We start from the raw sequence: 243,793 nt of genomic DNA on the forward strand, positions 1-243,793 counted from the left end.
ACACCATTTAAGGGGCATATTTAACATATTTCCACTTCGTTCTTTGATGGAACAAACAGAAGAAAGGGTTTGAATCAGGATGAGTTAGGAGTAGAGGGTCTTGGGTTATTGCTGCTTCTCTGTCTTTGTGCAGCATCAAATAGAGGAGACCACATGCATCTGCTGTAAGATCAGAACTGGCACACGTTCTGCTAATTTTAGAGGGAATTTAAGGATATGAAACCATAACGATAGCTGCAAAAGCTGCTAAAATGACATCAGGATACCTGATAAATGGAGCGGGAGCATGAAGTATAAGCAAATTATTTAAACTGTGTCACACTACATCAAAAGCTTTGAAAACTGTTTAAGGATGAAGAGCTTCCAAAATCGCCTCCCTTTTGGAAGCGTGTTTGGAAAGTAGGAAGCAATGAAACCATCGGGCCGTTTCTCTGTTTCTCCGTGCTGGAAGCATCACGTAGCAGAAGAGAATCCTCAAAATCGGAGCCTAAAAACAACAGGATGAGGTGATGAGTTTTCCTGCTGGAGATACGATGACGATCGATACAACTACTAATGATTAATGATTAGCGTCAGACAAAAAAAATTGATTAAAATGTTCTTTAGAATATGAAAATGGCAGGATGAAGGTCATTTATGCTGATTTGGATTAAAGCAATTAATGGATGAATATAAAAAGTAGTAAAATTTTTTCATAAATATTCACCTGTCTAATAAAGTACTGAGAAATGACTTGACCGCCTTCTACGGCTTGATTTTTCTTCTTTTGGTCGCCGTGTCAGCTGAGTGTTTAGCTCAGGCGGACTCAAATGTTAAAATTCCTCTGCAAAAGGTCAGATTTGGGGATTTTCTCATGTCATGGATGTTTTCATGAGCGTTGCTGAGCTACATAGCTACCTTGTGGTAACTGTGTTCAGGGGGGCATGTTGCTCCAACTGATTCCCAGTCTTTCCCGTTTGGCCATTTGCTTATTTTCGGATTAACTGGAGCTGGGCAGAGTCAGCTCCTGCCAATGTGTAAAAACTGGTTCCAAAACAACTCTTCAGAAAGTTCTGGATATCTAACCGCTGCCCGACCTAACTATACCTTATCAGTTTGATGCAGAGGGATGAGGCGAGCTTCAGTTCAGCACGTAAACAAACACCTTCTCTGTAGCACCAGCGAGGCTAGTGGGTTTGACATCATTCCTTTTTAATACGGTATCACAGAAATACTGCAAAAGTGCTGTTATTTTAAAACTTCTGTCTACACAAATGTTAAAATTCCTCTGCAAAAGGTCAGATTTGGGAATTTTCTCATTTCATGGATGTTTTCATGTCCGTAGTTGGAATATTTTTGCAACTACAGAGGTATTCTCTGTCAGAGAAAATGACCCTGAAAATGGCCAATTTGAGGTCAATGCATTTCTTCCTGAAGTTACTTTGACGGATACAGAAAAAGTGCATGATTTAAATGGGAAGTTTTGAAAGGAGACATGGAGGCGCTGTTTAAATGGACACCAAAGCATATATATATATATATATATATATATACACATACATACATACATACATACATACATACATACATACATACATACACACACACACACACACACACACACACACACACTCCTATGAATTATGAACTTATGACATTTGCATCATTTAAAGTGAGTCTTTAGTTTGATATTTTCCAACCCATAGCTTATCAAAGTTACTTTTGGTCCATTATCAGTCTTTATCAGCGCTGTTTAAAGTGAGATATGGATGCGCAGGATGCAACTCATCGCTGCATGACTCAGGAGATAACAATTATAAAATGCCAGAATGTTGTGTCACACACAGATCGACTCCATATATGGACCCAAACCGTGGCAGTGACATTACTAAGAATCAGGTTAATTGTTCATTACAAGTTAGTTTTTTTAAAACAGCAAAACTAGAACAACCACACACACACACTGCAAATTGTTTTCTGGTGCAAATTTATTGGTCCTGCAGGTGCAAAAAAGAAGAGTACAACATATTCTCTCGTGTATCTCACAGGTCAGAGGAAGGTACCTCGTGCTCCAAGCAGTCATTTTAAACTACACAAACAAAATAAATAAGGAACTTAAAACGTTTTTTACAAAATGAATCCAACTTCAAGTATCTCAAGCAAACAAAGTTAACAAAACCTCAGCGTCAGCTTCCGTCTCAGTCATCCCGACATATTAGTACAAAAAAAAGTTCAGTCATTTCCATTTTTTTCCAGGTTCACCATATGTACACTAACATTTACAGAGATATTAACAGCACGCAGTGTAAAAATATAGGTGCTTTTTGTGCGTAGCAGACAACGACAGCAAAATTTAAACAAACTTGAAAATATTAGCCATCAGTAAAGAAAACTGGATGCACTGTGGCACTGAGACTAAAAATTAACTCATTACAAACTCCCAAAAGTTAAATACTGAAATAATATGTACAGGTATTAGGTGAAATGTGGCGTTTCTCTCCCCGAGCAATTAAAGAAAGAGAGGAACTGCAGGAGAAGCTGCATCAGGCTTGCGAAACAAGCGCTACAGGCACTCTACGGCAAAAACCACCACCTTTATCACGAGTAACACGATGAACAGATGACAAACTGAACAAAAACCATCAAAATCAAAAACAAAAAGAAAAGTTGCTGTGCAAACTTCTGCTTTGTTTGTAGCATGTCAGCATACTAAAAAAGGTGTCAAATAATGACAGTGTTTTCTGATGTAAACCTAATACTAAACCCCTCTAACAACCATGAGATCATGATTTGCAAAAAAAAAAAAAGAAAAAGAAAATGACGAGCTCAAAGATTCTTCTTTGGTCTCCAAAATAAAAGCTCAATGTTTCTTTTTTTAGAGAGCCATCTGAGCTGTACCAAAAAAAACCCAGAGAAATTCTGACGAGTGTAAGAAAAGAATATGATATAAATACAACAAAAAGAAAGAGAAAAAATAAACTGGCTGACAAAAAAAAAGGATGCCATTTCAGTTTTTACTGACAAACATGTTGGTTTTTTCGATTCTGTTTTATGCTGTTTTCAGTGAGTCTCTCAGAATTCTACTTCTTGGCTTGTTGAGCCTCGAGACCCAGCTTTCACTGGCAGGGCTGCAGGATGTCATGGCGACCAGTAGGGCTCATCTTCATGTTCTGCAAGGACACACAAAGAAAGAAAAGCAAACAGTTTTTAGATGCTTCACTTCTGAGTCATCGTTGGAGCATGCGTTACGTGGCTGACCGAAGCTGACTAATGACACTAAAAGCGGGCAAACCTGTCTGAATGACAGTCTTATGTAGTTTAATCCCTTAACCACAACTTACATAACCCCAGTTTTCTCAGGCCCCAACAACTTCTTAGATATTTTTAGCGGGCGTGAAAACTTGCACCGAGCGTGTGATCAGGTTGCTGGAAGACTTTAATCCACAGGTGATTATGAATTAAGCCAACTAGTAAATGAACACACAGACCTAGCTGTGAGCTTCATACGTTTCCAAACGCACCAACAATCACACAGTTGGACCTTTAAAGCTTCAGTTATCTACTTAAAGACTGAACCTTGCAGTTTTATTGCTAATGCATCGAGTTGAAAATTATATTTACAGGACTGTTTCAGAAAATTAGAATATTGTGATTAAGTCCTTTATTTTCTGTAATGCCAAAAATGTCATACATTCTGGATTCATTACAAATCAACTGAAATATTGCAAGCCTTTTATTACTTCAATATTGCTGATTATGGCTTACAGTTTAAGATTAAGATTCCCAGAATATTCTAATTTTTTGAGATAGGATATTTGAGTTTTCTTAAACTGTAAGCCATGATCAGCAATATTAAAATAATAAAAGGCTTGCAATATTTCAGTTGATTTGTAATGAATCCAGAATGTATGACATTTTTTTTTTTTTATAAATTGCATTACAGAAAATAAAGAACTTTATCACAATATTCTAATTTTCTGAGACAGTCCTGTATGTCACTGCTAAAACTCAGCCTGCAGCAGAAACTTAATACGAGAGTTAACGGTTTATTTGTGTCGTTTGCGTGAGCTGTGGCTGCGAGCAGAACTACAAAGCGGCTGAAGCCTCGGGATCGTGTTTACCTTTGAAAGACAAAGAGTGAAAACACCTCTACATAGTGGAAGATGGTGCGTCTTTAAGCAGCACAGCACACACCAACAGATGAACACCAAACACAGACAAGAACGGGACAGTCAACATGAGTCAGCAGCGGCCAGAAACGAGCACATTTTAGTGACAGCAGCGTGCGAGAATCACATGAATGTACTGGGAAGTTCAACTCTCGAGTACTAAACACCTATTGCATCATATTCAGGAACTGAGCTCCAACTTCCAGTGCATTGTGTAATTTCCCCACCAGCGTGACACGAGTGCATAAACAGCAACTTATTTATGATTCAAGAAATATTTGGCCCCCACCCCCAAATTGTATTAATCCGGGAAAAGAAAGCTAAACAAATACAATGAGAGAGCAGAATGGACGGATGACAGAGCAGAACAGCCAAAAAAGATCCCTATTGTGGCAAATACTTACAGGCAAACTTTGCCCAGCCAATGCTGTGAGGTGAAGAGGAGGCAGCGGAGGAAAAGAGGGAGACAAACAAGTGAGTGAACACCCATGCAGAGCCTTTCACAGAGGAAGCAGATGCAGCAAATGTCGACTCCAGTCATGTCCCAAATGCCTCAAAAAAATAAAAAATGGATGCGTATGCAGGAGTATAAGAGCTCACCTGTCCAGCCAGCGCGAGGGGGAGGTGGGAGGAGCCGCAGAGGGCCATTGAGGCAACAGAGTCGGGAAGTTCCTGGATGGGAGACTCGTCCAGGTCGTCGATGCGAGGTTTCTTGATGTGAGACTCCGGGCTGGTCAGAGGAGTCACGCTGTTCCTCCGGATCAGGGTGCCGGGACCCCTCTTGACCTCCTGCAGAGGTGTCAAAGGGACACACTTCAGGCTCAATACAAGTCGTAAGCACCTCACTGTTCATCACAGCAGCAGGAAGTGACACTTTAAAGCAAGAGGTCACCAATCCTGGTCCTCGAGGGCCAGTGTCCTGCATGTTTTAAGGTTTTCTCTGCTTTAACAAACCTGATTCTAATTAATGGTCGTCATCAGCTTGTCATCCAGGGCTGCACAATTCTGTTAATGACACAGTCACTTGTATCATGGTCTCTGTATCATCTAAAACCTGCAGGGACACCGGCCCTCGAAGACCAGGATTGGTGACCCCTGCTTTAAAGCCTCACTAACTACTGAGCCGTTACCTCGGGCCGGTCTCTGTGGGTGTTCACGGCCTCCACATTCAGATGGATGGACTCCACTTTGCAGCCGTAGGCAACTGGGGTGAGCTTCAGCACCGTGTGCAGGGGACACTTCAAGTAGGGCATCTCATCTGCGTCAACAAATGGTGGGTGGAAAAGAAAAAAAGAAAAATTTAATCGTCAAGCTACAAATTTGAGCTTGGATCTTGCAGACCAAAACTGCTGAGTCATGGTCACGTACCTGCACTCTTATCCAGGAAGTAAGCCAGCAGGCACCGCATGACAGCCTGGTCGCAGACGACCAGGACGTTTTCCTGCCTCTCCAGCTCCATGATGACGGGCTCCACCCGCTGGACCAGGTCCTGGTAGGACTGCAGTCAGGAGCAGGGAGACATTTATCGTTAGTGGTTGCAAGTGTCAGGTTTTCTAAGCCAAAGCCAGAGGTGTCAAGTAACGAAGTACAAATACTTCATTACCTTACTTAAGTAGAAATTTTGGTTATCTATACTTCACTGGAGTAATTATTTTTCAGACGACTTTTTACTTTTACTCCTTACATTTTCACGCAATTATCTGTACTTTTTACTCCTTACATTTTAAAAACAGCCTCGTTACTCTATTTCATTTCAGCCTTTAAAAAAACTATCCAGTTAAATTGCTCCATCCGGATAGAGTGAATTTGGTTGTGGTTGTTTCAGATGTTCTTCTCCAGTTTTGTTCTTACATCCATTCCCTCAGATTCCTGCAACTAAACTTGGATGTACATTCCAATAAAGGTTAGGATAAATGATAACATGCCTCTGAAGTTTGACTTTTTGCACCATTACAATACTTATAGGCAACTAGTCATCATATCTCCTGCTCTCTGAAACACATGTTAATGCTCAATAGTACACATATATGCTTCTTTAATATATTTCCATTATACTAAGATGCCTTCATTTACAATGGCTTTTGTCCTTAATGGCTTTTTCCCCCCCTTACATTACTTTTACTTTTACACTTTAAGTAGTTTTGAAACCAGTACTTTTATACTTTTACTCAACTAAAAAAAACTTGAGATGATACTTCAACAGGAGTATTTTTAAACTCTAGTATCTATACTTCTACCTGAGTAATGAATGTGAATACTTTTGACACCTGTGGCCAAAGCAAATGATTTGTTCTCTGTTTACTGACCTCTCCAGCTGGGTAGCGGTAGTAGTATTTGTCTTCATCCCTCAGTGCAAACTCTTCAGGGAATTTCTCCTTCACCTCGTCGTACGTCATCTCCTCACACACGCCCTGCAACGAACACAAGCGAGTCAGATTGCTAAACAAGGGGTGTGTAGCGAGGCATCGAGGTGCTTCCCAGAGGGAAACTCACAGCGTCGATCTCGTTCAGCGCCTTCCACTGCTCGTACGGGACTCCCAGGTGCTCCGCCGTCTGGATGCTTCGACACAGCTGGCTGGTCCAGACCTTCAGGTCCTTCAGCTCCTGCTCCTCCACAAACCGGGCCAAGGCAGCAGAGAACTGCAACAGAGAGGGAGAGCGTTGAGCACCCAGGGATAGTGGTTACCGTTGGGAGACTGGGATCTGGGCTCAGCTGTACCTGATGGCCGCGTGGCGAGAGGCCCGAGTCGCCTCCCAGCCGGCCCTCCAGATTGTCCGTGCTCTCGCCGTGCCGACACAGGTAGATGGTTCGGGGCTGGACGTGGATGTTCATCAAGTAGTACACGATTTTACTCTGGATGTGATCCTGGATCCGGTTGACCAGAAAACGGCGACCCACGTCGATCACTTTGATGTAGGAAAGATCCCTGAAGGACGACAGCAAAAACACGGTGAGCAAATTTCCTCTGAAGGGCGTTCATTTGGATTTGAGACGGGTGCAAAAGAGGTTCATGTCTTACTTGTCATAGAGATCCGGGTCCAGAGGCTGGTAGCTGGTTCTGTAACATTCAATTCTCTTTTGGAAATCCATCATGGCGTCGGTGGTGTTGCAGTCCCGGTAGTCCGGACAGGACACTTTCACCTCCTGCACGGGGAGGAAAACTGTCAGATGGCAAACACGGCTGATGCCAGAGAAAAGCAAACGTTTAGTCAACCAGAAACAGCACGAGGAAGGACTGAGGTCGTGTTTGGGACTCACCATGATGTTGGAGGCGATCACGCTGGGGTCGTCGCACACGGACTCGATGAAGAAGATCTGACGGGGAAAAAAGAAATTACTTTTAAATGAGCTACATTTGCAACACTTTTGTTTTTATTTTGGTTCCTCTGTTGCCTTAGCGACACATACCTTGAAATCATTCTCTTTGCCAAACTTCAGGATCATGTCTCGCCTCTCTCTGGTTGTGTTAGTGGCATCAAAGACCTGAAAGAAAGAAGACACTTTAGCAAAACTGTGGTTTTGCTAAAGTTTTAAGAAAACCAGACAAACACAAATGAGGGGAAACTCACCGCTATTTGGCCTCCTTCGTCCTCCAGGTACGACTTGACATCTCTCAAGGCTGCTAAGGCACACTGCCTGAAGTGGTAAAAGAAAAAGATGCAAATGTGAGTTATATGGAGCAAAAAAAAAGAAATAAAAACCCAATATTATTTACTTGTGTGTGAGGGAAGAACGTACTGCCGGATTTTGACGGCACACTCATTATCAGGCTTGAAGAAGTCATAGGAGCTGTAATTCTTGACCGCCTCTCTGCGGTACTCCCCGACATTGAAGACTGCAAAGACAGAAAAACAAGCATGAACACCGTGTCCTCGGGGTGGAAACATGAGTCGATTCCTGGGAAAACACTTCAGCATGTAACCGATAGCTGGTAAACTTTGCAAACTGGGTCAGCACTTAAACCCAGCTCGCCATTTACAGGGTTCACGTACCTTTGGTGGGCATGCCAACCCAGTTGAGGTAGCGGGTGAGTTTCTTGGACATGTACGTCTTTCCCCGAGCCGGCAGCCCCACCATCACGATGACAGTGGGGGGGTTGGCAAAGTGGGGATTGCCAGCTGCTGCAGAGAGGGGACGGCAGGAAGCAGACGTTTCACGACAACTGTGCATGTTTACAAAACTAAAATAAATATTGCACCGAGTAAACAAAATAAGAGGCCTTCTCAGGTTTAAACCTCTTAAAGAAAACATGAGAGCTGCAAACTTCCTGTAGTTATTGAGAACCTGTACCACCCACTCCTGGCCGGCACGTGGCCGCCTGCTGCCACCAGATTTGCCTTTTACATCCATGTCACTGCACATCTGACCCACTTTTAAGAGCTATGAAATGACCTACACTTGATCACTAACATGCACACTAATCCCACCCCCAAGGCCCACAGGAGCTTTTATGCCCGTATGCCTTTGCATGATGCCTCATGGTATCCTGGCTGCACAGAGAGGCAGAGATGGCAAAGTAATGCAGGGCACAGATCCTGCACGCAGAAGATCTGCTGTAAAGTATTTGAAAAGGTCAAGGAGTTCCTGTAGCATGTTTGATTGAATAATAAAGCACTTTGCATGTCACTTTGTTATTCTCCCTCTCCATCATTGGTACTGCAAGAACCAGTGAAGTCCATTAATAGCCTAATAAGTCCTCAGCGCCCGAATTTACACTTCGTCACAGCGCCTTAATCTTGTTTCCACAACATGAGAGTCACGATGCTTAAAAGGAGGAGAAGGAAACGGATCAAACTTAAGTCGATATTCAGATGTCTGATTCATTGGTCCTGAGCCCCTGTAGCTCATCCAGTCAACAACATCTCATTATTTCATACAATTACCGAGTACGGCTACATAGAAAACAGGTTTAGTTTTATCAGATTGAGATGGAGTCTGCCTAGAAATGTAACTTCTGACCTTCACATGTAAGTGGGAAGCCAGGCTTTTGGTTATAAGTAAGTCAAGTTCAAAATGTGTCTTGTACAGTATAAAAATATTGATAATAATTCTCAATTTTATATTGTAGCATAAATTTAACTGTTTTAAGAGCACCAACAAGTGGCAAACTAAAGTTTTGCCTTAATATTCTAATTTCAAAACAAACCCAGCTGCCTCAGTTTTATTTTATTGGTTTTAACTTGCAAATATTAGACTTTTGTCATTTAATAATAATAATAATAATAATAATATCCAAACGAAGACTATTTGTGACATTAAGTTTTCTTTTCCCAGAAGACAATGTTCATGAGAGTCGCTTTCCTCGCTCTCTTCTGCTTTAACGAACCCGGACAGTAGACTTCAAATATTACTGAATTATTGTATATTTAAGTATAATTGCAGATTATTACGGTAAATCTTAATTATTATCGGAACTGACTCAAAGCGGCATCAGGGTCGCCGAGTGCGCACGCGACGCAGAACGACCAATGAGAGCCCTGACAGGCGGCACTTTGAGGGGCTCCGCGGTAACCATGGTGATGGAGGGGCGCACTGCAGCTTCGTTAGGGGGGGGTCGTGACGTGGAGCATGTGCTGATGAAAACAACCAATCAGCGACGAGGAAGCCAAAGCGCCCGGCGTAGACGCGGAGACATTTTTACTACTGTGTCCAGGTGGACGGCTCAATGATGCCGGCTGAGCCCGGCAGCTCTTATAAAAACACATTTAGGCAAAACGGAACGAATAAAGAGCTTGGCAATATTCCCCAATGAGAGATACACATTGAAAATATGATTTAATATATTTACCTCTCGGCTTGTCATCCTTGGTGGGAACCCAAATCTTTTGGATCCTGTTTTGGGTGAGCTCTCTGGGCATTCCTTAGAGACGGGAGAGCCAAACGTAAGCGCGGAACGGAGTTGCTTAAATCCCGGGTTAAAAAAGATTAAAGCAGGAGCCGGTAGTCGTGAGTGAGAGCCTGGTGTGTCTGCTGCGGACGCGGTGACTGCAGCCCTCGCTGAAACGAGCTAATCTGCCGGTCTGCGGCAACATATCCGCTATTTAAACCACGCCCGGCCGGGGGACACGTGACCGGCCTGACGCAACTCCATGGAAACCTCATTCACACAGATGTGACACACACACACACACACACACACACACACACACACACACACACACACACACACACACACACACACACACACACACACACACACACACACACACTGGCACAGCGCCTCTCTGTGGTAAACTTGAAGTCGTTAAAGTGTCAATTTTACATTAACCGCCTTAAACTAAAACAAAATAGTTACAATTTAACACATTTGACGCTGTTCGTTAATATATGAGTCGTTTCCCATTAAGATTTTTTTCTGGGTTTAATAGAAACACCAGTTTTTATTGAAATCTAAAAATGAAACTTTCGCCTTGGATGTTTACATTTATTTTAATTTGAATTGTATGCATGTGGTTTACAATTTTGTTTACTCCTTTTCTGTGGTTTTGAAGGCACATTTCTTTTAATGCATTTTTTTTTATTTTAGTCATATACGGTAGGCCTATACATAGGCTAACTTTTGGATACAATTGTCACATTTTCTAACTATATTTTTGTCTGCATGACGTATTATTTTGAACAGTCCTTGCAGAAGTTGCAGAAGTTGAATGATAGTTTATTACAGTTTAGTATTTTTGGTTCAATAGATTCAATCGTTTTTTATGCAAAATAACGATAAAGCAAAGGATAAAGCGGGTAGCCTATAGAAAATTGATGGATGGATGGAATAACATTATTAAAGTGATCAATTAATGCATGAAAAATGCGGAGTTTTTTTTTAATCAAATCCCCGCCTGTTGTGATGAAAATAAGTTTTAGTCTACTTTAAAGGGTTGTAAGTCATTTCGACTGCATGCCTGCATGAAAGAAAGTCCGCTGTTTGCCTATCATTATGCAGCGGAGCTGGAGGACGTGCGGAGCCGCACAGCCGCATCCCGCTCCCCCTGGCTGGGCTGCAGCCCTGACTCATGCCGGCTATGATTACACACATGCAGAGGTGGTGGTGGTGGTGGTGGTAGGCTGCTCGTCTCAAACACGCGCTCAACTGGCACAGTTCAGTCAAGTGGAGGGGAAATACCGAAGAAGATCCATGACAAATACGTGGGAAATAATCTGGACCGAGTCTACATATTAAATGTCTTTCTTCTTCTTTTACATCTTGGCTTTCTTTTTTACTCATCTGTGGGGGAATTATTAGGGAGATTTTTAAGACACTCAACTCTCTTTATATATAGCCTATATTTAAAGGGGTTGTGTTTTAAAGGAGACCTATTATGGCATTTAATGTATATTTTAAACAGGCCTTGAATGTCTTAAAAACAATCTAAAGCTTGTTTTTTCTACATAAATCATAAATCCAGCCTGTGGGCCCTGTCACTAGTTTTACCGCTTCTAACCTCTTTTTCTGCGCCTCATTTTTAGGGAAGGGGGGCGTATGATAATGAGGCTCTGTGCTGATTGGCTCCCTGAATGACGTGTAGCAGGGGAGGAGCATAAACCTGCTCCGCCAGAGCAGCCAGAGCCTGTAAATAAATACAACACTGAATTTTCACAAATGGCAACTTTATTGTTAAAAAAATAAAATATGAGTTGTATATAAATAACATTTATGCACTATTTAAGCCGGATCTGCCCGGCGGAGTCTGAACGCTGGCCGCGGAGCCAAGCCAGGCGCCCGGGAGCAGCGCTGCTGGATCAGCGCTGCTGGATCAGCGCGCATCACCGCGGCTTTAACCGGGAAATATGACCGGTTCCCACCGGCCGGGACCGCAGGAACCCGCCTGGACTGGTAGCAGGGACTCCCGGGGACCGACCAGCGGAATTTCAGCCGGATCTGCCCGGCGGATGCTGCGCGACGGGCGCCGCAACTCCACGGCGGGCGCACAGATCCGCTCCGGAGCGCATCCGAGGCGCATCGCCCGTTATCGGGGATCAAACCGACAGATTTCGCTGAAAATCTCGAAGGGTGAAGCTGGTCCAGCCTGGGACAGACCCCCGAGGACCCAGCTCCCAAATCACCCGGGAACCTGCATGATTTAACCTGGATCCGCGGCGCTGCGGCGCCGCGTCCGACTGGCTGAAGGATGGACCGCTCCAGCCAGAGCCAGAGAGCTGGTTGTGGGCGTGGTTTCAGCAGCGGAGGCTGAACCTATGGAAATGAGCGCCTATGGTGACGTCACCCTAGGCGCAGATTCAGAATGGCTCAAAAAAAGGCCACGTGACACTGGGGACTCAGTCCGGCGGGGGTCAGAGAGCTTGCAGAAATTCATGGTATTTTGTCTCCCCTGTGCTGGCAGGGTGAGGGGAGACCACTTTATATATGTTAAAACAAGAAAAAACGTGTTTTTCATAATAGGTCACCTTTAAGATGTTTTTTTTTTTATTGTTTTGTATTCTATTGTTCACTTTTTCCCCTTTTCCTTAGGGATATATATATATATATATATATATATATATATATATATATATATATATATATGTATATATATATATATATAGATATCATCCCCAAAAGCCCAAAGGGTCTTGGCCTGAAACTGCCATCCCGGTAACTGCATCTTATTCTTGATTGCAGTTTCCCTCTCCATCCATGCAGATTCACCCATTTCCGACCAAACAGTTGACTTTACCTATGTTTAGTTTCCTATTTCAGCTTACATTGGCATTATGATTGGCAAAATAACCTGACCCATATCTCTGTAATAGCCTATGATGAAATATCAAACTTTTCGCATTTTTCTGAGCCGCTGCAAGTCACAGCAAGTTATGGCATCATCTAGGTTCATATAAAAGCATATTCATATTCATATATATTCACTATTAAAAGTTAGTACCTCCTCTTTTAAACCTAAGAGTTTAAAAAAAATCTTATTGTTGTTGTAATAATAGGGCAACACGGAGAGACTAATGCACGCCTTTATAACTAGCAGGATAGACTACTGTAATGCTCTCCTTACTGGTCTGCCCAAGAATACCATCAACAAGCTGCAACTGGTTCAAAACGCAGCAGCAAGACTTCTGACTCAGACCAGAAGGAGAGCACACATTAGGCCCATTTTAAAAACCTTACACTGGCTACCTGTTAGTTTTCGTGTTGATTTTAAAGTTCTTTTATTAGTTTATAAAGCGCTACATGGGCTTGCGCCAGAGTATATTTCAGAAATGTTTTTATTCTATGAACCAGGAAGGCCCCTCAGATCCTCTGGCTCTTCTTTTCTAGCTGTTCCACAGAGTAGAACTAAAAGATTTGGTGATGCTGCTTTTAACCACTATGCTCCAAAACTGTGGAACAGCCTGCCGGAGGATCTGAGAGGAGCTGGAAATGTGGACATTTTTAAACGTAGATTAAAAACTCATCTCTTTGGTCTGGCTTTTATGTAGCATCACATTTTATGGTTTTAGTTTTATTCCGTTTAAAATTTTTTTAAAGGTATCTGTTTTATTTATTTATCTATCTCTTATAATGTTTTTACTATTTTTATTGTTGTGGACTGATTATTTTTTTTTAGCCTTAATCCTTGAACCTTTATCTCTTTATAAATTTTATATATTTTATATTGTATGTCAGGGTGCATTGGTCTCCCAGTTTTTATCTTTTTGGTCTCCCAGTTTTTATTTGTTTATTATGCTTATTTTTCAATCACAATGTCAAAGCACCTTGTATTTCATGTACTTGGACGAAAGGTGCTATATAAATAAAATTTGATTGATTGATTGAAGATACAACCTCCATCAAGCAACATCATACAACCTATCACCATGCCAGAACTATTTAACACAAATGACACCCAGAAGAGGAAAAGTCATGTGGGCAATACTGAATACCCTTTATTGCTCCATAAGATTTAAGAGGGTAAGCTGCAGCCAGTTCTAGATGAACTAATCATCAACAGGAACGATGATCTGTACAAAAGCAGATGTTTTTGCAGGTCTCTCAAGATGGAAAGATGCCAAATAAGTCTCAGAGAATCACTTAGGGTCTGGACTTGGTTATAAAAGCACACCAGTGAATCTACTACAGAATGGCTGAAAATCAGAAAGTTTAAAAGGTTTAAGATTCTCCAATATGCCAAGTGAAAGTCCAGACCTCAACCCACTAGAAATGCTGCTGTGGGTCCTTAAGACAGTTGTAGATAACCTGATGCCCAACAACCTCAATGATCTGCAAGCGTTTGAATCTTTGGTAGCATTAACTTAGTATCACCCACATGATCATAATCTTTTTGGCTTCAATTCAATTTAATTTGGCTTAAATTCATCATTTCATGATTTAAAAAGTGACATCAGAAGTTGTATTAGTCTAAAAGTTTCGATCATAGTTTTAGACAGTACTTGAGTTGTAAAAAAAAATCAGGGGGTATGATGGATTTTTATCATATGTAGACAGATAATTTGTGTTGATTACAAATAATATAATATATTACAAATAATAGCACTGACCAAAACACCTGCAGAAATACTGCAGGAATGACATAGCAGCAGTTAAATGCAGCCTTCTGTAAGCTTTAAATATCCACTGGGCTTACATCAAATACATCAAAACACAACAATAAAAAAACCTTTTCTTAACTTATCAATATGATTCTGTCCTTCACAGGATAAGTAAAACGGATCACTGCAAAAACTCAAAATCTTAACAAGAATATTTGTCTTATTTCTAGTTAAAATGTCTCATTTTAGTAAAAAAAATCTCATTACACTTAAAACAAGACTCATCACTGGAAAAAAACAACTATTTTCACCTGTTTCAAGAAGTTTTTCACTTGAAACAAGTAGAAAAATCTGCCAGCGGAACAAGATTTTTTTGCTTGTAATAAGAAGATAAATCTTGTCCCCACTGGCAGATCTAATTATTTCAAGTGAAAATTTACTTGAAACAGGTGAAAATTGTGAAATAAGTTATTTTTGTATTGATATTTCTCTGGTGATAACTCTTCACTCATTGATGAAATGACATAAGGGATGGAAAGGGGGGATGGCAGTTTTACTGGGGGGATGATTTGGACCGTTTTTATTTCAGGGGAGATTCCATCCCCCTCATCCCCCCTCAACTCAAGTACTAGTTTTAGACATAAAACATGGGATTAAAAGCACATGACTTTATTCATGAGTCTACAGATGAGTCAGAGTTGGACCAGATTTGATCAGTGGTCCCAGGAAACCGGAGAAACTCTGTCCACAGTCAGAGGGATGCACTCTTTGAGCCACATTATGGTCTCGGCTGAGCGTCAGGGACCGTCCCCTCTCTCCCCACCATGGCCCTGAAGTTTACACCAATAAAAAGCCCGGGATTTTAATCACCAGTTACCTGCTGAACAAGTAGAAAGGAGCCTTCAGGGAGGAAGACAGTGGAGCTATTGTGGACGTAGCAGCCACCTGCTTCGGCGAGCCCACTCTCATCTGATAAAGTGTGTGAGTGGTGGACAGGAGGCTGAATACAGAGCACTGCTGGGCCGCTTCGTGGCGTGGTGTGATGACAATCACCCCATCTTGAATGTGAAGACGACAGATGTAAAAGCTGTAAAAAGCCCCGGGATGAACGTTATTTCAATTCTGGGAAGAGAAGTAGAGAAGGAAGTGGCGGACACGAGCTGGACCGGAGACGCAGCACTGAGGAAGCTTCAGTGTTCGCAGGAAAACGTTACACGTCTTCTCTGAATCTGTGATGTGATGTCATCCGTCAGAACAGCAGCATCCCAGCCAGTGACTCAAAGAACCTGAACAAACTGATAAAGAAGGCCTGCTCTGTTCTGGGGACGGCTTCCCAGCTGATTGGGAGAAGAAAATAAGCTGCATAAAATACAAAACATCACGGACAAATCTGCACATCCTCGATGTAACACGGTGATTCAGAGAAACAGAGTCTTCAGGCACATGTTCAGGTCACCTCCACATCCACAGGCTGCTAGAGCCTTGAAACCAGCTCAGCATGTAGTGGCCGTACTGTAAAAGAAGGACAGGAAATGCTCTTCACCGAGGGTATCGAACGACCACCACTGCCTCATTCAGCTCTGGTATAATTCTTTATTCCGCAGCTGGTTTCATGAATCAGAGGCACACATGTTTCCTTCTCACAACAGAAACAAACAGAAGCTGGCTAACAAACAGAAGCAGCAAAAACAGAAGTACCAACACTCGAAGGCTCTGTAGCACGTGGCCTATTCCTGCGGCTCGTAGTTAAGTGTTGTCTCTTCTTCTACATCTACGAGTTTGGCTCTTGCTCACATATGGCTTCTTTTCGAAAGATAAAGCTTTAACCTGCGTTTGCAGAAAGCCGACTGGAGTCTCACGGCAATCCCCGATTCCTAATACGTCACCATCCGCCACCCGAAGATCATAGTCATCCAACACTGATTTGAACCCGTGCGTACAGAGATTTCTTCGAATTCTGAGACTCTAGCTGCATCCGAAATTCCATACTTCCAACCTAATGAGTTTGCAAAAACAGTATGTGAGATTTTTTAGTGCGCCCGAAACATTAGTACGTAGACAATAGTATGCGCTATCCATACTCATTCCGGAGAAATTTATTAGTGTGAATTGAAGGACACTAGCTAAGCAGAAACTTCCCACAATGCAATGCAGCGGTGTTTGGTTGCTAAGTGCTGCGCAGATATGTATATGTCATAAGTATAATATGAAGTATAATAATATTATTATATATATTATTGGTATATAACAATATTATATGATGTCATCTTGTTTGGGCCAGGATAAACGGGAAACAGTGGAGCGGTGCTGCTACTGCTGCTGTGACAGGAGTTGTTACCATGGTAACAACTCCCCCTCCCAACGGTATGTCCAAATTAAAGCATACTACTGATATTTACTCAAAAGTGTGCCAAACTTATGTATAGACGAATCCGGCGACCGGTTTGTGTGTGCCGCCATCTTGCGGCGGCGCCATTGCTGCGGTGGCAGGTATCAATCTGCCACCGCAGCGCTGTTATTGTAACCTGACGCTCTACAGCATCATTATAGCTGGATTGATGATGTTAGACAGTGGCCTTCCATAAATAATGAAGGTATCTTAAATTAATGCTGATGTTAATTTATAAATAATGATTTGTTTGAGCGATAAGCAGGAAAGAATAGAGGAATAGGGAGATAAGGGAGTGTATGATTAAACACTGTAATATAGCTCTCTCCACCTCCTCTCCTTACGAGGCATGTCTGCACAATTAAATATTACCTGTGTATGTTTTGTTTAATTTTAGGTATCCAATAATATTTTATTGATCGCCTGGCGTCCGATGACGAAAAAAAACGCAATTACAGGTCTCTAATTGAAGGGCAGAACTATCTCAGCTCCGGATGATACAGAATACATACATACATAACCCCAATCTGCAGATAAAACTAGTTTGTTGAGGAAAAAATATTAACTCTATTTGTAGCTGCAGAAGAAAAAAATAATCTCACGAGGAAAACAAAAATATTGCTCATGTCTCGGAGCCTCTTCAGCATAAAAAAAAAAGAAAAGAGAAGTAAGAGTAATAAAAAAGATGTACTGTATGTTGTACTATTATACTAATTTATTGAAACACATGGCGAGTCAAACATCTACCAAAGCAGCTGTCAAACACTAAACAAGGTAGTAAGACGTGGGTTGTGCAGAACTGCGGCAGTAAATCCTCATCGGAGCTCCACTAGTAGTGATTTCATATGGATCAAACCGTTAATAATCATTATTTTCTCCATATACCGCTCCCTGGCTTCCTTGTTTAAGGTATCCAGGTAAATTCCAGTTCCTTTCCAGCAGTTTAACATCTTTTTTTTGCGTTCCGTCTGTTCACTTGGTGAAACAGAAAAGTGGTTTTGACAGTCCGTCCCGTCTTCATTCACTATCAAAACAAATGCACGTGACGGGACAGGAGTTTTCCGATGATACAAATACATTAAGAGAGCCTGGCAGGGAGCGGAGTAATAGATCCATACGTATATATGTCTATGGGCTGGAGCGGAGGAGCGGAGCCGCCACCGCAGTAATGGCGGCCCGCTCGACTTCCGGGTTTCGCCGGATTCGTCTATACTTTTTGAATATATACTGTTTAGTATGGCATTTCTGTTTGCTGTAAGTGATGCCTGATTCAAGTCTCTAAAGTTCATGCTGAGGAACATTATTCTGAAACTATTCATAGACCTGTCTTTTACAGATTGGTGAAACTTTGTTTTTGTTCCCAATCATGTCCCAGATCTGTGAATTTTACCAATTGACTTGCAAGATGTCTTCCTTTTAATGCCACTCCTGTTTCCAGACATCAATATTTTGTATTTCCCATCTTCTTCATAGTGAATTAAATCTTCTACAAAGCTTTGAACCATTTCAGAATTGGGATTGTACATAAAGATGGTACTTTTAATGGCGCTTCAGGCATGATGAGTTATTCACTTGGAGAAGAGTGAAACAATCTGATTTTTCCTGGCTTTTGTCTGACATTCTCGTCACCTTTTGAACTCCCAGCTTAGGTGTCGAAGCGAAGCCTCTTAAATGGGTCTCTCTCCTCATCTGTGCTCTGCAACCCGCTTCCCTGACCTGAATTAAACCTGCTCCGGCGGGACGTCCTCTGACGCTGCTGCCTGGAACCTCCAGGGCCCTCCTGGTTCACTTACGTAAGCTCTGAACGAGGCTGCGTTCACCGTCCCAGTCCCCTCTCCTGTGGTCCGGCATGGCTAAGACGAGGTGCTCCCACCCCGGGGAGATGCTCCCGCTGCTCAGGAACCGGCCTTATGTCAGACAATCAGACTGGGAAACTAGGCTTCCTGGAAAGCGGGGGCTGCTCCTCCCTGTGATGTTTTCATGACCACATTTCTAGCTCTTCGTTTCGGAGGAAACATAAATAAAAGGTAAATGTACACAGAAGAATGTTTACACCTTTTATTTGGTCTTGACATACAGGTATTTTCTTTTTTCTAAATCACAGGAAATAAAACCTACATGTTGGACTGAGAATCAGACAATGATGTTTGGGAAGTATTAAAAAAAAAGGTTATGTACAAGAGGGTACACGGTGAGCTCCTGGTTGGTGCTTGTTGATCTTCTTGGGGAAACATCAGACCTGCTCTCCCAGATCCAGAATCCGAAACTTGTCTAGATTGTAGAAGCAGGCCTTGACGACCCGCCCTCCAAAGTAACGTCCGTTCAGATCCACGACGGCTGCAGAGAAGAAACGTGCAAATATGTATATTAGTATATGAGACACGCAGAGGTGTCAAGTAACGAAGTACAAATACTTCGTTACCTTACTTTAGTAGAAATTTTGGTTATCTATACTTCACTGGAGTAATTATTTTTCAGACAACTTTCATTTCGGCCTTTAAAAAAAAAATATCCAGTTAAATTGCTCCGTCCGGATAGAGTGAATTTGGTTGTGGTTGTTTCAGATGTTCTTGTCCAGTTTTGTTCTTACATCCGTTCCCTCAGATTCCTGCAACTAAACTTGGATGTACATTCCAATAAAGGTTAGGATAAATGATAACATGCCTCTGAAGTTTGACTTTTTGCACCATTACAATACTTATAGGCAACTAGTCATCATATCTTCTGCTCTCTGAAACACATGTTAATGCTCAATAGTACACATATATGCTTCTTTAATATATTTGCATTATACTAAGATGCATTCATTTTCAATGGCTTTTGTCCTTAATGGCTTTTTTCCCCCTTACATTACTTTTACACTTTAAGTAGTTTTGAAACCAGTACTTTTATACTTTTACTTGAGTAAAAAACTTGAGTTGATACTTCAACTTCTACAAGAGTATTTTTAAACTCTAGTATCTATACATTTACCTGAGTAATGAATGTGAATACTTTTGACACCTCTTGAGACACGGGAACTTTGCTGGGCTTTAAAGCACTTTTTAAAAACATATGCTCTTCACCTCATTAAAAAAATGAAGATGGAAACACAAAACAATGACAGAACTGTTTCAACCATCTGGGTTTTATCAACACTCAAGGAAACCGACACAGTCATTTCTCAGGATTGGTGTTTTTGTTGCTGACTGAATCATAACTGCTGTCCTGAAGAGCAGTTCAATTGTACTGTACTTGGAAGGACGCTTGCATCACCGTCCGGTACTCCTAAATTCAAGCAGGACAACTCCGACCCGGTGTGTGTTGCTTTGATTCTGTTCGGCTGTAAATGTTGTAACATCCAGAACTCTTGGAAACAGGAAATGACTGTGGTGTTGGCATTTCACTGACCGAAGCGTTCAGCTGTGTGTTAACATAATGCCAAGAAGGCCAGACGTCAGCAATGTTCTGCTCAGAATTTACTGCTGCTGCAGATACGTTTAAGATGTATGGGCCATCTCTACAATTTAAAGTTCATTATTATACAGAGTAATGGGGATCCTCAAGTGGAAAATATCTAAGCCGGTTGCAAATCTTCCCAGGAGAAGACAAACCCAAGGATAGGACATGCAGTGCTCAGAGAAACTGTACAAAACCTGGATAGGTAGAGGCTATACAGGTCTCAGTCATGGTAAGAAGGGGCATGACGGTAGAATTAGGAGAAAGTTGAGCAGGTACGGACTTGTTTGGAAGGGTTGTAGGGAGAGAACGAACCATAGCGGTCATTATCGAACCCAAATTCTGCTTTCTGCACATAAAAAAACGCCGGCACTGGTCTGGTAGTAGAGCTGCAACAATGAGTCGAGATGATCGACGACTTCGATTATTAATATTTTTAGATGGGAAATTGTCTCCACATGAAACCATGTAAAAACAGGAACGTCACAGTCAAACTGGGGCTTGTTTCCAGTTCGTTACTGTCGTATGTTATATTTTTGCAATACGCTATGCAAAGTATACTGATCAGATGCACACCTGAAAACATTGCAGATGTTTGTGTTTCTCACACAGATGCTTGCAAACGCCGTGTGACATTTTCACAAAATCTGGTTGTTTGGAAAATGATCAATGCACTTTGGACCAACGTCACCAACTTTGACTATTATAGAGTCCAAGGTGGGGTCATCAGTCAGAGAGCCTAAAATGCAGCCATGAAACAGATGGATGTTGTCATGAACATGATCATCTCCAATAGAACGACTGAAACGTGAAAGAATCGAGGAGCTGCCGTGACGTTCAGACCATAATCTGATGGAAATGCTGTGATGGGATCTTAAGAGAACCACCCAGAAAACTCAATGAGATGAAACATTGTAAAAAATTCCTCCCCAACGATGTGAAGGACTGATAACGTAGATCATCACTTCATCGCTTCTGCAGTTTGGATCAGTTTTTGTTGGACAATCCTGATACGTGTGATAATGTCAAGTGCTCCTTTGAGGTTGTATCTACCTAATTTGAAAAGCTGGTGAAGATCATATGATCTTTTATCACATCTTGATATTTAAAAAGAACTGAAAGGTGTAATTTCCTTGCATGTGATGCCACAAGCATCTACAAGTCTGCATCAACGTGACAGGAAAGGACATGAGCTGAACATGAAGTGGATAAACCTATACACACAGCTGTTGTATGCTTGAACTTCTAGTGCTGCTGTGAGGTTGCTAGGCAACAACTGAGCACGAGGAGAGCACTGAACCAGGCCAAGAAACAAAGGCATCTGATTGTTATACTGAAAAAAGATTCAAATTGTGACTTGATCAAATAAAATCTAAAGCATTCAGAGATAAAATAAGGTTCTGGCACCTATTACAGCTAAACTGTTGGTTCTTGAGCAAAAAGAAAGCCACTAAATTCACAATGTCTCTTGTATTCTCATCAGAAGATTGACAACCGCTAGGGATGTTAACAATTAATCGATTTTAGATTGTCTATAAGAAATTACTTGATTAAATTAATCAATTAACAGTTAATCAGCATTTTATCATTGGGTTGTGTTACGTGAATGTAATGCTGATTTAATGTCTCGCGCTACACAGCCAAGAAAGCAGAGCTGAAAACACGACTAGCCACAAAAAAAGTAGCTCTGACAACAGAAAGCCACAACATACAAGTTCAAAACAGTGACATTTTCTTTTGAAACACATTTTCTTTGAACTTTTCAGTTATATATGCTAGGCCTACTAATTTTCTTTTACTGTGTGGGTCACTGCCATTGTTGTCATGTTTGTGTCAATAAATATTTGACTAAGGCAGGGGTCGGCAACCCGCGGCTCCAGAGCCCTAGTGGCTCCTGGAGCTTTTTCAAAAATGTTTGACCTTTTTTTTCCCTTTTCTTCTTCTTTTTTTCTCTTATTTTCTTTTTTCCTTTCCTTTTTAATCTCGACATTTCAACTTTTTTCTCAAATTTTTGACTTTTTTCTTGAAATTTTGACTTTTTTCTCGAAATTTTGACTTTTTTCTCGATATTTTGACTTTTTTCTCGACATTTCGACTTTTTTCTCAAAATTTTGACTTTTTTCTTGACATTTCGACTTTTTTCTCGAGATTGTATTTCAACATTAATCTTGACATTTCGACTTTTTTCTCGACATTTCCACTTTTTTCTCGAAATGTTGACTTTTTTCTCGAAATTTCGACTTTTTTCTCGACATTTCGACTTTTGTCTCAAGATTGTACTTCAACATTTTTACTTTTTTCTCAAAGTACTTATTGAAAAATAAATCTTGCTCCAGTTATAACTAATATAGAAACATGCAGCATGTGTTGTCTTCTTTCTAAGGCTGATACAAGACTTTTCATTTTTTGCGGCTCCAGACATATTTGTTTTTTGTGTTTTTGGTCCAATACGGCTCTTTCAACATTTTGGGTTGCCGACCCCTGGACTAAGGAATATAATATGCCTTGTGTATTCAGCCGGTGTATGTCAGCACAAATAATTTTTGTTAGACCATATTGAGGGATTCTCAGATTTCAAAGAAAAACGCTGCTTATCAGTTAATCAATTGATAAGGTCATCAATTAATCAATTAATGAATTAATTAATGAACATCTTTCCACCTGGGAGAGATTACTTCTCTTATCATCCTCTACGAAGTCGTTGTTGTAGTGAGATGGGTTGTTTGAGAGCGTGTCCTGCTTTCCGTGGCTGTGATGTAAGCCCGGTTCTGCTGGAGCCGTAGGGAGACGGCTGGGTTGCTGGGCCAGGTATGATATAACACCGCAGGGAGCCAAGTCTCACCTTGTTTCTGATCTGGGCCGCCTCATTTAGAACGAGACGCGCTCTCGCCCGCTATGTTATTAGAGCAATTATACAACGCCACGAAGAAGACGAGGCGGTTACATAAATGTGTCCGGAACCAGCTGCTGTCGTGTGCAGGTGTGACGAGCAAACGCTGACCTTTAATGGCCGACTCCACCCTCTCGAACTCCAGGAATATCCTGACCGCTTCTTCGTCCATCACCTCTGCAATCTGGAAGAGAAAAGCCGCCTTAGCTGGACCGTCCCGTGTGACGTCATTGGCTTAACCTCGCCGAAGGTCACGTCTCCCACCTCAAAGATCACACATTTAACCACTTTGCCGTATTTCTCGCACTCTTCTTTCGTCTCTCCCTCCAAATCTTCGTCCACCTCTCCCGGGCCCACCATGTTCTGGAGAAACAAACAGGATATCAGGCCATTTTTGATGCGTGTTGTGTAAGCAGGGATGTGGACGGTGACTCACACACGTACCCTCAGCAGCACCACTTTGGTGGGGTTCTTCAGGATCTCTGTGAGCGGGTTCGCCTCAGACTTCTTGCCCATGTCCACTGATTGGACAGAAACAGACGTCAGGACTCATTTTATTTCCACAGATAAGATGATGGAGCGACTGAAGGTGGATCTGCTTCAGTACAGATCCCACACATCCCGACCTCACTGACTCAGTACTGGTGATACATCCAACTGTTCAGCTCCTCTTATATCTGATCAAAGGTACTTCCGTTTACAGATTTAAAATGTCTTTTGAGAAGCTTTCCAGCTTTCTTTTATCAGGTACAGGACTGTCTCAGAAAATTAGAATATTGTGATAAAGTCCTTTATTTTCTGTAATGCAAAAATGTCATACAGAAGAAAATTCAAATATCCTATCTCAAAAAATGAGAATATTCTGGGAATCTTAATCTTAAACTGTAAGCCATAATCAGCAATATTAAAGTAATAAAAGGCTTGCAATATTTCAGTTGATTTGTAATGAATCCAGAATGTATGACATTTTTGTTTTTTTTTATTGCATTACAGAAAATAAAAGGACTTTATCACATATATTCTAATTTTCTGAGACAAAATGTCTTTAAGCTTTGGGTGCCTGGTAAAGTTGCTTTCGTCACTGAAAATTATGACTAAATATCGTCGTCAACGAACCTTTATCACCTGAGGAAAACGAGACGAGACGCAAATGCTGGTCATGTGACGATAACGATAATTAAATATATAATGCAATATCGTAGACGAATAAAAAACGAGACTATTATGTAGATTACAAAATAAAAACTCTGCTAAAATGTGTCTTCATTTCCGTTGACCAAAACGAGACGAAATGTTCTAACAAAGATCCTTAATGTCCATGTTTTCAGTAGTTTCCTCTGGTTTAGTTTCTGGGTGACGTTAGTCCTCAATCCCAGTCGCTGCAGCGGGGAATCAGATCCAGAAGATGGAGCTGCAGAGTTAGAGGCTGATGCCGTTAACGCAGAGCTCTAGATTCACGTTAAAGTTACATAGAGAAACGTAGGGATCTGCTCTGGGGCTGGAGAAGAAGAACAAACCATCTTTGGATACACTTTCCTACGTAGACGTGGAAAAGAAAACCCAACGTGTCATCGAAAAAGAAAAAGATGGGGAGAAATGTAGAAAAATAAATATGTTGTAAACTCAAATTATAGTCTTCTGTATCTGGAATTAATGTTTTCTTAAGTCTATAAGGTAACAATAGTATAATAATAAGATAACCTGGTTTGAATTGTAAAATGGGTTTGGCTAAATACAATCTTTGACTAAAACTAGACTAAAATGGTCCTGGACAATTCTGACTAAATTAAGACTAAAAAGCTCAGACTTTTAGTCGACTGAAACTTGACACGACTAAAAAGAAGAATGAACGTGACTAAAACTAAAATGATAGCTTGACCCAAAGACTAGACTACAACTAAAACTGAAACAGGCTGACAAAAACAACACTAGTGAGGAAAATAAGACACAAAGGGAAATCTGTATTTTCCATATTTCTTTTGACACCAGGCAGAAAGATTTATCAGAAACGACGACTGATAACGACATACGTTTCATATCTAAAGTGGTCGTCTCATTCTTTAACTAAGACACCGAGGCATTTTTCAGCAGTCCGTCCACTGATAAGTTATTTGAATATTCTGTCCTTTAGGAGGAACGTGGAGTCCTGGCTCTTCAGAGAGCGATCACTTGCTCGTGACGCTCTGCCTCGCTCCGTGACGCTCTGCCTGCTCAGCGATTTACCTCATTCCAGTGACGCCTTTAAGCCTTTAACCTGCCGGCTAGTCTTCACCTCTGCACCTTGATAGTCCTCTTGGCTGGATTCCCACTTCCAGGTGGACTAACCGCAGCACTGAACCTTGTCCGTTAATGGATAGTTTGATGTCTAGACACGTTTACGGTTACTCGGCAACACTTTGAACCTTAAGCGAACCGGTTGGTCTTAACCTGACGTCTTCAGAAATCTCTTTGCGATGCATGGATCACACTTGAAAATAGCTTTATTAGCAGCAAACTTTAAATGTTTAAGTGTCTTGTATCAGTCAGTGTAGCTCTAAACGACACCTCCAAACCTATTTCGTTAACGGGACTCTGTGAGGGCAAGCTGACGACTCCAATTAGCTTTTGATAAAGTAATTAGTCAATGACCTCACTTAATTCTCTCTCCAGCAAAATGACTTAAGTGAAAACCAGATCTCGTTTCTTAGATTGTATGTCATCCAAACTTTTGATGACTTTGTTTAATATCATCACTGTATAAGATTTAGAAGAGGACTAAGCTGGACGGGGAAAACATGAGATGGGGAAAACAGTTGATGAGAATGGTGAGGATGAGAAACGAGGAGCGGTAGCTCAGATGGGGCTGGTAGCACACAGCATGCTGTCCAACTGTCCTCATTTCAATTTGAAAGAAAAATTAACAAAGGCCAAATTCAAAAATGCTAAAATGAGATGAATATGGTGGTAAAAGGTCAGACTTCAGCTGTGAGGGAACGATGCCTGCACGCAGAAATCTTCACAGATGAACCACGAAAGTTTAAAAGGTCATAAAACGCGGCGGTGCTTTTAATGTGAAGGGCTGTGGCGTGGGTGCGTGCCAAACAGAACCACACTCTCTTAAAAACACCAGCTGGACAGCACCACTCTGCACACGAGGAGAGAAAATAGAAGAAAAGGCCAACCTGCAGAACCTCCGGGTGGAATGTCGAGGACGCCTGACTGGCTGGACCCTGCTGCTCACACACAATCAAACACACACACAAACACACACAAAGTCATTGTATAACATGTACTTGAAGCTAAAAACACCATAGTTGGCCATGACTAGGAATGGGCGATATTTTACCGTTATCGCACGATATATCGTCAAAAAAATTCCCCACGGTAAGAATTTGTCATCTCGCAGTAAAAACGATAAATTCCTGTTGATGATGTTTTTGTGTAAAACTGATTTATGGTTCTGTGTTAAATCCACGCACAACGTATGTGAATGAAGGAAGGAAGGAAGGAAGGAAGGAAGGAAGGAAGGAAGGAAGGAAGGAAGGAAGGAAGGAAGGAAGGAAGGAAGGAAGGAAGGAAGGAAGGAAGGAAGGAAGGAAGGAAGGAAGGAAGGAAGATGGAAGGAAGGAAGGAAGGAAGATGGAAGGAAAGAAGCAAGGAAGATGGAAGGAAGGAAGGAAGGAAGGAAAGAAGGAAGGAAAGAAGGAAGGAAGATGGAAGGAAAGAAGGAAGGAAGGAAGGAAGGAAGGAAGGAAGGAAGGAAGGAAAGAAGGAAGGAAAGAAGGAAGGAAGATGGAAGGAAAGAAGGAAGGAAGGAAGGAAGGAAGGAAGGAAGGAAGGAAGGAAGGAAGGAAGGAAGGAAGGAAGGAAGGAAGGAAGGAAGGAAAGAAGGAAGGAAGGAAGATGGAAGGAAAGAAGGAAGGAAGGAAGGAAGGAAGGAAGGAAGGAAGGAAGGAAGGAAGGAAGGAAGATGGAAGGAAAGAAGGAAGGAAGATGGAAGGAAGGAAGATGGAAGGAAAGAAGGAAGGAAGATGGAAGGAAGGAAGGAAGATGGAAGGAAAGAAGGAAGGAAGATGGAAGGAAGGAAGATGGAAGGAAGGAAGGAAGGAAGGAAGGAAGGAAGGAAGGAAGGAAGGAAGGAAGGAAGGAAGGAAGGAAGATGGAAGGAAGGAAGGAAGATGGAAGGAAAGAAGGAAGGAAGATGGAAGGAAGGAAGGAAGGAAGATGGAAGGAAGGAAGGAAGGAAGGAAGATGGAAGGAAAGAAGAAAGAAAGAAAGAAAGAAAGAAAGAAAGAAAGAAAGAAAGAAAGAAAGAAAGAAAGAAAGAAAGAAAGATTCCCATTGATGACATTTAGTAGTATTTAGTATCTTTTAGAGCAGTGTTTTTGGGGCTCCAAAGACTGAATGTGGTGATGGATTTATAGTTTAAAAGGTGGAGTTGAATTGGTATTTCTTTTATCGTCATTTTTATCGTTATCGGGATAAATGCCAGAAATTATCGTGATACATTTTTTAGTCCATACCGCCCATCCCTAGCCATGACTTAAATCAGATGCGAGCTGGACGCAGCGTCAGCAGCTCAGACAGACGGACACGAAGCACACGAATTAAACTACAAGGGTCACTTACGTTTCTCTGCCGCGTCTCCTATGATGATCTTTCCCCCTCTCTTGCTGGTCTTCTCCACAGACAGTGCCGTGCTCAGACCTTGCTCGTGCTTCCCCAGACCCTGGCCTTCTCTGAAACCGTACTTCTGCATGATCTTATGAGCCACAGTCCCTCTGTTGGGACCAAAACGGGTCTTTATTCCACCAGATGTAACTCCGAGCTGCCGTGTTAAAAGTGAATGTGGCCGTTTTGTGACGTGCACAGCTGCTGGCGAGGAACATGCACGCTCCACTCACCCCATGTTAGCCAGGAAGGAGCTGGTCGGGCCAGGCGGGGAACGAGGCCGGTCCGAGTCCTCGTACATCGGGGGAGGGATGGCTGCTTTTGAGCTCCTGGCAGGACGGCTTTCCTCATCATAGTTATACGCGCCTAAAGACATGACACAAAATAAATAATGCTGCTGCTGACAGGTAGAGCTGCACAAGGGCATATAAAAGCATTTCTTTTTTTAGCTGGAAGTCATATCTTAACTTGCACTAAATATTGATTACAGATTACTGCATTTTGGAGCTAATTTGACAGACTATGCTGCCCTCTGCTGGTCAAACTAATGCATGATGTTAACGGTCAAACAAACTGAAGGTTGTGGTCACTGCTGTTTTCACTAAAACCTTCATCTGCTCACAGAAGCAAAACTAGTTCAATATTCCCACTTGACTTTAGGTCCATTCAGCTTTATTTGTGTAAAAACCAATACTATCATCCCTTCCTCCGATGCCCCTCTCAAGTACCGGTTCTGACCTTGCTCCATACTGACATCCCTATTTGCTGACACCATCCTCACAGAGGGAGGAACATGGTCACCGTGTACTTAATGTGTTGTAAAGTACCAGGTGATTGGTCACCACTTACCGTCTCGGTCCACGAGCGACGAGGGAGGTGCGATGGCTGCTCCACCCATCGCTGAAAGGGAAAAGAGAAAAGAGTTGTTCTTCCTGTCAGTTCTGAAACACATCGACTGCGACAAACAGCTGCAGTCATTTTATGAGACCATCATTTCCACTGGTGCCAAAACGTTGACGGCGTTGTTAAGGTCAGCCAACGTCACACTGATGACCAAAATGAATAATAGCACGTATAAGGAGAACTAAAGCTTCCATATAGATAATATAACATTGCTTCTGATGCCCGAACATAAAGCTTTAACACTACCATGGACCAGTACTGATCTTTGTTAGCATGTATTTTAATGGTTTTGTGCGTATGATGTGGTGATATGTAGTGGTTCCAAAACCAAACACTGAATCCCTTTCCCCTGAGAGAACATTAACGATGGTAAAGTGAGAAGCTCGCCCTGCAGCTGGTGTTTTGTTTGTGCCGTCTGGGTAGAATAATGAAGGTCCGAAGAGGACGGGTTGCAGCTTCTATGGATGTTAACCGTGCAGCAGTCGCCCTGGGACAACTTACTGAAGCTAACACAGCGTTGGAATAGAATATAATTCTTCTTTAATTTAAACCAATGTTACATTTCTGCCAACAGATCACTTGAAATGTGAGGTGGTCTAATGTCAGATTTAACGGGGGCATAATATTGAAAAAATGAAGAGAAGAGAAAGCACATTTAGCGAGTTGAATCACTATCTTGGTAGTCGACTAAAACCTCATAGCAGCCCCAAACCATAACACCACCCCCACCGTGCTTCAGTGTGGATATGGAGTTCCTTAAACGATGTTCTGTATTGGTTGTGGACCACATATATCATCATATATCAATAAGTATTACAGGCAAAACCTTCAAGCTGTATCTCGCTAGACCACAACACCTTTTCCTGCCTGGTTTAGGGGCAACTAAATACATTTTTTTGTAGCTGGTCTTGCCTTCCTACTCCGCAGCTCAGACCTGTCCAGAATCAAGGAGATGGTTGTCACATACGAGGAGCGACCAGAACCTGCCAGAACCTTCTGTGGTTCCCTCAGTGCTGCTTTTGGTTTCCATGATCAGTTTTCTCCTCGTATTTTCATCAACATTGAAGGGTCATTCTGACCTTTGAAATGTCTCTGGGACGCCACATTTCCTCCACTTACTGATGGATATTAGATAGGCCTTCCATGGTCTTGTAAATTCCTCTTTTGATTGGTACTTTTCAACATTGAAGTCTCATTGTTACTTTGGCAGCTCTGCAGATGGTAGAAGAATGCCACCTCAGACATTCAGGCAAATGCCACAGCAACTTTTGTTTGTTGGAAGATCACATTAATGATATGACAATTCTGGCATCTATGTTGTTGTTAGTTCTGTCTGTAATATTTCTGGACTTTTTATATTCCCTGTATGCATGCGAGTCCACGTTTGAGAGGGACTAGGCACAACACATATTGTGTACCATAGATACCAGCTACTAGTCCTAGGCTGATGAAACAGACTTTTCACAACCTTGGCTAATTTGAGGCGTCGCTCGAGATGTGATCATGACGAAAAAGGGAGTCAGCACCAAGTCCATGCAGCTCCAGTATTTGAGAACAGAACTGGAGTAAAATATCATCAAACCATCAGGTTAGTGTGAGTGTGAACTCAGTAGAGTGAAGTCAAGTAACTCACTCCACATCTTAAACTATCTACTATGAACACAACTGTAAAGAAATTATCAGAAAGTGAGCCGTTGCACTGCTCCTCTGCAGGATTTTGAAGAAAACCCATTAGTTCCTCAGGCGACAGCGTCACGTTACTGAAAAGGCTATAAAATGACCAGTGTAACTCTTCCTGGAGGGATGCACTCACTACGTTTCCTCCTCTCTTTTTCAAAATCGTCTTCTTCATCTGAGTCTTCTTCTGCTGCTGGGAAACGAGAGAAACCACTCGGAGCCCCCCCTTCGTGTCTGTCTTTCCTCTTCCTGCAACACAAAGAGTTAAGATTTTATTCTGTTCCTCCAGTAGTAGTTTTTACCTACTCCAACTAAAGCCTGGACCACTTGTTTGGAGGATTTTAAGCTTATCGCTACATTAAATAACATCTGCAGCCGCAATGTCAATGTATAAAACAAAACAACTTCACTGATAGAGTATAAAGTCAAACGTTTATGATGTTTTCTAGGCCTGTGTTGAAAAAAATCAATTTCCCAATTCTAAATCGATTCTCATATTAATTCCTAAAAATCGATTCATATGTCTAAAGATCAATTTTTTTTTCATTTTTTTGGGGGGGGATTTTTTTCTTTTATTTATTTATGTTTTTTTTTTTTTCATCATTACATTACAACTTTTGGTTATTTTTTTGTTTATCCCCAAAAAAGGAATGTTTTGTTGGACACGAGAATAACTGGTGCCATGTTTTTGCCTTTAAATATGTTTAAAGGTATGAAAACATTAAAGTGTTAGGTTATAATTGCATAAATTGTCTATATTTCATTACTTTATATACTGTCTTGGGGTTACATTTGCAAAAAATGCTAAAAACCAAATGCTCAAAAATTAAAAACCAAAACAGACCGAAAATGGAACAAATAAAAACGGAATGTGGGAAAAAATAAAACCGATTTAATCCGTCTCTGTTTCCTCCCTGGATCTGTTTGGTAATTCTGACCCACATGTTTCTGAAAGCAGTTCTATCAGCATTCTGGGAGGTGATTGGTCCTTACAGCATCATTAGCTGCCAATACTTGCTGTTGAATCTCAATATAATACTAGTAGTAATATTTTGCATAACTACAGTCATATAATTCATGCAACAGCTCAAAAAACTGTTTTAATAACACTAACCCAGATCAATATCGGAATCGAATCGAATCAAATCTTGATAATCGATTCTGAATCTTAAGAATCGGAATCGAATCGATTCTTGACATTTGAATCGATCCCCAGCCCTAATATTTTCATTAACAGAAATGGTTGTCCTACTTTTCCCTCTCTTCGATCTCTTTCTGCCGCTCCTGCTCTCTCTGGCGCTGCCGTTCCTCTCTGTGACGCTTCACCACCTTCTCATAGTCGTTGGGGAACATGGGGTCGTACTCATCTGCCAGCGGGATCAGCACATCGCCTGAAGAGAAAGCGCTAGGAACCACGTCCTGAGGGAAACGTTTAAAAACAAAACACTTTACAAATGAAGTCAACATCACAAAACCTAGATAGCATGAATAGTGGGTGAGACCAACCATGAGTCCAGTGGCAACATGTGGGGGGGTGTCGATGGTCTGGCGCTCATCGCTGGAGCTTCCTCTCTTTAGATCAATGACAGGAGCTAGGACTGTGGTCTGCTTCAGCCGCTGGGTCTACACACACACACAAACGCGACTGCTGCTTTAAAATGTTTCCTTGTTCTAGCGGCAGGACAATCGGAATATTTTTATTTCCTTTATTCACATAGGTCTGAATCTGCCTTTGTTGAAAAAATCGATTTTCCGATTCTAAATCGATTCTCTTATTAATTCCTAAAAATCGATTCTTATGTCTAAAGATCGATTTTTTTTAATTTTTTTTTTCTTCTCATCATTACATTTTTGCCCGGTGAACTTTAATCCCAGTAGTCGGATACACAGTTTGTCATGACACTTCTGAAAAATGCCAGGTGCTTCATGGCAATATGTGTGCGTGACAGAATAAATTAGATAAGCAAAAATGATTTGTTTACTGCATGAACTATTGCAATGTCTTTCTTTTTTGCACTTTAAATGGATATTGAAAGGCCTGTTTGAGTTATTTTTTTCTTAGTTATTTCACAATAATTATTGTGAAATTATTATTTCACTAGTTATTTTACAGTCATATAATTCCGGCAACAGCTCAAAAAACATTTTAAACAACACTAAGCCAAATCAATATCGAATCGGATCGAATCGAATCATGATAATCGATTCTGAATCTTAAGAATCGCAATCGAAACGATTCTTGACATTTGAATCGATACCCAGCCCTAGGTCTGAGCCTTTTAGATTTATTTAGTTTAGGTGACGGGAGATCAGAAGAAAAGGAGAAGATCGACTTGTAATGATGGACTGAGGTTCACAGCGTCAGCTTCACGTAAAACTGGATCAGTACTTTGATAGTAATGAGTTTGTTTGTCATCTTTCTCCTCTAGACGTCCAACATTCAGCGGTTGATTGGTACGAACTCTGCAGTGGTGTCAGCTGAATAAAAACTTGATAAAAACATCACGGTGCAAACGTATATTAATTCACATGGTTTTGGTCCCTAACATAAGCTCACACTCCTTGCTCTCTAAGAATACGCCAAAGGCTGATTTACCTTTGTCATGTTCCTTTGAACTTTATAACTTTCAGCGGGCAGTTACAACACTCTTGATGGTAAACGTTGTCTTTCTTTTCCTGTTGTTAGTATCCAAGCTTAACGAGATACACTACTGCAACCAAACACACCACATAAGCACACAGCCTCCACTCAACTGATGAATCCTGCAATCATCTCACATTCATTTCATTTCTCAACTTGCATGTCAACTTTGTTTAGAGACTCCTTGCAGGTGTAGCAAATCACTGCTCCCATCCACTCGAGGGAAATGTATTTCCCCGACTCGATGTGACTTTCCTTTTGCAATTTATTTCATAGCCCAATGTTGTTTTGACGTTGTCTGTTCCATTCTGTTTTCTTTTGTTGCTTATTTTGCCAGGTTTTTGGTCAGGTTTTGGTAGCTGGAGGAAAACATTTCATATATTTACATAGATAAAATAGAAATGCATCTCCAAAGAGTTAACGCATGCTCAAGATGCAAGTTGGAAGATAGGAAGCATTACACCTCTGACTGGCTGACAAGTCAAAAAATAGTCTGATTGACCAGCACAATCATAAATATTAAACTATGTTATACTATATATATATTGTATACTATACTATATATTACATTTTTGAACTTTTGAAAATTTTGAACACAGAGACAGTTTGTTCCCCCAAGCTGTTGCTCTGATGAATCTCATCACTCATAGTCTCAGAGTAATCAACCACTGTGCAATAATAATAATAAAACACAATCATATGCTGTAACAATGCACCTTTCAATAACCATTTCTATCTCATACTGCTGCACCTTTCACTTTTTAAAAAAACTGTATATATGTTAATAAGAGCTGTCATTTGTCTATTTACTGTACAGTGAGCGAAAATAACCGAGTCAAATTCCCTGTCTTGTTTGACCTGACTTGGCCAATAAACCTGATTCTGTTTCTAAACGTGGCTGACGGTTTGTCTGTGTTTATTTGTTAATCCCACTAGTCCAGCACTGTTGCAGACCAACAAACTGGCAAACACATCTGGGTCAAAGACGTGACGCTTACTTTTTCTGTCCGATGGAACTTTTTACCTAATAATAAACATAAAAATGAATAAAAAATATAACATGTATGTCTAATACGTTCCTTCTACATGTGCCCACTCTTATTTTATTTAAACATGTTGGTTATTGGTCATTTTCTGCCGTCTGAAGTGTGAAAACATCATGTGGGGTGACCGTCCGGCCTTGACTTCTGTTTGGACAACTGGTTTTAAATCACATTAAAACAATTTAAAAATAATGCTTGCCCTATTGGGCATACTTTCAAACTTGTTTTAGATTTATTGACAAAGTTATGGAACATTTGTACACACATTTCAATCATAATACACAAACTAATCTTGTCCGAATATGTTCATTGTCTGAATTATCATCTGGGGTGACCATGAAAAAAATACAATTGAGGGACTTTTATATTGACAATCATCTCAAAGAGGATGTTGCATCAGCCAGTTACTCCATGAGGGTCCCAGAGAGACAACCTGCAGGTCAGTAGTCTCTCTCTCCTTTACAAATAAATCCTCTTTCTAACTGCTGCAGTGTATACGTCACATTTTGATATCATGTGGGGTGACCAACCTAAAACTGTAAATAATTAGTTTTATTTGCAAATCTATATTTTGAAGGTAAATTTGTTAGTGATATGTGGTGAGAAGTAGCTAGCTTGGATCATATAGCTAACTGTTAGCCTGTTATATTTGATTAAACTTGAAAGCATCATGTGGGGTGACCACCTGTCATGTGGGGTAACCAACAAATGGCAATTCTGTATCAAATTCAAAATTGAATGTCTATCAGTTTTGGTTCAAATATGAATTATTGGTATAGCATGCATAAGTGGATACACCTTGTACACATTTTAAATCAGTTTTATGAATTTTAGAGTAAGTAAGAGGGTGACACTGCCATTATGGATAGAATGTATTTAAAAATGGTTTTTAATGGTTTTTTCTGGTTGGTAGAGGATGGCAATGCCCAGGACTGTCACTTAGGTAGGAGCACGGGGTGGTAAAAATGGGAAAAAAAGCGGGATAAAAAAAATGAGGAAGAAAAAAAAATTAAAAAAAATGTTTTTTTTTAAAATGAAAGGAAACATGTGTCTATCTTTCTTGAAAAGTTAATTTAATTACTGATACTTATTAAAATATACATTTTGTTATGGAAATCTATTAATTTTGAGATAAATTGCGGTCGCCCCAAATGAGGCCTTATACGTCTTTGACCCATCTGCAGATCTGTTGATTATCAGAAGAAAACTTTACCAATCAACATTCAGAAAAGCTTTGAAAAAAGAGAAACCAAGTATAACTTAAAAAGAAAAGAGATCTTTAAAAAAAACAAGATTCAGGACTAAATTGATGGAACGTTGCGTTTCTGTGGAAGGAATCAGTTTATGGAACAATCTGAACAAAGAAACCAACGAATCCAAATCAAACATTACATTGAAAAGAACAATTAAAGCCAGTATGTTAAGGAAATAGAATGAAATATGTTGGTTATGTTTGGTTGACATACCCATTGTCATGAAAGGTATAAACATTGTTTGTTGTTGTTGAGTGGCATTAACTGAATTGTAACTTGGGAATTAAAAAGGAATGTGACTGTCTGTGTTGGCCAGCAGCTATTTTATTTTAGTTTTTTTAATTTACGTTCTTTGTAAATTGATTTCTTGGGAAAAAGGGGCAGATTAAATAAGATTCTTCTTCTTTCTGCTCCCTTTCGTTCAGAATTTAGGAACGTTTGTGTTTATATTCAATTGTTTGTTGTTTTATTTTATCAATGAATGAAATAAAGAATAAATAAATAAATGAATCAATCAGTTCAACCAGAGCAGATGATAAGCAGCACCTGAATGCAACTTTAACTCTTAAACCCCTTGAATGACATTGTATTTAAAGGGGACCTATTATGAAAAACAGGTTTTTTCTTGCTTTAACATATATAAAGTGGTCTCCCCTCAGCCTGCAAACTCAGAGAAGGAGGAAAGCAAGTGTTTTACTCCCTAGCCCACTTCCTTTCCCCCCCCAAGTGGTCCTTGTCGCTTGCCAGGCCGTCATTGAAAATAAGAATGTTCTTAATGACCTGCCTGGTTAAATAAAGGCCAATGACTGAAGGAATATCAAATACAGCGATAGAATTTTTTTTTTTCTCTTTATCGTATAATGTTCACAAAGTGTAATGCAATTCATGTCATGGGTAGTGTATTTTGAAGGATCAAATACTCAACATCCCATATTATCAATTTGACATTGTTTTATTTATTTTTTCGTAGCGGTGTATGGCGTCATTCAGGCAGCCAATCAGCACAGAGCCTCATTATCATAGCCCCGCCCACTCAGAATCCCGCATAGATAATGAGGTTAGAGAATGGGAAGATAAAGACATGACATGGCTGAATTTCTCATTTATTTAGCAAAAACAATCAAAAGCTTGTTTTTAACACATTCAAGGCCTATTTAAAATAGGTATTAGATTCCATAATAGGTCCCCTTTAAGTGATACTGATCTCCACTACGATCTGATGATGTATTGCACATTGGTACCTGGGATTAAAATAGGGGGTAAAGCGTGTGCACATGGACCATGCCAGCTGTGTGTCTCGTACCTTGGCCTGGGTCAGCGCCGCCTTCTTCACCTTCAGCTGCGACTGCAGCAGCTTGAAGTTCTTGGACCAGCCCTCGGTCTTGGTGTCGCTGGCTTGGTGTCCCACACCCAGGTCGTCGTACAGAGACATGTCTATCCTAGGGTTGCCACCTTTCAGAAATAGAAATAAGGGACGCCCTGATTTCAGCAGTGCAGGTGCCAAAAAAAGGGACATCCCCAAAACTTCTAAACTGCATAGAAATGTATTTATTTTATATAAAAAAACAAAATGCTTTGATTTAAAGTTTAAAGTGCCTTAATAGCATTGAACTTGCATGACTGTACAGACAGACAACAATACTAGCAACTGAAATATCCTCCTATGCTCTGTATGTCCACATCAGCCCAGATGTAGAATATACATACATGTGAAGGTCGGAACATTAGAATATGGTGTAAAAGTTCATTTATTTCAATAATTCAATTTAAAAGGGGAAACTACTACATTACATAGTCTCATTACATGCAAAGCAAGATGTGTTAAACCTTTATTTGTTATAATTTTGATGATTGAATTGTTTATTGATTTCATAATAAACAGAGATTTTTTATTTAGGGTTTTCATAAGCCATAATCACCAAAATTATAACAAATAAAGGCTTGAAATATCTCACTTTGCATGTAATGGGAAATAATATATTTGTTTCACCTTTAGTTGAATTTACTACGAATGAATTTTTGCAATATATTCACATTTTCCGACCTTCACCTGTATATTATTACATCAATAAATAAGAGCATAATATATGTCCGTATTGGTTCAATACGGAGCGCAACTTTTAATTCCCAATTCCGTAACAATTCCGTATTTCAAGCGACGGGTGGCAAGTCTAGTCTGCCCGGCCCGCTGCAAACATTACTGGGTTTCATTCACGTATATATATATATATATATATATATATATATATATATATATATATATATATGACATTAAAGTAACAGCTGCAGCCGTGCAGTCTGAATGACTGCTGATGAAGCTACCATGAGATCACGCTAATGGTGCTGCTGAGCTGAATGATTTAAAAAGAGACCTGGGAGTTTTTAGAGCAGCTATCAATCTGAAAATATCAAAAATATGTATTTAATATCTATATAATAATACATTTTGAAATGGTTTAACAGCACGTTTGATTTACCTCCTCTCCTCGCTGGAAGTGGCGGAAGCAGCAGCACAACAACAAAACTGAGATCAACGGTTAGGATCTGCTGCGCCGCCTAGAGGAGGGATGTCCTTTCAAATGTAGTTCTATTTTCATCTTTGAAACTACAAACATGGCGTCTTAGGATCGCTAAAACGACTATTTTTTTTAATAAACTTTATTTAATATTTCAATTTACAAAATTCCTAGTCAGATCAAAATGTTACGTACCGGTGTTATAAGTTTGGGAATGATCATCCTACGGATGTTTGAAAACAAAGTGGTAGCCTATATAAAGGAGCATAAAATTCAACAAAGAACACAATTTAAACATGCGCACAGTACAATATGTATTTCCTTGTTAACATTGTCTTTCTTTCAATCTACCCATACCAGTGCATCCAGTATGCCAGGCTCAATCGCCGAGTAATTTCATTTTTTGTAAGAGCGTGTAAACTGATGGTATCCTGAGTTCAATATTCCAGCTGTGTTATGACCAACTAATATTACTTTCCATTTTGAGCATGATGTCATTTCATTTTTGTATAGAGACCGTATAAATTGATGGTAACCTGAGCTAAATATTTCAATTATATTATTACTATTTACTGCAACGTTTTTGTTCAACTTGATGAAATTGTTTAAATTTTGTGGTCATAAATAAATGAATAACCAAATTACTGCCTGACTTGTTTGTGTTGGATCTAAAACTGTCTTGCTAGTATTTACATGTATGCATTTTTGTTGACAAAGGAAATCTTAATTCAAACACTGTACTCAGATTAAAGAAAAGCAAGTCTTGTTTATTCAACACCAGCAGGTCAACTGAGGACTTGTTTAATATAAAATGAAAACAAAAGAAATTGAAACTTAAATTATGAATGAACAAATTATGAAGAAAACTACATTTTGTCCACCATCTTCCCAAAAATATCAATTAACTTAGATAACTGGTCATCCCTCTTCTTTTCCCTCTTCTCCTCCTTTTCATCCAGCTCCCTCAGCCTCTTTTCTTGTCTTTAGTTATTTGTCCTTTTTTTGGTTTTCTTCCCTCCGTTTGTTGGTAGCTCCCTGTTTGTAAAGGAAATAATAGGGCCGTTGAAAAATCATCAACAGTTTTTGAATTTAAATCACCAGTGGGCTTTGTATTTATATTTACAGGTGAACTTCTTTCGTCTCGCAGTCGCACATAAATTCCTAACAGTAATAGAATATTGTGGTATGAGTATGATATGTATATATATATATATATACATATATACATACATATATACATACATATATACATATATATATATATATATATATATATATATATATATATATATATATATATATATATATATATATATATATATATATATATATATATATATATATATATATATATACACACACGCCGTTCAGGTAATTCATCTTTGAATATATGGAATTAAACAACAAGATTAATTAAAAAGAAAGATTCATTTCCTGAACGGTATGCCATAACGCACAGATACATCTATGTATATCTATATATATCTATATATATATATATATATATATATATATATATATATATATATATACACACACACACACACACGCCGTTCAGGTAATTCATCTTTGAATATATGGAATTAAACAACAAGAATCTGAATATATATATATATATATATATATATATATATATATATATATATATATATATATATATATATATATATATATATATATATATATATAGAGAGAGAGAGAGAGAGAGAGAGAGAGAGAGAGAGAGAGAGAGAGAGAGAGAGAGAGAGAGGTGAGTTTGGCATGTGTGATGTAGCCTTATTTTTAGAGACACTGACACAACCAATGACAACAAGTTGGAAAAGTGGTTGTCGATGCCAAACTGTGTCTCCTCAATGTGTTCCCCAAGCTGGAAAACGGAAAGCGGATATAAATACAGTAAGATTATATTCTATTCACAAAAAACAACTAATAATAATGTAGAATCTTACTTGTGAAAAGTAATCCCCCGATCCCTGGTCGCAATTGTTTGCCTATTTGTACAGGAATACGCAGCACAGAGCTCTGGCATCGTCAATCCTGTTCTGTTTTATGCTGTCGTATGGGTAAGATGCCCGGACCAAGATGGCGGCCGTATTTCTTGCGCCCCAGCGGTCGATGACGCGTCTATGTGTTTATGTCTATGGGATCCAATGGGCGGATCAGGATCAAACCAATGCAGGTCTCGAACACTGAGCAGTTCTTTCACTTTGATGACCTGAAACCTGTTCGCTCTGCAGGTTTTAAATCGCCACAAAGCTGTCGGATGGATCTTTATGGATTATTTATACTTTGTTTTCGTTTTGATGTTTTCTCTGCTGGGAAGCGTCCGATTTTCCAGCGGCGACAAAAGTAAGATTGACTTTTCACTCATTAATCACTAGAGTTGTGTCCACGCACCCACACAGACTAAAGATCACATATGTTACTTGAACATTAATATCAATTAATTCAGAAAAACCCAACTTTAAAAAACAATAGTACTGTAATATAATACATACCTTTTAAAGAAAAAAATAATAAAAAAAGATTTAAGAGGTATTAAAGTACTATATATTTGAAAAGAAGCAGATCTTTACTTTTTATAATGTATTGACAAGAAATGTGATATGAACCATTAATAATTTACAGATTTTTGGTTTTCATTTCAGTTTTTTTTTCTCAATAAGTTTTCATAAATGTGATCTGATTTCCATGTAAGTCATAACAACAGACAACATATAACACGAACAATTAGAATTTCTCGTGTCTTTATTGAAAACATCCATGAACTATGTTGTTGGTGGAAAAATGAAATGAACCAAAAAGTTGATTACCGGTACTTAAAAGTTGAGAAAGAGATGTTGGGGGTAAAAGAGGATGTTTACATGGACTTTAAACATACTGGCTGTTTAGTCGGACATGCATTTTTAAACGATAGTTTCAATCAGACCAATGCAATAATGTGATTATTTTATGACATTGAGATTTTCAAAACAACTTAACAACCCCTTATGACACACCGCATTGCCAGGGCAATGAAGAAAAAGAATTTGAATTTGGGTTCAGTCAAAATGATTGGATGTGGATTTTAGAGCATTTTCTTTAATAAGTTATGACTTTGCTGTTTATGTTTAAGGAGAATTCCAGGTAATAATAATAATAATAATAATAATGTCAATAAAACGTAAAAAGAACTACATACCAATCTTTAAACAAAAGCAGCATCTTTTTTTAAGTACGATAGAGAATATTGTATTCATTTATTTATTTTATCGAAATCAATACGTTCTTACTGATTAACTGCGTGTTTATTGACAACTTTCTATTAGATTTCTGCTCATATCATCGCACTGAAACTGCTCACATAAAGACTTTAAACTGCATTTGGCGGTATAGTGATTCAGGGAATGTGACAGTGCTTTAGGTTATTAGATGTCATAGTTAGATACTGGGGGCTTGTCTAAAGGAACTCTTAAGGAACTCTTAAGGTGGGTCAGGCTTCCAGGAAAGGCAATTATGTGTTTCAGATCACGCCTAGATGGCAGAGCTTACATATTGTATTGGTTATAAACCTTAAAGAACCTTGTGGAGTTCTACAAGGATCAATTCTTGGACCCCTCCTCTTCAGGCTGTACATTTTCCTGCTCTACCATATTCTCCAACATTAAGAGGTTTTTATTGTCACAGCTGTGCAGATGATACCCTGATCTATCTAGAGATCTAGAAGTGAAAGTTTGGTGAAATCTAGAGATTTCACCAAACATTTAGGGTCATATCCACTTCTTATGTTAGTGACTGAAGGAATTTATGAATTAACTCTGTTACACACTGCTTTAGGAATAGTGAAAATATGAGGAAGAGGGAAGACATCACTCACGGCTGCCAGTAAAAAACGACTGTGATTCCTATTGTCTATTAGTGTTTTTATTATTTGGTTCCACAATTTATCAGAGGAAGGTGTCTATAGAGGTGCAAGGTTACTAAGTGGTAACCAGAGATCAAACTGATCTCAGTTAAAAATGGCTTTCAGTTGTTATGCTGCCATCTGCTGGAATCAACTCCCCATTAAACCTTGGTTTGTGCCAAATTAAGAAATCCTTAAACACAAAGAATAATTAAATGCTTAATTTCTTACTATTTCAATTAAAATAATTTTTATTTAATTCATTTCACTTTGAGATCCCCTCTACTTTCTCATTGCTTAATTACGTGTGATTCTTCTATTCTATTGTTTAACATTTTAATCTGCATTTTCTATTTTTTATATATGTGTTTTTTAAAACCACTTTGAGTTGCTCTTTGAGTGTTTGTTAAAAATTAATTTTGAAGTGAATTATTTAGGGAACAACAGTATTTACTTAACAACACCAAGACATCATGGCTGCAGTGTAGCACGGTGGAGGGCGCATCATGATTCAGGCTGGCTTCACTGACTCTGGACAACTTACTGTCATTGAGGAGAAAATTAATTCCCAAGTTTTACCAAAATATCCTGCAGGGTAACCGCACGACCCTAAACAAAGAACAACCACAACAGAATGGTTTCAGAAAAAGGAAATCCACCTTTCGGTGCTTGAAGTCATTGCTGCTAAAGGAGGAATGTCCAGTCATCGTTTCAGTCACAACGGGCTTTGATCAGTCAATACTTCTGTTATCTTTGTATGAATCTCCGTCTCCATGCTGCTGTTGTTTGCTGTTGTCATTTCTTGATTGTCTTTTCCTTCAGACCATTGCCCGTGTCCAGAAATTCCCCGGAGGCCTCTGACTGAACCTCCACCAGAGACCTGCTTTGAAAACAAAAGCCCTTTTCGCTACAGTTGTGTGAAAGGTTACGTGAGGAAAGCAGGAACATCAAATCTCATCGTATGCAGCCAAGTTAACGGCGTGTTACAGTGGACGGATGGATCCCTGGAGTGCATACGTAAGAAAGCCTTTTCTATATATTTCCTTTTAAACAGTGCATGTATGGATATATTAGACCAGTGGTTCCCAACCTGGGGTCCGGGCCCCCCCTGGGGGGGCGCCAGAGATCTCTGGGGGGGCGCAAAACTTTGTCTGCTTTGAAATTATGCAGTTGTAAAAATTATATTTGCGAATGAGACATTCATAAGACATTGTTAGGAATAATTTATGAATGTCTTGAATATTTTTTGTGTTTTTTATACACTGGTGACAAACCCAGGAAATTATTTTATTCCTTATTATTATATAGGAAAAATGTTAAAAATTTTGGTCTATATATTAAAAGAGACATTTTCCAGAAATATTTGTATTTCCTTGTATGTCCTTTTGTGCCTATTTTATACATTGGTGACATTGGAGAAAAACAAAGTCATATGTATACAGAGTAAACCAAAGAGAAATGTATCAAAAAAACATAATTAATGTTCATTTTTTCAATTAAAGACTATTTTGGTGCTAGTACGTACGGGTCGGGGGGGCCTGGCTGGTCTTAGACACAAGTAGGGGGGGCTCAAAGGAAAAAAGGTTGGGAACCACTGTATTAGACTCAACCCAGAACGCAGCTCTCAAGACAACAGAGCAGAAACACAGCGAGGACAGATGTGCCGTTTAAAACACCAACATCTGCAGTCGTAGGAGCAGCTGCTGCCGATCAGTCAACTCAGTGTACACAGACATCGCTTCCCATTTGCAAGTTGATAAACAAGCTGTCCTCACTTATTGTGTTTCAGCCGATCCCAAGCTCCCAGCACAACCACAGAGCACAAGTAAGTGTTTTTCCAGATTAATCAAAAAGAAAACAGTACAACACATCAGTGCCACGGGTTGTAAAGTCTTGTACAACATTTAAAAACCTGTTTTTCAAGTCCTTGCTCATTCAGAAAATGGCATAACTTATTTTATGAGTATATCAGCAACCACAAGGTGTGTTTTAATGAATTTGGTATCAAAATAAAGGTAATGATATGAGATCACAGCAGAAATGAAGCATATATACAGTATTTTGAATTGAATGTGAATTTATTTCAGGCTATTACCACAATAGTGATTGATAAACAGTATTTACAAAAGAACAATCCCAAACAACATATACATATTCACCGGTATTAGCTCATCGTCGCAATACAGTATATATTCATATATAAATTTGTACATCATAGAAAAATAATATAAACAACATTTCCAATTGAATAAACTTTTAAGTATTTATACCTTCAGATATGACATTAATTTGTGCAAATTGTCTGAAAAGGGATATGAGGACGCAAACCTTATTCATATATATATAAATATTCTGGGTAAATTTTGATGGGACACAGAAAATAAGACATACTTCCGTCTCTGTCTGGTAAATGATTGCACTTTTGGAGCGTGTTCGGAGTCAGCAGCCCCTGAACTTCTGTCCAGCCGTGACGGTAAAGAGTTGGCAGGTCTGCTAAATCAAGGTTAAAAACGTTTCTGTTTTTCGCAGCTTCTCAAAGCCATTGTTAATTCCCCGCTCTAAACTGTAACTTTACTGTTGTTCATTTATCCGCCCCATTGTATTTTCGTTTTTACTGTTTAATCTTTGGCCTTTTCTGTCTTTTCTAAATCAATTTGAACTGCTTTGTATGTGAACTGTCATACAAACAAACGCGCCTTGTTAGATGTTTTCCAGAGGTTTTTTGAGGAGGGATGACACTTTAAAAAATGTTTTCAGGTCTTGAGTTTTTTTCGTAGTTATAAAAAAAAAATACATAAATATAACAAACACTTCACTGAATTTATCAGTTCCTTCAAAATATAAGTGTTTTGGCTTTGTTTATGAGTCTTGACCTCTTTAGTATGTGCGCTCTGCAGCTGTCTGTGGAACAATTCAACTGTGGGTGTTTATAAAGGCTGGATCTCAAGAAGGGCTGGAGTGATTTTAGTGAATCTTAAACACAGCTGGAAAGATTCCTGTGCCTCCCAGTCCTTGTACTCTCATCGGGCTTTCACATAAAAGCATAATTGAAATTGAGATTATAGTGGCTCTTTAAGATTTAAAAAAAAGAAAAAAAGAAAGTAAAACACATGGGCAATGGCAATTACCCCATTTCTGCTTCAATAGGATTCAAGGCAGCCAGTCGCTGCTAATCTTGAGAACGCAGTGGCGTCAATTCAGTCAAAGCTAAGGTATGGCAAGGTTACGAGTCACAGAAGTCTGCTATGTAGCTTATCTGTGTGGTCAAGAAGCCTGAATTATGGTTCTGCTTTAAATCGACGCAGAACCTACGGCGTAGGCCCTGCGTTGGTGTAACGTGGAACCATAAATCAGCTGTTAGAGAGCAGAAAAAGCGTATCTAACAAACGCAATTTAACTAATTTCTGTTCACTTCATTCACTATGTCAGTGCAACAATATCAACGTGGACATCCCAGTTTAACTTAAAACAGTTAAAGTCCAAATGCAAAAAGGAGAGGGAGGGAGCAGAAGACAGAAAGAGAGAGAGTAAAAAAAGTCAAATATTTCCCTTAAACAGAGTTATAAGAGGGTAGGATGATTTGATATCTTACCTTAAGCAGTGTGCATTTGTAGGCGTACTTTGAAATAAATTAAACTGTGAACTGTAGGTCTATTTCAGTCTATATTTGTGTAAAAGTAAAATAAAAAAATACCCCACTTTAATATAAATAAAAAAATGTAGCTGCAACTTAGCAGCTTTAAAAATAAATATAGAAATTAAAAACAGTTCTTTGAAAATTAGATGGTATCCACTCAAATTCCAAGATAACTGCCCAACAAAATAAAATAATAATATGACTAAAAATGAATTCAGAAATATCATTTATTTATGTTCGGGGTTTTTTTCAAGGCCAAAGGGAGCCGTTGCAATGAGGATGAAGAGCCGCAGGTTGCAGACCCTTGACCTAGTGAAATCGATCATGTTGTTCTGATATAAATTTGTAGTTATTTTATATATATTCAATAATAGAATAATCAATACAAATAGACACAGAGTAATTCCATAAATGTATTAATACCTAATACCCTACCTTGCCATACCCAACTGCGAGAACGCAGGAGCATTTTCAAATAATCACATCCGTCTACGTTACCGGCTACATCTCACTTTGTTACGTCTCACATCTCAATGGCGTCATCCGCCGTTGCTGATCTTACACATAGCATGACCTACACATTGATTTCTAGCCTCCCCATTAAAAGACTGAGTCATGTAGTCTGAACACCGTTGCCATCTATTAATGCTGAAAGTCTTGTAGTCTGAAAGCTGCCTAAGTGTTTATTTAGTATTATACCATCTGACAGTATAAAACACGAGAAAAAGAAGAGTTGAAATAAAAGTGTCTTGATAGTTCCTTAAGTCACAAGACAATTGGATCCATTTTTTAATCTTTGTATGGATCTCTGCCTCCATGCTGTGATTTTTTCACGTGTTGATGTTCTTTCAGACAACTGTACCTGTCCAGAGATTCCACCGAAGCCTCTAACGGAGCTTCCAACAGAGCGCTGCTTCCAGAAAAACGGCCGTTTTCGCTACAGTTGCATCGAAGGATACGTGAGGAAAGCAGGAACATCAAATCTCATAATATGCAGCCAGGATAATGGTGCATTACAGTGGATTGGTGGATCCCTCGAGTGCATACGTAAGACCTTCGTTTTGTTTCTTTTTCCCTTTCAGAGTTCTGAAATCTGAAATCATTACATCCCAACCCACTGAGGACACATGCTGAACTGTGGTCTGTTACTGTGTTTCAGCTGATCCCAAAATCCCTCCACAACCAAGGAGCACATCTGGCCAACCGTCATCTACAACGCCCACTTACTCCTTCTCACAGTCGCAGGGATCTGCTGGAGCTTATTCCGACTCTCCCCAGCAGAACACCAGAGGAACAGCCGGGACAGGTGGGGAATCCATCGCAGCGCCACATGTAGACAAACGACCACACGCGCTCACACACACTCCTACCGGACACGCATGTTTTCAGTCTGTGGAAGAAAACCCACATAAATTCCTGCATATACAGGACTGTCTCAGAAAATTAGAGTATTGTGATTTTCTGTAATGCAATTACAAAAACAAATTCATTCATGGATTCATTACAAATCAACTGAAATATTGCAAGCCTTTTATTATTTTAATATTGCTGATCATGGCTTACAGCTTAAGAAAACTCAAATATCCTATCTCAAAAAATTTGAATATTCTGGGAATCTTAATCTTAAACCTATCGTTACGTAACGACGGGAGCAGATTCTGAACGGCTCATAGAAGTCACATGACACTGGAAGATTCAGCCGGGTGGGGTGTACAGACCCTGCAGAATTTCGTGTCTTTCAATCTTTTCTGTGTTGGCAGGGTGAGAGGAGACCACTTTATATATGTTAAAACAAGAAAAAACGTGTTTTTCATAATAGGCCCCTTTAAGTATTTTCTCAACTTTCTTCTTAAGAAAAAACTTAAGAATAAACGGTATTTCTTGAAATGAAAGTTCTCAAATTTGTTCTCGACTTTTTTCTTAACTTTAAGACAATCTTGACCTGTCTTAAGATTTCTTCTGTGAAAAGGTAAGACTCTAATATCACCTCAAGTCTCGCTTCAGGTGCATAGACTGAATTTAATGAAATGAATAATAATAATATTATAATGAAATGAATAATATATATAATTTTGTATACCAAGTACGTAGAGGTGCACTAAATAAAAACCCAAACATATGTAGCTTAATAAAATAAAATGAAATTCAATAGACTGATTTGTTCATTTTAATACATTTATTAACTGTTAGATTTCATCTATTAAACCAACATTTATCTTCCTAAATGATTTATTTGAGCCAGCGGTAATTCTCCACAGAGCTGCAGATCAGTTCGTTGGATCACTTTCTCCCCGGGACGACGGCGCAGGTCAACCCGGCTATCACGTCTGTTCTCCGGCCGTGAGCTGCTGCGGCTCTTCTCATCCCCAAAAACATCGCAGAACATTTCTTAACAGGCGTTATTTGGATAAACTGAGCCCAGGTTGGGGATTTTAACGGTTACTTTTACGCCTGAAAAAATATTAAAACTTAATAAAGTGGCATTTTAACAGCGCTACAGCTAAAATTAAAACAGCTTTTAGGCCGCGTTCAGACTGCCAGCCAATATCCGATTTTTAGCCCATCCAGATTGAAACTGGATGACTCTTTTGAAGTCTGAACAGTCTCAAACCGCATGAGATCCGATTTTTGCAAACCAGATCGAAACCACCTCCGGTAGGTAGTTTCATATCGCATTCATATCGCATTTGGGCAGATGCGTCTCAGTCTGAACATCTCCAAACACTCAGATTGGATATGACTGTCCCAGACCCATGCTCCAAACCACCCGCCCATTTCCAGTTGTGGAGCTACTCATCCTTTCACAGAGAGCATGTACAATCTCTGATGTCACGTCAAAAACTATTATTTGTAGTTTAAGTGTTACATTACAAATTATGTTTTAATAGCAGAAAAAAAGACTGCATTTCCACGTAGGTGCGGGTCGCCGCGTACCCTACGCCGTAGGTCTGCGTTGGTGTAACGCGGAACCATAAATCAGCCTTCAGTCGCGCTGTGAGCCTGAACCTGCAGCCCGTCAGCTCATCAGGAGGTTAAACAGCGGGGCTGCCAGTTGTTCATTGCTGGTTGGTTTTGTTAACTCTGAGCTTTGTTGGTTGGTTTGTTAGTTTGCTGGTGGTTTTGTTCTGAACACTTTTCTGTTTCTCATTATGCTGGGACGCCGGGTTCCTCCGCCGACACACAGCTTTTGCGGTATGCGTTCATTGTTATGTCTAAAAATGATGCGCAGTGCCGACCCAATCAGGAACGGTACATATTTTGGGATTTTTTTATATATATAAAAAAATAAGAATATAAAAAAATAAAGGATCCCCATTACCTTTGATCGGGTGGGCAGGACGCACGTTTGGGTGGACACAGCCCCCCCCTGCCCCAAAACCAGCCTCGAGTTCCAGAACACAGAGGTCCGACGGGAGGATTAGAGTGAGATGGGGCAGTGTCAAACGATTTAAAATATTGCACAGTGTATGCCCAGCTTTACAGGTATGGAACAGCATGTGAGCTGGCTCCATATTGTTATTGTTTTTGATGTCGCAATTACATGACTTCACACAATACACGCGCTGGGTGACGCCTCCGCTCCGACGTTGTTGCTACGGCAACCCGTCAGATCAGTCAATGATGTGGCCCAGTCTGAACAGAGCCAGATCCGATTTGGACACTTGCTAAAAACAGTGTGTGAACAGTCAGCCCTGAAAATCGGATATGAGAAGGAATCAGATATGAATCAGATTTGCCTGCAGTCTGAACGCGGCCTTAGCTCTCGGCTTCTGCTGTCGTTTTGGTGCGAAATGCATTCTGGAATACTTGGCTGCTACTGCTGCTGTGATTGGTTGGTGAAATGCATTCTGGGATACTTGGCTGCTACTGCTGTGTGAACGGTCTGCTGGAGCGGCTACTGAATCGTTCATTTAGTATGCAGTATACAGTACATACTGATACAGTATGTAGCATGCAGTTCGTTAGTGTGCGATTTCGGATACAGCCATATTTTAAAAAGTTCTTAAGTAGGAAAAATAAGAAATTCGTAAGAAATGATAGTTCTTAAGACGGTTCTTAAGAAAATATTGAGGAATTGCACTTAAGAACTTTCTTATGAACTTCTTAATTTTAGATCTTAAGACATTTCTTAAGATCGTTCTTAAGAACATATTGGTGAATCCAGCCCCAGGTTTCCGCTTTGCCTACCACATGTGCCTCATGTCTCTCATTGGTCGTCTGCGTTCCCGATAACATCGACACCCCGGCGCCAGAGAAATCAGTCCACTTGGTTTAATCATATATTGCTTATCAGTTGCAAATTGATTTAGTAACTGTCATCATTTTTGGTGTTCCAGATTACCCCGAAAGCCCACCACAACCAAAGAGCACAGGTATTTGTCTACATTAATCAAAATGAAAGTACCGGTAGTGTGTTGCAACATTGACAGAAGTGCTAATTGCATTAGGTTTCTTGTTTCATTGCTCTGTGTATGATTAATGCGTATCTGTCTTTATTCTTGCAGGGAGCTACAGCAATATCCCACAAGACTTCATCCTTACCACTACAGTCAGTGAGTTTGGTATTTGCATGGATTGCAACCCCCCCCCCCAAAAAAAAGTAAAAGTAGTCACAGCAACAACTGTGTTTGCAGAAAAGATTATATGCAGCAGTGACTGTTATAATACAAACATTGTGGTTGTAAACCAGGAACGGTTGTGTGGTTGGGGTCATGTTAACAGGTAATGTTCACAAGACGTCTACATATATATATATATATATATATATATATATATATATATATATATATATATATATATATATATATATATATATATACATATATATATACATATATATATACTGTATGTATATGCAGAGTTGGTTACGGTTAATGTAGAAAAACGGCTATTTTGCAAAATAGCCGGCTAATATGCAAAATAATCGTCAGTGCGGCTTATGTAGAAAAACGGCAGTAGCCGGTTAATGCTGTAGATGTGTCAGACCCAACACTTTTTCGGGGAGTGTAACGTTAGGCTTCTTCAACAGCCATAAATAGCCTTGTCAGCAACAAGCATGTGCAGCATATGGGCTGCGTTGGCTGCGTTACGCACCAACTGCACTGATTGGCGACTGTAAGTGACTGGTTTGAAGCGCAAATTTCATCCATTCAACTGAACTGTAGGCTATTCTGTAGTAACTGGACTCTATCTACCAAATGAATTACGTTTGCTTAGTTTGTTTTGGTTTCATCAATTTGTGCAAATGGAGGAGGAGGAGAGACCTCATCTCATCATGATTCGGGTTCCATGAGAGAGACGCAACAACGGTTTGTCTGTTTTGGAGGTGGCAAAGAGAAGGTGGGAATAGATATTTCCTCACAAAGACTGTCACACTGGATATTTGCGAGTACATTTCCCACACCTATAAGGCTGGTAGAGGTGAACGCACTCCACTGCGCTTTGCCACCTCGGTGGCCTCTATTCTGGGGTGCCAATGACGTGATCTGTAGTTTGCATTATTCGTTTTGGAATACTCAATTTAGGAATATACTGCATGGGATTTGGACTCAGAATAATTGCTATAATTGCCACAGCATGCTCCGGTCAGCTCGAGACAATTGTCTCGAGCTGACCGGAGCATCAACACTGGAGAGATGATTAAAAATGTGATGCACCATGAGCTTAAAAATGTATGTACTTTGCAAAATAGCCGTTTTTCTACATTAACCGTAACATATATATTTATGTATATATGACCAACCCTGCAACCACCAAAGCCTGATTTCTATTATTTATTGATTGATTTTTATTATTTAGTTATTGTATTATACAATATATAAATTCAATATCACATGTGGGAATTAAAACAGTCCCAATTTGTCTCTAACAGTTTCCAATTCATATTTTCATGTCTCTGTAAATACATTAGCCACATGAATTGATTTATTTTGGTAGTATTCTTAATTATCTTCACACAAATGTGCATTTTATTCCACTTATTGTACCTCAAAAGTGGACTGTGCGGGGCCGTAGCACAATATTTTAAAAGTGGGTGTGGTGTGGAGGTGAGTATCTGGCTCCGCCTCCTAAATCCTACGAACAGAGCTGTAAAGACATGTTTTAAAGGAGTGCCATTGCAGCGTACGCCTGGACTATTTTCACCAAAGGACAGGGGCGAAACTTAAGTTTCAGAGGTGGGGGGACACAAGTAGGAACGGTAAATTTGTGCGTGTAGCTGTAGCGTGGATGTGCAGTGTGGCTTTGTAAGACTATGTGTGTTTGAATGCGAACAATCAAACAATTTTTATATGGATTTACTTTTTTAGACACTTTTTAACTTTTTTTCCCTGATATATTTATTTATTATTATTTTCGTTTAGTGCTATACAATGATAAAAAATAGTCTTGAATCTTGTGACCTCTTTCTCTGTGGGCATCCTTTATTTTTGACACAACACAACATTAACATGCCACATAACAAATCAGCTCTTACCTTAAGACAGTATACAAGCTTTACAGGCTTACTTACTTACAGGCCTCTGGAGAAACAGAGTTCTTGGCCAGGCCTGATTTTTCATTTTCAAAAGCTTGGGCACAGAAAAAAACATAGGATTCCATTGACTCCTTGTTTATAATGGAGCCAAGGAATTCACAGTACCACTTCTCTTGATCTTAAGGTTTTGTTGCTAAGATGCTGTTCTACAATCACTTTTGGGCTGGTTGGGTTCCTGCCTGCCTGCCTGCACTTCTTCACTTGCGCCTGTCTCCACATATTTCTCCTATGAAATAGGAAAATAGATCATGTTCATTCCTTCCTTTCCTTATAAACAAACCAAAATCACCTAACCATTTACAACATATTAAGTTGAGTAATATTTGGCTACTCATCTCTGCACAGCCTACCTGCAACACAGCAGTGCTGCTGCTTTTTTGTCCCGCTACAAAAATGGATTTTGAACTGAGCTGCCGGCTCCTCTTCATTTCTGCGCCGCGTCCTGGCTGTCTGTCTGTGAGGCTGATTTATGGTTCCGCGTTAAATCGACACAGAACCTACACCGCAGGGTTACACCGTAGGGTTATGCCGTAGGGTTATGCCGTAGGGTTACGCCGTACGGTTACGCCGTAGGGTTACGCCGTAGGGTTACACCATAGGTTACGCGGCGACGCGCACTGTACGGTACTGTACGGCGTCGCCGCGTAACCTACGTCGTATGTTCTGCATTGATTTAACGCGGAACCATAAATCAGCCTTGAGCAGTACTGAGGGGAGGAGGGAGGAGGGGGAGCTGCGCTGCCGTGCCGTCCTTGCATCGCCTTCGCACAGGGTGTCTTGATTATTTGCAATTACAGGCTGAGCCTACCGTTAGTTTTTAAACTGTAAAAAGTGGGGGGGGACAAAAACATGATTTTGAAAAGTGGGGGGGACATGTCCCCCCTGTCCCCAGTGGAAATTGTGCCCTTGTCAAAGCATATCACGGATATTTCACTAAAGCTACACTATGTAGCGCTCCCACTTCTGCCCACATGGGGGCAGCACACCACAATTAGTCCATTAGTCACAACAAAGTGCGTCTGTAGTGGGGTAGTCGTAAGAGTTTTAGCTGCTTTGAACGAGTTGGAGAAGCTGTGCTCCTGGCAACCTTTGCCCTCTTTTACCCTGATTACTGTGAAAAGAAGCTGCTGCATCAGTGATTGTAGTGCAACTAAAGTTCAGATAGTTGAAGCCAGCATAAGTTCAGGTCTGTGGCCTCTGAGACCATGAAGACTGATGCTGCATGGGAAATGTGAAAGCTTGGATGAAACTGCTCCACACTATGCTCTGTACCCCAGCATGAGTTTGTTCCTCTACTTCTACGCCCCTGTCGTGATGAAACAGATGTATTTAGGAGGATGAGAAGTTTACATCACGTGTCCGCTGCCGCCATCTCGAAAGGAATTTAGCCAGAAGAAGCGCTGTCGTTGTGAGGTTGGTTCTCCTTGGACGAGAGCAACACGTCCAGGAACTCTGGGTTGGTGCCGTCTGCCCCTTTAGTACCAAAACAAGCCATCAAATCTGAACGGCCATCACCTCAACATTTGAGGGGTTCATTAAAACTGCAGTGTTGCTATTTGGTGTCCACATCAAGTCCTGTCAGGGGAACATGCCAATGCTGATCCACAATCACCAGCATTATAAAAACACACTTTGATTTATTGTGATTGAGGAAGGGCCAGTCAGTCTGCCTCTGTGATGTCACCAAGTGGCCAGACGCATCAGATCCTAGCATCTGTAATTAATTAATTACATGACTGAATTTCCAGTTGATGGATTTCAAATGAGGCATCACATTTGACTTCTATGACATCAGCGCAGAGGGGGAGTGGTTAAATGGGTTTAAAGCACAGAATAAATGTCTCCATTGTGGGATTACTAAAGGAAAATATTATTATTACCTTTTTGGACTTGTGTGAAATTACCAGAAGCGTGACATCTGCCGCCGACCCCCTGAAGCCACTAATGTCTCTGTGGTTAACTTGAGAAAAGGGATGTGACTCACAACTGTTATTGATTTCTAACCAAGATACTGTTCCACTTCACAAAATATCAAACACTCAAGCCGTCTGTCGCCATTGCTGTTGAAGTAACCATGGCAACGGATCCCATGCCCTTTCAATATGGCGACGTCGTCCCAAAATGCAGTGCAGGGTGAAAACACCGGGATGTAACTTCTCATTCTCTGCAGGACTCTGACTTTAGAAATTATGGAAGAAGTAAACTTTGTTTTTTCAACAGGAATTTCCCCTAGTCTTCATGCGAGCTGGGATGTGGTCATCTCAACATCTCAAAGAGGAACAGAGGAGTCAGAGTCAGTGTCACAAGGTAAAGACATAAGCACTTTGTTAGAACAATCATTCTTTCTTTCCACACATACGAGCTGCTCAAAACTCTGTTCCGTCAAAAACAGGACGAAACCTTCTCTGTTGCCATCTTAACGTCTTATACAGTCAACCCTGAATTATTCTGGCAGTTTTTAATGATGTTTTAGTGCCGTTATACACAGTTGCAGTGGATTTAGAATAAAACAAGTGGTCAAAGTGCAGACTCTCAGCTTTAATGTGAGAGGTTTCACAAGAATATGGTATTCCAAATTTTGCAGTTAAAGGTATTTTAAGCAAAGTTCCTCCATTTGAAAGTATTTGAACAAATTGAAATGAAGTTATTCGGTCATGTATCAGAGAATCCTTTCCTTCATCTATATATATATATATATATATATATATATATATATATATATATAATGTGTATATGTATAATCTTTATTTAAAGGCATGAAGCAACTAAATATAAACAGTAACAATTGGATAAAGAATATGATGACAGAGAGAAAGTAAAAGAAAATATACTAGAGACACGTGTATCATTGTCCAAATCTACCATCAAGAGACGCCTTCGTGAAGGTGCAAATTACTGGTAATATTGAAGAACAGGAAAGACCGGCCTTGTCGGAGGATGTCTGACACAGAAACAGCTTCCCGTGTTGTAGGGTCAGATTCTTTAGATGCATAAAATCAAGAAAACCTTGTAGCATAATGACGAGGGGAGAAAAAATATGTTGACGGCTCTGATAAAATTGTTAATCACTGGTAATTGTGGTCGTGTCTTAATAATTGCCATGATGTAATTTGACCTTTTGCTTAGTTCCTGTAACCGCCTCACTACAAGTGTCTTAACCTTCTCTGCTGCCGGCATATCCGTCTGCCTATGTTTATATCGCACTGTAAACAGTTTGATCGTACTGCAGGAGATATACTGCAACTCATGTTCGTATGTGTTGCTATCTCACTCTGGTATGTGTTGCTCCATGATTTATGTTTTAGGAGTGATGCAATGAGACAGCAAAGAAAGTATTTTTAACCGTTCTCTGACAGAATCCTCTGCTGCACGATGAATGGAAATAAACATCCAAAGGAAATCTTGGGTTCTGTTATTTTTCATTCTCCCTCATTTATTATTTGAGGAGCACATCTTTTTTCTCCACAAAGGTTCTGAACCGCTCATGAACCAGAGCAGACCACATCACGCCTCAAACATGGCGGAGGCAGTGTTATAGTGTGGGCATTCATTTTAAAAGTTGTTGCAGTCGCAAAACATCTCCAGGCAGGAAACTCAGAATATGATGACTATAATAGTTGACCTGAAAAAAAGTAAGAAATCAAAGTTATAGGAAATCTGGTTATATTTACATTTATGTTGTTTTTTCCGAATACGTTTGAGCCCCTGAAAACTGAAGTGCTTTGGTTAAAGATGACTTAAAGCTGAACCCGAAAGTCCTGAAAGAGCCTACGTGTTCGTTTGTCTCGAGCACCATAAGAAAACCAGTGAAATAGAATCAAATGCTAATACAAGCTTTTATTATATCATGCACAATGTTTTCCGGCCGGAGGTACACTTATCTCAGACCACATAGGCAGGACAGGAATGTACTCTATTTATGCTAAAAAGGGAGGAGTTCTTTGTAGTGAACCCCATCTGCCAAACATATCAGACATTCCCTGTTTATTGCTTCCTACTTAGGATGTCAACCCAGATAACGGATAAGAATCATCAGTGTTAAAAGATCTGTTTCTCTTCATTGTCTTCACCTAACAAAGAGTAAATATCTGCCTAGTCATAAAGCCTGCAACTAGAGAAAACAGCCTAGCCATAAAACCAGCTGACCCTGCAAATAGAGAAAAACCACCAGTGCAACTTTCATAAAATCCTAACAGTCTATTCTCTGATCATGTCTTCAATGCGAAAAAAAAAAAATGTCTATGAACAATCACAACATTTTTAAAATATTAAGAAATGACAGAAAAATAAATATGAGACTTGTTAAATAGTTAATGCAATATTCCAACAAACAAAAATCTAAATTGATTTACTGGAAATATTCAATTAAAATAAAAACCTAGGTTTTTAAAAAATATTTATATTGTATATATATATATATATATATATATATATATAATTTTGTATTTATTTATTTTTTCTGAGACCCAGAGCAAAGAAACAATAGCAAGATTAATCAGACATAAGGAGCTAATATTTACAGAAATGAGGAAAAGAAAAGGAGAGAAGCAACGTGGGTGAACGTAAATCACGTGACCGCCCGTCGCGACACCAGGCGTGACGCAACTCTCTCTATAAACCACTCTGGCTCAAAACGAAAGTGTTTCTTTTCTGACTGATTGCGGAGCAGACGCGCGTTTTCCTGCAAACCCTGATCAAGTTAATAAGAACAGAGTTATGGGATGGATCTGGATCAGCTGGGCTTCGTCTCCGTGTTCGTGGTTGTGGTCGTCGGGACTGCGCGACTGTCCAGTGCTGACAGAAGTAAGAGCCGTCTACTCACTGCAGGAGACGCACACAGCTGTACAGAGCAATATCAAAGGATCAAAGGAATAGTTTTTATTTTATTACTTTTTAATTCATGCAAGGGCCGCCAGTCGTCTACATTTTGGAGTATGACTGAGAATCCAACCTTAAAATCAATATTACAAAACCTATGAAGCTGTGCAAAGATGGAAATAAAGATCTGAGAGGAAACCTGTTAGTACCTTACTGTACTTGAGAAGCTAAAGACAGAACTAGTGTATTCATCCTTTTTGAAAGTGCAGGTTTTTCTTTATCAATTTGCTCCCAACTTGTAGGCAGATCTTCTAATTCACAATAATACAAACACTGTGTGTTTAAGCTGATAAAAGACAAGCGATTGTAACAATTCTGTCTTTATTAAACACGTGTTAAACATTAACAATGATGGAATAGAAAATTAGGAATAAGCAGTTTGCACATCTGGAGTTCAGTTAATGAAATGAGCTTTGAGGTGGATTAAGTGTTACTTTGATTAGTAAAATACTAGTTAACATTTGTATTTAATTATCTAAAATTATACTATTTTGTTGTCTTTGAGTCTTGTAGTGTTTACTTAGTGTTTACTTAGTGTAATACCACCTGACAGTAAAGAAAAAGAAATGCTGAAATAGCTGAAATAAAAGCTTCCTGATTGTTCCTTATGTCACAAAACAATTAGATCCTCTTTTTTTTTTTTATCTTTGTATGGAAATCTGCCTCCATGCTGTGATTTTGTCATGTGTTTATGTTTTTCAGACAATTGTGCGTGTTCCGAGATTCCTCCGAAGCCTCTAACGGAGCTTCCAACAGAGCGCTGCTTCCAGAAAGACGGCCGTTTCCGCTACAGTTGCATCAAAGGATACGTGAGGAAAGCCGGAACATCAAATCTCATCAAATGCAGCCAGGTTAATGGTGCATTACAGTGGATTGGTGGACCCCTCGAGTGCATACGTAAGACTGGCGTCATAACATCAGTCATAACATCTATAGGATAAGCTGATTCTTCCGGTCCTCACTTATTGTGTGTTGTTTCAGCTGATCCAAAGCTCCCACCACAACCACGCAGCAAAGGTGAGTACCAGGAAAATAGTCTTATCTATTTAATCTGGTTTTGGCATGCTAAGAAAGTAAAATGCTTATAAAGTAGATTTCCGATGTCTATCCTTTACTCCATAAAGTTATTTACACCACTTTCTGAGTTGTGTGTACACACACTTGGTACAGGTTTCTCTGGGATGGGTCTTATTAATCAAGAACAGATCAAAGTTGTTGACTGAAATGACTATCACCACAGCCATCGTTCAGATGCTGCGGTTTCACAACGACCATGATAGCTGCAGGATTTTGTTAATGACACCTTGGTCCAACAAGGTTTTCACTGCATAACTGACGCCGGCCGGTGTTCTGACAGAGAGTCTGGCTCTGACAATAAAAGCTGGACAACCCCTCTGCATTGTCGTTTGCCGTCGCATAATTGTCTGCTGGTAACATAGGTGTTGCAACTGTTATATGTAACATAATGGCACTTTTCCATTACTACCTACTCAGCTCTACTCACCTCAGCTCGACTCAACTCAACTCGGCCTCGTTTCTTTTCAGAATCAGAATCAGAATCAGAAAAGGCTTTATTGCCAGGTCAGACATAAATCAGACGAGAGAACTTGACTCCGGTTTACACCGACAACAACACTAAAGATGTAGAACATGGAGGAGATGATAGATGTGCTGCTGGGTCTGGGACTTGTGTTTGATATCAAGTTAAAAAATGAGATTGAGAGAAGATTCAAGTGACGACGCTTTTCAATTTTTTTTATTTGTCTCTGCGCTGCTGAAAAGTCCATTGGTAGCTACAAGCAGCTATGAAGAGACAGAGCTCCTGGTAGATCTGGTCGTTCCTTATCACCCGTCTAGATCCATTTTTAATTCTCTCCTCAACCACCAGGTTTATGAACATCTGCACCTCAGAGTTGGATCATGAAACAGACTTTTGCTGCCATTGCTGGTCGAATAAAATGAACAAGAAGCCGTCAGAGTCTCTTTCTCTGATGTCACATCCTGACTCAGACGTCTGACTCCAACCCCCCGACCAATCGGTGGCCTGTAGTGTGATGATGTCAGATACAGCCGACTCAGCAGCTTAGAACCTCGGCAGAGTAGATACAGAAAAGTATCTACTCGCCAAGTTAGACCTCTAGTGGAAAAGAACCAAACTGAGCTGAGCCGAGCCGAGCCGAGTAAGTGCTAGTGGAAAAGTGCCATAAGAGGGACGCCCGCCCCCACATTTGGTCCCTCCATCATTCACCAGGCAGTGAAACTTGGATATATTTAGCCAGTTTTCAGACCTCTTTTATTTATTTTTTTCTCACAAAATCAACTTGAGACACATTTAGCCACTTTCTTCGGGCGTTATTGAAGACTTTTGGAGACTAACGAGAAATCCTGGAAGGAGGAGGCGTTCAATCCTCCGGGTCCAGACTGCAAATGAATGGCACATCCGTGAATCCACCGCTGGCTGAATAACAATAAATAATTAATAATAATAGTATATCATTCCTATTGTTACAATAAGTTGTCTATAGTCAAAATAAGCGAGAAAGGTTGGAATGGTGACAAAAAAAGGTGAAAAAATTAAATATATCTGTAGTTTCAAACATAGAAAGAAAGTTTTTTTTTTAACTTCCTTTTTATCTCTCCCATGACTTAATTCCTCTCACCTACAGCATCCATCACAATTACATGCAAACTGAAAGGCAAGAACAAAGTCAAAAGAACATTGTACTTCAGTAAATGGTGTAAAACTATGGAATTGTTGCGAAAAGGACTTAAGAATGTGTAGTTCGATCCATACCTTCAAAAAAACGTTTAAAATTAAGACTACGAGTATCAACGAGTATAAAAAAATACTGTAATGGGATAAATTGTAATGCAATCAAATTCATTGACACCAAATTTCATAGTGTAACTATTATTACTGGGCTTTTGTTTGCTTCTTTGCACCTACCATATATTATATGACAGTGTAATAGATGTATTATTGCACTGTGTGTGTGTGTGTGTGTGTGTGTGTGTGTGTGTGTGTGTGTGTGTGTGTGTGTGTGTGTGTGTGTGTGTGTGTGTGTGTGTGTGTGTGTGTGTGTGTGTGTGTGTGTGTGCGTGTAAACACATTCATACATTGCTGTACAGTTAATGTATATCGTACTGATACTACAAAAACATGGATGCAAATTTGCATTGACATTCCACTACAGGTATATTTATACTTTGATAACCCAAACTGTTTGTTTATTTGTCTTTAGTTTTTAATGCTCTAACAATCATTAATCACTTATTTTCCTGCACTTCCTTATAATCATTGTCTAGTATCGATTGTATGATAATAGGGTTATACACAGTACTCGAGTTGTAAAAAAAAATCAGGGGGGATGGTGGATTTGATCATATGGGGACAGATAATTTGTGCTGATTACAAATAATATAATATATTACAAATAATAGCAGTGACCAAAACACCTGCAGAAATACTGCAGGAATGACATAGCAGCAGTTAAATGCAGCCTTCTGTAAGCTTTAAATATCCACTGGGCTTACATCAAATACATCAAAACACAACAATAAAAAACTGTTTTCTGAACTTATCAATATGACTCTGTCATTCACAGGATAAGTAACATGGATCACTGCAAAAACTCAAAATAAGAATATTTGTCCTATTTCTAGTTAAAATGTCTAATTTTAGTAAAAAAAATCTTATTACACTTAAAACAAGACTCATCACTGAAAAAAACAACAATTTTCACCTGTTTCAAGTAGATTTTCACTTAAAATAAGTAGAAAAATCTGCCAGGGGAACAAGATCTTGTTGCTTGTAATGAGAAGATAAATCTTGTCCCATTGGCAGATTTTCCTACTTATTTCAAGTGAAAATTTACTTGAAACAAGTGAAAATTGTTGTTTTTTCCAGTGATGAGTCTTGTTTTAAGTGTAATAAGATTTTTTTTGGTGAAATAGCAGTAAAACCACATTCATTGATGAAATGACATAAGGGATAGAAAGGGGGGATGGCAGTTTTACAGGGGGGATAATTTTGACCGTTTTTATTTCAGGGGGGATGCCATCCCCCTCATCCCCCCTCAACTCCAGTACTGTTTAAAGGCATCACAAGCTCAGGCTTCAGCTACAACTTTTTTGGTCACATCTATTTGATCCATCTCTGTAGTTCCTCTCTGGTTTGGCTGTTTTCTCCATGTGTGCTGCATGATGATGGTTGCACCGATGTAATAACATTGTTTTTAACAACCAAAACAAACAAACAATTGTGAAAACATGGTAAATGAGGTGGTGATGCCATTTAGCGACGTTTAGACCAGCCGATAGCTGCATCCCCCCCCAAGGAGTTGGCTACACTGCTACCAGGTGAAGATATTAGTCCACCCAGCGCAGTTTCACCAAAGAATCCATCCCACCTGATCAATAAGACAATATTTATCCAGTTGAAAGTGGACTTCAGACCTTCCTGGTTATCTACAACAATTCACTGCATGAAAGCATAAGTAGTTTAGATCACGATGGGATTCCACCTTTGTGTTTGGGTCAGGCTAGCTCGTTAATTTCTTTTCAATGTCGCTTTATCTTACCGTTTCCATTCAGCACAGTTATTAGAAAAAAAGTGTTTGTCCCTTCCAATAAGTAACAGCTGAGTAACATGACGGTTGAAAAACCCAGCAGGACCACGGCCAGCGTCAGCAGGATACAAGAGATTAGATACAAGTCCCTAGCAGTTGGGGGGGGAAAGTGAACAAAGTAAAAATGAGATATGGCTCCTACACCGGCTGCAGCTGTCCAAGTGACTATGTAACCCAGTAGAAATGTGTCTCACGTCCGCTCTGGCAGCACTCGTAGAAATTATTGGCAGACAATTTTGAAGTGTCCTCAAATGATCTGAGGTGAAAGTCTGTCAGTCGGAGGACGGAGATGCTGCCAGAGGCCAGAGGGGCTGATTCAGAACATAGTCATTATAAATGCTATTTAAATTATTCAATTCAATTCAATTTTATTTTTATAGCATCTATTACAACAGAAGTTGTCTCCAGGCTTTCCAGAGACCCAGAAACTAAACCCCCTGAGCAATATTTTTTTTTTTTTTTATGTACCGTATTTTCTGGACTATAAGCCGCTACTTTTTTCATAGGTTTTCAACCGTGCAGCTTATACAAAGGTGCAGCTATTCTGTGGATTTTTCTTCTACTGCTCGGGGCGCTCTAACCGGAATTAGAATCAAAACTAAGACAAAATGAATGCAAAGAAGACACTATAAATGTAAACACACTACTACTTCTTTAGCAGATAGAAGTAGGTAGAAGCAGATTTCAAACAGATAAATAAATACCGGTTATTTTCTCTTGGTTCTGTCCCGTTTTAATCAGCAAAGTTGCTGCCGTGTTAAAAGACACTGTTAGGAAAGGATCTATTTAGGTACAAACATGTACATCATTTACAGTTCAAAATCGTTCTGTACATGTAGTAAATATCTAATCTAACAACATAAATATCTGCGGCTTGCATATCTTTTTTTTAAATAGAGCGGATGCGGCTTATATGCATGTGCGGCTCATAGTCCAGAAAATACGGCAGCTTGTGCAGGTGAAATTACTGTTTTTCATCTTTGAGTGGCTCAGTGCCGTTTGTTAACGTGTTGGTGTTTTTTCAGACAATTGTACATGTCCCAAGATCCCTCCAAAGCCTCTGACTGAATTTCCCCCTGAGACCTGCTTCCAGAAAAATGGCCGTTTTCACTACACCTGTCTGAAAGGATATGTGAAGAAAGAAGGAACCACAGATCTCATCACATGCGTAGAACATAACGGTGCATTACTGTGGCAAGGTGGACCCTTTGAGTGTATACGTAAGTATTTATAGTTTTATATAGTTTCGTCATGACTTAGAAAGACAGAAGTTGTTACATCCATGGGACTAGCTGGGATCAAATGGGAGCGAACGAAAGTAGTTAGAGAAATAACAGGCAGAAAACAGGTGAATCGTTCAGTTGCGGCTACAAGCACCAAAATTGGCAAACATACTCCTTAGGGGTTGCTCTTTTGATAAAACCATTGTGCCAAAAAAAACACACACACAAAACCTCTAACAATACTAAAGTATACACTATCACGCCATCCAACCATTTTACCAGTGTCAAACATAACAAAAAAAACTCAAATTTTGCAGAATATTAGAATTCTGGGACTGATATATGGTACAAGGAAGCCAAAGTGTAAGTCCATGGGTCCAAGTTTAGATTCTACATAGTGAAAAGGTTATGATTTGACACCAAGATCATTCCAATAGGACAACTCTATTAGATTTTATTGCGAAATGCAATATTACTGTCTATTCGATGGCGGCCATCTTGAAAAAAGGCTGCCATCTTTTTTTTTTTTCTGGCACAATGGTTTTATCAAAAGAGCAACCCCTAAGGAGTATGTGTGCAAATTTTGGTGCTTGTAGCTGCAACTGAACAATTATTCCTGTTATTTCTCTAACTAAAAGCTGTTTCAGGCTGGTTTTTGAACTGTCGCCCTAGAAAGCACAAACTGTACTGTACATACATGAATATGTTAATTTCTGCTGCAAGGATAGACGCTTTAACGGCGGGTTGGTGGAGACTGACTCACTTATGGAGCACGACCCCGCTGGTCATTCAAAGAACTGCACTTTTTCCTACTTCCTTGTTGAACTCGACCTGGAAAACCAGACGTTACGAATCTCTGCCCCCGTCACACGCTTCATTTCTCTGATTGGTGTCCAGAGGCACCAATGTTTCCTCGGCGTCCGTCGGTACTGCCTCCTGGAAATCAAGGTCGAATTTAGAGGAAGCAGATGGATTCACAACAACTCACCAACACTCAGCCCACCTAGCAGTGGATGTGTTTATTCATCCTTTTGTAACTACTCCTGAGTGGACAGTATCCTTCAAAATGTGACTACATCTGTGAATAATCCTGCTCTGGACATTTCTTTTAGACTAATTTTATCGTTGCTCGTCAGGGAATTTCCACCAAGATTAAATAGAGATGTGACACTTCCTGTACAGAGGCTTTCACACATCTATTCTTCACGTGTTAACTCCCGCAGAGAAGGTCGCGACTCATCTGTCATGTTTTTTAACCACTGTTTTAACTTTACCGCAGTAAAGTAAGCCTAAAAAGCAGAGAACATGACCCCAGTGGGGACTTTTTCTTTTGATGATTATTTCCCGCAGACAGCTGCGGTCATGTCCGAACAGCTGCTCCTTCCTGCCTCAAAAACATGTTGTTTTTTTCAGTTGAATTTACGCTCATTGGTTGCAAATTGATGAAATAACTGTACTTATTGTGTTCCAGCTGATCTGAAAACCTCAACGCCCTCAGAGAGCACAGGTGAGAAAATGAAAAAGAAAACTGTTCAACCCACTGTGTGAGTGTTTAAATGCAGACTTTAATCCCAGAAGAGAGCGGTTATACAACATAAATGTTTTCTTGGTCTCTGAGCGAATGATCAGATTTTTGCAGTCTCAGCGATAAACCTCACAACTCCATCCAGATGTTTGACAGACTGTTCAGCATGTTTAGTCTGAACTGAAACCATCTGCTCCCACTCATTTATAAAGCTCAAAGGGCCTCATTTATAAAGCTTGCGTAAGCACAAAACAAGGCTTGAAAGATGCGCACGCCACCTTCTACGCAAAGGTTGGGATTTAAAAAAAAAAACGTAACGGGAAAATGTGCGTATCTCTACGCAAACTTTGATCCTAGCGCACGAACATTTTGAAGATACCGCAGACGGTGAGGGGGTGAAATGAAGCCAGATTCATGTCATACTTTTAATGTCATCACATATCAGACTTATAGATCCATGTTATAGATCTATGTGTTCCGTAAATGAGCCATCACGCCTGTATTTGCAGTAGCTACTACGTTCATATATCATACTTCCATCTTCAAAGGGTATGGAGTGGTGAATAGCACCAGAATGATTATTTATCGTGACAAGGTGTGTAACAATCAGTCCAATTGCTGAGTAAGAATATAAATTGCATGGTGACAGCCGTGCGTAATGCTGCACAATGGATGCGCTGGCACTGCTTGAAGAATTAGCCGACAGGTATGTGTTTGATTAACAATAAATAATGTTACATGTTCTGCCTAAAGCCCCTTCGAGGTACGATTAACATCTACATTCCTTCTTTAGGTCTGGGATATCACAGCCGTCACTGAGCACTATAATGCCAGCCGTTTTGGATGGCATTATTAAAATGACCAGTCGATACATCTGGTTTCCTTACACTGTGGGTGAACAGGCCAAAATTAAAAGGCAATTTGCAGCAATGGCAGGTTTCCTAAATGTAATCGGTGCTATTGACTGCACTCACATTGCTATAAGGGCTCCGAGCGAAAAGGAATTTGTCTGTGTGAACCGTAAAAATTCGGATTCAATAAATGTACAAGTCATTTGTGCCTCAAACAGGGTTCTGACAAATTTAGTGGCACGGTGGCTCGACGCGTCTGCGCATGCTCAGCAGGCTCATTTATATGCAAACACAGTCATCACGTAGTTTGCATTGACCATTTATGGTATGAAATGGGCGTGTAGAGGGCGGGGTATGAGGCAAATTCACCTGCGCAACCTTCCAGCTGGACTGTGATTTATAAAGAGAACATTGCGTGCAGATGTGCGTGCACATGGTTTTATAAATCAAGATATTTTGTGCGCACGCCATTTTCAGCTTTTGAGCGCACGTTCACTTTTAGTATGAATCCTACGCACTCTTTTATAAATGAGGCCCCAGCAGCTCATTAAACTAACACCAAACCTCGCCTGCACTTTTAGTTTTCACTTAGTCATCCGGCATTTCGAATCTAAGTAGCCTTTTCTCCCGTAAGCGCGAGGGCATGCATGGAGGCGGTACGCCTCCAGCAGGACTCCCTCGTAGCAGTAGTGTGGGAACACATGTGTTCATGTAAGGATGGAGTGATAGCAGTGTGAATTCTGGGTTTAGAAATACTAGAAGTAAATTTCTTCTCTTGTCAGCAGCGATTTCCACGTCCCAGCCTGCCACACCAGGGAGCATGTCCAGGTCGGAAGGTAAAGATCTAAGACTAAACAAGTATCTTATCAGTGTACATTTCCCTCTCATCTTCTGCTTTCACAGTCTGATATCTGAAGTGAACAGTCAATCAAGAGCATGCAAATTTAATGTCTGATATTTCCTTTCATTGCAAAAAGTAGGAAAAACTGCGGGGATCTCTGTGACGATGATCATCATCTTCATCGCCGCCGTGGGCTTGATCGTCTTCTTTATAAGGTAATCTCTTCGGTTTACTTACTCCGCCCACTCGCTCGCCCTTTTCATCGCCAGTCTCATCCTTTACCTTTCTCTCCACATCTCAGGCGGAGAAAGAGGAACGTCCCACACCACTGTACACCGGAGGAAAGGTCTCAATTGAAGCATCCACCAGAATCATCCTTGAAGGACACGGATGACGTCTTTCAAGATGACTGTCCAGGCTCTGCAGACGAGATTGAGCTTCAAACCTCTCTACCTTGAGTGCAAACATTTCCATGGAATTTCCATTCTCAGGGCTCCACTTTTACGTTGAAAAAATGTGCGTGCTGTATGGAGGAACTTTAACATGTCGGGTCAGACTGTACGTCTGGCAGAGAAAGGCCGGACCATGAAGAAACCATCTGAATGACTCAATTCCCCAGCAGGCTTTGCAGGGTTTATGGTTTTACAAGCAGGTGTAAAAGTGATGTCACTGGCCTCTCATTGGGCGTGGAACCCCAAAACCCCTCAGGGGTCCCCGCTGATGTGCAGAGCCCCATCTACCTTCACTCTCTGACCCTGTCCGGCCTCACTCGCTGTAATGACTGCAGCGCCGGCTCGGATCAGCGTGACTGGTTACCAAGAACCACCAACCTGACGACACGGACGGACACGGACGGACCCAGACGACGATGGAGCCGCTCGCAGCTGGATTACCGGCGGAGCGATGACCAACGAGCTGTCGGCCCGTGGCCAGTATCGGCGGGATTCACCGCACATCAGGATGAGACTGCGTAGAGACAGTTCAGCTCATTTTTGTCACGTTACTTTTCCTTTGAAGTCTTCCAATCTCCTGCAGCGGACCAGCGGTCCGAAGCGGCGTATGCTTGTCAGTATTTAATTTGATTGAAGTTTGTTATGTGTAAAATCTTATGTACATCATGTGGGTTGCCAGCCATCTTGCCACACACATATATTCTCAGACATACAGTCCTGAGGTCTTGGAAAAATGCCTCTTAACTGTATTTGTCAAAATTGCACCTGGAGAGTACGAAAGCTCCGATTTCAATCACGTCTTCGCTGCTCAGTTAGAGCCAGCCGGCCGTAAGCTGGTGGACTTTCCTCATTTTCTTTCCAGTTGCAGCACGTACATTAGTGCTGTACACCATGATTTGGTAAACACCTTTATCCATGATGTATATATGCATTTCAATCTTGCAGCAGAAGTGCGTGAATGTGTGCGACAGTTTGTGTGTCCTTCACCAACATATTCTGATGGAGAGGACTAAAATCATCGATGTGAATCATGAAGACAAGACAGTGATGGGTGCGGTGTGTGATGTTGTGACTGCTACATTCAGATATAGATACATATACATATAATATATATACACAGAGGGAGAGGTACACAAACCAGTACAAATACTCTTATAATAATAATAGCGACAGAAGAGACATCTCCATCAACAACAACCATAAGGTTAATAATAAAGATATCAATCCTAGTATCATCATTGCGACCACATCATTTTTCTCTAGAAATTACTCAGAGCTTTAAGCTGGCCACTCTAGAGGCATGTAGCATGTAGAGAATGTATTCATCCATTGCTGAATAAATATATATTTTTTAATAGAAATGCATTTGTTGTCAGTATTTCTTCCTCATTTTTCTCCATAATTGTCTCAACCAGCTGCACTGGTGTCAGCAGAACTTTACCCACTGATCCCATCTGTGACAACTCAGCAGAAAGTCTGAAACTGAAAGACTGATCTCAGAACTACAGTAGATGTTTCCAAATAAAGATACTCGATCGTGTTGAGTCAGTTTATGAGTTGGTATTTACTTCAGTAACCTAAGTTCATACTAGTTACGTCCCGGTCAGTATTTCTTTTGACTCAAGTTCTAGGAAAGTGCAAGCTTCATAACTGTTCACATGTCCAGTCTCTTAGACGTATAAGCTGAAACAACAGGAATATAAAGATTTGGCTAAAAAAAAAAAGAAAGTTGAGTAGAAGATTTCAGGGAAAGTTTACAAGAATGAGATTCATTTTAGAAATGTACAACCAAAATGCTCAACCTCAGCTTGAAGCTGCTTGATTAGTGATGAAGCATTCCAGCAGCGCGTGACCCCTGCAGGGACACAACAACGCCTTGCAGATTGCTCTGGCCTCATGTTCCCCTCAAGACATTGACATGCGAGTTCCAGCTCCTGAGGACCCCTGCCGGAACGAGGACTTGCAGGCAGCGCCAGTATCATTCAATGCCTCTAGACATTGTCACGCCAGTTCCTGCGTCTTGCATCCCTGCTGAGACAGGCACCGGGGGAGTGGATCAGACTTCCAGCCCCCGCAGAGACAAGACCATATAAGGATTTCCTGTTGATAGATCACACCTTTGACTGTCTCTCACTGACTTTTTTATTTCTGCCGTTTGTTCTTGTATAAAAAGCTTGTTACAAAATCACTCGATGTCAGCCCACCGACCAAGACACTGCGTCTGTGTAGGTCTGCTGACCGCCGGCTGAATAATAAACTCATAAACCACAAAGCGGACTTCTGAAATGGTTTGATAAATTCCTCAACATTAGCATCAGGGACTGGCTTCAGAAAAAAGCCAGACTGGGTTGACCCTGATGTTAAAGAGTCCAAGTACAGGAGGAAAAAAGAAAAGCTATCCCAGGTGTGGACCAAAGGCTCAGAGAGTTGGCAGCATCTGTCTTCGTCCATGGATGAAGGCTGGGCTAGATCAGGGGTCGGCAACCCAAAATGTTGAAAGAGCCATATTGGTCCAAAAACACAAAAAACAAATAGGCTATGTCTGGAGCCGCAAAAAATGAAAAGTCTTGTATAAGCCTTAGAATGAAGACAACACATGCTGCATGTGTCTATATTAGTTAACTGGGTCCTCGGCTGCATATGTAGCATGCTAATGTCTTTCCACATGACTCTTTTTGTTATGTGAATCTATGGAAGAGTATTAGAGCCAGGCAGGAGAAAAATAAAAATCATATTTTAAAGGACGATTTTTTTTTCATTATGCACTTCGAGAAAAAAGTCGGTATGTCGAGATTAATGTTGAAGTACAATTTTGAGAAAAAAGTTGAAATGTCAAGAAAAAGGAGAAAAAAAAAGAGAAAAGGGGAAAAAAAGTCAAACATTTTAGAAAAAGCTCCAGGGAGCCACTACGGTGGTGGAATTGAGAAATTGTTATTTAATGTACGTATCTAACAGGTTCCTAAAATTAATTATGGAGATGAAGGAAAGCCTAAGATAAGGAACATCCTTTTCCATTCCAAACCAGAAAAATAAAGACGTACATTCGGTTTACTGCGATGCCAAATAACTCTTATCAAATAACTCCAGTTGATCCAAAATGCTGCTGCCAGAACTCTGACTGGTTCTGCAGAGAGAAAACATCTCCCTTGGTTTAGCGTCAGTACACAGATTACCTGATCAGATTAGTTTTCATTTTAGATTCTCCCTATGACATAAAGGTCTTATTGGCTCATTTCACATCAACCTGCCAGAGCTCTTGGGTCTCCGTCTGCTGGTCCACTCACATTTCCCAGAGTGTCCAAGTCCAGAATGGGAGGAAGTTTTTGGTTTCCAAGCTCCTTCCTGTGTTCCGGAATGAAACGCCTTCCTTTTTAAAAGCCTGATTTCATTTTTCTTTAACTCTCCTTATTTTACTACAATTGTTAATTTAAACTATAATTTTATGCCATCTGTTTTACATTTTTGTTTTATTCTGTAAACCACTTCGACTTGTGTTTGAAAAGCGTTACAGTGGCTAACATTGAATTTAAATTTAACTGAACTGCTTTAAACCACAGAAACGAATGAACCTCGCCGTCAATAAGCACATAACTACGCAGGATTTATCTCCTTTGGATTCAAAACTATGCAGACAAATAAAACACTGATAAACTGATGGTAGTGATCACTTCTTCCATCATTAAACTGCTCAGGGAAGAGAAAAACATGCGTCAGCAAAAAGGTTTCCTCCCGAACCCGCCTCTGCTGAAACTTGTTGACTTGTATTTTATGGGTTGTGGAAATATTTCAGTGGTATTTTGTTGAACGTGAACATATCTGACAGTTTCGGAGAAATGAGGCCTAGTTTGTTGCAGATGTTTAGAGTTAAGAGTTCAAGGATTAAGTCACTGATTAACTGATGGCCTGACTCATTACACAATTTCATACTTACAAAATAGTGCGGACACGAAGAATTCAGCCATGAAACTTCAACAATTACTCGTCTTTTATAAAAATGTCTGCTTCTGAAATTATCAAACTTCCAAAGCAAGCAGTGTTGGTCTACATATACATGTCACACAATAACTGGTTGCACTTTGCAACTCCACTGCTTTAACATCAATTTACATGGTGTTAAGATAAAACAAGATTAAAACCGTTTCAGGTGAGACTGCAAAGTAAAAGCGGTTCTCAGTCTCTCGTCCGCTCCAGTGTCTCTGGTGAGTGAACTTAAATCCCGGCTGTTTGCGAGGTAACTCAGTCTCCCCAGTAGACGATGAAATGCCCCGGAAATATGTCATTATGGGACGGCTGCCGTCGCCGTCGTCTCATGACTGAAAACACGTCGTCTGCCATGAGGTAGGCGGTGGGCCCGATGCGCTTCCACGCGCATTTTTCACACAGCGGCCCACCGCAAGTCTCCCTATTGGTCTGGAAGAGACAGAAGGATATTATGATTAGGCCTGTGTTGAAAAAAAAACTATTTTCTGATTCTAAATCGATTCTCATTCATTCCTAAAAATCGATTCGTATGTCTAAAGATTGATGATTTTTTTTCATTATTACATTTTCGCCCGGTGAACTTTAATCCCAGTAGTCACGTCATTTAATTCACACATGCGCTGTTGCAATTTCTTTCTTTTTTTGCACTCTAAATGGATATTGAAAGGCATATTTGAGTTATTTATTTTATACAAATAACTTTTGGTATCGTTTTGTTTATGCCCCAAAAATGATGTTTTGTTGGACACGAGAATAACTACTGCCATGCTTTTGCATTTAAATATGTTTAAAAGTATGAAAACATTAAAGTTTTCAGTTATAAAATTGCATAAATTGTCTATATTTCATTGCTTTATTTTTTTCTTGGGGTTACATTTGCATAAAATGCTAAAAACCAAAAATTCTCAAAAATTAAAAAACAGAAAATGGAAAAACTAAAAAACGGAATGTTGGAAAAAATAAAAGCGATTTCATCCGTCTCTGTTTCCTCCCTGGATCTGTTTGGTATTGCTGCCCCACATGATGTTTCTGAAAGCAGTTCTATCTGCATTCTGGGAGCTGATTGGTCCTTACAGCATCATTAGCTGCCAATACTTGCTGTTGAATCTCAATATTATACTAGTATTAATATGTTGCATAACTACAGTCATAAAATTCAGGCAACAGCTCAAAAAACAGTTTTAATAACACTAACCCAAATCAATATCGAATCGAATCAAATCCTGATTATCAATTCTGAATTGATTCTTGACATTTGAATCGATCCCCAGCCCTAATTATGATCTCAGAATGTGATGTGCATCGCTCAGCCAAAGGCAAAGACAAAATATCAAATGCAGGGTTTAACATTTTCTTACACAAGGCATTTTTTGTTTGTATATCATGAACGGCAGGCCCGCCGTGATTCCATTGGAACAATCTGGGATGCAGCACTGCAGAGGAGAACCGTCCGTCTCTATGGAAACGAGCATCCGCGACCTGAGGAAGTATTCCTGGAAACAACAGTGAGGTGACAAAGGTTTTCATTTTCTGTTCCTTTTAAAAAGGGGACAGACTTGTAAAGCAGCACAAAGGAGCGTTTGCAGCTTCCAGCTCAGACGCTGCCCCTAGAGGTGTGGAGGTTACACTGCTTTTGTTTTCCAACTCCACTTTTCTCTTCCATTTTTCCTGTCTTGTGTCTCTCAGTGGCGTAAGCCAAGACGTCCGGTCTAGCTAGAGGAAGGATTTGTTTGTTGTGGATGTGACACGATGCTGCAAAGCAACACGCACTCCTTACTATAGACAACCAGGATGGGAGTCCAAAGTTACTTTGGGTGCCATTCCTTAACAGTATGGATATAAACCAATATTCCTAAAAATGAAATAGTTTTTTCTTTTTTTAGTTAAAAATAACCTCCATTGTGCTGCTTTGATGTATCATGAGAATCAGTAGTGTTCATTCGCTATATAAAACAGAAACACATGCATTTCAAAGCCAAAAGAAAAACATGTAAAAAGGAGAGAAATGTATAAGAAGAAAAATTTCTAAAATAAAAGCATCTTAAAATGAACAGACTAAGGACAAATGAAAAGAAATGAAACAAGGATATAAACATGGGTGGAGATTAGGGCTGGGCGATATATCGAGATTTTAATATATATCGATATATTTTCAAACGCGATATGGTACGAGACAATATCGTTTATATCGATTTAAAAAAAAATGTTTAATGAAATTTTGATATAGCTTATTTTGTGACAAATTGACTTGAATGTTTTATTTGAGATTTGCACAAATGTTTTGTTATTTGCACAACTGTCAACCTCAGTGGAAAAGTCTGCCTGTTACTGTCTACATTGTATTAATTGCACAGTGTATTTTAATTGAATTGTTATGCAGGAAAGGGATATTTGTTTTATTTTATTTAAGAAGCATTTTTATTCTATATATGCAGGCGGTTTATTTTTATTTCATTTGTTTTATACATTTTGATATTGTGCAGACATCTGTTAATAAAAGGTACCTGTGTGACATTTGGCACGAGGCTTTGTATTAAAACTGACTGTTTTTTTAAGGGTTTGCCTCAGAAAAAATGAAGCTAACAGAGATGCTATGCTATAATGCTTTGGGGGAAACCCCAATTATGGCACAGAAAAAATATCGATATATATTGAGTATCGCCATTCAGCTAGAAAATATCGAGATATGACTTTTGGTCCATATCGCCCAGCCCTAGTGGAGATGAGCACCTGAATGAGGGCTGACTGAGTGAAAGCAGACACTCTGGAAGGAGCGCGGCAGACAGGAAGCCAAAAACCTCCCACCACCACCTCCGTCTCACGCTTGCAGACAGTGAAACCACCTGAGAGAATGCTGCTTAACCCTTTCAAATTTCAAGGCTTCATTTAAAAAACAACCCTCTGAGACCAGAACATTTTCAACAAAACTGAAAACCTTTAATGTGATTAACTTTGAAAGCTGAATCATTTCAGAGGTGAAAACTACTGATTCTGTCCGTATATTCATCTTTTGTGCGAGGGGCAACCTTGTCTCCGTCTCTGCTGGTTGAGTTGGCATCCCTCAAAATAAAAGCGTGTTATGTCTTAAAGGTGTAAAACCATCCTAATCTAGATAAATGGAGAGGGTAAAGTCAGAAAAGGCAACACGCAGAACACACAGGTCACACAGGCAAAAAAAAGCCAAAAAGACGATGATTGGTGCAAGTATGTTGTCGATAAGACGTGCACACGACATCAGGAGTTAAAGATAAAGGCGTGTAGCGTCAGGTCCAGCCTTTCGTTGCCCCTGACATTAAACTAGTACATATTTTTTATGAAATGCTAAAGTGTCTGGACTTCTGATGATTGCTATGCTCTTTTCTGAATAAAATACAGGTTCATAAGATCTGCAGATTTTGGCATTTTATTTCTGTTTACTAATTTGAGATTGGGTTTTATTAGTAATTGGAGTTTATTAGTAATTCTGTTCTAGCAGGTTTTTAGTTAATGAATTAGAACTTCCATTTACTTCCTAAATTTATTTATTTATATATATATTTAAAACAAAAAAAATTTTAATCAACTGTCTTGCACTGGATGAGCGAATGTTCTCGTAAAACACAATGTTTTTATTTTGAGAAGCATGAAAATGACAGATAAGGGATGATAAATCATGAAAGAGGCTGGACATGTTGGTGTCAGGACTTAATTAATCTGAAATCACGCAACAGGAAAATATTTAAATGCTTTCTTTCATTTTTTGGATGGAGTGGCTCTAAAGCTGCCATTTGTGAGATTTAAACCACAGTCAGAACATCAGAACGGTTGCAGAACATCTGGAGCAATAACTGAACACGAGAAGTATCTGGAAATCAGAATCCCATCAGCTTTAGCTGCAGCCAGTGACAGAGCGAGGACTGGGCCGATGTCAGTGTAAGAAAGAGAATGTTGCAACTTTTACTTGATGGGTGTTTGTGCCAAATGTACTGCAAAAATGCTGCATATCAATAAAATCACATCAAATCCAGCTTCCCCCTTGTATGCCTCATGTACACCCACTTAGGGAAACTTGTACATCAAAGTTATAGAAGGTTATAGAAGGGACCAAGGGACCAAAGCCATTCATGTTATCTCATGTCTGAAAAGGGGCTTGTGTGTAAATGAAACGACCTCAAAGATGAGGCACAAAAAATAAACCCTCATCATATTGGCAGCCGGTACTTTTATCCAGGAAAATCCCTTGTTCCTCTGGTGAGGTGAAAGAGACGACCAACTGAACTGGTTTCCAGCGTCAGCAAAGGGAAGTGTTTTGTTTGTGAGAGGACCACCACGCAGCTCAGAGTCGATGTTTAACCAACCCTAATGATGTCCACTGGTGCAAAACACTCCCAAATACTTTACTGCAGCCGAGCATTCAGCCCTGCCAAAGACCAAGAGACCGTTCGTATTTCCATAAGGAAGTAATCAAATAAACTGGAAAGCTCACTCAAAACATGTACAAAACAAACTATCAAGAAGCATCTCAGTAATCAATAAGGCAAAACATATTCTGGACCACAAATCACTCCACATTCCTTATTGTTCGATGGTTTTACCATATTTAAATTACTGTGCGGAGGTTTGGGGCAATACTTATAAATGTACACTACAATCATTGTCAATGCTGCAAAAACGAGCCATAAGGATAATTCATAATGCCGGTTACAAGGATCACACAAATTCACTCTTCTTAAAATCCAAAACATTAAAATGTACTGATCTGGTTCACTTTCAAACACCACAAACTATGTATAAAGCTAAAAACAACATGCTTCCTGGAAATATCCAAAAATTGTTTTTTTAACAGAGATGGGGATTACAATTTGAGGGGGGAGAACAATTTAAAACATCTTTGTGTCCGAAGAACACTAAAAACATTTACCATTTCCATATGTGGAGTGAAGTTGTGGAACAGTTTGGGTGCGGAGCTCAAGCAATGTCCCAGCATGAGCCAGTTCAAACAGCGGTACAAAAAGATGGTTTTCACAGGATACAGGGAGGATGAAGGGCTTTGACAATCACCTGGTGTTTCCACACATCATTTACTCACTTGTTTACTTACATTATTTATTTTCTTTGTTTGTAAATGTGTACATATGTAATGTAAATATGTAATATGATACTGAAATCAACTGAGGATAGTAATTTCTGAGAAGGGAGAAGGGGTAGGATTAAATAAGCACATAAGTTTTTGAATAATAATGAAGCATAAAAAAAACAACCACTGAGTGAGTTACTAATCACCATGTTCAACAAAATGACAAAATGTGTTTATAAGTCTGGTCATCACGAGTCCTTGCAATGACTTTTTAGAACTAGGGTTGCAGGTTTGTTTCTGCTGCCCTGAAGTCACGCTCAAGAGTTCATCTCTGACTTCTACTTTCTTTCATGACGGAAGAAAAACACATTTCTCAGAGGCAGGAAGTGGTGAGAAGCGGTGAGAAAGTGCTGATAAAAGCTCCACCTTCCCCTCTCTGTTTGACTTTCAGCTCTCTAATTCCCATGAAAGCACTTTCTTTTTCGTGTAAGTGAAAGACGAGCCAGTCATCTGTTGTTGATACAGAAACTGCTCGATACACCTGTTTCAAAACCTCCGTTTCACTTATATCACACGTTATAAGACAGGCACAATTCTACATCGTCCTACAATAAGAGGATCTTGAAAATAACAGACCTGCAAAATAAAGTGTTTTTCAATTGGTGCTGCTGAAAATGCAAAACTGGAAAAGATGCATATGATCACTTCTCCAGTCCTACTGATGTGGAATCTGGTCCTAAAAACATTGAGAATGGATCAAACCATTTCATTATTTTTATGTCAAAGCCACAAACATTTTCTGCATCACCATCTAGTTAGTAGGGGTGTAACAATATATCGTGCCACGAAATTTCGCGATACAAAAACGTCACGATACGCGTCATGGAGGTGACAAACTGTAGCGATATTGGGTTATTAATATTAATATATTGTGTTTACTAGTAACATCCTATTGGAGCAGCGGGATCACGTGACGACCGCGCCTCGACCCACGGACCAAAATCTGACTCCGCTCAGAAGAAACTAGTACCGTTTTGTGGTTCCGATCACGGGACTCTTGGGGGTTTTGAGCTCCGAACTTTTACTTATAAGCTGAGCATGAATCAATCTTTTTTATGATGTGAAGATTGTGTCGTCCCCAAAGGTGTGAGGAAGAAACGATAACGGGGTTCACCTTACGGCCTCAGGCTGGAGCAGGTGAAGCTCTTAGCTCTGGCAGAAGATAAATAACAGTCATGTGGGACTTTTCATAGCTTACTTATTTACTTTTATTTATTAATTTATTTAATTTTAGTTGTTAAATTTCTGGAAAAGAAAAAAGTCAAGTCATACATGAGAGAAACTATTGAGTTTGTGGCAAAATATTTGTACTTGTATGAAACTGAAGATGCATAATGCAAACCTGACATTTACTTTTAGTTCAGTTTGTGGAAAATGGTTGGCCTGGCTTTCTCTTTAAAACCTAAACAGTTATAAAGCATTACAAACTGTAGCAATAGGGCAAACGCACAGCATTTTTTTGTATTTTGTGTCCTTCAAATAAAAGAAAAATTTTTCCAGTCATATGTTCCTCATTCAAGGTTGTTAAAAAAATACTGCTATCATATCATATTGTTATCGTGACCTCAATATCGTGTATCGTACCGTATCGTTAGTTAGTGATGATCACGTAAAAAGAGTATTCAAGAAAGTGAAAAATAAGTTGCATAAGCCTTTTTAAAACACTATTTTAGATCAAGTAAACTAAATGAGTTTATCCCTTCCTTTCCAACGTAGCTGCTTTAGATTAGTTCGTATCAGCTGATGCATTCAGCGTGTCATGTGTAGCTGCTGAGCTGTGGGTGTTTGAGCAGGGAGATATGTGGAGATCCTTTGAAGCTTTTATTTATTTATTTATTTACAGCTGCGTAAATCCTCTCAGATAACTGAATCAACGGCCACATCAAATCAAAGTCCCTCTCACTTCAGGCAAAACCCAATCAGAAGAAGCCAAAGCCATATCTAGATGGTATTCCCTACTCTCATGCAATATAACCAGTACTCGAGTTGTAAAAACAAATCAGGGGGGATGGTGGATTTTATCATATGGGGACAGATAATTTGTGCTGATTACAAATAATATAATATATTACAAATAATAGCACTGACCAAAACAGCTGCAGAAATACTGCAGGAATGACATAGCAGCAGTTAAATGCAGCCTTCTGTAAGCTTTAAATATCCACTGGGCTTACATCAAATACATCAAAACACAACAATAAAAAACAGTTTTCTGAACTTATCAATATGACTCTGTCCTTCACAGGATAAGTAAAATGGATCACTGCAAAAACTCAAAATCTTAACAAGAATATTTGTCTTATTTCTAGTTAAAATGTCTCATTTTAGTATAAAAAATCTCATTACACTTAAAACAAGACTCATCACTGGAAAAAACAACAATTTTCACCTGTTTCAAGTAGATTTTCAGTTGAAATAAGTAGAAAAATCTGCCAGTGGAACAAGATTTTTTTGCTTGTAATGAGAAGATAAAACTTGTCCCACTGGCAGATTTTCCTACTTATTTCAAGTGAAAATTAACTTGAAACAGGTGAAAATTGTCAAATAAGTTATTTTTCTGGTGTTATTTTTCTGGTGATGACTCTAAACGATGAAATAGCAGTAAAACCACATTCATTGATGAAATGACATAAGGGATGGAAAGGGGGGATGGCAGTTTTACAGGGGGGATGATTTTGACCTTTTTTATTTCAGGGGGGATGCCATCCCCACTCATCTCGAGTACTGAATATAACGCTCATTAAATATCTAAACTACGCATTCACTTGCTCTGCCAGGGTTTCTGTCCTTCACTGTAGCCGTGTTGCTTTTCTGCAGATCAAATTGCAAAGAAAGCACTCATTTAAATGAATAAAAGCAGAAACTCTCTTCCATTTAGCTTACATCACAGTAACGGAGCTCAGCGGATGATGTCCTTCTTTAGTCGTGATGCACAAGTTTAACTGAGAAGTCAACAAACTCCACTGGAGGTGGGTATTCCACCCCGTCCCCACTTCATATTCTTATACCACCAACAGAAACCACCTACAAGGATCTTTATTTGCCACAGAGACTCTGGATTAAGTGACTCAAGTGCAGCTGAGCACTGGACTGTGACCTGTAATTATTTTGGTGTGCTGTGGAAAGTACCATGCATATTTGGCAGCTGCGGTATTATTTTAAAATCCCCTCCAGAGGAAAGTTTGATGATAAAGAAATTGAGGAATTTACCACAGGAAAACCAGGAAGAAAAGGCCCGGTGATAACGTGCTACAAAAAAAAAGGCTCAGCGTGGGATGGAAATCAAGAACAAAAAAAGATGACGTCAACATTCAACCTTTTACTCCATCGGGAGTCAGAGGACAAAAGAAGTCCTCTCCTATAAACAGCTATGAAAGACAACTGATGAAAATATTTCTTTACATTTTTTGGCTCAGATATATGAATCAACGTCAGTCCTAATCAAAACTACCATGTATCTAATATTTCTAGTAAATTTAACCCTTAAAATACCAGTTTGATGACACGGCCTTACTGTTGAAATGGAAAAAAAACATGAAAGGACTTATTTTCCATATAATATAATGATGTTGATGCATCTTCAGTTTTAGGCGGATGTAAAAGTTACTTCCCTTTCAGGTCATTGGAGGACAAAAAAGTCCAAGTAAAGTCCCTTTAAAAGCAGATGTTTGAATGTCACAGCAATAACGAAACATGCTCTCAATGTCTGGGTTTCATTTTGGATAAAAATAGCATGTTTTCCTTTTCAATGTTTACTATAAGTCTGCACGATTTTCCCCCGTTATAGGCCTCTGCATGAAAAACGTTCTTAACGGTAAAACAAATACAAAAACTATTCACCAAAATAAATCAAATTGAGAGAAAAATTGCCTGGAAGGACATAAGAAAAAGCCCCTGATGACGTAGGAGGGTCAGGAGACGTAGTGTGAGCGTTACCCGAGCAAACGTCAGAGTGCGTAGAAGGTCCGTGGTGGCGACCAGACACGTCTTGGCTCGACTCACCGCCACGTACACCAGGTTCCACTCGTCAGAAGGAATATCAGCTGCACCACAACGAGACGGAGACATGCAGAGGTTTTAAAAACAAGCAGACATATAACACCATCATTAACCGCTGACCAGGAAGTCAAAGGAAATCAATCCCCACAATTAAAACACACCAAACGAGAATGTAGAAGTGTCGGACAGGTTGTGGATTGAACTGGGCGCGCAGGCAAAGTCGTCGGTGATGATGACGGTATCAAACTCCAGACCTTTGGCCTTGTGGACCGTTCCCACGATGAAGTCTGGGGGGAAACAGAAAACCGTCACTGCAGCGGAGACGCGTGGAGACAAAAACAACCACAAAACAAGAGTTCCCTGGCAGCTACAACCCATGATACGTGAAATAGCTACACACATTGAAACTAAAGGCACAGATGTTATTTACTTTTAAGTCTCCAAATCCAACAAGAAACATTTCAAGAGATGAGTCAAAGGTTTCATAAAAAAAAAAAAAAAAAAAGGACCATTACAAGAGGATTATCATCAGCGGTGAACACTGATGAGCTTTTTTAAAGCCTCGTAAAGAGGGTTTATCATAAGATCAGCCTCATCTGAACCTTAAGAAATGAGGCAATCACACTAATGATGGAAGAAAGCTTAAACTAAACTGTTTTACTTGGGAGCAGGACACACAAAAGAACAACATATTTATTTTTCTTCATCTTGAGTGAATGATTGGAAGGGACCGTGTTATTTTAAGGTTACATCCACACTAGTGGGAACTTGTTGCACTTGCAGGCGGCATCAACACTTTTTGTTTTAGGAAGTTCAACAAAAAACACTACCAATGCTAGATATACATTTATACACTAAAAATGTGTCAATTTCTGGGTAGATGCAGTAAATAAGCCACAAGAAGCAGAATACTTCATTCAGGAAGCAAATTTCAGAAATGCACATCTGTGCATGGGACCCGGGTTCTCTTTTTCATGATGATACACATCTATTTGCTGCTAAAATAATAATGTATTGCAGCTAAAATGATCAAGAAGATCCTTTTTTTTTCTACATTAGATAAAACTTGATTACAGCGAGTTTCCTTTTTTTTTTTTTTTAAATCAACGTGTATATTTCTGTAGAACTTACAAACTGAGCTGGCTTTGAGATAAGAGTAATGATAGGTACACTTAGAGGAAAACCCACAAAAACCACATCTTCTAAAAGTGGTTTGGAGCAGACGTCAGGATGACTCATCAGCCCGGCAAAACCTCCTACATCCTCTTTCACTCGCAAAGACGTCGTGCACGCAGCTTTGTTATCGCGTCAGCTGTAAAAGGTCAATAAAGCTTCTCCATCAACACAGTAATCTTGTTTAAATGACTTTACAGCTCAGTTTTACCAGATGTCCCCCCTGACCCGTATTTCAAGTTAACTGGAAGTCGTAAATTGAGGGCGTGTGTGTTTCCTGGAGATGTACAATGTCCGGCTGCTCTCCACTGGTGCAGCGTCTGGTATCTTCACGCGTACCTGCTTTCCGAACGTCACTTTCGAAGCAGGAATACAGACGTGCGACCAGTTCGGGGATGCGACTGAAGAAGGTCTCCACGAGTTTCATTTTTCCATCCAGCTCTTTGTCTTCAGTTAGTGCCACGTAATGCTTAAAGGCTCCAAAGGGGTTCTCCTTTTTCTGGGAAAAACCCCGAACCAGGGGGTCCACTATCGCTGAGGACAGAGAGAGATTCAAAGCCACACATTAATGCTGGTCACTTTCCTTCTTTTACAGCCACTTAAAAACGTATTTACAGCAGCCAGAGAACCTGATTTGAAATGAGAACTTCGCTTAAAACACACTGGAGGACGCACGGAATCTGTTAAATCGCAAAATGTTAAAGAAAGTGACATCTCTGACCTATGTATGTAGGAAAAATAGATAAAAACTAAGCCATGTAACGGCTGCATGGAGTGAGCAGATGTCCATGATCCACGCCTCGGCTGACCTCTACACCCAGATAGATAATCAACACCACATCCAAAACTGACCCGCTCATTCACCCGAGTCACTACGCAGGAAAGTCCGCTTTAGGGGAAGTCCCCACCGGCGACTGTGAGCTCATCGCTTGAGACAGTTAGTTGCCTTTATTCCTTACCAGAACATGACTATACACTATTTGCATTGCATTTTGGGATACATTAAGGTGTATAGGGTGTAATAAATCTCTGAAAATCCAACACCAGATTATGCAACAGCGTGGGTAATAACTCGGTAAAGCTCTTGAAGGTTTGTTTATAGTCCAAACTGTCCAAAATAGTGACTTCAATCATGTACAAAAGAACTTCTGACACCACATCACAACACAAAATCTCTGTAAAGGTGACCTTATGCTAAGACAAATATTGTTTTGCATGAGGCGTACCTTTTGATTTGGTCCCCTTCTTCTGCTGAGTCATCAGTTGGTAGATGTCCATGACCTTCTGGAGCCCGATGTTTTTGACATCCTGCAGAAGAAAATCATCAGTAAAACAAATCTCTTCATTTAAAACTGAACTGACAAGGTAAATGCAACTTTGTAAACACTATATTACATAAAATGTATCGTTTACAACAGAGGACTACGATCAAGTCGCAGTAATATAGTAAATCAGAAACTAGAAGAAGTTAGGTCAGCACTCAGATAAATGCAGTTAAGACGACAGTCGTGTGCAGTTTACAAGAGAAGGTGTTTCTGGAAGTGGGAAGTTTAACACCTTCTTGACTGTAAAAAGAGACGTCTCTCCTTGTGCCAGAAATCACTAACACTGCAAAAACTCAAAATCTTAAAAAGAATATTTGTCTTATTTCTAGTTAAAAAGTCTAATTTTTAGTCAGAAAATCTCATTACACTTAAAACAAGACTCATCACTGGAAAAACAACAATTTTCACCTGTTTCAAGTAGATATTCACTTAAAATAAGTAGAAAAATCTGCCAGTGGAACAAGACTTTTTTGCTTGTAATGAGAAGATAAATCTTCTACTTATTTCAAGTGAAAATTTACTTGAAACAGGTGAAAATCATCAAATAAGTTATTTTTCTGGTAATTTAAGTGTAATGAGATTTTTTTGACTAAAAATGAGACATTTTAACTAGAAATAAGACAAATATTCCTGGTAAGATTTTGAGTTTTTGCAGTGCACCACTGAGGAACGACATAGGAGAACTGTCTCCACTGAGATCACCTTGTGTTAGGGGAGGATAAGGCCAGGCGGTGTTGGGATGAGAGGTGCTTGTGAGAGGGTGTAAGCCTTCACGATCGAGTTTATTGGAACCCCGAGGTCTCGTGTTTTATTCGAGCAGCCAGTGAAGCTCAATGAGTGTTAATGTGTGCCCGTATGGGTTGATTAAAGACTCTGCCTTCTGGATCCTTTGTTGCAGTTTGACTGAATCGAGGCAATAACCCTGAACTATACCAGGAGCTGAGTTGCATATCGAGTCAGGTATGGTCGTATGTTATAGAGCGCAAAACTAGGAGACTGAGATAACACGGTCAGAGAACTGACCATCACACGTGACACCTTTGTGGGAGCGACAGTAGTAGAGCAAATATTTATGTCGATATTGTGGCTGATCAGATTATGAGGAAGGATAAGCAAGACTTCAGTCTTAAGACAGGACAAGTCAAAGATGGTGTTCCTTCATCCATGCAGACAGGTGAGAGAAGCAAGCTGAGGTTTGTGCAGAGATTTCTGGGTCGTCCAGTGACATGTGAAGGTGTGATCGAATCATCTGGTGCAGAGAGCTGGTGTATAGCAAAGAAAAGGGGCCTAGAACCAGAGGTGTATAATCCAAGTGCCATAAAGTAAAAATCCAGTCCAGCAGTTGTTCCAACCATCACTAAACCAGCTCCTCTGCAGGTAGATGGTAGGTAGTTAGTGAAAACACCTGTTCTAAATGTACAGGCTGATCCAGAAACATGGCAGCGTTTTTACTTTATGGCACCTGGATTATACTCTCGAATGTGCTTTAATGTTTTTTTTTTTTTTTTTTTTTTACAAAATCAAAAATAGTTTTGAATCAATCTTAAATTAAGACCAATTTTGAAATGGGGTCAGTCTCAAAGCACCATTAGTTAAATAATTTTCTTTACATAAAGCTGATATTTGCTCATTAAAACATATACCTGTGGGTCAGCCAGTACATTTAGAACAGGGGTTTTCAGGAACAGGGGTTTTCACTAACAACAAGGTCTACATATAGCACGTTAGACCAATACTATCTACTGTATACGTACGTTTTGGCACTTTTTTTTTTATTGCGCATGCTCTCTGCGAAAGGATGAGGCCAATCGGGTCGTAGCACTGCTTCAACTGTGCGATTCCTTCACGAGGAGCTTCCTGGTACCGGCACAAGAGGGTGTCTGAGGCGCGTAATGGTGCGACCCGTGTGCAATCAGCTTTGCAGTCAGTAAGATCGAGGCCAGTTTTTTTTTCTTTTTGTTTTAACCATATTTAAGAATTGAAGGACCACAAGAATAAATACACTTACTCCTATGAAGTGGATCCTGCAGTTTGGGTTGGCGTCGGTGAGCTTGACCGCCTGACTGAATACTCCATAATTACATCTGGACAGGATAGCAATCTTCCCCGGGTTCTGATTCACACCCGACTGCGCCGCCTCAACGGCTCTGCCGGCCGTCTCACTAAACACACAGTCTGGAGGCAAAATAAACTTATTAACAGTCTGAATTAGCTCCAGTTCAACTATTAAGACTAATAATGACCTAAAAAACACAAAAACAAATGTCTAAACAGCAATCACACGGACATGAACTATAATCAGTTTTTCATTTCTGTCACATTAGTGTGTAGCTGTTAGCACAGTCGACCCCTGCTGCGACAGCATATTGTAAAATGTTTCATTGATCGAATCACTAACTGGGTTTCCAGCTACAGGTCACATGTACACACAAACATCACAGTTCGGATTTACCCTTCTGCTTTCCTCCAACGAGAATCTTCTGAACCCCCTTGCAAACTTTGAGGATGGTTGCAGCCACGTAGGCGATCTCAGGACCGAATCGAAAGCTCTGGGCAAAGACATGAATGACATGGAAGTTCACTTATCCATCAACTGATTTCCATGCTCATTTCCTTTCAGCTTATTCATTTATTTATTCCTCAGACTTAATACTAATATTATGATAAATCTATATCCTATCGGAAGCTAAAAAAGAATTATTAGACTCATTGAAAGTGGCTGAACTGTGTATTCTGTTGTAGATATTTAAAACCCAGGTTCTCCTCTCTGGGTGAACCACGTACATGAAGGGGGAACCTCAAACCCTCGGGGGGGCCACACTTGCAGAAGTTGATGATCAATACACAACAAAGCAGGTGAGGAACACACTAGATTTTATCGACAATTTGTTGACCATTTTAGCAAAGATCTTGCAAAAGAAAAAAAAGAAAAATCTTAAATGCAGCTAAAAAAGGTTAAAGTTAAAGTTGCCTCAATTCCTTTCACTGCAGAAGTGTAACTCTTTGTTTTAACCACATTACAAAAAGGACACCTCTGAGTAGCTGCATTATTATAATGACTGTAATTCAAACAGGCCCCCTTTTTAGCAGCAACAAAAAAAGTACCATATTTTCCAGACTATAAGTCGCAGCTTTTTTCATAGTTTGGCCGGGGGTGCGACTTACACCCTGGAACGACTTATGTGTGAAATTAACACATTATTATCGGTATATCAGTTGACATTATTTTCACACTAAACCGCAAAAGGGGGAACTGCAACTGGCGATGAGTCTGACGTAAGTGACGCAGAAGAGGAAACGCTGCATCTTCTACCTCCGAAGTTAGCAGAGTTATTTCAAAGTGACACCAAGGATGAAGATTTCATTGGATTTTAGTTATTTGGAGTGACACGGATGGTTTGGTAAACTTGGCATGTTATTTATGCTATAGCTATCTGAATAACTCTGAATATGTTATGTTAACATACCAGGCTCGTTCTCAGTTGTGTCATGTAACATAATGTAAGTATACCGTACAATTATTCAGCCTGTTGTTGCCTCGATTCTATTTTAAATTGCCTTTCAAGAGGGCATGTCTGTTCTTGGTGTTGGATTTCATAAAATAAATTTCCCGCAAAAATGCGACTTATTCCAGTGCCTTTTATATATGTTTTTTCCTTCTTTATTATGCATTTTATGCCTGGCGAGACTTGTGCTCCGGAGCGACTTATAGTCCGGAAAATACAGTACGTTGAATTTCCGACGCCTAAAGATGCTCTGGTTGCAGTTGAACCTCCGTCTGCTCGGGTATTAGTGTGTACCTGCGTGAGGTAGAAGATGTGAGTGTGGTTGGCGAGGTGCAGGGCGTTGACGGCTCCTCTGAAGGTGTAGATCTGCTGGTGCGGGTCTCCAACCAGGATCTTCCCGCAGCGCTGAGCCAGAAGCACATCCATGATCGCTGTGACAAAACAGATGGAGAAGATGCCGTTAACATTATAAATCACTGACGTGTATGTATGTATGGTTTGCACGCATTGTGGCCATGAAAATGCATCTGCGTTTCATGGCCACAATGTGTGTAAATTTAGGTGAGGTGAACTGTAGAATAATTTTTTTTATTATAATTTGATATACGGTAAGTCTGTTGTTCATTGTTTTGGTTTAAATGTTGAGACAGGAGGAAGCCTTAGAAAAATCTGTCAAGTTGTTGATGAGAAACAGGGGTGGGATTAAATAAGTTTTCTTCTTCCCACTCCCTTTCGAGTGTTAACGAATTAATTTGTATTTTGAATCTGAGCATCTACTGTTAAAGGTATTTGTTTAATTTTCTGTTGCACTTATGTTATATTGTATTGCTCGAAATAAATATATGAACTGAACTGAAGCTCATTTACCGGTAAATGTGAAAGTGTGGATAAAAATGACCCTTTCAGTACCTGGCGTGCAGTCTTGAGCCTCATCGATGAAAATAGCGTCGTAGCAGTCAGACAAGCACGGCTTTGGGTCCTGGAGTTGCCATAACTTCAGATAACCTGAGATGGATATGCTCCAGTCACCATCTGTATCACCTTTACTTCTTTTCCACAATGTGCCGGTGCCTCACCATCGTGGGTCATGTAATAAGCCTGTTTTGACCTCTCCTTCAGACACTTCATTTTGTTCCAGATCTTCTCCGTCTCTCCGGCATAAATCTAGGATTTCACAATGAGACATTCAGCTCGGGGCGGAACAAGGAAAAGGTGCTCTTGTTAGGTTCTTATTCTTTTGTACAAGAGAAAATGTCCCCACCTGCCTATCCTCGCGGTTTATCATCACCCTCATTTTCTTCTTGACGCAGTGAGAGGGGACGTGTGACGTCGTGATGCTCGGGTCTGCTGAAGCCAGGAAGTTGTTGAGAGTTGTGGCCACCACTTTGGCGTTGGCGAAGCCGCCACTACCAGCGGGCAGGACGGAGTTGATGCAGAACGGTCTCAAGCTAAAGGCCAGCTTTTTATGCTGCTGATAGCTGCCACAGAGAAGATCAGAGATGGAAGACTGTTCATTCATCGGCCTTATGTAGCTGAAGTGTCATTCAGGTGTTTTTACGGCATTAGTACACAGTATTAGAAATATTCTTCAGAACTGAAGTTCTTACCGCTTTCCAATGTCATTATAGGCTAAAGAGTGGACAGTTTTGCAGTCCACGTTTCTGGGGAAACGCTGACGTGCCTCACAAGCCACCGAGTTGTTGAAGGCTACGTAGAGGAAGCGGAGGTGCGGCCGCTGCTGAGCATACTGCACCAGTGTGGTCGTCTTCCCGGTACCTGTTTGAAAAAGTCATCAACTCTGAGAAAAAGACTGCGCTCATCTTACCGGCTACAAAAACAAACTAACCACACCGGCACGGAGGTTTCATGCTCTTATCCTCACATCTAGAGTAAAACCACCAGTTTCTACATAAAAACTGGAGTATGTGTACATCTAACGCAAGAAAACACAAACCCTGATAAAGTTGAAACTCCTGACACAAGCGATGCCACAGTGAAATCACGGCATAATCAAACCTAAAGGTGGTCCAAAGGGATATTAGTGTGACTTTTTCTTTTTGGACAGGCAGTGTATCAAGTGTTTAAATCATTACTGCAGGTGCAAAAGATTAATTGGTTTCATAATGACGCATGAGTTCAGATACTTTAACTATCACATATTACTTTGCTCACTCAAATGCATTAAGGAGTATTTTCGTGAAGCCATAGACATTCATTTTGCTCTGCCAAAAAACTAAAATAAACAAACTTCTGTTTAAACAGTTGAGCCATCGGAAGGAAAACAAGTCTGAGTCTCAGTAGCTTTCACGTGCACATAGAGAGACGAGTCGCACGGAGTTTGACAGTCGTGCGCTACAGCCGGTTGTGTTTTGGTGTCATCTGTGGAACAGATGCGAGACAAAGATCAAGATCTGACTGGACAGTCCCCACGGTACAACCCTACACGGAGTTATCACTGTTCCATCAGTCTCCTGACTGATTTCCCCAAAACATTTTGAAAAAAAAGAAGAAATCTCATGAAGTTCACAACCTTTCCCATCAAAACAACACATACTGAAGCAATCACAAGGAGGCGGGAGCAGGTTTTGAGTGATGAGACAAGCGGGAGCATCTATTCAAAACAACAAGGCCGCAGAGCTGCGAGTAATACCTTGGTCAGAGTTTGTATTACAACAACCCCCCCACCCCAGTGGGAGTTTCCTTGTTCCCCTGACCGCTCATAAGCCTATCAGATGATGCAGAGGTAGTTTCTTCTGTAACAGTTGGTATTTTTCCAGTGAAACCACACTAGCTCTTTGTATTGAAGAGGGAAAGAACACAGATGGCTGGCCGGGCCCGGCAGGATAGGTCAAGCTAAATTAAAGAGTTTAATTTGAGCTTCACGGTAAGACAAACTGCCAAAAACACACGCGGTTACACCAATTTTTCAGGTTTAGTGATACATTTCTTTTCAAAAATTAAATAAATAAAAAAAGATGTGATGTGAGGGTCAGTGTTTTTCGTGCAGCTTGTTCACTATACCTGCAAATGCGATGATCTTCACCACGTGGTCGTTCTTGATATTGTGGCTGAGGATCTGCTGCTGTTCTCCTGTCAAGTAGAGCTGGGAACTCCTAAAACACACACACCCAACACACACTGGCAGGTTAACTTCTATCACTTCACACCGGTGTCACGATGTGGTCAAATGACAACATTTAAAAGTTGGAGATAGCTTTATTATGCAAATATATTGTCTTTTAACAGTCTCCCTCAACTCCTGTGAAATCTAACTAATGTTATAGTCAAAGAAATGGCATGACACCACTGACATCCTTTATGTTAGTTATTTCAAAGCCTTGTGGTCAAATGATTTTTACAGAGTGACACCTAGTGGTTCTTAAAAAGAGGAGCTGAAAGTATGCAGGAATAAAAAACAAATATTCTGTCCTTGTGAAGGACTACAGGATTCTGAAGCGTTTAGGAATCATAAGGAGGGATTCTGAGTGACTACGTTTACAGGACCGTCTCAGAAAGTTAGAACATTGTGATAAAGTCCTTTATTTTCTGTAATGCAATTAAAAAAAAACTAAAATGTCATACATTATGGATTAATTACAAATTAACTGAAATATTGCAAGCCTTTTATTATTTTAATATTGCTGATTATGGCTTACAGTTTAAGATTAAGATTCCCAGAATATTCAAATTTTTTGAGATAGGATATTTGAGTTTTCATAAGCTGTAAGCCATGATCAGCAATATTAAAATAATAAAAGGCTTGCAATATTTCAGTTGATTTGTAATGAATCCAGAATGTATGACATTTTTGCATTACAGAAAATAAAAGGACTTTAATCACAATATTCTAATTTTCTGAGACAGTCCTGTACATGCAGTCAAAATTCAGGTTATTGCTGATATTCCGGTTACTGAAACATTCAGAATATTCTGTTTACATGGTAATTAATCGTTTGGGATATCTGGATCAAACCAGCGACGCGCGGAGAACATCATGACGCAATTCCCGTCATTTCTGCTTCTTCTTCCTGTATCCAAATTCAAAACAAATGCTTTTTCGCGCAACTTTTCGCTCACCTTCTTTTAAGTCTCGCTATCCCGGTACTTTCTACCGTCTACAAATGCAGAAATGTTCATATCCTTCATTACATTTATGAAGTGATTAGTCTCCTCCTCACTCCAAAAGTGTGGCGTGGTCTTGCGTTTCTCCGTGTTTATAAGAACTTCCTGGACTCAAAAGACCAGGATTCCTTGCGAACAGAGCATGCGCAGAAAACAAATTCATGTTCCGTTTGATGGGGATATCCCGTTAGGCGTCTACATGACCCAATATTCGGGTTTTAAAAGGAGTAACCCAGGGGTCATATTCGGGTTTTTAAAAAATGGAATATGAGCTAATTTCGGGTTATTGGTGTTTACATGGCCGTGCAAAACCGGGTTATTGCTAATATTCGGGTTTTAAAAGGGTTATTGACTGCATGTAAAGCAGTCAATGAAACTACCGCACTTTGACCTCACCCTTTAGGCCCAGAGCTGACAGGAAAGGGTCCATTCTCCAGGAGGTGAAGGACATAATAGATGTTGTAATGCGGCCTGTGGAAGTAGAAGATGAACATTAGATCATGGGCAGGCTGAGCGACGATAAGAAGCGATGGCGGTCCATATGCGGCTCATACCGATTGCTGATATGAACGTTGTTCCTCTCCAAGGCCAGCAGCATCGTGGCCATGTGACTGAGGTACTCGGTGACGGCTGTTAGCGACATGCAGCCGGAGAGCAGCGACACCAGGGCCTGAACATCTCCCACGCTCTCACTGAGGACCAAGATGACGGCCATGGCTGCGTACGGGTTGGGACCCTGGAAATCACACGGAAATTATGCTAATGAAGCACAAACTGGGCAGCACACTATATTCATCGTAGAGTCTTTCTGTATTTCTTTGACTCTCACCTCAATGCCGAGGTTGTGAGGCTTATGATTGCCAGAGAAGCGTAATCTGACGGAGGCTTCAGCCTGGGGATAAAGCCGATGCTTCTTAACACACTCCAGAACACGCTCTGGCCTCACAAACTCTCCCACTTTATGTTTAGACATTACACTGGATGAGAAAGACACATTTAAAAGTTAAGCCAGCCATCGCATACTTCTGTAATTCAGTCTTACTGAAATTTCCCAAAATGGGCCAAAAAAACTGTACATTCCAAAGAAAATAATGTAAAGACGGGATCACAATTTATGAAAATGAGAATAATTACATTTGTGCAGAAATCTTTAAAAGGACAAACAATGAACGGAAGAAAAACTAAGTGCTTTTTTGTGCCAGAAACCATTAATTTGGGAAGTCCAAGAACATGAAACTTACATGACAACGTTTTGTATGCTGTATTGGGAGTGGAAAGAACTGGTCATCTTATATCTCTTCAGGATGGATAAGATCTCCAGCTCGGCCTGCTTTTCCCCCATCATGTAGCGGTAATAGCGCTTCTTGAATGGCACAAACTGTGAAAAGCAACACAACAAAACATTTGCACTCAACACCAAGTCGGTGACGAGAGCTGGTCGATGTTCAGCAGAGGATTAACACTCTTTCTGTGCAACTGTTATTGATTAAAGAAAACCTGAAGCTATCTGCTTAAAGCTTGTGCTCCTCCATAATTAAGTTTTGTGTTCGATATCAAGTACGTACGTTTTGTAGAATAGAAATGTAATTCTCGTCAGTTGTGAAATAAGACGTGGAAACAGGGATTGTGGCATAGAATTGTCAAATTGGTTTAATCACTGTATGAATTGTTACAGATTACTTTTGTAATACTGTATTTGACCCGGTCTTTGTACGTTTTGACCATATAGAAACGTAATTCTTGCCATTGTAAGAATGAGATGTACCTGCTGTACTTTACTGTCCTTACTTTTTAACAACTTGTGCTTTTTATTATTTTACCTCTTTTCTTATCATTTTATTTGTTATTTACTGTTTGTGTCTTGCTGCTTTTAATGTTGATGTAAAGCACTTAGAATTACCTTGTGTTGAATTGTGCTACATACAGATAAACTTGTCTTGCCTAATATTTAATAATCCCATATTTCATTTCACGAGCAGCTTCCATATTTCCTTGGACTAACCTTGGGGTCCTGGGCGATGTTCTTCCACTGATGGCAGACGAGGCTCACATTGCAATAGATGTCCCGAGCAGGGACGAGGGACAGCACCTGTCTCAGCACCTCCTCGGGGAGGTCGTCCATGCAGCCCTGGGGCTGCAGCAGGCGGGTGTTGGTGCCCAGGAGGCCGTAGTGGGCGTCGGGGAGCGGCTCCACCTCCTCCTCCTTGCTCTGCATGCACAATTCTTCAAAGTCATCATCATTCCCAAACATCTCCGCTGTGAGTCCCTCCAGAAAATCAATCTCCTGGTCCTTCTTTTCTTCGTGATGGGGCGCCATTTCAATAGCCAGTAGACATTCGTCATCAATCTCGTCCTCCTGTTCAACATTCGTGTGAAAATCTGACGCCAACGGGACTGCTAACAGGCTGACGTCGTCATCATCCTCGTCCTCTTCTTCTTCCTCCATGGGAAGGGAGGACGTGGAGGGCTTCGGGGACTTGTGTGGACTGGTGCTGATGACTTTCTCCACTGAGAAGAAGTGGTTGATGACTTTCTGTTGGCCGGAAGGACTTCCCAAGGCAGCAGCTGCAGGTACAGAAATTGAGTAGAAAAAAAACAGACAAAGCTTTAGAGAACTTTCTGTCAAAAGCCAATTAAACTAAGTGAAATCCTTGTCCACAATGGTCATTTAAGGTGAAAGTGTGGCTGCTTTGCAGCAGATTAGAAAATATATGACAGAGAAAACGAAGGTAAGCCAAGCTGTGATGCACAACGGAACAGGGGAACCACCTTCTCCTGTCATCTGCACCAAAATGATGAACTCACATTAAAATATTAAAATCAACCAAATGTATAACATTTTGATGCCAAGTTAATCACATTCCACTTATTTCATTCTTCAATACACAGACTTGTTATGGCCCCTCTGGATTTGACCTATATTTCCAGGGGATCGTACTAACTAGAGACATCAGACAAGTTCTTCAGGTTGAAGCCAATCCCTGAAGTAAATATTTATTTATATGGGTGTTTGGTTTTTGGGGTGTTTGATTTGTAAATGACAGTGCTGTGTGAGTGAGATGGAGATGTCAATTTCCCCGAGGGAACCTCCCAAAGGGATCAATAAAGTCGCCTGAATCTGAAGTAACATAGCATGTAGTTCCTCTACTGGCCACTAGGGGCTCCACAAGTGAGTCAATCACACCAGGAACCTGACAACTGTGAGGAAACTGCTCCAAACACCAAACCTGTGAGATCGTGGATAATCTGTCCATTCATTTTCAAATATGTGTGGTTACCCTGCATCCTTCCTCGGCTGCAGGCAGCTTGACCTGATGTGTAGACTGAGTAAGAGTGCTACCATCTAATAGCATCGGCAGAGAGTGATAATTGCACTTTTAAATGTCAGAGACACCAAATTGGTCCTTGTTAGGAAATACTGTTTTATCTGCATGAAAATAAACACTATTAATCCTGGAAGAGGGAGGTGGTCATCTCAATTATCTGTACACAGGAAACCCCTGGTGTTTATGCCTGAGGCTGGCACGTGAACGTCCTGGTGGCGCGCTGCTGCCCCCGTGTGGTGTGGAGGGGGAAGCAGACACAGACTGCCTTTAATACAGCCAGAGGTTTGGGGTCTTTTACCAGGTTTCCGTCGTTTGTTGGGGGTCCTGGGGGGGAGCCCCTGGTGGGGGCCGCGGCCTCCTGGCCCCTGGTGGGGGGGCTGAGCTCCGGTGAGAGCACTCTGGCCCAGCTCATCACAATCCTGGGGGTTCAGGTGTTTCCTCTTGGCCTTCCCTGGAAAACCAAAACACACCGTGTGAATGTTTGCATGCGTGAATGTTTGCATGCGTGGATGTGTGAATGTTTGCATGTTTGAATATGTGAATGTTTGACTGTGTGAATATGTGAATGTGTGAATGCGTGAATGTTTGAATGCGTGAATGTTTGAATGCATGAATGCGTGAATGTTTGTCTGTATGAATGCATGAATGCGTGAATGTGTGAATGTGTGAATGTTTGAATGCGTGAATGTTTGAATGCGTGAAAGTTTGAATGCGTGAAAGTTTGAATGCATAAATGCGTGAAAGTTTGAATGCATGAATGCGTGAAAGTTTGAATGCATGAATGCGTGAATGTTTGACTGTGTGAATGCGTGAATGTTTGACTGTGTGAATGTTTTCATGTGTGAATGTCTGCATGTTTGAATGTTTGCCTGTGTGAATGTGTGAATGTATGCCTGTGTGAATGTTTGCATGTGTGAATGTTTGCATGTGTGAATCTGTGAATGTCCTCCAGTAACGATGTCAGATACAACACCATCTACAAACCAGCACGTGTTATTGTTATTAAAGTAGTTTTACAGAATCAACTCACCTTTCACCGCCACCTCCATCTCCCCACACAAGTACCGTCACCTAGTAACAAACCTGGATACCTTAGTGTTGATGAGGAAGTGTTTGCATCAAACCTGAAACTAAACACATTTACAAACGTGAATTGCACCAGTATCGACCATGTTATGCTAGCTTGTTTATATTCTGCTGTAATAACTTCTTCTTTAAAAAAGGCAGACATTAAGCTTTCAAAAAGCTTAAATGCGCCGAGAATTATTAGTGCCTACAGGCCTAATTAAATCTGAGAATGACACGAAAAGAAACATGTTTACTTTCCAATAACTTTCTTCTTTCAAATAAAGCGACGCTGAAGTTCGCTTCCGGTTCGAGGGTGAGCCTTAAAGGGCCAGTCCCAGTTTAAAACCTCAAACTGCTCAAAGCTCAGGATTAGGAGAAATGCAGGTTATATTTAAATGGGACATATTGGAAAATATGTGACAAAGGTGACATGCATTCATAGATTTGTAGGTTATGTATTTATTTATTTAAAAGTAATTATACCTGGTCCACAGTGGAGTCTCTGCTCTAATGCAGTAATTTTCCTTTAACCTTAGGACGAATCGGGAGCCAACTTCAGGATGTGCCGCAAAACAAGTTTCTTCTTCGGTGAATTTCTTCAGTAATTGTAAAACACCGACGATCAATATCGCCACCTACTGGATTTAACATGTAAACAAACTGGTGGAGCCGTCCAGGAATCTCATTTTAAACCGAGATGTTTATGATAAAACATACACATTCAGTTGTCAAGGTTTTGTTCAAGTGGTGTTTTCATTATACAAGTTAGTTTTATAAGGTGTTTTAACTGCATAAATCACAATTTGTTTTTCATTCTGACACATTAGACTGAAATGTTTCTCCAAAAGGATAATGGAGAATCACCATTTGCTACAAACAAAATATGAATATATGTGATGAATTATACCCCACAGCTCAAATAAAATGGTAAAATGTATTTATGTGGTAGTTAACTGATAAATATCATCTAAACCATGTAACACTTTTTTCTGCAGACTCTTAGGTGTCCCTCAACATTTAAATAATCTATATAATGCATGTTTTATCTCCTCATACATGAAACTGAGTCATCTAATTTACTATTAACCTTCAATTTTAATAGATAAACTATGCACAAATTCACCCGTCAGTGGTAAACCTTTTAAGTGAGTCTGCTCAAATCTCCCACAACATTAATATTTCAAGACCTGCAACATTTTGTCTTAAATTTTAACTTGTACATCATTTTTTTTCCTCAGTCAAGTGATGAAAAAGAAACAGGTTTATTAGTGAGACTCCTGCCAGCTGCTCACTTGTTGCTGCAAAGTCACTTCAAAACAAAGGCAAAGGTGGTAACATCATATTCTTTATTAATTGGTCAGTATTTTTAGTCGCTAGGTTACAAACAATATCAATATCCAGTTAATTGCACCATAGCTTGGATGGGGCCAGTAACGTTTTAAGGCTGCAGGGACAAACCCCCGCCACGGTTAATACATCATCCACACATTTTAAAGTCACCACAACTACTTTAGTGAGAAACGGCTTCAGTAAGGTTCAACAGTATGTCAGCGCGTATCAGGGAATGTGTTCTGATCACTAATTAAAAACAACAATAAACCAATTCCTTATTAAACTACTTTCAATCTCATTTAAAAAAAAAAGAAAGAAAGGAAGAAAAAAAAACAAGACACGACAACTTGTCATTTCTGGAATGCACATTTCATTGTTAAGAGCGGTGGAGGGAACGTGTCGTGATTTCACCTCCGTGTTTAGAGCAAAAAACATGTTCCCGTACCTATAGTGTGGTAAAAACTCCTTCAGAGGACTAATCTTTAAATTCAAGGCTTTCTCCAGACAGTTATTTCATTATTTTGACCTCAAAGTTTGAGTCCAACACACAGTCTCCCACTGTCCATTAGGTGGAACAGCAGACAAATTAATACAAAAAATTAGTTACAGCTAAAACCTCCAATGTCACAGTCATTTTCAAAACAATTCCTATTTATCATTAGAAATGCCTCCATTTCTACGCCTCGTGTAACAATAAAAACCATGTGGTGGCCATCACTGCTTCAGGATCCGCAGCTCCATGGGCTTGAAGAAGGCCTGAGCCATCCCCATGGCAAAGATGTAAACTTTAGCGTCCACCACGATCTTCTCCTTTTGCAGCAGATCTACCCAAAAAAACACATTTTAAACATGTTTTAGTGAAGGTCCACGCACTCAAAATGACAATTATGTGAAAAAGATGAAGCCTCACCATCGATCTTTGTCTGGAATTCATCGAGCGGTAAAAGAATAACCTCAACGAACTCTGGAAAGACAAGATTAAACCACGTGTAAAGCTTGCAAAACGAGAGGAGGATATTGCTGAAGATGTAATAAAAGCCTCTCACCTCCATCACCTATGGGGAAAAGAACAGAAGAGAGCAAAATTAACCAGAGTGAACAGTCCAGTACAGAAGTATTATCATCACAACTCACATTATTGCTCCTGGTGGAGATTTAAAAACAGCCGATTCACAACAAAAGTCATTTTGAAGCACTTTACAAAGAGAATATTAAATTGGATATGCTAGGAATAAAATATGGGTTTAATACGGTCTGGTTAAGTCCAATGAAATTTTGTTCAATTATGCAGCTGTTCAATCAAAGTTAATCAAATATACTGTGATTTATTTTGTCTGATTCAGTCCAGATTTTAAATTTTTATTATGCCAATTCATAAAAAGACTTAGCTAAGGGATCCGCATAGATACATACACACACTTATATATTTCTGGAGAGGGGTTTTGTCACCTCCTTCCCTGATAAATACTGAAGCTGTTCAACAGTCCTCAGATTTTTAGTTGTGGTTAAATGAGTCCCATCTGCCTAAAGCCCGAGGGGCCTCTGGGGGTCGAAGGGTGGGGGAGACATTCTAGTTTTACCCTACTGACGACGTGGTGTTGCAACAGTGCAGCGGAGGCCCACGGGCCGGGAATCAGACCCGGCAGGCTGCATGAGGACTTTTACTCTGGCTTCTGTCTGAACTTAAACGCGACATGATGCCGCCATCACATTCAAAATGAGCCAAAATGTTCTGTAAAATCACAACATCTCTCACTTTCAGGATTTTTGCCAAGTTGCAACGTTTGTTTTAACGTTTTATACATCATCTAAATGTTGTTGCAGTGGGGTTGTGACAGTCACGATGTACTGAGTTAAGGTGGATCGGAGCAGTTTAGGAGATTTCTGTGTCACCAAACAGGAACAGTTTGTGTTTTTGTTTGTATCTAATTTATGTTTGTAAATTGCATCATTTTGCATAAATGATGACTTCACAGATGTGCAAAGTAAATTGCTACATGCACAAATGCATCCTTAAAAGCTTCATTTTGCTTTTCTCTGTTATTTGTTTATGACATTTCTAAGTTTTAACTTTCATTTGAAGCTTGTACTGGCATTATCAGCAGCATTGATCAGCGGCGTCTTCAAAGGCGTTCTTCTCTGCTTTTAAAGGCGTAGCGCCAAACGGACTAAAGCTAAGACAAAAGACCAGTCCTTTGCTAACAGGGATTTATCAAAATTCTTTAAATATTGATTTTTGCACAGATTAAAGAACGAAGTACAATTTCACATTTATATTTTCCTTGGAACTGTATTCGCCCACACAGTCTGACCCCGAGTAACGAGCTCCTCCTCTAAAAGTCTCAAATTGTGTCTGAAATAACTCTTTACTCACTATTTAGTGCACTGAGTTTGTTATGTGTTGTATAATGTCTCTAATCACTCATACAAACCCAATAAACACATTATTGCAGCTAAATGAGTCCTGAGATGAACTCTGAGGGGGTAAACAACTGTGCATGTGACGTGGTGTCCTCACCCAGCTGCTGTGTGGGGTTAATGTTCTCCATATCGTCTCCGTTGATGTTGACCAGAACCATCTGGGTGGTGCAGTTGGACAGACCCGGGTCCAGACAGGTCACTGCAATCACAGGGGGAACGTTACAGCCACCAGAGGTATCTAAGAAACTATGATAAACACGAGTCTGTCTTTGGAAGCCGCTGACCCCAGAACCTGAGCAACTTCTAGAAGATAAGATAGAGCGAGGAGTGGCGGTAATGCAATCAAGTGTCCGGTATGGAGAGCAATGATACCTGGAGTGACTCCGACTACTTCTCCCTTGTATCCGGTTTCCTCCTTGAGCTCCCTCAGCGCAGCCGCTTCTGCATTCTCTCCCTCGTCGATGAGACCTGAACACAAAGAACCACAATGTTTCTGTCAGAAAAGATCGTTCACAAAACTAAACGGCCTCACTATGTGGACATGGACTCAAACACTTAAACTGTGTTAAAATTAAAGTTAAAGAAGTGCCATTCATCTGTCGTCTGGGAATTAGATTACAGAACATGTTAAGGAGGAGTTCAGTTCCTCAAAGCATTCCTGTTTCCATCAGAGGTCTTAATGAGGAACGATGTCTGACCTGCAGGAAACTCCAGAGTGCAGCATCCCATAGGAGGACGGAACTGCTTCACCATCACCATGCAGTCCTTGTGGAGTGTCCGCTTCAGCAGAGCGATGATCCCCACACCTGCAGAGGACAGAGGACCCGTTACTGTTCCACTAGCTCATCTGTCGGTCACCGGGAGACTCTGTCGGTCACCGGGAGACTCTGTCGGTCCCTGAGAAACTATGTTGGCCCCTGAACAAGTATCGTATTTTCTGGACTATAAGCCGCACCTGTATATAAGCCGCATCCGCTTTATTTAAAAAAATAATAATAAAAAAAAAAAGATATACAAGCCGCACCTGCATCGAAGCCGCATCCACTCTATTTATAAAAAAAAAAAAGATATGCAAGCCGCAGATATTTCTGTTGTTAGATTAGATATTTACTACATGTACAGAATGATTTTGAACTGTAAATGATGTACATGTTTGTACCTAAATAGATCCTTTCCTAACAGCGTCTTTTAACACGGCAGCAACTTTGCTGATTAAAACGGGACAGAACCAAGAGAAAAGAACCGGTATTTATTTATCTATTTATCTGTTTGAAATCTGCTTCTACCTACTTCTATCTGCTAAAGAAGAAGTAGCGTATTCTTCTTTGCATTTATTTTGTCTTAGTCTTATTTTAATTTCGGTTAGAGCACCCCTAGCGGTGGAAGAAAAATCCACAGAATAGCCGCACCTTTGTATAAGCCGCATGGTTGAAAACCTATGAAAAAAGTAGCAGCTTATAGTCCAGAAAATACGGTAACTTGACTTTATTACGGCCCCGTTAGTCCCTGACGGGCCCCGCCAGGTATTGAACAAACAGGAAGAAGGAGCCACTCTCACCATCTGTTTCTGTATTCCTCTGTCTCGTTGTCCGCTTCACACTCTCCCAAGTTCTTAGAGATGAAAACAGATGAGGACACACATTTAAAAGAATACCACTTGAATATATTTGGGTCTGTTTTTCTCAAAGATCAGTAAAGTCCTGAATGGTACCTGGTGTTCCCAGCAGGATCCACGTATGTGGTCCTGTCCAGCTTCACCCACTTCCCTGCTGCCATCAGCTGGAACACAAACACAACAAACTCAACACTTGCACACGAATCAAATGGTAAATCAGCCTTTTAATATTTTTGAAAAACAAATAAGCCAAATAAATTAAATAAATTGCGAAACCGGCCTTTTAATTTTGAGGGATTTAATTGAATTCATTCTAGTACACAAGTATCTCCTTAATCCAGCCTCTAGCCTTAATCTTTAAGTGACTTGCCATCATCTAGTCTGGACATGTGACATGGATCCATGTGGAGATGACTGCAACACGACAGACCTCCAACAATCTCCTCCCTATCTCCTACGGCCTATGTTTGGTTGTGGATTGTGAAGCAGTTGTGTTTGGGAGCAACATATCCAAACCACTCCATGAACCAGCGTCTGAGTGGAGCTTTACACACTGTTTGATTTAGTTAGGGTCATCTCTACTAACCGGAGGTTATTTAAGATGATCTGTTGCTGCATGACAGTGTATTTAATTATCTCAGAGAGAAATAAGATAAAAGTTAGGTAGAATACTGGTTTTTTTCTCTTTTAAAAAAAAAAAGTTGTGCAGATAATATTCCACAAAAAATACCAAATATTTCTGATTGTCAAAGCTCACAAACCTCAAACACAAAAATTGTAACTATAAATTTCCAACAAACTGCTTTGATGTGAAGTCTTAAAACACGAGTTTAGACGGCTAGAGCTTTGATGAGCTCCAGTAGTTGTCCAGATATTTACACTGGATGTTCCCTCACGCGCGTCTCTGTTGATTTAAAAAGCCACCGCAGTTTAATCAACTCAGCAAACAGATTTGACTTCTGCGCTGTAAAACTTCCCACCTGGTTTCATTGAAAACTCTGTTTGATGCTCAGATAATGGAAATCTTCAAAACGACTTTCAAAAAAGTCAAATGAACATAGTTTTTTGACAGATGTTTATATTTTCATGTTTTATACCGTAAATCCTCCACATTAACTCTACTATGAAAGACTAAACTGTGGATCAAGTGATTAATTAATTGATTTATAGATTGATTCCTTTATTGTCCCCTCTGAGGAAAATCAGTCGTTAAACAGCTCATTACGTTTAAAAAGAGGAAGACAAACAGAAAAACAGAGTTGACAATGCAATAAATAAATATAAACACAGTGCTGGTACAATAAATATGCAGTGCTGGTAGTTGCAAAAGAAAAAGACGGTTCCAGACTAAACTTATCAGGTAGTTCAATGGTTCTTTAGTTTTAATCTAGTCAGGTAAAAAAAGAAAGAAAATGTTTTAAAAGTTTTAAATTAACAGCTTGATGAAAACATGTTTGGACAAAGTATTTTAATCTTTTTTTTTCTTTACCTTAAAAAAAACAGTTTCAGTAAAAAGGAAAAGCTAACGTGACATAATACTACCATTTCAGGTAAAAAGTTATTCTGAGAGTAGCAGGGTACTGGGACGTTCCCAGATTACAGTTATCCCGTGCCACAAACTACACATCAAGCTGCAGCTCAGAAGTTTATAGATTTTACTGATTTAAATCTTGAGTTTATTTTAATTTCAGCCCCTAAAACCGGCCGCTATGGACACAGATGTAAAGGTGTGATTGAAAGGGGAGCCGTTGTACCGTCTCACATCATCACGATATTCAGATATATCACAAAATAACTTTTCAAGAAGTGGAACAATACTTTTATTGAATGTAAAATAAAGTTGTCCACCCTTTGCTGTGATTACTGCACCATAAATGAACAACACTCAGTATGATCACAAAGTTAGCTCATTACTTTGCAGATGTGACCAATGACGGGATGTTTGTGGGGAGAAATATAAGATCACAAACCTCTTCTTTCACTATGTGAGGGGTGGTAGTCATGTTGGCCTCCTCGGGTTTGCTCATCTTGACCGTCTGTTCAACCTAAAACGCCAGGAGGATGTTAGATCGCCTTGAGAAAGAGTTAAAAGTCAAACAGACGCCGCCATCATCAGCTTCAGCCTGAAACTTTCTCAAGTAGCTCAATTAGCTGCAACAACCACAACCTTAGTGAAACACTCCCCCAGGAAAAGCTTCACATCAAACCTGCTTCTATCTGTTACACAGAGGTTATGTTCCTAACAGCTTATTGTGTGAGAAGATGCATTTGTATTTCCAATTGTAAAGCTTTCTACAGATTGAGAGTAACTAAACTAAACTCACGTGAAATCCAGCCGTGTGTGAGCGAGCGAAGAGCGGGTGACAGACAGACGCGTCACTCCGCTGCTACTTCCTGCTTTCAAAAACGTCACCGTGATTAGAGACGACTCCAAACATAATCATAATAGGAAGGATGTTTTGCTTGGTGTTTTTGACCATGTAACGATTAGAACAAAGCCAAAAGAAACATTTATTATTAATTTGTTGATTATCCTTGCAAAATTCCACATCCACAAATCCAAATTCTTACACAAAAAACCCTCTTTTTTTACTTTTCATTGTGAATTCAATCAGTATCTGGACTCTATTAAGTTTTCTACAAATTCAAAAGCAATCAAAACCATAAATGTATGTAAATGTTTTGGCTTTCTGTTATAATTTCATCCCCCCTGGCTGGTTATAATGTGTTGTGCTTTTTATTTTGTTTTTTATTTGATTTATACTCCTTATATGTTATAATTCAACTTGAAATTGCATAATGTGAATATTTGTAATCATTGTACTTTTTGCAATTGTTAAATAAAAAAAACATAATCATAATGGACATAATAGTTATTTCTGTATTTATTAATTACGTATACTTTCGATTTTTTTCCAAAGCAAAAATAGAGTCCAAATCAAATATTTTTCTCATTTTAAAATGGGTTTGGCAATTAACTTATATTTAAAAAGCAAGAAACGACGATATTATCTCTTTTGGAGGTAAATAAATGATAATTGTCAACGTTAGTTAGATCATGTAACATTTTCCTCGGTCTTAACAAGTAGATGACAACATCCTTTGGATGGTTATAAATGACTGCGCGGTGTGTTTAATAGACGATCTTTGTCTTATTCAATGTAAACACGGGCGTGTGCATCTCGAAATGCCTTCCCCTTAAAAAAAAGCACACAAAAAATGTAACGATGAATATATTTTGTGATTTTAACTGTCTTACGCGTTTACAATTTTCAATTCAATAAGAAGATGAATAAAAAACATAATATGAATGAAAACCTATTTACTTGAGGCGCTGTATTAAAATCGAAACATGTAGAGATTCGGAAGATATTAACCGACGGACACATTTCCTTCTCAGGATATTGCAGCATGAAGAAGGAGCAAGTTGCCAACTGTCAGTTCTCCGTTTGGTATCCCATATTCAAGAAACATACGATCAAAAGGTACACTGCCGCCGTTTCTAGTAAATCTCCACGAGTATTTGTTCATCGTTGTTGCTGTTACACGGAGAGCAGTTAGCAGTTAGCTTTAGCTACCAGACAGAAACCACATCTGCTGTTCTGAGACTCTTTATGCATCAATGCATCTTTATTAAAGAGCTTCTTCCAGTCCTGCCTATCTGCTGGCTTTACGTTGTTGTGGTGTATTTGTTTTCATGAGTATTGTCATTTGTTCCGTTTTCCAGCCTGATTCTTCCACTGCCTCAGAATGTAATTGATTATTTATTGGACGATGGCACCCTGGTAGTCTCTGGGAGGTAAGAAACAAGAAACACACTCATCCTCTGGTGAGCAGCGACATATAACTCACATGCCATTATTTATCTGACAAATATGAAACCAATAAGACACAAAATCGTGTGGGCAATACTAGGTACCCCCTAGATATGAATTGATTACCAGCAGGTCTGTAGACCTCTATAAAATAAGGCAGGACCATTCAGTTTGTTAAAAGAATGATAAGGAATAAAATAAGTAATAATCTTCGTGAAACAACTGTTTGCTGTGCATAAATCTGGAACAGGTTCGATAACTATTTCCAATTTGGTGTTTGGCTTTTAAGAGTGAGAAAAAGTATGTTGCCAGAAGGATGGTTTTTCTGTCTTTAAAGGACATCCCAGAGCTCTAGAGCAAAGTTCTGTGGACAGATGAGGTCCGGATGGAGTTATTTGGTCTTGATGCCCAGTCCCATATTTGGAGCGAACTAAATACAGCATTTTAGATGAAACATGTCATACCTACTGTTAAAGGGAAAGTTTCGTTTTTTACAACCTGGAGCTTATTTCTGGCATTTTTTATGGTCGTATACTCACCCCGACAATTTTGGTGTCATTTGGAGTCCTTCGGAAGATATTAGGAGTTTTGTGCGAGCCGCTTATCCTTATAATGGTAGCGAACGGGGCACAGCGGGACACAGACGATGCAGCGTCTAAATAACACATGATTGCCGCGAAACTCGTTCATTTCTTTTGCCCACTCTTGCTACATCTTAGTCCCCAGGTTTTTATTCAGTTAAACCCATAATAACTCACTAACAACAAGGAAATCAGTTTGTAAACAAGACCTCTGACCTGCATGACGTCATCTCTGTGCGTGCATCCCGGACAGACGAAACGGTACTAAACGGTAAGGACGTCCATCATATTCAAAGTCGTCGTCCACAACCTCAGAATTTGACAAATATTCAGACATGTTCCAAATAACTAACAGTAAACTAACAGTAGCGAACTCCAGCTGTACACGGAGCTGTGTCGACAACACAGTTTAAATCTAAAATCCAAGCACCACAACAGCTACCTTTTCCTCATGGAATCTAGAAGGGAGATGGCAGAAGGTACAAAAGAATGTTTATATCTGTTAGTTTTGACAAGTGGAAGTCTGAGCAATGTACCCGATGGGAGAAACTGAAACTCTTGGTGTAGAGGATGGAACCGTCCGATAGGATAGTTTTTGCTTTCCTATAAAGCTGTTTTGTAATACAGGTCCTGTAGAGTCACCTGAGCAGAGCCAATTATTTTACTACCGACATTAACCACCTCGGTAAGAACAGTTTTCTGCTTTACCCTAAGTGATGAAAACCAACAAATGAAAGAAAAAGTTAATACAGACTCAATGAAAGAGCGATAGAACATGGACATCAAGGATGGATTAACATGAAATTTGGACAGTTTTCTAAGACAGTACAGACGCTGTTGACTTTACTTGTAAATTAAGTTGGTGTTACTCGCAAATGTCAGTTTATTGTAGGGCTGTGCGATTAATCGATTTTAAATCTAAATCGGATTTATTAATCAAGACGATGTTGAAAAAAGGAAAATCAGAAAATCGATTTTCCTTTTTTTGCAGCTGGCTCCATTACAGACGGAGCTCATCCAGTCATCTTTGTTTGGTCAAGAAAATTGTAAATGTTGTCACTTTACTAAACTCAAGGAGGATTTACAGTATATTTCAATTGCACTTCATTCCCAATAGGGAAATTTGTTTGCTATTTTTCTTTAAAAATAAAGATAAAATATTTGAAACAATTTATTCCATTGTCTTTTGTAGTTTTACCCAAAAAAATCGAAATCGAAAATCGGGTTTTCAGAGAAAAAAATCTGGATTTTGTTTTTGTCCAAAATCGCCCAGCCCTAGTTTATTGTCTATTATAGTTCCCAGATACTTATAGGACTCTACAATTTCTACATCTTGTCCGTCAATCACTGTCCTATCCGGAGAGGGCTGAGAACGTCTAAAATCAATACACATGTCTTTTGTCTTTGATACATTAAGAGATAAAAAAGAAAAAAAAAAGAATCCTGGCACCATTTAAGGTTGTGCTTGTGATTTTCATTATGTTTATACACACAAACACACTAGCTTCTGCACGTGGTTGTATTGTGGAGATCAGGTGTTGACAGTTTAAACTCCGAAGGAGTAAGTTGCTCTTAAACCTCTCCTCCAGTTGTTGCAGTTTCCCGAACGCACCAGCGGCACACACCAACAACAGTGGATCGGAGGAAGAGGAAGATGTTCAGGTGAGATGGCACTTTCACCGGAGCTGCAATCTTATCATCTCTAATGTTCCTCTTCTAGGGGATGTGTAGTAAGTTGACGTTGCACACGTCTACTGTCACGGGAATGAAATATTTCATCTTGTGAAGTTAAGTCTTTGAGATTCACACAACGCCGAGATTTTCCACTAAAATAAAGCTGATCCATGATGGCTGAACAGATCTGACTCAACAATGAAATTATTATTTCTTTGTGATCTATTCAGATTTGTTACAGTGCAAGGCACAAAAGAGCGCGTGCAGCAGAAATCTCTTGTAGGATCAGAAGTCCACGAGGCAGCAAAACAGGGATGAAAGAAACAAGAAAAAAATGGACTAATATACAAAGTTTACATCTTGGCTTTTTAATCATATAACTGTGATTATATCAATATTGTATACAAAACTCAAACATCTAGGAGTCGACTGTCTGAAGCCGTTATCAAGATAAATAAAACTGCAGTGGCTTCTGAAAATATTCATCCCTTTTGGCGTTTTTGCTGTTTGGTCTTTATACAACCTGGAAGTAAAATCATTTTTGAAGGGAACTTTCAACAGTTCCAACAAATCCAATATGAAAAGGAAAACCTTAGTGTCCATTTACAGCTGCTAGCCTTGTGAGTCTTAAACATTTTTGCCCCTCACGCCAGACAAACGGACAAGATCAGCTGGTGTTTGGTTGTCTTAAAGTCCGACCACGATTGTCTTTTTCACATGATCCAAATCGTTGCACTTCCTCTGTTTATAAGCTGGAGATAAAAACCAGAAGAGCTCCTGAAGCTGTGTGATCTCCAGCTGTGCAAACAGCTGACTGAGGGTTAAAATAGAAACTACAGGATTTGAATGTTTAACTATCGCCCTGTAAACCAGACCAGGGTCACTTTAGCAGTATTAAGGCTCATCGCGATGCTCAACAAGCTCAGCAGTGGACAATTTCCAGACCCTACCCATGAACACATTACACAGCATGATGCTGCAACCATCGCCCTTCATCACATTATTGTGATGTAACTATTTAATCTCATTTAACCAAACTGCCTTCGTCTACAAGTCTCTGATAGCTTTTATCAAACTATACGTCAAACTCATCTTTGTGGAGTCTGAGGGGACGTATGGGCGTTTCTGTATGGTCAACTTATTTTTCAATTCAATTCAATTTCATTATTTATGTAACGTCTATTACTACATAAGTTGTCTCTAGGATCTTTCCAGAGACCCAGAACATGACCCCCAAGGAATTATTACATAACATAAACAATGGCAGGTAAATACTCCCCGAGTGGGAGAAAAACCTTAAGACAAACAGTGGCAAGGAACCAACAAACTACAAGGACAATGGAGAACAATGACGATACTTGTGAGATACTTCTAATGGATAAATGAGAAAGGAAGGAGAAGGAGGGGTGATGGGCACTGCTCACTGCAGCGTAGGTCTATAGTAGCGTATTTATCTCTGATTAAAGTCTTCCTTGGCTCGCCTGAGGGTTTTGTTGATCTGAAGTTTCTTTTGGTGCAGTATCCCATATAAATATACCATAAAATGAGATCATGTGACACTTTAGTAAAGTCCATCTGTCTTTTATTTAGGTAATAACATGAATTCTGAGGGTGACATAACTTATACCTTAAACACAAGACTTTTAAACTCTTTGTTCCTGCTTTTTCTTTGAAAACGGTACACTATTCAGTGTTTCCTCTAGGAATTTTTTCAGCAGTGGGGGCATGCTTCCCGGGGGGGCGGCGGCGGCGTTGACTAGGCCCGGCCCAAAGCAATCGGCGCGTGGAAACTCAACAACAATAACGCCTGGCATGAGTGTCACAATACTTAATTGTGGCTCATGATACTATACCATCCAAATTATAGCAATAGCACTGATTTGACTAGATGTGTTAAGAGCACAGTATTCTAGTTTAACTTGAATACTCTCACATAGAAATTAAGGTCTCACTGCAGTCCCTCTGGTTGAACCAATACAAAACAGGTATCTGAAATACACAACACTGTATGAGTTATGATAAATCACAATGTAAAGAGGGTGTAAATACACAGTTTAACTTGAATACTCACATAGAAATGAAGGTTGAATGTTAACCTAAAAAAACAAACCAGCAATGCCATTTTTCTCAATGTTTAGGGATAAGGAGTTTCTTCAACAGGTCACTTTTTTCTGCAACTCTGTCATTGTCAAGGGACATGAGGATCTTTCTCTGTGGTCATAAGCATGAATGCTTCCAGGTGTTCTTGTGACTGTGTGCTCCCCCCTCACAAAAGAAAAACAGAGAAACATATTTTCTCATCAACAAATTTAATTGTCTGAAAGATGGTTCAAATGTTATTACATTGACCGAAAAATGTTATTTTTTTTTACTTGGAAAATTTTAAATATGTTTTGTTGGTGAGAAAATATGTTTCTCTATTTTTCTTATTTTTGTGAGGGGGATATATATTGTTTTTAGGCACTACCTTGTTCTCTATAGCTGATATAACATGAATTACTCCTATGTGGGATCAATAAAGTTCTTATTTTTGCCATCTGAGAAAATTAAATATATTATATTTGGTGCCTAACTGTTTCCAACAATTTTTTTTCATGTGGGAAGTCAGGATGACATTCCCATGTGCACCTTTCCAAAAAGACACATGTTTACAGCACCAATAATTTCTGTATTAATTGTGATTTTTGATCGATTTCTTTTTATGTTTTGAAGATAATTTTAAAAATAAAACCGGGTTAAACTTTAGCCAAAACGAGGCGTAGTTTAATAGAAAAACACAGAAAAACTCCCACAGGGAACTCAGAACTTCTTACAAATAACTTAAAAAGCACAGAGAGGAAAAAAAAAACACAAGCAAACTAACAAACAAAGCAACAAGCTTAGAGTTAAGAAAACGAACCAGCAATGCCGATGAACAACTCGCAGCCGCTCCTTAACTTTTCCTCCCGGGCTGCAGGTGGTTTAAGGATGATTTATGGTTCCGCGTTAAATCGACGCAGAGCCTACGGCGTAGGTTACGCGGAGACGCGCCCGTACGTTGCGCGTCGCCGCTTAACCTACGGCGTAGGTCTGCGTCGATTTAACGCGGAACCATAAATTAGGCTTCACAGCGCGACTCACTGTCCGCCGCGCAGCTCCTCGCCCCGCCTGGCCGAGCCCTAACACTGTGGCCGGCCGCCATCCGTCCTGGAGTACTGGCCGTTCTGTGATTCTCTAGATCACACAGATGGCCATTCTGCCCCTAATAAGTCTACCTTTTCTCCGGTAGTTCGCTGCCTTTTTTTCTTACGGCGACTTCTCCTTTATTTTTTTCTTACGACGACTCTGACTCTGACTCTGACCTGGTGCCTAACGTGATGTCACTTTAGGCCGCGCTCTCGCGAGTAATTAACTCCAATAGGATCCCCCAAACACCCCACTCCCTCCCTCCCCTCCCCTCCCCCCACCGTTGCGCTCATCATCACACAGGCTGTGCTGTGAAGGTGGAGAGATGCGGCGATGGTGCATTTGCAAAAAAAAAAAAAAAAAAAAATTATAATAAAAAAAATTTTTCAGGCGTGGCGGCTATGATTTAGCAGTGGCGGACCGCCACTGCTAAATGAATGTAGAGGAAACACTGCTATTACAGTATAAAGTGTGCCTTGATTTTGTACTGTACAAATAGTGTCGATAAAAAATGTATTACCAGAAATAACTCTTCAAACCAAAGTCTACTGAAATGTGACAACATACACCATGAGTGTGTATGTACAACTAATTATATATATATATTAGATTGGATAAAGTATTTCTGAACTAATTTGAATACACTCTGATTAAATGTTTATTTTCCTTCTTTAATCCTGTTTCCGTCACTGCTGCCCTCTAGTGGTCAGATGATGAAACCACCACAACAGTCACTGTAAGTATGTTCAACCGTCTAAGTTAGTTCCCTCTGTCTTTGTATGTTTTGTTTTTATTTCTAAATGTATGCCTTTTAAAGACGGTTGTAAGCCAATATCTACACCGCGTGGCCAAAAAATGTCTCTCATTAATATTTAATGGTCAATCTTTAGCTTTGATTACAGCAAACATTCACCGTGACATTGTTTTGATGAGCGTATGCTGTGCCACAACATTTATTTCTAATCAGATTGGTCTTAACTTTAGACTGCTGGTAAAAATCTTCTCCAGCATAACTCAAATACTCTCAATTCAATTCAATTTTATTTATATAGCATCTATTACAACAGAAGTTGTCTCTATGATCTTTCCAGAGACCCAGAACATGAACATGACCCCCCGAGCAAATATTACATAAACATAACATAAACAATGGCAGGTAAAAACTCCCCTAGTGGGAGAAAAACCTTAAGACAAACAGAACATAAGACATCCATTTGTGAAATGGATGTCTCATGCTCCATAAATTACAGAACATGAATTGATGTAATAATTATGTAATCCATTATGTTCAGGGAGTCCCCTTATTGGTAGACAATGAACTGAATCCTGATCTGATCAAACAACACAACCCCATCATGATCATGATGCTACCACCGCATGTTTGGACAGTAGACACTGTACCAGGTTTTTTACCCTGAAACATCAGTCACTCTGGAACTGGGTCCAATCTGGACTCGTCAGATGATGAATATTACCCCGTTAGCCTCAGTGACAAGTGGTCTTTTGTTTAGCTCCAACAGTTTGAGTTATCTTCACATTGTGTGTGTGTGTGGGGGAGTTCATCTACTTCACCCGTTAAACAATACTATGTGTTAGAGTTAAAACATTTTAAACACTGAAGTAGGGATGGGCGGTATGGACTAAAAAATGTATCACGATAATTTCTGGCATTTATCCCGATAACGATAAAAATGACGATTTAAAAAAAAAAATACCAATTCAACTCCATCTTTGTAACTATAAATCTATCTCGCTCTCAGATCCGCCATGTTTGTTACACAAAAACGTATCAACGGGAATTTATCTTTCTTTCTTTCTTTCTTTCTTTCTTTCTTTCTTTCTTTCTTTCTTTCTTTCTTTCTTTCTTTCTTTCTTTCTTTCTTTCTTTCTTTCTTTCTTTCTTTCTTTCTTTCTTTCTTTCTTTCTTTCTTTCTTTCTTTCTTTTTCTTTCAGGCTCATTTCCTTCCTTCCTTCCTTCCGTCCTTATTTTTTCCCTTCTTTCCTCCTGCTCTCTCCTTCCTTCCTTCCTTCCTTCCTTCCTTCCTTCCTTCCTTCCTTCCTTCCTTCCTTCCTTCCTTCACATACGTTCTGCGTCAATTTAACGCAGAACTATAAATCCGACTTTACACAAAAACGTCATCAACGGGAATTTATTGTTTTTACCGCGAGATGAAACATTCTTATCGTGGGAAATTTTTTTGACGGTACATTGTGAACGGTAAAATATTGCCCATTCCTACACTGAAGTGGCCTTTCAGTCTCGCTCATGTAGGATTTTCACCAGGATGGACGGTTCTTACCTCAGTTTCTACTATCTTATCTATGATCTTATTCACTCCATTCAGAGCAATTATTCATCTTGTCTGAAATACAGGTGCATGTTTTCCATGATCCCAGGATGTGTTTAGGGAATGAGAAGTTTTTCACTGCTTAATCACTTGTCGGCCTCTGAAAGACGCCAAGAAGGCAGTACTTCTCCAGCTGGAGGCTCTTAACTATTTGTACAAGTGCTGATAGTCCAGGCAGAGCTTTTTATTGCTCTGTTACACAGTTCTTGTGTGTCTAATTAGCTGTGTGGCATCCGTCTCGTTTAATAACGCTGCTATTATGGCTGATTATTTTTACGATGTGGGTTTGTTCCTGTTAGGCTCCTGAGTTCCCAGAATTCACCTCCAAAGTGCTGGAGGCCATAAACGCCTTGGGTGGGAGCGTCTTCCCCAAACTCAACTGGAGTGCTCCTCGGGTAAAACACAGCACGCACAAACAAACAAATCAATATGTTTCTAGCGTTGGGCTTCAGTTGAAGGTTGCAGAGAGAGAACTTGATTAAGAAGCGTGTGTGTGTGTGTGTGTGTGTGTGTGTGTTTTCTCCCGCAGGATGCGAATTGGATCGCCCTGAACAGCTCTCTGCAGTGTTTCAGCCTCAGCGACGTATTTCTGCTCTTCAAAAGCTCCGACTTCGTCACTCACGACCTCACACAACCGTAAGCCCGGCCCACTGTCCCACCAGTACACTCACATCCAAACCCAGCGCTAGTGCTGGGCGGTATACCGGTTCATACCGAATACCGGTGTTTATTTTTCTTATGATATTAATTTTTCATATACCATAATACCGGTGAGTAGCGCCGCTGGACACTGTTTGTGAGGGGACTGTTTAGCAGTAGTGATGCACCGATTGTTCAGTAACCAAAATTGTTCGGCCGAAAATGGCAAAAAAAACACTTTCGGTGTTCGGTGGAATAAGTGGGGAAAAAAACTGAACAATTAATAACGGCGTTGTAGGTTGTAATATAAGGAAATAGACTGGCCGCTCCCGTACCGGTTACGCACCACAAACATAAATCGTTGGCCAACCAAAAAGTAACCACATAAGAATTTTACCTAACATTCACCAGGAGGTGGAACCAAAACAACATAATGCTGGGAAATTAAAAAAATTTTCAGTTTTTTATGTTCAATAAATATTTTCTACCTTGTAATTTTGTAAAAGATTTTTTTCTTTGAAAAGCATGCCTAAATCAAATTTATTTGATTTATGCAATGGTGAAAAAATTGGCAAAATAAATTAGAATCGCCACCTCATTGTAAACGGCATCATTTTGTGAGGCCATGCAAACCTGTATTTATACTAGGGTGCACATTAATATTTTTCCTCCTCATGACAGTAAAATAGGCCATTCTAAGCCAATTTACTGCAGCAATTCCTTTCCAAATCATTAGAAAATGTGGTTAACACCCAGTTGTGCACGAAAAAAAAAAATGCCGTGATATACCGTGAAACCGATATAATTTTGAAAAATACATATATATATATATATATATATATATATACATTTTTGGTCATACCGCCCAGCACTACCCAGCGCCTACACTGCTTTTAGCTGATGATTAGTTTAAAATGCATGGATGGAAAAAAAAAAAAGAAGTGTGTGAACTGACTGGAATCAACTGTGAAGGAGAAGCTACTGGGGCAGTTTTAGCAGTACAGTGATTTATAGCTGAGTAAGAACTAGGAGTGTGTGTGTGTGTGCGTGTATGTGCCAAGAAAACATTGCTGTGTATTTCTGCATTAAACATAAAACTAGATGAAACGTTGACTCATCTACCTGCTTTTCCTTTGCTGCAGATTCCTGCAGTGCAGCGACCAAGACTCTCCAGATCCACTCATCAATTATGAGGTACTTCCTGCTTCACACAGAAACCTGTACACATTCTGACACGGAAGCAGCTTGTCTGTCTCTTTAAATCTCCACATAGTCTATTTCAGACGTATATTTTGAGTCTAGTTAAATTTTAAAGGGACACTAAGCAGAATGTCTGTAAAATGGATCATCACATCTATCTGGACTAAACTAAGGTTATTTATCTAAAGCAGGGGTCGGCAACCCAAAATGATGAAAGAGCCATATTGGACCAAAAACACAAAAAAGAAATACGTCTGGAGCCGCAAAAAATGAAAAGTCTTGTATAAACCTTAGAATGAAGGTAGCATACTAATGTCTTTCCACATGACTCTTTTTGTTACGCAAATCTATGGGCCAGGCAGGAGAAAAATAAAAATAATATTTTAGAGGAGGAAGTTTTTTTTTTCATTATGCACTTCGAGAAAAAGTCCAAATGTCGAGAAAAAAGTCAACATTTCGAGAAAAAAGTCGAAATGTCAAGATTATTGTTGAAATACAATCTTGAGAAAAAAGTCAAAATTTCAAGAAAAAAGTGGAAATGTTGAGAAAAAAGTCGAAATGTCGAGAAAAAAGTCAAAATTTCGAGAAAAAAGTCGAAATGTCCAAATTATTGTTGAAGTACAATCTGGAGAAAAAAGTCGAAATGTCGAGGAAAAAAGTCCAGATTTAGAGAAAAAAGTCGGAATGTCGAGAAAAAAGTCGAAATGTTGAGATTAAAAAGGAAAGGGAAAAAAGGAAAAAAAAAGAAGAAAAAAGAAAAAAAGAAGGAAAAAAAGAAAAAAAAGGTCAAACATTTTTAAAAAAGCCACTAGGGCGGCGCTAGAGAGCCGCATGCGGCTCTAGAGCCGCGGGTTGCCGATCCCTGATCTAAAGCAAGAGTTTCAAGCCTGTAAATAAACTGGGATCTTATCTGGACAATATCAGGGGAAGTGTGTAAGGTTTACCAAACAAAAAAATGGTTGCTGTTTATCTCAGTCTAGATGTCTGCAGTGAAGTGATGTTGAAGTTCTGACTCTTTACTTCCAAACTACTTTGAATGTAGCCATCCGCTGCAGTGAGGTGGACGAAAGCCACGTTTAAAAGCGCTAACTGCTTCGTGTGCCTGATGAATGCCACCAGGGCTGCCAAACTCACTATGAAAATGACACTTCACAAACTGGCGCTCAGGATTGTAACTGGGAATGTCGTCTTCTGTCCTCAGCTGGTCTTGAGGAAGTGGAGCGAGCTGATCCCCGGTGGGGAGTTTCGTTGTTTCGTCAAAGAGAACAAGCTCATCGGTGAGAACTTTCCGCTCTTTATCAGCAGGTTCTGAGCAGGCTTTGACCACATCCGCTCCTCACGGGTTCCATCTTGAAATGCAGCCGTTCTGTGTCCATGTGAGCGCTTCACCGCTGGTCCAATCTCCTTTGGCCCTTTTGCACTAGTACCACCTCAGCTCGGTTCTACCCGTTTTGCGCTTTTGCATTAGGGCTGAGACGAGTAGAGCCGCTCCAAGCCGATACATTTTTCTGTAACCATTCGAGCGAGGATCTATGCGGGCTGAGCAGGGACTATTTCTGACGTCATCACCCTCCTCGCCATTGATTGGTCGGGGGGCGGGGCCGTCAAACGTTTGAATCAGGAAGCGGGAGTCAGCGCAAGGCAACTCGCGGCTCGCTGCGATTTTATTATACAGCACAAACGTCTGTTTGGTGATCCAACTCTGAGGTGCAGATGTTCATAAACCTGGTGACTGTCGAGAAAATTAAAAAAGCGATGTAGACGGGCTGTTTTTTTCTCAGCCGCTCGCGGCTCCAGCTGATTTCTCATCTGCGCCGACACAAACAAAGGTGCTGCGCAATCGAGTACGTCACAGCAGCTTCACCCCAACCTACCCACTTCTCACCTGGCTGTGGAAAAACACACGGGTGGAGCCGCGTCGAGCCGTGCCGCGCCGCGCCGGGCTGAAGCGAGACTAGTGGAAAAGTGCCAAAACTGACCCCTCGTGTGTGAGGGAACAGTCTGTAGGGAACGTTTTTCATGGCAACTGGCTCCTATAAAGACTGTCCTCCTGTGAATGCTGGGAGACTTGGGCTGCCTAACAAAGCCAGCAGGAGTTGCTGCTCCGTCTCTACGTTGTTAGTCCGTTTACAGCAGTTGGTAATCCACCGTAAAAGCAGCTGCGCTATGGCAGCTCTGGGAAGCTGCTGTCACAGCCTCCGCTGGAGAGGTCTATTTACAGGAGGTAGAAATATACAGGTGGTTTTTTGTTGCCTACTGCAGATTATTTAGTTGTTTGCATGCTACATACTACATACTGCATGCTACCTACTGCATACTACATACTGCATACTGGATACTACATAATACATACTAAATACTGTATATTACATACTGCATATTGTATATTACATACTGCATACTGGATACTACATAATACATACTAAATACTGTATCTTACATACTGCCTATTACATAGTGCATACTGTATACCACATACAACATACCGTATATTGCATACTACATACGGCAAACTGCATACTGGATACTACATACTACATACTAAATACTGTATATTACATATTGCATACTACATACTGCTTACTGGATAATACATAATACATACTGAATACTGTATATTACATACATGACTGTCTCAGAAAATTAGAATATTGTGATTTTCTGTAATGCAATTAAAAAAAACTAAAATGTCATACAATATTGCAAGCCTTTTATTATTTTAATATTTCTGATCATGGCTTACAGCTTAAGAAAACTCAAATATCCTATCTCAAAAATTAGAATATTCTGGGAATGTTAATCTTAAACTGTAAACCATAATCAGCAATATTAAAATAATAAAAGGCTTGCAATATTTCGGTTGATTTGTAATGAATCCAGAATGTATGACATTTTTGTTTTTTTAATTGCATTAAAGAAAATAAAGAACTTTATCACAATATTCTAACTTTCTGAGACAGTCCTGTACTACATACTGCATACTGCATACACCATACTGCATACTGCCTATTACATACTAAATACTGCATACTGTATATAACATACTGCACACTACATACTACATACTGTATATAACATACTGCATACTACATAATGCATACTATATAATGCATACTGCATACGACATTTTGGCAAAACATAGCTGTTGTGTACACTCCCGTTTTATATTCTTTGCTGTTGTCCTCCTGGAAATCTTCATGTTATCTTGTTATGCAAGTTATTATATGCAATCAGAATCAGTCCAGTTGGTTTCAGCGGGTCAGAGCCTTCAGGGAATAGGAATCGGGAAAGTAATCGGCAGCCGGTGCAGCGTAGTGACCCAGAAGAGCAAACAGAGAAACAAATCTGTCACTACGTTATCGTAACAATCGTCTGTCCACACTAGACCCCAACTCCAGCATATGCACGTTGAAACGGCATCTTCTGGAGATGTTAAAAACATTTCCAAGGATCTTGTTGGAGTAGCGTGCAGGCCGGATGTGAAGTGAAGACGCCTCGGTCTGCGAATGTTGAGGAACTACATTCAGCACCAGATTTGTGGTCCTTTAAGACGTCTCACGCCATGTTTGTCTCCAGCCATCTCCCAGAGAGACTACACCCAGTACTACCAGCACATCCTGAAGCAGGAGGAGCACATCCGCCAGGCCGTGCAGGAGTTCTTCAGCCAGCACATCCAGTACAAGTTCCCGGATGAAGACTGTGAGCATCACTGCTTCTTGTTTACTCCCCTCTTTTTTTGTGTGTGTGTGAAGAGTCATTAAATATTTACTGTTAAAAATGAGCTAATTTAGCGACGCAGGCAGAGATTAATGAAGGCAGGTTTTGCTGGATTGGGTTTTTAATGTTTAATTTCTAGTTTCATTAAAACTTTGTTGGAGTTTTTCGTGGCGTTGACGGATACTCTGCTTTTCTTTCTTTTTTTTTCCTGCTTTGCAGTCGTGTTTGACGTCTACAGAGACAGCCAGGTAAGTCGTCACCGAATCCGTTCACGGTGAGATTGCAGAAAAGCGCTTCCCGAGCTGCGCTGACGGGCCGTGCGTTCCCCGTGTTTTGCAGGGACGGGTCTGGCTCATCGACCTGAACCCCTTCGGCGAGGTCACGGACTCGCTGCTGTTCAGCTGGGACGAGCTGCTGTCAGGTGGAGAAATCACCCGGGACCATCAGGTCAGCAGCACCTCAATTAACCTCTTTTCCAACACGCTTTCTTCATTTCTTTTTTCTTCCCTTCCCCTCCGGGACCTCGGCAAAGTCTCTGATTACCTCTGCTCCCGTGTAGGACGGCCCGTCTTTCCGCTACACCACCAGCGAGGTGACGGTGCAGCCCAGTCCCTGTCTGAGCTACAGAATCCCGCGCGACTTTGTGGACCTCTCCACCGGAGAAGACGCCTTCAAGCTCATCGACTTCCTCAAGCTGGTGGGTAGTTCACACGGTCAGCCGATCAGCAGTTATTGATCTGAACCGGGCCTCCGAGTTAGGGATGGGCGGTATGGACTAAAAAATGTATCACGATAATTTCTGGCATTTATCCTGATAACGATAAAAAAAAATACCAATACAAAAAGTGTCAACAGGAATCTTTCTTTCTTTCTTTCTTTCTTTCTTTCTTTCTTTCTTTCTTTCTTTCTTTCTTTCTTTCTTTCTTTCTTTCTTTCTTTCTTTCTTTCTTTCTTTCTTTCTTTCAGGCTCATTTCTTTCTTTCTTTCTTTCAGGCTCATTTCTTTCTTTCTTTCTTTCTTTCTTTCTTTCTTTCAGGCTCCTTTCTTTCTTTCTTTCTTTCTTTCTTTCAGGCTCATTTCTTTCTTTCAGGCTCATTTCTTTCTTTCTTTCAGGCTCATTTCTTTCTTTCTTTCAGGCTCATTTCTTTCTTTCAGGCTCATTTCTTTCTTTCTTTCTTTCTTTCTTTCAGGCTCATTTCTTTCTTTCTTTCTTTCTTTCTTTCAGGCTCATTTCTTTCTTTCAGGCTCATTTCTTTCTTTCTTTCAGGCTCATTTCTTTCTTTCTTTCAGGCTCATTTCTTTCTTTCAGGCTCATTTCTTTCTTTCTTTCTTTCTTTCTTTCAGGCTCATTTCTTTCTTTCTTTCTTTCTTTCTTTCAGGCTCATTTCTTTCTTTCAGGCTCATTTCTTTCTTTCTTTCAGGCTCATTTCTTTCTTTCTTTCAGGCTCATTTCTTTCTTTCAGGCTCATTTCTTTCTTTCTTTCAGGCTCATTTCTTTCTTTCTTTCTTTCTTTCTTTCTTTCTTTCTTTCTTTCTTTCTTTCTTTCTTTCAGGCTCATTTCTTTCTTTCTTTCTTTCTTTCAGGCTCATTTCTTTCTCTCTTTCTGGCTCATTTCTTCCTTCCTTCCTTTCTTTCTTCCTTCCCTCCTTTCTTTCTTTCTTTCAGGCTCATTTCTTTCTTTCTTTCTGGCTCATTTCTTCCTTCCTTCCATCCTTTCTTCCTTCCCTCCTTTCTTTCTTTCTTTCAGGCTCATTTCTTTCTTTCTTTCTTTTCTTTCAGGCTCATTTCTTTCTTTCTTTCTTTCTTTCTTTCTTTCTTTCTGGCTCATTTCTTTCTTTCTTTCTTTCTTTCTTTCTGGCTCATTTCTTTCTTTCTGGCTCATTTCTTTCTTTCTTTCTCATTTCCTCAATTTATCATTTTTACCGTGGGCAATTTTTTTGACGATATATCGTGAACGGTAAAATATCGCCCATTCCTACTCCGACTACCTCAAACCACATGCAGGGTGCAGGGCTGAGGAGGACCAGTACTAACAGTGTTTTGGGGGAAAGATTCTGTAGCAGAACCTGGTTCTGGTGGGAGAAGCGGCTCACAGCAGCAACTTCAAGGACCGAGCACGTCTGCTCACGTTATTTCCTCTTAAACAGATCATTAGCTGCTTCTGAAACACTTCCAGATGGGACGCAGTGAGCGCAGCGCTCTGCGCTTTACTGGTGTGAGAACCTGCTTCACTTGTATACTTTTATTTTTTCCCTGGATCATGTGATTATTCCAAGCAGTGCCCAGTTTTGTGTCTCTCTGCTCTCCGTCGGCGTGCAGCCGGAGCAGCTCCCGGGGGAACCGGAGCTCTGACATTCGAGGATGTCATGGACAGATTTAATAAAGTTAATTTCGTCCATGGCTTTAAAATTTAACTTGCTGATTCTTTTCGTCGGACAAGAATATTTAGGTTTTTAAATACCTGACATGTTCCGGCGATTACATCAGAGTCACCTTGACCCTGATGAAGGCGAGTTGAATTGGATATCACGGACACTTGTCTCCTCTTTGTCATCACAGGGATCTCACGTGGATCTCTCGGCGATTTGTCAGGAACAGTACAACATTAAACATAAATAAGAGGAACAAATTACCGATTAAAGGCGCATGAGGCTCATTTTAAGAAATGAGACTCTCTAGCGCCACCCTTCACCACGACGGCCGTTGGGGGTACTGCAGCCAACAGTGAAGCCGGCACGGGAGAACGGGGAGAACGCGCATGCAGCGTCATGTGACGTCACATCCGCAGGACAGCGCGGGAAATTTGGGACCGAATTGCAGCACATTTTGCAGCACACAGCCTGTTCAAGGCAAAGGAGAGATACACTAGAGGGCTCATTCGTTTTGGTTTGGAACGCTTCATCTGACATTATTACTAGAAAACTTAAAACGTATACGAATTTTTTTCATAAATCCTGCCTCAGTCCTGCCTCATGCTCCTTTAACAGTTAACAATTATTTTGAACTAACGTCAACAACCACATGGTCTGAGGCGTACCGGGAAACTAAATCCAAGAAATTACCACCTACTATTTACTTCTCCCACTGAGGGTAAAATTACTTTAACATCAAGGTGTAAGATGAGCTGTCAGGTTGGATTTCCACATCCTCAGTCCCCCCCCCCCCCAAGGTATGTTTTTCTCCTCGTCGGTTCAGGCTGATGACTGTTGACTGCACTGGACTTCTCTCATCCCAACCATGTTGCTCTGGGGCCGCCCCGTGTTATTGGTGCTAAAAGCGACCCAACGCTTCCCAGCACCTGGGCCGAGGAATCTAGCACAGCATTCTGTAGTCCAGGTCCTCAGGACCCGCTGCTCTGCATGTTCAGATGTTTCTGTGCTCCAGATCAACTTAGCTGGTCATCAGGCTGACTGTCATGATCTAAGGCAGGGAAGATCTGAAACTCATAACTGCAGGAAGTCAGCAGCAGAACAGGTGGTCAAGATGTGTGAGGAGAACTCCAGGTATCGGGAGGAAACACTTATAGAGCCTCTAAAACAAGCGTAATCAGAGAAACAAAGACTTTTGGTTTGCAAGCTGCACACATCTCTGGGTTTTTACTGTAACCACAGTGTAAACCGGCCCGCTGCATTCAGGGAAACTGGGTTAATACAGTTTTTAATCAGTATTATCGATCATCTGCACGTCACAGAGGCTCTGATGATTGTCATGGCATCGGCACATGTCGGACGCAGGCGACACGAATCGCGTGCAATTAAATCGCCGTCTTCATTAAACTGATGGCTTGGACTCTGTAATTTCACACTGATTGCTTTTGAGACTCGCTCAGTTTCAGCCGTAAAAACTACCGTTTTATGTTAATCTCCTAAGTCCTCCGTCATCAAGGCCTCTGTCCTGCTGGGACAGACCTCGTGTAGCGGAGAGCCGTCTGTAAGACATGCTGGGCTCGGGGGACGATTACAGCTCAGATTTGATGAATGTGTCCTTTGAAAACAAGATCCCTTCCTTTTAGTCCTTTTCTTCTTATAAAAACATAGTTTCATCATAGTAGATTGCAGTATTAAGTAAAAACAAACAAACGCATCCTTTTCAACTGGTTTTAATTATTTAACAAAAAAGGAAAAAAACTAAAAAATCAGATGGGCAATGCTAAGTACCCCCACGATCAGCATCTTAATTTGGAAGTCGTCATTTCCTGCATGACTTTCAGACTCACTGATGGTTCTGGAGGAATATTGGCCCAATCTTCAGCTCAACATTTCTTCAGTTCTCTGAGGTTTTTGGACAATCAGTTATGACTTTAAGCCAGGGGTGTCGAATGTGCAGCCCATGGGCCGCATGTGGCCCGAGAGAGGTTTTCATGCGGCCTGCGAGAAGTTTCCAACGCAAAAAACCGAAATGTTAGTTTACTAAAAAGGAAGGCATAAATAATTGCCATGAAACGCAGCATATCCGATAATATATTTCTTCTACAAATCCATCGTTATTCCACAAAGAGAGCAGTTTTCAAAATTTTTTTTGTTTTCTAGAATGCATTTACCGATTTTATTTCTTTGTAGACGGTCGTTTATTTTTATTAACTATTATATATTTTTGCAGGAAAAATATCACTGCTAAAAAAGATGATAGAAGATATTTATTCGGAGAATTTCAACAAAAGTGACAAAGTAAAACGGTTAAAATTGGCGTAAATATCCGCGCCAATTTTTAAAAATAAATACACTTAATTGTACTGGAAAAATCTCTAAATCACAAAGAAACACTCTCGGATGTAATAAGAAAGATTTTGCTTTTAATTAAATTTCATATAAAAAATCGAAATATAAAAAAAACATACTTGTTTCTGTTTATCTTTGTAAAATGATATTAAAAGTATCTTACATAATTTGAAAAAAAAGAGAAATTTCAAGAAAAGATCCTGAGGAAATATATTTTACATAATTAGAGTGTAAACAAAGTGCACATTTCCTTTAAAATTAACTAAACTGATATTGGATTAGATAACAATAGTAAAAAAAAAGAATTAACAAAAACAGTGCGAAAATGTTTTTTCTATTTTGAGCGTGCGGCCCGCGCGAAAAAAATTGGTCAAATCCGGCCCACCAAGCAAAATGAGTTTGACACCCCTGCTTTAAGCCTTCCTCAGGTCCCAACACATTATTTCAGTCAGATTGAGTTCTGCTCCCCATCACTGTCCCGTTGCGTGACCCAGTTTCATTCACGCTTTAGCTGCCTGGTAGGAGGTCTCACATTCAATAAAACAGGTTTTTCCCAGCAGCACTTCCAGATAAACCGCAGTTGTTGCACAGCTGTCTTCTCCTAATAGTGCTTGAGCATGCGCAGTGAGGTTTAGTCCCACAACTTTGTCTTTCTCAATTCAAAACGGCAAACTCTTCTATTGCATCCGGTTATAATAAGAACCGCAACAATTAGGCAGCTAAGTTGTTAATCAAGCAGACCTCAGCGGACGCCCAGAAGATCCAGCTGCTTCTCTTTCTCTAATATTGGTAGCAACAATTCTGTAAATCCATATTATTATGAACACGTCTACACCGTCCGTAACCAAACCTACGCCCATGGCCCGAGCTTTGCTCAGTCTGGTCTTTTAGTAAATCTGCAGATGCATCCACTCCCAGGAATGTTGGCAGCTGTCTTGAATTCTCTCCAATTGTGAATAATCTTTCTCACTGCAGAACACTGAAGTCTAAATGCTTAAAAATGCACATTACTTCTATAAGATCATTGCTTATTTCTTTCCCTCTTGGTATTGTTAACACACGTCTGGATGTTCCCGACCAGTAAAACGTTTTTTATAGCTAGATTAGCAGGACCTGGCTGTAATTTACCCTCTTAAATCATATGGCAGTAGTAAGGAGGTACTTAGTATTGCCCACATTATTATTTTAGTTTGTTTGTTTTTTCCCTTTTTAGCTTTATTGAGGTCCTATTTGCCTCATAGCAAGACTCTCATAAGATTTTCATGACGGTTTTTATTACACACATAAAAACCAAATAAAAAAATAGGCTTTATAGAGAGCCAGCTATATTTTGCACATGACTGTATAAAAAAAATTGCATAATCAAAAATCAGAACTCGTTTAGCCTGAATTTCTTACCAAAGTGGAGGAAAAGGAACAGAGCGATCTGTGTGGCTGTGCTGATCTCATAGATGCTTTATTATTTATCAACTTATTGATTTTCTTATATCCCTCTGAAGAAAAACATCTGCTCAAGTTTTCATTTCTCTTGTTCCACAGAAGAAAAGCCAACAGGAAGAATCTGAGGACGAGGAGGAGGAAGAGGAGACGGCTCCGCAGTGACGTCGCCGCCATCATCATCATCAGCTCTTCACATGTCTGCATGAAGTGACTCTTCACCGATCTGTCGTCGTTTTTCCCTTCTTTGAATGCTGTTTCCTTCCCGTCCTCTGAGCAGGTCGTCGTGTACCAGGCTTTTCTCCGCTGACACTCGTGTGTTTCTGACAGAACATGTTACATTAGTGGCCCGTGTAAAAACCCCTTCAAGGACGGCAACACCGACGTAGCGGCCGGAGTTTCTCATTTCAGTTTGTGAGGCGTGTGTTCACTAATACTGTACAGATCGCCTGCTTTTACTGTATACTTTGAATAAGAGTGTATAATAGTTGATGTCTCTGGAATAAAAAGGAACTCGGTAACCGGCACGGTGTCTTGTGTGTGTGTTTTCTCAGGCTGACAGATTCCTCTGATTAGCACTGAAAACCATTCCTCTGAGTCACCGGCGCTCCAGGCGTCTTTTCTAGCTTCCCACTCCCATAATGCCTCACTGTAGACATTTTACTCCATAGAAAAAGGAGGGGGGGAACCACCATTAAACTTCTTGTCATGTATTGACCGACTGTCAGCCCGCTGGGTGCAGTAGACTGGCACATTAGGAATTGATTGTGCTTTTACGCAACCGTTCTCATTACACAGGGAGGTAAATGAGCTGTTGTGTGAGGGCACGCTGCTGCACTTCATTTTCTGTTTTTTGCTGGATTGATGGGGCAATCACGTGGAGATGCAGCGAGCGAGTGTTACGGCTCCCAGGTGAAACCGCTGTGGACATGGCACCGTGTACGAGGCACAAATTGTGTGAATATTTGTCATTGATCATCATTTTGGAAATGGGAACCACAAGGATCGCCCCGCAGCCGAGGAAGAGCCTTTATTGCTGATATCTGTGCACCTTTTCTTGTTGCAAAGCAAATCCTCACTGGAGAATGTGTTTTATGTCTGACTTTCCACAGTGACTCTTGAGAAAATGCATTAAAATAAAAGGCTGGAGTTTCACTTTTATCAGCAACAGAAACTTTGGACACATGACTGTGGATTTATAAAGGAAATGTCTCTAAAGTAAACTCTGCCACTTTGAAATTACTTTTGCGCCGTTGAAATTTGACGCTTTGCCATACAGGACTGTCTCAGAAAATTAGAATAGTGTTAATTAGCTAATGCAAAAATGTCATACATTCTGGATTCATTAGAAATCAACTGAAATATTGTAAGCCTTTTATTATTTTAATATTGCTGATCATGGTTTATAGATTAAGAAAACTCAAATATCCTATTTAAAAAAATTTGAATATTCTGGGAATCTTAATCTTAAACTGTAAGTTATAATCAGCAATATTAAAATAATAAAAGGCTTGCAATATTTCAGTTGATTTGTAATGAATCCAGAATGTATGACATTTTTGTTTTTTTGAATTGCATTACAGAAAATAAAGAACTTTATCACAATATTCAAATTTTCTGAGACAGTCCTGTATAGTACCAGTCTAAAAATGTCTTCTTTTTTGGAGAAGCAACTGAAACTCATTCTTATATGTGTTAAACAACAGCAGGCCTGACTTAAATGAAACCTGTTATATACTTTTTTGTTGATGCAGTTTCCTGATAAAATACAGCAGAGCCACTTCTGTCTGTGAGCAGGGTCTGCCTTATTTGGGATGAGTCCTGTAGCTGTGAGCTGCACACAGACAGGGATACACTGTAGAAAGAAAAAGAAAATCCACTAAACAACTCTTTGAAAACAAATGTTTCTGCACGACAGAGCATGCAGTTCAAAAGAACTCACGCTATCAAACATTAAAACGAGGAAAACACCTACATTATTTCTGTGTTGTCTGAAGTTCAGCCATGGAGGGTTGGTACTGATCAATTTAGGTGAATTGTATAACAATTGATATTAATTTGCTGTTAATACTAAAATAAAACTCATTGATTCTGCTCAGTTCTGGGGTGTAGACTTCATTTGCCTCAAAAACAAAATGAAAAGGGTGGGGCTTTTTTATTGTTTTTGACCTCTGAAGCCTAAGTGCGGAAAGTAAAGTTGTTTTTATTTCTGTGATGTGAGTGAAAGGATTAACACATTAACTAGTAATGTATGGGTCTCCATGGCCTGACAGAGAATGGAGCATAATCAGTGTGCAGCCTCCTGCCTGAGAGGAGATGAGGAGATGAGATGTCTCCAAGGTCACGTTATGCAGGTATTTCTGTGTCCTTGGTACTTTTGAGTCTCAGGATGTAATGTCTAACTCGTACGGCTTAAAACACACGTATAAGCTTGTCACAAGGTGTGTTTCCTGTAATTCTGCACCTGGTTGTGCGATCTGCTTGCAATGAGAAGAAACCAGAATAAATGTGCTCCTGAGTCTTTCTCAGGAGGAGTTCTTATAGTTCAATCTTGCCTTCTTAGTAGGAATGGGTGATATTTTACCGTTCACGATATACCGTCAAAAAAATTCCTCACAATAAGAATTTATCATCTCGCGGTAAAAACAATAAATTCCCGTTGATGTTTTTTTTTTTCTCTCCCTTGTCTGCACACATATTAATGATTGATACCATGACGGTAGAAACCAAAAGTATATATATGTGCATTATTACTATATTTAATATATATACATATATATACGCATACATATGCGTACACATACATAAATATACACATACAAACCCAGTGACGATGATGTTTTTGTGTAAAGCTGATTTATGGTTCTGTGTTAAATCCACGCACAACGTAAGGAAGGAAGGAAGGAAGGAAGGAAGGAAGGAAGGAAGGAAGGAAGGAAGGAAGGAAGGAAGGAAGGAAGGAAGGAAGGAAGGAAGGAAGGAAGGAAGGAAGGAAGATGGAAGGAAGGAAGGAAGGAAGGAAGGAAGGAAGGAAGGAAGGAAGGAAGGAAGGAAGGAAGGAAGGAAGGAAGGAAGGAAGGAAGGAAGGAAGGAAGGAAGGGAGAAAAGAGGAAGGGAAGAAGGAAGGAAGGAAGGCAGGAAGGAAGGCAGGAAGGAAGGCAGGAAGGAAGGAAGGAAGGAAGGAAGATGGAAGGAAGGAAGGAAGGAAGGAAGGAAGGAAGGCAAGGAAGGAAGGAAGGAAGGAAGGAAGGAAGGAAGGAAGGAAGGAAGGAAGGAAGGAAGGAAGGAAGATGGAAGGAAGGAAGGAAGGAAGGAAGGAAGGAAGGAAGGAAGGAAGGCAGGAAGGAAGGAAGGAAGGAAGGAAGGAAGGAAGGAAGGAAGGAAGGAAGGAAGGAAGGAAGGAAGGCAGGAAGGAAGATGGAAGGAAGGAAGGAAGGAAGGAAGGAAGGAAGGAAGGAAGGAAGGAAGGAAGGAAGGAAGGAAGGAAGGAAGGAAGATGGAAGGAAGGAAGGAAGGAAGGAAGGAAGGAAGGAAGGAAGGAAGGAAGGAAGGCAGGAAGGAAGGAAGGAAGGAAGGAAGGAAGGAAGGCAGGGAGAAAACAAGGAAAGAAGGAAGGAAGGCAGGGAGAAAACAAGGAAAGAAGGAAGGAAGGGAGAAAAGAGGAAGGGAAGAAGGAAGGAAGGAAGGAAGGCAGGAAGGAAGGAAGGAAGATGGAAGGAAGGAACGAAGGAAGGAAGGAAGGAAGGAAGGAAGGAACGAAGGAAGGCAGGGAGAAAACAAGGAAAGAAGGAAGGAAGGGAGAAAAGAGGAAGGGAAGAAGGAAGGAAGGAAGGAAGGAAGGAAGGAAGGAAGGAAGGAAGGAAGGAAGGAAGGAAGGAAGGAAGGAAGGAAGGAAGGAAGGAAGGAAGGAAGGCAGGAAGGAAGGAAGGAAGGAAGATGGAAGGAAGGAAGGAAGGAAGGAAGGAAGGAAGGAAGGAAGGAAGGAAGGAAGGAAGGAAGGAAGGAAGGAAGGAAGGGAGGGAGAAAACAAGGAAAGGAGGAAGGGAGAAAACAAGGAAAGGAGGAAGGAAGGGAGAAAAGAGGAAGGGAAGAAGGAAGGAAGGAAGGAAGGAAGGCAGGAAGGAAGGAAGGAAGGAAGATGGAAGGAAGGAAGGAAGGAAGGAAGGAAGGAAGGAAGGAAGGAAGGAAGGAAGGAAGGAAGGAAGGAAGGAAGGAAGGAAGGAAGGAAGGAAGGAAGGGAGGGAGAAAACAAGGAAAGGAGGAAGGGAGAAAACAAGGAAAGGAGGAAGGAAGGGAGAAAAGAGGAAGGGAAGAAGGAAGGAGAGAGCAGGAGGAAAGGAGGAAGGAAGGGAAAAAAGAAGGAAGGAAGGAAGGAAGGAAGGAAGGAAGGAAGGAAGGAAGGAAGGAAGGAAGGAAGGAAGGAAGGAAGGAAGGAAGGAAGGAAGGAAGGAAGGAAGGAAGGAAGGAAGGAAGGAAGGAAATGAGCCTGAAAGAAAGAAAGAAAGAAAGAAAGAAAGAAAGAAAGAAAGAAAGAAAGAAAGAAAGAAAGAAAGAAAGAAAGAAAGAAAGAAAGAAAGAAAGAAAGAAAGAAAGAAAGAAGCATAAATTCCCGTTGATGACGTTTTTGTGTAACAAACATGGTGAATCTGACAGTGTGATAGATTCATAGTTACAAAGGTGGAGTTGAATTGGTATTTTTTTTTATCGTCATTTTTATCGTTATCAGGATAAATGCCAGAAATTATCGTGATACATTTTTTAGTCCCTACCGCCCATCCCTACTTCTTAGTCTAGAGGACATTTTTCCACACCACATAATATTTCCCATTTTAATATTATCTTTTGCTTAAATAATAATTGTGTGACAACAACTTGTAAATAAGAACATCTTTACAGTTGAAGTTGATGCAGAAACTAACTGGTCGGGTATTACGATGCTGACAAATGAAAATGAAATACATATTCTGTTATTTTTACTACTCTGCTTACAACCCAGTTCATGCTTTGTGTGCCAGCTTCCGTTAAGTTCTTAATAAACATCAATTTTTACATTTCATAAGGGTCTGTTGAATCTGAAACCAACATCAACTTCATACATTAAAATAAAATGGGAGAAGGAAGGAAGGATAACGATATCGGACGAAGAATGGACAATGATATGGAGGTATCAATGGACCTGTACCAGCTCACAGAAGTGGAGGGAGTTTGGATGGAAAAGTCTGATGAGGTATTTTATTACACCCTCCCAGAAGTCTCATTATGATAATAACTCCTCTGTCTGTTGGAGAAACTGTGGGGATCTAAATAAAAATCATTGCCATGTGTTCTGGGGCTGCCTTGTCATGAAAAATTACTGGAAAGAGATAAACAAAGCCCTACAGGATATCTTCAAATCCGAAATACTCGTCGAGAGTAAGACTATGTCTTTCGGACACAAACCTCAGGACTGGCCAAAAAGAGATAAACATTTAATGAATTACCTGCTAGTGGCCTGTAAAAAGACTATTACAAGGAAATGGTTATCACAGGAGAGCCCAACTTTAAAGGTATGGATGGAAATTACAATGGACATTTATAAAATGGAGAAGATAACGGCATTTATTAATCATAAATTGGAGAAATTCACCTCATACTGAGAAAACTGGGTCAACTACGTCACGCCCCATAGGCCTGATTTTATTTTCTCAAGTCAATGACTGTTATGTTGAAAATAACACTCCCTACTTGTACATAGTAGTTTTTGGTGGTTTGTCTTTCTTTTCATTGTTTGGACATAAAACAAAAACATTATTCTGACATTTAGGAAAGACAACAGATTTATGATACATGATGTACCGGATGTGAATGTCTACGACGGAGTATTAGGGCCAAACTAAGACAAAAAAACAGGAAATTACGAAAATAAAGTCATAATAATATGAGAATAAAGTCGTAAAATTACGAGAATAAAGTCATAATGTTGTGAGAATAAAGTCGTAATATTACGAGAATAAAGTCGTAATATTACGAGAATAAAGTCGTAATATTACGAGAATAAAGTCGTAATATTACGAGAATAAAGTTGTAATATTACGAGAATAAAGTCGTAATATTAAATATATTATAAATATACAAATATAACTTCACAAGATGCTCAATATTCAACATTTTAACAGACTCTTCCTGTTAGAGTTCTCATAAATTAACACTTTATTCTTGTAATATTACGACTTTATTCTCATAAATTACGACTTTATTCTCGTAATGTTACGACTTTATTCTCGTAATATTACGACTTTATTCTCGTAATATTACGACTTTATTCTCATAATATTACGACTTTATTCTATTACGACTTTATTCTCATAAATTACGACTTTATTCTCGTAATATTACGACTTTATTCTTGTAATATGACGACTTTATTCTCGTAATGTTACGACTTTATTCTCGTAATGTTACGACTTTATTCTCGTAATATTACGACTTTATTCTCACAATGTTACGACTTTATTCTCGTAATGTTACGACTTTATTCTCGTAATATTACGACTTTATTCTCGTAATATTACGACTTTATTCTCGTAATGTTACGACTTTATTCTCGTAATATGACGACTTTATTCTCGTAATGTTACGACTTTATTCTCGTAATATTACGACTTTATTCTCGTAATATTACAACTTTATTCTCATAATATTACGACTTTATTCTATTACGACTTTATTCTCGCAAGATCTGCTATCCAGACTATGTCTCTTTCAGGGAAAGCTTTGCATATTTCAGCAAGACAATGCTGAACTTCTCACGGCATCCATCACCACAGCAAGGCTTCCCTCTAGGTGCTGAACTGACCTCCCTGCAGTCCAGACATTTCACCAATCGTGAAACATTTGGTGCATCATGAAACAAAACATCCAGCAGTGAAGGCTCAGAACTGTTGGGGACCTAGAATCCTGCATCAGACCAGACTGGGACAACGTCTCTACTAAAACGTTAGGCCTGCCTCTCTAGATGTTTGCAGATAGTTGATATCAGAAGAAGGTGCTACACAACGGTAAACATCGACCTGATCCAGGTCTGGGAACTAGTACGAAATCTGACAACAACTGGCTGCATATCGACTATTAATTATGCAGTATGATAAGAAAAATAGATGTATAGACCAGAGAGTGTCAAGACCAAGACACGACCAAGACTAGTTCAGCTCAAGACCGAGACCAAAAAAAAACCTAGTTATTTCTTCATCCTGCGTGAGTTGTAGAACATCAACACGATCCTGATTCAGCTGCTTAACTTCCATATGAGCTTGTATTCAACTGCAGCTCAATAACACAGAGAAGTGGATGTCTGATGTTGAACTCACCATAAATGTTTTCATCCATCAGCTGAGATCAGATATGTGTGGTGACTGCACTACCGCTATTTCTACACTATTGGAGGATTGACTCCAGTGCTTTTAAGGATTGACACGACTACTAACTAGTCCCAAAGTCCTCTAACAGAATAACCAGCTCTAACACCCCCCTCCACCTCAGAAAAGTCATGAATAGTAAATGTTACTGATTGGACTTAATTTGGAGATGAAACCTAAATTTTAAATATTAAAGATACACACATTTACCGATTTGAACTTACATTATTTACCATTAGAGCATCACTGAAATAGACCTGATGCTTAATCAATCACAACGATATGCAAATATTATTCAAAGGCCAATGATGACATATATTTATTCAAACAAGGCCGTTATAAACACAAAACTATAATTAAATACAGAAACACATGCAGATGCACCAAAACATTAAATCAAATGCAAAATACAAATAGTTTACAAAACTGTACATTAACAAGAGGTAGAACTGGTGATCACAAGATCTGTCTGTCTCCTTGGTGAGCAACGGCATCTCAATTATCCGAGTCCGAGACATGAAGAGGCAGAGACCACAAAAAAGTGGTGTTGGGACCAAGACCGGTCTTGAGAACTACAAGTTTACTGCAAACCCACCCTTTTGATAGTAAATATAATGCCATGAAACATTTGAAACGGTCGATGCGAAACGAACAAACTGGTTTATTTTACTGCTTCTGTGATTCCAAGATCAAACCATTACTACCAGCAGAAACAACTGCAAGTGCAAAAATCAAAACTACGTCCACGTCCACAAATCAGCAGATGAGCCATTCTGTGGGGATTAGCACGTCATCTTTGGTGGAGATCATTAAGGTGAGCGAAGGTCTACGACAAGAAGATATAATAAACCTACATGTTCCTCTTATCTATTGCTGCTGCTTTTACTGCTATATTACACGTTGTGTACTGTGAGTGTGGAGATACTGTATGGATGGTTGTGTGGGTGGGGGTGATGAGTGACGTTGAAGGGAGTGAGAAGTGTATGTATTTCTGGGGGGGGGGTGTCTTGTCTGTCATACGTTGTATTTATGAGTAGTTTTATTTATTTGATTTGATTTTAAAGCACAGATCGGAGTAGCACCTTACATTTTGTCGTGTTGATACACTGTATGTAATACAATGACAAATAAAGCTTCTATTCTATTCTATTCTTTCTTTTCATCTGAACCTCATGTCCTAACCATCTTTAAGATTTTAAAAACAATCTATTGTGGGATAAAGACTGAGCATTGGGCCAAGAGCCGCTTCACCCCTGCAACTCGTCCCCAGCAAACACGATAGCTGTGCAGGAGGTTAACTATTGCTTTGAAACAAAACAAGCAGACACGCTGCAGGTGAACATCGTGGAGTATTTCTCCTCAGTAGTTGCTCTTGAACTAAACTGAGAAAACAGGGAAACGGTGACTCTGGGGCTCAGTGCGAGGCAGCTGTTTATGCCAACATATTCAGCTTCCAAGGTGCTGTAGACGAGCAAATTAGCATAGAAGTTCAGTGTCTGCCAACCAGAAGCCCTGACATAATTCGTCTTGCATTTCCCTGGGTGCATACAGGGAGGTTTTTGTTTCCGTGCTGCCTTTCTGCTGCATTTTATAGTCTTTCTATGAAGTGTTTTATCCTGAAGATGAAATCCATCTCTTACATATAACCACAAGCCTAAGGATGCATTTCATGTCTGAACACGGGAAGCGATGGAGGGAGTGGATATATTATTGGACATATATAGTATTAGGTGCATTAAATGGTGTGATCTTTTCATGTGAGAGTAAATATGTTGCCCGCCATAAAGAAAAGTACAGCCCTCCATTATCCCTCTGTTCACCGGCTCCTCCTATTAACACAGACGGGTAAATTATTTCAGTTGGTTTGATTAAAATGTCAGTGTTGGAGCAGCGAGAAAATAAGTCGTCAGAACCGCTACATCTTCCTTGACCTTCATCCTCGATTAAACCATCACTGATACACCGCCTCGCCTCCCCTTTCCTTCGCAGCTGGGTAATCATCTTTCATCAGGGGGAGATCAGACTTGCTGACTCAGATTAAAGGATGAGGAACGAGGGGGGGGGAGAAAGGGACGGAGGGAAGGGTTGGGGAGAGGGGAGTTTTCCTCAGTTGCTGTAGAGGAAAAGCTGCAGTAGTGTGCAGCCAGAATACTCATGAGCAGCCAAGGCTGCAACAAAGTGCACCCCTCCCACCCCCGCCACCGTAGTCTTCCTCTCTCCCCCTGACTGTGTGTCTTGACTCACTTCTGCACGCAGGAAAGCAGCAAGTCCAAGTAAAAATCTCCCCCAGTCTTGAGTGTTGTGAGCAGTAAGATGACCGATGCTGACCCCGGCCCCCCCCTGCAGCTGTCACATTTCTCTGCAGACTGAATCTTTAGTTCTCCAGGTGTTACATGGAGCACTTAAAGGGAGCGTGCAGCCGCAGCTGGGGCCACCTGGACTCCTTCAGGGATTCCAAATGAGGACGGATGCACGATGTTTCCGGATAGCAAGTTGGTGCATTGCGAATTTACTGCTATGCACTGGCCAGACACACACACACACACACACACACACACACACACACACACACACACACACACACACACACACACACACACACACACACACACACACACACACACACACACACACACACACACACACACACACACACACTGTACAGTATATATCCTGGTCAGCTGCCTTTTTTTTCTTTTCTAGTCAGAACTACACATACTGCTATTATAATAACTGACTCATTTATTTCTAGAAAAAGTACAGATATTGTGAAGTTCCAATAAAGGTTTGATGAAAGAGTCCATACATCAGCCTGGAGTACATCAACTAAAGCATTTAGACAGTAGCAGGTGGGATCAGATGTTCTGTCAAACTGGAAATATATAACACAGGAACTAGTTGTTTGTATTCTTCAAAATAAAATACCATAATTGAGTCATTGGAAATGAATACTGATAACAGGGAGACACGCCTGTCTTGACTCATGTTAAGGCACTTGCCATTTTAACCAATTTAAAATCTTGTTTTAGATTACTTTGAACTTGTTTGCTATGAGATGTTAAACAGGTGCACAGTTAACTATTTACCACAGGACTTATCCTGACCCTCCTCCAGAAAATATCTTTGAATTGTTTAGTGGCATTCAAGTAATTTTGTACTCGAAAGTTTCTAGTTAGACGTTTCATCTAGAAATCCCACATCAGGTCAGACTTCCAACTTGGAAACTTGCACTGAATTGACCTCATACTGACTATATAGCACAATACATCACTGTCACTGTGGATGAGAGGCCCATGTAGGGAATGAAGATATGGACCTCTGGACACTACTAGCGTTATATTTGTTGGTGCTGTACTTTGCATCCTTGCTGTTGCTGACACATAATAAATCGCTGCCAGCTAATCATCCATCAGTTGTTTTCATTATGTATTGTGGGATGCACTCAGTGCACTATGTAGGGTGTATTTTTACTTCATAGACTGCAAATGGTAAACATGCTAGTTGTGCACAAACGCCAATCATCTTACTTCCTCATTGAAGGTCATGCTGAACTACGTTTTGTTGCAGATTCTCGACTGACCACTAGAGTCGATCTGCAAAAGTGAGTCAATCTCCACTGACTCCCATGTTAAAATGTCCAACTGTTCCATATATATATATATATATTAGCTCATAGCTAAGGCTACTGAAATGGGTGGATTAGTTCAAGGTCAACATGTCTGGGATCGTGAGCGGGCGTGAGTCATCACGGGAGCAACATCATCACCATTTTTGACTTCTGAAATAAATGAAACACAAGCAATCGTACATATAATGGGTGGCATTCTTTGGCGAATCGTTGCCATTTATGGTGAACACCAGGAAAAGGAATGCGTGGACAAAGTTATAGTGTAGTTTCATTGGAGTTGGATCATGAAACAGACATTGCTGCCATTGCTGGTCGAATAAAATGAACAAGAAGCCAACAGAGTCGCTCTTTCGCTGATGTCACATCCTGACTCAGACGTCTGACTCCAACCCCCCGACCAATCGGTGGCCTGTAGTGTGATGATGTCAGATACAGCCGACTCAGCCCACTTAAGCCTGGATTATGGTTCTGCGCTGCACCAACGCAGAGCCCACGCCGTTGCCGTGACGTCGTTGTGAACCCTTCGGACTTCTCTGTCACTCCATTTGCCGCAGTGCAGTACCCCCCCAGAGCGCTAGGGGGGCGCGTTCTTTTCCTGAATGGTTTATCCGACTTTTCCAGTCACAGTGAATCAAAGAGATAAGGACAACTATTGTGCAAAAAACAAAGAAAAATCACACACACACGAAGAAAAGAGCGCTGAAAGTTCACGACTGCTTCACGAACCGGAACCGGAAATGCGTTGCTACCAAGCAAACCAATCACAGCCCTCTCGGTCTGCGTTGGGTCTGCGACCTCTTGACGCGTAGTTACATTTTTGGGAGGTGCACGTCAGGCACGGCGTGGCGTGCGCCGTGGGGTGCTCATTGCGGTGCAACCAATTTAATGCAGAACCATAATCCAGCCTTTAGAACCTCGGCAGAGTAGATACAGAAAAAGTATCTACTTGGCACGTTAGACCCCTAGTGGGAAAGAACCAAACCAAGTGGAGGAGAGCCGAGCCGGGCTGAGTAGGTACTAGTGGAAAAGGTGGACCCCTGCCTCTCGCCTGTGATAAGCTGGGATAGGCTCTAGCAGGCCCCTGTGACCCTGCAAATGATGAAGTGGGTCAGTACTCGAGTTGTAAAAAAAAATCAGGGGGGATGGTGGATTTTATCATATGGGGACAGATAATTTGTGCTGATTATAAATAATAAAATATATATCACAAATAAGCTACTGACCAAAACACCTGCAGAAATACTGCAGGAATGACATAGCAGCAGTTAATTGCAGCCTTCTGTAAGCTTTAAATATCCACTGGGCTTACATCAAATACATCAAAACACAACAATTAAAAAACAGTTTTCTGAACTTATCAATATGACTCTGTCCTTCACAGGATAAGTCAAATGGATCACTGCAAAAACTCAAAATCTTAAGAATATTTGTCTTATTTCTAGTTAAAATGTCTCATTTTAGTAAAAAAATCTAATTACACTTAAAACAAGACTCATCACTGGAAAAAACAACAATTTTCACCTGTTTCAAGTAGATTTTCACTTGAAATAAGTAGAAAACTCTGCCAGTGGGACAAGATTTCTTTGCTTGTAATGAGAAGATACATCTTGTCCCACTGGCAGATTTTCCTACTTATTTCAAGTGAAAGTTTACTTGAAACAGGTGAAAATTGTCAAATAAGTTATTTTTCTGGTGATGACTCTGAAATGTTGAAATAGCAGTAAAACCATATTCATTGATGAAATGACATAAGGGATGGAAAGGGTGGATGGCAGTTTTACAGGGGGGGTGATTTGGACCGTTTTTATTTCAGGGGGGGATGCCATCCCCCCTCATCCCCCTCAACTCGAGTACTGAAGTGGTTACAGAAAATGGATGGATAGGTATTTGCTAAAAAAAAAAAAAAAATGCTTTTATTTTGAAAGATTAGGCGGAAGACCTGTTATCTCCTCGTAAACTTCATAATAGCGGTCCAGACGACCGGAGAGGAGGAGGGAGAGAGAGAGATACATAGAGGGAGAGAGGGAGAGAGAGAGATACAGTGAGGGAGAGAGGGAGAGGGAGAGAGAGATACAGGGAGGGAGAGAGAGAGATACAGAGAGGGAGGAGGCTGCAGGGCTGTGTAACCTGCAGGATCTCCTGGTCCTGCTGCAGCGAGCAGACCACCGACTCCCTGACTCTCTCCTCTCAACCCACTCCCCCGTCTGCTTGTTTCTGTACGTGCTTTATTTCTCTCTCTCTGTCCTCCTCTGTGTGCGGTTCTCCCCGCATCCCCCTCCTCCCCACCAGCCCGGTCCAGCCCGGTGCAGCCCGGCCCAGCCATGGCCCGGGAGAACGGGGACCCCGGCCGGGGGGACGCGTGGAAGAAGCAGGTGGACGACATCAAGAAGATCTTCGACTTCAAAGAAGTGCTGGGGACGTGAGTAACACGACTTCCCCTTACACTCGTGCGGTGATACAACACAAACATCCCCTTGTTGACACATGGTGTCTTCTGAGCGAGTTAACAGAGACGGTTAAATGATGTCTGGCAATGAAAGTTACACACTTTCTTTATTAGTGCTGATGCTGCGTTCAGGGAGTCATGTTCACGCTCACGTTCACTCGCATCACTGACGAGTTTATGTTTTTCACTGTAAACATTGCACTCTGGCTAACCAAAGTTAACTGTTATCGTATAGTTTTTGGCCTTTGTTTTTTTGTGGTACTTTAATATTTTTACATTAGGCTATCAACTAGTAAAGCAGAGTTTTCCCACTGGTTGTGAATGCCTCCTTGGAAGCCATTCAACACGACAGGTATCTTTCAGAAACAGTCTGCTGCCTTTTGGAGCTCTTGAAATGATAATAAAACACTTGAAAACACTTGGAAATGGAAAAATTTTGCAATTTTAAAACTGAAAACGAAACAGAAACACCAACTTTTCATAAAGAAATACCCCCCCTCCCACACACACACCTTTCCCCTCATATGTTGTGCTTCATATAAATGTATTCTTTGCTTCCCCCCCTACAGTGTTTTTATGATATATTCTTGTGTTTCCCAGCACTCATGTTTGGTAATACCTTAATTACTGCTGTAGCAGCTATGTTGTTAAATACATTTAACATATACATACAAAACCTTTTATATCCATGCATGCATGCACTGATCCCCAATATGTACAGCAGTCTTCTTGTTGGATGAAACTGCACATTTTGTGTGTGTTTTTTTTTTCTCTCTTTCTTCAATGTTTCTGTATTGAAAGGCGATGGTGAGGGTAGAGGAGTTCTCGCTGACAACAGGAAGGCAGCATCTGTTGTAGTTTGGTCTCTTTCATCGAGGAGATTTTACCCTCCAGCTCCGTGTTAGAAAAATCTTCCCTCGTCTCTTTCTTCCTTCTTCTCCTTATCATTGAAATGGGATTCATCCCACCGCCACTAAATCTCTGACAGCCTGTTCCCGTGAGCGTGCGTCTGCCTGCTCCGGTTTCCCGCTGGGAGCAATGAGCTGCATTTGTTTTGGATGGCAGCCTTGGGATGGGGGGAGGGAGTGGTGGGGGGGTGGTGGTGGATGCAGATTGGGATTAACCACACACGGATTAAGAAAAACTTCCCCTGAGCACAGGGAAGTTTGGTCATGTGGTGTGATGACTGAGCGGCGATTGACGGCCAGCCTTGCGTGCTGTTTGTAACTTTATGTCACACCTGAAATTTGGACCGGATGTGAATCACACACACACATGCACGTGCACACACACGCTGGCTAAAGACTCAATAATCCGCGTCAGCCATGTTTGCAGCCACACATTAACCAGCGGATCTTTGAACCGGATGCATCAGCAGAAAGGAGACAGCCAGGAGTGCGTGCGAGACGGGGGGACGGGTGTTGCCGGCTGAATCCCAAGCAGATTATGATTTTTTTGTTCTGGACCAATCAAGAAAGTGTCTGAATTATATCGGCTGTTTGGATTGATCAGTCAGTGAGAGGCGATCGGCAGCAACAAGGAGGCGACTGCAGGAGAGACGTTCCAGTGCCAGTTTGTTTCTCTGATACCGAGGCTTTGGGTATCGCCCAATACTGAGTACGGTGCCACTACCAGTGTTATTTCTAGTTTTTATTTATTCTAAATACCATAATAAACATGTGCTTGCTGAATTGGATAAAGAATAACTAGTAGAGCAGTTTCAGAGTTGTGTTTGCGACCTTGGAAACAAAAAGCGGCTCCAGATGTTCGGTTACACAGAAAGATTCAACCTTTTCACCGACCAACAGGCGCTGGTCACCTCGGTCGATGGATTGTTCTGATTTTAAACAGGAAACCACAACCTCGTCACAGTTTTCCTGGTAGGATTTTTCTAGCCTAAAACAACCCGATACATAGTATCGGATGATGCATCACGTAAATACTCCCCTTTTTTGGTGGTATTTCTGGTATCGGAACAACTCAAGTTGCATTGTTTGCAGGTTGTAGAGCATGAGGATTCAACAGTGGTAGTTTTTCAGCCCCTATTCAGATGCCACTACGAGGGATCTTTGGCTTATAGAGGATTCGGATTCTTTACCATTGATGTGTAGAAGAAAGTGAAAGTATCATGTACAGTAGTATCATGGTTATTGTTAAAATACTGATGCAGTTTAAAAGTCTGTGAGTTCCTTGGAATTGAGAGTTTTTCTGCATCTATGCTACAAAAGAAAGGCCTAATGGTGTTAATTATTTATTCAACAGGATCATTACACAGAATGCAAAAGACACACACACACACACACACACACACACACACACAGAAATGGTAACAATAACAGCCGACTGGATTCGTCCTGCTGGGGGAGATTGATTTCCCTGGTGGATCTTCTGCTGATGTCAGAAGATCCATCAGGAGCAGTGACATTTCCTGACTTCCCAGATCCAGGACCTACAAAGTCCACATTTGGTTATTAGGTGCGTTTGGCGCGTCAGCCTCCGTGCTCCTCCATGAAGCCTTTAAACTTCCAGCGCAGCCGGGTCTGTGCTCCAGGAACCAGCGAGTAAATTAGTCCATCGGGATGCACCGTCGTTGCTGCTGAGTGATGCCATGGTGCCTTCATGTTAAAAATAATATAAGAATCAAATAAACAAACCTGTGGCCATTAGTGTAATTTGCATCTTTGACCATCTTCAGCAGTTATTCTCACAATTTCTTTCTGAAGCTCATTTCATAGACAAGTCTCTTAATCTGCAGCTGCTGCTGGCGCTTTTAAAGAAAATATTTTAGTTGTTAGATTGTCTCATGTTTGACCGACTTCTTCGCTGTAGAAATAGCGTCACGTGGACCAAGAGCTTGATTATACGGTTTAGATCAAATTGTCACATCGGCTCCCTTTTAAATAATTTAATGACGACAGGAGTCAGTGGATGTCCTTTTTAATTATTACAGATAATAAATAATTTCTTAGTGAACATGAAATCAGTGTGTCATCAGTGTTAAACCTCATCCGCAGTAATTGGCCCACTGTGCTTGTCTGTTGTTGTGACTTGAAGATCATATAAGATTTTATGGAAAATGAACCCAGAGAATAAGTTAATTTCAGGGGCTTTCCGTGGTTTTCCTCACAACTGTTGCTATGTGTGCGGTACATGTTGTCGATACACATAGATAGGGCTGGGGATCGATTCAAATGTCAAGAATCGATTCGATTCCGATTCTTAAGATTCAGAATTGATTATCAAGATTTGATTCGATTCGATTCGATTCCGATATTGATTTGGGTTAGTGTTATTAAAACTGTTTTTTGAGCTGTTGCATGAATTATATGACTGTAGTTATGCAAAATATTACTACTAGTATTATATTGAGATTCACCAGCAAGTATTGGCAGCTAATGATGCTGTAAGGACCAATCAGCTCCCAGAATGCTGATAGAACTGCTTTCAGAAACATCGTGGGTCAGAATTATCAAACAGATCCAGGGAGGAAACAGAGACGTACAGTATGAAATCGGTTTTATTTTTTCCCACATTCCGTTTTTATTTGTTCCATTTTCGGTCTCTTTTGGTTTTTAATTTTTGAGCATTTGGTTTTTAGCATTTTTTCCAAATGTAACCCCAAGACAGTATATAAAGAAATGAAATATAGACAATTTATGCAATTATAACCTAACACTTTAATGTTTTCATACCTTTAAACATATTTAAAGGCAAAAACATGGCACCAGTTATTCTCGTGTCCAACAAAACATTCTTTTTTTTGGGATAAACAAAAAAATAACCAAAAGTTGTAATGTAATGATGAAAAAAAAACCATAAATAAATTAAAAAAAAACCCAAAAAAACAATCGATCTTTAGACATATGAATCGATTTTTAGGAATTAATATGAGAATCGATTTATAATTGGGAAATCGATTTTTTCAACACAGGCCTACACATAGATAATGGATGTGCTCCTTTTATATCAGACCACATAGCCAGCGTTGATATTACATCAGTGCGTCTATTGCAGACTTGCAGATAGGTGCAAACTAGCCAGAAAGCCTCCGTTTACAGTGTTTGTATTTTGAGGTGAACCTGTCCTGACAGGATGTGATGTCATAGATGTGACACTGACCCGTCATGTCGTACCTGACCTCTTTTGAGTTCATGTGTGCAGCTCCTCTTCTGAGTCTCGGAGTTATTTGTCAAATGTGTGACGTGTATTTACCGGCTCTTAACGCTGGATCAAGCTCGGAGGGATTATCTCATGACGGCAGCCATGTGTTCAGTCATGTAAAGAGACACCGAGGAGCGCTTTCATGTACACGTCCCCCGCTGGGCCTCTCCCCGTTGCTCACCGCTCAATAATTCAGTATTGTCGGGAGTTCGTTCTTTGTGCACGCAGGTACGCGAGGCCTGCAGGTGGGCTGCGGTCGCAGCAGGAGGGATCACAGTGGCCTCAAGTGGAAAAACACAAAGGTTCAGTCAAAGGTTCTGGTGAATGTTGAGGGATTGAATAGTATGAATTGCAGCCTCTTTCAGCCCAAAAGGAAAATTACTTGAAGCACATCATGTTTGTTGCTTCAAGATTTAATAAAGGTCTTCAACCCGAAACACAACAACATTAACCAAAAACCACAAATGGAATTAATGTCGCAGGAAGTGCCATTATTTAAGAAAGTACTACGGTTACGACTTTGGGCAGGAAGGATCTCCTGCATCGGTCTGTCGCAGCAGATCTGATGAATCCTCTGACTGAAGCCACTCTGTGGTTGAATTAGCGTTTCGTTGAAGAGGATGCTCGGGGTCGGCCATTATGCTTTTCATTTTGTGAAGCATCCTTTACGTAATTATCTCCAAAGGTTCCAGAGCAGAGCTCGTCTTGTAAAACATTCCTCTTCAATAAAGGTTATAGTCAGAGATGACATGTGCAAGCCACCCTTGTATGCACATGTCATTAATATTGTCTCTACTCCGGCTCTCTTCTCCGACGCCCGACCGGTTGGGGCAGGTCTGATTTTTTTTTTTTTTTTCCCGACGTGTTTTTAGTTTTGTTAACCAGGGTTTTTTTATCTCCACTGTCGCCTCATGCTTGAGCAGGATGGGGGGATTGTACCAAAGTGGAGATCTCTTTAATCTGTAAAAAAAAAAAAAAAAAACTTTTCTGTTTTTCATGATTTCATGATCGGCATTATTTAATTTTAGAATTTTGGACATTTGAAGGAATTGGATTATAAACGTCAACGATTTGGGTTGCACATGAATTACAATGAATTGGGCTGAATTGGAATATAACTAGCTTTTAATTGAATTGTATTTAACTTTGAACCAAAAATTTAACGACATTCACTGCGATGACCGACATCAATTTTCCCATGTCGGTGAATTCAGTGTTTTGATAAAAGAAAAAAGAAAAGAAATGTCTTTTTGTCCGTCTTGACTGAGCTGATAGGCTAGTTTTCATTCCCTTTAAGACGGTGTAATCACGTGACTCCACCCGTCCAGTCTGAACGAGAAGGCAAACCCAAGAAAATGACTGATGGTTCAAACGAAGAAGCAGCTGACATAACAGGGCTGTCTAGTGTGAGACTTGCACATTTCAACAAGTTCACACACTCTCACGCCATTTCTCATGCTGAGAAATGAACTCCAACGGCCCATCTTACAAACGAGTCATGGTACGCTACTGTGGCTGAGCTGTGTGGAGTCACCAACCTGCCAGCCAATCAGAAAATAGAATTTTTAGTTGCCGGGTAAAGCATTCCATGAATGCGTAGCGGAGGTAACCTAATGGTGCTTTTCCACTAGTACCTACTCAGCTCGACTCATTTCAACTTGGCTCGACTCAACTTGGCACAGTTTCTTTTCCATTACAATCCAGTACCCGGTTGTGTTATCCTGAATTTATCGTTGTCGCCGTAAAACTGCTCAATTTATTGTGATGTTGATTTTAGGTCATATGCCCAGCCCTACAACCCCACTTTTTTAAAACAGTTGGGAATAAAAAGCCCTGAGAAATAAAATTAGGATATTTTTGCAAACAGGTTATACCAGCAAGTTATTGAAATTAGGATTTTGTACAAAAGCAGGAACAAAGATGAGCAAAGGATCTCCACTCTGTCATCAAATGCATGAGGAAATCATTGAAATGTTTAAAAGTGATGTATGTACAAGAAAGATTTGAAGGATTTTCTACATTTCTGGTTCTATTTTGGGTACTGTCATTAAATAATTCAAGGAATTAATCAAGGTCTGCAGCCCAAACTGGGCACCTTTGTCTCTGATGGCTCTTGGAGGCCATTTCATTATCAGCCGTCATTCAGCAGTAGCTGATATAAGCACAGGGGCAACGATTACCGTGGGGAATTATGCCAAGCACTACACAATGAAGCAGAATTCATAAATACGACTAAAGAGTTTACTGTGCAAAACAGAAGCTTTGTGTTGTCCAGAAGCATCGTCAACATCTTTGGGCTCGGAGGCATCTTTTTTTTGTAGGAAATGGAGACCATGTGGTCCAGACTAAAGACGAAAAGGATAATCAAACATACAGAAATGAACACTGAGATTTAAACCCAACACATGCTGCTTTTCAAAATGACCTCCTTTCCATGGACATCCAAGCATTTTTCAAGAAGACAATGCAAAAGCACATTCTCCACACATTTCAGAGGCATGGCTGAAGAACGAGAGTGAATGGATACTAAACTGGCTCTGTTGAAGTCCTGACGTGTCTTCAGCAGATGGTGTGTGAAGAATCTGGAAATAAACCAAAAACTAGACTACCCCACTGTTGCACTTCCTATGCGTTTGTCTTTAAAGGATTGTAAGAAAGAATGAGAACCCTACGAAGTAGTAGAAGCTTTACTGTCATGACAGGCCTGAAATGCAGAAAAAGATGGATATTAACAATATCTTCAGGTTATCTTATCTGCAAAGAAATAAATGCCTTCATTGCTGTACTTTTTTGTCATTTGCAACATCTTTATTTCTCCAACGTGTTGTGGTTGCATAAAACGTCACATACATCAAGTCTTTCTCGATGTAACGGGTGGACGTATAGCTCAACTATTCCACGTCAGACAACAGCTCGTGATTCATTAAATAAATACACAGATTTGTTTGTTAATCGGACTGCTGAAAATATCTGAGCTTAAAGTGATGCATGTTAATAATAGTCTCTTTTCAAACCACAAAATGAACAAAATAAAGGAAAGAAAAGAGAAAATTTGGACTATAAAAAAAAAAAAGTTCAGCCTAACTTTTTTTGGAAATGTTTCTAACTCAGCTTCGACCACCCGCTGCCACTGGTGTTTACTACTTAAAATAGTTCAGATTAGTCATATTATTGATCTAACAGGCATGGCTAAAAATGATGACACAGATTTGGTGACACATAAGTGCTTCATGTTGTGGCTCATCTTTAAGAGGAGGTTGTTGCAGTCTTAACATTGGAGCAGTATTTGTTCCTCAGCTCAAACCTCTGTGTTTATCTTCTCTTATCTCTCTCTTTTTTTACTCCGGGGTTCAGGTTTGACGCTACAGTGGAAGGTCTTCTGCAGGAGTCCTTCTGAAAGTCAAAGTGTGTGTGTGTGAGGGTGAGATAAAAGCAGCAAGTAATGTAGCGGCCGTGACGGTGGTGCATTGTGGGAACGTCACCGTGCCATCTAGGGCACGCTGCCCTTAATTGATGCTCCACTTCCCTGGTGCTGGCACTGTTCTTGCCACTGTTTCTGGGACTTCAGTCCCCCCCCTCAACACCCCCCCGAGCCTTTATGTCTCTCTTTATCTCCTCTTGATGCCTACGACTCCGGTGCAGATCTCCCTCTGTCCTGGTGTGCTATCAAATAAAAGCAGCGCCGCTTTGTTTCTCCTGACAGTGTAAGGTGGCGGCGCCAGGATTCATGATGCAGATTTAAAAGTTTCTTTTCTTCTTGTTATAAATAGAGTTTTAAAAATAGAACAAAAGATGATTGTTAGCTACGTGACGAACTTCATCAGTGGACTGCCAGCCAACGCTGTGTTTGCGTGTGTGCATACATAGATGTGTAGTAGTTTTTGGTGTGTAAACAGTGTATGTTCAATTCTAATTTAATGCATATATTTAATGAGTTTTTGGGCCCTTGTGGTCTTTATTTACAGTAGAGAAACAGGAAAAGGATCAGAAAGGGGGGTGGCATGCAGTAAAGGGTCACGTGCAGGAACTCAAATCTGGACCAACTCCACTTTTCAATCTTATTTAATGCAAAAATGCTAATTCCTACGGATATCTTTCATTTGAGTGCAATGAGAGTCCTAAATTGATAGTCTTGCTTCAAATCACTCGGCAGTAGTCGTAGATATTTGCTTCTATTTTAATTGACCTTGATGGGAACGCAACTCTTGACCGTGTGCAAGTGGTTACAGCCTAGTTTTCTTTTCTCTAACAAATGTTTTAAGATTGTAACATCTAACACAGAGTCTCTGATTGCTACAACTCATAGACAAAGAGAGCTAGCTGCTTAGTGCAGATATGAAATATGACATCTGTGGTCTAGTAAAAAAAACAACAAAAAAACATGTTCATCTATATTAGAATTTCTAGTTATTGCATGGGTTTTGATGGTTTATTTGCATATTAGTGATATACATATACAGGCACGTCTGTTGCAAGCGTTGTCATATGTCGCCACCCTCATACTTACATGCATCTTTTATTGGCCCTGGTTGTGAAGTCAGTTCATCCACTAGTGAACTGAACTGAGCACCGTGATCGCCACAAACGGCTTCACAAAACTGCTCATTGCACCACAGATATCTGCACTATTATACTATATTTCCTCCAAACCGATTACAGTTATTGTTTTCTTTCTTTTTAAACATTTTGTTGGAATAAAATTCAATCCAGAAACATCAAATGTCTTGGTTGTCCTACAGCCACAGTGCAGAAAGACAACATTTCTTTCCTTTCAAGTAATCAGGGACTTTCCCAGAAATGTTGGCCATATTATTCCATATGGTACCATTTTTTGTTAAGAGATGTTTTTGTGAGTTCCTCTTGTGTCAGATATTCTACTTCTGGAATCAGCCAAGAAATGAGAAGGTGCATAAGGTTTCTATTAATGTTTTTTATTAACGGTGCACAACAAACCAGATCTACAAGCTATAGTTGTCACTCCTCTCAACTTCTGCCACCCTTTCCTTGCTGACCTACAAGCATGTGTCATAAAACACTTATGGATGACTCAGCAATCCATCTGGCTTTTAATGAATCCAAAAAGACTCTTGTCACACCACTACTCGCTGAGCTCCACTAGCTATTAATGTTTAGTTCAAGTCACTAATGTTCTCTTATAGTGTTACCTGGATCCACTCTGATCTTCCTCAACTCAATCTCAGCAACTTCTGGTTCCAACTGAACTGGAACACTTGGTTCCTTGCAGGAACGTTGCCAGAGACAAAACCATAGACTGTATAAAACCTTGGATAAAACATTCACGTGACCCACTGGTTTCTGAAAAGCGGTTTTGAAGCCCAGTTTTCAGGAACACGCCCACCGTATGTCAATCAAAGTTTAGGCTGCCAGCTCCTTCAGCAGATCCCTGGGGAAACATCTGCAGAGCTGCTGACAGATGTTTACAGCAGATTATACCGTTTAACATGTTCTCTGCGGTGAAATCAAAAAATACTGTCGCGTTTAGCCGATGCTGGGTTAATAGAAACAACTGATTACTCTGTACTGTGCAGTAGCAGGACGATTATGCAGGATGTGATAGTGGCATTGACTGAGCTGACTGTCAATCAATCATATATTTATATAAACTCTCCTGGCGTGGTACAAAAAAATTCCCCCCTGCAAAGTTTTCATGGGTGTGATATAAAATGATTGAGCCCGAAACAGTTGTTTGAACCAGGCTGTAAATATGTTTATCTTAACATGGGAGTCGGTGGAGATTGAGTTGCTTTTGCAGCCAGTTTCTGTCAGTCAATGAACTGAAACGAATCTCAGTTTTTCGTGAACCTCGACCTGGAAGTCAGATGGTCGGCGCTTGGAGAAGACCATTCCAGGAAATTTCTTGATAGTGGAATGAGCTACTGAAGGCTTTAAGAGTCTCTTGAAGACACACCTCTTCTCACCTTTTCTCCCAACACGCTAACATTTCTAACCCTCACCGTTTTCCATTGCACTTTTTGAGGAAATATTGGTTTACCTTTCCGTCTACACTGCCTTGCTTTAACCTTTACAACTCCTTTCAAATGAATTAGGACTTCACGCCTACCACAAGGCCTCCTTTCATACTGCAGATTGACTATATGCTCTGCTTTGGATAAAAGCATCAGCTAAATGAGTAGATATAACATGAGTCACTTCAGCAGACATCAGGGATTCAGCCAACCTCCATTTGATGGATCCGATTCAACCTTTTATTTCATAGCATTTTTCCTCAGTTGAAAACTTGAGTTCATGAAGTACACGTGTAAAACTGAAAATATTACATGTTTAAACAGTTAGTTGTTAAACTTTTTTATTCTGCTGTGAAAAGCAAATGACATGGTTTAAGGGTTCATATTTTTTACTTTTTTTTTGCCCAAATTAAATCAGACTAGAAGTTGCTCATTGTCATATAAATTTCACTTCAGTTGGAAATAAGTGTTGTTGGTGTTTTAGGACACAGAAGCTGCTTTCCTGTGTATATGTTTAACCACTGGGCACAAATGTTATAAATAATGAGTTAAGTGATTTTAAAATGACATTTTGAACAATCTGGATGGACTAAAATCATGTCGTACATCCCATTCTGTCTCTCTCACACTCAGCCACAGCGAGGAGTGGCTTTTAGAAGCAGCAGAGGTTAAAGGCACTTTTACCTCTTTTTAGACCGAGCCAAATCTAAAAAAAATGCGTGCATTTGCCAGCTGTCGTGCCTTTTCCTCCTCATTAAATGCATTTAATGTGAAATGGCCTGCGTGTTTGCGCGTTGCATGCATCCCTGCACAGACCGACACGTGTGTCCAGACCTCTGAGTATTAATGATCAGAAACTTCAGTCCATTATCGGATCAACGCTCTATTTTAAGCCTCCCCGCGACCACGTCCAGCTTAAAACGGCCTCCATCTGAGAGCCCGTTGTCTCTGAGGCGTTGTGATACGCACGGCCCCGCGAGAGGGCCGCGCACACGCCGGAGTCGTTCATGTTGGCAAACCCAGCCGCCTGTTCAAAAAGGCAAGTACAGCCAAAGTTGACGGAAAGACAATCCACATGTTTATTTCATTCCTTAGGTGTTAGCAGGGGATTAAAAATATCAGTTTTTGAAAGTTAAGCCAGTTTTCTGGCAGCAGAAAGCTTGACATTTACAACCGTTGTATTTGTAAGCTGTGTTGCAGCGGCTTTTAGCATATTTAATTGAATCTGTTTATGCATTAAAAGTGTTTTTTTTTAGGTTTATGTCACAAATAATTTCACATATTTGATGTTTGTGCCTGGACTCTGCTCTGATGTTCCACTGTGACTTGGTTTTTCCTAGTTGTGAGAAACTGAAGCTTTTCTTTTGAAGATGCAGTTATATACAGCACTGGAGTTGAGGGGGGATGAAGGGGGATGGCATCCCCCCCTGAAATAAAAACGGTCCAAATCACCCCCCCTGTAAAACTGCCACCTCCCCTTTCCATCCCTTATGTCATTTCATCAATGAATGTGGTTTTACTGCTTTTTCAACATTTAGAGCCATCACCAGAAAAATAACACCAGAAAAATAACTTATTTGACAATTTTCACCTGTTTCAAGTAAATTTTCACTTGAAATAAATAGGAAAATCTGCCAGTGGGACAAGATTTATCTTCTCATTACAAGCAAAAAAATCTTGTTCCACATGCAGATTTTTCTACTTATTTTAAGTGAAAATCTACTAGAAACAGGTGAAAATTGTTGTTTTTCCCAGTGATGAGTCTTGTTTTAGGTGTAATGAGATTTTTTTACTAAAATGAGACATTTTAACTAGAAATAAGACAAATATTCTTGTTAAGATTTTGAGTTTTTGCAGTGATCCATGTTACTTATCCTGTGAAGGACAGAGTCATATTGATAAGTTCAGAAAACTGTTTTTATTTTTGTGTTTTGATGTATTTGATGTAAGCCCAGTGGATATTTAAAGCTTACAGAAGGCTGTATTTAACTGCTGCTATGTCATTCCTGCAGTATTTCTGCAGCTGTTTTGGTCAGTGCTATTATATGTAATATATTATTATATTATTTGTAATCAGCACAAATTATCGGTCCCCATATGATAAAATCCACCATCCCCCATGATTTTTTTTTACAACTCGAGTACTGGTTATATATTCAAGTCAGTGCACATGTCTGGATTTAAAAAAAAAAAGAAAAGAGGGAAAAGAAAGATCTGGTCCTGCCGCCGCACATGTCCAGGTGCTGCACGAAACCCACCGGGAAGGCTCCAGGTTGTTTATCCCGACTGTAGGATCGGGTTTCAGTGTTGTCGTACAGGTGTGCACAACAACATCTGCTGTCTGAGACGGGAATCAGGGAAACGGCCAGCTGGGGAACAAATGCTTGCTTTTTTTTTTTTAAACATTTTTATCCGGCTGCTGGTGTCTGACCATATTTTAGTGATCAAAGAGGACAAGGGTGCCGCGACATAAGCGCGGTGGCGAGCATTTGTCCCGCAGGCTTTTGGCCCCGCGTCCAGACATCATTAGAAGTGCACAGTCGATGCTGGCTGGTAATTTGTGTCAACATGAATTTGCACTCATGAGAGGAGCTGCGCTGTTTCTTGGAAAGTCCACTTGGTCAGTCTTTGTTAAAAGTTTGTTTCCCCTTCCCCCAGTAAATACGGACGCCAGGCACATAATGCTCACTTACTTGCGTCCTAGCTCTTTTCTGGTGCTGCCCCTCCAGTCGCAGTACAATAAATTCAATTTTCAACACTTAGATGTAACATAATTTTTTTCTAGATAAATAAGATGTGATTTGTGAGACTAAAAATAAATGCATTTATCTGCATTTTAACCAACTAACTTGGATAGCAAAGCATAGACAGTATCTCTCCACCATTTTGCTGCTAAAGCTGTGTCCTCGTTCATTTTTAATTTTAAACCAATGAGAATCAAGCATATGTCATGTGCAGTGTCTCAGTTTGCTGTGAGTGTTTACAAGTATTGCAACATTATGCTCGCAGCTAGAAGCTTGTTTGTCCTGTCACGACTACTTATTGAGTGGCTGAGTGAACTGAACTGATGTCTCAATTAGGAAGTAGTATTTTTCATGGTTTATTTTACCACTGCGTGCCAGATTGTAACTGTATCTTTGTTTTATCGTTCCTCAGTCTAAAGTGTTGACACAGCTGAGGTCCTCAGCATGATGTCTTCCTTTGATCACCAAAGTGGATGCGGCTTTGATAAAGACGAGGAATCTGAGGGATGTCAGGGGGGCGATGTGTTATAATGTCATTTAGGACGTGTATTTTAGCTACGACAGTGCCGTGGCCTCCATATGACTCCAGTGCGACAGCCGCGCTAGAGTCATATGGAGGGACGTCATGAGGGATGTTATAGTTGTTTGGGCGTTCTTTGACGGCGGGATAGTCCCATGTCTTCCTCCTTACTGGTGTGTTTGGATCCACTTTTATCCAGTATATGAACACTCTTCCATTTTACACCTTTGTTTTTTTCATCCACTTACAACTGATTATGGACATGGTGCTGATAGTTGATGAAATGTGGAAATGCCGGACTTTCTAGAGGCGGGGAATCACACGACTCATGGAGGGGTCACCACTCTGTTGAAGAAACCTGGTCCAGGTTTCTTCCCTCCTAAAGGGGAGTTTTTCTTGCCACCTTTCGGTTTAAGGATTTTCTCCCACTAGGGGAGTTTTTACCTGCCATTGTTTATGTAATAATTGCTCAGAGGTTCATGTTCTGGTCTCTGGAAAGATCCTAGAGACAACTTCTGTTGTAATAGAATAATATATAAATAGAATTGAATTGAATTTAATGATGAGGTGATGACGTGAGTTTTTAGCAAGAAAAAAGGTAAACAGAGTGTGGCCAGTCACAACGTTAGCCTACGTGGCAACAATAGCGGTTCTCTGTAGTGGCTGTGCAGACGATGTGCGCTTTTGTTTGGGGCAGGGGTGGGGGAAAAAAAAGATATTTGCACTGGGGCCCATCACCATGATGTTAGGCCACTGATGACAAGCACGTTTCTGGTGCTCTGGTGTTGACGCAGCCAAGGCGCCACTAGATCTTTGCTATGTCCCACCTCACCGCTGTAGATTAATGCTGTATTCATTTCAATTCATTGGGGGGGGGGGGCATATCGGAGACCAATAATACGACTACTTTTTTTTTTTTTTTTTTTAAATATCCTGGTTTTTTCCCCATTTTATCACCCAGTGCTCCTACCTAACAGTCCTGGGCATTGCCATCCTCTACCAACCTCGGGAGGGCCCCGCACTGAGCTCAGGTCTCCTCCTTTACCTGAGGAGTGAGCAGGCCGCATCTTTTCACCAGACAGGGTGGGGCTACGACTACATTTAAAGGAGCATGAGGCAGGATTGAGGCAGGATTTATGAAAAAAATTTGTATACGTTTTAAGTTTTCTAGTAATAATGTCAGATGAAGCGTTCCGAACCAAAAAGAATGAGTCCTCTAGTGTATCTCTCCGTTGCCTTGAACAGGCTGTGTGCTGCAAAATGTGCTGCAATTCTGGGCCGGAATTTCCCGCGCTGGGCTGCGGATGTGACGTCACATGACGCTGCATGCTCGTTCTCCCCGTTCTCCCGTGCCGGCTTCACTGTTGGCTGCAGTACCCCCGACGGCCGTCGTGGCGAAGGGTGGCGCTAGAGAGTCTCATTTCTTAAAAGGAGCCTCATGCTCCTTTAAGGGATTGATTGAATCGCAATACATTTGTAATAAAATTGACACCATGAAGATCAGATCACATTTTATGGCAAATTAATGCTTAAAAACAGCAAATTGCCCAAAGATTTGACTGTTTTGTCTTGTTATGGTAAAGAAGGTGCTGTACAACCTTGGGTAACAGTACCTTGCAAATCTAAACTGCTCACAAAATACCACTGACCGCACTGAATAAAGTAACAGGGTTGGTTTTTTTTGGGTTGGAAGGGAGTAGAAAGTGGTTTATATATCGCCATTTAAATGTGAGGTAGGTTCTGTAAACTAAATTCATGAAGAAATACAACACAAAGGTCCCTAGAAATACTCTTGTGTTGGTTTTTGGTATATGGTATACAGACATATGTGCTTCATAGTTGGGCTTTGTCGGGTTTCACTTGACCCTGTGAATCCCACGTCCTGTTTCATACATCGCAGTAGAAGCATTTGGAGGTTGAAGGCATAAAGACGGTGGTGAGATGCTGCACTCTCTTTGTCTCGGTTTTACTGCTGAAAATGTTCAGAGCAGCTTTTAGCAACCACTAAACGGAATTACTGTCATCTTTATTTCCATAAAAATGTGCCGGGTCAGAATGTTTGAGTTTAAGTGAACTTAGCGGCCGGCTCGGAGTCACGGTGGCAACCCCTACCTGGAGAGAGAGAAGTCAGAAAGCAGCTTAGCATATTTTCCCTCAAGGCTCTGCTCCTGTGAGGGGGCCAGGAGAAATGAACGCAGGATAATAGAGTGGAGGAGGAGGAGGAGGAGGAGGAAGGAGAGATAACGGCATGGAAATTAGAAATTGTAATAAATGGAAAGGAGGGAGGGGGGATGTAGGCTATATAAGCCGGACTGGGAGGCTTCAGGAGTCACATGGTTGTCCTGTTGAACTTTTTATTTTCATTCTCATTTCAGTCAGTCCCTTTTCCATCTGCTGCTGTTGGGAACGTGGAAAAACTGTTTGGCATGAAGACAGCACTTTCTCTGTATTTTATTTATTAAGCAATTAAGATCTGCGTTCAAATCCAAAGCAGTTCCTGTACAATCCTCACATTTATGATTTTTAAAGACGATATAAGTGAAATTATAGTGAAAAAGTTGAGTTCCGTTCGTGAAGCTGTCCATCCATCCTCGGTGGTCTCTCTGTAAGAGATCTGGGGCTTTTCTTTCTTTGTGGTCATCTCCTGATGTGACAGCATGGAACGAAGGAACAGGTTGCACTGTTAAAAATGTCCGGTCTTTCCACATCTCTGCTGTATTTCCAGGAAAACTCGTAGATGTATTTCTTTTAAATGTGTTTCAGACCGCTGGCCTCCCATCCGTTCTTGGTTGGATGCGACTCTGTCCTGTGAGACACAAATGGGTTATTTCTCACTGTTCTTCTGGCCCAAAAAAGCAAATACACATTTCTGTGGATACAGTCTGTTTATTAAAGAAATAAAAAAAGAAAAAATTCATATTTCTGTCGTGGCATCTGAAGTGGCCACCAGTTGATACTAACCAGTTATTTTGTTTACGCCTGCCTCAGTTTAAAGATTATTACTTTGATTGAGCCGTTCAGATTTGCATGGTACTGTGACATGACAGACCCAGATCGTGGTAGAATTATCCAGTTTCAAGTCTTCTGCAGACTGACATCTCACACTGTATCACTCGGAATTGCTCAATCTCAAGATTGGAGAGAAGAGAAACGTGCCGAAAATGGTTTAAAAAACAACTGGTAAGGTTAAATGTGTCATCTGTCGGGATTCAGGAGAAGAGGCCAATTTTGGATGTCGTGATGTGGCCTGGCTGCAGATAAAAACGTTAAAAGCAACAACTTCATAGTCTATTACCGCTACTCCACCAAACCTGATTCTTAAAGCTTAGTTTCATTTTTACTTATTTGAAGGAATCGCACACTATAACATCATTTGAATTGACATTTTAGTTGGCTCGTTAGTAGATGAAGTCGTAGGATTTCAGACAGAGTCAGTAGACGAAATCAGGCAGGGTTTGGTCGCAAGACCATCGATGGTCGTTGCATTGTACGATGTTAGACAGCTGATTCGGATCTGCGATGACGGATGTTTCCATGATTCTGTCCCGACGGCCATCTTTGGTCAGAGACGACCAAAATCCGTGCAGTTTGTAGGAGCCTTAACCATGTTTATCTCTACTTCCTGATCGTGCTGCATTTGCTGCACCGCAGAAGTGGTTAACTCAAAGCTCAAAGTGTTTTGTCTTCTGCGCACCCATTTTTCCCCAACCTGTTCAATTCATTTGTTGCCAAACTATGTCTCTAAAAGCTAAGGAACTGGTGTGGAACTGCTGTTCTTAGCTGGTTTACATGCAGATCAGCATCAGCAGAGGACACTCCCACTGGCCATTGCACCATTGTGTCCCGGTCCACGTCGCCCCCGCTCATCCGGGATTATCACGCAAGGCTTTGTGGAGTCGTCTGACCTGATGACAGAACACTTCTGCCACCAAGTCCCAGAGGAAAGATGAAACACTCATCATGAGGAGCGCATGTATTCTCAGCAACTGAACTGGAAGAAGCAGGTCACACTTTGCTAACAGCTAAAACGATGCGCTGCAGAACCTGCTGGCTATGAGTCAGAAGACAAAGTACTCTCGACTTTTGTTCCACGGTAAAGTGTTTAATGAAGCGCTGCCTAATTACAGGACAGGCAACATTTTGAAGAGTATCTTTCTTAATTCTTTTGGCTCTCTTTATGTTATTAAGACAAACTGATGGGGCATACAAACCCTCCTTGCTGTCAGGAGGTGGGTGATATGTTCTGAGTGTTACTGTAACGGTTTGCTCTCTCAGGGTTAAAGTGTGCTGCTTCCTCTCACCTGGAATTATCTCAAAGTCAAACTCAAAATAACTTAATCTGCTACGGACTTCCGCCGCCCAGGAAGGGACAATTTCCTAGAAGGCCCTAGGAGGCCAGTAAGTCAAATCAGACAAAGTCAAATCAGTGGTAGCAGTAATAGTGAATGTCTGCTATCAGTTTACATTGAAGGCCAGCTTTGTTGGGGCTTTATAGCCTTCCGGGCAACAGTTTATCACCGGCTTTCAAAGCCCATCCTCATTAACGGGTTTGATGAATGCAGGAACGGCATAAAAGGAACGATCCGGACAGTAAAACGGATAAATTACACAACTACATCCCTACAAATGTTGGTGGACAATAGGGATAAGTGAAATTAGGTCACCCCCCCCTTCGATAGATGAAGGTTAGGAGGTCGACACAGTCCTCTTAGTCGTAGATATGGTTGCTCTGTAGGTTCAGCCTCACTAAATCACTAAGATTGTTTTACTGTGAACATGTGTGGGAAGTCTCAGATCACGGCAGAATTATCCAGCTTCATCAGCTCCCAAAGCTGTTTCATGATTTTTGCTCCAGTGCAGTCATTTTGATGATCTTATTTAGTTGGTCAAGCAGAATGAATGAAAGAGTGCCAAAGTAAAGCTGTCGTGTTGAATAAAAACACCTTTAGAAAGGTGATAAAGCTTATTAGTGGATCGGGAGTTTATTGAGTTTGAAAGAGCTGTGGATGACATTTTGAAAGGATAGCTTCACTTTTAGGTTTGAAGGTAAGTTTGTGATGGATCTTAGTACCCAGGTAATTACGTGCTTCAGCTCTCTCTGCGGTCTGGCGATTGATTATCAGCATAAGAGCGCTGAACTTCCCCCGGTGGGATTCATGGAGCTGGTCTTTGCTGCTGGAGGCATAAAGCTTTTAAAGGCAATTTCTTCCTATAAGATGTCTGTGTCAGCTAGGAGCTACCCTTCAACGCGCACGGTTTCCACGGTGACTGAACATTTGAATATTTGTGGATGAAAGCTTCTAGTCGTCTGTTTACAGTGGGAGGAGCCTGTGGGCTCCGGTGGAAGTGGTCTGGGCAGAATTTAAATGACCTGTCCGCGGTAGATACGAGAGTGAGGTGACCAATAATACCGTAAAACACCAAATAAAGGCGTGTATTTTAGGGGTGTAACGGTACACAAAAATCTCGGTTCGGTACGTACCTCGGTTTGGAGGTCACGGTTCGGTTCATTTTCGGTACAGTAAGAAAACAAAATGCAAAATATAAACGTGCTAGTTGTTTATTACACTCATACAAAATAACATTGGCTCTACGTGTGCCGGTGCTAGGACCCCGCGGACGCATGGTGTGTCGTCGGGCTGTGTTTTCCTTCATGCTTCCCTGCAGCGTCACAAACACAAACACACGTACCTGGCAGAAACATTTCTTTATATCATGTTGTCTGTTGCCCGCGATATTTTTTCTTTTTTTGGCCGGCGCCATAGTTGGCTGGCTACAAACTCTATAAATCCCATAATGTATAATAATATGCTCTCAGCAGCGGTACTCGCATCGTTAAGGCTGATTTATGGTTCCGCGTTACACCAACGCAGATCCTACGGCGTAGGGTATGCGGCCAGCGGCCGTACGGTGCACGTCGCTGCGTACCCTACGGCGTAGGCTCTACGCCGATTTAACGCCGAACCATAATTCAGGCTTTACTAGGCAACGAAGCAGGTTGACTCACGTTGCAGAACAGCGCTGCAGAGGCGCTCATAAACGTAAATGATCATTGTTTTTTTTTTTTTTAGGCCTGGCCCCGCCAGGCCTAAACAATGGTAGGGGAAACACTGGACTTGTCACAATTATGTGCTTAGCTCCACAACGTGCGGTCCTCTACTTAATATGTCCGTGTGGAAACTCGTTCGGTACGCCTCCGAACCGAACACGCTATACCGAACGGTTCAATACAAATACATGTACCGTTACACCCCTAGTGTATTTGCTTAAATCACTCAAATAAACAGGTGTTTATTTGGGACCTGCCTTTATTAACTGTGTGTCTCCATTCAACCCAAGTTCTATTGTCCGTCTTCAGACAATGAAGTCGTTCCTCTCCAGGAATCGATCTAGTCAGCCAGCGCTAGCCGCAAACGGCTTCTCGTTGTCAGCTACGGTCTGATACAACTCTTTTCCCATCACTCGTATAATCATCTGCAACTCAGGCTGATGTCTGGCACGCTTGTGAAGTATCCAAGCTAAGGGTAAAGAGAAAAAAGGAGGTTACGAGCCTCCAGCTCTTTGCTCACTTCTTTTCCCCTCCTTTTTTTTGCTTCTCTTTGATGCACAAGCAGCTCAACCTCATTACAAGTCATCAGTGAGATCAGTCTAAGATTAAATATATAGTCCCACACTTTCTGTTTAAGTCGGCTATATTTGCATACGGTACAATATTTTTCTGGCCACCAGAAAAAACATTTATGATGGGCGTTTAATGTATAAATATTTTGCTACACCCGGCAGATAATTGGGACTCTGCCTTTATTTGAAGTTTTACAGTATGAGGAATTATAATAAAACACTTACTGACATTCATACTTACACAATAGAGGCGTCCTGAGCATCAACCTTTGCCCAACTCAATTGAGGTTCCACGTATCCATCAAAACACAACATTTGACGCTTCACTACACATCTCAGTCAATCAAATTGCAACTACACAGCTAATGCTAATACTACTCAAAGGAATACTTATTCATCTAGTGAGCACAAAGAAATTTGACTGGCTGTTTATGGTATGATGAGGGCACGTCAGAAGCAGCACCGTCACGTGTCTATGCGACAGACTGCTGCGTGAGTGTATCAAGTTTCAAGTTTATTTGAAATACATCATTGCATAACAATATGAATTATGATGTTTTTTACACGTTGAGCCAAGAGGACCGCTCTTTGTAAGATTATGGTCCAAGTTCATCGTATCTACAGGACTTGTACAGGACACAGACGTTCCATCAAGCAGGCGTGGACCTCGCTTTCCTACCAAAGCTCCAGAATCCATAACAAAATGCTTGGGAGAGCCTGAATTTTAACTTTGTAAGTTTACATAAAGTGCATAAACAGTCTCCCAGTCGCCACAAGAGTTCATGACCTTTGCTAATAGCACCTGCCTTTTTTATCATGAACATCCAAGTGCTTATCCAGTTTTATGGAGATCATAAAGTTTCTTTTTGACGTTGTTAGTGCTGTCCAGTGACGACCACGAGGTTCCTGAGAACAGCTCTGGCTGGTCTCCGTAGGTGGTCATCCTTCATCTGCTTCATGGAGCTTCCTTCCTCTTCACAAGCGCCTTCTTTCCACTGTCGCCTCACGTATGCTTATGCTATTTATTTATTGCTGTCTATTGAGTTCCTTAGATAGATAGAACAGTTGGCATCGTCTGAATATAAGTTGAGTGGAAAAGGAAGGACTTGGATTATAATTCAGTTGTGAATTTGATTTAGTTTGAATTCACTGAAATGTAATTTGATTAGTCCTGGACTGAATTTATTTACTATATCTCTTAAATGCTGTGTAATTATTGTGTTTCTGTGAATTAGTGCTCTACAAATAAACTGAATGGGCCATTATTTATCATCGATAGTCCAGTGTTTTTATGTCAAACTCATTGAGCTTTACTTTGCTTACTTTCACCATAACCTTTCTGGGACCTTATCTTATAGACGTCTGATGGTTTTACAGCATTTAAAGTGTAACGGCATGTACCCAAATAATATTTGGCGAGCATGCAACGGGGGTCGCCGTGGTAACGGTTAGCCGTTGCCCATCAGATTGTGAGCGATCACTGCCATTAATGGAAGCAGCACTGCGGCAGCTCCGCCGCTGGTCGGCAAACACTCCGTCTTCTCGACAGGTAATTTAGGCCAGACTGGACTTACACACACTCACACACACACACTCACACACACACACACACACATACAGAGGCACAAACCCACGCGCCCATGTACACTTGTCAAGTCCCAAAAAAAACTTTTCCCACAGTCCTACTGTGTCTAAAAAATGTCAACGACACGCGCAAAAGTTGCTTTTTTTTCCACAAACCCTCGTCGTGAGGCTGTAAAGTGACACGTAGCTCTGGTGGGAGTTACATTAAACAGACCTCGACTCACACACACATGTACACACACTCGTGCACACGCGCTCAGCTGCACCTCGGAGGCCTTTTCTGGTTTATAGCAGACCTACTTCTCCTCGGTCCCACCGCCGTACTCGGATCAGCGTATGGAGCACGTAGCTGTTTACGTGCGGCTCAGCCTGGCCCACTTACACTCCAGTCGTCCTTGAGCAGAAAACAATGCCACCCTACGAACCGCTGCACAAACACAGCTAGGAATGTGAAACTGAAAGTGCTGAAGTTTATGTCAAACTCAAACTGAAAGGATCAGCGGCATTTATGTTGGTAAAATGTTTGTTCTGACTTTCATTTAGTTGTAACAGATGCGTTTCTTCGTCATTTAATTCGTATCTTGACGTGATGACATCTTTATGACATGATAGTTTATCGTCCACATTCTGTCTGAAGTGGGCGGCACCATCTGTTCCCCGTGCGCCATATCCCAGATGATGCTCTCCCAAATAAAGAGTGATTTGGGCTGATGAGGCTGAAGAGGCTTAACTGTCTCTCACAGGAAGAAGTGTGTGCAGATCCGGTCTGTGGATGAGCTCAGATCTGTATTATTAGCACCACAGCCTGCGCTGGTCCGGTTTTTTGCCAACTTTTGGTAAATAGAGGCTTATCCGTTTCTTTCTGGTTGTGAAAGTGGACTCAATGGCTCATAGTTGCCCCACAATAACTGGAAAAGGAATTGAAATTGCTACTCTTCTTCTAGGATTCTCATTCAGCTGCTTTGTGAGGATTTTAAAAATCCAGAGTTATGATGCAAATAATTTCATTTTAGTTAAAGAGCGTTTCTGCGAAACGCCTCCAAATATGGCGTTGAAATTGCTGTAATTAATGCTTTTTTCAAGATTGGGAAAAATAATGGAATTGCTCAAATATGAAGAAGTCATTATTTAATCACCTTGAAATTAGCATGTCTAAGCTACCGCTTTTATACAAATGTGATTATAAAGCCATTAAGTTGAACAAAATGAACATAATTAGTTCATTACTTCATAATACATATGCAGGAATCTAAATGTGCTAATTACAGCAGCCTATACCGGCCAGTTAGTTTCACACATGATTCACACAGCTCTTTGCCATAAAATCAAGTCCGTAGTCACATGAATGTCAGTCAATTACGTTTTTAAACGCTGCCTGTGAAATTTGATCGGGTGCTCAACAAGCATTTCTAAAGGTCAGTGGTCGCTTTAGGTATTAGCACCAGTTTAAGCCTTTTAATAGACTAAATTTTAGATTTTATCGGTTGATATGTAGACATGTTTGAGTTTTAGATGAACGTTTTGTCAAATGTGCTGTGTGACTAAAGAACTACTAATTGTCAGCTGCAAGTTTTTTTAAATCTGGATCATTACGCCACAAGATTCAACGCAAAGAGAAAAAACCGGAACAATATTCCCAACACTTTCAAGGAAATACAAATTGGAGGAAATAATAGTAATTACAATTTAGGCCTGCACAATAAATCATTAAAAATTACAATCTCGATTCATACCTACAGTACATGCACTCTAATTTCTAATTGATCACAATTCTTCCCTATTTTATTTCACAAGCTATTTATTTCCAACCTATGACAAGGCGCCTTTTGCTCATCCGCCAGCACTGCAGCAGTGTATCCAACTGAGCGACTTGATGTAGGTTTCGGATGATTTTTACTGGAGATGCCAATATGAAAGCACGTCTCATTTTCACTCGTTTCTCAGCGAGCAGCCTGTGCTGCCTTGGGCCAGCAAGTTTACATAGTCACAAATTATTTATTCATTTATACAAAAAAGTTGGTCCAATTGAGACACGGGTCTCATTTTCAAGAGGGACCTGTTTTACACAATTAAAACATTGCAATCATTATATATAAATAAATAGTTAAGAAATATATAAGTTATATAAGTTTCTTAATATGAAGAGTTACATAGACTGTGATTCACTGTGATAGTAAATAAAAGCAGAAATTCCTTTACATTGTGAGATAATTGATATAATTCTCATCAATGGAATTATTTTAATAATTACTCACTGGGATTGTGACATTATTATTGTGGTATTACAATAAACATTTGTTTGTGGGAAAAATATGTGGCAGAGAATTGCAATCTCAATTCTGAGCCAAAGATTGTGATTCTAATTTTTTCCAGTAACATGCAGCCCTACTGCAATTGCAATAGGGTTTTTATTTAAAGGGAAGTTGTGTGGAATGTGAAGTTCCAGCTAACTTTAACAAACTGATGCAGCTGACTGACGAGCACCAACAACAGAGATGTTAGTTGAAACAATGGAAGAAGGTATTTCATCCCTGCGTGGGGTAAAATATGTGGCTGTGGCAGGCAACTGCAAATTGCGGAAGGGAAAATATACAGGTAGAACAAGGAAGACGTCCAAGGTAAAGTCCAAAGCAAAATGCTTGTTGGTGATGATAGAAAAGAAATGGTAAGAAACAGGAGTCAGTGTTTGTTACTGAAATGTAAGAAAATCAGATGAAGGAAATGGGATTTATGTTCAGAAAAGCAATTTTTATGCAGGAAACAAGGCTACAGCGAGCTGGAGAGAAGCAGCTTAATAAGATAAAAGTGATATTCAATGATGAATTAGAAATAAGTAAGGAGATGATACTGATAAGATGTTTGCTTCGAGTCTAATGGAACATGAAAATAATTTCTTAGATAAAACAAAAGGCCGTGATGTGAATATAAGCTTTGAAAGAGTCGGTCATCTCGGCTCTGTCTCCAGCAGAATCCACCCAACAAGTCAACATTACCATTAACATCGCCACATCTCATTTGTTCTCATTTAATCACTAAAAGAAAAAGTGTCAAACAGATATTTTGTGAGTGTACTGTAACACAGTAGTGCACCGTGAAGAATGATCCTACTTCACTTGTGGAGCACAAAAAAGATGATTTCCTTCTGTTACCTTTGCTGAACGTGTCGTGACTTGCAGAGTAATTCCATACTCTTCCGTGTTCCTGGGAGGCTAATGACTTCCCTAATTTACGTCAAAAAAGATGAACCATGCCTGGAGAGATTGAAAAACGCCACCTTACTCGATCAGTTCCTAGCTGGTAGCAATGATCTTCCATTGTTTGCTGATAAGACCGAATGAAACAGCTCTCTGTCAAAAAAAAATCATCCAAAGCCTAATTTTCCTGTTGACTCCAGTTTTTCTGGCGCTCGTTCCATAAATGTGCTGAAGCTGCAGGGCTGATGTAGGTTTAACACCGTTTAGTCCCTTTTACACTGCCATCATTTTTTTAAATATCCCATTATCGTGCCCTACACCCGCTAATAAAGCATTCGCTTTATACTCTCTGAAAGCTGAGCTGCAGTTGGGTTCATTCCAGAGAGCAACCTCCTGCCACTGTTTGCACATTAACGTGTACGTTTGTGACATTACTGGTGATTAAATACATTTGTAGCATCGAGAGTTGAGCCACGTTAAGGCTTTCTCAATAACAGATGTGCTGCAGCTCTCCCTTGTTAACACTTCCTGAGAGTGACTGTGGTGGGGTGTGACAGCGGTGCACTCTGGGAAGTGTGTGTGCATGTGACACATCGGCAGCCCAGGAGCTGGGACGCAGGGCTTAATCCGGAAGGAGTGCACGTGTGAGCGCGTATGCACGTGTTGATAGCACAACCTGCAACATCTGTAAGTGGCTGTGACAAACACCTTTTTATGTTCTCTGCAGGCGCGTTTGACCTCATCAGACAGATGTTTTGAGGCTTGCTTCATCATGATACATTTTCCTGTCTACAAAGTACAAATTGAAGAAGTTCATTTGTAAAAATATCAGTTTCAGTTCCACGTGAAGGAATATTGGATTACTCTTAAAGGGGACCTATTATGGCATCTAATACCTATTTTAAACAGGCCTTGAATGTCTTAAAAACAAGCTTTTGATTGTTTTTGCTAAATAAATTAGAAATTCAGCCTCTGAGCCATGTCTTTATCTTCTCATTATCTAACCTCATTATCTATGCGGGATTCTGAGTGGGCGGGGCTATGATAATGAGGCACTGTGCTGATTGGCTGATCGCGATACACCGCTACGAAAAAATGGTGGAAGCTCCGGCCGGCGGAGTTAGTTGTGGGTGTGGTGTCACGCATCGGAGGCCAACCTATGTAAATCACTCCTGTCGTTACGTAACGACGGGAGCAGAATCTGAACGGCTCGTAGATCCACATCACACTGGACGGCTCATCCGGGCGGCTTTACAGACACTGCAGAATTTGGTTGCTTTCCTCCTTCTCTGAGTTTGCAGGCTGAGGGGAGACCACTTTATATATGTTAAAGCAAGAGAAAACTTGTTTTTCATAATAGGTCCCCTTTAAGGAAACAGAGTTTTTCTTCTTTGCTTCTTGCAACGACTGTGTCGCTTTACAGAAATCACCATTAAAGTAATTCATATAGCTTCGGTGCACATCCTACTTTCTACCTGGTTGTTCCCGTGGGACGTGCACAGCTGTGCTGGCCTCGTTTCCTCGCGTCTGTCCTGGAGTTTACCATGTTCCTCCACTGGAGAGAGACCAAACGGGTCAGTGGATGATGCAGTCGGCATGGGACTGCATGACGTCCCGCAGCATCACCTCGAATAACTACGCTGAATAACTCCTGCCCCAAGCTGATTGACAAGGTTCAGAACACAGCGTGTCCAGTCGGTCGCTGCCTCTCCAACTACCAGTGTTTTTATCAGCCCGCCAGGCTGCTTCTCTACGTCCCAGTGATGGACATATTTTATATTCTACCCAAGGTTTGCAACCCTGTTATTCCTTTCTCGCTTCTCTTCAGTGCTCGTTACTATCTTCCAAGGTGGAACAGCTACGAAATGAATTTCTACGCCATTCCAGCTCCTGTTTCTCTCACACAGCAAGGTTCACAAAGCTTGCTATGAGGTGGAACAAACTGTTGGTGTGAGTGGGGCCTCAGGTCCTCAAGAAGGTAGTGATGGAAGAGGAAAAGAAGAGAGGAGCCGAGCAAGACAGAGCAACTCTTACATAGACGTTCAATGACTTCTCCTCTACTCATCTGGAATTGAGGACTTTTCCAGGTGTTCGTTGGGCTTAAAAGCTAAATTAGCTCCTGCTCATGTGTGAACAACTTCCATCAGACATCCTTCAAGCAGCACAGCGTTCAAATCTGCAGAGAGAAAACATTTAAAGACATTTTTGTGTCGTTTTTTTGTAAAAATCAGCTCTGGAGAAATTGATAAGAAGGTACAAACAAAGATGAAATGTAACCAGATCAACTATTTGACTTCGACTTGGATTTTAAGACCCAAAATCAGGAAATGTTGCGATGATGTTAAAAAAAGAGAAAACTACAGGACTGTCTCAGAAAATTAGAATATTGTGATAAAGTCCTTTATTTTCTGTAATGCAAAAATGTCATACATTCTGGATTCATTACAAATCAACTGAAATATTGCAATCCTTTTACTATTTTAATATTGCTGATCATGGCTTACAGCTTATAAAACTCAAATATCCTACCTAAAAAAATTTGAATATTCTGGGAATCTTAATCTTAAACTGTAAGCCATAATCAGCAATATTAAAATAATAAAAGGCTTGCAATATTTCAGTTGATTTGTAATGAATCCAGAATGTATGACATTTTAGTTTTTTTAATTGCATTACAGAAAATAAAGGACTTTATCACAATATTCTAATTTTCTGAGACAGTCCTGTATAATGATTCCTATTTTGACTTTTTTTTCATTTTGTTTTTTTTTTCATTAACCTCATTTAATTTATTAATATACATCCATTCTTGAATTTTAGGCCTGTAACTTTTTACAAAAAACCAGTTTGTAAGACGATGAAAGGGAAGTGTTGAACAGGTGGAGTCTCCTGGTGATGGGGAGGATTTGTCACAGCGGTGTGCATGAAAGCTCGAGTCGTCGCAGCAAAGATGAGCAGAGAATCTCCACTTTGTCAACCAGTGCATGAAATAATCTTCACGAGGCGTAATGATAGTGTGCAGCAGAGAAAACTCAGAAGGTATTTACAAATTTCTCGTTCTCTGGAGCGTGATATCATGAAGAGATTTGAGGAATTTCAGAGCGTAACCCTGGAGGGCCCCTGCTTCAGCTTCAGCCGGAGACCGGTGATTTCTGTTCAGTCTGCAGTCGTTCATCAGCAGCTGATGAAACCACATTTATCAGGGATTAGTCCGGGGGAACCTTCGTCAAGCACAACTATAGAGCTCCGTGCAGAAATGCTGCGTAACGCTTCACCGCGCAGGAGTGGAAGACTGACGTTAACCTGTCACCACATCGGAAACACTTTCACTGTCAGACAAATTATTATTCCTCATCCTTTTCTGTTGAAAGACATGGCTGCCAAGACGGACAGGACCATCTGGTGTGTCATGAGCATCAAGTGCAACAGCCAGGTCTGTGATGGGAGGGTAGAAACCAGTTCTGGTGGTCTGCTGGTCTGCCAGCCCGGCTTACCTGTCCTCAGAACCGGACTTTTGGAAAAACAAACCCGCATACTCAGTTTAAGATGAGTTTCCAAGAAGAATGAGACCAAATAACTGGAATGGTTCACTGCTCGCTGTTCTCAGGGCCAGATTAGACTGTGTTGATAAAATAAATGTGAGGAAAGAATGAAAAGATATCTCATCACGGGAAACAAAGATCTAGAAAACATTTAAAATCACGTTTTGTTTTTTTCCTGCATCATCTTATGCCTCCCTGTTTGGGCTGGTGTTATTAAAGCCTCGCTGTATTTAAATACTTATGTCACAGTAGATGAATACATCAGTTCCAGACAGCTACCGCGCCTACAATCCACAGTGCTGGCGTAGAGATTAATAACTTGAATGCAGCAGAGTGAATTTTAAAGCGGCTACTCTTTAAACAGCCGTCCTGCACCTTACACACCCCGAACGCTCCGTCAGGGCCGATAGCGCGGAGCAAAGATCCGTCTCATGTCGCGGTTATCAGCCCGGTGACCTCCAGCTTGGCCTGTAATGTGTCAGGTCACATCTTTTTATTATTCAGCCCTTTCCTGGCTGTTTCTTCTCCTCCTCAGCCCTCTGCTGTTCCAGTCCTTTCGCTGCCCACCCCCTCCCTCTCTCTCTCTCTGTTCCTCCATATGTCTCTCTCCCAGCATGTCCTTCCTGGGAGTCTCTGATACTGTGCTGGCAGCGTCGGTGTTGCCGTCACTGCAGTCACTGCAGTCAGCCTCTTACCTTTTTACTGCAATCTTCCGTGTCTGTGCCGTCTGCTTCCCCTGTAGACTCAGAGACGCTTTTAAATGTTGCATTTATAAGGCTTCCAAACATTATATTACTAAAAACCCAAAGTCCTGGTCCAGAACGAACACATTACACCTGATATACTAGTGATTTAATCACCTGCACGTTTTCTTTTTTTAATTAATTTTTTTATTTGCATTTTTACAACAGAATAAAATAAACAACAAAACACACACACACACACACACACACACACACACAAAAAAAAAAAAATCAATAGAACAAAATCAAAAACATTATAGATATATATCACTTTATCAATACATAAGATTTAATTCAGAGGATACCTTATACAGGACTGTCTCAGAAAATTAGAATATTGTGATTTTCTGTAATGCAATTACAAAAACAAAAATGTCATACATTCTGGATTCATTACAAATCAACTAAAATATTGCAAGCCTTTTATTATTTTAATATTGCTGATCATGGCTTACAGCTTAAAAAAACTCAAATATCCTATCTAAAAAAATTAGAATATTCTGGGAATTTTAATCTTAAGCTGAAAGCCATAATCAGTAATATTAAAATAATAAAAGTCTTGCAATATTTCAGTTGATTTGTAATGAATCCAGAATGTATGACTTTTTTTTTTTTTTTAATTGCATTACAGAAAATAAAGAACTTTATCACAATATTCTAATTTTCTGAGACAGTCCTGTATACAGTACACTACATGGACAGAAGTATAGACATATTCGGAGACAAAACATACACAAACATCATGTTATGGGTCCTTAGGGCTATTGTTTGTTGTGTACCTCACCCATTTTTCCCATCTTTCTTCAAAAATATAAACTTGATTTCTAATCTCATTGTTATTTTTTTCCATTCCATATATGTCATTTACAAGATCCTTCCATTTAGAATCAATTAAATCATCCTTTAACCAATTTCTTGTAATTTGTTTCATTAATGCTACTCTTAAAACTAAAAACAAGTGAGTATCTTTCCTCTTAATTTCTTCTGGTGTTTTTCCAAGTAATAACACCAGTGGATTTTTATCAAAAGAAACACCAAAAATATTCTCCAATTCTCTGACAGAGTTTTCCCAAAATTCACTTATAACTATACATGACCAAAATACATGACTGTGGTGTACTATCTGCTCCCCTAATCACCTGCACGTTTTAATCACCTGCACGTGAAAAAGTTTCAGAGTTGGTGTCGGAGCAAACGTTGCCTTTTATAAACACTTAACTTTTATTGGCCGCGGTCACCGTTGTTTTCCTCCGCCAGAGTGGAAAACCCGGGATGTGCACACACACAGGTACGAGTGGTTTCCATGATGACTAATGTAAACATACGGCGGGTCTCCTGGCATCCCAGTAGTGGTCGGGGCTGTTGCCATGGCAATTCCATACCTCACTGGCTCAGTTAGCTGTTGAATTTGTATTTTGTGTGATCGGAGCACACACAGTTGCACGGGGAGCATTGCCTTTGTTTTCCCAAGTCTGGCCTTTTTTTTCCATGAAATTTGCATCCCATCTATTTTACGCCACTTTTAATTCTCCATGGACTCTCTGGTTTTATTTCAGGTTGTTTTTTTTTAAAGCGTGCAAAATAAGTTGAAATGGAAGCAAGCAAATACAACAGGGCTGTGTGTCAATTTTTTTATTTATTTGTGTTTGCCTGTCAACATTTTACGTCTGTGCATAAGACAAGCATCAACCACCCACTCATGGTTTTATCTGCACGCCTTTCCTCTGTTCAGAGATCACAATCATTTAAAATTGCTGATGGATGCTAAGAGATGTCATTCGTAGCGTGGACTGATTAAATGCCACTCGTGTGTATATAATGGACTGCCCTGACCTGAGCTGTTAACTTTTATTAAAAGTGGATATCGCATATGTAGTAATCGCTGGTCCAGCGGTCTTTATAAGTACGCACTTATGCTACAGCACACCATCTGGGTTCTCCCGGCATACTGCAGATTGTGCATTTCTTTGCATCCTGCATACTGCTCCCTACATTGAAACTAAATCAACATACATTGGTAATTGAATATGATCATCAGGTTTGACCTTGAAACACCCCGCTATCATCTAAGGTGGTTAAGGTCACATTACATGACTATAATTGGCTAATAAATGTTTAATACAACACATTTTGTGCGATGATGGTTCTGATTTGACAAGGCAAAGATATCTGTCTGAAGTGTCCTTTTTCCATCAGCACGTATGATTTATTTTTGCAGCTTTAGGAAGAACATCTCTGAACGTCTAGTTCTGGGTGAAGTAAATCTCCAAAGTCACAGTTTAGGCCGAGGTTTGTTTTGTCTGCAGGTTGCAGAAATCCCTTTTGCAGATAGGCGTCTATTTCTTCTAAATCTTTGTTTTGGTTTCCATGAATCATGGTCTGTATCTCACATCTTGGATTTAGTCTGCAGAAATGTCAGCATTCCACTGACGCCCGTCCAGCTCGGTGGATCCGTGAATTATTCCGGTGGTCAGAGGCCTAAACGAGTCCGTATTTTCCATAAAAACTTTGTCTTGCAGAGATTAGTCTGCTTGTTTCATCTCATGTGGGATTCTTCACACATTAAGGACAGTGGGATGAATTCACTGTCACGACTTTTGGAGCAAATCCTAATTTGAGTGTCTATTTAGTGGATACTCATGTTAATTGCACAAAAGATTGTCAAAGCTTTTTTTCTTCTTCTTCCAGTGCTCTCTCTCTCCCTCCTGTCTTCATCTTCTGCTGTCAGAGCCACTGTGAGAATACAGACTATAATTGGCACTTAATTGCTGCCGTGGCAACCGTGATATTTAAGCCTACGAGCTCTGCAACAAAGGCGTATACCGCACGCACGCTCAAAAATGAGCTTCTGTTTCCCTCATTTCATCCAGTTTATGTTTCAGATAGAGACCTGTTATGGTCGTAAAGTTGCATCCATCTGTCTGAGTGTGTGTGTGTGTGTGTGTGTGTGACATAGATGTTCTGTATCTTACCCAACCCATATTTCCAGTCCAGCGGATTTACACGCCAGCCATAATAAATCTTCATCCATCACGCTTTACCTCCAGTTGCCATAGTGATTCAAATCAGCAGCTCCCCAGCTGTGGGCTGGAACGCAGCGGCGGGTTTTGAGATCATTTAAAGCAATAAATGGGAGAAACTGACCGGTAAAAGTTGCGCTGTGAGACCACCAGTGCATCGTTCAGTGTTCTCTGTTTCCTGTTATCTCTGCACTCTTTTCTCTCCGTCCCCCCAAGAGAATAAACACCATTAAAGCCGAAGCCATTGTAAGATAGTGGGAAATGACTCTGTGAGGCCAATCGAGCCAAGCTGAGAAAATAAGTGCCCGCATCTTTTCTCAGAAAGTAATTCCGGCTCTGGGAGATGTTGTTATTCCAGATTTCACAATGAGTCGTCGTATTCTGCAGAGCAGTATGGGTAATCTGGACGCAGCACCGATCAATAAAGGGCCAGTTGCTCGGGGTGTTGAAGATGAGATGATGGTCATCCTGCATCTTTTATTCATCGCCGCCTTAAGTCGGTGTCCACATTAGAGATGGGCAATTATTCTTTAAATAACTGACAAATCAATAAATTATGAGAAAATATATGAATAAAATTCAAGTGAATTGAAATTGAAATGAATAGTTTTTTCTTTTGGTGTGTGTTTGTAAATTCAGACAAATATTTGCTCTCAAGCACAGAAATGTACATAAAAAAATACATAAAATCTCTGCTTTAATATACTTCTTTAATATACTTGCTTTAATATCTCTTCTTAATCTCTCTCCTGTACACTAAAGACAGTTTCTCCTCATCATGAAGAAGGATCAGTCATAACTACAGACTTTGGCAGATGCCATCTAAACTGTGTTTGCACCAAAAACCAGCTCTAATACCCCTAAAAAAAACAAACAACCCAGAATGAAAGGCTTTATATGTAAAGGAGAGATTGTGTGAAAAGTGAATATTTTCTTGGTTCTGAAATCACAGATCGAGTCCAAATGAAAGTAAAAACTCGCAGCTAATCCAATGAATCCAATGTGTCAAACACGAGGTGTGATCTCACTCCATCCTCACACCTTCCTCATCCACCTCCTCCAGCTTCATTGAGCGTATTTGAGCCTGAACGGCGTGAAGTGTGTGCTTTCCCACGCGACGCCACGGTACGCTGGGGAAGAGGATGTTCTGAACAGAGACGTTTCTCATGTCGAGACTCCATCCAGGTCAGGATGACAAAACAAGTGTAGACGATAATCAGAGGAACCTAAAAACTGCTCGTGATGTCAGAATTTTGCCGTGTCATTTCCTCTCAAAAGTCGAAACAAGTAAAACATTTGCATATTTTTCACTGTTGTTCCTTGTTTTGCAAACTATGTTGCTCAATTCAGCTATTCTGAGTCACGCTTGCTAGCTTGTTGAATCTTTTTTAAATAAATGTTCCTCAATATTGCCGTTTTTTGCAAACAAGCTTTTGGAAGCTCTGCTCATTTTCTCCAGATTCATGAATCTTTGGGAAAAAACTGTGTAAAATGAGGAACAAGGCCATTTGCACGTGAGAATGAACGTGAGTGTGAAGTTTCAGATCCCAGAACCAGAACCAAACATGGAGGGGAGAGGCATTCAGTTTCTACGCTCCTCAGATCTGGAAGAGACTTCCAGAAAACTGCAGGAACTGAAACCCTCAGTTCCTTTAAGTCGAGGTTAAAAACTCATTCACAGCTTCACAGCTGCCTTTGACTGGATTATTCAACCAAAACTGAATTTAGATTTAAACCTTGTTCATTTCAGCACTAAACTGCAACTCTAGCTTAAGTTTAACTTTCCTTTAGTGTGCCAATGTGCCGTAACTACACAGATAAACCTGCCTTGCCTCCTTGTTGTTCTTCTCCTCCTCCTTGTTCTTTTTCTTCTCATTTACATCCCGTCAACTTATCTCATCCTCATCTTTTCTTCCGGCTTCGCGGCAGCGGCGGAGCATTCGGAGGACAATAACGCCGCGCGTGTTATAATGAGCGTGTATGGATCCTGCCCGGCGATGACGTCGGCGCCGGGCTGTGTAATTGTCCTTGTGCATGCTCTGTCATTATCAGGCCTCCTGCCATGTGCACGTGTGCGTGCACGAGCCCATTCAGAGGCAGCCACTTCTGCTTTGATTAAACCAGCTAATTATTGATCAGGCAGGAACAGACCTGCAGAGCTGACATTATCCCTCTCTGCGTGGCGCGTCTGCGCCTTTCTGTGTGTAAGAGCGCGTGGGAAAGACACCATGAACCATATGAATCTATAAAAACTCCACTCTTTTTTCCCCCAACCGTCTTCCTGTTAAACCTCCTGTCATTCAGCTCTTGTTCTCGTTCGTTTGAAAGATGTCTGAGGCCGAGCTCTCGTTGTGAAACGCAGAGCTTTTCAGGCCAGAACTGCAGTTAGAAATGAAACAGATGTCTCTTGATGAATTCATGTAATTACAATCTACCAACAGTGACCCATCAGACAATCAATTTAGTTTCAATTTCGCCACATTTCAGCACTTCCGGAGCTGCCAGGAGGGCAGTAATGGACAGTGTGGGCTTTCCTAGTGTTCGCAATTAGCGTGCATTTTAATACAGCGCAGAAATCACTTCGGTTCCACAAAATTTAAACCACCGTCATCTCACCGTAATGCTGTTTTATTACAGTGTTTTAGGAAGCAGAGCAACAATCCAGGAGATCTCAAATTGAAACATATTTTATTAATCCCTGAAGGGAAATGAATTGTTGCAGCAGTCATGATTTATGTCTCTTCAGAGGGTCGTTGTAGAGGTTTATAGCTGTGGGCAGGAGGATATCCTGAAGAGGTCTGGCTGTAGTGGATCTGAAGAACGTCTGACTGAAGACACTGATGCTGAATCACCGTGAAGTGAAGAGGATGTTCAGGGTTGTCGATATCTTTATTTTATTATTATTATTATTATATTTCTTTATTTGGTATGGACATCACAATAACATAGGACAAACCAAATGCACTGTTTGAGTGTTTTAGCATACATGCTAATTTGCAACATTTGTCCACAGGAGGCTTTTAAAAAAATAATATAAATACAATACAATAAGATATACAATAAAATTAGAGGATGACATAAGATATAAAGCAAAGACAAAATTCAAGAGCAGAACCAGACCTGACCTATTCATGTAGACACTGTTGTTTAGATTTGAGCCATAGTTTGAGTCCTCTGTTGAAAATATTGCCACACGTTTCTAATTTTAAATTAGTCGGTAAAGAATTCCAGAGTTTTGCACCCTTCACAGAAAAAACAGACTCACCAAAAGAGGTCTTATACTTTGGGATACGACAGTCACTATTGGTGCAGGCCCGTGTGGTTACTCTACCAGAGCTCTGATGCCTAATAACCACTTCAGAGAACAGGGGTGAAACATGATTATGTAAACATTTAAAAACCAGTTTAAGACTACTAAAATTCACAAAGTTTTCAAAAGTTAAAAGGTTGTGTTTTCTTAAAATTAATTAAATAAAACTAATTTCACAGTGGTGCCATCTCATAGGTTTCTGATCCATAATTTTTTGATCAATACTTCTGATCAATATTTTATGAAGTATCCTCCTTCACACCATCACCTCCAGAGGCTCCAGAACAGAGCCAGCCTTCTTTATCAGCTTGTTCAGTTTCTTTAAGTCTCTGGTTCTGGTGCTGCTCCCCCAACAGATGACTGCAGATGTGACTGAACCCTCCACCACAGACTCATAGAGGATAAACAACAACTACCACAAGAAGCTTCCTCAAGAAGTAAAGTCTGCTCTGACTTTCTTATAAACAGCATCAGTGTTGTATCTCTAGTCCAGTGTGCTGTCCAGGTGAATACTTATATTTATAATACTGAATATTTATATTCACCATCCACCTCCACTTCTTTTCCCATGATGGAAAAACTATTCAACAAAGTCCTGACTCCTAAAATCCACCAATGTCTCTTTGTCTTGTTCATATTCAAGATGAGATGATTGTTCCCACACCATGCCACAAACGGCCTGCCATCCATCACTGATACGCCCACAACTGCAGAGTTGTCTGGGTATTTCTGCAGATAGTATTCTGACTTGTCCTGGACGTCTGAGGTGTACAGCATGAAGAGGAGTGGTGAGAGTACAGTCCCCTGTGGTGCTCCCTGCTACCTGGTCAGACACACAATGATTCAGTCCCGTCTGTTTGTCAGGTAGTCAGTAATCCAGGTGATTGTGGAGGCATCCACCTCTGTCTCTGGAGCTTCTTATGTAGTAATGTGGGCTGGATGTTAAATCGACTGGAGGAATGAAAGAACACGATCCTCTCAGTACTGCTGCTTTGTCAGGATGACTGGGGGTTTGTTGAAGCAGGTGTACGATGGCGTCTTTAACTCCAACTCCACAACGATAAGCAAACCACAGTTGGTCCTGGAAGGTGCTTGTTTACTTATTCAGGTGTGCCAATAAAAGTCTATCCAGGACATGGATGTTAGGGCTACATTAGGAGAAGATAGATGGCATGTTTTTGGGGCTGAAACGGGGCAGGATGTCTTCCACAGCACTGGGACCTTCTACTGGCTCAGGTCGAGGTTAAAGAGGTTCTGCAGAATCCCACATACAATGGGGCAAAAAAGTATTTAGTCAGCCACCAATTGTGCAAGTTCTCCCACTTAAAAAGATGAGAGGCCTGTAATTTTCATCATAGTTACACTTCAACTATGAGAGACAGAATGGGGGGAAAGAATCCAGGAAATCACATTGTAGGATTTTTACTGAATTAATTGGTAAATTCCTCAGTAAAATAAGTATTTGGTCACCTACAAACAAGCAAGATTTCTGGCTTTCACAGACCTGTAACTTCTTCTGTAAGAGGCTCCTCTGTTCTCCACACGTTACCTGTATTAATGGCACCTGTTTTAACTGGTTATCAGTATAAAAGACACCTGTCCACAACCTCAAACAGTCACACTCCAAACTCCACTATGGCCAAGACCAAAGAGCTGTCAAAGGACGTGAGAAACTAAATTGTAGACCTGCACCAGACTGGGAAGACTGAATCTGCAATAGGTAAGCAGCTTGGTGGGAAGAAATCAACTGTGGGAGCAATTATTAGAAAATGGAGGACATACAAGACACTGATAATCTCCCTTGATCTGGGGCTCCATGCAAGATCTCACCCCGTGGGGTAAAAATGAAGGAGTGGCTTTGTAAGAAACATTTCAAGTTCCTGGAGTGGCCTAGCCAGTTTCCAGATCTCAACCCCATAGAAAACCTTTGGAGGGAGTTGAAAGTCCGTGTTGCCCAGCGACAACCCCAAAACATGGAGGAATGGACCAAAATACCAGCAACAGTGTAGAAAACTAGTGTTGGGGAAAAAAAATCGATATTGCAATATATTGTTGCGCTCTCTGTCGCAATAAATAATGAATAAACTGATGGGAAATATGGATATTTTATTACAATACACATAAAAGCGCTATATAAATAAAATTATTATTATAATGGATTTACGCGGTTGTCACCGCGACCGCACTATTGTTCATGCACTTTAATTTGTCCAGCTGTACAGTGTTTACATTTACAAGCCTAGGAGGCAGTGAGACACTAAACAAATGCACTTTCTTTGTACATTGTATGAAGTTTTGGCATTGAATAAATGCATAACTACAGACGTTTTCCTTTTTATGGGTATTTTTTCTTTTTCAGTCACATTTATCGTGATATATCGTTGCTGAAATGTCTTACAATATATCGAATATCGTGTATCGTGATATTATCGTTATCGTGGGCCACATATCGCCACAGTATTGAATCGTGAGTTACCCGTATCGTCCCACCCCTAGTGAAAACCTTGTGAAGACTTACAGAAAACCTTTGACCTCTGTCATTGCCAACAAAGGGTATAACAAAGTATTGAGATCAACTTTTGTTATTGACCAAATACTTATTTTCCACTATAATTTACAGTCTTTAAAATCACACAATGTGATTTTCTGGATTTTTTTTTTTTCATTTTGTCTCTCATAGTTGAGATATACAGTACCTGTGATGAAAATGACAGGCCTCTTTCATCTTCAAGTGGGACAACTTGACTAAATACTATTTTGCCCCACTGTAGCTGGTCCAAACAGGCTCTCAGGACACTGGGACTCATCCCATCCGTACCTGCAGCCTTGTTCTGGTTCAGTCTCTCCAGTTGCTTCTTCACCTGACTGCTGGAGACAGACCAGCAGGAGGGGGAGGGTTAGGGAGGTGGAGGGGTGCCCAGCATCTCCTGATGTGGTAGGAAACAATGATGAAGCAGCAGCTAGATCCATGACTGAGGTGGAATATGAGACGGCTGAGGTGTGACAGGGAAGCTGTGGGTCAGGGGAGGATGGGAGCTGTTTGGCTGAGGCAGGAGAGGAGGATGCTGGGATTATTGAAGAATGTGTCCAGAGTTCCCTCTATCTGGTCCGTCTGGAACTGGGGAGACTGAAGTTTTAGAAGCATCGCCTCGTTCTTGTCTGATGTTGGATTCAGGCTGCACAGCAGTCCTGCCTGGGTCTTTTTTGATGTATCATTCATCTTATGATGTTTTCGTTCGGTGAAATGTCTGGACTCTGGCCGGCCAGGCCTCTATGCTTTTAAAATGGATGCAATATGCAATCTGGCATGGTCTTGCTAAAAAATGCAAAGCCTTCCCTGAAAAAGACAAATGGATGGAAGCATGTCAATGTTGATGCTTCAAGCTCAAAGGCGCTAAGGCAGCATCGTGCCATCAGATAGAGGCGCTTTAAACAGATAACAAGCTGGTTGCTCCCTTTTCTCTTCTGTCCAGAGTTCACGGTATCCATGGTTTCGAAAAAGAAACTCTGATTTTGATTTGTTGGACCACCGGAGAGTTTTCCATTTTACCGCAGTTCATTTATATTTAATGACGTTTTTTAGTTTTATTCAAATAGCACCAATTTACAACACAAGTCCTCTCAAGGCACCAAAAGCAAACATGTTCAGAACTGTTAAAGTCATTTTGTTGTAAACCATTTATAATTCAGTTAGTTGCTGTCAAGTTTATTCTAAATTCATGTGATGCCAATTCACAGACACCCGGCAGATTGCCTGAGCACGCCTGACGCAACAGTGTTTTTGTGCACTGGAAGTGCTCCTCAGACCACGCACACAAATAATACATAAAAGATGAGTTTCAAACCATTATCAGACTCATTTAGTGCTAATGAGAACTTGAGCGTGCCGTCACGTCAAACTCGGGTCACGAACATGTTTAACAGGATTCCTGCCGAGCATCTGCATGTGGGCTTTGTCTTTCCGTTTCATTGGTTCTGGATTTATCAGTATCGATTTATAGTGTTGGACTGCTCTGTGAGACAGCAGAAAACTTTCCTCTAACTGCAGTGGCTGGAGATCATTTACCAGAGAATCTGATGACTGAACAACTTCTTTTGGATCAGCGTATTTGCAGCTTGACATTGACAAAACACTGATGACTGCTGTCATTCTGCATTTTTAATGTGTCGCTGTCACTGCGGCGGCCTGTTCTCGTCTCTCGCTTTATCTCTGCATTACTCTTTGTGTTATATGTGTGTGACAGACCGGCTGTTTCCCTGCTGGATATGTGCTTGTTGGAGAAACACACACACACACACACACACACACACACACACACACACACACGCATTTGCTGCCAATACACTCGACTGACACAGTTACACAGCTTTATACGGGAGGAAATGCGACTGTTGCTGCAGGGAACAGCGAGCGGGGGACTTCCAGCTTGTCCGACACGCGCACGCACGCACGCACGCACGCACGCACGCACACACACACACACGCACGCACGCACACACACACACACACACACACACACACACACACACACACAGCTACCAGATGTTCTACAGTTTCCCTTCATCCAATCAAGTGAACCCCACTGCTCCTGCAGCAAGTGTGCTTGTGTTGTAAGCAAATGCATTTAGGGTTGACATCATGCGAGGTGGAGCATGCTGCGCGCCTGCTGTTGCCATAGCGGTGCAGGTGTGTGTGTCTGTGTGTGTGTGTGTGTGTGTGTGAGACTGTGTGCAAATGTGAAACCACAATTTTATTTATTAGGTCCATTCTGCCTCTCTCTCTTTCTCTCTTTCTCTATCTCTCTGTCTCTCTCTCTCTCTATTTTCCTCCTGACCTTTTTCTTTATTTCACTTCTGTTCAGCTTCATTTTTCCTCTTTTCTCCACCTTGCAGGCATAATATCCAATATCCAAAATGCGAAGTGCACATCATTTTGTGAGTGTTGATGGTAATCATGACGAAGCTTTGCTGGTGTCCTTAACACCGTTTTCTGCCTGTTCAGTTTAAAAAAATCATTATGCAACCAGAGATGCTGCAACAACAACAGAAAAGAGACTAACGCGTGACCTTCATAGCTGTCACAAAAGCACTGAAGGTTTCCTGGAATAAGTAAGAATGAAACTCGTGTTTTATGCTGGAGTTATGATGACATCCACATTCTCGCAGCCTGAGGAAAGAAATGTCTGGATATTCTGGCCGACGGCAGCGGGGCAACATGCCTTTGCTGGGTTTACCACCTCTTGCTCTCTTTTTTTATAATGATTAACTATTAGATCAAACTAATAATTGGTTCCCATCTAATTAATGCTGATTGTTTTTGATGCAAGGTGCTTTCAACATCTGTTTTGTGTGTCATTTCTGAATAGAATAACAACACTGTTTCAATAACATGCACATTTTTAAAGGAACTATTTTTTCAAAAGTTGAGCCAGGTCTTAATTTAACTTTTGACGAATGCACCGGTCAATATGAGATGAAGCAGAAAAGCTTGTTCAGCTCGTTTTGCAGCCATGTGTTTTCAGCTCTGTTCATCACGACTAGTTTTAGGGGGCAAGGTTGGCATCTTAACTCCCCTCCACAGACACTTCTTTATGGGGTGTGCCTCCTCCTAAAATTGGTGTTACATCTTTCCACTGTCTATTTCAGAGGGACAGAAGATGTGGTAGCTGGGTGGTGATAAATGCCTAGAAACTGGATTATTCTTCTGTGGTCGAGGACGGCTCACTACCCTGTAAACAGCTCAGTGAAGCTGGTTTCACACTACAAGATTTTCCGAGTTCTTTTCAAATGATGTGGTTTGCACATACATTTTTGCATGAATCTTTGATGAGTCTTTGAGTTGTTCATACATAAGGATCCAGTCTTAAAGGGAAAGTTCAGTTTTTTACAACCTGGACCTTATTTCTGGCATTTTTTATGGTTGTATACTCACCCAGGCAAGTTTGGTGTCATTTGGAGTCCTTCGGAAGATATTAGGGGGTTTTTGCGAGCTGCTTCTCCATATAACGGTAGTGAACGGGGCACAGCGGGGCACAGACGATGCAGCGTCTAAATAACACATGATTGCCGCGAAACTCGTTCATTTCTTTTATGAATCACTAGATCTGCATCCAGGACCTGTTGTCTACATCCGGGGTTGTGTGTGTAACAAATAAATCAGTTTGTAAACAAGACCTCTGAACTCATGACGTCATCTCTGTGCGTGCATCCCAGACACAGCTCTGTGTACAGCTGGAGTTCGCTACTGTTAGTTTACTGTTAGTTATTTGAAACATGTCTGAATATTTGTCAAATTCTGAGGTTGTGGACGACAACTTTGAATATGATGGACGTCCTTACCGTTTTGAGCCAGAGTATACGGCTGAAGAGCTCACTGAACGGAGGACAGAGTGCGCGCACAGAGATGACGTCATGAGTTCAGAGGTCTTGTTTACAAACTGATTTATTTGTTACACACACAGCCCCGGATGTAGACAACAGGTCCTGGAAGCAGATCTAGTGATTCATAAAAGAAATGAACGAGTTTCGCGGGAATAATGTGTTATTTAGACGCTGCATCGTCTGTGTCCCGCTGTGCCCCGTTAACTACCATTATATGGAGAAGCGGCTCGCACAAAACTCCTAATATCTTCCCAAGGACTCCAAATGACACCAAACTTGCCTGGGTGAGTATACGACCATAAAAAATGCCAGAAATAAGGTCCAGGTTGTAAAAAACCGAACTTTCCCTTTAATGGCAGACTTTATAGCTGTTTGCTACTTGTAACGTTGGTGAAGTGATCGTTTGAAGACTGCCCCCCAAAAGGTAACAGGATCATGTCGTGTTGAATTTTTGTAGGTGGCATGTGCTTTCAAGCACAAGAAAGAAAAGAAAATGAGGAAAACCTTTTTATAGAGATCTTTCAGCTCTGATGGAGGGATGAATATAATTTAAACTGGCACTGGCAGCGTTTTTATTCAGACTCTTCTATATATGTTCAGTTTGGATGAGACCGCTCACTGAGGGAGGAACTAGAATTATTTTTCTATTTTTAAGTAGAATAATGAAACACAGGTGTAATATTATGTTATAATAACATTACAGAATACCTACTGTCAGTCTTTTCAAGCACTCAAAATGATTATATTTTTATATTTTCACGAGTCCTTTTAAGTCTAATACATATACATGTGAATGAATCACTCAGGATCTGCTTCATACATGAAGCTCATGACTGTAAATTCAGCTGCCACTTTCAGGATTGTCCGGACGAGCCAAGGTTTTCAGCAGAAGCTGTTAAAAAGGAAGTAGCAACGCAAAATTAATAGAGTGGAGGTCAGGCCACTCTGAAACCCGCTGAGTTATTTGACAAGGCACACTTCTGTTGGCTCTTGAAGAATGAGCAAAGGCACTAAAAGAAAAGGTCCCTCTTGCAACCGATCAATCATTCGATCAATGTTGCTTTGTCTGAATGGCACCGTTCAATACAGCCCGTGCAACACAAAGTGCTGTTAAAGGATTAGAAGAGTGAAAGCAACAGAATCAGTAAAAGCCCGTCAGCCCTCCACCACAGAGACGTATCCAATCAGCTCTAATCCCGTCTGCATACAAACACTCTCATCTGCACAGATGTCCAAACAGACACACCCACTGACTGACATCCTGGTAAACATTTTAATTGGATCTGAGCAGAAACGTGGAGGAACCGCTCAGGATGGAGAAGTTAAAATACATAAAACAATGATCAATATAGGAAGACATAATCAGATTTCTGCATGAAAATGAACTATAAGAAGGTGAAGTTTGTGATCTGTGATCTTAAGATAGTATAAAACTGGATTTTATGAGGGGAAAAGGCATCAGGGAGCGATGTCTCTCCTTCTTGCTAGTATTTGTGGTAATTTAATTGAGAGTTTGTGTGCGTTGTTCAAAAACACGGCCATGAGAGGGAATTGAAATTATGAATTAATGTGCTGCAAAATGTAAACGGCAGAAAAATATATGTCCTTCACGATTAAATAGTCCAAAGCTTTGGTAATTACATTCTTACTTCATATCAAAGGTTTCTTTCATAGATGCCTCTAAACCATTTTATTAGTTTTTTATTCTGTTGATAAATGCAGGTGTAAATGTTACTTGCTGGAAGCAGCAGCCGTGTCAGTCTGTGAATCTCCGGGGCGCCCATTCATGGATCTGTGTGCGAAAGTGATGAATGAAAGGCTGCAGGCGCGCGTGCTGCTGTGTACGTGCGTGTTCGTGTGTGTACGTGCGTGTTCGTGTGTGTTCATGTGTGTACGTGTGTGTTCATGCGTGCAGCAAACACACCAACCACTTCTCATGTCCGACCGTGACGTCAGCAAACACCCCAGAGGCCGTTATCGGCCTGAGCAAGTGTCGTTTGAGAGTGCATGAGTCAATTGAAGTAATCTTATTGGTTTCCCGGGGCAACAGGTAGCACGATCACTCGCCGCTCTGGATGATTTGTGCAGCAGGAGGTGAGAGAGTGACAGGAGGGAGAAGGGAAAAAACAAGAGATTCTTGCTGAGAGGCAGGAGAATAAATGGCAGTGCAAGGACTGCAGCTGTCAGAGGGTTTTCGTGTGCGCTGCTGTGTTGTTGAGCTGGTGGTTTGAAAAGTAGTCAACCTTGAGACTGATGGACATCTGGTAACACGGCAAGAGCTTGATGCGGTTCTGCGGCAGCACATTCAGCACAGCAGCCTCTTTTGACGTAAATAAGGAGCCAAAAAAACACAAACATCAATGTGTCAACCCACACTTTCCATATAGTTCTGCTACTAATAACACAGGCGTTATATTAAAGGAGCTTGAGGCTGGATTGAGGCAGAATTTTTTTAAGTTTTCTAGTAATAATGTTAGACGAAGCGTTCCAAACCCAAAAGAATGTTTCCTCTAGTGTATCTCTCCGTTGCCTTGAACAGGCTGTGTGCTGCAAAATGTGCTGCAATTCGGGGCCCAAATTTCCCGCGCTGGGCTGCGGATGTGACGTCACATGACGCTGCATGCGCGTTCTCCCCGTTCTCCCGTGCCGGCTTCACTGTTGGCTGCAGTACCCCTGACGGCCGTCGTGGCGAAGGGTGGCGCTAGAGAGTCTCATTTCTTAAAAGGAGCCTCAAGCTCCTTTAATGAAAGATAATATATTAATTGAAGGTGATAAACTGAGCTTTTTGAACATGTTTGGTCTGAACAGCAGAGTCTTAAAGTCCAGTAAATGCAGCGGCATGTAAGATCGGAGTCTACTCTGATCTGGGTCTGTGATGTCACAATACCCTGTAAATCTGACTAGGACATATTTTCAAAGTTTGGAAGCCTTCAAAGAAAGTCGGGATGTGTGTCTCATAGTGAGGACGCAGGTGCCATCGCTTTTACCCGAAGTGACGTTGATCAAAGTGCGTGTTTGGGTGTTTTACCAGTGTTACCCCCCATCTGACTCTTCATTGAGTATAATCAACCCAATTTTCTTTACCTCTGTTACCTCCCCCCCTTCCAGGGAGAGGCTGGCATCTGCTTTTAAACTGAAAATGTGTGTCGACAAGATGGTGTTGAGTTGGCAAAGCGTACAGGAGTTCACAATATTATTTTATTATTTTATTAAGTGCATCATCAGGTTATTTGAAGTGTACTTCGTGAGGACATGAATGCACTTATGCACTCAAAATAGTAAATATAAGTCCACAAGTTTGCTTCCCCTGCACGCAAACTCCCCCTTAGTCGTACTTGTTGGTAAAACAGTCAAACCAAAATGTATTTGGCACATATTAGTAGATTTCTGCAAACATTGTCCTCAAAAATAGTCTGTCTCGAGGTCTATTATGTCCTCTGAGCTCGGGTCAGTGTCATGTAAATGTAATAAAAGTACCTCTGGACAACTAAAAACAAAGCAGCTTCCATCCAAAGTTGACTTCATGATTTCTATTTCAATGGCATATTTTCAGACTTTGTGGTCTGGCAGCTGCTGTCGTGTCAAGATGCATCTCACAAAAATACAAATGAAACAAGGATACACTACTAAAGTGTACTGAGTAATTTGTTCTGTCCACAGGTTTAGGTTTACTTCTGAGATCAGCCAGGTAGTTGTCCAAAACCTGCTCCAAACTGGCTCAGTGGACATATCTGTCTTCTACATGTTCTATTAGACATGTCTTGTGAATATTTATCCATTCATACGCCTGCTTCAGTCCAACTCAGGGTCATGTGGGAGCGGCATAAGGACTGTATACGTAGAACTGGACAACGCAGAGTCCTGCTGGAGCTGACGCGAGGATTAGCAGATATCTGCTGGGACCTGCGGTCGCCCAGTTGGACTGGACCCCTTAGATTCAGATCAGCCGACAGCGTAGCGGTCCTGAAATGATACACTGGTGCAAATCTGGACATACTGTAGGTAGTCGAGAAACTGAGACTTTTCGTTCTTCCGCATTGACTTAATCTGGACGTTTGTCCATGTCTTAGAATGAGGTGGTCTGTACACCCCTTATACGAGTCTAGCAGAAGGAACATCATCGCTTCGCCTGAGAACCATAAATCAGGCCAAACCAGTGAATGAGTGGCGCTGTTGTCAGCTTAATACACAAATATTTATGTCAGGGTTTGGTGAAGCGCCGTGGAGCAAGATCAAGTAAAACTGAATGTCTCCCGTAAAAGTGTGAAAGATTTCAAAGGTTAGTTCTCCCAAACATTTAGAGCCTTGAACGCTGTCCCACATCACGCCGTGGGAATAGTTTAAAAGCCGCCGCCACTCTGCCAGATGTCCTGTGATGCTTTTGAGGGCCAATTAATATGCAGCTTGAGATGATGTATTAATGCGACCCAGTGCGACGCCTTAAAGAAAACATTAAAGCAAGCTTAAAAGATATGGAGCTTTATGGGACTGAGAAATTTGATGGAGTCGAGGCAACAGGGGTCAGCTCTCGGCCGTCATCCTGCAGCCTGCACACATCATTCTTTTTTTTTTTTCTTTTTTTTTAACAAAAAAATAATAATAATAATAATAATAAGAGAAAAAAGAAATAAATAAATAAATATAAATAAATAAATACAACAACACACCCTTCTCCCCTTCCCTCCCTCATATGGTCAATATATTACATCATTCAAAATCATTTATCTTCTTTTCACATATGCATATCAATACTGGAGCAAATGAATAATAAAGTAAATAATCAAGTCCTGCAAAAACACATTCATTAATGCCGTAAATGATTCAGATCATTAGCTAGTCCAATAAAGGCAAAAAATCCCAAAAGGGTCCCCAAATAAGGTCAAAGTCTCTAGGTTTTTTTCTAACGGAATACAGTATTTTTTTCTTGAGTGCTATATGATGCAAGTTCATTGATCCACTGTTTGGGTGCTGGGGTTTTTTCTGATTTCCAGTGCCTGCAAGCAGAATAAAGTACTTTTTATGATAAGTCGTATTTAGTGAACTGATATCTCCCAGTATCCAGACTTTAGGAACAAGAATATAGGATTTTAAAATGTCAGATTGTTTTGAACACGTATTTCCAGAAAGCATCTATAATTGGACAGTTCCAGGGCATATAGAGTACATTTCCCGTGTTTATTTTACATCTTTGGCACATGGCAGAGACCGCACTATTACATTTATTTAATCTATAGGGAGTGTAGTAGATTTGATGTAAAGTATTGAATTGAATTTGTCTGTGTTTGGTGGATATTAGCATAGTGTGTGTTTTTTCTAAAAGAGTGTACCAATCCTTGTCCTCATATGAACATTCCAGGTCTGCTTCCCATTTTTGTTTCATTCTTGACGTCTCACCCACTTGTACATGATCTTACACCACTGCAGGTATCGTGGCGTATAGGGGCTCAGGATCTTGATTTAAATTTCATTCAGCAGGATGTATAAAGTCTGGATTTATATTAGGCTGCCTGAATGTTGAGTAGAAGACAAGACGAGGATGACGAAGGCGAGATCAGGTCGGAGACGCGTTGACTCGAATATCCCAGTTAGTCTGAGGACAGATCCACAAAGGAGTCAACGCTGGGTTCAGGCAGATTAACTCACAATAGGCTCATCTTCATTCATCACCCCGCTTGTCTTCATGACGCACGCAAACACACACACACACATCTCACTGAAGAACTTCCACTTACTCAGTACTGATGATTTGGCTGAGGATCATTGGGTTTTTCTATGAGAAACCAGTTCAGTTGTTTGTAACTGAATACATGAGGCAGTTTTTGCTGTGATGAGTCATTTTCTGGATATTAGGATCATGGCATACAGACCGCACCTGTTGCAAATGCTCTTTATGGGAAAATAACTGAATTCAGGAGGCGTAAATCCGGAGTTTTGAGAGGCTGACTTTCATTAAGATTTAATGTGTTTTCCTCTGTTCGTGTGTCTCGTTTAGCCTGATATTAGATAAGTGACCGAGACCACGGGACACTCCCAGGCTGGTGGATGTGGTTTCAGACGAGCTACTGGCTGGTATTGTGTTCTAACGACCGGGGAACCTTATGACCTCTCTGTGTGTGTGTCCTCAGAGGGGCGTTTTCGGAGGTGGTCCTGGCGCAGGAGAGGCTGACCGGCCGGATGTTCGCGGTGAAGTGCATCCCCAAGAAGGCTCTGAAGGGGAAGGAGAGCAGCATCGAGAACGAGATCGCCGTGCTGAGGAAGTGAGTGCAGCCGCACCGACACGCACGCACAAAAGCCTGCTAATTCCTGGTTACCGGGGCAACTGTGCATCTCCTCTCTCTGTTTCATGAGAAAAGAAAAAAAAGAAACTCTCCGGCTTCCCGTTCCTCCATCAGCCCCCCCCCCCCGTCCCCTCCGCCCCAGGTCACGATCCACAGCCCACCTGCCACACATTCGGGGACATACATAAATATCCACACTTGAGGACTGAGCAGCTGCACGACGAGGCCAAGGACAGTCAGTTCGGGGTCTCCTGTCGCTCATTGATGTCACTTATCATATTATACAGAGCTTGTATGATTAATAGCTAATAAATCCATTTCTAAACGGAGCATCAGCGTTAATTCACTGTCTCCGTATGTTTCCATTTCCTACCGTCTCGCTGTGAGATTAGTGATGGATGTTTTCCATTTGCTTCTTGCTTCTGAAAATAAAAAATAAATAATACGTGGCCAATAAAAAGCCACTACAGCGCGTCCTGTCACAACATTTGCCACCTGTTGCAGGTTCTGCAGGCGTCGTAATGACAGAAGAGGTCTATGTTTAGTTATCCTCATCCAAGCGGCGACGGGCCTCCGATGTGATGTGTAATTACAGCCTCGGAGAAGCTGCGCGCCGCGTCTCGCTGATCGTGTTGTGCAGGGAGGACGTGCGCATCGATGCCACCAGCGTGTTTGTGTGCGGGGGAGACGGTAATCGTACGGGTCAGAGACAGTGGACTGGTATTTAGACGCGACTCATATGCTACCAGTGTTTCTTTACTGTCTGGGCAAAACTCCAGACTCTGGACGTTGGACATCTCAGCTCTACAGGACTGTCTCAGAAAATTAGAATATTGTGATAAAGTCACTTTTTTTCTGTAATGCAATTTAAAAAATAAATAAATAAATGTCATACATTCTGGATTCATTACAAATCAACTGAAATATTGCAAGCATTTTATTATTTTAATATTGATGATTACAGTTTAAGATTAAGATTCCCAGAATATTCTAATTTTTTGACATAGAATATTTGAGTTTTCTTAAGCTGTAAGCCATGATCAGCAATATTAAAATAATAAAAGGCTTGCAATATTTCAATTGATTTGTAATGAATCCAGAATGTATGACTTTTTGCATTACAGGAAATAAAGGACTTTATCACAATATTCTAATTTTCTGAGACAGTCCTGTATTTGGAACATGGAAGCCCTCAGCCCTCAATGTTGATGACAAAACATTCCAGAGAATCTTTCATACATTATAAAATGTTCATTTCAAAGCATCGTTTTATCAATCTTCACAAGGTGATCTCTGATTTTATATCAAACTTCATTCTTTCCATATTGTAAGTATCATAAACGACATCAACCCATTCATTCTCTGTTGGGCGGTTTCATGGAGCCATTTCCTTGTCAAAGCTTTTTAACTGCTGCACATAAAACATGTGGCAGGTAATTAACTTTGAGCATTGTAGCGCCTCAAAAGCTCAAAATGAACATTAGGCGCGTTTCCACCAGCGGGAGTTCCAGGTGGATTTTTCGGGGCCGGGTCGTTTGTGTGTGTCTCCATTACCAGGAACGGCCCTGAAAAGTGGCCTTCAGGAACCTTTACGGGGCAAAAGACGGGATCTAGACTTCTAAATTACGTTCAGCACTCTCATGTGAACACAGGTAATTTAATCATTTAAACCAGACATTTTGCTAAGAGTACATTTAATGAGGTTGGAGATTACAAGAAAAAAACGATGGATGACCAACGAGTCGGTTCAGGAATTGTTGCCAAATTACACCAATATAGAGATCTGGTGGGGGGTTTCTTTTAATCTCAATCACTACCACCCTGGTGTCTGTTAAAAAAAAAAAAAAGTAGCAGCTGTCGTTTATGTAATTCTTCTTCTCTGTTTCGTTTTATGCTGCTGGCCGTTTGTGAAGAGCAAAAAAAGTGCATTACCGCCATGTAACGAGAAAGTTCATGTTGCAGCCTCAGACATAAGACTCAACGAAGAGCAGCACCCTTGGAACGAAGTGGTGAAACAGGACAAGCTGGACCGTCTCCACACAGTAGCACGCTATTATAAGAAGCTTTTTTACCAACACAGCAGTTCTTGTATCATCAGATGCCCCCATGTGGTAAGAAGTGGTACCGCTACATAGAGTAGCTTTAGTCAGTTATTTTTAATACTTTGAAAGCAGAGCTTCATTGTGTAAAAAATGTTTATTTCAAAAAAAATTAGGATCAGAATAGTCAGAGAGATGTAGCCTTTAAATATTCTATTAATAAGTATATAAAGAAAGATATTACAAATGAACGCAAAAGTAGGTCTGTCAGAATGTCTTATTATTACTCCTGGAAACATTTCAATGGTGAATATTCTGTTTTGTAAAACAATGTTTTCTGTATGGGAGAAGAAGCCGCATGTCCAGTGGTTGAAGGTTCGTTAAATCCCATTAAATGCTACAACTGTACCACCTGCAGATTAGTACCGGCAAGTTTTTTGCTCGTAAAGTATCACATCCAGGAGTATTACATTCAGCTGAGTTAAAGCTCTATCAGAAAATAAACGGTACTCCACAGCCCACTGACGATGGGGGTCAATCTGCCACTTTTAGATTTAAAATAACTGATTAAAGTAAGAGTTTCAAGCTAGTATTTAATAACAGGTGACCAGGACACATGACAGCACTACAGCACACAACCTGGAGTCAGATTCTAAAAGCAAGACATACTGCGACGTCCCAGTTCACATCTGTTTGGTTTATTGCAGGGGTCACCAATCCTGGTCCTCGAGGGCGGGTGTCCTGCATGTTTTAGAGTTTTCTCTACTTTAACACACCTATTCTAATTATCGTCATCAGCTTGTCATCGAGGTCTGCGCAATTCTGTTAAGGACACAGTCACTTTTATCACGGTGCAATGAAGCAGTGAAACATGTAAAACCTGCAGGACACCGGCCCTCGAGGACCATGATTGGTGACCCCTGGTTTATTGTATAAATACTTGAGTACATCCCTGACTTTTGAATCTTCATCTAATTGTTATCATCTAATCTATGTCATCTAATTTATGTCATGGCTAAAGCCTGCATGGTTGTACAAATCAGTGCTTATCTTATTTAATTTTATCTCCAGATTCCTAACCAGTACCGCCACCTGGGAAGCCCACGTGTAAAACTGACTGGGGGACAAAGCTTTCTTGCACATTTTTAGGGATCCCAAATGAGCACACAAGCACGCAGCCTCGTAATCACAGAGAAATATCAGTGTTATTAATTAGTACCGGTTCACTAATACGGTCGCAGAGTGTAACATTTGATGAAATGAACGTCTAACTAATGAGTGAGACATTCATTTAGACAAACGGGTCTCTTAACGGTGGATGATTCAGGCCATCGGCCACCAGATTAACTCGTTTCTCCGTTTCTGCGCAAGCGATCGGCACCAGGACGGCAAAACAAAATAAAATAGGAACCTGAGTGTTCAGAGATCTGAAGGTAGTGGAAAAAGCTGCAAACCTGGACCTGCACACTCACGTTCCTGAGTGCGTTAACCAAAAACGAAGACCATCGGCATCATCTTCAACTGTGATCTCCACAGCAGCTCAGGTTTATTCTGTGTTTTGCACGGAGGAACACAGGCCGGCATGTAAAACTACCAGAAGAGTGTCATGGTTTGTGTTGAGCTTGACACTAAGACGTCTCCTTTAAGGATGAATTAGTGTTTTTAAAATGAAGTTTGCACTTCAGATGAAACCATGCAGGACTGGTTTATTACTGGAGGAGGAAACGTTGAGGATAATGCCGCGAGTCACGCCTCGGCGTGCAGAAGCAGCTGTTTGCAGCACAAACTGAGGAAGCGCGGAGCCGGAGTTCATGAATGAGAACGGCGAACTGTGGCATCAAGCCGGAGATGTGTGAGGCTTTTTGTGAATGCGCTCTGACTCTGCTCTGCCATCACACCCAGACTGTTTCCTACCAGCCCTTCATTATGCCAGGCAGAGCTTAAATACACACACATGATCCCTTTTCAACCTGTACTCTTGTGTGTGTGTGTGTGTTTATGTGTGTGTGTGTGTGTGTGAGTCATGCCTCTGCGCTGCGGTTCATCGTTTATCTACCAGCCATGAGATCATACGCTCTGTAATAGGTGTTAGATGCTCACCTGTGCGCGGTGTGTGTGTCTGAATGAGACCGGGGGGATTTACCTCCCGTCCACAATGCAGCAGATGATTAAACCACACACCCGCACAGATGCAGGCGGGCTGCTACAAGGTATTAGTATAGCACAAATGCACCTACACACATGCATACAGTATCTGAAACCCCCTCATCATGCTGCTGTAACCATGGAGAAATGAGAGAGGATGCTGCAGAAGTGAGCAAAAGGTGTGACGGGAGACGGGAAGGAGGCTCAGGTGGAATTATTGCCGGATTAAAAAAGAGATTTTTGGTTGAAAATCCTGCAGAGATCGTACCGGCGGGAATGTGATGGTGTGAAATTGCACAATGACCTTAATTTAAGACAATATCGCTTTGGTAAAGAGGACTATTTTCATACTTTCAGTCATATCACACGACATTGGGTTGATTTATTCTGCAGAACAGATGGCAGCATGAACCATCTGCAGATGGAGAAGGTGTTGTATGACTAATTACGCAGAAATCGCTACTAAAATATTATGTCAGTTTAAAAATCACGTTGCTCATATCATGTCCGCCAATGTGGCGGACCCTGATGTTCAGCATTAAGATCAAAAAATGGCGTCGGAACTGAAACTCTTTCCTGGTTTGCTTTTGCTCTGCAGGATCAAACACGAGAACATCGTGGCGCTGGAGGACATCTACGAGAGTCCGGACCACCTGTACCTGATCATGCAGCTGTGAGTTCCTCCCGTTCCTCATTTCCCAGCACCACCGGTGGGCGAGCAGCTCCCAGCACAGACGCGCTGGTTCCGGATACACAATAACGCGCTGATCTGTGCTAGTAAGCTCCTGGTAAAGAGGGATTTAGCAATTTTACACACTGAAGCTCCTCGTTTCAGCTCCTTAAACACTTGTGTAATGCTTTTCCTGTCCTCCGCTCCAGCTGTGGGGGTATTTTATACTTTTATACTTACACACGACTCAGAACCCCCAGTGAGATGAAGACCCTCTCTTGAGAATCCAGTCGTATTAAAGTCACACTTTTGCTTTTGCTGGTGGTTGAGACCTGGAGCGATGGTGGACGGTGAACCGGACAGACATACGGTTCTGTAAATACATATGTCCTCCAGTTTTTTTCTTCTCTGTATCAGCGTCTGTGGAGAGAAAATCGACCCAAAACATTTGTGTGTGCGGATTATCTGATTATTAGATTTGTGCGTGTGTAACTTGGTCGAACTTACTGACAAGACAATAATTACGAATTCAAAAAGCCTCCTACACTGCAAAAACTCAAAATCTTACCAGGAATATTTGTCTTATTTCTAGTTAAAATGTCTAATTTTTTGTCAAAAAATCTCATTACACTTAAAACAAGAGTCATCACCAGAAAAATAACTTATTTGACAATTTTCACCTGTTTCAAGTACATTTTCAATTGAAATAAGTAGAAAAATCTGCCAGTGGGACAAGATTTATCTTCTCATTACAAGCAAAGAAATCTTGTTCCACTGGCAGATTTTTCTACCTATTTTAAGTGAAAATCTACTTGAAACAGGTGAAAATTGTTGTTTTTTCCAGTGATGAGTCTTGTTTTAAGTGTAATGAGATTTATTTTACTAAAAATGAGACATTTTAACTAGAAATAAGACAAATATTCTTATTAAGATTTTGAGTTTTTGCAGTGTACACTCACTATCGAGGAAATAACGCTCAACTCAGATGCAAATCAGATGTCCCAGCTTTCCATCAGTCCTTAAACGCACCATGTATGTATGAATCTGTGAGGCTTCTTGGAGGCTTGAAAAGAGTCTCCAAACCATTTGTGCGTATCCATACCTTTGTGCGTGTGTATCAGGCGATCCATGCACGTGCATGTAACGATTTGTGTGTGTAGGAGGCTTTTTGATTTCGTAAGTATCGTTTTGTCCGTAACTTCGAGCAGTTTACGCCGGACAAATCTAATAATACTCACAAATCAGATAATACGCACACACAAATGTTTTGAGTGGATTTTCTCTCTAGTCCTCCCAGATAAACCCCAGAGGGATCTGTGGAGCGTGTGCAGAGTGTGTTGACCAGTTCCAGACCTGCTGAATGTTTGCAGGTATAACCACCATCATCTGGCTGCGCCACTTCCACTATGAGAGGTTCCAGTTTGAAATCAGTTCAACTAATGGCGGGTGTCCATTGCACACAACAGAACACTTCCATCCTTTTAATTTTTTATGGAAAGCAGCAAGGCTCAGTTCCAAGCTATTTTATCTATTAGGTATCGGTTTGATTTATCCTCGGCCAGATATTTCAACGAGATTATTATTTTTCTTTAGCTTTCCGGTTTAATTAAAATAATGTTGTATTGATCCATTAGATCATAATAGCAAAGTTGAAATCTGGACAGGGCTGAAATATTAAAGTACAAAGTCAGGGGAGCGATGCGACTGCAGCAAACACACGGCCTCAGATATTAACATGATTTCCGTTCAGCGCATGCAGATATTCCATCGTTTTCTAATGTCGACTGCATCAGGGCCTGAACTTCTCCCCACCCTTTCGGGGGAAGGTTTATCCTACAGGATAATGTTGGTTTATCTGTCCACCAGCTGACCCCGGAGGTCTGTTCACGCCAGACATCCCTCTTAATGCTCAAAACAAGTTCATTCAGAGAGGCTCACATGCTTTTTCATAGACTTTAATCTTCAGCCCCTGCTCACCCACCTACTCATCAACACACACACACACACAGGAATAAAAAGCCAGCAGTCCTCCCACACACACAGACCCACCACGCAGCTGCAGGGCCTCTATAACGTCACCGACATCTCTGCTTTGATGGTCAGCAGTAGAGGGAAACAGGACCGCCCATGGTTCACCCACGGGTGCCTCGCTGACCTTCTGCACAAGGTCACAGCTACTTACGCAAGAGCTGATGTCGCCCTGGACGTTAACTGGAAACAGTCTGGTTTAGGTGGAAGTCGTGGCTTTCAGTTGCACAACAGCAGCTACGTTTGGCAGACGGATGTCATTTCTAACGTCTTCATTCTGGGAATAAACTCTGAAGTAGCTTGTTTTTCTGTTTTGTGGTCCAGGGATCTTGTTAAATGGGATCTCGCAGGTGTAAACTATGAGATGCAAGTTGATTTTCTTCCTCGTTGGTTGTCTCTCAAGGCTTCTACATGTCATCAACTGAAACAATGAACAGTGTTAATGAGCTTTAATCGTTCTTTGTGTTGTGGTTGGGTATTAAATCCCATCTGATATAAGTTTGATATTTACCGTCTGGGTTGAAGTCATTGGTCTGACAGCTCAGAGTTATGTTGTTGCATGTCATTCAAAGGTTCTTTAAAGTGTTTTTGAAGCCTCTTTTCTCTTTTGTAAATGGATGGAAAGAACAAACCTTGGTTAAGCGACTGTAAATGAACTATTTCAGCTGAGCTGAGCTGATGATGCTGACTAACGCTACTTTACACTGATTCTGATTAAATCCATCAGTCTTCTTTTAATGACGTCACCAAGGCTGGGCAGAAGTCCGATCGACCTGGACCCTCCACGAGCTAACGCTAAAGGACAGCAGCTTTGCTCCACCGGGTTCACAGTTGGGTCCCGGTGGAGGTCTCAGCCAAGTTCGTCCGTCCTAAAGGATAAGTGACCTGGAGCCAGAACCCAGTTTTGATGAAGTCCTGAGGGATCGCAAAGGCTGATGGTTATGGGCTGCAAAGTAAAACATGTTCCTTCAAAAAATATAGGCTCTAAGAAGGGCGAAAAAGCTACAGTGATGAAATCTAGCCATTGGCTGTGCCAGCTGTCAATCACAGAACTATGCCCCTAATTATGCACAAATTAAAGTCACTAAATGCTGCCACACATAAATTTGGCTTGGCTTCCATCTGGTAGTTTCTCTCTTCTCTTTTTTACATTTTACATGATATCTTGTCATGAAAAAAAAAAGCAAAAACCAGTGCTTAAGATCTAAAATCAATCCCAACCCACAAAACCCCAAGATAATACAACAGTGGTACTTTTCTTGGGGGGGAGGGGGATCACATACCCAGAACAGAGTAGATTGATCGTCTTATTATCCACCCAGTTTGAAGTTATGCTGCACTCGCTGTTCCTCTGCAGTTTTTGATGCCAACGGAAATCCTGCAACCCCCAACCCCGTTGTTTGGACTTCAGAAAGTCATTTAGCCTTAACTGATGTAGTGAGTTGCATTTTTATCTAAACAACCGTGTCTAACGATGCATCCAGTGGTTGTGGGAAAGATTGTTACCCTGGGTCAAATCATTAGTCTGCAGCAAGCATGCAAAAACACTGAGGGGATTTCTGAAATGACTTAAAGTAGAACATGGCAAGCCATGATTAAATATCTGTGAGGGTGTTGGGTAACCATCATCTTCCAGGCAGAAATATGTGGTCTGGGAGAAAAAGTCTTTGCATTTGGGGAACTCTTGTCAACAGTAGAACTCCCAGCAGTGTTTAATAGTGAACTCAATAGCTGTGTAACATCAAGAAATGCATTAATCAATGAAGCTATTAAAAAAAGAACAGGTTTAATTTGCTAGGGGGCATAAAGATTGGACTCTGGGGCCGTGGAAAACGACTGTTATGGTCTAATAAGTCCAGATTTACCCTGTTCCAGCATGAAAGGGGCATCCGGGTAAGAGGAGCAGCCCACTGTCACCTGTGCGAGCATGAGGGGGGCAGTATTATGGTCTGGCGTTGGTCAAAGTCTTAATTCATCAAACCTGTGTGTGCAGAAAAGCTGAAAATACTGAATGAGCAATTTTCCTGTCAATAGATCCTTTCTGATGTCACGGCAGATACCAGGATTCATGAGGTTTAAATTATGGAGGCGCGGTTCAGTGTGAGGCATCATTTCAGTCCAGACCTCAACCGCATTGATCTTCACACAGTGGTCATCTTAAATGAATGATTCAGTGTAAGATCTTGGTTGAAAATGAATGGAAACCTTGTGATTCTGCAGTAAATCACCAAAGCGAATGCTGGTTGCATTCAAACGTTGGTTTTTCTGTCTTTTTTTCCTTTTTCATTCCCCACATGTTTACATCCTATTCTGAGTAGTCATTTACAGAATACAAAGTTGTTTTCAGGGCTTGGTCGGCTCAGTGATCGTTGTCTTGTTAATGTCTCAGAAGTGTGTGCTGCTCTGCTGGAAATGTTTAGCTGTTTCTCCAAAAAAAATCAAAAGAAAGGGGAAAGAGAGGGAAATGAAACTGACGTCCTTTTCATGTGGTTGGTGCAAAAATCAAAACAAAACATGCAGATTCAGCTGGGGCCGTCTCCGGCCCCCTGCGACCCCGAGCAGACCAAAGCAGGAGCAGAAACAGATTAGATGAATGAATATTGGATGTTGGTTAATATCCGTGTAACGCTGGTAATCAGGATGCATTTGCACATGTCACGGTTTTAACACAATTAGAGTAATTATTGCGCTTATACCACAGTTTCAACTGTTTTCCTTAATCTGATTTAAGTGTTTGTGTGAACAAACAAGGTTTGGATGAGAGAACGTCAGCTGGTTGGAAGGGCCGCAGCAGGTTTTCTCCCTGGAAGGGAGAGCTAACGACTGCAGAGGCTCCGTAGCGCCGGTCAGATCCCCGGCTCGCTGCTGTGATTAGCAGAAGACTGTAATGGACCTTCATCTCTCACACACACACACACACACACACCCATAAAGCCCCGCTGTCAGCCATGATGCACAACCGCCGTCTCCAGAGAGTGATGGGGCTGCTTCTCTGTTAGCAGACCAGCCGGCAGAGATGAAACGTACGGAGACGGCAGGAGGGAGCCATGCTGCAACATTTGATCTGCACTGAAATGTACAATTCAAATGTGGCCATATTGGGTTTTACAGTGCGTGATTATACACGACCGACATAATCTGTAATCTTCCACATTGGCAGATAATTAATGTTGTATTTACTGAACAACAGAGACGTTCATTTGTAATCACAGTTGTCACAGTGCTTTGTCACGTTCTGAATCCAGCTCTGACGCAAACATGCATGGAGGGATTTGAGCGTGTTTACAGGAAATGTCAAAGACGCAGCGTTGATCAGACACTGATGTATTGATACTGTACATGTCTGACGGACGACTGGAGCTGCATCCATGATTCAGTAGCTCTGCCCGTATCAGGCCCCGGGGAATGGACCAATCAGGGAGGGATGGATGGATGGGAAGAGGGATGGGTGGAGGGATGGGTGGATGGGAAGAGGGATGGAGGGATGGAGGGGTGGAGGGGTGGATGGATGCAGGGATGGAGGGATGGATGGATGCATGGAGGGAGGGATGGGTGGAGGGGTGGATGGCTGGAGGGAGGGAGGGATGGATGGGAAGAGGGATGGATGGAGGGAGGGATGGGTGGATGGAGGGATGGATGCAGGGATGGAGGGAGGGAGGGAGGGATGGATAGTCACCTTGACAGTCAGAGGTTTAACTAAGCCAGATATTTTTAATACCATTAATTAGGGATGTACGATAAATTGTTGAACAATATGGGAGGAAAGTAATGTAATTTTTCTCTTGAATAAATTAAACCTGATAAATGGATCTGATGAAGGGATGAAAATAGGGAGATGGTTGGCTGTTCGGCGCACCGTTCAAACCCGCAGAAAAACCCACTAAAACATGAAACACAAAGTGATGGCATTCATATCAGCTTGGAGACACTTTTGGTTGAGGACTCACTTTACTTTTGCTTTCTTCCTCTTTTGTTTGACACATGAAGTCACCTTTTTTTTTGCTTTTGTTTTTTGTTAATATACAGCCACTGACCACAGGCCTCTTGTTTCAGTTTTGTAAAGTCTAACATTTGGTATCCAACATTTGAAATGGATCAAAAACACATGTTTTCAACAATATTACGTCCCTGTCTTAGGACAACTTCAGATGTCATACAGTTTTACTGCACGTAATCTCTTACTAAATTTTTGTTTCAACTGCTCAACTCTATTTCTATATCACAATGAAGAGAATTTTAAGAGCCAAGACTGTTACAGTTTGGCCAGAGCTACTTAAATGTTCATTTTTCATCACTGCGTCTTTGATTTTTCCTCTTCTTAGTCTATTAACTGCATATTATATGACGTCATTAAATATAAAAATATGAACTTTTGGGTTTTCCAATAACGGTAAGTTTAACCACTTCTGCACGACTGTGTCAGTCAGTGCAGAAGTGGTTAAACTTATCAGTATTTGTTTAAGTTTCAACATAGTCAGTCCCTATTATTGGTATTTATGACGTGTCCATACGACGGTCAAGGCGTCTGCACCCTTCATGGTTTCTCTGGGAGGGACGACTGCATCACATGATCAGGACAGAGATGCTGAGGGAAGAAAACCTGCTTCAGTGGGACGGAGGCCAGACCGGGCCAGGCAGCTTACGATTGCAGATTATTTGTCTTTTTACGGATAAAACACTGCAGGCTAAAGTGATATTGAACACGGCGGACATTATATCACAGACGCTCCCAGAGATCTCCAGATCTTATCATCTGTAAATGTCTGCTGTCTGTGAAAATGTTATCATTGTGTGTGTTTTTTAGTACAGTACGTGTTGTTAATGTTCATCTTCGAGTATGTGTGTGTGTGTGTTGTCATGCCCTTGCATCTGTATGTGTGTGTGTGTGTGTGGGAGCTCCTGTGTGATTGCCATGGTCTCCTTACACAAACGCTTATGCAACCATGTAGCCTGGTGGCTGATCTTCTTTTGCAGTGTGTGTGTGCGTGCATGTGTGTATGTGCGTGTGTGTGTGTGTGTTTCTACCCCTTTTCCTGTCATTCCCAGACACGGCTGCCTCTGTAAAACCAGCGAGTTGCCGACCTCTTTGAAGAGAGACTGAGAGGATTAGCAATTAATTCTGATCTCTCTCCTTTTCTTTTTTTTTTTTTCAGAAACTTCATTAGTTTAACTTCCACAGGCTCTAATCTAATCTGTCACCGTGACGACACCCCACAGTTACACGGTGAAGCCGTGTTGGCGTGCTTGCCCTTGTACTTTTTCTTACGTCTGTGTTAATTCATGCACATTTGTGTCTGTGCTGTTCTAAGTACACCACGACGTGCCCTCTTAGACGCGCTACAGGGAAATGTGTTATCAGCCGCCGGCCAAACCTTGCTGATTAACACAATCAGAGTGTAGAAAATGAGGTTTGGTTCTCTGCTCTGAGATGTTGGGGGCGGACGTGCTGATGACTGACGGATGTCAGAGCGGCTTAAATGTGCTGGTCTAATGGAGTAAACAGATTTTAAAGAGCTGCTCACAGCTGGCCGTTGATTTTTAAAGTCTTAAAAAGAAGGCTTAGAAAAGTGAGACTCCAAACAACGATTAAAGCAAGGTTTAGCTGTTCTGTTCTTATATTGTATGGACTGCTGCGATATGAAGCAGACGGCAAGAAAAGATGTAATTTATAAGAACAGCTGATGTGTTGATGGTAAAAATCTCTTCAACATCCGTGAAAGCAAACACAACAGACAAGAAGGAAAGGTTGTGGTTTAATGTTGTTGTATAAAAACAAAGAAAGAACAGAAAAATGTTTTCATGGGAGCCTTGTAGATGCTGGGACCTTGCAGGATGGAAATCAGTAAAATTCATCATAAATCATCATAAATATAATGTGTTTCACACATTTTGCTGCAGCCAAATTTGTTTTATTTTCACAAGTTAGTCTTCCATCTTGCTTTGTATCATTGAGAGCCGGCGGTAGTGGGCGTGGTTCAGTCCATCCGAGGCCTTGCGTGCCTCTAATCTCAGCTGTTCAGTGAAAGTTTGTTAAACTGGTGAGTTTGAGTTTGAATCAAGGAGTTGGTGGTTAATCCTCACTTTTACCCCTGAGGTTCTGAATAAAACATCTATTAACGGAGCGTCCGTTAATCCGTGGTCTCAGTAGGAGCGTAGTCCTTGAACCCCCCGTGGTGTGATGCTAGCGCTTCATGAAAACAATCCAGCTCAGAGGTCAAATCAAGACTATGTTAACAGCTAAATATCTAAAATGATGACATCCAGTCACAGTCTATGTCTTCCATCCTTCACACGGCCCTGCCCCTTGATATGTAACATTACGGCTTCATTTAATCTTTACATTTATTTCTATAATGTGGGACATTTTATAATGAGTAGAATTTATGTCTGTAGAGTTTGACTCACTTTTGGAGCGGCCCCTGGTGGCCAGTCGAGGAAGTGCAGTTTCCTGCATCATCAGTTTAATCTTCGAACAACACTTTCACTTACTAGACACGCCGTTTAGTCTGAACTGCACAGAAATCTGTGAATGCTGAGAGGAAACAGCCTTAACTTAACCCTTCAGACCTCCGAGCATCAATCAGATTATCTAAAGCTGGTATCTCTCCATCTTCTATCCGTGCTGTCACATTTCAAATTTGTTCTTCTTCTGCTCAATACTCCTCTGCAACTTAATGGCTCGTCTTTGGCTGATTAGTTTTAGTTGGCATTTTCTTTTTGGTGTTGTGATGTTTGGGGCAGAGTCATCTTTTTGTTTTGATTCACTATCTACTTTTCTGCTTTTCTGTCTTTTAACATGTTATAAGACACTGTTGCCAAGTTCGAACTAAATATTGCCTTATGTATCTGTAAAAGTGACCATACTGCGACTTTAAACCATGATTGGCAAACATGTTGTGCTCAGAGTACTACAAGCCCCACATAAATGTACAAAGATGCTGGTTTGATTATTTTGGGGTGCTGTAATGGCGTGTTCCTCCAGCAGGGGGCGCCACGTGTCCGTCCACAACAGATCTTCACCTGCATAAACTGTACAAACTGTTGTGTTTACCTGGACAAGTTAATTAATGTGGTCCAGAGTCGTAAAAACCTAAAAGTAGCTGTTGCAAGAATGTGCCAGAGGGGAGAAATGAGCAGATAAACGTGTTTTTCTTGGGTGTAATGGTGGGTTTATTTTGTCTCATCCTGTCTACAGGCAGATTGGGATGTTTTTTTCCCCTCCTTGCTGCTGCTGCTGCTTAAATAAAAGCTTTAATCCAGACTGAATATTCTAGAAATGTAAATTTAATGAGCTGCAGTCCACCGAGGACTCTCTGCCGCAGCATGTGCACAGTTACAGATATGGTGTGTTTGCAGGAGTGTGTGTGAAGTGGCACATGCCTCACAGTTTCCACACACTCTTGGCTGGAAACCTTTACAGCTCATAAATTACCAGAACACCCCCCCACTCCCCCATCGGTCCACAAGGTTACGGGTGACTGCCTTTTATTTCAGCTGGTATGTTTGTACGCTGTGGTTTCTGATGCACGCACACACTCCCGTCTCTCCAGGGTGTCTGGCGGAGAACTGTTCGATCGGATCGTCGAAAAAGGGTTTTACACGGAGAAGGATGCGAGCACGCTGATCCGGCAGGTCCTGGATGCGGTGAACTACCTGCACAAGATGGGGATTGTTCACCGGGACTTGAAGGTAACACACACACATGCACCATGCCTGCTCTCTAGATAAGGCCTCACCACACACACTCACACATACACACACACACTTTCAGCCCCCCGTTTTAAATCTTCTTGAGTGGTTTGCTCTCACTTGTCAGCCAAAGACTTATGCAGTGCATTATGGGTCAGCAGGGTGAGAGCCAGCTGTTGGAAGAGAGGAGATTGGTCAGAGTAAAGTGTGTAAACCAGTAGGATATAAATGTGTGATGTGTTCCTCACAGTTGAAGCCTTTCTTAAGTCTTTAACATCTTTTTCCTTTTTCTGACCGAAACATGCAATAAATTGTCAGCATGAAAATAGATAAAACTGAAACCTGAAAACGTGCTGCCTCTGTTTTTGTCCCTGCAGCCTGAGAACTTGTTGTATTTCAATCCTCAAGATGAATCCAAGATCATGATCAGTGACTTCGGCCTGTCCAAGATGGAGGGCAGCGGCGACGTCATGTCCACAGCCTGCGGCACGCCGGGATACGTGGGTACGGTCACACTTTCTTCACCTCCACCAGTCTGCTATCTTTCCTCTGAAGTTCCTTACTTACCCCTTGGCCACTGCAGTTCCTGACACTCTCACCGGCAGGGAAGCTAATAAATCCTCGCGGTCGCTGCTGACAGTTCATGAGCTCGTTCAGTTCCAGTCTCCTCACCGCTCCTCGTTAACTCTGATCTAAACCCCATAAAGTGATTGTAAACGTCCATATACGGGTTAAATACTCTCATCTTAACACAATCAGGCTGCATGTCTTTGACATTTTGATCACTTTCATGGTGGAGAATGTTATACAGTGTGTAAAATAAATGATCATTTGGTTTATTTCATCTGCACGTTGGTTGACTGTCTTATAGAAACTCAGGTAAACAGTGATACTCGGTTACATTTCAGTCAGCAGTGATTACTAACGCCTCTCTCTGCCTCTGATTCACTAATACATGTTGCTCTGATTGTTCATGTAGGTTAGGATTCAGTAAGACGCCTGATTGCGGGTTCGGCTCTGGGTCTGCCAATCACAGACTGTGTTTCATCCGGACTTGAGTCACTTTATTTTAACTGTGACTGTGTTTCCATGCATCAATAACCCTTTTAAAACCCAAATATTGGCAATAACCAGAATTTGCACAGCCATGTAAACACCAATAACCCCTTTGAATAACTGGAATTTTAGGTTACTCCTTTTAAAACCCGAATATTTGGTCATGTAAACACCAAATATATCCCGATCAAACGGAACATGAATTTGTTTTCTGTGCATGCTCTTTTCACAAGGAATCTTGGTCTTTTGAGTCCAAGACGTACTTATAAACATGGCGAAACGCAAGACCACGCCACACTTTTGGAGTGAGGAGGAGACTAATCATTTCATAAATGTAATGAAGGATATGAAAATTTCTGCATTTGTAGACGGTAGAAAGTACCGGGATAGCCAGATTTACAAGAAGGTGAGCGAAATGCAGAGGTGGCAAATCCGGCTTCAGAAAGTAAAAGTCCTGCCATATATTTGTTCTGTCCATTCACTAAAACCAGGTGAGTTCACTAATTAGCTCATCTACCTGGCTGAAGAGCTGTGCTGATTAGAATCAGCTGGTTGAGTGAATGGACAGAACAAATACATGGTAGGACTTTTACTTTCTGAAGCCGGATTTGCCACCTCTGGCGAAATGTTGCGCGAAGCAGCATTTGTTTTGAATTTGGATACATGAAGAAGAAGCAGAAATGATGGGAATTGCGTCATGACGTTCTCCGCGCATCGCTGGTTTGATCCAGATATCCCAAATGATTAATTACCATGTAAATGGAATATTCCCAATGTTTCAGTAACCAGAATATTAGCAATAACCCGAATTTTGACTGCATGTAAACGTACCGGTAGTCTGTTTTTCCCAGAAACAGTCTGCAACAAAGATCTCTACCCCGTACATTTACATGAGAGAGAAACAATCATCCTGTTGTGTGGATCAGCCTTAAGGTCCTCAACCTTTGGGGCGTGTCTCCATTACCAGGAACAGATCTGCAGTATAAACCTCCAGGATCTTTTCCAGGTCCAAGACAAAGCCTTGCCTCGGGTTAGGCACTTCAGCACGAGCCCAAAAGACCTCTCGATGTCCCTCTGGGCTCAGTCATCTCTTTTCATCCATCTCCACCGTCGGCATATATGGAAACGCAGCAAACGTCTCAGCTGCTTCCACGTTAATCTTGTTGTTTCAGCTTGTTTTTTGCACCTGCTTGGGGTTTCTGTCCATATCCCATCAACACTGTCACAACATGAAAACTCTCTGAGACCACAGACCAGTGGATCCTACCAGGTCCTACACTGTAATGGAGACACAGGACCAAGGAGGAGCTGGGCTGGTCCTGGGTCCTATGGCGCTTTTCCACTAGCACTTACTCGACTCCACTCGGTTTTGCACATTCCCACTAGGGGTCTAACGTGCAGAGTACATACTTTTCTGTATCTATTCTGCCGAGGTTCTAATTGGTCGGGGGGTTGGAGTCAGACGTCTGAGTCAGGAGGTGACATCAGCGAAAGAGCGACTCTGACGGCTTCTTGTTCATTTTATTCAACAGTCAATGGCAGCAAAAGTCTGTTTCATGATCCAACTCTGAGGTGCAGATGTTCATAAACCTGGTGCTGAGGATAGAATTAAAAAGGGATCTAGACGGGCGATAAGGAACGACCAGATCTACCAGGAGCTCTGTCACTTCATAGCTGCTCGCGGCTCCAGCTGACTTTTCAGCAGAGCCGAGACAGACAAAAAAAATTAAAAAGCATCGCCGCTTGAAGCTTCTCTTTCTCCCATTTTTTTACTTGATATCGAACACAAGCCACAGACCCAGCAGCACATTTATCATCTCCTCCAGGTTCTACATCTTTAGTGTTGTTGTCTTCTTCGTTTAGATCACACAATCAAATACGTCACAGCAGCTTCTCTCCAACCTCCTACTTCTGCTCCAGGTGCTGGATTGTTATGGAAAAGAAACCAGGCCGAGTTGAGCTGAGATAAGTAGAGCCGAGTAGGTGCTAGTGGAAAAGTACCATTAGATTTTACTCCGGACCCCGCCATTGGAAACCTACTATAGTCTGTGCGTTAGTATATAAGAGAAATGAGAATATTGATCAGTCCTCTCCACCACAACCAAGCATAGAAACTTTGGTCGAAATCCATGCCAGAGTTTTAGAAATGGAGAAAATACCACACTCAGGACCCGATTTACTAAGATCCTAAATAAAGAGTACTAAATTGCGTGTGCACTGAAAAAGTTTGCGCGTGCTGTTGTTGTGTGTTTTGCGGGTGATCAACTAAGATTGCGTGCGCAATTGATAACAGGTGCAAACCTCAGTATTTAAATGAGGTGTTGCGTGTCTTACGGTTTGCGGCGCAAACTTTGCGCCATGGAGAGATGGAAAGCAGGATAGTCGCAAACATGAAATTTGACGAGTTGGGTTAGAGATATTAGTGGAAGAGGCAAATTGTTGTGCCGTATTCAGCACCCCTGCTGTGAAAAGCACCCCCTCGTATATTCAATGATAAGTAGACCAAGAAAAAAAACAACACACTGACACTTCAATATATTTATATATACACACTCACACAAACACATACTAAGGAGTTTATATTATATATATTTACAAATATTATGGAAGACAACACAGTAAGCAGGCTATTAATTAATGACATCAATAACCATTTACCCGATTTTTGTTATCTGTGACTGTGATTGTGGTAAAGTATGACTATTGTGGAATCCATGAGCGCATTTAAACATGAATCATTAACACAAAACTGGACGCTAAACAGAACGTGACACGGAATGAGAATATCATTTTTGTCAGACGAGGGGGTGCTTTTCACGGCAGGGGTGCTGAATACGGCACAACACCGGGGTATGACAACTGCAGAACAAGTATAGGCGCACAATGAGAAACACTTTTTTCTCCATGAAAACACGTGATTTATTTATTATCACAAATAAAAAAATGAATGTGCCTCCTGTGGCAACCTTTTGCTGAATAATACTCGATTTAACATTCAAATAAAATATTTCTCCTTTTGCATGTGGAGATTAGCACCTTCCTTTCGAACGTATTAAATACAGACGCAATCACAATCCCCGCAAAAACTTTCAGGCTTGGTAAATCTCATTGCGGGTGGTAAATGGAGATATTTGCATCTTCCCCTCCCAGTATTTAGCGATTTCTGGCGGGTACGCCCCATATTGATTATTCATCAGGGCAAAAGTACTAAATGAACAGCGTGTGCTATTTTGCGCATTTGAGAGGCGCAGTCCTCTTTGCACGCTGTTAGTAGATCAGCTGGCACTTTGGTTTGCGGGTGCTGTCAAGTTTGCACACGTTTTTACACACGCAAACCTTTAATAAATCAGGCCCTCAGTGTACCTATCTGGATTGATCTGTCCATCCTGGGACCTCTGCAGGCCTCAATTAAACAATACAAAACAAGCTTCTATGTTGGTACTGACACCGTTTGTGTTTCCTGCGTCATCTTCGTTTGTGTGTGTTGTGTCCATATGATCAATCCGAGTCTATAAAACACTTCACAGACAACCCCCCTCTGCAGAGCCCCGCTGTGTGCACATACACATGTTTTGTGTTATATTTAGTGTGATTTCCACGTACTCTTTACTTCATCTGGTGCGTGAGCATTCCCGTGTTCGTCTGTCACTCCAGGAGCTGGATATTCAGCGACAGCCGCTAACTCTCACTACGAGCGTTGAAGCAGAAGTGTTGCCGCTCGCGGCTGCTGGTGATTCCCAGATCCGCAGTACCAACCCAAATAAACAAATCTGTCATGGATCTACAAGCGGCTACATAAATGTTGCACAGCTGAACTTGATTTTGCGGCGCAGCCCCCAGACCAGCGTCACCGAAACCCGGCTGGCTTTTAAAGTTTACATGAGCTCCTCCGAAACTTTTCTCTGATTTTAGCCTAATTGCTTTGAAATTTAACTTTCAAACAATTTTGCAGCGTAATGACTGAAATATGCAGCTAAACATGGTGGCTTTGGGCAAGATTTGACTTTATATGGTCAGATTCTCACTTCGCATTCCTCTCTTTTCGTGCATATGTCTCTGTTTACCTTTTTCATCCGTCGCTCCCCGTCCAAATCCTTCACAGCTTCACCCCTGACCCCCACCTTTCCTCGGTCTCCTGCAGAGGTTTGCAGGGCCAAGGGGCCATTTCCACCGCAGACATTTTTATGTCTATAAATAATTGAGGTATAAATAGCGAGAGAGGGCACCAAATGAAAACCAGATCTGCATGATGAGCATTTCAAAACCCTTCAAACTTGTTTTCTTTGGGTTTGCTTTGCTTATGTAAACTTCTCATTGACAGAAGCACTTCCTTGGTCTCATACAGTGGCAAACAGCAGTCACATAGATGCTGAATTACTGTTACCATCACCTGTAACATGTTATAACCTAATTAACATCCCTCATATAAACTGACTAACCCATTAAATGTTTTTTACACATGTTTTTTGCGGTGCAGTCTGCATGTTGGCCCAGTAAATGAAAAGTTCAGGGTCGTTCCCCCGAGGCTCAACCTGATCCCAACTGCAACTTTTTTTTTCTTACCCCACATCAACTACAATTACATAAAGTAACAAATGTTTGCATATTTAAGGATGTGATCTTTTCATTGATGATATAGTCCAGTGGTCTTCAACCCTGGTCCTCAGGACTCCCTGTCCTGCATGTTTTAGATGTTTCCCTGCTTCAACACACCCTGATAAAAATGACTGTGTCATTAACAGACTTGTCCAGACCTTGATGACAAGCTAATGATCATTAATTAGAATCAGGTGTGATGATGCAGGGCAGCATTTAAAACATGCAGGACTGGGGGTCCCCAGGACCAGGGTTGATATAGTCGATGGCTATCTGTCATTGCTGTAGCTACTAAGTACTCAGCACTGTCTTGACCTCTGAATGGTGAGTAAAGACCGAACAGAGCATAATCATTTACTTTGTAGACGTGAACACGTGCAGAACCCGAGACCACCGTGACGGGCTCTGGGTCGGCCTGGAAGGATCTGAGGACAACGTTTAGCAGCAGGCAGCTAATCATGCGTCATTTACTCCATACACATATATACATATATAGTATAGTATATATATATAAAGTATAAAGCGCCTTTCTACAAAGAAATTTACGTTTTACGTCTCATTTATTCATTCACACACGCACTAATATACTTGGGAAACAGTTAGGCACCGAATATAATATATTTAATTTTCTCAGATAGCAAAAATAAGAACTTTATTGATCCCACATAGGAGTAATTCATGTTATATCAGCTATAGAAAACAAGGTAGTGTCTAAAAACAATATATATCCCCCCTCACAAAATTTTTTTTCAAGTAACAAAATAACATATTTGAACAATTTTTCAGATTTCTTTCAGTATATTAGTGCGTGTGTGAATGAATAAATGAGACGTAAAACGTACATTTCTTTGTAGAAAGGCACTTTATGAAAATAAGTCCATTTACTTGTATTAGTTTACAGCGCAGTCTTGCCTCATCCAATATGGCGGCGACGTTGACGTATCGCGGCAGCGGGCAAAACCACTCGATGCGGCGTCTACGTATATATGTCTATAATTTACTCACCCCCAAGGCTGTGGTTGCTTAGCATCCACTCCAAGGTCCTGCCCCTCATTTCAACCACGACATTTGTCTTTTCAAGCGTACGTTTGGTGGCGTTGTAAGAAATGAGGATGAATTATTGCTATGTAACGCTACTTGGCGTCATAGATAAGCATGAGCTAAGCCAAGTGAAGATGGCTAACTAGCACCAAAGTGTGCGTGTTCCAGACAGCTCGATCCGTCCATGTACGTCAAGGCACCTTGCAGTACGAGTCCTTCTCATCCAGTCTGTAGTCATGACGATAGGGGGCAGATCCATAGCATCCACAGCTAAATCCCCTTCTGTGGGTCAGACAGCAGACAGTTTTAGCTGAACGAGGAAAATTAAGCTGTCCACCTTAAAAACAGTTCTCTGTTAATTGTGATTCGTTGTGTTTCCAGCTGTCTGACGTTAACCATGAACCTAACCACAGATGTTGGCGGTTCTGTTAGTTGTCCTGTACCTGTAGCTGCTGAGATGAGTCAAGTCTCAAGTCTTTTGAGGATGAGTCAAAGTAAAGTTTGAAGTTTTTTTGGTGTTTGAGACCTGAGTTCAGAAGTGAGCAGGTCTCAGGTCCCCACTTATGACTCTAAACTGGTCTCACTTAACACACCGTAAACACACGTCTCTTCACCTGGAGCTGTGTGAAAAGGCTTTTAGTGCTTTTTAGCTTCTTATTCCTACACATGCATTAAAAATGATTTCCCTAAAAAAGAAGTATGAAAAGTTTCCCAGTTTGTGTAAAGATACCAGGAGGAGGACAGAGTACAAATCAGGAGCAGAAACAGAGCCTGAAAATAATAAATAAACAAAATAATAAGTGTCAGCTGATCTATTCCAGGTCGAAGCAACAACTTTGACCCTCAAGTGCATTTTTTAGGCCGTGATCACCAGACAGGATAAGCTCATTGTGCAAAAATGTAAATCTGACATCTCACGTTCACAATGAGTCAGAAAAGACCAATAAACAGACAAGTTGGACTCATTTTAAATCTGACCCCACATCAGGAATTGCTTCATTTCTGGCTTTGTTTATGTGTTTCAATTGTGCAGAGGCCGAGGAAAGACTTTACTAGCCGTACCTTTTTTCCCGTGTCAGCTAGAACGCTTTTAAAACTCAGAGGATCTGTACCTCATGCAGAAAATTTCCCACCGTGAACCCAACCGACATGTGATTGTGATTTGGAGATACATGGACTGTCTGCATTTTTTACATTTATTCGGGCTCGTTGCACCATAAAGTTCTCACGTAAAAGTCACACTGCAGTTTTTTACTGGAGCTGGACCTGAAAAACAAAAAGCTGAAAGCACGGTCCAGGTTCAGGCATGGGGAGCTTTATTAAAAGGCTGCAGAATTAGGGGTTCATTAGTAGTTTCCAATGTTCTGAGCAATTGTCTCCGTTCCCCTCAGCTCCGGAGGTTCTGGCCCAGAAGCCGTACAGCAAAGCGGTGGACTGCTGGTCCATCGGAGTGATCGCCTACATCCTGTGAGTACCGACCCGTCTCCTTTGTGTTGTGTCACTCATGTGAGCCATGTGGTGTCACGCAAACCAGAGTTTCCCAGCAGGCAGCGCGTGAGCCGCTTGAACGCTGCAATAAATGTCCGTTTGGGAAATCTGGACTCTCAATTCCCCTTCTGTCGGCTACAGTATGTTCTGCTGTATGCGCTGACAGAAATATGACCGTGAGATTTACTGACTCACGTTGGGTTTCTTCTGTTGCAAGAAGAGGCCGGCTGGACCCCTGCCATGACTGTGGGCGTGTCCCCGGGTTTGATTGACAGCCTCCTCTCTGGGCTCTCATTCTCCCTCCCCCCCCTGCAGCGCGTCTGTCTCTATTAGACTCTATTTGTGGTGCTTTTTAAACACGTTTTACGATCTAAATCAGGAGAAATGTTCATTAAAAGAGGAAGAAGTGGGATTCTTTGGCTTTTATTTCATTGCAAACAGTATGAACTTAATATGCGTCATGTTTTTTCTTGTTATCTTGATTTTGTGTGGCACATGGTCGTGAAACAGAGCAGCTGAGCTGCAATCAATCAATCAATCACTTCTAATCATGCAAAGCTTTGTGAATCATCCACTATGAGTTCCACTTTGCATTAAACGTGAACTTTATCACAGCGATTGTGCTCCGTCTTCTTCTGCAGAAGTGTCAGCAGCACCTTTAAAAGAGGAAGGAGCTTCAGCTTCTGTCTGATTAGACTCTGATTACACTGCAAAACCCCAAAATCTTAACAAGAATATTTGTCTTATTTCTAGTTAAAATGTCTCATTTTTCTCATCACTGGGGAAAAAAAAACAATTTTCACCTGTTTCAAGTAGATTTTCACTTACAATTAGTAGAAAAATCTGCCAGTGGAACAAGATTTTGTTGCTTGTAATGAGAAGATAAATCTTGTCCCACTGGCAGATTTTTCTACTTATTTCAAGTGAAAATCTACTTGAAACAGGTGAAAATTGTCAAATAACAAGTTATTTTTCTGGTAATGACTCTTGTTTTAAGTGTAATGAGATTTTTTTGACTAAAAATTAGACATTTTAACTAGAAATAAGACAAATATTCCTGGTAAGATTTTGAGTTTTTGCAGTGTACATATTAAACTTTCAGGTTACCTAGCAACAGCACTGCTACAGCCAATCCCTTTGCTCAAGTAGTGGTGCTTTCGCCAAACTATATTGTCTTAAATAAAATATACTTATAGAAGCTAAATGTACGAGTCACCATAAGTAAATAAGAACATTTTGTAGATGAGTAAACCAACATAACTTAACAGCAACTTCTCTCTTGTTTCTTTTCCACTTGCCACTCTGCAGTCATGTGGTGTGTCCAGAAGTCTTCTCAAGCTGCAAAACTCCTCTTCCAGCTGTTGTTCAGAGCATTGTGTGCTCCGCATGTGTTGAAATGTTTCAACTAATGTGTCAGACTTTGACTAAGATCGTAGCAACGCAAACAATTAGCAGGTCTGACGCAGATTGAAGAGATAAATTCAATATTTGGTTTGGATATAGCTACGTCTTTCAGTGTTATGTATTTAATGTATTTAGGCATCTTACCTGTAAGATTAAAGAGACTAGACAGATATTGATAAAACTTATTAAGCAGTTGCTAGAAAGAGAGAAGAAGAAAATTGCTCAACAAGCAACAAACATCTGTTGCAGAAGGGAAAGAGATTACTGGGAAGATTTATTACACAGACTTTCTCTCCAAAATATGCCGAAGATACATTTGAAGAGTACTGGGAACCCTGGAAATCATATTTAAATCTGCATTTATTTGATATTTATGTACAATTAGGGGCGTGGACTTACAGTCTCCAGTTGTCATCAGGTCGTCATCAGTCATCACTTTGGCTATGAAGCCCGGCTAAGCAGCGGGACGTTTCTACCCACCCAGCATCCAAACGCAGCGGTCACCTCACATTTTCCCCGCTGAAACATCTGAAGGAGCCAGCGCCCGCGGCCAACTGTGACTGACGCGAGGTGGCTGTATTCCAGTCAGACTCCCACGTCTGATTTCTGCGGCCATTAGCAACGTGGCACTGTGCAGATGCGAGGACAAAGAGCTCTTGAAAACGCTCCTCGGAAAACCCTTTGCTTTGCTTTGTTTTTTTGTCTTGTCCGCAGCTGATTTAACAGATATCAGTCTCTTTTGGCAGCCGTACGTTTATGACAAAGTCTCCCAGTGAAAACATACCCCTCATATGTTGTTCATGCTTCTCTGCTTTACTCCAAAAACCCGGAAAGCTGCTTGGAAACAAACATTAGAGAAATGAAAGTGTAAAGATATTATCAGAATAATGGGAGCTGGTGTTAGTGCCTGGCTGTTATCTGCGTTAGCATCGTTTACATTAGCACCAACCCCCAACGCCGGGGGCCACTTTCCTTAGTTCACACGGCCGACGGAGGAAGAGTGGAAACGAGACGAGCTGTTCTCACGTTGGACCGCTGAAGGGTCATTGAGACGGGTCATCTCAGCATCTCTGGGCTTCTCTTTTCAAAGACACACAATTTATGAAGAATTATCAGTGATGGATGCGTGGTGTTTTTTTAGTCCAGATTGTAAAGAGTTCTCCTGGTCTAATGCAAGAAGAACATTACAATCCAGGATTAGTTCATGGTTAACCTCCTCTTCATGTTTACAACATATTTCAGGAATTACTTACTCATACGCTCCTTTATCTGACCATAAACCTATCTCATTGTATTTAACTGGTTCTAAAGAAAGTAATAAGAAATTAAAGCTGCAAGCAGCATTGAATGGGCCCTCGCACCCTTGTGCACATTCAGGCTGCAGTGGAAGCTTGTATGACTTGCATGTAGATTCTTCAGGCCTGGACATTTAGTGGATGACACCACCCACGACTCTCTGTATCAAACCATTCAAAAGTTATGGCAGAAAGTAGGAACTATCAGATATCGACCAATCAGATGAAGGGTGAGCACGCTTTTTGGCGTCTATCGTCGCCACGGTAACGCTTTTGACTGAGAAAAGTAATGCACATCGTCGCAGGATGGAGACGCACATTATGATGTATAACACACCTGGGTGCACGTTACGGTTCGGGCGAAGAAGCGGCCGAAGGAATGGCATAAATTGCGCCAAAATTACACAATTAATTCAAAATGGCTGACTTCCTGTTTGGTTTCGGCCATGGTGCCATGACGCTTTTCTTTAAGTTGTGCCATGATACAGGTGTGTAATGATTTTCAAACCGTATTGTGGGGCTTGAGGCACAAAGTTTTATAGGGGGCGCTGTTGAGCCATTAGGCCATGCTCATTAAAGTAAACCATTAAATATCAAATTTTTCGCCAAGCCTGGCTTGCATGCAAAATTTGGTGACTTTTGGGGCACGTTTAGGGGGGCAAAAAGAACCTCCTTTCAACGGAAGAAAAAAAAAAGCGAAAATCAACGAGAACTCCTACAGATACAATAGGGCCTTCGCACTTTAAGTGCTCGGGCCCTAATTAAGGGGATATTGGAAGTAAAATAATAACTTACTTAAATACAAAACTTTTCAAGACTCAGTTAAATTGATAGCTTTGGATATCTTTCCTAAAAATTATATCAACAATGTCCAGAAATGGGAATACTTTAAATTTAAAATGAGAGAAATGGCCATCCTTTGCAGTAAAAATATCAAAAAAGCTAAAGACAAAACATAAAGGGAAATTATGGATGAATTAAAAACTTTTCTAAATAAGGAAAATCTTTCAGAAGAGGATCACGTTAGATTATTGCAACTCCAAAATGAAATTGATAATTTATATACTGAAGCTGCTAAAGGCGCATTCATTTGTTCCGGCAGGAGGTTCCCCCTTATGATCCAGGTCCTGGTCCAGGTTTCTTCCTCCTAAAGGGGAGTTTTTTACCTGCCACTGTTTATGTAATAACTGCTCGGGGGTCATGTTCTGGTCTCTGGAAAGATCCTAGAGAGAACTTCTGTTAAAGACGCTATATAAATAAAACTGAATTGAATTGAATGTAATTGTGACGTGTGGTGTTGATGCTGAGCAAAGTCACGGGCAGACGGAGCTCTGCAGAATGGCCTTGTATGTGTGTGTGTGTGTGTGTGTGTGTGTGTGTGTGTGTGTGTGTGTGTGTGTGTGTGTGTGTGTGTGTGTGTGTGTTCCACCTGAGGGGAGTGTTACAGGTCAGGGGTCGGCAGCACGTTAGCGGGAGCAGACAGGAATGCTACACATGGGTTTTCGCGGCGGGTCCGTGCGTCGTTTGAAGTGCAGCCCGTTCCGTTCACCTGGCAGCGCGCTGGAGAACAAACCCGCGCGCTCAAGGGCAGACAAAGAGCAGCTCCCCGCCGCCAATTAGCACAATTAGCATCGGGATTCAGACCTCGTTAGCTTTCAGCTGCCGCTCAGGTGGAAAGATCACAATAGGAAATCAAGCATGATAATCAGCCAGGATTCCTCGGGTGTGTTTGTGGGCAGATGAGTTCAGGAGATGGGTGGTGAGTGACTGCCGTGTGTGTGTATTGGTGTGTGATAGTGGGGTGACAGGCAGAGGTGTCAAGTAACCTTACTTAAGTAGAAATTTGGGTTATCTATACTTCACTGGAGTAATTATTTTTCAGACGACTTTTTACTTTTACTCCTTACATTTTCACGCAATTATCTGTACTTTTTACTCCTTACATTTTAAAAACAGCCTCGTTACTCTATTTCATTTCAGCCTTTAAAAAAACTATCCAGTTAAATTGCTCCATCCGGATAGAGTGAATTTGGTTGTGGTTGTTTCAGATGTTCTTGTCCAGTTTTGTTCTTACATCCGTTCCCTCAGATTCCTGCAACTAAACTTGGATGTACATTCCAATAAAGGTTAGGATAAATGATAACATGCCTCTGAAGTTTGACTTTTTGCACCATTACAATACTTATAGGCAACTAGTCATCATATCTCCTGCTCTCTGAAACACATGTTAATGCTCAATAGTACACATATATGGTTCTTTAATATATTTGCATTATACTAAGATGCATTTCAATGGCTTTTGTCCTTAACTGCTTTTTTCCACCTTACATTACTTTTACTTTTATACTTTAAATAGTTTTGAAACCAGTACTTTTATACTTTTACTTGAGTAAAAAACTTGAGTTGATACTTCAACTTCTACAGGAGTATTTTTAAACTCTACTATCTATACTTCTACCTGAGTAATGAATGTGAATACTTTTGACACCTCTGGTGACAGGTAAGTCAGTAGTGACCAAGCAGGACAACAGTGGAATTTTTTTTTCCTCGCAACATGAACAGTTCAATTTTTCAATTCAGTTTTATTTCTATAGGGTCTATTACAACAGAAGTTGTCTCTAGGATCTTTCCAGAGACCAGATCATGACCCCCGAGCAATTATTACATAAAGCAGGTAAAAAACTCCCCTAGTGGGAGAAAAACCTTAAGCCAAACAGTGACAAGAAGCACTTTCCTTTAGGAGGGAAGAAACCTGGATCATAAGGGGGGACCCTCCTGCTGAAGACCAGCTGTTTCCCTTCTTGGTGTGTTTCTCCCTTTTATTCCTGTTTTTCGGTGTGTATCGATGAAGAACAGCGTTTTAATGAGTTTTTACGCAGCGCTCTCCTGGAGCATCCAGCACGTCGGTAATGAGCTGCAGATGATGTTTTTGCTTGAGCGGCGGCTCGGCCGCCGGTTCATTTGGCTCATTTTGAAGAATTAGACTGGAACTTCAATTAATTTGTGTTTACGAGCGCTGGAAGCCGTTAATCTCGTGTCAATGCGATGGAGTTAAGAGTAAAAATCTGGCCTGGTCCAAGCGCGCGCCTGCCTGGTGTCATCGTCCTCCGTGGCTATTTTCTGCTGTGAAATCAAAAAACGGGAACGTGGAAAAACAGAAACCTGAGTTGATGCGTTTGTTTGATGGAATCCTGGGAAAACAGTGAGGCGCTCGGGCGGATGATCTCAGCCTGCTGCGAATGGCGAGCTTCTTCTCTGAAACAAGATTCCTTCTCCAAACTTGGAGGTTTTTTACCGCCATAATTGAGCCCTGTGGGGCAGCAACGTGCCGGAGAAGGTTACCGAGTCCTCGTCTCAGAACTCTGCCAATAAAGTCGGCGTAATGGGCCTTTCAGAGCCACAGCCACGCAGGGCTGGTGCAGATATAACTGCAGGCTCGGGTCCGTGCCGTATCTCTGGAAGGAGGGACGTCACAAATTACCGTTTAATCGCTGAATAAAACATTTATTGAATACAGGACTGTCTCAGAAAATTAGAATATTGTGATTTTCCGTAATGCAATTAAAAAACAAAAATGTCATACATTCTGGATTCATTACAAATCAACTGAAATATTGCAAGCCTTTTATTATTTTAATATTGCTGATCATGGTTTACAGTTTAAGAAAAACTCAAATATCCTATCTCAAAAAATTTGAATATTCTGGTAATCTTAATCTTAAACTGTAAGCTATAATCAGCCATATTAAAATAATAAAAGGCTTGCAATATTTCAGTTAATTTGTAATGAATCCAGAATGTATGACATTTTTCTTTTTTTAATTGCATTACAGAAAATAAAGAACTTTATCACAATATTGTAATTTTCTGAGACAGTCCTGTAAGTGCATTTCTCTAAAATGACACATTTCAGCCAACAATTCAAAGACTAATATTGACCATAAGAAGGAGAGTGATGGACTTTCTGATTCCTGTGTCTGCAGGTTGTGTGGTTATCCCCCGTTCTACGATGAGAACGACTCCAAGCTCTTCGAGCAGATCCTCAAAGCCGACTACGAGTTCGATGCACCGTACTGGGACGACATATCAGATTCAGGTGAGCCTTTCATGTACCACTAACCACCCCTCCATCACCTCCACCATGTGCCACATGTGGACCACGTGTCTGTGGTGATGAGGATCATGTGCTGTAGCATTCTGAAATCATGTGGTGTTTTTCATCTCTCCAGATGGTTTCTGGCTACGACTTTATACCCCCCTTTAATGCAGCGAGCACCGTTACCCTGGTACGCAGCAGAGCTTTAGAGCTGCGTTTCCAGCCCTGGTCGTCCTGCATGTCTTAGATGCTACACCCTGATACAAGGAGCTCTGTCATCAGCAGAGATGTACAGACCTTGATGACAAGCTGGTGACGACTGTTAACTTGAATCATGTGTAAAACTTGAAGGACGGGGGGCCCGAGGACCAGTGCTGGGAAACACTGCTTTAGAGAGAGTTGGATAGCTAATAAAGAAAAGCAAGAAGTAATTCTGGAAATACCTAACCAAATCTGAAATGTTCACCACAACGTTGCACCAGGTCTTAGGTAGTTTTTGTAAGTACCTCTCCCTAGCAGGGACATCTTGGGGTCAGTGTTGTGCATGACCGAGTTCAAAACGCATTCATTGAACACGTTCATTTCCGTGAGAACGTTGAACTGAACGCAACATATTTGCAAATAAAGAGCTTGAATGTGAACTTGTTCATTCTGCAGATCACGAACTGGAACTTGAACTGTTCAGATTATGTTTCAGCTTCACTGTTTACGTCCAATTATTACGGAATACATTTCACCAGCGGGCGGCGCACACATTTAAAATACTTGACAAGATGATGACTTCACACTACATTACCCACAATGCAGTGCACACACTAGCATATCATCGGGCACCAGCTCCATGGAAACGGCGGCCCGAGCCCGGTGCATCTTTACATGACCAGTGAAGAGAGAGACGTTGCAGACGCAGCGTCAGCGAGACGTCAGATGATGATCCACTTATCATTATCTGCAGGAATTTTACACATCGTCTCCCAAAGAGTCCCACGGTAAAAATCTAACCTTTCTGTGCAAATGATGTCCACTTGCGCTGAGAAAACAAGTCAAACAAATATCTGCAAGTCCTTGATAATCAAAAAAGTTCCCAGAAAGGCCAAGAAGACCCAACAGCCCCAAATGACCCCAGTCACACCGCCTTCAGCCTTCAGGGATTTGATTTCCCAGCAACAGGTAGACAAACTGATAATGGACTACATTGTTGAAGAGTCAAAACATGATTGTATACACTGAACAGTTTTAGGATAGGGGGACGTTTCATTCGTATTTCTCACCTAAAAATATTGAAATGAACTGAATTTGAACTAGTTCAAAATTAAAAATGGTGAACTATGAACGTGAACTATTAATTTTTAAACTATGTGAACTGAACTTTGAACTAGTTCATAAGAAGTATGAACTTGCACAACACTGCTTGGGGTGAAAGTACGCCCTCACTAGCAGGAACTACCAAAAAGCCAGGGGTTCGTATGGTGGAAACGGAGGAGGTTCCAGTTAAAGACCGCAAACACAGAGAAACACTTGATTCCAGAGGGTTTACGCAGTGTTTATTGTCAGTATTTTATGGAGGCAGCATGAAGGCAGGCACACAGGGGGGGGCATGTTTTTGGCTACTATGCTGTAAACAGATGGAATAATCTTCCTGTCGATATAAATGTGCTTTTGAAGTTGAACTGCAAACCCTTCTGTTCCCCCACGACTTTGTTTAATCTAATTTTGCCGCGGAGGTTTTTAGTGATCTATTCTCAGCTCTGTTTTACTTTTGGCTTCTGTCAAAGTGTTTTTTTTTGTTGCATTCTTTTGTTCTTTTTTCATCTTCACTTCCTGTAAATTTCTGTTAAACACTGTGAGTTGCCTTTGTGTTTGAAATGGGTTAGATAAGATTGCCTTGCCCTGTTTTTTATGTTTTTTTTAACCGGGTACATTGTGTTACTGAACCTAGATGTGAAACTGAACCGTCCCAGGCCATAATCCCTCCACCAGAGGCCTTCTAAGTAGACCCAGGGCATGATGGGAACATCCTCTAATCTGGCTCTAAAAAACAACAAAAAAAAGAGAGTTGTTTCCATCTGACCGTGCACCATCATTCTTTCAACGTTCATTAATTTTCTGCAGTAATGGTGCTCTCTTGTTTTCAGTTCACAGCTACAAATTTACAACAAACTGATGGGCAAAAAAGAATTTGGTGTCCTATCTTCCTGCACCTTTTTTGGTCACTGTTGGCCTTTTATTGAAATCACAGCACGGCAGGAAAGCAGTGGGGGGGGCAAGGTCTCGGGGGACCTGGACCTGCTGCAGCTGCACTGACGATGGAAAGCCCATACGTTTATCTGATGCTACATCCTCCTGCACGCATGAGTACTAGGATCTTATCTCTACTGTTGAAGAGAGAAAAGAGTTGTGCTTTTGATTTATCCTGAAGTAATATTGATGTTTTTGTACTGGAAGAATAAATATATTTGTGTAGATGAATTAAGACTAAGTGCAGACCTGCATCAGCCTCAGACCTCAAGGTGACGTGTGTGACAGCTGGCTTCAGCAGATGCTCAAGGGGGATGGGATTAAATGTCAACACGCCCTGACTAAGAAAACATCTTTACTGCACCGTTTTTTTAGGCTTAGATGGGACGGAGATTTCCGTTTTCTTCCGCTGTCGACACACTTTAGTGCACGTGTGGTAACATCGTTGACGTTTCCGTGGCCTTTCTGATGTTTTCTCCCCTCAGCCAAGGATTTCATCAGCTGTCTGATGGAAAAAGATCCAGCCAAGAGATTCACCTGCGACCAGGCCCTCAGACATCCCTGGTGAGTCACACACACATACACACCGTCAAACACAAACGCCACACAAAGGTGTCAAATCGATGTTTAGTTTGAAGCGTTAACAGAGAGTGCGTGTGTGTTAGGATCTCCGGGGATACGGCTCTCTGCAAGAACATCCACGAGTCAGTCAGTCGGCAGATCAGGAAGAACTTTGCCAAGAGCAAGTGGAGGGTGAGTCTTGTTTCCACGGTTTCTCCTCATGTATTTTCCAATCACAGTTCTTAAAACAATGTTGTTGGCACTGAACCTGAGTTTTGCTTCTTCAGGTCTGTATCTTAAACTTACGTGTTTTTTTTGTCTTGTTTCCATCTTTCCTGTCTCTCTGCAGCAAGCGTTCAACGCCACCGCCGTAGTGCGGCACATGAGGCGGCTGCAGCTCGGCAGCAGCATGAGCAGCAGCGGTGACCCCTCCAACCCGTCAGCAAGGACGAGACAGACCCAAGGCCAGAACCAGAACCAGAGCCAGACAGCTCAGAGCCAGAGCAGCGGCCAGGCTGAGCAGAGCACCAACAGCAGCGCCAGCAAAGCCTCCTCCGTAGACAACAACGTAGCAGCTCCCCGTAAGGAATGTGAGTCGCTGAGGGGACAGTCGTGGGTAGGGATGGGAATTGATAAGATTTTTCCGATTCCATTTTCGATTCTGTTTAACGATTCGATTCTTTATCGATTCTCATTTGGAAAAAAGGAGAACAAACAGGTCGATTAGCATCAACTTTGTTTTATATATTTGAACAAAAACATACAAGTGATGTCTCCAGCCTTGGGCTCCTCGATGGTGCCAGGGGGTCCCCACAAAATTATTTGTAATATAAAATATGTATGTAAAATAAAATAATAATAATAATAATAATAATAATAATAATAATAATAATAATAATAATAATAATAATAATAATAATAAAATAAATATTCTTCTGTAAAAATTAACTAAATACAACAAATTAGTCTGTGGCAATTACATAAGAATGTCCAGTAACATGTTCAACACCACAAACCAGCCGGCCGAGCCCTAACAGTTTCCTCCCTTTGTTGAAATGTCCACATTGCAAGTATTGTCGCCCTGTTGTCATCCTTTTTGGTAAAATGTAACCAAACTTTCGAGCGTTTATGCCGCTTTGTCCCCATGTTTTCCTGCTGGGCACGAATGCTCACGCAAACTACGCAGCGTGCGTGGTGACGTCATTCGCTGCCACTGGAATCGATAAGGAAATCGTTTGCAAAAAAGGTAAACGATTTGAAGGAATTGAAACACTGGGAACCGGTTCTCAACAAGAACCGGTTCTGGATTCCCATCCCTAGGCATGGGTTTCTTCCTCACTCAGGGTGGCTCTGGCTGGCGTCGGTCTTGGGGTTATAGGGAAGGCTCGGTGGGGACGGGAGGGTCAACCCTGCACGCCAGGGGGGGGGGATTGCGTGGCAGCTAACTGGTGGAGGACACAAGCACTCACACAGCTACGCATGAAAACTAACAACTTCTGCAAGATTGACATGTGTATATATATATATATATATATATATATATATATATATATATATATATATATAACTTTATAAAATAAAGCATATAGTTTTTGTCCATATTGGACAGTAAAGCTGAGCAAATTCTTCTTATTTGAGTTTTTTTTGGGGGGGGATGGGGTTGAAATATCAGAATAATGTGATGTGTGATTAATGAGATTTTTTAAATTTATTTTTCTTATTTTCTTTAAACTCAGGAGTTTATTTGGTAGAATTGCCTTCTAACAGTTTAACACTAAAAAATACATATCAAAGTTAATACATGAATTTCCTCAGCACCACCGCTGTAATCAAATACAATAAAATAAATAAATAAAATTACCCAATCTATTGAGGATGATACAAAAAATATTTATAAAGTGTGTTAAAGGAGCTGGATGAGTGTTAAGCAGGTATGGAGAATGATAACTGCACTAATCACTAGAGCAGAGGTAATTGAAGTGAGTCAGCTGCCACTTACAGAGACCTGACTCCTTTCTTCTCCCAGGCGTCCCCGGACCGGTCACCCCCTGTAGTCTGGCGTCCACGGCCTCGTCCCCCGCCGCGGGCCCCGAGCTGAGCCGGCCCCACCCCTCGGCGGTGCCCGCCCCGGTGCTGACGGAGACCAAGTGACGCCAGGTCCCGCGGAGCACCAGCTGGGAGGCCACAGCACTGTGAGACGGAGAGAGAGACGGACGGTCCGAGGGGAGGGGGGGCGCGCTCTTATCCGTCCCTCCCGCTCCTCCACGCGCTCTCTCTCGGATGTGCCCCGCTACGCCCCCAGCTAGTGCCCCGCCCTGCTCGCAGGAGAGCAGAGGACGTTACACCTCCACCACCCCCTCACCCCCACCGAATCAAGCCGCCATTGCCATACTGGAAGGCCACCAGGACCGTGTTGGAGGACTTCCTCCTCCTGCAGCACCGACTCACCCACCCACTCACGCCCGCTCGGCTGCCACTTTTGGCGGTTTGCCGAGGAAAGGCGGCTGACGGCTCCACGCTGGAGCTGCTGCTGGAGCTGGTTTTATCACATTCAGTGTCAGTCAACTTCCCTCTTGAATCTGGTCTTTCCTGCACCTCTCCAATCAGCTCTTTTATTTCCAACTAAGTTTTGACTGTTGGCAACTGGATTGTTTTTTTTATTATTACTTTTAATTTTTAAGGTAGCATGTGTAACTGATCATTGTCAATTTGATATTGCCACTTTAGTATAAGGTAATCCATCCTCCCTGTAGCCAAGGTAAATATTAGCAGCTCTTGCTACTCAGCTATCGTACCATAGATATTTGTGTAAAAATTAAGATTCCCCCCTCACCGTACTCTTTGTTTTGAATATTGATGCAGAGTTAGAGGCCGGCTGCGCGCTGTGTCATAGCCTCGCTTGTTTACACAGGTTTTTACTAATGTCGCAAACTAATTTGACAATGATTCGTCTGTGTGAAAATGCTACACATAGCACCTTTTAAGACCTTTTCCGTGTCCTTATGGGTTTGTTTTTCTGTCCGTTTGTGCTTGAAGAAGTGCTTTAAAAGCACCATATGACTGTTGAGTGAGCGCTTTTATCTATTTTGCACAGAGAAGGTCCGATACGTTATCTCAGATGAAATAGTTGCCGTGCGCATATGTTTGGGATTGTAAATCTGTTTCAAAACGGGAAAAAAAATGGAAAGGATGGATGTCAGAGCATCTTACAACTTGTTTATTGGTCGGTCTACAATCTTCTGATTAGTTTGTGTACTTAGTTTTTGAAACTTTTATAACAATCACCCTTGAAGGGACGAACTCGTACTATGAGAACATGCAGCAAGTGGATGAGAAAAGACAGAGATCTGTGTTTTATTTGAAAACTGCTTCTGATGTAGAGGGTTCGGGAATAAATATAACATGCCATTTGGCCCCAAAGAAGCCAGAGGATTGTTTTGAGATGGTTGTAAGAGATGCAGACTGCCGCCGTTCCTTCCCCCTCTAATGAAGCCATGATCTCACCTTCTCGTTCTGTTGAGCTGCACCCAGTCCAGAAGTCCTCAGGGAAATCTGCAGCTGCACTGTGCGCTGGCAAACACCAGTGTCCTGCTTTCTTTCTTTCACTTTAGGTCCGTTAAGGCATCACAGTTAAAAACCCAAGGCTCAAGACATGAGCAGTTAGACCTGTGCCCAAAGTACGAGATCACAAAAGGTTGGTCACCACCAGAAGCCCGATGGGTCCTTTTTTTTATTCATTTATGAGTTTTACTTTTTGGGGGATGGGGTTTTGTCTTTGCATCTCTATTTAAACGTCTAAATTCGGTTGGTTTTCCTCAAACGTGGCCGCTGGTGGCGCTGGCCTTCCAGGCGTAAATCAGAAAGCGGAAGCGCACGCTTCAGGGTGCTCACTCACACATATCAGATTGTCATGTCTTTATTAGAGGCAATTCTACAAAGCCCTTTATTGTGAATTGTAGCCAAAGATTCGTGCTTTGTTTCGAAGACAATTCGGTTCTTTGATGAACAAGTTTGAGCGAAACTCTTGATGTGAAGTTATTCAAGCTAAAACTGAAGGGCTGAACTCCAGCTGCAAACTAATCTGGAGAGAGAAAGATGTTAACCTTTGAACTCTTCTGTTTCCATTTTATTATCTTTATAGTTGTGTTGCTAGACAAGAGAAATGACCTGCAAACTATTCCCAGTGTTTGCTTTGACGGGTGGGAATGAGAGCACATCTGGATAATAAGTCATATGAAGGTAGAAAAGACACTTTACGGCTCACCGCATGGTTCTGGGTGTGAAGGTTCCCCTGCCGGGCCCTGAATTGAACTTAAAGCGACCATGACGACACATTTGTGCATCAAAACCTGTCTTCTTGGTCACTGTGAACATGCACAGCAGCATGTGGGGATTTTTAGATCTTTCACTCCGCTCTCGTACGTTTTTCATCACTGCTTATATGTTGTTCATTTTAAAGAAAAAAACTATCAATCTAAAATATATAGACACCACATTTTGGATCGTAACACAAAACCAGTTATAGTTTCTTGTGTCTTTATTGAACACACCCATAAACATTCACAGTTCTGCCTATTTGGAGTCAACAGTTTGCACATCTGGACTCCAGTTAATTAAATTAGTTCAAAAGTGTGGACTAAAGCTACTTTAATTGATTGAAATATAAAGTTTGTTGTTCGTAACAAGCACAAACTGGTTTGAACGAAGCCTGGCAAAACACTGGAAATGAAAAGCATCCTTGATCATGTGTCCACCATACGCAAGTTAAACAAACCAGTATTCCACAACATCATTGGGAAAATGGCCAATGATGCTTATCAACATATCTGACCTCCCAAAAAATGGCTTATCCTTCTTGACCTGCTACGTCCCTTTAAAGCTTCATGGTAGGGGAAAACATCTCCCTTACATCACCTCTCCCAGAGGGTGCCCCAAGGCATGGTACTTGGGTCCCTCCTCTTTGCCTTATACACCACCTCTCTGGGGCAGATTATTCATTCACAGGGCTTCTGGTATCACTGCTATGCAGATGATGCACAACTCTACCTGTCAGTCACACTGGACAACCCCAAAACATCTGCATGAATCTCAGCTTGCCTCTGAACTGTCTGCATGGATGAAGAATCACCACCTTCAACCCATCTAAGACCGAAGTCCCTGCACATCATTCGTTTAGCCTCAATATCCACATAGATATTGGTTCTACAATTTTCAGTCCCAAGTAGTTTACAAAAATGACCAGTTATGTTTGTCTGACTCTGGGTCCCGGTCATGGCGCTTTGCCCTTTACAACATTCAAATAATAAGACCTTACCTGACTCAATATGCAACTTAAGCCCTGGTACAGGCCATGGTTATATCCCACCTTGACTACTGCAAAGCCCTCCTAGCTGGCCTTCCAGTTTGTGCGACCAAACCTCAACAAAAGATCCAGAACGCGGTGGGGCATCTGGTCTTTATTCAGCCCAGAATGCCGCAGTCACACTTGTATTCGTTGAGCGTCACTGGCTACCTGCGGCTGCTAGAATAAAACACAAGTCCCTGTCACTTTCCCACAAGGGGATCTCGAGTTCTGCACCTGCCTATATGAACTAGATCGTTAAGTTCTCAGTAAGAATATTCTCCTGCGTAGTTCCTCCAATGGTGGAACAAATTACCTGTGGCTGAAAGAGCAGTTGTCCTGCTCTGCGTTAAGAAGGGGTTGAAAACTGTCCTCTTGCAAGTACACCTTCGGTCATGAGCTGCACCCCCCCTTTAACTTCCTGTGCACTTGAATGTTTTATCTACACCTACTTTGTGACTTTATGATCTACAATACTTCTATAGCTTGATTGTATTCCTCTGTTGTAACTCGCTAAATGTAATGTAGTGTCCAAAAAAGAAATCCTACTGATGAAGAACGGTGGAGGGAGCATCATAGTTTGGGGTTGTTTTGCTACCTAAAGTTTCCAAATATTCTTCGGGATAATGTCAAGTTGACGTCTGCCAGCTGAAGTTTAGTAGAAGTTGGATGATGCAGCTTATCCCAGGTCGGGATGCGGGGCAGTAGCGTAAGCAGTGAAGCCCAGACTTCCCTCTCCCCAGCCACTTCGTCAAGTTCATCTGGGAGTATCCCAAGACGTTCCCAACTGAGCAAGCAGAAATACATAGTCAGTCCAACTTGTCCTGGGTCTTTCCAAGGTCTTCTTCAAGTGGGACATGCCTGGAAGACTCACCAGGGAGGCGTCCAGGAGGCATCATCACCAGATGCCCGAGCCACCTCATCTGCCTTCTGTCAATGCAGAGAAGTAGCGGCTCTACTCTACTGTACTTGTCCCTTCCGGGTAACTGAGTTTCTCACCCTATCTCTAAAGGAGGCACCCTGTGAAGGAAACTCATTGGTGTCTCGTCTGTGTCCGAAATCTTGTTCTTTCGGTCATTGCCCTCAGCTCGTGATCACAGGTGAGGGTAGGGATGTAGACGACTGATAAATCGAGAGCTTCACCTTTCAGCTTGGCTCCTTCTTCACCACGATAGACGGATGAAGTGTCCGCACACACGTTCACACACAGATCGCAGACTTTTACGCCATAAATCTGTCAGGACCTCATGAGAGTCGTTCACACCAGACATCCTACAGATGTGTCCCAGCTGAAGCAGGTCTGTGAACCGTGCTGAACGTTGGTGCACGTCTGATCCAGAGAGACTGAAAGCACTTCCTAGAAGTCACTGCTCTCAAAGGAGATTTTACTCATTTGCTCCAAGGGTGCACTTACTTTTCGGTTTGGTAAATTTCATATTTGAAGGGTGTGTTTGATAAAGACTAAAAGAAGTGCGTGTTGTGAATAAGATCTGATCAGATCACAGTTTGTTGCAAATTAAGGCAGGAAGCACGTTCCAAAAGGTTCACACACTTTTTCTTGACAGTATAATTCAAAACACTGAAGCTAACAAGCTCTTCATCTTTCTGAACTCTCTCTCTCGGTCTTTGTTGTCTCAAATATGACGCCTGTGTCAGTTTTTGAAGATTACACAAGAATGTATAGCAATTTTTCATTCATTTGACCCGTTCTATTGTTTCGTCTAAAAATGTGTTTCTAATCATTTTTGATAGTATACATCTGTACCATTCATTCCGAAGGCCGTTCGTCCTTGATGGCTGCTTTGCCGTTCTGTGCCCATGACACAGAGTTTCAAAACAAAGCCTTTATCCTTGCCTCCATTCTTTAGATCCACACACAAACATAAACTGTCCTGCAGTTATTTAACCCAGATATATGTTGTTAGTTTAAATGCACGTGTCAAAGCCATCACAGTGGGATGATGCATTACGTTTTTCTGGGAGTAAACACTAAAACCCGACTTTAGATTTACGTTTTTGAGGGGAACTTTCCACCACGTAAGGGCTTTATTATAATCCGATTATTCGCTGTAAGCTTATGTATGTATTCCTTCCCATTGATTGCTATGCATTTTTTTATGTATGTAAATGTGCTTTTCTTTCCTCAAAGCGGGATCAGGAACTCGAGGGAAACATCAGCAGGTCTAGTCAGAAGGTGCAAAACTGAATCCATGTCACATTGGGACTATTTAAAACACTCACCTGCTAGTTATTTTGATTATTGTACAGTGTAAGAGGAGACGTCGGCTGAGCCGGTGGCCTGGTCTGGTTGGTAGACGTGCCGTCAGACGGGCAGAGGGTTCAGAGAGTCCTATGTGCTTTTATTTCTGCTGTTTTTTTGTTTCCAAATGTGAGCGTATATTTTATGTGAAGGGATCTCTCCATGTTAAAGGTGATATTGTAAATAGACTGTGAATATGAATGAACATGTTCAAGATATGTATGACTTTTATTTTTTCTTTGGAGTTCAGACATGTATGAGTGAATGTGTGTGTTGAGGGAAGTTGATTGTATTCTCCAAGGAATGTTTAATGTGAAGAAAAAAAAAAAATAAGAAGAAGAAGAAGAAGCAAGCGAAACTCCCCTTTACTCCCTGGCTGCAGTTAGCTTTCAGAAACTGTTGAGCAGCCTTTGACTGCCGTCTGCAGAGCTGCACGGAGCAGTTCAGCACCATCAGTGTTCCTCCTGCTCTTGGGTCTTCATCCAACTGACAGTGAACTCATCGTTTACCCAACTCAGGCTTACGTTTTTTGCCATCGTTAAGGAAGAAATCCAAAGCTGTGATCGACTCAAACACACTGTTACGGACATTAAGCTTTTCTTTTCGCTCTTTTCCCTTTGAGCTCACTCTCCTTTTGACTGTTGTTTTTGTCTTTTTTAAACAAAGACGCCACTGAAGTACACCCTCACAAAAAGAAAAGACATGCATGTTGAAAAAAAGTGCTTCTGAAGTCCAAGTTCACCATGAGTGTTTGCATTATCTTATATGCTCGTGTATGATGTTAGTATATCTTAATAATGTAAAAAGTGCACAGATTGAGATGCACAACACCACAGATAGCTCTGTTGACACGTTAGCAGAGTTTCAGTCCTATGAACATGCAGAATTCTCACTGGTTTAACCCATGCATTTATTAAAGGTTTCAATCTGGTACAGAATATGTTACTGTGCTCCGTGTTAGACAGGCCTCCTGCTGGCTCCCCGCACAGACGAGATGATACAGCCCTCAGGCAAACTTAATGTACAAAGTAGCTCAAATTGTGCTACTTGATACGTCAAATCCCCAGTGAGTGGTTGTGGCAGCTCATTTCTTTTCTCCTTTCACTTCTTGTAATAGCTGCTAAAACACAGCTTTTGTGGTTAGCATTGTTCTTGCTGTGTCAGGTGGATTTGGCACAAATGTTGCTAACGACTTAGCATGCTGTAACAGTTTGAAAAATACACCTAAAAGTTGATTACATTTACATTTCATTCATTATTGGTTTTTAAATTCATGCCGTTAGCTTGTAAAGTTAGCGATACCTTGTGGCTAGTCTAAAATTTAGTTTAAATGTCTAAATGCTACGATACAATATCAAGAAATGACAGTACCTGTAGTTTATTGTCTTTTATGTTAACTACATTAGGCATTAACTTGAGTTCCTTCACTGGGCAGGAAAGTAAGTTTGAGTCATCTAGAGATAATTGAGTGTTTGTAGTGATTGTCCCACGTTGATGCCTCAAGCCTGTAAGATAGATAGATAGAGAGATATACCGTAAGAGTTTTATGAAGATGTGGAGGAAAGTTCTGATTATGGAAACTGTAGTCACCAAGATCTGTTTTGTTGCTACTCAGCAGTAACAAGTCTGCTTAAAGCCACTACAAGTAGCAACATCACCACTGACCACATGAGGGCGTCATTTCACAACAAGGTTCCCATGTCAGCTCCTGTTGGACATCTAACGGGACAAAGTGGTATTACAAGACATGCTTGACTGTCCCCACTTATTACTGTAGTACATTGTAAAAAAAAAAAAAAAAACCCTAACTTCATGGAAGTGCAAAATAAATTATCTGGGAGGCTCTTTAATGTAAAAATCATCTAATCAGCTGGAGTTGTCCTTTCCCAGAACATCTCCATTCTTTAGTCATCCACACACAAACATAAACTGTCCTGTTATTTAACCCAGATTTATGTTTTCAGTTTAAATGCACATGTGTCAAAGCCATCACAGTGGGATGATGCATTACCTTATAACCCGACTTTAGATTTATGTTTCTGAGGGGAACTTTCCACCACGTAAGGGCTTTATTATAATCCGATTATTCGCTGTAAGCTTATGTCCCCAATTATTACTGTAGATTGTATAAAAAACTACCCATGAAGCATTGGGTCACATGACCCATTGGTTTCTGAAGAGTGGTTTTGAAGCCTCTTATTGTTCGTACAGGGCACAGCCGTGTTGCTCGGGAACACACCCACCACATGTAAATCAAAGTCAGCTTTGACTGCCAGCTCCTTCAGCCGATCCCCACTGAAATATCCCCAGAGCTGCCAGCAGATGTTTCAAGCAGAATATGCAGTTTAACATCTTATCGATGGTGAAATCAAAAATCACTGTCACATTTAGCCAAATTTGGGTTCATACAATAGCGTGAGGATGGATAATGAAGTGATTCTGGCTTGCCATTGACTAAGCTGACTGTCAATCAATCGTATCAGAATTAGATTTAATGCTTTATGTAAAGTCTCCTGGCGTGGCACAAAATAATTCATCCCCCTCAGAGCTGTCATGGACGTGAAATCAAACGATTGAAATATGGTTATTTCTAATAAAGTTGGACATTTTAAGATGAGAGTCAGTGGAGATTGACTTGCTTTTGGAGCCAACATCTAGTGGCCAGTCGAGGAACTGCAGCAAATCTTAGTTCTGCATGAGACTCAAGAAGTTAAAAGGTTGGCGCTTGGTTATTATCAGTGTTCTCATTGCTCCTTTGTCAACAAAAATGATCTGTTAGCCCCCCCAATGTGGTCATTATCGTTACATCGAGCGGCTTTTAACAAAACAACTGATGAGAGATCTATATTGTTTTAAATCGAGTGTATACTTGAGATCCAGAAGTTTCTCAAGTGTGCTCTCTGGTGAAATTATCATGTAACGTGTAAGTCATTAAGAATTTTAACAGTTATGTTCATAGTATAGTTATATGAATTGTAAGTGGCTACTATAAGAGGAATAGTCTTCGCATTGTCTGTCGTGGACTGAAAAAACTGCCAGATGTTTGCATGTGGCACTAAACGGCAGGTGAATCTCCAGTCGGGTGATAGATAGATCCACCAACCCCCTTGAACGTCTAAGTCAACATCCATAGATGTTCTGCCTTTGAGAATTGTTCGTAGGATTAAAACTCTTTCATGTGCTGTTGGACGGGGCCCAGTGTATCCCTGTGGGTGTCCTCATCCAGAGCCTGCTGAGTTATCTGGCTGTATTTACTCTCTGCATGTGTTCACGACAAACTGCCATCCTGTGCACTGTTGTCACGTCGATGACACCCTCATGTCTCAGAGCGGCCGCCGCCTGACGCACTTATTGTGGTGTGATGATGATGATGATGACGATGACTTTATGTTGATGGGGGCTTGTATACGAGATGCCTTTGACAATCATGTGCACATATCAGAGTTACCATGACGACACAGGCCAGAGCGACTGATTGTGTTTTGTTTCCTGGAATAAACCCTAAAAGATCGTATCATGCCTCTTCTTCCGTTTTCATTTTCCTATGTGTTTGTACGTGTATATATAAATATAAACTTAGCACAAAAATTAATCACATTAGCGTTTGGTCGAATATTTCTTTTGCTGTAACAATGTTTCTTGGCAATAAAACTTATACCATTGGAAAGCCTGTTTATTTCCCTTTTAGATGGAGCCACGTTTGTGAGGAACCTGCATATGTGGGAGGAGCAGTAGAGCTGAGGATGTGGGTTGCACCCATGAAAAATCTGCTGAATCTCCTCCGCCAATCCCAAACAGTTTATTTTGCTGTTGCTATTCACTCTTATTTTGAGTTTCTGGTACCTCCAATTGCTGCCAATCAGGGGCCAATAAGGCACTTAGGTACTGTAGCCTGTCAAGGTTTGCAGGGCGATGTGACCGACGACTCTCTGCACAGACAATCCAGACCAGACTGCACACAGCCAATGTCTCGTAGGGCTGCCAGGAGGCCTGCCATGTCTGCCCTTCACCGTCAGGCCGGTTTGTGCCCGTGTCAGCAACACGTGCACTGGAACCTGAACACGTGGAGGAACGTTATGTTCAGCGATGAGTCCAGATTCTGCCTATGGCAGTTGATTGTACATGTAGGTCACAGTGTTGAGAAGACGTGGAGAACACTTGCTGATTGCTGCATCGATAGAGTCACATCTTTTGGTGGAGGCAGTGTGATGGTGTGGGGGGGGCGGCATTTCCTCATTGGAGAAACAAGGCTTGTCCTCATCGGAGGAAATCTCAACACGGAGAGATATTGAGATGAGATTCTGAAACCAGTGGTAATCCCATAATCTCCAAAGTCTGACCCCGAAATCTTTACTCCAAGATGACAGCGCTCGCACCCGCAGAGCAGGTTTATCAGAGACCACCTCCAAAATCTGGGAGTGGAGAGGATGTAAAGGTCTGCCAGCAGTCCTGACCTCAACCCCAGTCCACCCTTTTGGGATTAGCTTGGGCTGTTTGGTTCTTCCACACGTTACTGAGGCTCCTGTTTGTTAATGGATAATTTATTAAATTGCCAACACGTGTTGTTTCTTCAAACTTCAGTCATCCGATCCACCAAACACCAAACAAAAGACGAAGCTGTTTGGGAAATGCACGTTCCTGACAAATGTGGCACCATTTAAAAGGGAAATGAACAGGCTTTCCAAAGGCATACGTTTTATTTCCAAGTTTTGTTAAAACAAAGAAATAATTAACCAAACACTAATTTCCTTACAAACATATATACTGTAATAGTGTGTTCGTGCGTGCGTGCGTGCGTGCGTGCGTGCGTGCTGTATATACCATATCATGAGAAAAGCTCGGCACTAGAGGTCAGTAATCTGGGTTAAGATCGGGTCGGGTTCTCTCTCTCTCCCTCTCTCTGCTGGTCCTAGACTTGCTTTAGTCAGGTAGGCCAAACTGTTTGCTGTATTATTCTTTGATATCTGATATGTTTACATTATTACTACCAGACAGTGAGCCTGTGCAGCCTGTTGGAGGTCACCATCTCCCTGCATGATTTCTGTCTGGCAGGACAGATCCTCCTGCTCTCTTCTTCCTTGGCTGTTCTTCACTGTTTTCTTACGTGTGGTCGTACTACAGACAGGTGACTTGTCCAGGATGTAGCTCTGCCATTCCCCCTAGAGGAGGCTCCAGTGGATCACTGTGGATCTCTTAGAAAAGACATATTTTGATCAGTGGCGTAACATCATGGTGATGGGCCCCGATGCAAATATTTTTTTGTGCCCCCACCCCTGCCCTGAACAAAAGCACATGCACACACATGCACACACACATATGCACAGCCACTATAAAAAAACTGCTATTGTCGCCATGTAGGCTAACGTGTGACTGACCCCACTCAGTCTCATCCTTTTGTTTGGGCTAGCTAAACATGATGCTACATATTTTGTCATCTATTTTCTTTTGTTCACTTTTTGACTGACAGGTAACCTGTCAGTCTTGGACAATTCCACTCAACAATACCTTTTATTTCTTTCTCCCTCCTTCATGGCCCCTGACGGCGTCTGCTCCCCGCTGCAGCTGCAGCCCATATTTACGCTTGTGGTTTTGATCTAGATGATGGACGGGTGAAATTTATGCATTCAAGCAAAGAAATTACAGTGTAACGCACATCTCTGGAAAAAACAGAGCAGCAGAAGCTCCCTAATAACTATAATAATAATAATAACAATAATGAATAAACAATAATCAACTCTGATAGTGAAGCTAAAGATTGAGCTCCAAATAAAACAGCTCACAAATATCCACAGGTTAAAAAAAAAAACAACATGTTTTCCCTGTGTTAACATGTTGTTTTTATAAAAGGTTCTTGTGGTGGCGGGAAGCCAGACGGCTCCACACATGCTGGAACAAGCACATGTGGCTTTTTAGACAATAAAGAAAACAGTACCTTTTTTATTGACATGAGTCAAGAAGAATCATAAAACGAGTATAATCTGCTATACTGAGGTTTAAAATATATTTATAAATATATATACATTTACTGTTTCTTGAAAATCTGCACAAACTACTTCTAAAAGAGAAAACTTTCACGACTGTCAACGTTGTGAACCTGCTGACCCGCTCAGATCTCCACGGAGTCTCTGGACGTAACTTACCAGCTGAAGACTCATTTCCACACTATTGTTCATATATTAATCACGCTACGTTGCTTACATTAAAAAGCGATCTGATTTTTAGAGTATTTAATCGTTACTGTTGCAGACGATGTTGACGTTTCTTCTCTGCTTCCTGCCTGAAGCTCTGCATTTGCTCGTCACAGATAAGCTCTGTGTGATATTTGTCCGCTATTAGCAGAGTTTCTCATGTTACGGCCTCCCGCGGCTCCAGTCTTTATACTTCCTCTGCTGTCTCTTCCATCTCAGCCGGAGATTTTCTTCTCTTTTTCCAGTGCATTTGAGAGCAATGACAGGTACGAATGGGCTGGCTCGCTCAATAAGATTCATCCGTCAGACTCACATGCTACACAACACTGAAATAAAGAAAAATATCAAGCAAACAGTTATAATTACTAATTAACTTTAGTGCCAAATGTGGTTGAAATGCGCTTACAGCCCTGAGTCACATCACTGTCTTTCTTTAAAGGATTCTCTTCATCTTTAATTCCCTCTCTCTGGTCTGGATCCTCTTCTTTCTCTGGCTGCGGGCCACGCTCGCATGAGGCTTTATTCTCTTGTCAAAGCATATATGGCGTCGCCCATGAAGCTAATTACAGGCAGATATCTGAAACGGGGAGATAGTGAGCGGGTTGGCAGGACACGGAGGTGGCATCGCTGCTTGTTGCGGGGTCTGAAGTCTGCAAAGATCAGCCGTGTCATTGGGAAAGACGGATCTGAATGTCAGCAGCAGAGGGTGACGTGATGTTTCCCAACAGTGGTGACATTTGTCTGAATAATTACAACAGTCCACATCAAGTTGAAGCACTGCATGGTTTTGAAGCTATGGAAAGTTGAGACGGTAACATTTTCATCCATCCCTCCGTTCGCTTTACATCACATAACCTGGACTCAGTCGCCGGGGCAACAGCTTCAGGTTGAGACCTTCCTGTACTTGTGACCTCTGGTGACACGGAGGCGTTCCCAAGCCAACCAGGACACGTAATCCCTACGGAGAAACCCAGAAACTCTCCACACCCTGACTGCTCCCCGGCTGTGGTTTCCATCCTTGAAGAACATCAGAACTATTTCCACCAGAGGTCCTGTTTATGATTGATGCTGTTCATCACCTACATGGACAGACTATCTTGGTCGGACATGACGATGAGAATACCAAGAAATGAAATGTTTTGTTGTTTTCTCCATCTCAAATTCTGCACACATCCAGTGCTCACACCCTTTTCTTCCTCTGCCTTTGTAATGTGTTCATGATTTCTCATCAGTCTTGTTCATCATCATCATCCTTCGACTGCCGTCGAGATCCTAGATGTCACTTCTTTCCATCGGGTCCTGTCGGCCATTGCTGCTCCCAGTTCTTGGAGTGTAAGTCCTGTGTCCCTAGAGATTGTGTCAGGATAAGTATGAGGCCTGGTTCCTCTGGATGATTGGGGGAGCCGCCATAGCAGGATGTTGGATATTACTTGATCCGTAGCACGGTAGCAATGACCTGCAAAGAATGCTCTACGGCGTGCTACAGTTGTTGTTATTGGTGGCAGTTCACCATAGATCTGCTCCTTGGTTGGATGAGTTTTCCAGGAGATGTTTTTGACACACATGAGGAGTCTTGTGTATGTGCCGTTGAGCCGGTCTTGTATTTCCTTCTTCATAGTCCAGGTCTCAGCACCATATAATAGGATGCTTTCAACACAGGCCCTGAAGAAAGAGACCTTGATGGAGGTTGAAACTCCTGACTGCCAGACTCTGAGGAGTTTGTTGCAAGCGTTCCAGGCTTGTCCCTTTCTGGCAAGAAAGTATTTTCTGCTGTCAGCCACATATGAACCCAGATATTTAAAATCCTTGACTTCTTTAATGTGTGATCCATCCCGTGATGTAATACTTGGGTGGTTGGAGTCCTCATTCATAAGCATGCATTCTGTTTCCTTTGAGTTCAACTTGAGTCCAACTTTGGCCGTGGCTTCTTCAAATGCGATGAGCAGGGTCTGGGGGTCTTGTTAAGATTACCAGATTAGTCCTCCCCATCTGTGCACTGAATTCCTCCAAATTTCTTGAGTCATTTCTTTATATAATGCATCGTAGAGGAAGAAATATACACATCTCTTCAGGTATTTCTTGTATGGACTTCTTTTAAGCTCATTCTTGATGCATCAATTGACAAACAGAAGGTCATCTGCCGATCATTTCTCCTCGGAACAGATATTATTTTGGATCACCGTCATGACAGGAAACGGGCCTCCTGCATCGTGAAACACAACACCCACCCTGCACATGCTCTGTTTGTCTCTCTTCCCTGAGGCCGGAGGCTGCGGAGCATCAAGAGCGGGACCTCCAGACTTAGGAACAGCTTCTTCCCGGAAGCTGTGAGACTGTTGAACTCTTGGAGACCCATGTAGCTCCTGCTAAACCCCCCTCACACACCCACACACACACACAATAGACACGTTATTATCATTGCTGTCATGTCAGTGTCATCCTGCTGTTTTTACAGTTTTTTTCATCTTTGAATATTTTTTCTATTTATAATATTTGTAGTATTTATTTATTTTTTTTACTTTTATTTGTTGCTGTAAATACTTTTCTTTTTTATTTGGGCTTTCTCTGGGACCACAGAAACAAATTTTGTTCTTGAACCCTTGATTACAGAGACAGCTGTTGGAAATGATACTATTTTTTAACCTTATTACTGAGCATTAATATTCCTTTTACCAATTTCTTTAGGAATTTGCTGCATGTTTGAAACAGACCAAAGGAAAAAAGTTGTATATTAACAAATCAAACATACACCATCCTGCTGAGTCATCATTGCTGCGTCTTCAAAGGCCTCAGACAACAGAAGCCTTCTTTGCCAAATAAAACTGTATAATCATTTACTGTCAGTTCAACTAGGTGTCTCTGGCAGGATGTAATAACAAAGGAGGGCGTTTTTCTTCCTTTGTTGTTTTAGTATCTCATTTATCTCCACCTGCAGGTCAGAACTCAGGCCTCCTCAGGTCTTCACCCCATCGTTACGGAGCGTTTAATCAGACCCGGATAATCGGCTTTTGTTGATTGTCTGCCCCCCGTGGAGCTCTGGAGGACTGTTTTCTTTTCTTGTTCCATCCAGAGGGGTCATGTGATGTGACGACCGCTGGCCTCCCTCCAACATGATCCCGTCTGAATCCGAGGAATATTTCCTCGACGCCCTGTTGTTCAGAGCCGTGCTGACCACACAAACACATTCCAGTCTTTTGATGGACCAGACACACACACACACACACACACACACACACACACACACACACACACACACACACACACACACACACACACACACACACACGACACTTACTCTCCTCAAATATAACACACGAACATGTGCTACACAGCCATCCCACTGTGTGTGCGTGTGTGTGTGTTCCGGTTTTTCTGTACTCAAGTGACCCATACGTTAATAAGTTGTTAAAGGGGTCCATATAATAATTTTTGCTGTAAACTCTTAAAAATGGTCTGTAGCATCATATATTCATCTATTAAGTCATCTAAATGTGTCAATAAATGTGTCAATCAAAATGTGGGGTTTTAGACCTTTTTGTTTTTTTTTACCCCATAACCCAACTATAATGATGTTAAGATAAACCTGAGCTGGACCCGATCCTCAGAACAACCCCTGCATCTGGACTCTGGTGGGCTCAGTTCTGCTGCTACGAAGCTGCAAACTCACCTGAGAGACTCTGTACACGAGTGACACCTCTTTCTTTCTTTCTTTCTTTCTTTCTTTCTTTCTTTCTTTCTTTCTTTCTTTCTTTCTTTCTTTCTTTCTTTCTTTCTTTCTTTCTTTCTTTCTTTCTTTCTTTCTTTCTTTCTTTCTTTCTTTCTTTCTTTCTTTCTCTTTGGCTACAAGGGCAATTGCATTTTGTTTTCACTTCCAAAAGCTAACATTTGTATTTTCTCTAACAAAAAATAACATTTGAAAAGATGAGTAAATGAGAAAGATAAATATAAAAAAGAGAAAACCCTGATTCTGTTAGTTTTTGACTTTGTTCGAACTTCAAATAGAACAATACAGGACATTTAAAGTGATTTCTGATCACATGTGATGTTTTGTTAAAAAAAGAAATAAAAGAATCACTGACAATACTGTGCTAATTAGAGTGACGGTTCGTCACGTCTGGTAGTACCACTTTGTCCCACTAGAGGGGTCCACGTTCTTGTTATCGGTTGCCCTCGTGTGGTAAGAAGTGGTATTGTTACATAAAATGTCTTTAAAAGGGGCAAATGTTGTTATCTTCCCCACCGTACGTAGAGAGAAACTGCACTTCAAATGAATCCTGATCTTTTCTTGATGTGATTTGGATTTTTCATCATACATTTGGGGCAAATCAATTTGGACAATTGAATGGAGAAAAAAAAAGTCAGTGTCGTAATTCCAGAGTTGAGCATGAGGTCATATTAAAAAAACACCGTCTTTCAATTCTTGATGCAAGTTTTATTATTTTAATTATCAATCCTTACCAGGTCTTGAAAGTTAAACTTGAAAATAAATACAGCATTAGATGAAGAACAGAACTTGACATAGTGGGTTATTTATTTAACAAAAAACATCCACAAGCAAGAAGCCATGTGTGATAAAACCGAATACACTTGTCATGCTTCCAAGAATTAAGAGGGTGAGTAGCATCTAGCTGCTGCTAATGAAATGCTCCTGAATAATTGATCATTAGTAGACGTGAGCGCCTCTCTAAAAGCACATTTTCCTGTGTGCTGCTCTGGAACGTGTCTTTCCTTTGCTGATATCCTCCTGAGAATCAGAGAGTTGCAGTGGTCCAGTCAAAGTCCAGACGTCAACGAAGTGGTGTAGCGGGATGTTAAGAGCGCTGTGCATGAATACAGTAAATACCTGCAAACCTCAGTGAAATGAAGCAACACTGTCATGAAGAACGAGTGAATGTTCCTCCACGACAACGTCCCAGGCTGCTGTTGAAGCTTCTGCAGATGTTTAGTGGTTCAGGACCACCGGCACACTTCTGCAAAGCTCTTTACATCGTGTTTCTCATTTCCCTACTCGCCCGAGCACACACTGCAACTCTTCTGTTACGTGTTCATACATGCAGCAACAAACAACTGGCACACTTTAGATGGAAGATTATTCAAGAAAATAAGTGTTTGTATTTCAGTTAAAGGGGACCTATTATGAAAAACACGTTTTTTCTTGTTTTAACATATATAAAGTGTTCTCCCCTCAGCCTGCCAACTCAGAAAAGGATTTACATAGGTTGGCCTCCGATGCTTGAAAACCACAATTAACTCCGCCGGCCGGAGAATCCGCCATTTTTTGGAAGCAGTGTATCGCGTCATTCAGGCAGCCAATCAGCACAGAGCCTCATTATCATAGCCCCGCCCACTCAGAATCCTGCATAGATAATGAGGTTAGAGAATGGGATGATAAACACATGGCTCAGAGGCTGAATTTCTCATTTATTTAGCAAAAACAATCAAAAGCTTGTTTTTAAGACATTCAATGCCTGTTTAAAATAGGTATTAGATGCCATAATAGGTCCCCTTTAATTTTGGCCAGGAAGTACACTCATCCTCAGTTAAAACAATTAAGGTTATAAAAAGAGATATGGGTTATTTACAAGGAAGTGATACAGATTCATACTGTGAAAGTTTGTTTACTCATATGCAACATTTGTCCATGTCTTGCATGAAGACTGCCCAGCAGTCTCTCCAGCTTCACGTCCAGCTCCAGGTTAGAGCTGCAACCTCTGGTGTATGGCTGCACTGGTGAAGGCCCCGAGAGGAGGCTCTCCCTGCGTTATGGCATTGAGATGATGGCCCACCCTCCTCTCCACGGCCTTCAGTCTCTCCTGCAGCTCCTTGGCCTCCAGCTCGGCCTTGCGCACGGCCTTGCGGGCCTTTCTCAGGGAGCGCTTCACCTTGCGGACGCGCTCCTTCAGCTGCCGGTTCCTCCTCTCGGCCGCCTCCAGCCGCTCCCGCAGCTTCCGGCTGCTCTCCTCCTCGTCAAACAGCGCCGCCTGCACCGAGGAGCACAACAGCTGGGACAAGGCGAGAGGGGAAGCCGTACTTTTAGGTCAGTTTATAGGAAAGTGCGTTTTCTCAACAGACTTTGACTACCATTGTAAACTTCCAGCTGTCATCTCTTCAGATGTTTAAGCGTGGGACCGCTGCTGATGGGATTTTCCCAGCAACCTCTTGGAGATATATGAAAAGAAATAAATCAAATCTTTAGCTGCATCTGGTAACGGAGACAAAGCAGTTTTCATTTTCTGTCAAATTTGATCAATTCCTGTGGAAAAACTCCTAAAAACAACTGCATGCTTTGATTACCTTTATTCTGAAGTACGTAATGGTTTTATTTCAAGACATGTGCCTGATTATAAGATGGTCGAGTGTAATCTGGAAACAGGTTACCAGCTCGCCGCAGTCTTCAACGTCCAGGAATACTTTACCACCAGCACTTTTTACAGGTGGATAGTATCTTTTTTTGCTTGATTTTGATCATAAACTTGAGTTTGTACATGATAAGTAAAACAAAGTTTGCTGTTCTCACCTCATTTAAGGTTTTGCGCTGTGCTAAACTAAACTAAACTTCTCTGCTTTTCTCAGAGAAGTTGGGTTCAAAACAAAAATAACTGTATCCATGAATCCTCAAAAACTTAATAAAGTCAGCTAATGAGGTGGTGCTAATTTCTTACCTACAACGTTCATTAAAATACACAGGCATCAGTGCGACTGGAGATTATTGTCATAAATAAACCCAAAATGTACTTTAACACATATAAAAATGCTGAAATAGAAATATTTAACTGACATGTTAAAATAAACAGTCTTATGCCAATAATTAGCAATTGTCACAAAGATTTTCATGTAGTTAATTGTCAGTTAACCCACATTCAATATGATGTTTCATGCATTTGAAAGTTGCCCTTTAATTGCAATGAAAAACTACATTTAAGCCATTAAAGTTTTCAGAGCAGCGAGGATGAAATATGACTTGTGACATCGATTAAAACCACAAACACATCTCTGTTAGTCGGATCCATCAGTTTCTGTTCATGGAGACTACATTTGAATCCATTGTACTTTCTAGTTTGACACACACACACACGCGCACACACGCACACGCACACACACACACACACACACACACACACACACACACACACACACACACACACACACCACCTGTCAAAACATCCGGGTGTCACCTGCTGCTGCTGAGGATCATCTGTGAAAACAATATTTAAAAAACATGTAAAGACTTGTACGTGTACTAAATTCTAGTGAAGTAAAGATTTCAAAAACACAGAGAAAAGTGTCCAAAACTAATTTTGAGGTAGAACCTTTAACTGAAGTGACGGGAATAATCCCACTTAGAACCATCTGGAACATATTTAAAAATAAGGATATGCTCATTGAGATAAAAACAACACAGAAACCACAATAATGGTTCAACAGAATGATGCTAAAACTAAAAAACGAATGAAACAGTCTGATTTCTGCACTTGTACACAGGTATTTCCATCCACCCATCATGAACTAACTGCTCCAGCTGTCTGAGGTCTGAAGGGTTTCTTCTCCAGACTGCAGGTTTCAGATGTTTCCACAGATGTTCAACAGGATTTAGATCAGAGCTCAGAAGGACACTTCAGAATAGTCATCCTTTGGTGTTTTTAGTTGCATTATTGAGTTGGAGGACCCCTGACCTCCGACTCAGACCAAGCCTTCTGATACTGGGCGGCACATTTGTCTCCAGAATGTCTTGATTGTCTTCAGATTTCCTTGTTCCTGCAGAGATTCATCACACCCGGTACCAGATGCAGCAAAGCAGGTCCAGAACATAACCGAGCCTCCTCCGTGCTCCACAGTAGCTACAGTCTTTTGTTTTTGCGCCAGTGAACACAGAGCCAACATGACTTGCCCAAAAGCTCAAGGTTTGTCTCGTCTGTCCAAAGGACATCGGCCCAGTAGATTTGTAATTATGACGAATTCCAGTCTGGATGTGTGATGATTTGCTTTCAACAGCAGAGTCCTCCTCACACATCCACTTTGGTTCAGATGTAATCCGACCTTGACCTTGGAGTTCACCTTGAATCTCTTTGAAAATTGATGTGTTTGGGGCTGTTTGATTACCATTCAAATGATCCGTCTCATCAGTTTCTCATCAGTTTTCCTCCTGCTTCCACACCCAGGGAGGTTGTCGACAGTCCTGTGGACCCTAAACTCCTGAATGAAATGTTTGAAGATGGTCTTCTGGCCATGACCTTTACCCTGCTCGCCTGGAAATGTCTTCCTGTTTTCCTCAGACAGATCTGTCCTTGACTTTCTCTGGTCCACGTTCAGTGTGGCGGGTTTATCGATTCCATCGGACCACAACACAAACCTGACTAATCCTGTCAGTGCTCAGTAAATCACTATATTTGTTCCAAGTTATCCTGAGTTTTTCTTACTTTAATGGAAAGGGACCAACAAATGTTAAGTTATTACGGTAAAACTCTGAATAAAGACTTTGAAACCATTTGTTTTCTTGTTGCTGTTGTCCTGTGGGGAACATTTTTCATCTTTCCAGTCCTGGAAATCCTCAAGACGTCTTGAGCTCCTCCGGGAGGACAAATGGTCTCTAGCTCCACGGTGAATGTGATTTTGCTGCTAGAGAGACGGGTATAAACCAGGCTCTGACCTAAGACGAGGACTACTGAGCTCTCATCTATCAGGGGGTCACACAACCCCAGATCACCTCTGATCTGTATTTGAAGGTGAAGACGTTTCATTTCAAATCTGATTTCAGCGGGCGACCCCTCATGACACACAGGACCCCACATTAAGTGCATCTACCACTGAGAATAAAGGGTTTCTCCTCTTCTTTTAGGACTTTATTGGGTTCTGCGTACATAGTGCAGGGAGGGCAGAAAAAGAGAGACGAAGAGATAGAAAGAACAAAGAGGAGAAGTGGAAGAAAACAAGAGCGAGGGCCACAGGGGGGCATTTCTCCTCTGCTCCTGCACTCTTCTTTATTACTCCGTGACACACACACACCAACACACACACACGCGCGTGCACGGACAGTTTGAGAGTGTGTTCTTCCTAAATTTTGCTGCTGAGTGAAACAGGCAAACCATGCAGACTGCCCTCTGAGCACGGCGTAAAACCTTAATGAGAGTCAGGAAACCCTTAAAAGTGACTGCAGGAATCCCTCGCTGTGGCTGCAGTTAAATCACAAACATGCCTGTAAAACATAAGTGTCTGAGTCAATGTTGTGACAAAAAAAAAGAAGGTCGGAGAGAAGAAAACGTCTGAAAAACATGAGATACTCTCGTAAACATGCGCACAAAAGTCAAACATGCGCCTAACAAGCTCGCAGGAGGTTCTGACCTGGCTTATATTAGATCTGACTGCTACTGATAAGAAGAGGCTTTGAACACGAGCTAATTGAAGGTTTTGGCAGGAGAGTGCAGTGGAGGAAGTCTCTCGTCAGCCTCTCGGATGGGGCATCTGGTTCCCACAAAGCTGCAGCCAGAAGCAAACCACCTCCCCGGTCCAATTTTAGGGATGTTTTGCGTTTGAACTCCAGCTCCAAACATCAAAGTGTGGAGAGAGAGTGGGTTTAACCGTTTAACTCGCTCTAGACAGTGAAATTAGAAATTGGATCTTTAAGTTTAAGGGCTTTATCGTAGATTGAAAAATAAATATTCATGTCATTCTCCCCCCGTGGGAATACCAAGAACACCTGTTTGGTCTTGTTTTGCCTAGAGGTCGTAGCCTCTGCGTGTGAGCGCTCGTCCTGAGATGAGCATTCCCTTTAACCCCTGTGTGACTGACCCCGACCTCATAAAAAGGAGAAGCCGCCACACCACTGCACGCTGTGCACCTTTATTAATTTGTTGGATAATGAAAAGAAAAGAAGCAACCCATCTGTGATGAACGCTGCATAGCAATGTGAGAGTCGAGAGCAGCGCTAGGATCAAGGTGAAGCATCTTCCACATACTGGTGATGCATCACAGCCAAAATGCCCAAAATATGGAATATGGACTAATTTAATGTTGTCTAAAGGAACTTTAAGTCGCCGTGTGTGAAATGCATCCAGAGAAATACACCGACATATGAATGTGTTCACACCTGGCATCAAATGCATCTTGAATGATCAAATCTGAACTTTCTACTCATTTTGCAAATAAACTCTCATCATTTGTGCTTGCAAACAACTAATGGGCGACCTGGAAATACCTACACCCATGACTCACGCAACTCATGAAACAAAGGTAGCACTGCAGGGGTCGGTGTTTCCTTTGAAAGGTGTTTTTTGAAAGGCTAATTCACGTGGCTCTCCGTATCTCCTCCTGCGAGACTTCTCTTCAAAACGATTAAAAAGACAATCTCAACGTTGAAGAAGATGGACAAACACATCCTAGTCTTGGACAAATTATTGCAATTGGTGCAACCGCTATTGAAAAGTCAGGTGATGAAGGCAGCGGATCATTCAATGATTATTCAGAAGCAAAGCTCTTATGTTATAATGATTGAGTAGTGTTGCAGCCCAACTGCATTGTATTAATGCGACCAAACACAGCTGGAAACTAGATGTTGATAACTTTAGATTAACCGGCTACGTCACATCCATCACTGCCAGAGACGATGAAATTCACAATAAGTGTTTGCGCGACACTTACATGTAAAGCTCCGTTTTGACATGTATAAAATGGTTCTGACGTTTCCTAACCTCATGCCTTCCCAGGAAGAGAATTTCTGCTATTTGATCTTTGAACCGAAACAACAAACAAACAGAAAAGTGTTGTTTCTGCCTGGGGAAAGACAGATGGACGAACCGCAACCAATCAGCCGGAGTTTGATCCTCCAACCAGGTGGGACGCTATCAGGCTGGACAAATACTTGGAATCTGTTGATAGTACAATCAATTATTTTGAGTGTGTGCGTGTGTTGTTTTCTTGTATTTTGTTTCCTGAAATCAATTAGATTGTGTGTCTCCACGTGTGAGAGACTCGTCAGAGCGCGAGAGGATTGTTACTTCAGCTGACCAACACCACATTCCTATCAGCAGTCACAGCTCAGCTTGATATCAGTCCACACACACACACACACACACACACACACACACACACACACACACACACACACACACACACACACACACACACACACACACAACAACAAAAGAACAAGACTTTATCATGCTCTAACACTCTCCTTAACAGTTACAACTGAGCTCTAGCTAATTCAGCATCTCTTTTTCAGAGACAGCTGTTAAAAGAAACTGTAAAACGCCACAATTAATACATGCAGGTGTCTGTTACTATCTCCATGGCAACAAAATAATTGCTGCGTACAGCCTTTGAATTTAAATGACAAAAAAAATGATGGCGTGACAATACTTGCAATGACATTTAGTTAGCACTTATCACTATGGCAACCAACTGTCCAATCCTACCACCTTCTTCTGGATTTGAATTCCCGGTTTAGTTGAAATAATTTATCCGCTTAGTACCTGCAGAGGTTTAAGCTTCTGCCTTACCCTGCTGTCCTCCTGGCTGTCCCACTCGGGGCTGAAGGTGTGGAAGGGCTGGCTGCCCTGGCTGCAGTTGGAGAACTGGAAGAGGCTGGAGAAGGTGCGCCTGTTCTCCGCCGTGTCGGGGAAGATGGCGTCCTGGAAGTTGACGCTGTGAGGAAGGATGCTGTAGTTGTCGTCCATCCTGAGGGGAAGATAACCGCAAGCGGAAGCTTTGAATTTGAGACTTTTCTTACGGTTGAAACTTGGATTATAAGATAGAAAGAAGAAATCTATAATAACAATATGCTAAACGTTTGGAGTTATTTGTTTTTTTCTGGGTTAATTTGTTGTAAAATGCATTCTAATAATCAACGAAGTGCAAAAATAGACAAACACAATGTGCTTAAGCTAATTAAATATTATTTCATACTGTTTTGAAGAATGCTCATTTATATGTATGGAGCAAAAATGGCACAGCATCAGGATTTAGGATTAATCCCCTGCCTCAACTGACTGTTTGGCATCATCAAGGTGTAAATTATTTCCCAAAATGACCCAAATATCCTGCAGTATAACGTCACGGTTGCTGTCCATACTGAAACTTAGTGGAAGTTGGGTGATGCAGCAGGACTAAGTCAAAGTAAATCCACCACAGAAAGGGTTCAGAACAAGGAAGTGTCCACTTTAGTTCCAGAGTCCTGACATAAGGTCCATAGAGATGTGGAACTATCCCCAAAAGAGATGTTCACCCCACACATCCCACAATGTGTCTGAAGTCAAATAGTTCTGTAAAGGTCTGGTGCTGCTTGAAGTCACTGTTGCATAAATAAGTCAGTTAATAACAACCAAGGGATCCCTTCTTTTCCACCAGGACTGTGAATGTTCAATGAAGACATGATAAGTTACAATTGTTTGGGTGTTATCAGTGTAAGCACCTTCTGTTTGCCTATTATTGGGGACACATATAAAGGTCAAATCACGATTGATGGCTTATTTATACAGTAAATCAATATTCCAAAGGGCTCACATACTGGTTCTTGTCACTGTATGTGATGGAACATCAAGACAAACGTAAGGGTGGAAGTCCTTGCACCGGGACCTGTGAGTAAAGACTGGGGTCTTTGCGCGTAAAAGTGCAGCTCACCTGAGGAAAAAGAAGTAGGAGTAGTTTTCCATGACGGTGTGGGACTGGCAGGACAGGTATCCGAGGCCGGTGAGGTTGAGCCTGGATCCGGAGGGAACCTCCAGCATGCTGCCCCAGGCCTGGTCGCACAGCAGCTCCACCTCGGCGGAGTACAGCAGCCCTTCCTCCGCGCCCTCGTAGCCGTAGCCGAACCCGAAGGGCAGGGAGTTGTACATGCTTCCGGCCCCGGCGCCCGCCGGCTCCCGGTGGATCCCCAGCGGCTCCCGGTGGATCCCCAGCACCCGGGCGTACAGGATGATCTCCGCCAGCTCCGCCCGGCAGCCCTCGCTCAGCGGCCGCCACTCCGACGGCAGCTGGCAGCCGCGCGTAAAGGTGCCCAAATGCGCAAAGACGCAGAGCGACGCAAAGAAGAGAGCCGTGGAAAACATCCCGGAAAACTTAACTTAAATATACAGTCAAAAGAAGAAAGCCGTGGAAAACATCCCGGAAAACTTAACTTAAATATAAAGTCAAAGTATCACGCGAACATATTGATTGAAAAAACTAACAAACAGAAAAAAAAAAATGTACAAAGTCTTGGATGGATGGCTGAATGTTGTTGAGGATGCTGTCTAGTTTCCATCAACATCTAAAAATCCGCATCTTTTTAAACTGAGCCGCAGCTTTCATTGTGCTAACCTTCTGCAACCCTTTACTACAAAAAAGAAAAGAAAAAAAAGGATCAGACGGTTCAGAGGCT

The 243,793-nt window shown here is 41.1% G+C and overlaps 8 protein-coding genes across 13 annotated transcripts; 3 read left to right on the forward strand and 5 right to left on the reverse strand.

Moving 5' to 3' along the window:
- Window positions 1–3,014: 3,014 nt before the first annotated feature.
- Window positions 3,015–10,174, reverse strand: pfkfb3 (6-phosphofructo-2-kinase/fructose-2,6-biphosphatase 3). 4 transcript variants are annotated; one of them, XM_061714413.1, is made up of 15 exons: window positions 9,938–10,174; window positions 8,142–8,270; window positions 7,888–7,984; window positions 7,719–7,785; window positions 7,558–7,632; window positions 7,408–7,464; window positions 7,169–7,293; window positions 6,868–7,075; window positions 6,642–6,788; window positions 6,455–6,559; window positions 5,517–5,646; window positions 5,279–5,406; window positions 4,749–4,937; window positions 4,553–4,575; window positions 3,015–3,149 (listed from the first exon to the last, which is right to left on the reverse strand). In XM_061714413.1, exons 1-15 carry the CDS (start codon window positions 10,005–10,007, stop codon window positions 3,143–3,145), a joined length of 1,557 nt encoding a protein of 518 aa, XP_061570397.1. In that variant the 5' UTR covers window positions 10,008–10,174; the 3' UTR covers window positions 3,015–3,142. The 4 variants fall into 4 exon arrangements, with proteins under 4 accessions (XP_061570397.1, XP_061570396.1, XP_061570399.1 ...); XM_061714415.1 differs by lacking the exon at window positions 3,015–3,149 and adding an exon at window positions 3,884–4,151; XM_061714412.1 differs by lacking the exon at window positions 4,553–4,575.
- An 8,878-nt stretch (window positions 10,175–19,052) lies between these two features.
- Window positions 19,053–38,027, reverse strand: rbm17 (RNA binding motif protein 17). 2 transcript variants are annotated; one of them, XM_061714241.1, is made up of 13 exons: window positions 37,981–38,027; window positions 36,807–36,955; window positions 32,073–32,189; window positions 31,819–31,985; window positions 30,703–30,815; window positions 28,836–28,886; window positions 28,220–28,352; window positions 27,945–28,096; window positions 26,498–26,548; window positions 23,781–23,857; window positions 23,601–23,699; window positions 23,448–23,520; window positions 19,053–19,345 (listed from the first exon to the last, which is right to left on the reverse strand). In XM_061714241.1, exons 2-13 carry the CDS (start codon window positions 36,933–36,935, stop codon window positions 19,242–19,244), a joined length of 1,266 nt encoding a protein of 421 aa, XP_061570225.1. In that variant the 5' UTR covers window positions 36,936–36,955; window positions 37,981–38,027; the 3' UTR covers window positions 19,053–19,241. The 2 variants fall into 2 exon arrangements, with proteins under 2 accessions (XP_061570225.1, XP_061570224.1); XM_061714240.1 differs by lacking the exons at window positions 19,053–19,345; window positions 37,981–38,027 and having other exon boundaries at window positions 23,493–23,699; window positions 30,706–30,815; window positions 36,807–36,974.
- Window positions 38,028–44,312: 6,285 nt separating this feature from the next.
- il15ra (interleukin 15 receptor subunit alpha) lies at window positions 44,313–65,147 on the forward strand. Its single transcript, XM_061714614.1, has 10 exons — window positions 44,313–44,382; window positions 46,392–46,586; window positions 46,699–46,845; window positions 49,877–49,912; window positions 50,045–50,092; window positions 54,295–54,381; window positions 57,655–57,849; window positions 57,934–57,969; window positions 64,275–64,310; window positions 65,122–65,147. The coding sequence occupies exons 1-10, from the start codon at window positions 44,313–44,315 to the stop codon at window positions 65,145–65,147; spliced, it is 876 nt and encodes a 291-aa protein (XP_061570598.1).
- Window positions 65,148–70,437: 5,290 nt separating this feature from the next.
- fbxo18 (F-box DNA helicase 1) lies at window positions 70,438–94,162 on the reverse strand. Its single transcript, XM_061714188.1, has 22 exons — window positions 94,051–94,162; window positions 93,319–93,471; window positions 93,227–93,229; window positions 91,697–92,259; window positions 90,936–91,072; window positions 90,524–90,671; window positions 90,249–90,430; window positions 90,091–90,165; window positions 88,594–88,685; window positions 87,180–87,348; window positions 86,834–87,050; window positions 86,649–86,736; window positions 86,482–86,577; window positions 85,867–86,003; window positions 84,519–84,615; window positions 84,075–84,241; window positions 81,968–82,049; window positions 81,081–81,275; window positions 79,730–79,855; window positions 79,506–79,612; window positions 71,812–71,946; window positions 70,438–70,882 (listed from the first exon to the last, which is right to left on the reverse strand). Exons 1-22 carry the CDS (start codon window positions 94,067–94,069, stop codon window positions 70,709–70,711), a joined length of 3,162 nt encoding a protein of 1,053 aa, XP_061570172.1. The 5' UTR covers window positions 94,070–94,162; the 3' UTR covers window positions 70,438–70,708.
- A 1,258-nt stretch (window positions 94,163–95,420) lies between these two features.
- Window positions 95,421–101,816, reverse strand: nudt5 (nudix (nucleoside diphosphate linked moiety X)-type motif 5). 2 transcript variants are annotated; one of them, XM_061714219.1, is made up of 9 exons: window positions 101,427–101,766; window positions 99,553–99,620; window positions 99,400–99,452; window positions 98,540–98,647; window positions 98,214–98,309; window positions 97,939–98,040; window positions 96,467–96,475; window positions 96,331–96,384; window positions 95,421–96,244 (listed from the first exon to the last, which is right to left on the reverse strand). In XM_061714219.1, the coding sequence occupies exons 1-9, from the start codon at window positions 101,481–101,483 to the stop codon at window positions 96,135–96,137; spliced, it is 657 nt and encodes a 218-aa protein (XP_061570203.1). In that variant the 5' UTR covers window positions 101,484–101,766; the 3' UTR covers window positions 95,421–96,134. The 2 variants fall into 2 exon arrangements, with proteins under 2 accessions (XP_061570203.1, XP_061570202.1); XM_061714218.1 differs by lacking the exons at window positions 95,421–96,244; window positions 96,331–96,384; window positions 96,467–96,475 and adding an exon at window positions 101,781–101,816 and having other exon boundaries at window positions 97,734–98,040; window positions 101,427–101,501.
- Window positions 101,817–102,834: 1,018 nt separating this feature from the next.
- Window positions 102,835–123,278, forward strand: cdc123 (cell division cycle 123 homolog (S. cerevisiae)). The gene is made up of 13 exons (XM_061714312.1): window positions 102,835–102,941; window positions 103,184–103,255; window positions 105,442–105,514; window positions 109,395–109,427; window positions 111,339–111,434; window positions 111,569–111,675; window positions 112,821–112,872; window positions 114,080–114,155; window positions 116,455–116,577; window positions 116,815–116,843; window positions 116,935–117,042; window positions 117,155–117,292; window positions 122,854–123,278. Exons 1-13 carry the CDS (start codon window positions 102,868–102,870, stop codon window positions 122,914–122,916), a joined length of 1,044 nt encoding a protein of 347 aa, XP_061570296.1. The 5' UTR covers window positions 102,835–102,867; the 3' UTR covers window positions 122,917–123,278.
- Window positions 123,279–135,872: 12,594 nt separating this feature from the next.
- Window positions 135,873–221,789, forward strand: camk1da (calcium/calmodulin-dependent protein kinase 1Da). Its single transcript, XM_061714789.1, has 11 exons — window positions 135,873–136,192; window positions 184,152–184,283; window positions 189,087–189,161; window positions 198,737–198,875; window positions 199,253–199,379; window positions 206,960–207,035; window positions 213,739–213,851; window positions 216,575–216,653; window positions 216,755–216,842; window positions 217,000–217,240; window positions 218,677–221,789. The coding sequence occupies exons 1-11, from the start codon at window positions 136,095–136,097 to the stop codon at window positions 218,799–218,801; spliced, it is 1,293 nt and encodes a 430-aa protein (XP_061570773.1). The 5' UTR covers window positions 135,873–136,094; the 3' UTR covers window positions 218,802–221,789.
- Window positions 221,790–235,839: 14,050 nt separating this feature from the next.
- Window positions 235,840–243,529, reverse strand: ccdc3a (coiled-coil domain containing 3a). Its single transcript, XM_061714641.1, has 3 exons — window positions 243,055–243,529; window positions 241,935–242,112; window positions 235,840–236,441 (listed from the first exon to the last, which is right to left on the reverse strand). Exons 1-3 carry the CDS (start codon window positions 243,480–243,482, stop codon window positions 236,136–236,138), a joined length of 912 nt encoding a protein of 303 aa, XP_061570625.1. The 5' UTR covers window positions 243,483–243,529; the 3' UTR covers window positions 235,840–236,135.
- Window positions 243,530–243,793: the final 264 nt, after the last annotated feature.

Source organism: Cololabis saira, chromosome 23 (genome assembly GCF_033807715.1).
Source record: "Cololabis saira isolate AMF1-May2022 chromosome 23, fColSai1.1, whole genome shotgun sequence".
Taxonomy (NCBI): domain Eukaryota; kingdom Metazoa; phylum Chordata; class Actinopteri; order Beloniformes; family Belonidae; genus Cololabis; species Cololabis saira.

Coding starts and splice junctions, on each gene's coding strand:
- rbm17 (XM_061714241.1), bottom strand. CDS start 36,935: ATGTCTCTGTACGACGACCTGGGTGTGGGACACCAAGCCAGCGACACC. Junction 28,887..30,702: donor AAAAGAGAGGAGGAAACGTA/GTGAGTGCATCC, acceptor TTTCCCTTTCAG/CGATGGGTGGAGCAGCCATC. Junction 23,858..26,497: donor TCCACCCGGAGGTTCTGCAG/GTTGGCCTTTTC, acceptor CTGTCCAATCAG/TGGACATGGGCAAGAAGTCT.
- fbxo18 (XM_061714188.1), bottom strand. Junction 88,686..90,090: donor GTCAGCTCTGGGCCTAAAGG/GTGAGGTCAAAG, acceptor TGTGTGTTTTAG/GAGTTCCCAGCTCTACTTGA. Junction 79,613..79,729: donor CACTTCTACATTCTCGTTTG/GTGTGTTTTAAT, acceptor GTTGTGGTGCAG/CTGATATTCCTTCTGACGAG.
- pfkfb3 (XM_061714415.1), bottom strand. CDS start 10,007: ATGCCCAGAGAGCTCACCCAAAACAGGATCCAAAAGATTTGGGTTCCC. Junction 7,985..8,141: donor GGTTGGCATGCCCACCAAAG/GTACGTGAACCC, acceptor CTGTCTTTGCAG/TCTTCAATGTCGGGGAGTAC. Junction 7,076..7,168: donor GACCCGGATCTCTATGACAA/GTAAGACATGAA, acceptor GTCGTCCTTCAG/GGATCTTTCCTACATCAAAG.
- camk1da (XM_061714789.1), top strand. CDS start 136,095: ATGGCCCGGGAGAACGGGGACCCCGGCCGGGGGGACGCGTGGAAGAAG. Junction 184,284..189,086: donor GAGATCGCCGTGCTGAGGAA/GTGAGTGCAGCC, acceptor TTTGCTCTGCAG/GATCAAACACGAGAACATCG. Junction 216,654..216,754: donor CAGGCCCTCAGACATCCCTG/GTGAGTCACACA, acceptor CGTGTGTGTTAG/GATCTCCGGGGATACGGCTC.
- nudt5 (XM_061714219.1), bottom strand. CDS start 101,483: ATGAGCAAACCCGAGGAGGCCAACATGACTACCACCCCTCACATAGTG. Junction 99,453..99,552: donor GATCCTGCTGGGAACACCAG/GTACCATTCAGG, acceptor TTCATCTCTAAG/AACTTGGGAGAGTGTGAAGC. Junction 96,245..96,330: donor ATTCCAGACAAAGATCGATG/GTGAGGCTTCAT, acceptor TTTTTTGGGTAG/ATCTGCTGCAAAAGGAGAAG.
- ccdc3a (XM_061714641.1), bottom strand. CDS start 243,482: ATGTTTTCCACGGCTCTCTTCTTTGCGTCGCTCTGCGTCTTTGCGCAT. Junction 242,113..243,054: donor TCCTACTTCTTTTTCCTCAG/GTGAGCTGCACT, acceptor TCTTCCCCTCAG/GATGGACGACAACTACAGCA. Junction 236,442..241,934: donor ACAGCCAGGAGGACAGCAGG/GTAAGGCAGAAG, acceptor GCCTTGTCCCAG/CTGTTGTGCTCCTCGGTGCA.
- il15ra (XM_061714614.1), top strand. CDS start 44,313: ATGATTGCACTTTTGGAGCGTGTTCGGAGTCAGCAGCCCCTGAACTTC. Junction 57,970..64,274: donor ACCACAACCACGCAGCAAAG/GTGAGTACCAGG, acceptor ATTGTGTTCCAG/CTGATCTGAAAACCTCAACG. Junction 64,311..65,121: donor AACGCCCTCAGAGAGCACAG/GTGAGAAAATGA, acceptor TTCCTTCTTTAG/GTCTGGGATATCACAGCCGT.
- cdc123 (XM_061714312.1), top strand. CDS start 102,868: ATGAAGAAGGAGCAAGTTGCCAACTGTCAGTTCTCCGTTTGGTATCCC. Junction 105,515..109,394: donor AGGAAGAGGAAGATGTTCAG/GTGAGATGGCAC, acceptor GCTGCCCTCTAG/TGGTCAGATGATGAAACCAC. Junction 116,578..116,814: donor CAAGTTCCCGGATGAAGACT/GTGAGCATCACT, acceptor CCTGCTTTGCAG/TCGTGTTTGACGTCTACAGA.